The 279414-nt window shown below is 45.5% G+C and overlaps 2 protein-coding genes and 2 long non-coding RNA genes across 17 annotated transcripts; 1 reads left to right on the forward strand and 3 right to left on the reverse strand.

Annotated features, from left to right (window-relative positions):
* Nucleotides 1-80805: 80805 nt before the first annotated feature.
* On the reverse strand, nt 80806-83527 carry LOC134761806 (uncharacterized). Its single transcript, XR_010140953.1, has 2 exons — nt 82848-83527; nt 80806-82351 (listed from the first exon to the last, which is right to left on the reverse strand). It is a non-coding gene; the product is annotated as an uncharacterized LOC134761806 (long non-coding RNA).
* A 42-nt stretch (nt 83528-83569) lies between these two features.
* Nucleotides 83570-221115, forward strand: RBM33 (RNA binding motif protein 33). 13 transcript variants are annotated; one of them, XM_009243470.4, is made up of 19 exons: nt 83570-83685; nt 104558-104636; nt 112337-112385; nt 117833-117909; nt 119832-120150; nt 124181-124300; nt 140111-140282; nt 146204-146412; nt 150481-150766; nt 157755-157813; nt 177048-177180; nt 177580-177923; nt 179234-179542; nt 181336-181623; nt 184492-185133; nt 203364-203573; nt 206029-206217; nt 214209-214297; nt 214643-221115. In XM_009243470.4, exons 5-19 carry the CDS (start codon nt 119872-119874, stop codon nt 214689-214691), a joined length of 3378 nt encoding a protein of 1125 aa, XP_009241745.2. In that variant the 5' UTR covers nt 83570-83685; nt 104558-104636; nt 112337-112385; nt 117833-117909; nt 119832-119871; the 3' UTR covers nt 214692-221115. The 13 variants fall into 13 exon arrangements, with proteins under 13 accessions (XP_009241745.2, XP_054416026.1, XP_063582312.1 ...); XM_054560047.2 differs by lacking the exon at nt 83570-83685 and adding an exon at nt 84006-84279; XM_054560048.2 differs by lacking the exon at nt 83570-83685 and adding an exon at nt 84021-84279 and having other exon boundaries at nt 203367-203573.
* Nucleotides 124745-131818, reverse strand: LOC129060532 (uncharacterized). The gene is made up of 3 exons (XR_008527343.2): nt 131491-131818; nt 125398-125551; nt 124745-125045 (listed from the first exon to the last, which is right to left on the reverse strand). It is a non-coding gene; the product is annotated as an uncharacterized LOC129060532 (long non-coding RNA).
* A 24086-nt stretch (nt 221116-245201) lies between the features above and the next one.
* On the reverse strand, nt 245202-257686 carry SHH (sonic hedgehog signaling molecule). 2 transcript variants are annotated; one of them, XM_002818721.3, is made up of 3 exons: nt 257046-257686; nt 251543-251804; nt 245202-248948 (listed from the first exon to the last, which is right to left on the reverse strand). In XM_002818721.3, the coding sequence occupies exons 1-3, from the start codon at nt 257352-257354 to the stop codon at nt 248122-248124; spliced, it is 1398 nt and encodes a 465-aa protein (XP_002818767.3). In that variant the 5' UTR covers nt 257355-257686; the 3' UTR covers nt 245202-248121. The 2 variants fall into 2 exon arrangements, with proteins under 2 accessions (XP_002818767.3, XP_024105765.1); XM_024249997.2 differs by lacking the exon at nt 257046-257686 and adding an exon at nt 251954-251995 and having other exon boundaries at nt 245229-245467.
* Nucleotides 257687-279414: the final 21728 nt, after the last annotated feature.

Here is a 279414-nt window from a genome sequence, read left to right on the forward strand (position 1 = left end):
TTGCCCAGGGACCCACGGCCAGGAAGTAGCTGGGGCTCAGGTGGTCACCCTCCTGTAGGGAACACCATCAGAACCAAGAGGATCTTTACTGTTGCCTAATTCCCAATGACCTTGTTAAAGTTCTATAAAATGGAGGGAAACTGGGTAGAAAATGGCTGAGCTCCCAAGGGACAGACAAATAGAAGGACAGATGAGGAGGCTGAGACTCTGCACAGCATGGCTGCGGGCCATGTGCTGGAGGAGTGGTGAAGAGGAGGCAGGGCCCTGGAAGCAGGGGAGCCCTTTGTCACAGCAGCCACCCAGGGCTTCTGAGCCCAAAGCCCTGGCAGAGGAGGCAAGGGGCTGGAAGTGGAGCTTCTTTCAGGAAGCGGCTCCACAGTGTCAGGCTGTGTGTCCCAGAGATGTGGGCCAGCTCTACCCGAGAAGGGCTCTCTCCTGTAAAGAACACCATCAGAACCGAGAGGATCTTTACCATCGCCTAATTCCCAATGAACTTGTTAACGCATTTTTAGTGTAATGAAAACATTAGATCAATCCCTAGCAGGGACCGTTGTCATTAAATCGATAGCCCGGGTGGTCCATCACGCTGACAGCTGACGCGCGCAGGAAGGTCGGCTCACAATGAGAGTCACACAGTACCCTCCACAGCGACTGGAGTGAGGGAGGGGGGCCGGGAGAGATAAAAATCTGCTCCGTCTGAAGCACCTTGAAGAGAGGACAGATAGGATTGTGTCAAGGTTGCAGGCGCCCTGGAGAAGAGCAGGGTGACCATGGCAGCGGCTCACTGAGAGCCGCACCTGCACAGGTGGCTGTTTGAGTGGGAACAGAGCAGGTTCTTACAGTGTCTGCAGTGCCTGTGCCACTAGGATTCCCACCACACACTCCTTCATCATCGCCCCAAATGAGTCCCACAGACCAAAGAGACGGACGGGGAGAGTAGGGGCAGAAGTAAATCCTATAAAAGAAGCCCAGGGTGAGCGCTGGGAGTAACCTCGATGGGAAGCCAGGAAAGGGAACGTGGGGCCCGGCCGCTCAGGACAGGCCTCCGCAGGCAGCGACTAAACACGTCCCCAGTGAAGTGTGGGTTTTGAGAATGCGTACACTGGGTCTGAAAGACTCATGGCCTCATGTTTTCGGCTTTCTAAGAAGGGATCTTACTAACAGGGGAACGGGGATGGGACGATGAGAACAGCTGTTCAGCACACCGATGTGTGCACCCAGGAGCATTATAACAACAACTCTCCAATATATGCATATACATGTGTGTACACACAGGCACACACGCATACACACAAGCACATGCACACACACATGCCATGTGGGCGGCATCTGGGATGGACTCGAGTTCACCACCAGACCTTAGACAGAAGCACAGAGGACAAGGGGCGGAGCTTAGCAGGGTGGCATCTGTGGGTGAGCCTAGGGTCCCAGCAGCTGTGGGCCCTGCAGAAACTGGCAGATGAGGGGGTGAAAGTCTGGGGTCCCCATCAGCATGGGAAAAGATCCATCTGGGGAAGCAGAACACACTAGAGAGGGAAAGCCACTGGCAAGGTGTGAGCCTATTGGTGGGTTTCTGCAGACGGTCCTGGAGAATGTAGACAAATCCACGGAAAAGACAGCAGAGCACTTTGAGAAGTCAGCCAAATGATGATGAAGTGTACAAACAACAGCCAGTTAGAAAACGAAAGACGAGGCCGGGTGTGGTGGCTCAGGCCTGTAATCCTAGCACTTTGGAAAGCTGACGCAGGCAGATCACCTAAGGTCAGGAGTCAAGACCAGCCTGGCCAACATGGTGAAACCCCATCTCTACTAAAAATACAAAAATTAGCTGGGCGTGGTGGCACGCGCCTGTAGTCCCAACTATTCGGGAGGCTGAGGCAGGAGAATTGCTTGAACCCCTGGGAGGTGCAGGTTGCAGTGAGCCAAGATCACCCCCCCCCAAAAAAAGGAAAAGAAAATGAAAGAAGAAAACCTTCTATTAACATCAACAAGACAGGGTAGCCAGAAATAAATGAAGCAATGGTGCTTTAGGGCATTGAAATGACTCTGTGCGCCTCTACAGTGAGGAGAGACCAGTTAGTTAGATAACCCACAGAGCACACAGCACCGGGAGCCGGGTGGAGCTGGACTTCAGGGGAGGAGGCGACGTCCACGTGGGGTCAGCAATCCTGACCACTGTGCCACTCTGGTGGGGAACGCTGATAGTGGGGGAGGGTGTGGGGAACAAGGGGCCAGTGGAAAATCTTTGCACTTTCCACTCAGTTCTCCTGTGTACCTAAAACCGCTCTAAAAAATAAAGTCTATTTAAAGGGGGAAAATTTACAGGATGCATTTGAAGAAAACCTTGAACTCTACTGGGAAACAGTAAAAAGATTCAAGCAAAGGAGATTGTTCTTAGATAGGAAAGCTAAGCATGGTAAAGATATAAACATCCATTGACATACATCTAATGAGATAAAGATAAATAATAACCTTTTTGACCTTTATAAAATAACCTGAAAGTTAATAGAAAATATAAGAGTAATAAGTAATATTAAAATATAAAGGTATAATAAGAAATATCTATAATAGTGGTGCAGAAATAGATAGTTAAAAAAGCAAAGAGTCTAGAAACTTCCATGGAGTCCAGACTCTAACACGTATGGGAATTTATTACAAGATATTATTTAAAATAATAACCGTAAGGTACTAAGCAAAGACTTAATGAGTGTATATTGTACTCCAAAGGTCAACTCATTAGCCTCAATTTCTACCACAACCCTTTACACCAAAATTAATTCCAGGTGGATTCAATATGATTTTTTGAGGTAATCTTCAAGTGTGCTTAGTTTTGCCAGGTGGGATCGTGCATGCCTGTGGTCTGAGCTACTTGGGAAGTTGAGGTGGGAAGATGGCTTGAGTCCAGGAGTTCCACTATACTCCAGCCTGGGCGACAGAGCAAGACCCCCACCTCTTAAAAATAAAGAAACAGGCCACGCGTGGCGGCTCACGCCTGTAATCTCAGCGCTTTGGGAGGCCGAGGCTGGTGGATTACCTGAGGTCAGGAGTTCAAGACCAGCCTGACCAATATGGAGAAGCCCATCTCTACTAAAAATACAAAAATTAGCTGGGCGTGGTGGTGCATGCCTATAATTCCAGCTATTCAGGAGGCTGAAGCAGAAGAATCGCTTGAACACAGGAGGCAGAGGTTGCAGGGAACAGAGATCATGCCATTGCACTCAAGCCTGGGCAAGAAGAGCAAAACTCTGACTCAAAAAGAAAACAAAGTAACAAAAATGTGTGCCTTGTTTTTATAAACATGAGATGAAACCAAGAATCATAAGGAAAAATAATAAATTATATTACATTAAAAATTTGTAGAGAAAAAGCACCCTGAGCAAATTCTAAATATAAATAAAAATCCAAAAGCATGCAATACCTATGAGAAGAACTATTTTAATTTTGCTTAAAAGGCTCTTATAAATTATTAAGGAAAAAATAACAGCCTAATTTTTTTAAGTGAGCAAAGACAGGCTTAGAATAAGAAATAATTCTAAGCCTGCCTCTTCTCTTTGCTCATTTTATACTATTTATACTATGCTCATTAAATACTATTTATTTTTTATTCTAAGAAGAATGGTCAGGTGAAAATATATCAATCTTACATATAATTTAAGAAATGCTAGCGCCAGGTGTGGTGGCTCACTCCTGTAATCCCAGCACTTTGGGAGGCCAAGGCGGGCAGATCACTGGAGGTCAGGAGTTTGAGGCCAGCCTGGCCAACATGGTGAAACCCTGTCTCTACTAAAAATATAAAAATTAGCCAGGCATGATTGTGGGTGCCTGTAGTCCCAGCTACTTGGGAGGCTGAGGCAGGAAAATCCTGCCTTGAACCCAGGAGGCAGAGGTTGCAGTGAGCCGAGATTGCACCACTACACTCCAGCCTGGGCAACAAGAGCAAAACTCTGTCTCAAAAAAAAAAAGAAAAGAAAAGAAAAAGAAAAAAAGAAATGCTAATAAAATTAAGTGATGACTTTATCAGACTGGCAAAAATTGAAAATATGCAGTTGATTGAAGAATGTACACAAACCATCATATACTAAGTGTTAGATAGTGAACTGGCAGAAACAATGGGAGGTCCACAAAAACTGTCAAGAAAAGAGCTCCAAAACCCTGTTAGTAAATATACAGTTACAAATTCTGTGTATAGAGTGTAATTTGTGTTTAAAAAACAAAAACCCAGCACCTCATACCTTACTAGTAAAAGGATAGCTACTGTCAAAAACCCCGAAAACACCACATGTTGGTGAGGAAGTGGAGAACCTCGACCCCTGGACGTGGCTGCTGGGAGTGTAAAACCGGGCAGCTGCAGTGAAAAACAGTGCGGCGGTTTCCCAGTAAGTTAAAATAAGAACTCCCATAGGGCCCAGCAAATTCCCCTCTGCATATAGACAGAGAATTGAAAGCAGGATCTCAAGGAGGTATTTGCACTCCCGTGTTCATAGCAACAGCATTCACAGCAGCTAAAACATGGATGCAAACCAAACGCCCATCAACGAATGGACAAACACAATGCGGTCTGTACATGTGATGGAATATTACTCAGCCTTAAAAAGGAAGGGAATCCCGACGTATGCCACAACCTAATGGACCTCAAGGATATTTTGCTGAGTGAAATAAGCCAGTCGCCAAAGGACAAATACGGCAGATTCCGCTTACCTGAGACCCCTCGAGTGGTCAAACCCACAGAGACAGAAAGTAGAACTGTGGGTGCCAGGGGCTGGGGGGTGACAGAGCGGGGAGTTCGTGCTTCATGGGGACAGAGCTCCAGTTTGGGAAGATGGAAAGTTCTGGAGATGATGGGGGCGAGTGATGGATGCTCAGCAATGTGATTATGCGTAACGCCACAGAACTAACTGTACGTTTAGATGGTTAAGATGGCGAATTATAGGTTATGTGCATGTCACTGCAATTAGAAATGAGACCCGAGCTTCACGGACCCATGAAGTATTCACACAGTTGCACCAGAGACACTGTCAAGGGACACCCACCCTGGGGTGGGCAAGTGTACCTGGCTGCAGCTTTGGTTCAAGCCCAGGAGTGGGCAAGCAGGGGTGGAGAGGAGTGGCACCTACGTTTTCCACAATGAGCATGTACACATTTTGTCATTATTATTATTATTAATTATTATTGAGATGGAGTCTTGCTCTGTCACCCAGGCTGGAGTGCAACGGCACAATCTCAGCTCACTGCCACCTCCGCCTTCCAGGTTCAAACGATTCTCCTGCCTCAGCCTCCTGAGTAGCTGGGATTACAGGTGCATGCCACCACACCTGACTAATTTTTGTAGTTTTAGTAGAGACGAGGTTTTGCCATGTTGGCCAGGCTGGTCTCAAACTCCTGACTTTAGATGATCTGCCTGCCTTGGCCTCCCAAAGTGCTGGGATTACAGGCGTGAGCCACCACACCCAGCCCAGACTTTGTAGTTTAAAAGGAGGAGGAAAATGATCTGACATCTGTGAGAGGAACGGCAGCCAGAAAGAGCTGAGAGCCAAGGCGTGACGCTCAGTGGAGACCCCACCACTGGTCAGGGGCCCTCTTGGGGCAGGCTCTAGCAGCCCCCTGTCCACACCTGCTCCCTGCAGCCTCCCAGGCAGCACTTTCCTCCTAAGGGCGGACATTCCCTCCCACAGACCTGGGGAGCCGGAGCCTGCATCTCCTGAGCTTGAGGCCAGAAGTAGCACCCATGTTCTCTTCCCAGCATCGTTATGCTTATTCCATCAATAGGGTGTGGGCCCCTGCGGCGTGCCAGTGCTGGGCCACGCACAGAGATGACACTGAGAGACAGCAGGGAGATGGCACTACCTCAGCAGTCCCACGTGGATCCTTTAAGGGGACGAGTGGCTTAGAGACACGCATGGCCCACTAGGCAGAGGCCGGTTGATGAGCAGCCGAGGCGAGGTCGTGAAGGAGGCCACTTGTTCCCGAAGGCCTTCGTGCCCCTTCCTCGCCCATTCCTGCCACACCCTGCCAAACGGGAAACTGACAACAGCCTCAGGTCCCGCCCGTTTCAGAGGCCACCAGCAGATCACTGGAGGTCAGCGAGGGCCCCTGGAGGTGCCGGCCCCAGGGTTGACAGGTAGAGAATCCCGCAGCATGGGGCACGCTCCCCAGTCGGAGCCCACCTTGACCCTCCAGACTGTGGGACGGCAATAAAACCACAATAGCTGGTGTCGGGAAAACAAAGGAACAAGGTCCAAAGGGTCTTCTCCTTCCAGGGCCAGGTACCACAAGGGGGTGGTCTAAGCAGGGGCCTTGAACCGAGACCCTGGTCACCCCCGGGGTGCCCTGGTGGGGGATGGGCAGGGGTTGGTGGTGCCCAACACGCAGGGGTGGGCAGGGGTGGAGCAGCCAGCAGGGGAGGCTGGAAAGGAGGACCCGAGGATTGGCCATGAAAGCCAGAAGTGCACGGCAGCCCCAACGCAGGGGCGCTCGCAGAAGCCAGGAGGGGCGAGGGCATGAGGCTGGGCCCCCATCTCCCACCACATACAAAGGTCAAGTCAAAACGGATTAAAGACTTAAATATGAGACTGGAACCTATAAAACTACAAGGGGAAAACATAGGAGAAATACTTTATGACATTGGTCTGGGGAAGAATTTGGGAGGTAAGACCTCAAAAGCACAGGAAATAAAAGCAAACATAGACAAATGGGATTCTACCAAACTAAAAATCTTCTGCACAGCAAAGGAAGCAATCAACACAGTGAAGGGAAAACCTATGGAATGGAAGAAAGTATTTGTAAGCCATACATCTGATAAGGGACTAACAACCAAAATCAATAAGGAACTCAATTCAACAGCAAAAATCAAATGATCCTATTTAAAAATGGCCAACAGGTGTATGAAAAAATGCTCAACATCACTAATCACCAGGGAAGTGCAAATCAAAGCCAGAATGAGACAGCACTGCACACCTGTTAGAATGGCTCGAACCAAACCAGAAAAAGATGGCAAGTGTTGGCGAGGATGAGGAGGAAAGCAAACCCTGTACACCATTGGTGGGAATGCTAATTGGCACAGCCATTACATAAAACAGCAGGGAGGTTCCTCAAAAAATTAAGAATAAAACTTCCCTATGATCTAGCAACCCCACTACCAAGTACAGAACCCAAGGGAATGAAGTCCCTATGTCAAAGAGATACACTGAAAAGTCACAGCGCACCCATAGATAGGCACGAGGATTAGGAGTCAATTAACAATAAAAAAAATTTAAAAGAAGTGTTGGCTCTGCCAGCCCCAGCTAAGTCAGATGGCCCATTGGACCTTGTATTGGTCCATTCTCACATTGCTATAAAGAACTACCTGATCATTGGCTCATGGTTCTGCAGGCTGTATAGGAAGCACGGCTGGGGAGGCCTCAGGAAACTTTCAATCATGGCAGAGGGTTAACACAGACATGCCGAGTTGTTTACGGATTTTCTATGGCTGCTTTTGTGCTCCAACAACAAAGTTCAGTAGTTACAACAGAGATGGCATGGCCTGTGGAGACGGAAATACTTACCAGCTGACCCTTCACAAAAACAGGTGGCCACAGAGCCATGTTCAGAGTCATGCCACGCGTGGCAGGGAAAGAGTCAGGGCTTTAGCGACCGACTTGGACTTTGGCCCATGGTTGTTGAGGGCTGTTCCTGGGGCCGCTAACTCCCTGGCACTTCCAGTCTTCTTTGCACTCAGCAGAGGAGGCTAGGAATCTGCTGGAGGCCACAGGAAGCTCTCAGTGCCCACATTAGGCAGCAAGTGGGTGCTAGGAGGTGTCAGCAGGGCACCAACCGGCTGGTGACCCCTTTACCTCAGAGGGAGGCAATCCACACAAAACCCTTCACCACTGCTCAGAGATGGCAGGTGCCAATGTTAGGCATGATTTCAGTTCTCAACCACGTTAGCCTCTTCCCATAGGACTTACCAAGAACAGCCCAACACCATAGAATTCCATGGAAGGGGCTCAGCTGCGATGTCACCACCCAAATATTCCAGGAAGGAAAACCAAGTCCAGGGCTGTGTGCTTTGCCAAGAGCCTCCCTCTCCGAGAAAATAGCAATGATTAGCGATAAGGTGGCAAAGAATGCTGGTTTCATGCATTTTATTGCTAATATGACTCCTGGAAGGAGGGCAGGCAGGATGCTCACTTCCCCCTGAGTAGGTTAGGCTTTCTGTATTCTGTTTTGTGAGGCAGGATTAGGAGAATCGCTTCAGGACATGGAGCAGCGGCGCTGCCACCTCTGCATTCACTGTGATTACTCAGGGCCGTTCGTGCCAGAGACACTGAATTCAACCAAATTGAAGGAGACGAGATGTCTCTTCCCAGGTTTCCCTAAATGGGTTGGCTTCAAATGGAAGAAAATACCGAAAGAGATTTCAAAAGAGCAATGCAGAATGAGATAGAAAGAACAGAAAAAGAAACCCCTAAGACAGTGGATCTCATCATGGAGTTGGAGCTGGACCAGGTGAAACAGTGAGATCCAAGAGGGGCCTGTGCCACTGCCCCCTCTTTCCCGGGGGTCTCCATTTCTCTGTCAACCTCCCATGCCCTGGCCCTGGGGCTTGCCGACTTCCTGACTCCCCACCCCACTTCTCTAAGCTCCGCCTTTGCACCCACCTGGCGTGCCCCAGCCCTGCACCTGGTGTGTTCAAAACTCATCAGCAAGTCAAAATGTCTGAATGCTCGAATACATGTATATCTGCACTCCTATGCACACGCTGCAAAACACTATTAGGGACTATGTCCAGTTTAGAGATAAACATGCCCGGGAGTCCTAATATTTCCTCCTCAGCCCTCAGGGGCTCCTGGCCGCCTCCTGGCCTGCACCCTGTGACGCGCACACCCCACTCTGGAAACCTGAGGCCAGCAAGCGGCCCTGCCTGCACCCGCTCTTCACACCACTCTCATGTATGGGGAGGGATCCGTTGCCAAGATGATTTTGAAAACCTTTTAGGCCTTTCCAAAGCATCCTCCCCAAAGCTTATCCCCCCCCAACAGAGCACCCAGCGCGCTCGCCTTGGTCTGTCCCAGAGCACTGACAAGCTCATCTTGGTCTCTTCCAGAGGCACTGCTAGGGCCCCCAGCCTGGGTTATGCATTTGCATTTGAGCAGCAGCTTCCTGGAAACAATGCTTTAGGGTGAAAAGCAGGCCCTGGGTCTGGACAAAGAGAATGTATTTTGGGTGATGGGTATCTTTTGCTTCATCTCCAATGAAGGCACCCCAGGGGGCGCCTGCTGATGATGTGTGGAGTGGACATGGGGACTGACTCTGAGAAGGTTCTTGGAAAAGGCCCAACTGACACCCACCAGTGACACGACGGCCCCTGTGTGGAGACCCCTGACTCACACCTCCTCTGTCACCAGCCCCTCCACTCTCACGCCTCAGCCCCAGCCCTTTCCCCCCCTCTAGCAGCTCCCATGGGATGGGCCCTTGGTTCACGCAGTCTCTGTGGGCTCCCAGCCCTACCTTTCCCTCCACACCCTGTCCCCAGCCCCTGGTGCCCACACAGGGCACCTGAAGCCACTACCCCTGTCCTGTCCCCCTCTTGGTCCCAAAACCAGGCTGGAGAAGCCAGCACTGGTAAGAGAGCCAGCCTTGAGCTGCCCAGGCAGAGCTTGTTCAGTCCTGCCTGCAACCCAAGGAGCCAGCAGCCATCCAGGGGAAGCACAGCACATGCAGAGGTGAAGGGCAGAGGCCCCACCCAGACCCAGCTGAGGCCAGGGCCAGTGGAGGCATTGGGGGCTCTGTCCCAGCCTCAGAGCCTCTTCTTCCCATGTGCCCAGTCCCTGCCACAGTGGGCCCTGTCCTCCTCGCTGGGACCACCGATTCTCTCAAGGCTCTTACGCTGCCCACTGTAACCGATGTGACGAGGCTGCCTGCTCTGCCTCTGTTCTCTGATCAGCTAAAAGCCACCCACAAATTCCTGCATCGAGAGGGCAAGCTTCAGCTGGGAGACCTGAGAGTTTTTTTTAAATCAATTGTAACTAACTGGTGTCTTGTAATCAGCAGCGCATGAGAGATGTCGTCCAAGGCTCAGGAACAGGTGCATGCCTTCCCCAGCCGCCAGCCTGAGCCATGGCCCCAGCCCACCCAAAGTGAGCTCAGAGAGGTGAAATGCCCATCCAAGTTCATGGAGCCAGGGCACAGCAGGGACAAGGCTGGAACCCAGGGGACCCCAAAGCAGCTGCCCTCAAGGCTGGACGCAGGGCCTGGACTGCAGGTGCCGAGAAGGACCCCCAAAGGGATTCTCTTTGAGTACCCAGGAGCCGGGTAACAGGGAAAGGCAGTGGCCCAGTGGCCTGGCCCCCCTGGGGAAGGGTTTGCTGGGCTCTCTGGAAACCCCTGGACCCCTTTGGCACCCGCCTTCATACACACTCACCTCCACAGAACACCTCCGGGTCCCTGGCACTCTGGGCCAGCGCAGGCCCCAGCAGCAGGGCCAGCAGAGCCAGGGGCAGCAGCATGCACCCCATGCCAGCTGTGCTGCCGCACACCGGCCTCCTTCCAGGCCCCTCACAGGCCCCTCCGCGAGTGCTGGGCGTGCAGCAAAGAAATGGCATACAAAGGTCCTCGGGCCGCCCCACCCTAGATACCCGCCCTGCCCTGCGGTGCTGCACCTGGGCCCCTTCACAGTGAGCCAGCTGCACCTGCACCACATAGCTGGTCCCTGCCTGGTCCCCGCCCTCACCCCCACCCCCGCCCCTAAACCTGCCCTGTCTGCCCTTCCCTCGGTACCCAATCACCCCCACCCCACGTCCCCACATCTGTCTAAGGTTCTCACACTTGTCTCAGGTTCCCACACTCTTATCCCCATCCCACCACCCCCACCTCCCTCCCCACCCCCACCCTGCCCTGCAGCGGCTGGTGCTGCACCTGGGCCCACTTCCAGGTGCCCAGCAGCCTCAGCCCAGCTGGTCAGTGCCGTGTGCCTACCCTCACCCCTAGTCCCCCATCTCGGCCCTCTTCCTCCACCCCTTCCCAATTCTACACCATCCCTGGTCCCCACTCCACGGCCAGGTCCCCACTCTTTGGTCCCCAGCCCTGTCCCATGATCTCCATTACCAGTTGAGGTCTCCACACCCATGTCCCTGTCTCCAACTCCATCCCTGTCCTGTCCCCACCCCCTGCAGCCCTCATCTGCCAGGGCCATTTTACCATCCCTTGTGGACCACAGGTATGAGCCACGGAGCTCAGGCCCTGGTACTCAAAGCCCAGAGGGCAAACCCTCCCCCTGCAGGTAAAGGTGTGAGGTCCCTGGGCCCCTCTGGCCAGGGGGACATCATCCGGGGTTCTGAGAAGCTCCTCCTTTATCTTCCTGGGGACCTTCCCATCCCCATCCCACTCTCCTCCTCTGTACCCTCCTATGGCCCCTCTTTCCCCAGTTTATCCGCGCACACCCCATAAGCCTCTAAGTGGGAGGAGCTTATGCATGTGCACTCTGACAGGACCCTGCCCTGAAAGCAGCGGCCCCTTCTCAGAGGAGCCGGGCATAAAAAGCAGCTGAGTACCAGGCGCCCCCCGGCCACCTCCCCTGGAGGAAGCCTCCACGGGGGTTAACATGGAGCCTGCACTGGTGACCTCCCTAGAGCACCCCGCTGTGGACCCAGCGGGCCCTGCAGGGCACAGGCTGGTGGAGAGGGAAGGCTAAGTGTTTAGTGCAGGGAGGAAATGCTGTTCTGAGTGATGGCCTCCACATTCACCTCATCTGCATTTTCCCTGGTGCTCTGTTTGCTTCTGAGCACTTGGTCCCTAAAATAACGCTGGCCCCATCGAAGATGACAACAGGGAGTGACATTTAGAAAAAAATGGAGGTGAGGAAGGAGAGGGGTGTGGGGAGAGAGGAAGGAAGGAGGAAAGATAGAAGGGAGGAAGAAGGGAGAAAGAGAGGAAGGAGGGAGGGAGGAAGGAAGGATGGAGGGAGGAAAGAAGGAGGGAGGGAGGAAGTAAGGAAGGAGGGAGGAAGAGAGGAAGGAGGGAAGGAGGAAGGAAGGAGGGAGGAGGGCAAGGGAGGGAAGATGCCCCAGGATCTCCTGGTAACCACTGTCCCATCATGGATTCTGCATCCCTCTGAGGAACCTGGCACCTTTTAGTGCAGAACAGCATCTGGAAACCAAGCTAGGGGTGCTCACTGTGTTCATTGCTGCGGGGGTGTCATGGCTCCCAGGCTCTCAGGGGACAGAAGGAGGAAATATCTGTATATATCCATATAGACAGACACGCTCACCCCAACACACATGTGCATGTCTCACCGACTGTTGCTGGGTCCATGTGTACATTTTAATAAACCTGTCAGTTGACACTGAGACCCCAGTCCCAGTCTTGCCACCTCCAGTTCTTTCTCATTTTCTCCCTTTCCAACATTAGTAGGCCCTTCTCCGACAGCAAGAAACTGGGCTCCTGTCTTCCTGGAAAGGTTTATTTGCTCCATTCTCTGCATATCTCCCCAGCCCCCGCCACTTCATGTCACTTGCTCCCCTCCCCAAGCTATGTCATTTACCAGGGCCCAAAGAATGGGCTTCATAAATAACAGCCTTGTGAGATCTTTATGGAAAGCTTGCTGCATGCCAGGATCTGTGCTTTATGCAGGGATTCATCTTTAATTCACCCAGTATCCCCAACCTGTAGATAGGAAACTGAGCCTGAGGAAGATGTAGTCATTTGCTCAAGTACGTTGGCTCGTATGGTTAGTGACGTCATTTTATTTTTAGCCAGGGCAGCAGTGTGCACAGTTCCTGGTCACCTTGCTCCCAGGTATGGCTAGGAGATGAAGCTCCGGCCAGTGAGATGTAAGCAGAGGTTGTTGGTGGGGCCTCTGAAAAGTTTGTTAAAAGTGGGAAGACTGGCCGGGCATGGTGGCTCACACCTGTAATCCCTACACTTGAGGGAGGCCGAGGCAGGCGGATCACCTGAGGTCACTAACATAGTGAAACCCTGTCTCTACTAAAAATACAACAATTAACCGGGTATGGTGGCAGGTGCCTGTAATCCCAGCTACTCAGGAGGCTGAGGTGGGAGAATCGCTTGAACCCAGGAGGTTGTAATGAGTTGAGATTGAGCCATTGCACTCCAGCCTGGGCAACAAGAGCAAAACTCCATCTCAAAAATAAAGAAAACTGAGTAAGGATGTGAGCAAAAAGAATAGCAAAATTAACAATTTGATAACACAAGGAGTTGGTAGTGGTCTGATGAAACATCAGTCTCATATCATTTGTGGGAGTATAACTGGGTACCGCCTCCAGTGAGGGTAACCTGGTAATAGCCAAATAATCATTTAAGTTCTAAGCACACATCCTGGGTGACCCAGTGATTCCTCCTGCAGGAATTCACTCCACACATACACTCGCACAGGTATACAATGGTTCATGTCTGAATTTATTCATTGCAGCATTGTTTGAAACAGCCAGAGATAAAAAAACAATCTGCCTTCAGTAGGAAACGTGTTAAGGTGTGGGGCAATGAACTACTGCATCAGGGAAAAGAAAGGGAAATTTCTTTTTTTTTTTGAGACGGAGTCTCACTCTGTCGCCCAGACTGGAGTGCAGTGGCGCAATCTCAACTCACTGCAAGCTCTGCCTCCTGGGTTCATGCCATTCTCCTGCCTCAGCCTCCCGAGTAGCTGGGACTACAGGCGCCTACCACCTCTCCCGGCTAATTTTTCTTTGTATTTTTAGTAGAGACAGGGTTTCACCATGTTAGCCAGGATGGTCTTGATCTCCTGACCTCGTGATCCGCCTGCCTCAGCTTCCCAAAGTGCTGGGATTACAGTCGTAAGCCACTGCGCCCAGCTGGGAAATTTCTTTATGGAATGCTATGGGGTAATCTCCAAAACGTATTTTTAAGTTTAAAAAAAAAGATTCCAAACAGTGTGTATATAGCAGGTCCTTGATTTGTGATGGTTTGACTTGTAATTTTTTGACTTTATGAGGGTGTGAAAGCGACATGCAGTCTATAGAAACCATACTTCAAATTTTGAGATTTGATCTTTCCCAGGCTAGTATATGCATCACAAACTCTCCCAAACCTGGGCAGAGGCAGCCACAGCCCCCAGTCAGCCCTGAGACCACGAGGTGAGCAACCTGCCCTCTGCAGTGGGCTGCGCTGCCCAGTGATGTTGCCAGCTATGGGCTGATGTGAGTGTTCTGAGCAGGGTTAAGGTAGGCGAGGCTAAGTTGCTATGTTCCCTCGGTTGGGTATATTAAATGCATTTTGACTTAAAATACTTCCAACTTATGATAGGCTTATTGGGATGTAATGTCATCCTGAGTTAAGGAGCATCTGTAATGTAATATGCTACTCTTTGAGTAAAATATTTCTGGAAGAATACCAAGATCAGTCTCCTCTGGGTAGAAAAACTAAGTGGCTGAGGGCCCTTGGATAATACAAAATCTGGCCTTTGTCCCTGGCTCCTGGCTGGGAGACTCTAAGTCCTGGGAGCTTCCCAAGTGGTTAGACTCTCTTCATTATTCTCATTACTCATGGTGGGCCCTGGTAGCTTATACTAATGAAGTGAGCCAGCATGGCCCCTGGATACCTGCAGAACGGGAGGTGGTCACTAGTAAACCCAATCATGTGATTAGAGGGCTAGGACTTTGGGCCCAGGGCTATCGGCCCAACCTGCTGACCTCTGGGAGGCAGTGGAGGAGCCAGAGACTGAGTTTTCCCCAGCTTGGCCGATCACTCAACCAGTTGTGTTTATGGAATGAGATGCCAATAAAAGCTCTGATGCTGAGGCTCCGTGGAGGGTCCAGATGTGCCTGGAAGGTGACATGTGCTGATCCACAGGGCAGGACATGGAAGCTCTGCATTCGGGACCCAACCAGCCCTCACCCCATGTGTCTCTTCATTTGGCTGGCCTGATGTGTGCTCTTTATTATGAAAATGGGATTGTGGCCAGGCACGGCGGCTCATGTCTGTAATCCCAGCACTTCGGGAGGCAGAGGCGGGTGGATCACCTGAGGTCAGGAGTTCAAGACCAGCCTGGCCAAAATAGTGAAACCCCATCTCTACAAAAATACAAAAATTAGCTGGGCATGATGGCGGGTGCCTGTAATCCCAGCTCCTCAGGAGGCTGAGGCGGGAGAATGGCTTGAACCCAGGAGGCAGAAGTTGCAGTGAGCCGAGACCGTGCCACTGCACTCTAGCCTGGGTGACAAAGCGAGATCCAAGTGTAACACTTTCGTAGGCTCTGGGAGTGTTCCAGTAAATTATAAAACCTGAGGTCATCAGGTTTGTAGCAAGTTGGTCAGAAGTGCAGGTGGCCCGGGGACTTCACTTGGGGGTGGCATCTGAAGCAAGGGCCATCTTGTTGGGACCCTACCCTTAACCCATTTATGCCAGAGGTCGCAAATTTTGTTGTGTGAAAAATCAGACCTTGGCAATGACCTTGAGCAGTAGGCTATAAGTAAGTCCCACAAGCTTAGTGTTCCACTAATGGAACACTAGGCATAAGTGGGTGAAACCTGTGGGGTCTGATGCTAACTGGGTGGCAGTCTCAAAGTGGAAACAATAAAAGGGAAATGATTGCTATAGACATTTTGTACCTTTTTTTGAGTATATTTCCTATTTACTAACAAATATAAAATAAAAAGGTATTTTTAACTCTAGGAAAAACAAACAGTTGTAGATGAAAGCCGTGGTGCAAACATGAAGCCGACTAAAACATGGCCTGATTTTGAGCTACTGACGGAGCTTAAGAAAAAAGACTTTCTTCCCGCGGACAGGGAGCCCTCTCCTTCGAGAGGGGAGTCTAAAGCTTCCCTCCTGCTTCATGTGCTTCAGAAGCTCTAGCTTTCATTCTCCGTTCGATTTTACCAACCAGCCCTGAGCAAACAGACCTCCGACCCTTGAAGTCAGGAACACTTACTTGGAGTTTCTCCGGGCGAGGCACAGGTGGCCGGGGCAAGCTGCCCAGGTGAGGAAAGTCTGGAGGACTCACGCCTTAGGTGTGTTTGATTTCACCACCGCAAGGAAAGCCTCCTCACGTGCACCGCACGGGCTTGCAGAAAGCAGCCCCAGCCCGGAGTAAGGCGTTCAGAAAAGCGTGCTCCGCTCTGTCCCCAGATACTCCCCCTTCCTGATATCCTTGCAGCTCTCTGGTTGGGGTATTTTTCTTTCTCTTTGCATCCTCATTTCTCCTCTGGGCTTTTCTGTTGCACAAAACAGAAAAAAAGGAAGAAAAACACTTTGGCAGATTGTTTTATTCTGTGGTCAAAGGAAATCAGAGAGGACTAAATGTGGAAGGAGCTGAGCGACTCCAGCCCACTCGCTCGGTGTACAGAGCAGCTCAGCAACAAGGCGTGGACTGCTGGGCTGGGCTTGCATTCTACAAAACTCCGCAATTCACCGGGGTCAGCCTGGGCGGGCACTCCAAGTCCACGGCCTGTGTCAAGTGAGTCGCACAGTTGACGCTACCTGGAGGCACTGGTGTCACCTTGGGTGTGGCATTGGTGTCACTGACTCTTCCCCATCTGCTGGCCCAGACTTTTAGGCCTGTGCTGTCGCCTGGTTGTCTGTGGTCCTCCCCCAGAGACAGGCTCAGTCCTGCCCAGCGCTGTGGAGCACCTATCCTGGTGGCTGTTCCAAGCTTCAGCCCGCTGGGCAGGTCCAGGCTGAAACACCACAGGAAGCCCAGGGGAACCTCTGTACTGCCCGGACAGACCCCATCCCAGCATCCACTGAAGCCCCTGAATGGCTCCTTAGGGACTCTGGCCGCTGCTTCCTCTGCTTGGGGCAGCATGACGAGGCTCTGCAGGGCTGAGGAGGGGCAGGGTCCTCAGAATGACAGGTGCATCCAAGCCACACCATGTGGCACTGTGGGTGGCCTGTCCCCCTTCTTAGCCAACCCTTTACCTGAGCCAACCCTTTACCTCAGCACAGCATCGTTTGGGCCAGGATGAGCGTAGAGTTTAAATAGCCATGGTCCCTTCTGTCTGCCGATAGTGACTCCAGGGCCTGGTGGGGCCGGACAGGGCCCCCAGCTCTGAGGAAAACGCTGGCCTGTCCCTTCGACATCCCTCCCCTCAAGCCCACCTGCCAGCAAGACGAGCATGAACCCCAGTCCCCAACGAGGCTGGTCCGACACCTCTGACCCGCTCCCGGGCTGCAGTGAGGACGGAGGAGCAGCACCTGGTTCTGACCTGCTCCCGGGCTGCAGTGAGGACGGAGGAGGGAGAAGCACCTGGCTCTGACCTGCTCCCGGGCTGCAGTGAGGACGGAGGGAGGAGCAGCACCTGGCTCCAAGCTGCTCCCTGCAGTGAGCACGGAGTGGGGAGCAGCACTTGGCTCTGACTGCCTAGCCACACAGGCCTGCCTACTCCTGTTAGGGACCGACTGGGTCCGTGACTTAGCCCCTCTGAGACTCAGTTTCCCCAATCTGTAAAACAGGATGTGAAGGTGAACTTTAGGTGATGACTTGACTGGGGAAGGCAGGCCTGGGTAGCTGGTGAGGCCTCAGGTCTGGGTGTGTCTGGAGGGCGTTTCCGGGAGAGACTGGCATTGGAATCAGCCACTGAGGAAGGATGCTCAGCCCCCAGCCTGGGCCAGTGCCATGCAGCCGCTGTGGGCCCACAGCACACAAGGCCGAGCTCAGGCATATTGCTCCCGCTCGCTCTCCTGGGCTCTCACACTCCAGGCTTTCTGGCTCTGGGCTCTGGGACCCCCACCAGCAGCCCTCCGGGCTCTCAGGCCTTCGGCCTTGGACTGAGAATCATACCATCAGCTTCCCTGGGTCTGAGGCCTTCAGACACGGCCTGAGCCATGCCATGGGCTTCCCTGGGTCTCCAGCATGCAGATGGCTGGTCCGGGGACTCCTCAGCCTCACAATTCGCCTAAGAACCCCCTCATATATATCCGTCTATCTGCAGAGCTATCTATGGAGTCACATAACTAAACCCCTGTCTGTCTACATAGATATCTAAATCCCTATCTATCTAAATAGATAATATACGTATCCATGGAATGAAATCCCTGTCTATCTACATAGATATCTATATATCCATGGAAAAAAAATCCCTGTCTATTTACATAGATGTCTATATATCCACAGAATGAAATCTCTATCTACGTAGATATCTATGTATCCATGGAATGAAATCCCTGTCTATCTATGTAGATATCTATGTTCCCACAGAATGAAATCCCTGTCTGTCTACGTAGATATCTATGTATCCATGGAACAAAATCTCTATCTATGTAGATATCTATGTACCCATGAAGCGAAATCCCTATCTACATAGATATCTATGTATCCATGGACTGAAACTCCTGTCTATCTGTGTAGCTATCTATGTATCCATATGTCTACATCTCTGTCTCTATCCATCCATCCTGTTGGTTCTGTCTCTGGAGAACCATGACTAATATACAAGGATGAGAATAGCCTCCGTCTGGCCATGCACAGTGGCTCACACCTGTCATCTCAGCACTTTGGGAGGCCCAGGCAGGTGAATCACCTGATGCTGGGGGTTTGAGACCAGCCTGGCTAACATGGGGAAGCCCTGTCTCTACTAAAAGTACAAAAATTAACTGGGTGTCGTGGTGCACGCCTGTAATCCAAGCTACTTGGGAGGCTGAGACAGGAGAATTGCTTGAACCTGGGGTTGCAGTGAGCTGAGATCATGCCACTGTACTCCAACCTGGGCGACAGAGCGAGACTCTTTCTCAAAAAAATAAAAAATAAAAAATAAATAGGCTCTGTCTTCCGGGGCTGCTGTAGGGGTTCTCACGTGTTGCAGGTAGTAGCATCCTTGGTACAGTCCTCGGCCCAGTGTAAGTGTTCTGTGAATCTCATGATGCTTACAGCGATGGTCCGATGCATGGTCTGGTGACTGTTCATGCAGCAGACCACACGGAACCCCGAGCTTGCCTGGGGATGGTGGGGCCTCTGCTGAATGGCAAAAGTGGGCGGAGGAAAGATCGGTAGCCTCTGAAAGGCGGTTTGAAGAGGAGAGAGACTGAGGAGGCCAGGGCAGAACAGGGCCGGGAAGTAAGGTGGTGGCCAAGAGGCGCCCGTCAGTCCCATGACAAGGCCTGGTGTAGGGGGCTTCGTGGAGAGCCCCCAGCCACTGCCATTCTCGACTATGCTTGTGGAGCTGAGTGGCACGTGATGACTTTGCCAAGCTCCATGATGTGGAGCTTCAGCCTCTGCAGCAGAGCAGGTGGTGGAGTGCAAAGGCACCCTGTGCTCTCTGCATTTTCCCTTTCCCAAGTTCCAAGTAGAGCCAGGCCCAGTGCACCTTCCTCCCAGGGATGCTTGGGATGCAGCCCAAGGGGACACCTGTGTCCCAGGCATGTTTAGGAACAGCCTGGGAAAACAGAAGCAGGTTATGTGGCGGGCTGGGGACTCTGGGGAAGCCCTGAGCCTCTGTGGCACAGAGAGGAAGACACTGGAAGGCTGATTCCCAGGATAGTGAGGGGCCTGCAGTCTGCACTCCCATCCCAGCAAAGCCTCAGACACCCAAACTCCCATGGAGATGACTCCTTCAGGCAGAACTGGGGCTCCTGCACCTGCTTGGTAAGAGTCACTGGGACCAGCTGCCTTCCAGGGTTGAGAACAGGAACGCATGCACGGAGAAAATTTAATAAACGTGTCAAACAAGTGTACTGCTCATGTACTCAAGTTTCTGAATATAAAGCCAGTCTCTACCCCTTCCAAAGAGGCCCAGGCACATGGCGATGACATTTACAGTCATCATCATGGTTATTCTATGCATGTGGTTTCATGGGGGAGGAATATCTGGCATTAGAAGACCGAGACTCAAGACTCAGTTCCACCCGCATGGAGGCTGTGTGGCCAAGGATAAGTCACTGAGTCTCTACAGTCCTCCATCTGCTCACCTGTAAGTGGATTAACAATGCTTTCCATCTGCAGGGTGGTGCAAGGGGTACTTAGGATCCTGTACCAAAACCACTGCGTAACACAGAGCCCAACACACAGACACAAGCCAGGGTCCTCTCTCCACCAGAGGAGAGCCCAGGACCACACCTGCCCTCTGTGGTCACTTTCCTGGGGTAGTACCTGCTCACATCCTGCTGTGCACATAGTCACAGGGAACAGGCTAAATGAAAGCCTCTTTCATTCAACCTGAGTTGTCCACCCAAGGAAAGACTCCAGCAAGCTTGTCTGGAGGCATATTAGAGCCCATGACCCCAAACAGTTGACCTGAATACTGGGCAAAATGAAAATTCCTGGGTGTCATTCTGGCCAGACGTCCAGGAGCTGGTGAGGACAAAAATGCAAAGTTGGGGAGAGAGATGGGTCCCTCCTGGGGAACTGCAGAACTGCCTTCTGCTAACTGCACCACCGGGCACCTGCCTATTGTTCTGGAAGGGGGCTCAGGAAGGAAAGTCTGCTTTTCTGTACTGGGTAAGTAACTTTCAAGGTCAGGATAACCTGACTGCACTCACCGAGGCTTTAGAACAATGACCACTGTCTGGCACATCCCAGGATGAGGCTGTTTATCCCGAGGCTTGTTCCATTTCCAACAGATATTGATCACACCCCTTCTCCATGCTGGGTGCTGGGGATGCGGGGATGAAAAAGCACAGCTCACACTCCTCCAATCACCCACCAACCCGAGCATGAGTTCCAGCATGCTGGCACCTGCAGAGCCCGACATCCTGATGCAACCTGTGGGTGGGAGGAGGCCACACAGAGGGAGGGTCAAAAATTCCAAAGCAAAGAATCTGATGCCTCAGCTTCCCAGGGCAGGAGTCACAGCTTCCCGGCAGCAACAGGGAGCAAGAGCAGCGGTGGGTGCTGGACACGCCAGCAGCACCTGGCCAGAGTCCACAACCACCTGCAGCCTCAGAGCTGGCCCCTGAAAGCCATCAAGACAGGGCGGCCAGAGCCTCAGATTCTCAGGCCAAACCAGTCTCAATGCTGGGCAGCCTTTTCCAGGTGAAATTGCTAGATCCCATCTTAAATGGATACCATAAATTTGTATTAACATGGCATCTCACATTTAAGGAGTTTTTGAGGCAAGGTAGTGTTGAAAGTTTACCCTCCAGGCAAAAAAGAATGAATAAGAAGAGAAAAAGCCAATAACCTCACCCCTCTGAGGTTTAAAGCACCGGCTCGTTTACTGGGATATATATTTTTCTTTCATTGAATTGTTTTGTCTCTTTTACTTAGATTGAAAACCTCGTGGGCAGGGATCACGTGGCCATTTTGCCTCCGAGCGTAACCAACAATAATCACTTGCTTTAAATAAATGCGTGTAAGAGCGAAGGCCTGTATGTCTAGTAGCTGTGCCAACATCTGTGCAAGTGCAGAGAAACACTGCAGCCTCCCCTCTGTTCCGTGTAGCTTTCCCTGTGCAGACAAGAAGTGAGCCCCTTTCCTGAGGGGGTCCTTGGGTGCCAGGGCCGGCCAAGAAGAGTGTGGGGAGGTCTCACCACCCCCTATTTGCACAGGTGACTGCCAGGCTTGGAGGGGGCCCATGGAATAGCAAAGCCCTGGAGAGTGAATTCAGCTGAGAAGGTGAAGGAGCGATCGTCCCCTTTTGGCATAAGGAGGGACAGGGCAGGAAAGGGGCACCTGCAGAGGACAGGTGTAGAAAAGGCTACATTACAGGGAAGGTTTCTATGAGGGTCTGAATGTTTGTATCCGCCCAAAATCCACATGGTGAAACTTAAGCCCAAATGTGATGGTATTACAAAGTGGGGCCTTTGGGAGGTGATTACTTATGAGGTCAAAGCACTAATGGAATTAGTGCCCTTATAAAAGAAGCCCAAGAGAACATATTCACTCCTTCCACCATGTGAGAGCACATTGAAGATGCTCTTTATGAGAAACAGACCCTCACCAGATGCTGAAGCTTCGTGGCTCTTGATCTTGGACTTCCCAGTCTCTAGAAGGGTGAGGATTAAATACCTATTGTTTTTAAGTTACCCAATCTAACGTATGTTGTTATAGCAGCCTGAAGAGACTAAGAAAGAAATTGGTACCAGGAGTGGGGATGTTGCTATAACAAATACCTAAAAATGTGAAAGCTTCTTTGGAGCTAGGTAATGGGTAGAGGCTGGAAAAGTTTGGAGGTGCATGCTAGAAAAAGCCTACATTGCTGTGAACAGAACAGCAAGGATGATTCAGGTATGGGCACAGAAGAAGAAGAGAGCCTCCAAGAAAACCTCAATCTTCCTCAAGATTGATAAGAGGTCAGAATGAGAATGTTGGTAGAAATATGGGCAGTAAAGGCCATTTTGATGCAGTTTCAGAAGGAGGTGAGGAATATGTTATTGGAAACTGGAGGAAAGGCCATCTTTGCTATGAAGTGGCAAAGAACTTGGCTGAATTGTGTTCATTCCTAGTGCTTTGTGGAAGGATGGATTTGTGAACAATGAAACAAGGTATTCAGCAGAAGAAATAACTAAGCAAAGTGTTGAGGGTGCAGCCTGGCTTCTCTTGACTGCTTATAGTAAAATGAAAGAAGAGAGAAATGAATTAAAGATGAAATTTATAATCAAAAGGGAAGAGAACCTAAAGATGTGGAAAATTCTCAGCCTGGCCACATACAGAGCAAAAAAGCATGCTTAGAAGAAAAATCAAGGGTGTAGCCAAGCGACCACTGATAAGGAGATTGGTATGGAGAAAAGGAAGCTGGATGCTGCTCATCAAGACAGTGGAAGAGTGACCCCAAGAACTTCTGAGCTCCTCAGGGCTGCTCTGCCTGTCACAGATCCAGAGTGCTAGGGCCTTGGGGATAGAATGATTTCAAGGCTCTGCTGCCCATGTTCCAATGCAGTGCTACTTGGCCACCCCACCTGGGCTCAAGCTCACCTAGGCTCAAGGAAGCCCAGGTGCAGCTCAGCCCACCCCTCTGGAAGTCACAAGCAGTAAACTCTGGCAGTATCTTTGCAGTGCCCTCTCCACAGGAGCTGTGGTGACATGGCTCCCTCCATCCAGATTTCACAGGACGGCCTGGAGAGCCCCAGCACTCAGGGAGAGAACTGACACAGAGGTGGGGCCAGCTCAGAGAGTTCCCACCAGGGCAATGTCCAGTGGAGTTCTGAGGGCAGGAGTGCCCACAAGACTGTGGTACAGTAGAGCCAGCAGCAGTATGCAGCCCCAGCCTGGGAGGGCATGGAGCTCCAACCAGGGAGAGCTTCAGGAGTCACCATAGACCACCACCCTCCCCGACCCCTCCATTCAACCACTGAATCTCTCAATAGTTTCCAACTCACCTCCTCTTCACCCCCATCCTCCTCCCTCTTCTGGACGACTGCAGGCCTGTTTTCCAGGCTCCTCTCCCCACTCCAGTCTCTCTACAACATTCTCCACAGTCATGCTGCTAAAAACCAACCCAAATGTGACCCAAAGACCCAAATGCCCATGTTCTACCAAGTTCCACCAAGGGTTCCCACATTACCTTGAGGATAAGGGAGGTTTGTATGGAGAGAAGGAAGCTGGACCAAGGGTTCCCACGTTACCTTGAAGATAAGGGAGATTTTTATGGAGAGAAGGAAGCCGGACCAAGGGTTCCCACATTACCTTGAGGATAAGGGAGATTTGTATGGAGAGAAGGAAGCTGGATGCTACCCATGAAGACAGTGGAAGAGTGACCCCAAGGGTTATCCTCTGCATTGGCATTAAAGCCCTGCACGAGGGGCCCCTGGCTGCGACACGGCAGCACCATCCTCTGGGCATCTTGCTTGGAGCTCCATGCATGCACTGCACCTCTGCACACAGGCTGCCCCTCAGTCTGAAAGGCTGAGCCACCCTTCCCAGCGGTTCCTAGTCCTTCAAGACTTAGTCAAGATTAGCTCCTCCAGGAAGACTTCCCAGAGCACCGTTCTGCCCCTCCATGTGAGTCTGAGCCTGGTTCCAGCGCCTCCAGCCTCCATCGGAACCCCCCACCCACCAATCCTCCAGAGAGGGGCTCCCTGGGCTGGGCTGGGCACCACTCTCCCTGGACGTTGGCACTGGACATAACTTCCAGTCTGGGACACAGTGGACACCCAGTAGAAAGTGTTTCTGACACATCAATAACAGACTGACGTGGAGCAAGTCACAACAACCCCAGGACTCCACCTTTCCACCAAGTGAGGGGATATTACTCAGTGAGCTACAAGACCACTTCCAGCCCTGCTATTGCACCAACTGTCCTTAAACTAAAGCCACTGAAAACAAAGCCTGACATAAAAGGGTCTTTCTCAGATGGAACATAGCTGCTCTCATGATCTGTCAAGCCACGTGACATGCCATATTCTGCAGGCTGCAATGCTGCAGCATTCGTGACCTTGGGAACCACAATTCTGACAAAACAAATTAGACACTAAGCATCTCTAGCTATCATTAAACTTCCCCAGCAGCAGGGCGATGATCGGATCAGACCTCAATTCTGCTCTCAGTTGTAATAGGAGTTTAGAGCCATATGTGCCTCGTTGCCTGAGGCACAGTAAGGCTGTGTTTAACAGGGCTCACGCTAGGGAAATAATGTTCCAATGGATCATAAACAATATTGCATTTGCATCGTGCATGTTTTTCCCTGTTTCCTCTCATCATAAGAAGAGCTGTATACATTTGGTTCATCCTTCCCCAAAACACATCGGGCCTGTGTTATCAGAAGCACACGGGGAGGCAAATCTACTTCTACCTGATGGACCCTGTTAATCTGAGCACAGCTGAGCTGTACCTGGGGCTCCAGCCAAAAGCATATGCCTCAGAAATGACTGCAAGCACACCCAGACCTGGGCGGGAATGAGGAACTTCAGATCAGCCAGGCTCCTCCTGCAACACGGCCCGTCAACCCTCCACTCCAGGGGGCTCACCTTTTCTCTCAGCTGATTCTTTGACATTTCAGGCTACACACAGGGGAGACAGAGTGTGTGTGTGTTCATGTGTATATGTATGTGTTTATGTGTGTATATGTGTATATGTATGTGTTTATGTGTATATGTGTGTTTGTGTGTTTATGTGTTTGTATGTGTGTATGTGTATATGTGTGTTTATGTGCTTATGTGTGTTTATGTGTGTATGTGTTTATGCATTATGTTTATGTGTTTGTGTGTATGCGTGTGTTTACATATGTGTGTTTACGTGTATTTATGTGTGTGTTTATGCATGCATGTTTGTGTGTTTATGTGTGTGTGTTTGTATGTGTGTGTTCATACTGCAGTGCTTTTGGGGTATATCAGGTATCCTTTTAATGTTTCTCAAAGCAGCACATGTAAACCTGGCCCCCACTGCACCTGCAGTGCTCACTCCCCAGAAGCAACACTTCCAGTTTTGCAGATTGTTTCCTATTGAGCTCCACATTTCTAAATAAATAGTCATGTACTGCCATCTCTTAGCATTTCAATGTTGCACTCACTGAACTTCCTATCTAGGATGAGGAATTACCTTAGTAAACACCCCCGACACACACACAGAGCTGCACACACACATCCACACACAGAGCTGCACACACAGACACATACACAGAGTTGCACACACACACAGCTGCACACATACACGAAGCTACACACACATGCGCTGTTGCACACACATATTCACATGCCCCCGTTCGTTCCCCCAGCCTGGGCATGTGCTTGTTTTTGTTAAATCCGTGCCTAGCACTGACATTACGATTGTGGAGCTACCTCTCACCATCCAGCCCCTGCACTTGATTACATTTCCTTTCTTGTACAAATTTTGTATATCCTGGAGTTAACTTATTTTTTCCTCATTCGCTTAATTTTCTATACCCTCCTTAAATTCATACCCAGGTTTTCAGGCAGAGCTCAACCTCCCTCTCAGCGTGGTAAAGCACCCCTTGATTAGCTGAACCAGGCACTTCCCCATCAGCTCCCCCATGTCCTGGATTCCATACCTCCCTTCTTGTTTACTCCCCTCTTTAAATGGAACAAAATCTCCAGGAGCTTCAAAAAAAGGGTGAAGATTTTTTTTTTGAGGCAGGTTTCACTATGTTGCCCAGGCTGGACTCAAATTCCTGGGCTCAAGCGATCCTCCTGCCCCAGCCTCCCAAGTAGCTGGGACTACAGGCACGCACCACCACACCACAGTGAAGATACTTTTTGAGACCTTATAAAATTATAAATATCTTTATTCCACTCTCATACCCGATTGATGATTTACTGGGTATGGGATTCCTGGTGGGAAGTCATGTTCCTTCTGAATTCCAAAGGCTTAGCATGAAATGTGACCTTCTAGCTTGTGCTTGAAAAGCTGTGGAGCCATGAGAATGCCCCCAATGCCTCCACCCCCAAACCTGCTCCTCCACCCACCACCTGCGCCTTCATCCTCCCACACATGCCTCCTTCTGCCCCTACGCTTCCATCTGCACCTCACATTTCCAGCTACCAGGAGCAGGGTTGGCTCAGAGTCCCAGCTGCACCGCTCTGAAATCTGTGGCCACATCTGTGCAGCCAGGGTGGCGCATGACAGGGTTCCGAGGCAGCGCTGTTCTTGGAGGACCCTCGTCTCCTCTGATGGCCGTGATGGCATAAGGACCCCCATGACCTTGGGCTGCCACAGGCCACGGCTCTCCCCCATCCTTCCTCCCATCTCCATCACTGGGGTGTCCTCCTTTGAGGCCCAAGAACCTTTCCCGCCCCGTCTAATTCTTGTCCCGCAGCCGCGTTGCCCTGCGGAATCCCGGCACACACAATTATGTCTTCTTATTCGCCTCTCACAGGAACCAGGTGGACCCAAAAGTCAAATGTCATTTTCCTTTGAGTATTTGTTTGACTTGCTTTTTCTCTGGAAGCTTTTAGAAGCTTCTCTTCATCACTGGTGTCCTGAAACGTTGTGACAATATGCTTTCGTGTGAGTTTTTCCTCCCTTACGGGTCTGGGCGTTCAAGGGGCCTGTGTTTATTTCCCATGGCTGCTGAAATGAAGCACCGCGGGCTGGGGCTCATCAACACCTGAAATGCATCGCCTCCCAGCTCTGGGGCTGGGAGTCCCAGATCAAGGTGCCAGTGGGGTTGGCTCCTTTTGGAGGTCCCTGGGGAGGATCTGTCCAGGCCTCCTCCTGCCTCTGGGGTGACTATCCAGCCGCGGCGCTCCCTGGCTTGTGGCTGCTTCACTCCTATCTTCCCACGGCGCTATCCCTCTGCAACCATCTCTGTCCACATGTCCCCTTACAAGGATACCAGTCATATTAGACTGGCGGCCCACCCTACTCCAGCAGGACTTCATCTAAACCTGACTAATCACATCTGCAAAACCCGGTTTCCAAATACGGTCACCCTGGGGTTAGGATTTCAGCATCTGAACGTGGAGCAGGGGACACAGTTCAACACAAACCAGGGGCCTTTCGATTTGGAAACTCAGGTCCTTCCGCCGGCGGTGTGCTCCAGCCTCACTTTTGGGAGTTCCCACTTGGATGTTGGGCTGCCACGGTGAGCTTCTGATTTTCTCGTCTTTTTCATGTATTTTTAAATGTTTTGTCCTTTTTTTCCTGGGAAATATCTTTTTGTTGTTGCTTTTAGAGGTGAGGGTCTCAAACTCCTAGACTCAAGCGATCCTCCAGCCTTGGCCTCCCGAGTAGCTGGGATTACAGGGCACTCACCATCGTGCTAGCTGGGAAATGTCTTCAGCATGTTTGGAGCTATTGAAATGTTAACACTCTGCCATCCCGTGCCGTCACTGACAGGGCATCATCCCAAGCTTGTTTCGGGCCTAGCCCCACTCTCGCCTCCGCTGGGTGCAGGTTTCAGCCACCCCTACTCCTTGTCGGTTTCCTTTTTATGGCCCCTGCTGGGGTTGTTTGCTTTATTTTGTTTTATCTGTTTATGTTTTATACGTTCCTGTCTATAAGTGTTCACTTTTCTGTGTGTTCATATCTGTTCCTGTCTGTATGTTGTGTATGTTCCTGTCTGCATGTGTTCATATCCGTTCCTCTGGGTGTTCACATCTGTCTCTGTGTGTTCATATCCATTCCTGCCTATATGTGTTCACGTTTCTGTGTGTGCTCATATCCATTCCTGTGTTTTATGTGTTCCTGTTTTATATGTTCCTGTGTTTTATGTGTTCACGTGTGTGTGTTTTGTGTTCCTGTGTTTTGTGTGTTCCTGTTTTGTGTTCACATGTCTGTGTTTTGTATTGTGTTCACATGTTTCTGTGTGTGCTCATATCCATTCCTGTGTTTTATGTGTTCCTGTCTGTTTTATATGTTCCTGTGTTTTATGTGTTCCTGTCTGTTTTATATGTTCCTGTGTTTTATGTGTTCACGTGTGTGTGTTTTGTGTTCCTGTGTTTTGTGTTCACATGTCTGTGTTTTGTGTTCACATGTGTCTGTTTTGTGTTCCTGTGTTTTATGTGTTCACATGTGTGTCTATTTTTTCTGTTCACGTGTTTTATGTGTGCACACGTGTGTCTGTTTTGTGTTCATGGTCTGTTTTGTGTTCCTGTTTTGTGTGTTCCTGTATGTTTTGTGTTCATGTGCTTTATGTGTTCCTGTGTTTTATGTGTTCACATGTGTGTCTGTGTGTGTTTTAGGTGTTCCCGTCTTCATGTTTTTATACGTGTTCCCTCATTTAGGAGGGCAGCTCTTTTGGGTCCACATGCTGAGCAGGTGGGGCAGAGCCCAGGGGCTGTGGCATCCAACCGGCCACCAGTGCTGCAGGGGCCGTGCTGGACCTCAGAATGGAAGCAGAGCCAAGCTGCAGCGTGCCTCAGCTCACCACAGGACATCAACTTCATCGGCCCCTCAGGATCCAGTGGCCAGCCACTGGGTCAGAAGGCCCCAAAGTAAGGGGGATTGTGGCAGAAGCAGTTTAGGGGCTGGGGTTAAACAGAGGGCTCGAAAGCCTCAGTGTCAGTGCCACAGAGAGGCAGACAGGTGTGGCTCACTCCCAGTGCCTGAGGATGGGGTCAGGGATGCACAGGGCATGGGAGCAGGAGGGCTATGGGAAAGTAGCCACTCCACCTGGAGCCGGCCCTCGTGATGCAGAGACACGGTGTGTGCTGTGAGCACAGGCGTGTGGCATGTCACTCGTATTTCTTTCTGAGAGGTCATAGTGACTGTGATAAAGTCAGGTGTCCAGAGGCACAAGCACAGCCAGGCAGTGCTTCCCATGGGACAAGGAGCTCACAGACCGCATCCTTCTAACTCCCACTGCGCTTATAATCTTCACACAGGCACTTAATTAGTCCCCAGTGGTTTCAAGTTCGGTAGCTGGGTCTGTTTACCGACAGTGTTTACCTCCATGCAGACGGGTCTGCTCCCGTTGGCTGCAGAGCCCCGTGCTGCCTGGCACCAGCCTCCATGGGGGCACAGTGTGAGGACCTGCCAGAGCGTCCAGTCTCTGGCTCCTCGAAGCCTGATGGGACACCAGCAGCACCAGCATCGACTGGGCACCGAGAAATGCAGCTTCACAGGCCCTGCTATAGGAGGTTCTACACAGACAGGAGCCTGGCCAGGACTTCACACATAGCTTCCAGTCTGGGAAGTGCTGGCCCCGCTCGTCCTGGGCTGGGAGTTGTATAGTACACGGTGGACCTGCAACTCCCCTCCTCTCTTTGGACCTCAGCATCCTTCTGTGGGAGGTGAGAGTCTGTCCAAGCTGTTTTCCCAGGACCCTAATGGTCTGCGATTAACTGAAGGAGGCTCCGAACAGAGCAAGGAGAGCCTGCAAACATTTGCTTCTGTGCAGGGGCCCACCCAGGACCTAAGTGGACATAAAGTTGTAATTTCTTGCAACTTATTTTATAGACTTTTAGAACTGGCCGATATCAGAGATCATGCACATTGCACCCTTAACTTTTACACATGAAAGAACAGAGGTCTACATCGGTTATGTGGCTCATAAGAGGCCAGAGAAGCCATTGGCGGTGGTAAGAGCCTGGATATCTAAATGGACAACAGCCAGACCAGCTGTGGACACAGAGCCTGGAGATACAAGCTGTAGCCACCAGCCCAGACCAGTTGTGGACACAGAGGCTGGAGATACAAGCTGTAGCCACCAGCCCGGGAGCTGGCCCACTGTCTACAAGCCAGGAGTACAGGAAGTGAGGCCACTGTCTCTACAGCAACCAGCCCAAGAGCCAGCCCGCTATCTACAAGCCAGGCTTGTGAGAAGTGAGGACACTGTCTCCACAGCAACCAGCCCCGCTATTTACAGGCCGGCTCCTGGGCTTATTGGAGAGGTACGGGAAGTGAGGCCACTGTCTCAAGCAGCCACTCAGGAAGCCAGACCATAACCCCTGTAAACCATCGGCCCCAAATGGCCCGGCCTTGGTTCATAACTGCCACTTCCCTAATTGTTGTCCCCACTTACAACTCAGGACCAACCAGAGAAAGCCAAATGTGCCCCCAGCCAACCTCCTGGTGAGACAGGACACAATCCCTTGACCCCTTTGAGGACAGCAACTGGAGTGGCTGGAAGCTGCCCGTGGCTCCTCTCTGGTGGGAGCGGGCTCCATGAGGGCCCCGCAGCAGCGTCCAAGCATGTTACAACCAATGCTCTTTCAGCTCTGCCGTCCAGGGACAGCCAAGTACCAACCAGCTCAGTGGAGGGTCAGGGTGGCAGCCCCTGCCCTCTTGGCACCCGGGTTCTTGTCCAGTGCCCAGGAAGAATCAGGTCACGCGAGCTGTTTGAAGGTGGTGATGAATGCGGAAGACTTTACTAAGTGGTACGTGGCTCTCAGCAGAAAGGGAGGCTGGAAAGGGGATGGGAAGGTGATCTCTCCCAGAAGCCACACCATCTGAAGTTAGCCACGTCTAGCCACAGTCTCTGATGCTCAGCTGCTTGTATCCTCGATGCTCAGCGGCTTGTGTTGCTCTGCCAGCTGAAGTCTTTTATGGGCAGAGGATGGGGCGGGGCAGGCCAAAAAGGCAACATTCAGGTGGAAAAATGAGTCAGCTGTTTTCACTTAGGGCCACAGTTCCAGGCTTAAGGGTGGGGGTTAGCCAGGAGCCCAGCGCTTTTGTATCACTGGGACATGCTGCTTCTGAGCCACCTCCAGGTTCCCACGACGGCAGCCTCCAGCCAGGGAACCAGCCTGGTGCTCAGGCGGGAGCCTTCTTTTCTCACGGTGAGGCCCACCCATCCCCTGCCCACATTGGGGTTTCTGCCAAACACAGGTGAGGGAGCGGCCCCCATGCTGGAGAAGCTCCTGAGTTATAAGTGGGGACAACAATTAGGGAAGTGGCAGTTATGAACCAAGCCCGGGCCATTTGGGGCCGATAGTTAGAGGGGTTATGGTCTGGCTTCCTCAGTGGCTGCTAGAGACAGTGGTCTCACTTCCCGTACCTCTCCAGTGAGCCCAGTGCTCACTGTCCCTTCCCTCTGCTCACTGTCCCTTGCCTGGTCTTCAGTTGTTCCCACAGCAGTGAAGCGGGGATTAGATGCCAGGCCTCTGGGTCCTTCCCCAAGCTCTCTCGATAGCCACACTGCCCAGAATGAAAATATGGGTAGTTCTGACAATAAGTCGTGGCTGCTGTTTGCTAGCGACTGGGCCTCTGAGGGCCGCTGGGAGGCTGCCAGCAGTTGTCGCGATGTTCCTTTGGTGACATGCATTCTAAGGCCCAGACAATCCGCTGACCACTAAACTTCCAGAATTGTTTTCTCTAATGTGGCACTAGCCAGCTGTATGAACCCATAGTCACTCACCTCTATGTTGGTGTCACATCTCTTACTTGCTGTCACACAGATTTTACAATTCTTCTCTAAAATGGGCCCCACTCCCCCACCTCTGCACAGTCTGGGTTTGGCCTCCCAGTTCCCTCATGGAGGCTGAGACGTCTCAAGAGCGTTTCTGTACTCCAGCTGCGTGTCCCCAGGTGTGAGCGCTCGTTAATTTCCCTGAGAGGCCGTGCCTAGTTTGAGTATTTTTTCAGTCACGGTGCAGCGTGACAGTCAAAAACACAACTGACTCAACTAAGTCAGATGGGTGCAGAAACCCTTCGCATCATTTTAATATTAAAATTCCCCCAGGTTTACAATGTGGTCCATCGAAAAAAAGGTTTAAAGAAATAATACAGTTTACAATCCTAAACCCAAACTCCTCCTAAAAACAAATATTTCAGGGAACAAACCTCAGAGGAAAAAAAAAAGTACAAAACCCCAGCATCCAACGAGGTGAAGGACACAAATTGTGATTTGTAAGAGAAAGTCCCCACGATCCGAGGGACTTGGGGGTTCTCTGCTGCCGCCCCACAAAGCTGAAACACGGGAAGGAAGGCACAGGTTGATTGACTTTGATCCTGGCCAATCTCCTGCCCCCGTGAATGACCTTTTCTAGCTCAGTTGCCCGGCTGGGCTCAGTTGCACTCCTGGGAATGTGGAGTGCTTTTCTCCCGCTCATTTGGAATTCCATCCCACCCATGACACTGGCCTTCCTCTCTGTGAGCCCTGGTTTTCCAAACTGATAGCTCCCTTCTCTGCCACCCTACAACCCACACTACAAGAGAAGCTACCAAGCACACGCTTGTGCTCAGGTTTGTTAAGAATGACATCACAGGTTCTCAAGTGGGGCCCAGGGGATGGGGGATTGGATTCAATATTAGAGCCTTTGAAAAACCCAGAAGCTTGGGTCTCTGGTCCCTCTCCAAGGGAGGGCAGACCAGGCAATCTCAAGTCAAGAACTCTTCAAAAATACCCAGGAACCGTGGACAGACCCACTGGCTGTTTCTCTACTGTCAAAACATGGGAACAAATCACGTGGGTGCCCTGGATAAAACATGTCCTTGGCTGGGCATGGTGGCTCATGCCTGTAATCCCAACACTTTGAGAGTCCGAGGCAGGTGGATCACTTGAGGTCAGGAGTTCAAAACCAGCCTGGCCAACATGGTGAAACCCCATCTCTACTAAAAATACAAAAAAAAAAAAAAAAAAAAAATAGCTGGGTGTGGTGGCGGATGCTTGTAATCCCAGCTACTCAGGAGGCTGAGGCAGGAGAATCACTGGAATCCGGGAGGCGGAGGTTGCAGTGAGCTGAGATCGCGCCATTTCACTCCAGCCTGGGCAACAAGAGCGAAACTCTGTCTCAAAAAAAAAAAAAAGTCTCCTTAAGACACAGCAAATCCATGACATCAGGTTAAAATTAACATCTGAGACTGCTGAATAGGAAAGCAAGTGAGGCAGCACTGGAGAAGAGGAAACAGGGCCCAGTGGCCGGAGGACTTGCCCGCAGGAAGGCGTCATTGTTTGCATCAGCTCCTAGCACTGTTCACCACAGCCAAGCCCCACCCAATACCTTAGAAGTCTCCCTGCCCCTGTAAGCCCTGGGAGCTTGCTCCCAGGAGAACTGATGAGGCAGGAAAGTGCAGAGGTGTTTCTAATACCTCAGTCCTGTGTTCCCACAAAAAGCATCAATCACAGGATATTTCATAATCTAACTTGGTGTTACATCATTCAGCCACTTCTTCCTATGCCCTGCCCTTAAAGGAAAATGTCCCCACAAAGCCGAGCTCCTGAGCCCTCTGGCTGGTGCTGCCACTGCTCTGCCAGCTCTGGGGTGCACCCAGCTCCCCGACTTGTGTGGCCACTCCTGTACCAACCAGTGGCCAGGAGAGCCAGAGCTCCCGCCAAGGCCAAGGGCAGCTGGTCAGCTTAACACATCCTTCTGCAGAGCACTCAGGCCTGTATCTCACTGACTGTTGTGTTCTCACACCTCACCCAGTACCTAGCACAGGGTGGGGATCAAATGGCTCCCCAGACAATGCAGCTCCTCGAGGGTCTCTGGTGGTACTGTGTCTACCTGCTGCTTCCACCTCCCAAGACCCCGGCTCTCCACGGGACTCATGGGAGCCCACCCAAGGCAGAGCCAAAAGCCAGCTCCAAGGACACAGGCCGTGGTGGTCCCAGGATCACCCCTGCCCTTCCCACGCTGAGGCAGGCTCTCAGACTCGCTGTACATGAGAACCACCTGCAAAGCTTAAACATTCCAGCTGCACCCAGACCAGCAGCATCCAGACCAGCGCCACCCAGACCAGAGCACCCAGACCAGCACCACCCAGACCAGCACTACCCAGACCAGCAGCGCCCAGACCAGCAGCACCCAGACCAACAGTGCCCAGACCAGCAGCACCCAGACCAACAGTGCCCAGACCAGCAGCACCCAGACCAGCACCACCCAGACCAGCAGCACCCAGACCAGCTCCACCCAAACCAACAGTGCCCAGACCAGCACCACCCAGACCAACAGTGCCCAGACCAGCAGCACCCAGACCAGCACCACCCAGACCAACAGTGCCCGGACCAGCACCACCCAGACCAACAGTGCCCAGACCAGCAGCACCCAGACCAACAGTGCCCGGACCAGCACCACCCAGACCAACAGTGCCCAGACCAGCAGCACCCAGACCAACAGTGCCCGGACCAGCACCACCCAGACCAACAGTGCCCAGACCAGCAGCACCCAGACCAGCACCACCCAGACCAACAGTGCCCGGACCAGCACCACCCAGACCAACAGTGCCCAGACCAGCAGCACCCAGACCAACACCACCCAGACCAACAGTGCCCAGACCAGCGCCACCCAGACCAACAGTGCCCAGACCAGCGCCACCCAGACCAACAGTGCCTAGACCAGCGCCACCCAGACCAACAGTGCCACCCAGACCAGAACCACCCAGACCAGCAGTGCCCAGACCAGCGCCACCCAGACCAACAGTGCCCAGACCAGTGCCACCCAGACCAACAGTGCCCAGACCAGTGCCGCCCAGACCAGTGCCTCCCAGACCAACAGTGCCCAGACCAGTGCCACCCAGACCAGAACCACCCAGACCAGCAGCACCCAGACCAGCGCCACCCAGACCAACAGTGCCCCGACAAGTGCCACCCAGACCAACAGTGCCCAGACCAGTGCCACCCAGACCAGAACCACCCAGACCAGCAGTGCCCAGACCAGCACCACACAGACCAACAGTGCCCAGACTAGTGCCACCCAGACCAACAGTGCCCAGACCAGCGCCACCCAGACCAACAGTGCCCAGACCAGTGCCACCCAGACCAACAGTGCCCAGACCAATGCCACTCAGACCAGAACCACCCAGACCAGCAGCACCCAGACCAGCACCACCCAGACCAACAGTGCCCAGACCAGCACCACCCAGACCAACAGTGCCCAGACCAGCACCACCCAGACCAACAGTGCCCAGACCAGCAGCACCCAGACCAGCACCACCCAGACCAGCAGTGCCCAGACCAGCTGCTGCACCTAGATCAGCTGCTGTATCCATACCAGCTGCTATACGCAGACCAACAGTGCCCAGACCAGTGCCACCCAGACCAACAGTGCCCAGACCAGCACCACCCAGACCAGCACCACCCAGACCAACAGTGCCCAGACCAGTGCCACCCAGACCAACAGTGCCCAGACCAGCAGCACCCAGACCAGCACCACCCAGACCAGCAGTGCCCAGACCAGCGCCACCCAGACCAACAGTGCCCAGACCAGTGCCACCCAGGCCAACAGTGCCCAGACCAGCACCACCAAGACCAACAGTGCCCAGACCAGTGCCACCCAGACCAACAGTGCCCAGACCAGCACCACCCAGACCAACAGTGCCCAGACCAGCACCACCCAGGCCAACAGTGCCCAGACCAGCAGCACCCAGACCAGCACCACCCAGACCAGCAGTGCCCAGACCAGCTGCTGCACCTAGATCAGCTGCTGTATCCATACCAGCTGCTATACGCAGACCAACAGTGCCCAGACCAGTGCCACCCACACCAACAGTGCCCAGACCAGTGCCACCCAGACCAGCGCCACCCAGACCAGCACCACCCAGACCAACAGTGCCCAGACCAGTGCCACCCAGACCAACAGTGCCCAGACCAGCAGCACCTAGACCAGCACCACCCAGACCAGCAGTGCCCAGACCAGAGCCACCCAGACCAACAGTGCCCAGACCAGTGCCACCCAGGCCAACAGTGCCCAGACCAGCGCCACCCAGACCAGCACTACCCAGACCAACAGTGCCCAGACCAGTGCCACCCAGACCAACAGTGCCCAGACGAGAACCACCCAGACCAGCAGTGCCCAGGTACAGCTGCTGCACCTAGATCAGCTGCTGTATCCAGACCAGCTGCTATACCCAGACCAGCAGTGCCCAGACCAGTAGCACCCAGACCAGCTGCTGTACCCAGACCAGCTGTGCCCAGATCAGCTGCTGCACCCAGACCAGCTACACCCAGACCAGCTGCACCCAGACCAGCTGCGCCCAGACCAACCGCAGGAGCACCCCGGGGCTGGGCCCCTGTGCAAGCATTTTCAAAGCTCCCAGGAGACTCTGCTGTGAGCCAGGTTGAGACCCTCAACCCAAGACATCCTTATTGTGCCAGGCTTAGGACGCCCGCTCCTTCTTCAGCTAGTGCCCTCACCTTTGTTGTTCCACAGTCAGGCCACAATGCCCACAGCTGTTTAGATGAAAATGGAGACCACCTCCCTTCACGTTCCACCATGAATCCCTCTTCCCACAAAAGCTGTAATCCAGCAAACAGGTGGAGAATAGCGTGCTCAAAGACTGAACTAATGGGAGAGATCAGATTTAACTTAACATCTGGGATGGCTGAAAGGGAAGGGAAATCACACAGAGGCAGGAGGGGAAGGAGGAAAGCATGGAGAACAGTGGATATGCTCCCACCAGAGGGGGAGGGTATTGTTTCCATCCACTCCCAGTTCCCCTTACTGGACTGAATGTTGTAACCCCAGATTTCCTATGTTGAAACCCTAACCCCCAAGATGAAAGTATTTGGAGGGGGGGCCTTTGGGAGGTGATGAGATCATGAGGGTGGAACCCTCGGAGCCTTTCCACCACTGATGTCAGAGCAGGAAGATGGCCCTTTGCAACTTGGAATAGGGCCCTCCCCAGAACCTGGCCACGCTGCACTGGCATCCTGGCCTCAGACTTGCAGCCTCAATAAATGCCTGTTGTTTACCAGCCACCCAGCCTGATACGTTCTTCCAGCAACCCAAATAAACTGAGACGTGAAAGCACTGTTGTTCGTCTGGGGTAATATCTGAGGTTCATTGTCTCCTGCCAAGGAAATCAAGGACGTGCACACACAAGGAGTGAGGTTAAGAGCGAAAGTTTAATAGGCGAAAGAAAGAGAAAAGCACTCTCCTGAAGAGACGGAGGGTCCCAAGTGGGTCTTCTGGTCCGAGGTGAAGTGCAGGAGGTTTTATAAATGAGCTTGAGGCGGCACTGCCTGATGTGCATAAAGCACAAAAGATTAGTCGCATCAGGTGTGCCATGTGCATAGCACGCAAAGAACTGGTTAGGACTAGGTGTGCCATTTGCATAGCTCATGAAGAAGCTGGCTGCCCCAGTCTTATTTTTTATTTTATTTTATTTTATTTTTTTTGAGACAGTCTCACTCTGTCACCCAGGCTGGAGTGCAGTGGGTGCCATCTCAGCTCACTGCAGCCTCCGCCTCCCAGGGTCAAGCGATTCTCCTTCCTCAGCCTCCCAAGTAGCTGGGATTACAGGTGCCGCCACCACACCTGACTAATTTTTGCACTGTTAGTAGAGATGGGTTTTCACCATGTTGGCCAGGCTGGTCTCGAACTCCTGACCGCATGATCCACCTGCCTCGGTCTCCCAAAGTGCTGGGATTACAGGCATGAGCCACTGTGCCCGGCCTGCCACCCTAATCTTTTATTATGCAGGTGGGTTCTCTACCTGGCTGGTGCCATGTTGCCTGCCTCGTTACTGTACCAGTGACAACAAAGGAAAGGGAAGATGGCGCCTCCATGCTGAACATGCCCAGCCCTCAGGTAGCCCTTTTGTGTTGGCCCAGCTGCCGGCATTCACCCATGCAAACTTCCAGCTTGCTTATCTATGTTTGCAGCTCGATTTTTCAGGCTTCTCTTTGTTAGAAAAGAAATGAGTTGGGGACTGCTTCTTGTTAAAAGGGAAACCTTGCCAAGGACTCCTTTACCCTCACTATCTACTAAAATGATTTCTTTCTAGCTCCTGTGTCAACATCCCTAGCCCTCCCTCCCTTTCACCTGGTCCCGCTCCACCCTGGACACTCACGATTGGCACCAATTTCCTTGATCGCAGAGATGCCTGGGAGCCCCAGAGCAACCTGTACCTGGACCCCAAAAACCACAGAACCTAGGAGGGGGAACAAGAGAAACGATTAATTATTAGAAATAAATTGCACACATTAAAACGATGGTCACAGGAGGGCAGAGAAGTCAAGAATTTAGGCTTTACATGTTTAAACCACAGTTTTCTGACTCCAAAACATCTGGTTTTGCAACTGAGGAACACGAGAAAATGCCTAGTCTCTCTCCAGGGAATCCCACATCCAGCTATTTTATTTGTTTCAAAGCATTTTCATCAGATTTTAAAGATGGTTTACTGCCCGAAGATGAAAGGAATTCTTGTTGGAGTAATTTTTCATAGTTCTGCTCTTTCATCTAACTAGATCAAGAAACTAAGCAGGTGTTTAGGAAAACGGCTGCATTTTGTACCTGTGGGAGCTTCAAAAAGCAATGGAGATGCAAAACGGTTCTAAAATTATCCAGACACATTTTGCATCTAGAAATATGTGCATATTCATTTACCTTCAAATTCCTAAAATGATGCCTTCTGAAGTTGCCACAGTTTTCCCTTCTGTTTGCAGTGTTGATGCCTCATCTCTAGAAGGTGGGGAATGTTTTGTTTTGTTTTGGTTTTGGTTTTTTTAGACGGAGTCTCGCTCTGTCACCCAGGCTGGAGTGCAGTGGCGCGATGTCGGTTCACTGCAACCTCTGCCTCCCATGTTCAAGTGATTCTCCCACCATAGCATCCCAAGTAGCTGGGACTACAGGCACGTGTCACCACGCCCGGCTAATATTTTGTATTTTTAGTAGAGACGGGGTTTCACCATTTTAGCCAGGATGGTCTCTGTCTCCTGACCTCATGATTGGCCTCCTGCCTTGGCCTCCCAAAGTGCTGGGATTACAGGCATGAGCCATCCACCTGACCTGGAAGGTGAGGAATGTTCTTTTTGCTGCCCAAAGCAGGCAGGATTCCTGACACTTACTCATCGGCCAAAAATATTCCTCAACTGCAAATCTCTTAAAGACCACCTGGATCACCTTAGTCCCAAGCCTCGCCCAACTGGACACATCACACAACCGTCTACCAACAGGGTGTCTAGCTTTGGAGTTCTTCCAAACAACAGCAGCAAGCTCATGAGTGCCTCCTCAGCACTGAGCAGCTGGGGGGTGTCTGTGCTGAACATCCTGTGTCTCAGTGTCCCATCCAAACTGTCTGGGGTTGGCCCCTATAAGAAGGGCTCCTCACTCATTAAAAACACATAAACATGGCAATGTGGGGTGGAGAGTGACAGCCCAGGCCTACGTTGAGGTTTGGTTCCCAAAGCTCATTTTGATTTTGTTTTGTTTTCTTTCCTAATAGCCATTTGATGGACTGAGAGCTCCTAATGAGAACACAAACTTAGACTAAATAAACTACTAAGTTGAGAACTTGGATCTACAAGCAGGCATATCTTTCTAAACTGTGAATCATTAACTGGGTCTCAGACTGGCCTTGCCAAGTGTACTGCATTTTTGAAGTGGCCTAAATGGGTTTGTTCTGCTCCCATAGATCAGTCCTTATGCTCTCCCAGCAGGAAATTGATTGTGAAAGAAAATTTTCTGACTAGAAAGGAAAAGAAAAATGTGCATCTTTCATCAAATACTAAAAGGTATTTGATGAGTCATATTTCAGTTTGAAACTGACTTGCAGATGCGTCTCCTTTTACTCTCACAATTTAACCCATGCAAAATTTGCATCTAAGAATAATAAAGATTAACATCTTGCATTTCAAAGTAGTTTTAAGATACTGGTGTTTCTGCACCTCCCAAAATGAATGATGTTATGAATAATGTGTTAACCCAATTATTTTAAGTGAATAAAAGATATTTGAAAGAAATAGGAAGCATATTTTCCCAAACAGAAGAATTCCTTTGTAATGCAATTAATCAAGTGCTACTTTTAAATTACTCACCTTATGAATTCAAGTTTTGAAAATCTAATTTTTCTAAAGCAGAATATACCTACCCAGCCTGGTTTGAATTTCCTATCCCCCGCCCCTGATTTCCCTTTGAACCGACGAAACAAAGAAAGTCTGCAACCTTCAATGTGATGGCTTCCCGAAGGAGTTCCAGTTACTCAAGCATTCTCTAAAATCCTATACCAACTCTGCTGTTCAAGGACCCTTTATATAACGTCAACAAGATCTCTAGCTTTTCCTTATCACCATCACCACCATCACCATCACCATCTCCATCACCATCAAAGTTGTTGCAGAGCCAATATGGGAGCATCGGACTGTAAATCTGGATTGTTTCGGAGCATTTGTTAAATTTTGAGTGAATTAACAGGCCATATTTAACAACATGTGCTCATATTACATATTATCCAGAAATACAAAACAGGCTTAAACCCTCAATCATCATTTCAGCCCCATATTCTAAAACTGGTCCTTTCTCAGGAGCCGTTCACACGCAGTGCCGAGGACGGCCAGCAGATGGCAGCACCAGGGCTCAGAAAGAGCAGAAACCAAGCGGGAGCTCAAGGAGCATTCAATGCCCACCGTGATATCGTCAGGACACCTAAGAAAGGCAAATTATGTGCTCTCTTCGTTATTTTCTTTCTAAACACATTTGACAACCCACCTTTTATTAACACGTCTGCATCCTCTGAGACAATGCTTTTGCACACCACCACGCTCCTGCAGCACAAGGTATCAATCAGGGATTAAGAAGGCTAAGATCCTATGTAAAGAATATTTATGTCTTAATTGTCTTGAAAGCTTGGCATGGTAATTGAAGAATTCAAAGGTCAAAAAATCTACTTTGTCTCTCTTACATTTCAGAAAATCAAGAAGCCAACAACGTCAAGATTGATAGAAATACATTTTCCTTGTCTCTTCCGCACATTATACTAAGTGGTAATGTCAAACTGCCAGGACTTTCTGATGTTTTCTCTCTAAAGGTGAATATGCCTGAGTGTGCCCCGATAGAGATGCTCACTTATAAGTAAAAGGAAAAGCAGAGAAATTGCAAAATAAGTCATCACAAAGGATAGTAAACATTGGAAAAAATGTTTAACCTCAATAGCAATCAAATCCAAAAAAAACAAAACCCACTGAGATGTCATGATTCACTATCAAATTATTGCACATCAAAATGCATTAATAATGAGTCCTACATGAGAGAAAATAAATTGATCCAAACTTTCCGGAGGGAATTGGAGCCAGAGACTCAGGAGCTTTAAAAATATTCATAGTCTTTGACTTATTAGCAACCGTCTTGGGACTCTAACCCAAGAAAAAAATCTAAAATCCAAAATATGGAGTCAAGATTTTTCACTCCAACAGTACGTGTAACAGTAAAACACAGGACACATTCTAAATATTGCAACAGAATAGTAACTCAATTATAAAGTATTTATATGACTGTTTATATTTAGTCAATACAATAATGCCCATACATACTTTCAGAGCTAAGCATCTGAAAGGATATAGGCAAGCTGTCTCTACATAGTAGGATTAATGATAGTTTTATGCTATTCTTTTGCTCATCTATGTTTTTAAGTTTCATGCAACGAACTTGTTTTAGGAGGAAGAAAACCATTAAAAGAGGCTTCATTTAAAAAATCAATGTACTGACAGTGTAAGAGCAAGTATTTATAATAAAGTATTAAGTGGATAAAAGGGAGATACAAATTCTATGTACAGTATGATCTGAGCTATGTGAAACCATACACTGTACATAGTACATAGTACATAGGGAGATAAACTGAAAGAGGTTCTCACTTATGGCTGGGCTATGGGTAATTTTATTACTTTCTCCATTTTATGTTTTCTACAATGAGCCTACATTACATTTTATATCAGAAAATAATAATTTTAATCAAAATTTGAACTGTGATCCATAATAAAAATTAACTCAAAATAGATCATTCATACTTAAATGTAAAACCTAAAATCATAAAACTTCTTGAAGGAAACATAGAAGAGAGTCTTGGCAACCTTGGGTTAGACAAAGATTACTCAGGACACTAAAAATACAACCCACACAAGAAATTGAAAAACTGGACTTCATCGGAATTTAAAACTTCTGCTTTTTTGAAAGACACTTAGGAATATGAACAGACAAGCCAGGGACTGGAAGGAAATAATTTGCAAAGCACAGATCTGATAAGGACTTGTATTCACTTTATAAAAAGAATCGTCAGAACTTGATCATAAGAAAACCCAATTTAAAAAATGGGCAGAAGGTTCAAACAGACATGTCACCAAAGAGGGTATATTATATGGAGGGCAGTGGCGCTCATGGAAGGGCTCAATACCCCATTCACCATTTGGGAAAAGCAATTTGAGCCATAATGAAATATGACAACCCATCTATTAAAATGGGTTTTGTTGTTTTTTTTTTTGGAGTCTCACTCTGTTGCCCAGGCTGGAATGCAGTGGCATGATCTCGGCTCACGGCAATCTCCGCCTCCTGGGTTCAAGCAGTTCTTCTGCCTCAGCCTCCCGAGTAGCTGGGACCACAGGCACATGCCACCACGCCAGGCTTTTTTTTGTATTTTAGTAGAGACAGGGTTTCACCGTGTTGCTCAGGCTGGTCTCGAACTCCTGAGATCAGGCAATCCACCCGCCTTGGCCTCCCAAAGTGCTGGGATTACAGATGTGAGCCACCGCGCCCGGGCTAAATTTTTTTTAAACCTGGAAATACCAAGTACTGACAGGGATTTAGAGCAGCTTCTGCCACGTTCTGCTGGGGCAAGTGCAAAATGGCACAGGCACCTTGGAAACTGGCAGCTTTTTATAGGTAAACATAAGCTTCTTTATTACCCACAAATTTCACTGCTCCTATTCACCCAAGAAAAATGAAAACTTAGGTCCACACGAAACCCATATACAAAGGTTTATAGCACTTATTTCTTTCTTTATTTTGAGACCGAGTCTCCCTCTGTCACCCAGGCTGGAGTGAAGTGGCGCGATCTCGGCTCACTGCAAAATTTGCCTCTCAGGTTCAAGCAATTCTCGTGCTTGAGCAATGCAGGGCTGTTGCCTGAATCTAGGTGTGGATTTCTGGAAACAAGGCCAATTAGGTCACTAATTAATTTCATTCAGTAGCCCAAGCAGAGGTTCCAATCAGATTTAAAACTTACTTTTAACACATACCTCTGTTCCATTAATTTTCATTTCAGGTCTCCCACATGGAGAAGAAAAGCATGCCTTTAACTTGTTATTTGAGGATCTTTTTAAGGCTTTGTTGCTGCCCTAAGGAAGAAAAGGAATTCTCCTTCTCCTTTACCCCCAGTGTCCTAGGAAGGGACCAGGAAGTAGAATGACAGCAATATTGGAAATTACTTTCCATCTGAAGTGATTTGGTACAAGCAATGGCCCTTTCTGTGTATAGACAACAGAATATACAGAGCTCTGTGGAAAGACTGAAAGGAATTGCATTTTTTAAAAAATGATGCTCAATTTCACATTCTCAGAAAGCCTCTGTTTCCCTAAACTCTGGGTTTCCCTTTTTACTATGCCCAGTAATTATGAGCTGAAGTACAAATCGCCCTCCCAACAAACTTCCAAGCAATTCTAACACAGTCGCTTTCTTTTTCTTCAAACTGTGACTTCCAAGGACTTTCACACTTTGCCTGGTGACATGGAACACGCATGCTATACACACAGGGAACAAAGTTTCATGAGAAAACACTTGAGCTGGGCGCAGTGTCTTCTGCTAGTTTTCATTCTGTTCTATATGGCACGTTTCAGTTATCAAAACGCTGGTCGAGACCCTCTAAAAACTCGATCCCTCACAAAGAAGTAGAGTGACTGATGATGTGAAAAACACAACTCAGTGAGCCTGGATGCACAACGCTTCACAGAAAAACACAACTCAGTGAGCCTGGATGCACAACGCTTCACAGAAAAACACAACTCAGTGAGCCTGGCCGCACAACGCTTCACAGAAAAACACAACTCAGTGAGCCTGGCCGCACAACGCTTCACAGAAAAACACAACCCGGTGAGCCTGGATGCACAACGCTTCACAGAAAAACACAACCCGGTGAGCCTGGCCGCACAACGCTTCAGACAGAGCCTCATTACCGACTGTGGCTCGCTGAGGCCACGGGCTTCTGGCAGCCAGTGGTAGCCGGTGGCTCTCCTGACCGCACTGCTACTTCGCATCATTCTGTTCATGGCCTTCAATGTGATTCAAACTGCTGTTTCTTTAAAATAAAAAATAATCTGGCTGGGCGCAGTGGCTCATGCCTATAATTCCAGCACTTTGGGAGTCTGAGGCAGGTGGATCACCTGAGGTCAGGAGTTCGAGACCAGCCTGGCCAACATGTTGAAACCCCATCTCTACTAAAAATACAAAAAATTAGCTGAGGAGGCTGCTTGGGAGGCTGAGGCAAGAGAATCACTTGAACCCGGGAGGAGGAGGTTGCAGTGAGCCGAGATCGCACCATTGCACTCCAGCCTGAGCAGAAGAGGGAAACTCCGTCTCAAAAAAAAAAATCTTATTTTTCTCATCATTAGACCAAAAAAAAAAAAAAAAAAAAAAACCTGCAACTAGGTCAAATCAAATCAAGTAGGAATTCATCAAGGGGATGGGTTTTGTAAGTTTCCATTGACTGCACAGAGCAGGTCTGGGCTCCCCTGCACTTCCTCCCTTCTGTCTGGGAAGCCCCAGGCGAGGCTGCACTGCGGGTGGCTTGAGTCTCCCGGCCCCTGGGAGAGTTGGCCCCAAGGCTCAAGTCTGGAAGCAGCCCTCCAGGATGCTTGCGCTGGTGCTGCACACTCGGGAACCCCATCCACGGACTCAATTCCCAGGCAGTGGTAATTTCAAAATTCCCCCAGTTTAGGCTTTGCTTGACTGACAGACGCACCTTCTTGCTGCCTCCTGGCATTCCTGCTTCCCGGGGGAGGGAAATACGTGTCCTCCTGCCCTCCACTGTCCAGAGACCACCCCTGGTGATTTGGATGTCTTTTGAGGGACACCTTTAAAGCGTGGGTTAAAATTCCAGTAGCCATCTCTCTTCCACCTTCCTTTGAAGACGTTATCTCCCAGCTTGTTTCTTCGCATTCAAGCAGGGCACGTGGCCTGCAGCCTCGGTCTGTTAACAGCATGGAACTGTGACAACGGAGTCCAGGGCAGACTGAGAGGGAGGGCGTGCCTGACACTGCCCAGGGACCGTCTGCTTCTCTCGTTCTGTGGCAGAGCTTCCCAGATCATGGGAGACATTCACACCACTGTTTGGAGCACCCCTAGATAAACAGGAACCCCAGCCAGGAAATTGCCCACTATGGCTTGTGAGTTCCCGGGAGCTCTGTGCTCCAAACGTCAGCTGAGCTGACAGCAGGAAAGGAAGGAGCTGGAGAAGCATCAGCCACCCAGGCCATCGTGTGCCCAGGAGGGAAAATGTGGAAAGGTCCTGGGGGTGCAATAACACAGGACACCAGCAGAACATAAGGGGCATCCAATGGGGATCCACCCCAGTCTTGTCACTGCAGCGGTGGGAAACTCATACGCATGCACTAGATTCATCTCCTGGTGATAGCTCCACAGTTAAGGAAAAGAAAATACCACCACTGGTTTTCAAAATGCAGAACAATGTCATCAAATAAACGCACTGGGTGGAATTCCTACTTTGCTCGTGGGAGCCAGAATCTTCCTCTGTGTATACTTGATCTTAACTCAGAAACACTATCCAAAGGCCGCTGTCCCCTTGGGGGCACCCTGGCTTCTTGGCCCGCCCACGCAAGGTCACCCTGACTCCTCTAGGAACCCCTCCACCCACCCCAGAATCATGCTGCAGTCCAAATACTGCAAGGGACGGGGGAGAGGGTTGGCATCCCGGTGTTCCAACGGAGGGCCAGGGTGTGAATGTCAGTGTCAGGCTGAGCTGTATCTGGCCTCTTTGGCCCTACAAAAAGGAAAAATTAATTTCTCATGTTTTGAGGTAGCCTGAATAGTGGGCCCCGGCCCCCGCCCAAGATGTTCGCCTCCTAATCCCCAGAACCTGTGAATATGTCACCTTACATGACAGAAGGGACGTGGCAATGTGACTAAATAAAGGATCTGGGCATGGGCAGATCATCCCGGGTGATCTTAGGGGTCCTTTTAGGAGAGAGGCAGGAGTCAGTACTGGGAGCTGTGAGGATGGAAGTGAGAGGGTGGAGTGATGCGAGGAGGGGTTCAGGGCCTCAGGAACACAGGCAGCCTCCAGGAAGGCCTGCCAACACCTTCACTGTAGACTTCTGGCCTCCAGACTGTAAGGCAATGAGCCTGTGTTATTTAAGCCAGTGCACTGTGGTGACTTGTTACTGCAGGGGTGGGAAACTCATATGTGTGCACTAGATTCATCGCCAAAAGGAAGCTCAATTTTCCACCCTTCTCTTGGATCCATGCCCCTGCTCCCCATCCCTTAAATGTGGCTGGGTCCTGTGACTGGTGGTCAGGACAGCAAGCCAGTTCTGAGCTGAGGCCTCTGGAGGCCTGGGAGCCTCGAATCACCCCTTGGCACCAGCCTCTGCCCTGGAATCACCCATGGCACCCGCCTCTGCTACTGGAGAAAGAGATCCCAGCACTGCAGCTCAGGCCACATGGGCTGGCCAGCTGTCTAAGCTTTTTCCTTTCCCCCATATCAGACTTTGGAAGTTAAACCCAATATTTATACTTACTTACCAATGGCTCTCCAGTAAATATTCCTGGAAGTCAGGGTGCAATCAAAATAAGTAGTCAGGTTCAATAAGAGAAGAGAAATTGTTATTTTCTAAAAGCTTTCAAAAGGTCAAGTACTTTCACTTAAGAACCCACTTAATTCACAAGATAATTCTGATGTCCATTTCAGAGGTTAGAATAAAAACTTGTGACAGTGAATGGAAACAATACTATAAAGCTTCTTTAAAGAAAACAGTGCAGTGTTGATACGTGAATAGACAAACTGAAGAGAGGAATTGACTAGAGGGTCCTGAAATGACCAAAACATGTGGAAAATCAGTGTCCGGCAGAAGTGGCATCTCACACCACTGGGGTAGGGATGAATGTTTTAATCAATTGACTGAACAGTTGGTGGCCTTTGAGAAAAAGATAAAATTAGATCCGTATGTCACATCAAACATAAAGATAAACTCCCAGTGGATCAGGGATCTAAATATTTGAAAAATAAAATAATAAAAGTACTAGAAGGAAATATGGTTAAATTCCTATTCAACCTCCACATTGAGTCTTTCTAACTATAACCCCAAATCCAGAGACAATTAAAAGAGAATAATAAATTTGACTACATAAAAATAAAATAAAGCTGTGTGGCAAAATATCATAAATGAAACAAAAAAGCCTGATAAATTGGGAGAAAATATTTGTAACATATATCACAGATGAAGGACTCATGTCTCCAACCTATAAAGACGTCTTTAAAATTGAAAGAAAAGAACCAAAAAAAAAGAGAAAAATTGGCTGGGTGCGGTGGCTCACGCCTGTAATCCCAGTACTTTGGAAGGCTGAGGCAGGCAGATCACGAGGTCAACAGATGGAGACCATCCTGGCCAACACAGTGAAATCCTGTCTCTACTAAAAATACAAAATTTAGCCAGGCGTGGTGGTAGGCACCTGTAATCCCAGCTACTTGGGAGGCTAAGGCAGGAGAATCACTTGAACCCGGGAGGTGGAGGTTGCAGTGAGCCGAGATCATGCCATTGCACTCCAGCCTGGGCAAAAAGAGTGAAACTCTGTCTCAAAAAAAAAAAAAAAAAAGAAAGAAAGAAACATTTAGAAAATATATGAACAGATAATTCACAGAAGAGATGTCAAAATGATCCTTGCCATATAAAACATGTCCTACCTCACTCACGACTAGAAATATGTAAATTGAAACCACACGGAGATAGCATTTCTTGCCTATCAGATTAGAAAAATCAGTATGAAAATCTCCTTCTCCTTCTTCTTCCTCCCCCTCCCCCTCCCCCTTCCCCTCCCCCTCCCCCTCCCCCTCCCCCTTCCCCTCCCCCTCCCCCTCCCTCTCCTTCTCCTTCTTCTTCTTCTTCTTCGTCACCCAGGCTGGAGTGCAGTGGCACAATCTCGGTTCACTGAAACCTCTGCCCCCTGGGTTCAAGCAATTTTCCTGCCTCAACCTCCCAAGTAGTGGGGATTACAGGTGCACGCCACCACGCCTGGCTAATTTTTGTATTTTTAGTAGAGACAGGGTTTCTCCATGTTGGCCAGGCTGGTCTCGAACTCTTGACCTCAAGTGATCCACCTGCCTTGGCCTCCCAAAGTGCTGGGATTACAGGTGTGAGCCACTGCGCCTGGCTGGCAACGCCTTCTTCTGATGAGGTCATGGGGAATAAGCACCCTCTCACACTGCTAGTGGGAGTGAAAGCTGGCACAGCTCTGGGAGGCAATTCGCAACACCTAACAAAATGAGAACTGCACTTATTTAGAGTTGCCTATTCCTAGGATCCCACTCTAAAAACATACCTCCGACAGGATGAAACTACATACATGCAAGATTACTCACTGCGGCACTGATTGTCATCAGAATATTGTGGGAACAATCGAAATGGCCACATGTAGGACAGGAGTTGAGTAAACTGTGGTGTCTCTACAGGATGAGGTCACTTTCATGTAAGAAGGAGAAGAAAACATACCGTGCTCTCTGTTCATCTGCTGTTTAGTTCCAACTTTTAGAACCAAGCTAACCATTCCGGGTAAATGAAGTAAATAAATAAGCTGGAAGGACCCACATGGAATACAAACAGAAACTAACTGACCCAACTGTATTAGAAATAGATGCCAGAGGCTGGGTGTGGTGGCTCACGCCTGTGATTCCAGCACTTTGGGAGGCCGAGGTGGGTAGATCATGAGGTCAGGAGATCGAGACCATCCTGGCTAACACCATGAAACCCCGTCTCTACTAAAAATACAAAAAATTAGCCAGGCATGGTGGCGGGCACCTGTAGTCCCAGCTACTCGGGAGGCTGAGGCAGAAGAATGGTGTGAACCCAGGAGGCGGAGCTTGCAGTGAGCTGAGATTGCGCCACTGCACTCCAGCCTGGGCAACACACAGAGGGAGACTCCGTCTCAAAAAAAAAAAAAGAAAAAAAGAAACAGATGCCAGAGGCTGGGTGCAGTGGCTCACGCCTGTGATCCCAGCACTTTGGGAGGCCGAGGCAGGCAGGTCATGAGGTCAAGAGATCAAGACCATCCTGGCCAACATGGTGAAACCCCTTTTTTACTAAAAATACAAAAATTAGCTGGATATGGTGGCGTGCACCTGTAGTCCCAGCTACTCGGGAGGCTGAGGCAGGAGAGTTGCTTGAACCCGGGAGGCGGAGGTTGCAATGAGCTGAGATCACGCCATTGTACTCCAGCTGGGCAACAGAACAAGACTCCGTCTCAAAAAAAAAAAAAAAAAAAAGAAAGAAAGAAATGACATAGCCACACTGAAGAGCAGTGAGCAAGAGAAGAACCAGCCTAGGTATGTTTGGGAAATAGCATTTTTACCAGATTCTCTAAAACTCGAAGGGTTTTCCAATGGCCAAATCTGTGACATTTTGAACATCATAAGTAATGATTATAATGAATTATAATTCATAGAATAAAATGAAAAATCAGGGTTACATCTGGCATAAAGAAAGAATTGAATGCATAAATAAATGGGAAATAGTGAAAGCTCTTCCTTGCAGTAGCATCACAAGTAATACGTGCAGAAATGTGAAGTTATACAGTCATCATTTGGCACCCATCATCATAATAATTCAGCAAGAACCATCAACAGATGCTAAGCTTGTGGGGGAAAGTTTGATTAGGAACAGGATATTCACACAGCCTCAAAGTATCTCTCCATACGTAGATACATATTACAAAGGGAAAAAGGACTTCCCAGTGGAAAGACCTGGCAGACACCCTATTGACCGAGTGAGAAAAGTTACCATCAGCAGGAAGAGGACAAACCAACTGAGGCACAGAGAAGACATCCCTCCACGGGTTTCCTGCCCAAAATGCATAGCGAAGCCCTCAGACAAACTGAGCAACACTCTGCAAAATAACTGGCCAGTGCTCTTCGAAAGTGACAAGGTCGTCACGAAGTGACAAGGTCATAATAAAACAAAGACTGAGGATCTGTTCCAGATTAAGTAAGAATCAAGAAACATGACAACTGGCCAGGCGCGGGGGCTCATGCCTGTAATCCCTGCACTTTGGTAGGCCGAGGCAGGCAGATCACGAGGTCAGGAGATTGAGACTATCCTGGCTAACACAGTGAAACCCTGTCTCTACTGAAAGTACAAAAAAATTAGTCGGGCATGGTGGCGGGCGCCGCTAGTCCCAGCTACTTGGGAGGCTGAGGCAGGAGAATGGCGTGAACCCGGGAGAGCTTGCAGTGAGCTGAGATCGTGCCACTGCACTCCAGCCTGGGCCTCTGTCTCAAGAAAAAAAAAAAAAGAAAGAAAAAGAAGGTAACATGATGACAACTAAATGCAACATGTGATCCTGAATTCGATGCTGGACCAGAAAAACTCAGATTCCTGGCCCTGACCCAAGGCCTTCTGAATCAGAACATCTCATGTTAAGGCCCAGGAATCTGAATTCTAATTCGCACCATGTGACTCTTTAGTACACTAAAGTGGAGAACGATATGGCTGTGATCTTATTCACATGACAGGCATGACTCAAACGATCGAGCAAACATATCCAGGACATTTACAAATGGAGAAAAGTGCTGTGAGGGAAAGGTAGAGGGAATGATGACCTCAGACCACACAAGACACAGATGGGATCAGACGGGGACAGGGGAAGGCTTGGGGAAAGTCTCCCTGAGGAAGTGGCTTTTGAAATGAGACGTGGGAAACAGATGGGTCGAGGAGACACAGAGACGGGGAAGAGCGGCCAAGATGGAGAGACTCACTGATGGAGAAATCCTAAAAAGGAAGGGGATGTGGAGATTTGGAGGAATTGATGTTAACCGCGGATACCAAAATTGCAACCCAGCCTCACTCAGCTCATGAAGGTAACAAGTGTGGCTCTCGAGGAGTTTCACAAGCACCTGGTGGGCCTCCTGGCCCTTGAACTCAAGGCCTTGTCTTCACACTGAGAAACCGCAGAAAATTCCACGATGAGATTCAAACACGATTAGTTTAGCTTTTTCTCTTCCTGCCCGGCACAGCCTCAACATTCAGCATGTCTTCAGCCGGGAGCAGGCCGAGTGTTTGAGACCCATCAAGTCGCCCTAATCCCGTGTGGCTGGCAACACCATGCTGTCCCCCATCCCCAGCAGCAGCCCTGTCCAGCCTGAACCCACATTTGCTCCCCAGAGCCCTGCCCTGCACCCTCGGCCCCTTGGGTTCACATCACTCCCGTGGCCCTCGGAAGCTTTGAGAGAGATATTACAATGGAATTGTATGCACTCACTGAAACTAAGGAGTGGTTTATAAAGTCATATAAAAGATATTATCATGTTAAATGAAAAAATATACAAAATTACTTATAAAATATTATTATAGTTTATTTTTAAATTAATAGCACTATAAATTCTCCCATAAGAACACCCTCCCTTAACCAGTCAAACATCAAAAGAGACTAGCCAGGGCTTGCTACTCCATCCACTCCGCAACGGTCTGCAACCTGGCCAGCTCTGCTTCAGCCCCTATAGGTCATGAGTGCAGGATGTAGAAGTCTTCGGGGACTAGATCCAGACTCCTGAGAAGTCCGGGGATAGCCCTGACAATGGACTAAGGAACTTCAGGGGGCCAAATCTGGCGGCCAAATGCAGAGCGTCCAGTCCACACCCGTGTGGCCCACCCAGGAGCTCTGCCTAAATGAGGCATCTCTGTCTGTTCAGGCTGTGATAGCCCAACACCATAGACTGACGGCTCAGACAACAGAAATTTACCTCTCACAGTTCTGGAGGCTGGAGGCTGGGATCCAGGTGCTGCCATGGCCGGGTTCTGGAGAGGGCTCACTTCCTGGTTTACAGACGGCTGGCTTTTCTTTGTATCTTCACATAGCAGAGAGAGGTCATCTTTCTGGGGTCTCTTTTAGAAAGGCACCAGTCCCATTCACGAAGGTTCCACCCTCATGACCTAATCACCTCCCACCGACCTTGCTTCCAAATACCGTGCCATCGGGGGTTATGGTTTCCAGGTATGAATTTGGGAGGAGGACGCAAACATGCAGTCCATAACAGGAGGCGTCCAGATATGACGCAGGGTTGGTCTTCCACCAAGGCAAAGCAACAAGCATGGGCACCCACGCTGGGAGCCACCCAGGCTATTTTCGTTTGGTTGCTGAGAGTGTGGGTAATGACATGCCTCAAACTCATCTGCAGCACTTCATGAGAACAATTTGTGTAGAAGCTGCCAATCACCCCCTAGTAGCCAAGTCTGGTCACCTTTCCAGCCTGTACCTCACTTCTCTATGGCCTTCCACACTGCGGACCACTTTCCCCTGGAAACCCACGCTGACTTGGCTTCTGTGACCCCCTCCTGCCTGTCTCCTGCTGCTCTGCTCTCCTCCTGTCCACTTCCCCTAGACTTTCGCGTTCCCTGGGTCTCCACGTGCAGCCTCTGCTCTTCTCACACACTTGCTCTCCCGAGGCTATCACCTTCAAAGCCATAGCACCCGGCAACACTCACACCTGACGCGGGCAAATCTACGTCTCCCACTCAGATGTTTTGCTAAACGCCAGACTGGCGTGGACACCTGCAGACCAGAATGTGACACAGCATTCGGCAGTTCACAGGGACGGGATGTTCCTCTCCCGCTCACTCCCTGCTGCTTCCCCTTTTGTATTCCCTCCCTGGGTCCTGGAAGCCATCCCAGCCTCTTTCCTCCCACTCTCCTGCTACTTCCTACCCAGTTGGTTCCTAAGCGGTGTGGATTCTGCCTCTCAGATCTTCCTCCCCCATTAGCATTGCCAAGTGTCTTTGTTTACTTTGCACCTGAATAACCACATAGCTTTAGTATCACTTGGGAGTTTTTGCAGCAGACAAGGTGTTGAAGGGAAGGCACACAGGTGAGGAGCTCACAGAAGGACAAGGACGCCAGGTAGGATGGAGAACCACGCTCGGGAAGCACAGGGCGGGGCGGCTCCAGGTGGGAGAAGCACAGGACCCCAATTGTTCTTCATCCTTGAGCCAGTCTGCTCAAGATTCCAAGCCCTGGCACGAGAGGAGCTTGGCTCACATGCTCACCTCTCAGCTGCAGGAGGCAGCCAATGGGAGACCCCTGATGGGAAGCCTCCGACCTGGGGGAGAAGGATTGTCCAAAAAGGAAACTGAAGCACTGTCCCCAAAGAAGAGGCTTCTCACATCAACCACCACTCACTGCAGCCCCTCCTTGGCTTCCACAGCCCTAGTCTTCTCCTTGCTCCACCCACCTGCTTGCCCCGTTGATCTTTCATAAACGTCGATTTTGTTGTTTCTTTGCTTAGAATCCTTTCGCAGTTCCCCAAGGCTTCCCATGCAGCCCAGAATATGCACGATGTTACTTGTCCATCCTTCCCATCCACACCTTTTTTTAAATTTTTTATTTTATTTTATTTTTTTTTTGACACAGAGTCTCTGTTGCCCAGGCTGGAGTGCAGTGGCTCCATCTCAGCTCACTACTACCTCTGCCTCCCGGGTTCAAGCGATTCTCCTGCCTCAGCCTCCCGAGTAGCTGGGATTACAGGCGCCCACCACCACACTCGGCTAATTTTTTTGTATTTTTAGTAGAGGTGGAGTTTCACCATGTTGGCCAGGCTGGTCTTGAACTCCTGACCTCAGGTGATCCACCCACCTCAGCCTCCCAAAATGCTGGGATTACAGGCTTGAGCCACTGTGCCCGGCCCCCATCCACACCTCTGTTCCACTTCCCAAGCTCCTTGCCATTTATTTTGAGTTCCTTCCTGCCTCGATGACCAACCTGGCAGCCTTTAGGGATGGAGCAGTCAGTTGATTTCCTGAGGCTCAATTTCCATAGGGCACTTTTTAAAAAACCCTCTGGAAATATAAAGAGATGGCAAAAATTCTGTTACTAGAATTCCACTCAAGAGGAGTACTATTTTTGACGAGAAAAGTACTTTACGCCACTCCCTCCCCACCTAAAGGACAAACAGGAAGGCCTTGAGGCTGCCTTCTGAAGATGGTGGGCTTGGCTCCTGCAAGCTCCCAAGGTCCTGCCATGAGGCCTGCGCATTTGAGGGCACTCGACACAGTGAAGGGGGGCTGAGGGTCTCCTTCTTCACATCTCTACCACACATAACTTGGTTTCTTCTTTAGATAAATTATTTTTAACCTGGGCAACATAGCGAGATCTCATCTCTCCTGAAAATAAAAATAAAAAATTAGCCAGGTGCAGTGATACGTGCCTATAGTCCCAGCTACTCAGGAGGCTGAGGCAGGAGAATCACTTGAGCCCAGGAGTTAAGGCTGCAGTGAGCTATGATCACACCACTGCACTCCAGCCTGGGTCAGAGATAAGAATAAAGTCACAGCACTTGTAGCACTGTGGCAAATGCCTTCCCTCCACCCATTTTCCTTACCAGTTTCTTCCCAAACTCAGTTGTCCCCTTCGGGCAGATCCCGACAGCCACTGGTCCGGCACTGCCTCTGCGCAGCCCCTCACACCTCTGACCCCGCTTCTTCAGTTGTCTCCTGTTCGTCTACTTCCCCTGGGATCCTGAAGATTCTGGATGGCACGAACAAGCTCTTATTTGACTATTTTCACCCCTGACCATGTGCTCAGCACATCAGCACGTGCTCAATGGATGTGCAGGTGCACATTTGCTTTCTGTTGTTGGAAAATCTCGGACCTCATTTCTAAAATATCAGTTTTCCCAAGAAAAACCTTAATGACTTGTTTTGGGTTACTTTTTTTTCTGTTTTTTGAGACAGAGTCTCACTCTGTCACCCAGGCTGGAGTGCAGTGGCGCCATCTCGGCTCACTGCAAGCTCTGCCTCCCGGGTTCACGCCATTCTCCTGCCTCAGCCTCCCGAGTAGGTGGGACTACAGGTACCTGCCACCACGCCTGGCTAATTTTTTGTATTTTTAGTAGAGACAGGGTTTCACCGTGTTAGCCAGGATGGTCTCGACCTCTGACCTCGTGATCCACCCCCCTCAGCCTCCTAAAGTGCTAGGATTACAGGTGTGAGCCACTGCGTCTGGTGGTTTTGGGTTACTTTTGATTCCAAAGGAGATTTCAGAGACCTTTGTGTAAAAAATAAGGTAGGACGGATCTTCCTACAAAGCTCAACTCAACCTAAAAAAAAGTTGTTGGGCAGTTTTAATTCATTGAAACATCTCAAATTAGCTCTAAAAATCAATGTCCAACTGATAAATGAATAGTGTGATGGGTGGCCTCCATTCCATCTCCATATTTAACTCAAAAACAACTTTGAATAAAACATTGCTCTTGGCAGGGTGTGGTGGCTCACGCTTGTAATCCCAGCTCTTTGGGAGGCCAAGGTGGACAGATTGCTTGAGATCAGGAATCCAAGGCCAGCCCAGGCTAGATGGTGAAAATCTGTCTCTACAAAAAATTAGTTGGGTGTGGCGATGTGCGCCTGTAATCCCAGCTACTTGGGAGGCTGAGGTGGGAGGATCGCTTAAGCCCAGGAGGAGGAGGTTGCAGTGAGCTGAGATCACACCACTTCACTCCAGCCTGGGTGATGGAGCAAGAGCTTGTCTCAAAAAAAAAAAAAAAAAGAAAAGAAAAAAAATGCTTTTTGATTTTTCAAATGTTAAAGATTCCAGACTAATAGAGCTGATGTTTTCTAATATTTATAATGATAAATGTTTACAAATAAAACTAATCCATGGAAAACAAGGTACTGTGACAGAAAGGAATTCACAGACTCCAGAGATGCTACCATCACAGGGACAAAGAAGGAAAGCCTACTTTCTTTTATGATGATGCAGTCCTACAGACATCAAACAAGTCTTAGAGGTTAATATAACAAACCTAGTCTAAAACACGTTGAATTCACTATGAACCACCATCCAGCGCCTCCCCATGATGTCACCACTGTGCAGAATGTCTGTCATGCTTGTACACGCCTTTATACTTCGGCTTTATATGAAAGGTTACTTTATATATTTTTAACCTGTTGTTTGATACTTTGTTTCTGAGCTCTTTCCATGTTGGTGTGCAAAGCTCTCGCTCATTATTTTGTGATTTTATCACAATCTGTTTAACCAGGCTTTTAAAAAAATCAGGATTTAGATATTATCTTTTATGTTTTTATTTGTTTGGGTTCTTTGCTTGTGTCTTCTCCTATCAACAACACCGCAAGGGCCTCTGTTTCACATCCTCTCCTATGTATGCAAGAAAGTCTTTAGGGGCTGTAACTCGTAGTGAAATTGCTGGGTAGAAGAGAATGTTCCAGTTCGACTGCATTAGGTATTGCCAAGTTACTCTTCAAAATGATTGCTCTAGTGCAGCAGTCCCCAACCGTTTTAGCACCAGGGATCAGTTTTGTGGAAGACAATTTTTCCACGTATGGGGCATTGGAGGGATGGTTTTGAGATGAAACTGTTCCACCTCAGATCATGAGGCATTAGATTATCATAAGGAGCACACAACCTAGATCCCTCGCATGTACAGTTTGCAATAGGGTTCTCACTCCTATGACAATCTAATGCTGCCGCTGATCTGACAGTAGTCGGAGCTCAGGTGGTCATGCTGCCTTGCCCACTGCTTACCTCCTGCTGTGTGGACCTGTTCCTAACAGGAGGTTGGGAGCCCTTGGTCTAGGGTATGCTTCTACCAGCATCCACGCTCTCACTGGCACTCATTATTGTCCAGCTTTTACATTTCTACCAACCTGATGGGTGTGAAGTGGTATTTCTGTGTTTTAATGTGTGTACCCTGATGGGTGTGAAGTAGTATTTCTGTGTTTTAATGTGTGTACCCTGATGGGTGTGAAGTGGTATTTCTGTGTTTTAATGTGTGTACCCTGATGGGTGTGAAGTGATATTTCTGTGTTTTAATGTGTGTACCCTGATGGGTGTGAAGTGGTATTTCTGTGTTTTAATTTGGGTACCACTTATACCAAGTGAGGTTTAGCAGCTTCCCATGTAGTTTCCCATGTTGCCATTAAGCATTTGTGTTTTCTCATCTGTAATTTGTATATTCATGTTCTTTGCCAATTTTTCTATTGCACTATTTGGGCTTTTAAAAATTCATTAGTGGCCAGGCGTGGTGGCTCACACCTGTAATCCCAGCACTTTGGGAGGCCAAGGCAGGCAGATCACAAGGCCAGGAGTTCGAGACCAGTCTGGCCAACATAGTGAAACCCCGTCTCTATTAAAAATACGAAAAATTAGCCCAGCGTGGTGGCAGTTACCTATAATTCCAGCTACTCAGGAGGCTGAGGCAGGAGAACTGCATGAACCCAGGAGGTGGAGGTTGCAGTGAGCCGAGATCGCACCATTGCACTCCAGCCTGGGCGACAAGAGTGAAACTCTATCTCAAAAAAAAAAAAAATTCATTAGTAATAAATATCTGATTTGAACATTATGTATTGTACACATGTATCAAAGTATCACATAGACCCCAAGAACATATATGATATATCAATTAAAAAATATGTATATGCATTTTCTGGGTACTAATTGTTTGTTAGTCATATGTGTTGCAAATATCTTTTCCTGGTTTACAACTTGTCTTTTTGTATTTAAGTATATCTTTAGATATAGAGCGGTTTCAGATTTCACTGAGTTCAAATTTATCTATCTCTGCCTTTATGTTGTTTTATGTATCTTTTTTAAAAAATCCTTCCTTATCTACTAAATTAATGTAACTACACTACTAGGTAAATGTTTATCAGAACATTGATATGTTCTCAGTACCAGTGTAGGTCAATGTGAGATTTACTCCTCGCTTTCCCAACATACTAGCATTGATTATCTGTCTCATCACTTTGTCTAAAATGTTAACACACTTTTTCTAGCAGCAAAACATTTTTGTAAGTGGATTTAAGCTCAAACAAGATATTTGATACAGAAATGATTTCTTTTAAAATAAGATGATGCTGATGGCCAGATCTTGGAACTACTCTGGCAGAGAGCTCAATACTGAGGGCTTAGAAATTAACAACGGCTTTGCTGTGTGCTTTTTGATATGGATCACACTGTGGCCCTGGACCCCACTGCCCTTGGCCATCTACGCTGCTATCTTCAGAGTGCTTCCCTCTCTTCTGCCACTCCCGTCGCTGGCTGTTTTTATGTTCACTGCCCCATCATCTCTTTAGCCAATTAAAATCTCCTTCTGGGCAAAGGTAGCTTACACTGCTCTCTCCACTCCCTGTGCTCTGCAGGGCGTGCTACGTGGTAACTGGGAAGTGAGAAACAAACACTAGGCAAATGCCTTTTGGACGGGACTGTTCAGACTTTGTACCGCTGGCTAATATTTATCTACTGCTCGGAAGCCAGCAGTCCACCTTCCTTTCATTTCCTGCTGGTGAAAATTCCATCTTTTGGGTTGCGCAATAAGTTAACCTGATTTTGAAGTCGCAAGGAGTTTTTTCGACCCTTGTCTCTCCTTTCTTGCTCTTCATTCCCTTCTTTTGAGCCTGGGATCCCCTGGGGAAAGGACGTGCATGGCCACTGGCTCCTCTCAGGCCACATCCTCCTCCGATCTCACTGCCTAAAAGGCTGGGGACACCCCCCAGCTGCAGCAGACAGTGTCTTGAGCAGGGCCTCCAGCTTGGGCTAAATGCCCACCCCATGGCCAGTCTCTGAAGACAAGGTGGGGAGAGCAGGCAGGTGATGAGATTCCATCAGGGGCTCAGTTGCCTGAGTCATGCCATGCCTGGCCAGCCACAGGGGCCAGGGGTCAGCAGCCCAGCAGTTCCCACTGGCTACATGTGGGGCTGTGGGGGCAGGGGAGGGAGCAACTCCCCCAAAGAAGGAGAGTGGTTTTCCTTTACTTGACGGACACAACAATAAGTGTTCATCACCCAGGAGATCAGTCCTGGCTCAGACCCTTCTAGGTGGTGTGACCCCAGCCAAGTCCTTTATTCTCAAATGACCCCCAGTTGCCTTACACTTTATAAGGTGGCCTTCCAGTTTTGTTTTGTGTTTTAAGAAACAGTATCTTGCTCTGTTGCCCAGCCTAGAGCGCAGTTGTGTGATCATGGCTCAGTATAGCCTCAAACTTCTGGGCTCAAGGAATCCTCCTGCCTCAGCATCTGGGTTACCTGGGCTACAGGCCAGCCTAATTCTAAAATCCTGTCATTCTGGCTAGGCACAGTGGCGCATTCTTGTAATCCCAGCACTTTGGGAGGCCGAGGTGCAAGGATTGCTTGATCCCAGGAGTCGGAGACCAGCCTGGGTAACACAGTGCAACCTTATCTGTACAAGAAAATTAAAAATCAGCTGAGTATGGTGGCACATGCCTGTAGTCCCAGCTACTCAGGAGGCTGAGGTGGGAGGATTGCTTGAGCCCAGGAGTTCAAGGCTGCGACGAGCTGTGATTGTGTCACTGCACTCCAGCCTGGGCAACAGAGCGAGACCTTGTCTCAACAGAAAGAACTGTATAGTACACTAATTGTGGAGTGGGGATATCGCTGTGTGCCTTAGGAAGTGTTAGTCTCTCCACTTTAAGCTCCAGGCATGTTAGGTGACTACTGTGAGGTCACTTCACATCATAAAAAGCACCCAGGAAACGCTCAGGACAGTCATGGAGGCATGGCTTCATGAGGTTTGTCATTAGCCAAAATGATAAATTACAGTTTACTTTTTAAATTATAATAAAAATGGCCAGATTTATTTATTCAACCAACAGTTAATACTTGAGGAATTAAACTCATGGTTATTGGAATGGCAGCACCAGCTTTTGTACATGTCCTTCACTGGGAGGGGAATTTAACTTCTTTCAATAAGAACATGTTTTAATAACTCGATCCTGCAGATTCGCTCCAGGACTGGGCTGCTCTAACATCAGCTGCTGAGGGCTGTTGGCTGATGCTCAACTGAGACTCCCTGTAGTGGAGAACAGTCTTGTATTCATTTTTGTGCCCCCACTGCCCAGCCCCAGGCCTGGAATATCTCAATGTGTGTTTGCTAGGTGAACATCCAATGTTAACGAGAAGCAAATACACTCACCCCCTGGAAGGCAGCCCAAAGGCAGAAGGGACACATGCTAGTAACCGGTGGTGAGTTGGCACAGGGGGAGCATGGATGTAAGAATAATGAATGTTCAGGCAATACACACAATTTGGACTCAGAAAAATAAAACAATGTTAGAAAGAAAAAGATGGAAGTTTGAATAATGTTAGAAGCAAAGGTGTAATATGGACAAATGGTAAAAGATGAGTTATATTCAAAAGCAGATAGATTTAACTTAGACAGAGATTTAACATTCCCATGTTCAGAAGCAATATTTTATTTGCTTTTACACAACCTCAATGCTATTATTAATATTGTGCAGTAATTTTATACAGCTCTCTGCAACATGCAAAACACTTCTACTGAAGTTATTATCTCATGTGTGGGCGGCATGAGGCATGAAGAAGGTGTCTGAGATGGGTTTCCTCCACCGTCCTCAGTACCACCCTAGGACGTTTTATCTACCTGCTTTCCATTTGTAAAACAACAAAGGAAGAATGTGAGACACTTGCAGGAGCAGGTAGCTCCCCAAGAGTAAGCCCTGTCTCTAGAGTAAGACTTTAAATATGCTTCTGCAGCATGACCGAAAACAGTATCTCACCAGAATAACACCAAATAATGTGTGTGTCACATGACAAGTCATCATTAGCAAAGGGAAAAAATTCTTGTTTCGTAAGCCAGCATGGTGCATATTTGTACTTAAATGGGACCCTCTTTGAGGAGCAGCTCAGATCCTAAAAGTGAGAATCCGCATGACCATTTCTCTATGGTTTCCATTACTAAATGCATTATTTAATCGACATCTTTAGATTGAAAATCACCCAATTTGTATGATGTATTTTACTCTTACTATGCATTAGGATGGCATCCTCTTAATGACTTTATAAAGTGTTGTTAATAATGAAAAAAGACAGGCTAAGGAAAAAAGCACCATAAAAAGAGAATTCGTTATGACTGAAACTAACAACTGAGAAGTAAAAATTGGGACAAAGGATGACTCTGACATTTCTTTCTTGGTAAGTGATAGTAACAGATCCCTCAAAAGGGTTGCACTGCAGACGCCTACGTGTGCAGAGGAATGTGACTGTGAAAATGGCTTGTGAGGCTTCAGGCCAAAGTAGAGAGAGATGCACAGGTGCACTCTGAGAAAAAAAGATTTGTCTTCTTGTTTTGAGGTCCTAGGAGAGGCACAGGGCCTGTGGCCCAGATACAGTGCCACAAGCAGGTCTCGGGACTGGGTCAGGACAAATGGCTCAGGACCGTTCACTCTTTTGTGACTCAGACTAGCAATTAGCCTGTCTGCATCCTCCTGGCCTTCTCACTTGTGAGGTGAGGCCAATTGCCCCCTATCCTATAGATGTTGTGTGTGAATAAATGAGGATTTGTCAACAAAATAAGATCAATGAGCTCCTTGGGAACAGGTGCTATTTAAATGCAAGTCGCAGCTTCTTCAGCATTTCTGCCTTGGCCAGGCGACGACATCTGTGCACCAGCACCCTCTCCCAGGACTCTGATCTGCGCTGTCTGTCCTTTGCTCACCCCAGGAGTTCACCTGCATGACCTGAACTCACTCCACACAGACCCAAAGTCTCAGAGCTGCAGTTGAATGTTTCTTTCTGCCTTTAAGACATTTGAGGCTGGGCAGGGGGCTCATACCTGTCATCCCAGCGCTTTGGGAGGCTGAGGTAGGAGGATTGCTTGAGGCCAGGAGTTTGAAATCAGTGTGGGCAACATAGTGAGATTCCATCTCTATCAAAAATAATTTTAAAAATTAGCTGGGTATGGGCTGGGTGCAGTGGCTCACGCCTGTAATCCCAGCACTTTGGGAGGCCGAGGCGGGCAGATCAGTTGAGATCAGGAGTTCAAGACCAGCCTGGCCAACACGGCAAAACCCTAAATACTAAAAGCATAAAAAATTAGCCGGGTGTGGTGGCAGGCGCCTGTAATCCTAGCTACTCGGGAGACTGAGGCATGAGAATTGCTTGAACCCGGGAGGTAGAGATAGTGCCATTGCACTCCAGCCTGGGTTACAAGAGCAACTCCGTCTCCAAAAAAAAAAAAATTACCTGGGCATGATGGAGTGTGCCTGTAGTCCCAGCTACTTGGGGGACTGAGGCAGGAGGATCATTTGAGTGGTGCAATCTCGGCTCACTGCAGGCTTGACCTCCCTGGGCTCAGGTGATCCTCTGGCCTCAGCATCCCGAGTAGCTGGGACCACAGATGCACACCGCCACACCTGGCTAATTTTTGTATTTTTGTATAGATGGGGCTGGCTATGTTGCCCACTCCTTTCCTCACTTTCTTCCTCAACTCCACTTTGCCATTAACATGAATGTCCATCCTGAGGTTTCAGCAGATCAGAAAAGTTTCCTCAATACCTCGTCCAGCTAGACTCCGCAAATGTGAAATGATAAAATTAGGGAAATAGATAGCTTTGGAAATGTGAAATAAAATTAGGGAAACAGCTCCTAAGCAGCAATATTTGAGTCCGTAATAGAGGTGCATGGTGTGAACAGTGAGAGGAAGCAGATCAAAGAGCCCCCTGTTCCCCAACCTAAAACACCCAGGGAAGTGGTTTTCACATGTTAAACAACATACAAAGCACCTGGGAAGTGATTTCCTGAGCCAATCTCTGGAAATTAAGATTTAGTAAACTAGCATGGAACCCAGGAATCTGCACTCTGACAAGATCTCAAAAGTAATTTTGATGGAAATTTCTAAAATGGACCACATTTTGGGAAATGCTGATGTATGAAATAAGTGCCATAGAGCCGTAATATCCAAAGTGGAGTGCAGATATAAAATATATAATACATAATACAATATTTCAACAGATTATATGAACATGCAGGTAAATTAAGAAGCATGACAGGCCAGGCACGGCTCACGCCTATAATTCCAGCATGAGTGACAGAGCAAGATCCTGTCTCTCTAAAACAAAACAAAACAAATCACCAACATGATAGGAAGAACACTGCGAATGCTGCATCCTATTTGAAAACTAGAACATGACCCAGTGTGTGGTGTCTCCCGCGGGGCTCTTTTCTCTATCCCCTTCCCCAGACTCCTTTGCAGACACTTTCCTTAATTTGTGTTTACTATGCTCTTGCTTTTAGAAATATTAGTTTTGGCCAGGCACAGCGGCTCACACCTATAATCCCAACACTGAGGGGGCTGAGGCGGGAGGATCACTTGAGCTCAACAGTTCAAGGCCAGGCTGGGTAACACAGGGAGACCCCGTCTCTACAAAACAAAAACAAAAAATTAGCCAAGCATGGCGGTACACACCTGTGGTCCCAGCTATTCAGGAGGCTGAGGTGGGAGGGTTGCTTGAATTCTGGAGGTCAAGGACACTGCATTCTAGCCCGGGCAACAGAGTGAACCCTGTCTGAGAATAAAATTACTTAAAAAAAAATAACATGTAATACTTACCCAGCAGAGGAGATGACATGATCAGGAAAAAATAGCATGGACTGCATACCTAAACAATATGTTGCTTAGTTTTACTTGGTTTTTAGCACAAAAATGAAATACAATATATAGGTTTCTGAGACTTTTGAAAAAAAAAAAAAAAACCTTAGTATTGTTAGAGCAGTTGTAGGCTCACAGAAAAATTCAGAGAAAGGTGTGGAGATCGCCCATATCCCCGCCTTTCCCAATACTGGCAAAGTCTCCCCATTATCAGTGTCCCCCATCAGGGCAGCTCATTTGTTCCAACTGCTGAGCCCTTGACACATCATTATAGCCAGAAGCCCGTGTTCACATTAGGGTTCACTCCTGATCTTCTGGGACTTTCGCACTTAATAAAGACCTATGTTTCTGACACTCATCCAGTTTGTTGGGAGTATCTCTGGTTCACCCCTTTTCACTGCTGTGTGCTAGTCTATTGTATGAATATGCCAGAATTGTATACAATCTCCTGTGAATGGACATTTAGGTTATTTACAATTTCTTGTTCTTACAGTTGCTACGAATATAATTATAAATATCCACTGGAGCTTAAGTTCTAGAGTTTCTCTAGGGTATGCACTTAGGACTAGACGCTGGGTCATGAATCCGCAGTAGAAGGTGGCGTCAGACTGTTTTCTACAGTGGCTGTATCCATACACATTCTCAACCATAGTGTATTAGTGTTCTCATTGCTCCATGTTGCAATTAACTGTTACTATTCGATTTTGTCAATTTAGTGGGTTAATTTGCATTTCTCTAGTTACTAATGAGGTTGAAAATCTTTCAAAATATGTTGGAGTCCTTTTGTTTCCTTTTCTGTGACAGGTCTATCTGTATTTTGTACTATTTTTCTATTTTTTTGTTTGCTGTTTATCATTGATGTGTTGGACTTCCTTGTATTCTGTAAACTAATCCTTCATTGGAAATATATGTTGTAAATATCTTCTTTGAATTTGTTCCTTGTCTTTTAATTTTTTTCGTATGTCTTTTGATAAATGCAAGATCTCTTATTTTTAATATAATGGATTTTTTAAATGTTTTATTACTACAATTTTTATCTTTTTAAAACAAGTTATTCAATAAACATAAAAATATTTCCTTCTGATTTAATCTGTGTATGCAAAAATGCTGTAAACATTTCCAAGTATCTGTGATGTAACATTAAAAAGGTTTATTTTTTACACATGTTAAGAGTCCAGTGCAGACTGGGGGGAAGGGAAAGGACACACAAGGATTTCTGTTCCACACAGTCATTCAGGTGCCCAGTCTCCCTCTACCCCAAAGCTCCACCATCCCCAGGACTTTGGAGCCCTCTCCAGAATTTTGCATCTAATGAAGCCAAGGAAATATAAAACGTGTGACGGCAACACAGGAGGTCAGGGCTGAAAGTAGCACATATTCTTGCTATTAACAGGATATGACAATCACCTTGGAGGTTGTTTGAAAGGCAGAATCCTAGGCCCTACCCCACACCTTCTAAATCTGTATTTGCATTTACTACAAAATCTTCTGGTGACTAGCTGCAACAACTTATGCCACTAGCTACCCAGAGCAGGTGCAGACTTCGCAGGTTAAGGCCCAGTCCTCCACAAGCCTGTCCTTGCTCAGACACCAGCCGCAAGCTCAGGGCGTCTCAGGCCACTCCCACTCTCTTGTTTGTTCATCTGAACGTGTCCTTAGTTTGTCTCACTATTGAAAGGTAGTGCTTGGGGATGCCTAATTTTTGGTGGGCAATTCCTTTCTCTCAGTACTTTGAAGATATTATTCCTCTATCTCTAGCTTCTATTTTTGCTACTAAAAAGTATTTTATGAGTCTAATTGTCGTCGTGTGGTAGGTGATCAGATAGTTCTCCTTATTAAAAGTGTAAAAATATAGAACTTAAATTCACTGAGGAATAATTCATATGCAATGAATAGCTCACATTTTAATTATATGATTTAATAAGCCGTGGCAACTTTATATATGCTTGTGAGGCTACAACAAGCAAGGTACAGAACATTTGTATCACAGCAAAAACTGCGCCCTTTCCCAGGCAACCAGTAATCTACTGTCTGTCAGTAGAAATTAATTTTGCCTTTTTAGAATTACATGTTAGTTGCTCTATGCACTTTCTTGAGTCTGGCTGCTTCTTTGCCTAAGCCTGATATTTATGAGATTCATCTATGTTGTGTGTATATTAGTAGCATGTTCTATATTACTAAATAATATTCCATTGTATAAATACATTACAGTTTATTGATTCACATATTGGCAAATATTTAGGCTGTTTCTACTCTGAGGCCATTATAAATGAGGGTGTTATGAACATTCGGTTTATGAACATTCGGTTATGAACATTCGGTTGTGGCCATATGTTTTCACTTCTCTTGGATAAATGCACAGAAGCCAAATTGTTGGGTCACGTGTAAGTATATCTTAATTTTATTAAAAAATCAAACTGTTTTCCAAAGTGGCTGTATGATTTTAAATTTCCACTAATAATGTATGTGAGTTACAGTTGCTCTACACCCTCAGAAAAAGTTGATATTTTAAGACTTTAATTTTAGTCACTCTCATAGATGTATATTGGAATCTAAACGTGATTTTAATTTGCATTACCCTAATGATTAATGTTGTTGAACATCTTTCATGTGCTTATCGGCCACAGATGTATCTTCTTTTGTAAGGTGTCTGTTCCAATCTTTTGCCCACTTAAAAAAGTAGATTGTCTTATAATGTGAGTTCTTATCAATGTGTTCTGGATACAAGCCATTAGTCAGGTATATGTGTTACAAACATATTCTCCATTGTGTGACTTGCTTCCTCCTTTTCTTAATGGCAGCAAAGAGCAGAAGCTTTTAATTTTTAGAAAGCCCAACTTTTCCATTTTTCTTTTATAGTTTGTATATTTTATATCCTGTTTTAAAAAATCTTTGCCAACCCAAATGTTATAAATAATTTTTCCCCCGGGATTTCTTCTAGAATTTTATAGTATTTGTTTTCAAACATAGGTCTACAATACATCTCATATTGATTTTTGTGCGTGTGGGGTGCAGTAATGGTTAAGGTTTGTTGTTTCAGACCATTTACAGAAAAGACTTTCCTTTCTCCATTGAATTACATGTATAACTTTGTTGAAAACCTATTGGCCATTCATGTGTCTATCTACTCCTGGAATGTATACTATTTTTTTACAGATTTAAGTGTTTGCTCTTATCAATATCACACTGTCTGGATTACTGTACCTTTATAATAATTATTGGAAAAACATACTATATGTGCCTCAACATTGACCTTAGTTTTAAAAATTGTTTTGGTTGGACTTCATTATTAAAACACCAAAAGCAATGGCAACAGAAGCCAAAATAGACAAATGGGATCTAATTAAACTAAAGAGCTTCTGCACGGCGAAAGAAACTACCATCAGAGTGAACAGGCAACCTACAGAATGGGAGAAAATTTTTGCAATCTACCCATCTGACAAAGGGCTAATATCCAGAATCTACAAAGAGCTCAAACCAATTTACAAGAAAAAAACAAACAACCCCATCAAAAAGTAGACAAAAAATATGAACAGACACTTCTCAAAAGAAGACATCTATGCAGCCAACAGACACATGAAAAAACGCTCATCATCACTGGCCATCAGAGAAATGCAAATCAAAACCACAATGAGATATCATCTCACGCCAGTTAGAATGGCAATCATTAAAAAGTCAGGAAACAACAGATGCTGGAGAGGATGTGGAGAAATAGAAATGCTTTTACACTGTTGGTGGGAGTGTAAATTAGTTCAACCATTGTGGAAGACAGTGTGGCAATTCCTCAAGGATCTAGAACCAGAAATACCATTTGACCCAGCAATCCCATTACTGGGCATATACCCAAAGGATTAAAAATCATGCTACTATAAAGACACATGCACGCATATGTTTATTGCAGCACTATTCACAATAGCAAAGACTTGGAACCAACCCAAATGTCCATCAATGATAGACTGGATTAAGAAAATGTGGCACATACACACCACGTAATACTATGCAGCCATCAAAAAGGATGAGTTCATGTCCTTTGCAGGGACATGGATGAAGCTGGAAACCATCATTCTCAGCAAACTATCACAAGGAAAGAAAACCAAACACTGCATTTTCTCACTCACAGGTGGGAATTGAACAATGAGATCACTTGGACACAGGGTGGGGAACATCACACACTGGGGCCTGTCAGTGGGTGGGGGGCTGGGGGAGGGATAGCATTAGGTGAAATACCTAATGTAAATGATGAGTTGATGGGTGCAGCAAACCAACATGGCACATCTATACTATGTATCAAACCTGCAAGTTTGTGCACATGTACCCTAGAACTTAAAGTATAATAAAAAAAAAAAAAGAAAGAAAAAGAAAAATGCAATTGACACACAGAAAAAAAAGTTTTGGTTATTCTAGGTCTCTGCATTTCCATACATTTCAGAATCAGCTTCTATTTTCTTCATAAAAGCTTGCAGAGAGTTTGACTGGACTGCACTGTTGATTAATTGATTAGTTAATTGCAGGAAATTGACACCTAAACATCGAGTCTTCCAAACACCATAGACTCTTCATCTCTTTAGGTCTCCTTTAGTTTCTGTCGGCAGTTCTTTGAGGTTTATAGTATATAGGCCTTGCATACATTTTATTAAATTTCCTAAATATTATTTATTAAATTACCCTAAATATTTCATGTTTTAGATGCTATTCTAAATTTCATTTTTAAATTGTTTCTATGTTTGTTGCTAGTACATAGCAATACAACTAACTTTTGAAAATAACCTTGTATCCTTCAACTTTGCTAAATTCACTTATTCATTCTCACAGATCTCCCTTTTGAGGATTCCTTGGGATTTCCTATGTACACAATCATGTCACATGTGAATACCAACAGCTTTCCTTTCCTTTCCTTTCCAAACGATATGTGGTTTTTTTTCTTGCATCATACAATGGTAAACAGAAGTGGTGAGAGCAGATATCCTTGCATAGTTTGCTTTCTTAGATGGAAAGCATTGCTTCCACCCTTGTGTGGTCTTTACTGTATGTTTGAATTAGGTTGAGGAAGTATCCTTTCATTCTTGGCTTTCTAAGGGTTTCTTTTATCATGAATATACTTTGAATTTTTCTTAATAATTTTTCTGCATCCATTGAGATGGTCATATGGTTTTTCTCTTTTTTCTGTTATTATGATGCATTGACAGTGAATATTAAACCAACCTTGCATTCCTGGGATAAACTCACTTAGTGACAATGTATTATTGTTTTTATATGTTGCAGTATTTAATTTACTAGTACTTTATTAAAAATATTTGCATCAGCGAGGCAAAGTGGCTCAGGCCTGTAATCACAGCACTTTGGGAGGCTGTGGTGGGGGGATTTCTAGAGCCCAGGAGTTCAAAATCAGCTTGGGCAATATAGGGAAATTCCATCTCTATAAAAAATTAAAATATTAGCCAGGAATGGTGGCATGCGCCTCTAGTCCCAGCTAATCTGGAGGCTGAGGTGGGAGGCTCACGTGAGCCTGGCAGGTCAAGGCTACAGTAAGCTAATGATCGCATCACTGCACTTCAGCCTGGGCGACAGAGCAAGACCCTGTCCCCCCCCCCAAAAAAAAGATATTTGCATCTATGTTAATGAGGGATATTGGTCTATAGTTTTCTTTTATATGATGTCTTTTTCTGGGTTTGATATTAAGGTAATTCTGATATTATTAAATGATTTAGGAAGTATTTTCTTCTCCTCTGCATTTCTGGAAGAGTTTGTATATTCTTACTTCCTTGAATGTTTGATGGAATTAACCAGTAAAGACATTTGGCATGAAAAACACTCTTTCTGACAGTTTGCAGTCATCCTTATGTTTATTCTTCTGTATGTAATGTCTTTTTTCTTTTTAAAAGATTTTTGCTTTACCCCTGATTTTTAGCAATTTGATTATGATGTGCTCTGTGGCTTCCTGTGTGGTTATTCTATCTGGAGTTTGTTGAGTTTCTTCAATTATAGTTTTATGATTTTTATCACATTTGGAAAAGCTTTGGCCATTATCTGTGTTGGGATTTGTCTCTGTCTCCTATGCTTCCCTTGGGCTCCGATTATGCACATGTGAGACTGCTTGACATTGTCCTACAGGTCATTCATGCTCTGTTCATTTTTTAAGTCTTTTCTTTCTGTGTTTTTCTTGAGAAGTTTCTATTGTGCCCACACGTTTTCTTCTGCATTGTCTAATGTGCTTTTAACTGTTTATTTCAAGATAATTTTAGACTTCCTGAAGAGTTTCAAAGATAGTTGGTTTCCAGTATGCCCTCTGACCTCTCAGAGGTGAACATCTTACATAATTGTGGTATAATTGTAAAAACTAGGAAACCATCATAAATTGACGTAATACTATTAGTTATACTACAGACTTGATTGGGAATTACTGTTTTTCCACTAATGTCTGTTTTCCGTTCCAAGACCCAATTCAGGATATTTTATCTGTTACGTCTCTTCCAATCTGTGGCAGTTCCTTCATCTCTTTGTTTTTGGTTTCTCATAACCTTGACAATTTTGGAGAGTATTGGTCAGGGATTTTGTACACTGTTCCTCAATTTGGGTTTGTTTCATGTTTTCTTGTGATTTAACTAAGATTATGGGTTTGGGAGAGAGGATATGGGAAGGGCAAGTATGTGCTTGTATCACGTGGGTTGGGGGACATATATGATATCAATATGTCTTCACATTGAAGTAGAGTTTTCTAAGTTTTTCTAGTCTACGGTAATTTCCCCTTTATATACTCTACTAAAGTGAATTAGTAAGTGTAGCCCATACTTAAAGGGAGGGGAATTAAGCTCTTCTGGAGGGAGAAATATCAGAAATTTTTGGACATAAGTTAAAACCTCCACAGTCAACTATTTTTTGGAGAGCTACTTAGGCTATGAAAACATTCATCTCTTTAAAATTTCCTGCACTAATCTCCGTGCTCATCTGCAGATCTTACAGCATCTATTCCTGTGGTATGTTGTGATTCTCTATTTCCCTCATTCATTTCACATTCATTAATTGGAATCCTTTTCTAAGGAAGAGCTGTCCTTCTTCTCCATTTATGATTTATTCAATCGTTCCACAAATCGATTCACAAATATTTATCTTAGTCTTTGTGTAACATTCCAATACTACTGTGATTTATTTTCTTGCTCAAATTATTCCAGCTTTGGCCACCAGGAGACCTGTGGTTTGATTTCTGTGTCTTTTTGACATGCTCCTACTATTTTCTTTTTTTAACACTACCTGATGGCACCACAAAATGTTGCAGGCTCATTTTGCATTTCTTCTGCCCCAGTCCTAGAATCAGAATCAGCCATTTTTCCAAAGAGCCTTGGTTCTGTTTACTTAGAAACCCAGATCTAGGTATGGTGGCTGCTCCTGGGCCCTGTCATAACCAGAGCTATGAAATGTATGCATGTATACTAACCCATGTATATATATGAATACACATCCAAATTTATTTCTGTATGTGTGTATCTGTATACATATTTATGTAACCCTGAGCCCCATACTCCTATCTCTGACTCAAACCCAGCACTGCAAGGCTCATTCCAGCATTCTCCCTTTGGTTATTTGTAATCATTTTCTCCGACAGTGTGAAATCTTCTTCCCATTACTTACACTATAATTACTTATTTGTTCAAGCGCAGTATATGTGTAAAGTGCTTTCAGGATTGCTAATCCATACCCCTGTGAGGAAACACATTACCAACTAGAGTACACTGTTCATGCACAGTTCCCTCCATCTTCAGACTTGCCGTGTCGATTCAACATGCTGTTTCCAAAGGTCTGTGGTTCAGCTCCCTTCTTCTCCACTGTGTTCTGTGTGGTTATGGCACACGAGGAACACAGTCCATCTGTGACTCACAGTCTGCGCTCCATCTTGAACTCCCCCAACATCCTGGTTGATGTTTTTAAGCTTTGCATATGGTAAAATTCATTCTTGGTGGTGCACGGTTCTTTGAGCTTTGAAAAATGCATACAGTCATGTATCTGCTGCCACAGTACCACATAGGGTATTTTCATCAGCCCCCAAATTCTCTGAGCTGATGCTTTGCAGTCAGTTTCTCTCCACTCTCAGTACCTAGCAACCACTGATCTGTTTTCTATCCCCACAGTTTTGCCTTTTCCAGAACACAAATAAAATCATGTAATACGTAGCCTTCTGGATCTGCAGCAAAATGCATTCAAGATTCATTCACATTGTGTGAATCAGCAGATCACGCATTGTTTTCCTGAGTTACATTTCATGTATGGATATCCTGTGCATTTTGTTTTATTTTTTTGTAGAGATGACGTCTCACTATATCGCCCAGGCTGGTTTTGAACTCCTGGCCTCAAGCCATCCTCCTGCCTTGGCCTCCCAAAGTGCTGGAATTACAGGTGTGAGCTACCACATCTGGCTGGTAAATGTGCTTTTTTAATTTTTATTTTTTTGAGACAGGGTCACCCCAGCTGGTGTAAATACACCCAGGCTGGTGTAAATTCTGTCACCCAGGCTGGGGTAAATACACTTTTAACTTTATAAGAAACTGTCACTCTTTTCCAAAGTGACTATACAAATGCTGCACTCTCAGTAGCAAAGTTTAAGAGTTCTAGCTACTCTGTGTCCTTCCTAAAACTTTGATAGTGTCAGTTATTAAAACTTTAGCCCTTCTAACAGGTGTGTAGTATCTCAATATGGTTTTATTTTGCATTTCCACAATGACTAATGATGTTCAAGTCTTTCATATGCTTATTTGCTATCTGTACGTCTTCTTTGGTGAAGTTTCTGTTTAGATGTTTTACTCCTTTTAAAAGATTGTTTTCTTATTTGTTGAGTTGTAAGGGTTCTTTATATATTCTAAATGCAAGTCCTTTATCAGATTCATTTGTAAACATTTTCTCCAAATTTGTGGTTTGCCTTTTCTTTGTCTCAACAGTGTCTTTCACAGAGCAAAAGGTTTGAATTTTCTTCTGTCAGTTACTGAGAGAGTAGTGTTAAAGTTCTAAATATAATTATGGATTTTTCTATTTCTTGTTTTAGTTCCATCAGTTTGTCTCATGTATTTCAAAGCTCTGTTAGGTGCATACATATTTACAGATTTTATGTCTTCTTGGATAATCAGCCCCTTTATCTTGTAATGTCTCTGTTTATTCCTGGTAATATTACTTGTTTTGAAGATAACTTTGTCCCATATTGTAGACACTCTAGTTTGTTTCCTTTCTTTTCCTTTCTTCTTTCTCTCCCTTTCTTTTTTGCATTAAGAGTATTTAGGCTTTGGAACACCTGAAGTGAGAAGCATACTAGGAAATCAACACAAAATGAATCACAGGAATGTAAAACTGCAATATGATCTGGTTGAAGTTAGTGTCACTTTAACATGATTCTTTCCCCCCCGCCCCCCCGGGAGGCAGGACAACTCTCTATTGCCCACACTGGAGTGCAGTGGCATAATCACGGCTCACTGCAGGCTTGACCTCCTGGGCTCAAGTGATCCTCCCACGTCAGCCTCCTGAGTAGCTGGAACTACAGGTGCACACCACCATGCCCGGCTACTTAAATTTTTTTTTTGTAGAGATGAGGTCTCACTATTTTACCCAGGTTGGTCTCGAACTCCTGGGCTCAAGTGATCCTGCCTTGGCCTCTCAAAGTGCTGGGATTACAGGCATGAGCCACTGCAACCGGCCAATTCTTTTACTGGAACATTTAAAAAAAATTAACTTATTTGTAATTGACAAAAGCTGTATATCTTTCTCATGTACAACGTGTTGTTTTGAAATATGTATAATACATTATGAAATGTCTAAATTAAGCTAATTAACATACGCATTACCTCACACACTTAAGTTTTGTGGTGAGAACACTAAAATCTACTCTCTTCAGCATTTTTGAGGAACACAATACATTGTTATTAACTATAGTCACCACGCTGTACAATAGATCTCTTGAACTTTTTCATCCTGTATAATTGAAACTTTGTTATCCTTTGACCAACATTTCTCCAACCTCCTGCCCTCACTCCCCAGCCTCTGGTAATCACCATTCTACTCTCTGCTTCTGTAGATTCCACGTTTTTAGATTCCACACACCTTTAAGTAAGATCATATGGTAGTTATCTTTTTGTGCCTGGCTTATTTCATTTTAGCCTAATCTACTCCAGATTTATTTATGTTGTTAGAAACGATAGGAGTTCCTTTTCTTTTAATGGCTACATAGTTTTCCTTTGTGTATAGGTACCACTTTTTTTTTTTCTTTTTTTGAGATGGAGTCTTGATCTGTTGCCCAGGCTGGAGTGCAGTGATGCGATCTCGGCTCACTGCAACCTCTGCCTCCTGGGTTCGAGCGATCATCCTGCCTCAGCCTCCCAAGTAGCTGGGACTACAGGCGTGCATCACCACGCCCAGCTAAGTTTTGCATTTTTAGTAGAGACGGGGTTCACCATGTTGGCCAGGATGGTCTCGATCTCCTGACTTCATGGTCCACCTGCCTTGGCCTCACAAAGTGCTGGGATTACGGGCGTAAGCCAATGCGCCTGGCCATGTACCACATTTTAAAAAATCCATTCATCCATTGATGTATGCTTAGGTTACTTTCATATCTTGGCTACTGTATACACAGCCATATAATGTTGCGATGGACATGGGAGTGCAGACACTTCTTTGGCATAGTGATTTCATTTCCTTTGGCATATACCCAGTAGTGGGATTGCTGGATCACCATGGCTGTACTAATTCACATACCCACTAAGTGTGCCAAGTTTCCCTTTTCTCCATGTCCTCTCCAACACTTGTTATCTTTATCTTTCATCTGTTTGATAACAGCTATTCTAACGGGTTAAATAGAAGACAATGTTTCTTTTGATTAGTGTTTGCATGGCATATCTTTCCTTTCACTTAACCTATCTACATCTTTAAAGTGTGTTTCTAGAGACAGAGTCTCACTCTGTCGCCCAGGATGGAGTGCAGTGGCACCATCTCAGCTCACTGCAACTTCCGCCTCCCAGGTTCAAGAGATTCTCCGGCCTCAGCCTCTCGAGTACCTGGGATTACAGGTGCCTGCCACCACGCCCGGCTAATTTTTTTTTTCTTCATATTTTTAGTAGAGATGGGGTTTCACCATGTTGGATAAGCTGGCCTTGAACTCCTGACCTCCAGTGATCCACCTGCTTCGGCCTCCCACAGTAATAGAAAACCTATATTTCATTCTTACATCTTAATGCAATCTGACTTTTTTTTGGTGTTAGGACTGTTGTGTGTGTATGGATCATTCACATTCAATGGAAACTGAGTTGACATGGTTGGATTCCAACCCACCATCTTGTTATCTGTTTTTTAATTAATTTCTTATTTCTTTTTTTATTGGGTTAAGTTAGTTTTTTAAAATGATTCCCTTTTATCTTTCCTAAACATATATATATATAAACACATATATATATATAAAAAAGTGTGTGTGTGTGTATATATATATATATATACACACTTTTCTTTAAAAATTTTTTTGGTGGTCACCTTAGGGTTTACAATTTATATTTTTAATTACTATGCATCTATTTTCAAATATTATACTGTACTTCTTCACATGTAGATAAGAACCTTATAGCAACATATGACCACTTCCTCCCTTTCATCCTTTGTATTGTCATGCATTTCACTTGTTCGTATGCTCTAAGCACACAATACATTTTCCCTATTTTTGCTCCAATAAATCTTTCAGAGCATTAAAAATAGGGAGAAAATGTTACCGTCATATATTCAATTTCAACTACACTCATCATCAACCGTGCTCATCATTTCTTTGTGTTAAACCAGATTTCTGATTGTTATCATAGTCCTTGTGCCTAAAAAACTTCTTTTAACATTTCCTGTAGAGCTTGTCTGCTCGCAATGAATTCCCTCCATTTTTGCTCCTTAGGTATTTCTGCTGGGTAACCGTTTCTGACAACAGGTTTTTCCATCAGTACATAAAAGATTGGTCATGCCACTGTCTTCTGGCTTGTATGCTTTTTGATGAGATAGCTGCTATAATTCTTATTGTTCTTTTCCTCTCTAGGAAAAGAGAAAATGTTTCTTTTTCAGCAATTAGAACATGATATATTTGGATTTGGGGGCTTTTGCTTGTTTGCTTGTGTCTTGGTATTTATCTCACTTGGTGTTATCTGAGCTTCTTGGGTCTATGTTTTGGTGCCTGTCATAAATCTTGAAAAAATTAGTTCTTCAGACATTTGTTCCACTCCTCTCTTGTTCTTCTAACTATACATATGTTAGACCATTCAGTGTTGTTCAACAGTTCATAGATGCTCTGTTGTTTCCTGCACTCCTTCTTCTCTTTGCTTCAGTTTGGATAATTTTTATTTATCTTTCTTCAAGGTAACTTATTCTTTCCATGTCAAGTGTATCAATGAACCCACTGAAGGCATTCTTCACCTCTATCATTGTGCTTTTAATTTCTAGCACCTCCATTTCTACCATTTCCTTTTTGTACAATGAATTTTTGCTTGAAACCTCGTTTTTTTAGTGATAGTGTAGACTACGGTAAACATTTTCTATGACTGGAGATGAGCACATCTTGCTGTCTAGTAGGTTGTTAGTATGAGTTTGCTATCTTATTCAGGAGTTGGGCTTAGTGAGATATTTGTTGTTGCCACAGCTATCCTCTGTGCATAAAAGGGTCCAAGTTCCTCCAGTGACACCTTGTACTTAGAACATGGGCTCATTTGTGAGATTGTTTTCTCAGTGTCTGCGCTTCCTCTGGGCTTTGGGTCTTCTCTTTGCACTGCAGTCCTGAAAGAAGCAGTCTCTTGTGGGCCTCCCAACTGTATTTTGTCATTTTTACTTGACATCTGTTACTCTGGTGACAGGAGATAGAAGAGGATCAGAATCCTCTGATATTCTGTTTAAGCATCCTCTTACACAAGGAGTGTCTGGGTCTCAGGGATGTGGACTTCAAAATACTCCTCCTACCAGTTGCAGTGTTGGGCTTGGCAGGTATCCCTGATCCTCTCCTAGGGTAGAGCTTGTTATTTTTCTGTCCCCTTTGCACAATGGAAATGGGTTTCCCCATTGCCCTAAGGCCACAGTTTTTGTGTCCTTTCTCCATGAAGGCCTTTTTCCGTAAGTGAGATAAGGGAGGTGTGTACTGATGGGGTTTCTCGAGTGGACACTGTTCCCTCCCTCAAACAACATAATGAGGAACTTTCTCAGGATTCTCCCATCTTTCCTGTGAGTACCTGGTGGAGTTCATGAACAAGAGGCCTGCAAGAGGAGGCAAACCTCTCTACTCTGCAGCCCCAAGGGACTTCCTACTCTCACACACGATATTCAGAAATTCATTCTAAACGTTTTAGCTGACTCTTATTTCCCACACATATGGCATTATTTGTTTCTGTCCCAGGTAAGCGAATGCTCAGGTCCTGTTTTTCTTCCGAGGTGTCTCTCCCTAGATTTCCAGTTATTTGGTTGCTCTGCAATGTTGATTTTCTGATGGGCTCAAGAAAGCTACAGTGCTTTTTGCTGTAACCTTGGCAGTGATACTTTATCCAGTGTTCTACGTCTATGAGATAAAACTAGAAATTTCTAACTACTTTTATTTCTACCCATTGAACATTTTATTTTGAATACTGTATTTTTCAGCTCTAAAATATTCACTTCCTGTCTATTTCTTTCTTCATTATGGCCTTGTTTTTCCTTAAATTCTTGAGCATACGTATAGTAATTGTTTGAAATTCTTTGCCTGGTAATTCCATTACTTCTGTCATATTATTTCTATTGATCAATTTTTTTCCTGGTATTGGTCATATATTCCTGCTCCTTCACTTCAGTAGCGATTTTTGATTGGATGCTGGACTTTTGTGAATTTTACTTTATTGAGTGCCGAATTTGGTTGTCTTCTCTTAAAAAATATTGGACTTTGTTCTGGCAGGCCATTACATTCCCTGCTGATCAGCATACTCCCTTCCAGGATTGTTCTAAAGCTCTGTTAGGAGATTCTGGAGTAACCTTTACTCTAGCTTTCTGGTTGTTCCCGATGTACTTTGTCTATCCTCGTGGAGTTTCACCCTACAGCAACATATTCAAGGTGACTCCATGCAGATTTCCAGAACTCTTTCTCTGCCTAGCTCCCTCATCTCCAGTACTGCAACCCACAAATGTCCCACACCAGCACCTACAAATTGTCATCCCTGTGGCCCCAAATCATTAAGACCACTGCGTTCTACCTGAGTTTCCCCTTCCTGCCTCACAATCCAGAAAGCTGGGCTATCATAAGGCCCACCTCGTTTGTTGCCATTCTCTCAGGGATCATGGTCCTCGACTGCCTGTCTTCCAATGTCTGAAAAGAGCATTTCCAAATATGCCAGTTTTCAAGTTGTTTGTGAAGTGAGAAGCCTGTCTCAGTACTCCATCATGGCCAGAGGTGGAAGTTTCTCTTTCGCTGCTTTTTATATCTTCTCTTTTTTGGTTATTAAAATTTTTGGTTTCTCCACGTCTAGATGTGGATTTCTTTTTATTTTTTTTTTACTCCATGCTTGTTATGCTTCCTTAATCTTTGGATTTATGTCTTTCACTAATTCTTAAAAATCATGTGAAATGATCTTTTTGAATATTGCCTCTCCTCTATTCTTTTTATTCTCTCCTTCTGGAACCTCATTTTTACATAGTGTTTTAGTCCTTCAGGCTGCTGTAATGAAATGACACAGTCTGTGTGACTTATAAACAGAATTTCTTTCTTACAGTTCTGGTGGTGGGGAAGTCCAAGATCAAGGTGCCATTAGATTCCGTGTCTGGTGAAGGCCCATTCCTCATAGGTGGCCATCTTTTCACTCTAACCTCACACGGCGGGAGGGGCAAGGCAGCTCTTGGGGGTCTCTTTATGAGGACACTCATCTCATTCATCTATTCACCTCCAAAGGCCTCACCTCCAAATACTGTCACATTTGGGGATTAGGTTTCAACATATGAATTTGGGGTGGAGGAATACAAACATTCAAGCTATATCATGTGTTTGGCATCCTCATTCATTTCTCAATTGCTAAACCTCTCATTCACATCCTTCATCTCCTTTTCTCTTTGTGTTATACTCTGCGAAATTTTTTTGTCTACCCTTAATTCCCAAATTCTCTCAATTATGTCTCATCTGTGTAATTTTCCCTTTGGGTTTTTTAACAACTGTATTTTGAACATGTTTGATTTTTTTTCCTCTTTAATTTTTTTGAAGCAATACAAACCCATAGAAAGTTTAAGAGTAAAATTAAACTTTTTTTGTGAATCATTTGTGACTAAGTTGCTGACCAGATGCCCCAGCAGCCACAAGTACTGCATGTAGTATGTATTTACTACAAAGGCTTTCTTCCTCCATGCCGCTTATTAATCACTGAAATCAGGAAATTAACTTTGTGTGTTACTGCCATCTAACCTTCAGACTCTATCAATTTTTGCAAATTGTCTCAATAAGAGTGAAAAGATCATTTATTCCCTTTAGTTGTGATGTCTTTTTCTTCTTCACTCTGAAATGTTTTCTTAGTCTTTCCTTGACTTTCATAATTAGATCTTTGTAGATTACAAGCCAATTATTTTCTGGAATGTCTCTCAATTTGAGTTTGTCCTTTTTTCTTCAGAATTAGACTTGGTTAGGTATCTTTGACAGGATTATCACAGAAGTGATGCTGTACTCTTCTTATTGTATTATATCAGGTGGCAACTTTTATTTATCTCATTATTGAAAATGTTTACTTTGATCAGTTAGGGTGGTTTTAGAGGCTGTTCCACTGAAAATTATTCTTTTCTACTATGTAATTAATACATATTTTCTAGGAAGGAACACCTTAACTATTTTGATATACTGTTTCCATATAAAGTTCAATTTATTATTTATCAATATTTGTATAGACACAAGCTTTCCTGTTTTTAGTCTATTACTCTCATTATTTAATTTGATGCTCATCTCATCTCTGCTTTGGCCCATTAAATCTCACTTCTGTGTCATTTTGACATATCTTTATCACTATTCAAGCACTTCCTTGATTTTTGGAGGGAACAAGATGTTCCAGGCTGATCTTGCGAATTCCATGCCCTAGCCCTGAAATCAGTTGTTTTTCCAAGTAATACTGGTTCCTTTTGAAAAGTGGTATTTAGAAACCAAGGTCTAGGTGCTGGGTGTGCTCAAGATGGGCTGCTGTCTCCAGGGCACTCTTGGTGGACAGTTAGGAAACACACACACATACACACACACACACAGAGTTATGCAAAAATAGGCATACATATATTTGCATATACACTTACTCCTACAATGAAATACAATTATCAAAAACCATTAGTGCAATCACTCCAATTCTTTATTCTAATAACACACCATAGGGTTAATTTTAGCTTTTTCTTCATGTAAGTAACTCCCTATTTGCACAGTGAGAAACTTAGCTCCATCACCCTTAATATATTTATATATCTGATAAATTTCCCTGTTCATAACCAATACGCCATCTCTGTTGTCACCTTCCTCCATGCAGGTCCCCTTACATACCGGAGTTCTGATTCCCTGTGCTCTGCCTCCCACCAGTGTGAAAACTCTCACAATGCTTGTGTTCTGCCGTTCTAGTCTACTTATCTTTGGCAACTCCCACCTCATCCCAGTAGGGCCCTGAATTCCACGTTGGGCCCATACCTCAGGATCATGTCCTAGTAGCCCGGTCATATGTGAGTCCCCATGTTGAACTGCCCCCATGGATGGATGCCCTCCTCACTTTGCCAATCCACAGGACATACTTTGCAACCTGTGGTGCTGTCACACGCCTTGTTGGGCAGCCCTCTCACAGGGAGTGGGCTGAAAGACATGCTTAGGCTCCAATCCTCTAGCCTGGCCAGCACATCCCTCCCCACCTCTCCCAGCCCTGCTATACCACTAGTGCTGCCTAATGGCTTTAGGACATTGTTCAGATACAAGAAAAAGGAAGCACTCTCTGGCTACTCTAGACAGTCTCTTCTTGATTTCTTTCATCTTTTATTTCCTTAAACCTTTCAAATATTGTCCTTTATGGTAATTTTAATAACTAAAGCCCCTAGGAGGTCAATCTAGTTTGTATTTTTCACTTACAGTGGTTTCTTCCCTCGTGCATTTTGTGATCTTTGATTTTAAGTCCATAGTTGGTTGACCTTAAACTGTGAAGAATGTAAGTGGATAATCTGAGAAAGCCCTTCCAGGATCTCTGGCCTAATTTGGGAGCCTGGGGTTTAGATTCCCTCCTCAAAAGCTGTCCAAGAATTTGCTTGCTATTAGCAGTGCAAATGGGGATGACTTCCCCAGTGAAACCCTGAACTTCCTGTACACTACTAACTGCTCAGGCTTTGGCTCTGTTTTTTTTTTGTTTGTTTGTTTTTTTGCTTAAGAGATGGGGTTCTGTTTGGTCACCCAGACTGGAGTGCAGTGGTGCAATTACAGCTCATTATAACCTCGAACTCCTGGACTCAGATGATCCTTCTGCCTCAGCCTCCAGAGTAGTTATGCAAAGCAGTTAAAGGTATGCACCACCATGCTTGGCTGTTTTTATTTTTATTTTTTGTAGAAATGGGGTTTTGCCATGTTGCCCATGCTGGTCTTGAAATCCTTGGCTCAAGTGATAACCACCTGCCTTAGCCTCCCAATGCATTGGGATTACAAGGGTGAGCCACTGTGCTCGGTGTTTTGCTTCCTTCTTGATCCTTTGGAAACATTATTCCTAAAACCTAGCAATACAACAAAAAATGTTTTCTACAGAATCTGTTTTGTTGGAGGAGGGGAACAGAATTTCCAGTTCATCATTACTGAGATGAGAAAGACTTCTATATTTACTTTATTTACAAAAAAGCGAAGCTTGCTTTTAAGATTTTCAGTAGGATATGTATGAAACTGCAGCACTCACTAGGTAGTCTTCTTAGGTTTAACCCCTGACACTCATATAATGCCATGCCTGGCAGCAGCTCCACTATGGAGGATTGAGGAGAAGAAACACACTTCACTGCAGTACAGGCATAGAAGAGCTCTACTCTTTGGCTCCCCAAATGCAATTCAGGTGCAAACCAATATGGGTGGGGGCTTGGCTTGGAAGTCCTTGACCGGCGGGAAACCAGTTCCCTGAGTTTGTCTTTTAGATTCCCACACTCAGTTAAGACAGTAACAGAGGCTAAAGGTATGGCTTCCTACTAGGTGTTTTAAGATTATTCAGTACTTTCAAGCCAGAGGCAGTGTACAAGTCAGAGGTCATTTTTACCATGAGCAATGTTTTATTTATTTACTTATTTAGAGATGGAGTTTCACTCTTGTCACCTAGGCTGGAGTGTAGTGGTGTGATCTCGGCTCACTGCAACCTCCGCCTCCTGAGTTCAAGTGATTCTTGTGCCTCAGCCTCCCAAGTAGCTGGGATTACAGGCATGTGCCACCACGCCCAGCTAATTTTTGTATTTTTAGTAGAGATGGGTATTTGCCATGTAGGCCAGGCTGGTCTTGAACTCCTGACCTCAGGTGATCCACCTGTCTCAGCCTCCCAAAGTGTTGGGATTACAGGCGTGAGCCACCGCGCCTGGCCTACAACCAATGTTGTTTTATACCACAATGGACATTCTGCCTTCATAAGGTTTCTATGGCAAGTTAAAGTTAACACAAAGTGAAGTCTGTTCATAGATAAGGAAAAGGGGTTGGTTAAATCTTTACTCACAGTAATTTACCAAGAACTTCAAATACTGGGTGTCCACGCTCAAAAATTTTTCCAGTGGGTGTTTGATCAAAAAATTTTATAGACTCTCGTTCTAGAGAAATTCAGTTTCAAGTGGCTTATGAGATTGTTTCATCTGTTAATTTGTTTTTTTGTGGAATTCTTCTGAAGATCACCACTGAATTATCCTGAAAAATATTTTCTGAGTTAGGCATGCCATCCTCCACAGTTCAAAAAATAATGAAAGGTGATACAGAGTTCAAGCCATTTAAATATGGATGTATTAACGTGCTTTTTAATAGAGACCATTTTTCAATGGGTTGCTGGCAAAATATTTTTTTTGGGGCGTGAGTTCTCACAGTTGAATAATTTTTTTGTTTTTTTTGAGACAGAATCTCGCTCTGTCACCCAGGCTGGATTGCGGTGGCGCAATCTCGGCTCACTGCAACGTCCGCCTCCTGGATTCAAGCAATTCTCCTGCCTCAGCCTCCTTAGTAGCTGGGATTATAGGCGCATGCCACCACGCCCAGCTAATTTTTGTATTTTCAGTAGAGACGGGGTTTCACCATGTTGGTCAGGCTGGTCTCAAACTCCTGACCTCGTGATCCACCCGCCTCAGCCTCCCAAAGTGGTGGGATTACAGGCGTGAGCCACCGCGCCCGGCCAGCATTTTATTATACGTACCGTTTTCTCATCTCTTCACCCATCCACCAATGCATCTCCTGTATGGACGTCTTGGTTGTTAACTCACGCCATTGGACCTCCAGTTTCATGCCTCTCCACATTGCAGGGTCCTCTACATTGTTGTATTAGTCACCTTTCTAAAATACAAATCTCACCATGCAAATTGTTTCTAAAATCTTTCCATAGACCCCATAGTCAGAAAAACGTCCCAAAGTCCGGAATCCTGGCCCCTGCCTACCTTTCCAGTTTCTCTGCTGGGTCAGAACGCCTCACCTAAGCCCCACGTTGATCGATATGGAATCAATGTTTACAGCTGGTGTGTACTTAGTCAACCCCCTTCCCCGACTTCGACCACTCAGACGCGCCTTCCCGGGCCCCACACCCCAAAACCCCTGAGCCCTTTCGTCCACAGCTGTCTGATCACCCAGCACCCTTTCCTTTATGTCAAGTATGAGGATTTCGTTTCTATTTCTCACTGCTCCAAAATGCAAACTCAGACATGAGTGCCGGGCGCTGTCAGTCCCGCTCACGTCTTGTTCTCAGGGCCGCAAGGCGCAGGGGCAGTGAGGGCCGAGAGCCCATCGGGGCCCGGCGCTGCCCGCTGCCCAGCCGGGCGCGGAGAAGGGGTCGCGGGTCCGGAGGGTCTCGGGTTGTAGGAAGTGAGGGCTCGCGGGCGCCGCACGAGTGCGCGTGCACGTTAGCCCGGCGCGGGCGGCACTCATCTCACCTCGCGGAAGCACCTGCCTGAGTTGTGCGCACCCTTTCCTGCCCTCAACACAAGCCGTCGGCGTTCACTATTGCAGCTCATTCAGACTCCACTCTCCAACCTACTGTCCAGGTACAGAAACGATAGTTAAGGTCCCCCGGACCGTACGCTGGGCCTTGCCTCCCCGGCTCCTAACGGGAGACCGGCTGCCGTAAAGCTTCGCTTTGCCGACGGCTGCAAAGCGCCTTACGACTGAACCCGGAATCGACCTACGGCCAGCAGTCGTCCCCGCCCTACTTCAAACATTTGGGTTTCAGGAGCCGTGCGGAGGTGATTGCCGCGGGTTTGCGTTGCACGCCCACCGCCCGAAACACGGAGGTGGCCTCAGGGCTGCTGCGGCCTCGGCAGGGGCAGGCCCCGGCGCCCGCCCGCCTCCCGGCCTCCATCATCCCAGGGTGCACCGCGGCGGGCGCGGGCCCGCGGCCATGTTGCGGTAGTTTGTTGTTTTCTTCCTGCGGAGGCGAAGGGGAAGCTGTGGACCGCGAAGCGCCCGGCTTCGCCTCTGCCTCCTGCAGCCCCCTCCCTTCCCTGTCCTCCGTCACCCGTACCCGGGCCCGGACCAGGCACGTCGGCCCACCAGCTGGCTTGGTGGGCGAGGCTGAAGGCCGGGCCCCGCGAGTGCCATGGCGGCCGCCCTGGGAGCGAGCGGAGGAGCAGGCGCCGGAGGTACGTGAGGCAGCCGGACTCTGGGGGCCAGGGCCGCGCCGCGCCGCGGTGGGCGGGGGTGTAGGCCGGGGGGCCTCCGCGCTTAGGAGAGGACGAGGCTCTCCGCGGCTCCGACTCTCTTTGTGTTCGGCCTATTCAGTTTTCTCCCTCGCCTTCCTTCGCTATTGTCATTCTCCCTTTCTCGCTCCTCCTCTGCGCTGTGCAGATCGTACTTACCCATGAACTTCTGTGTGTCGTCTACTTTGCAAGGCTGCGTAAGTGTCAGGCCCATCGCTGGCCTTGGCGGGCATTAAGTGCCGAAGCCGGCCCGGTGTCCTATGGCTAGGAGAGCGCCCCCCCCCCCCCCGCGACATGTCACTTAGGGAGAGCGGGGCAGGTCGCTGTAGGGTGGGTGGTTAAGATTGTGAGGCCATCCTGACAGATTTAGATTGATTTCAAGCCCATTACAGAAACATAACGAAAAGATTCACCTGTGTGAAGGAATGTGCGACAGCAGGCCATTTTGGAAAGTGAGATTTCTTGAGAAAGTCTCAATAAATCCCTGTTTTAAATTAACTTATTTGTTGTCTAATAACCCTGTTAGTGTTTTATTTGCGTCTTGCAAAAGTGAAAACGTGACACAAAAGGCTTAGATATTGAGTCAGTTCCTTTGGATAGTTTTTCCTGTTTGCAAGCATAAACAATATTGATGAAACACCTATCTCTAAAAAATTGTAGGTAAACTACTTTCAGGTAAAATTACATATCACTGGGGGTTTTAAAAACATGTGGAGAGATACTTGAAAGTGACTTTTTAAATGATTATTTTGAAAACTTTGAAAAGATGGTAAAATATGGATAACAAAAGCATTTGGGATTAGTTCTTACCATTGAAACGTTGAAAAGCCGGTCTAGTGTATACTCGAGAAGTATTTTTTAGTAAATGCTAGCAGATGGTTACGTTGTAATCATCCTGTTAGGAATTTTGGCCCAACTGTCAAAACGTTTGCCTGACAAAATGGAAAAACAAAACTATAAAGACTAAGTGTAGGAAATCGCTTCTGGCAGTTTGGTTTGTTATATGCCACTTTTCTTTCAGTTTAAATACATGATGTTTGCGTGTTACATCTGAGACTAATTAAAATTTTAAAATATATAGTTGACCTATTTTTCTGGGGGTCAGAATTACTTGTTTTATAGCATTCCCAGTGTAACCTGGGAACTCTGGGGTGAACACTCTTTTCATTAGAAAGACTAAGGTGTTATTTGTATTTTTTCTCTTTTCTTTCAGTAGCGTACAGTGGAGTTTTCTAGAGGCTGAATAACGTGAAGACGTTATGCTGATGGCTAATGGAATATATGCTTGTGTATTCTTTTACGTTTCTCATTTTAAATTTCTAAAATAGTAATATCACTGAATGTAATCCAGATAAACAGGCATTTTTGGGTCTTCAATAATTTTGAGGTCAGAAGTTTTGAGAATTGCTATTTTAGAAGAATAAGTAGGCTTTATTCATGATGCTTTGGAGTTTTTCGTTCCATTTTGTCACAAGTGCCAGAGTTTCCTTTGCTCTTCAAACCAAACTCCTTGACAAGGTTTGTGAGTTCTGTATGACTTGGTCCCTGCCTACCCCACCAGCATGTTGTGTGATTGTTTCCTTTATCCTGGAAGTTCATCGCATGGACTGCTTCTGTACCCGCTCTTGCCAGGGCTGACTCCTGATCCAGTGGATCTCACGCTCTTAAGGGAGGCTTTCCTTGAGAATTCATTGTATCTGAGGAATGTCTGTCCCTTGCTCTTGTGCCTCTCTCGTCTTCATTCTCTAGCACCCTTGTTTTCTTCAGAATGTTTATCTTAATTTGTAATTTTCTTCAGTTTTTACTTGTTTGTTAAATCTGCCTCCCACAGTAGCATGTAAACCTCATGAGGACAAAAATGCTACCTGTTTTATCATGCATTCCACGTGTTCCTGGCACATAGCATGTGTTCAACAAACATTTGGTGAATGAATTCAAGGATGAAATGTTTTCTTTACGAATAGGAAATAATAATTGTATCTTAAGTTATGTTAGTCATTTCCACGTGATTTACCTGTGTAACTGATTAAATCATGTTAGCTTGGAGAAATATTTACATTGTTAATACCTTATTGAGCTATAGATAGCTTACAATAAGCTATAGATGGCTTATTTGGTAGCTCAGTTTAGCATATTGTCTAGCACAGTGGCTTTCAAACTTTTTAAAATGGCAGCCGCAGAAATGTGATTGACATTGTGATTTAGTACATACATAAAAGTTAAAAAAAATTTCATGAACAATACTGGTCCAATACTATGCCATGCACTCTAATGTTTTCTATTTCATTACAGTAAAATGCTGGTTGTGATCTAGATTAATTTCACATCCTACAAAATGAGTTCAAGATTGTCAGTTTGAAAATCACTGGTCTCCTGTATAGTAAGTGGTTAATATTTATTGAATAAAATAGATCTTGGCTGTCCATAATCTGGATAGCCAAAATGGGTACCACAAAGTGTCTATAGGAGTGTTTGCTTATTTTTTACTTTTTTTTTGAGACAGGGTCTTGCTGTGTTGCCCAGACTGGAGTGCAGTCGTATGATCATGGCTAATTGCAGCCTTGGCCTCCTGGGCTCAGTTGATTCTCCCACTTCAGCCTCCTTAGTATCTGGGACTGCAGGTGTGCACCACCACGCCTGGCTAATTTTTGTATTTTTTGTAGAGACAGGGTTTTGCCAAGGTGCCCAGGCAGGAACTCGGGCTCAAGTGATCTGCCCGCCTCAGCCTCTGAGAGTGCGAGGATTGCGTGAGCCACCATGCCTTGCCATGATACGTTTCAAAGGAGTCATTTGGTATTGCAGCCAAGTAGTAAGGATAGAGAAATGGAATTGCTATCCTTACTAATAGCAGAGAGAATGACAACTGTTATTTATTGGAGACTGAAAACAAAAACATAAAGGCAAAAACATGGCATTTTGGGGAAGGAACAAATAGTTTAATGAGTTTCAAGATCTTCCAGTTCCGGTGCTTCCTTGTGAAATATAAAATAAAAAATCAGTGCACAAATCGTAAAAAGCCTCCAACCTAGTGAGTGCATTATCTCACTTAAGATTTACAACAGCATTCTTGGGCCTGAGCTAATCTGATTTTATAGGTGAGGTGAAAAAATGGGTGCTTGTAAGTTTTTTGTTTTCTAGTTAATTCTTAGAAATAAAAAGTTTTAATGGAAAATTTCAAACACACCCAGTAGTAGAATAATGAACCCACATACCCATCACCTAGCATCAACATTTTGGCAGTCTATTTTCATCCCCCCACCTCCACTTTTGTATATTTCAAACAAATCCTAGGCTGGTAACATTTTAGAGCAAGATACACTGCTGGGATGAGTTAAGACTTTAGATACTAAACCAGTTGCCTTAATTTACATTTGGTAGTAAACTAGCCCAGAAAAGTTCAGCCACCTAACTGTTAAGAAAGGGAAATAGACTCGAATTTAGGTTTTTTGACTTCTAGTTCAGTGTTCCTTCTACTGTGTCAGTATGTAGTAAGGCAGGAAAGTATGAAGCATGGTGCTTTCATTCGAAATTGTGAAAGTGAAACAAGTTTTAGTACTTCAACAGGTAAAATTTACCTGGTAGGAAATTTTTGGAGCATTTTAATCACTAATAGTGCTGATAAATGAGATGTTTTCATACTGATAATTATGTGTGTATAGCCATTTAATTCTTTTTTTTTTTTTCCTTCAAGAAAATCTTTCATGCTTAATTTCTTAGCTTCAATCAAGAGAGTTTGAGGAATGGGGAAAGAATAGCCTTTCTCATTTCAGCCATGAGTACTTTTAGCATTTCTTCTAGGGCAGGTGTATTAATGAAAAAGTCCCTTAGGTCATACCTGGGGATATAATTTTTGAATGGCAGTTTGAAATATTTCATCCTATTACCTTCTGGCTTCCATAGTTTCTGATGAGAAATTGACTGTTAATCTTATGGAGGATCCTTTGTACATGACATGTCACTTCTCTCTTGGTGTATTCAAGATTCTCTTTGTCTTTGGCTTTTGATGGTGTGATCATAATGTGTCTCTGTGTGGGTCTCCAGATTATCCTGCTTGGAGTGGTGAGCTTCTTGAATATGTAGGTTCATGTCTTTCACCAAATTTGGAAGCTTTTTATTTTTTTCTCCAATTCTTTTTCCTGCTACTTTGTTTTCTCCTTTTGGGACTCCCATAATGCATAGATTGGTACTTTTAATGATGTCCCCCTGTTTTTTAAGGCTCTGCTTATTTTTCCTCTGCTCCTTAGACTGGATAATTTCAATATTTTCCTGTTTCTTCACCTATAGCACCCTTGTTTTCTTCAGAATGTTTATCTCAATTTGTAATTTTTTTTTAGTTACTTACTTGTTTTTTAAATCTGCCTCCCACATAAGCCTGTAAGCCTCATGAGGACAAAAAATGCTGTCTGTTTTACCATGCATTCCAAATGTTCCTGGCACATAGCATGTGTTAAATATTTGGTGAATGAATTAAAGAATGACATATTTTCTGTATGAATCTGAAAAAATATCTATAATTGTATCCTAATTTATGTTAGTCAATTCCACACAATTTACCTGTGTAACTGATTAAATCATGTTAAGTTGATTTTTTCAGTCCCTCAGTTTTGGGACTGAAAATTGGACATTTTAAATATTGTGATGTGGAAATTTTGGAAGTCAGAATGTCCCCCCTTTTCTGGGTTTGCTATTTCTTGTTGTGGGCTTCAGTTGTCTGGTTTTTTAATGACTTGCCAAATGAAAAGAGACTCTGTTCCTTGTCTCCGGTGGTCGCTGATGTCTCCGTTGTGTTGTCATTGCCCAGCCAGTGATCTGATGGAGATGTCCTCAAATGGCTGGAGCTGCAAATAAAACAAAACCAAAACCAAAAAACAAACAAAAACTCCTGTGCTTACGTTACTTCATTGCTCATCCAGGCCACCTATAACCCCAACCTTAGCCTCACCTTCTGCATATGCGTAGCTGAAAGATCAGCCAGAGGTATGAATCTAGGGTTTTTTCAAGTTGTTTTCTGAGCGTGTGCCCAGCCTTCAGCATGTGCATGGTCTTCCAGATATCCCAGTATACATGGGAGACCTCAACACTCTCATTCCTTCATATATTTTCCTCCTCAGCCTCTTCTTTCCCAGGCTTTTCAGTCTGTGTGTTGCTTACCCTGGCCGTCATCCCTTGCCCCAGGTGACCCTGGTTAGTGGATGTCTTTAAATGCTTTTGACAAGCACTTGCCTGGGGTGCTGCTCTAGCCCTGAGAGAGTTCTGAAGGGGTGGTCTCTGAGCTGATTCCTCAGAGAACCACCAGACAGGTCACAATGCACAATCACAGTTTTTTGAGGACAGGTTCTTATTGACCCCTTTAGCATCACTGCACCAGGAGCACTGACTGCCATCCCCAGTGCTGCCTCTGAGCTGTGAAATGCTTTCTCTGCGTCTGTTGTGATTATGTGTTCTTCCCCTGTTCTTTAATCTCTTAATGTAATGTATTGATGGATTTCCAGTGCTGAACTAAGCGTGCATTCTGGGGTTCAAAATCTTGATCTGCACATTTTGTTCTTTTTAATATATTGTTGGATTTCATTTTAGGATTTATTTCTGATCATAAGGGAGACTGACTTTTTGTTCTCTTCCTTGGTATTTGTGTGTACATTTGTGCTATCCTTTTATTTATGATATGTTGGTTTTTAGAATGAGTTGTGAAATTTTCTGGGACGGTATAAAAATCCGTTATTGACTGTGGAAGAACTCTTCTCCAGAGCCATTTGGGTCTGGTTCCCTTTAAAAAAGTTATCTTTTCAATTTCCTGTATTATTATTGATTTATTTAGTTTTATAAGATGAAAAGTCAATTACGATCATTTAAATTTTCCTAGAAAAATTATTCTTTATGTTCAGATTTCCACATTGATATAGAGTTAAGCAATGCTGCAGCTTCTTTTTGTTGTTGTTGTTGTTGTTTTGTTTTGAGATGGAGTCTCTATCGCCCAGGCTGGAGTGTTGTGGTGTGATCTTGGCTCACTGCCACCTCTACCTCTTAGGTTCAAGCGATTCTTGTGCCTCAGCCTCTCGAGTAGCTGGGATTACAGGCACATGTTACCATACCCAGCTGATTTTTGTATTTTTAGTAGAGACGGGGTTTTGCCATGTTGGCCAGGCTGCTCTGGAACTCCTGACCTCAGGTGATCTGCCCGCCTCGGCCTCCGAAAGTGTCAGGATTACAGGCGTGAGCCACTGCGCCTGGCCGACAGCTTCTTAAGTGTGTGTGTTGAAGGTAAATTTTTTTGAGACTGAGACTCCTGAGTCTGAAGGAATTTTTAATTTTCACAACTTGATTGGTGGTTTGGTTGGGTCCAGAATTTTAGATTTGAGTTTATTTTTGTAAGATTTTTGGTGGTATTGCTGTGTTTTCTGGCATCCAGATCTGCTCTTGAGACGTTTGAGGACATTCTGATTCCTAATCATTTTTATGTGACCTTTTTTCATTCTAGAAGTTTTTAACAACATTTTCTCCTCTTTGTTTGACATTTCATCCCTTAAACTCAGCCATTTAGAAGACTTCATAGCTAGGCCAGGAGGTGGAGGTTGTAGTGAGCCGAGATCGCGCCACTGCACTCCAGCCTGGGCAACAGAGGGAAACTCTTTGTCTCACCAAACAAAAAAAAAAAAAAAAAAGGGTCTAGGTTCCTGGGAAAAGAAATGAGTGTCAGTTCCTGTAGATTTTAAGTCATGATGGGAACATCCAGTAGGCTGAGCTCAGCTCACTTGTCTCTTCTTGGCTACCCAAGTTTATAGAGCGAGCCTTTATAACTTCCATAATAGGAGGGGTCCTATCTCATATCAAGCAGTAAGTCTATTATGATTGATTTTTAAACCCTGAATGAAGAAAGTTCGTTGAAAGACAAACAAATGGCCAATGAACACTACACTTCATAAACAAAATAAAAAGTTCATTTTAGGGAGAACCTGTCCTGGGGCCCGTGTAACATAGTAGAGTTTTAAAACAGTGACTACAAATTATTTCTAAAGCAACATGGTGTAGGAACTCTTTCTGAAAATTTGGCTTGGCTATTCAGAACTTAGTAGTTATGCTGTAAGGCTCATATGTTCACTTCAAAAGTTATTGGACATTCCCTGATTTCTAGTTACTATTTAAATAAAGGATCTGGATTCCCTCATCCGTAAAATAGGGAATTTTGACTGTTAGTGATTTGGACTAGGAACATATTATACATGAGTGTGATATTGAGGAAGAAGGAGGTTGAGAACCTTTGGAATACAAAGGTCAGCAAACTTTTTCTTTGACGGGTCAGATAGTAAATATTTTAGGCTTTGCAGGGCAAATGAGTTTTGTTGGAAGTGCTGAACTCTGCCGTTTACCTTGAAAGCAGCCATAGACAATATATGCCTGAATTGGAATAGCTGTGTTCCATTAAAAGCTTATTTACGTAGACGGGTGGTAGCTAAATTTGGGCAGAAACAGGTGGCAGGCCCTACTTGGCCCACGGGCTTTGGTTTGCTGACCCTTAGATTAGATAATTGCTAGAACCCTATCACAAGCTAATAGTCTATGTGGTATCTTATCCAAGTCCAGGATTCTGGAAAAGAAGAAGAAATAGAATGGTAAGTAAAAGTTTGTGTTAACTGTAGATGTCTGATTGCTGCATGATAGAGAATTGTAGAAATCTAGTAGATATCTTCAGTCTTGAAGGAAAATTGATCCCCCTATTAAAATAGAATGTCTTGTACAATGTTTAGGCCTTAGAAGGAGATTTTCCAGGTAAGGAGGGCATTGACCTCTTTCGTTTTGCTTAATTAATATTTTACCCCTTGGCTTTCATGGATGTGCTGTTCTTCCTTTAAAGTTCTGGACTAATGTGGACACATTTTTTCTTCTTGGTCCTGTGTAATATGACTGCCATGAACTGGAACTTTAAAAAGTATCTGTATTCTAAAGGAAAACAGAAGGAAATGACTCAGAATATATTAAGAATACAAACAGGCTGTACAGGGTTCTTGTGTTAGGTTGCCCTGTAAGATTTTGAGTCATTATTTCACTTAGCGTAATGTCTTCAAGATTCATCCGTGTTGTAGCATGTGTCAGACCTCCTTTTTAAGGCTAAATAATATTCCATTATATATCTATACTTTTTTTTTTTTAAACCATATATCCTTCAATAGACACTTGAGTTGCTTCCACCTTTTGGTTATTGTAAATAATACTAATAGGAGCTTGAGTATATTAATACGTCTTCAAGTGCCTGCTTTCAGTTCTTTTGAGTGTATACCCAGAAATGGAATTGCCACGCCAGTCCTTGGATTTAGGGGCCAGTCTTAATCCAGAATGACTTCATTTTGACTAATTACATCTGCATAGATTCTGTTTCTAAGTAAGGCCACATTCTGAGGTTCTGGTGGACATGCCCTTTTGAGGGTTGCTGTGGTATGATAAAAAATGAATATTTTTTTCTGCCCTGGTTCCCTCGGCAGAACTTTGGAAACCCTTTGAATTTACTATCTTTTCTATGCTAATGAGATGGCTTATAGCGGGGGTGGGGGCCCTAGGTAGCTTTGGGGTGGGGGCTTGTCAGAAAAACTAACCCCGTGTTAAGAGGGTTAGAATGTTCAGGCTCAACCCCCCGCCTCCCTCGAGGGGAGAGGGGCTGGAGATTGGTTGTAATCACCATTAGTCAGTGATTTAATCGTCAGGTTTAGGGAGCTTCTGAGTTGATGAGCACCTCCTCGTGCTAGGAGGGTGGTGCACCCTGACCCTTCACACTGGCCCTTTGTACCTCTTCATCTGGCTCTTCATTTGTATCCTTTATAATAAACTGTAACAGTAAGTACAGTGTTTTCCTGAGTCCTGTGAATTGTTACAGTAATAGCAATGGGGGGAGGTGTGATAACCCCAGAATTTGTAGACTTCAGCCGGGGAGAAGTGTGAGTAGCCTGGGCACCTCATTGCAGTTGGCATCTGAAGTGGGGCAGCCTTGTGAAACTGAGCCCTTAACCTGTGGGGCCTGCCCGAACTCCAGATGATTAGTATTAGGATTGAATGGAATTGTTGGTATTGCAGTATGATTGTGCAATTTAGTGCAGTCAGCAAGTCAAACTTTTAAAAAATATTGCAAAAGATGGCTGAGTGAAGTGTAATAATACACATGCAGCATTTTAAAAACCAAATTCATTAACTTCTACCCCACCCTCAAACAAACCAGCACATATATCCATCAATCCACAACTAATCCAGATTCAAAATACTGATGTTTTCATTGACTTCTCCTTCCTTGTTCTATTCAGTTAGTCAACATGCCTTGGAATTTCTAAATTGACAGTTTCTGGTTCATGCATTTGTCTTATTCTCCCTTCTGTTTCTTCACTGTGATGCTAACCACATTTTTTTTCTTAATGGTTGGTTTGTAGTTATTTTGTTTTACCATTGTTTATGTTTTATCGATTAATCAGTTCTTGCTTCTTGCTACTAGATTACCCTTTCTAAACTGAGGTTGTGTTGCATATGAAGTATAGATTTCTTAACGTTGCTTTTCTAGTAATGCCCCAAATCTTTACCACCTTTTCTTTCTGACTACTTCTCTGTATGAGTGTGCTTTCAACTTACCTGAACTCCTTGCTGTGCTCTAGGCTTGTGGAACTCAGCCTCTGTGCTGTTATTTCCCTGGAATGCCCATCTACCTGACAAAAATGTAGTCATTCTCAGCCTTCATCTCAGTTATTACCTAGTGTGTCAAACCAAACTTGATTTTCCCCAGCCCTCATCACATTGTATATATTTTTTGGAATCTTTACTCAAATTTCAGTCATTCCATTAATTTAAATTCATTTGCTTTTTTGCTGATAAATTTACATAATATGAAATTTAATACTTCACTAAAAATATTGTATATTGTCCTGTTTTAATAATTTTATTTGTCCACACATTGTATGTTCACATGTATGCACAGATAAACATTAGTGGTGATGTTCTCCTAGTTTTATAATTATTTTTATCAGAGAAATTTGGGATGATTTTAATATCTTTGTGCTTTTACGTATTGTAATAATATTTCATAATGATCATGTATTAGTTTAGTATAGATAATGAAGCTATTACTCTAATAAATGTGTTTTTTTGAAAGTTTAAGGGAGAATAAAGAAGACCATAAATCCATAATTAATTCTGTGTGAACAGATAACTACCATTTTAGCAGTTTGGCTTATATCCTGGGCACACGTGTACACATATGTTTTACATACACAGTGGCCATACCATATTGTATGATATTGGAGAATTTCCCCCCTTTATATTATTGGGGATATTTTTTCATGTCAGGAAACATAGTTTGACTTTAAAATTCTTATTGCTGCCTAATATGTATCTACATGACTGTACTTTTATTTGACCTCTCTGCTCTGGCTTTTTTTTGTTGGGCATTTGGTTTATTTCTACTTTTTCCTATTAATAAAACACTTCTTGATGAACATCCTTGTACATATTACCTTTGTTCACTAAATGATGAACAGTATTTCTCAAAATCTTGGGGGTCCCCGAGACTATGTCAGTGTCTCTGAAGTCAGACTATTTTCATAACGGTATTAAGGCTGTTTGCCTTTTTTTTACTGTGCTGACATTTGCATCAATGTTGCAAAAGTAATGGTGGGTACATTCTCTGGTGTTTTAACATGAATTAAGGCAGCGGCAATTATTTATTTTATTAAATCTTGATCCTAAAGTGCATTTAAAAAATCTTTGTGACAAGTAGGGAGCATATGCATAAAAGACCTCTGTTTCGTACTGAAGTGTAACAGCTGTCTTCAGGAAAAGTACCTGTCCAGCTGGCACGGTAGTGTGCACCTGTATTCTCAGCTACTTGGTGGCTGAGGCAGGAAGCTCACTTGAACCCAGGAGTTCAGTCCAGTCTGGGTAACATTGCAAGACCCCGTCTCTTAAAAAAAATAAAATAAAAAAAAGGTACTTGTTCAATTTAATTGTGAGCTGAGCTAGCTTTTCTTATTTCTTCTGTAGAACATCATTTTTACTTGAAAGGACAATTGACAGACTGTGGTTATTCAGATTTTAGTGCTTGGCAGATACATTCTTGAAAATGAAGTGAGCCTGTCACTTCAAGTAAAACAGTGGACGTTATTTGTTGCCAATGATAATAGGTAAGCTTTCAGACAAAAATGAGAATTTTGGAATACTTATATTTGATATTGTGAGGTTGAAAACTTCCCAGCACTTGAAGACTTTCCTGATGAGATTGGTGATGTTGTTAACCAGTGTGATTTTGTATATTGGATAATGAAATGTGTTAGCATTTGGAGTACTACATAAATCAGGGAACCAATATTTTCAAAATGACCACTGCATGGTGGCACAAAATCATGGTTAAAGATCCAATAACAGTGCAAGACACGCTTGGACTTTAACATAACGGGGTATGAAATATTCATTGCTGTGGCTTCAGATTCTGCATTGCAGCCAATCTTTAAGAAATGGCCACTTTTTGATTATTAGTGTAGTATCAAAGAACAATATCTAAAATTGTTTGAAAAGACAAAGTACTTCTTTTTACAACTACATATTTATTTGGAGTCACATTTCTTTCATGTATTTCAGTCAAAAAACATATCGAGCGAGACTGAATCTCAGGAAAAAAAAATATATATGTATATATATATCTCACAAGAGATTGAATGCAGAAGCAGATAGAAGAATTCAGCTGTTTTCTACAAAGTCAGACATTAAAGAGTTTTGGAAAACTAAAAAATGTTTGTTTTATAGACTTTTTGTCATTAAAATATGTTGCATTAACATGTAATACTGGTTTGTTTCTTAAGTTTGACTATTCTTTTTAAAATTATAGTCAGCCCAGTTTGTACTAGCTGACCCTTACCTCATTTCCCGTCTTCTTTACCCTCCTGCTCTAGTCTTTTCCAATAAAGGCCTTAAGTTACATACCATGTATTAGTTTATTGGGATTACTGTTTGTCTTTTCTTACTAGAATGTAACCTACAGAGGGTGAAGGTTTTTTTTTGTCTTGTATGTCAGTTGTCTATAACAGTGCCTGGCATATATTATGTGGTCAAGAAATAGTTGTCGAGTGAAGGATACAGGTTTCATGACTCTTCAGTTGTATTCATATTTTTTGCTTATCTTGCATTCTCTGATTTTGGGATGATTTCAACAGCCACTTTCCTTAGCTATTTTATGGTGTCTCTCCTTTGGGAAAATACTTTAATTATTTTTGATGATCCTGGCCTCTAATTTTGGCTTTTGTGGATTTAACTCTGAAATTTCCAGAAAGTGCTACGTAGCACAATGGCAGTTAAATTTCCTTCCGGAGTGCCTGCGCTAATGCACAGTGTGAGATGAACACAGGGATTCCTAACCCTAGCTGTCCATCAGAATTAGTGGGAGCTTTAAAAAGCAAAAAGAGCCCACTGAATCAAAAATCAGTGAGGAGGCCAAGGATTATATACTTGTTAACAAGGTTTCTAGGTGATTGTTATTAGCTAGCCTGGCAAAAAGATGTTCTGGTTTCAGCAGAATTAGATGCTCTTTTTTTTCGTTTTTTCTTATTTTGGTCTCACTGTTTTGTCCAGGCTGGAGTGCAGTGGCCATGCACAGGCATGAGCATGGCACACTACAGCTTCAAATTTCTGACCTCAAGCAATCCTCCCTTCTCAGGCTCCCAAGTAGCTAGGGCAACAGGCTCCAGCCACTGCACCCAGTGGATGCTCTAATTAATTAGCAATATCTGCCATGGATGATTGTGATTAAGTACTAATTCCTTCGCTGTGTCTTAATGAGAAAAAAGCCACAAGCTAAATTTTTAGCTTATAAAATATTGGGACTTTGCTTCTGTTTTCATAGATAGGTAATGCTCCTTGTTTTCATGAAGCATGACTTTTGATGTTTTTAAATTCGTTAAGAACTATTTTTTGGCCTAATATATATCAGGGACAGTGCATCCTGTACATTTAAAAATAATGTATATTTTGCACTTGTTGGTCCAAGTACCCTGTATTGTCTGTTAGGTCTAGTTGATTTATAGTATTTGACTCCTCTATATCGTTATTAATCTTTTACCTGGATTTCATATTTGTTGAGAGTGAGGTGTTGAATTCTCTAAGTATTAATGTAGAGCAGTCTCTTTCTCCCTTCATTTTTGTCAACATTTGCTACATCAATTTTGGTGGTCTGTTTCAGTGCATATATGTTTATAATTGTTATATCTTGATGAATTGACCCTTTGATCGGTATACAGTATTCTTTCTTTTTGAAACAATTTTGGATTTAAAAATATTTTATCTGATAGTAGTGTAACTTTGTCAGCTGCCTTTTGGTTACTATTTGCATGAAATATCTTTTTCCATCTTTTCACTTTCAATTTATTAGCGTCTTTGGGTCTAAAGTGAGTCTCTAATAGGCAGCATATAGTTGGATTTTTTTTTTTTGTTTTTTTGTTTTTTTTTTTTTGAGACGGAGTCTCTCTCTGTCGCCCAGGCTGGAGTGCAGTGGCGTGATCTCGGCCCACTGCAACCTCTGCCTCCCGGATTCAAGTGATTCTTCTGCCTCAGTCTCCTGAGTAGCTGGGATAACAGGCGCTCGCCACCAAGCCCGGCTAATTTTTGTATTTTTAGTAGAGACGGGGTTTCACCATCTTGGTCAGGTTGGTCTCAAACTCCTGACTTCATGATCCACCCGCCTTGGCCTCCCAAAGTGCTGGGATTATAGGCGTGAGCCACCACGGCCGGCCGCTTGTTTGTTTTTAATTCTCTCTGCCAGTCTGTGATGTGACAGAAGGTAGTCAAGTGGGAAATGCCGGATGCCGGTCCTTCCAGTGGAACAACTATTGACCTGTCAAGAACTGTTGGAAGCAACCGTTTTGGAACTTGAGAACCTAACATTGGTTTTCATCACTGATGGGCTGGTACAGAGGCTCCCTCTGTTATTTTCATCCCCCTCTGCTGAAGCAGTTTCTCCTTCAGCTTTGTTCATTTTTCCTTTTTATTGGATGCAGGCATTTAAGGAAATCTACCAGGTCACTGGTTGATTAGGGAGATAACAGAAGAGAGACTTAAGTGACCACACTTAAGGAATATAATAAATAGTAGTTTTAAAAAGCCATTAAACAAATGGACAGCAACCTTCATTGTGTAACAGCAGCAACTCTGGGGAAGGAGAATCTGGTTTCTAGAGTTACTACATTGCAATGTACAGAATATCAAGTTTTAAATAGTAAATAGTAAATAAAATACTACGTTGTATAGAAAGAAGCCTGAAAGTGTGGCCCATTCATAGGAGAAAAAGAAATAGAAACCACAAGGATACCTAGACATTGGATTTACTAGACAGATGCTTTAACCTTCTTAAATATGCTTAGCGTGCTTTAGGAAACTATGAACCAAAAAAACTAAAGGAAATCTGGAGAATGATATATGAAGAAGTAGATAATATTAATAAATAAATTATTAGAAGGAAACAACTTCTGGAACTCAGAAGAACAGTAGCTAAAGTAAACTCTTTAGAGGGGATCAGTAGCAGATTTGAGCAAGCAGAAGAATCAGCAAACTTGAAGGTCAGTTGAGATGATCCCGTTGGAAGAGCAGAATGACAAAACAATGCATAAAAATGAACAGAGTCTAAAGGACCTATGGGACACCATCAAGTGTACTTATATACACATATGAGACCCAAGAGAGCAAGAAATTGACAGAAAAAAAATTTGAGAAAATAATGGCTGAAAATTGCCAAATTCGTATACAAATATATAGCTAAAAGATAGGAATCTGTACATCCAAGTATACCACACACTGGATATATTAAAACAACAGAAATTTATTCACAGGTCAGGAAACCGGAAGTCCATATTAATGTACCAGCAGGGCCACACTCCCTGTGAAGCCTCTAGGGGAGAGTCGCCTCTTCCAGCTTTTGTTGGCTTCCTGCATTCTGTGGCTTATGGCAGCGTAACTCAAGTCTTTGGCTTCACATGACCTTTCTCCTCTGTGTGTGTCTGTTTGTCCCCAAATCTCCCTCTCCTCATGTAGACATCAGTCGTCATTGAATTTAGTGCCCCTCTTTAATATCCAGTGTGATCTCATCCAAACTTGATTACATCTGTAAATAGCTTTTTCAGTTTTAGAGACAGGGGCTTGCTCTTTTGCCCAGGCTAGACTACAGTGCGTCAGTCATAGCTGACTACACCCTCTGCCTCCTGGGCTCAAGCAGTCCTCCCACTGCAACCTCGTGAATGGCTGAGACTACAGGTGTGCACCACCACACCCAGCTGAGTTTTAAAGTTTTTTGTAGAGGTAGGATCTGGATATATTGCCCAGGCTGGTCTTGAACTCCTGGCCTCAAGCGACTACCTTGGCCTCCCAAAGTGTTGGGATTACAGGCATGAGTCACTATGCTCGGCCTTGTTTCTAAATAAAATCACATTCACAGGTGGCAGAGGGAGGGGTAAGACTTCAGCATATATTTTTGGGGGATACAATTCAACCAGTTATAAGCAGTTCTGCTAGCAACAGATTCTTCCTGTTTTGTTCATCTGTGAATGTCTTTAGGAAAGATTATGTTGGTGAATTTGGGACTCTTTCTTTGAGCACTCTGAATAGGTCATCTTACTGCCTCTGTTTTGATGAGAATCAACTATTGCAGTTCCATTGTAGGTGATGAGTCGTTTTTGTCTTGGTGCCTTCAAGGTTTTTTCTGTGTCTTTCGCTTTGAAACATTTTGACTACGTTGTGTGTGTTTGCAAATCGTTGAGTTTATTATCATTTGAGTTTGTTGAGCCTTCTGGATGTATAGATAAATATTTTCCAGTACATTTTGGAAGTTGTCAACCATTATTTATTTTTTCCTACTCCTGTCTGTCCTCTCCTTCTGGTGCTCCCATTACATGTATATTGTTGTGCCTCCTGATGGCCCCACATTTCTTTGAGGCTGTGTTCAGTTTTCATTTTCTGATTTCTATTCTTTGGATTATGTCATCTCTGTTATCTGTTTTCAAGTTTACTAATTCTTCTGCTAGTTCACATCTACTACTGAGCCCCTCTAATGAACTCATTTTAGTTATTTTTCAATTTCAGAATTTCTATTTGGTTTTTAAAAATAATTTCTCTCTCTGTGTGTGTGTGTGTATGTGTGTGTGTGTGTGTGTGTGTGTGTGTGTGTGTATGTTTTTTTTTGGGTTTTTTTTTTTTTTTTTTTTTTTTTTTGAGACGCAGTCTCACTCTTGCCAGGCTGAATGCAGTGGTGCAATGTCTGCTCACTGCAATCTCCGCCTCCCCGGTTCAAGCCATTCTCCTGCCTCAGCCTCCCAAGTAGCCGGGGTTACAGGCATGCATTACCACACCCACCTAATTTTTGTATTTTTAGTAGAGACAGGTTTCACCATGTTGGCCAGCATGGTCTCATGATTCCCCTGCCTTGGCCTCCTAAAGTGTTTTTTTTTTTTTTTTTCCCCAGACAGAGTCTTGCTCTGTGGCCCAGGCTGGAGTGCAGTGGTGTGGTCTCGGCTCCCTGCAACCTCTGCCTCCTGGATTCAAGCAGTTCTCTTGCCTCAGCCTCCCGAGTAGCTGGGATTACAGGTGTGTGCCATCACATCTGGCTAATTTGGCTAATTTTTGTATTTTTAGCAGAGATGGAGTTTCGCCATGTTGGCCAGGCTGGTCTCGAACTCCTGACCTCAAGTGATCCACCTGCCTTGGCCTCCCAAAGTGCTGGGATTACAGGTGTGAGCCACTGCGCCTGGCCTCTTTATTCATATTCGTTATTTGACCTGACACTGTCATCATATTTTCTTTTGGTTTTTTGATCATGGTTTCATTTAATTCTTCGAACATATTTATAATGGCTACTTACAGATCTTTTTCTATGAAATCTGACACCTGGTCCTCTCACATGCAGTTTATGTTGCCTGCTTTTTGTTGTCGTTGGATTATAGGTTATATACCTTCTTTTTTCTTCCGTATCTTGTAATTTTTTGTTGAAGTCTGGACATTTTAGATAATACGTTGTAGCAACTCTTGGTGCTGGTCTCCCAGTTCTCCCACCCCTGGGCTTATTGCTGTTATTTGCTTCTTCACTCCTTTGTTGACTGGCTGGGTTTTTAATGAAGTGTTTACTCCTCCCCTGAAGCTTCTGATGTTGCTCCGCAGTGACCACAGCCTTGGGCATGCCCAGGTACCCTGGGATGGTTGTCATGGCTTTGATTGTCTCTCTCTGAGCACACCTTCTGTAATGCTCTGGGGCATAAATTGCTTTATAAATTGAGCCCATCACATTCAGGCTCCTTTGAATGGATACTGTCCATGGTTGGTGTTTGAGATTTGTTCTGACCCAAGCAGAGGCCCTCCTCACCTGTCTGTGTCCCCATTTCTCACCAGCACGGCAGCTCATCTACATTCTGGCCATATTTCCAGCTGCTTTTACCACTCTCTTCCCAGTTAGCTCTCACCAGAGCTCTCCCTCACTGTTTTTGGGAGCACTCTTTGGCTTGAAGTCAAGTTTCTTTGGAGAGTTTTGGAGCACTCTTGTTCTAAATGTCTGCTTCCTCACTCCCCACCTCTCTGAGTCACAGCATTTGTGCTGTGACTGTGGACAGTGGTGGACCAGTCTCTGGGTGACACCCTTGCCTTAGGAGCTGAGTGCCTAGGAACTGGGGGAAAGCAGCAGCCCCAGGTCTCCTCAATTTGACTTTCTTGGTGTGGGACCCCCAGCCCTTGACCCAGGGCAGGGGTTCTCTGGGCCCAGCAGTGTCTGGCCCATTAATGGGACCTGAGTGGAAGAAAGGAGCCCACACGTCTCACTAACACTCACCCAGAATTCAGCCTCAACAACGGGTAGGTGGGGGTGGGATGGGAAATGCGGAGGTCCTTGTCCTCCAGCTGGGAGCTGAGTGGGGAGGGCGTCCTGTGTTCTTGGCTGCACTGGTCTGGAGTGGAGTCTTAGCATTACTGAGTTTCAAGGATGAAGAGGGGTGGGTCCTGGTTTAAAACCCATTAATTCTTGCTGCCATTCTTGCCAAATTTTTGGTAGATTTCTGGAATAAGTGTCTTTTCATTTGTTGTATGTCCTTAGAATTATTCTTAGACACTTTAAGTAGTTCCTTTATAAAACAGTTTTCACCAGGCTCACAGGGAGAGGACCCATGGAGCTCCTCATTCTGTCATATTGGAAGTGGAACTTCTTGAGGCTATTAATTCTTTAATGTCTTTAATTCTTGGATTTTCTTTTCTTTTTTCTTTTTTTTTTTTTTTTAAAGCACTTGTTCTGTTTGGTAATTGTATTAGGCCGTTCTCACAGGGCTATAAAGAAACACTGGATACTGAGTAATTTATAAAGAAGAGAGGCTTAATTGGCTCATGGTTCTGTAGGCTGTACAAGTGTGGCGTCAGCGCCTGCTCAGTTTCTGGGGAGGCCTCAGGGAGCTTTTACTCATGGTGGAAGGCCAAGCAGGAGCAGGCACTTACCTTACATGGCAAAAGAAGGAGCAAGAGAGTGAGCAGAGGCGGGGAGGGGTGCCACATTTTACAACAACCAGATCTCCACAGAGCTCACTGGCTGTGGTGAGGGCAGCACCAAGCCATGCCGGATCTGCCCCGGGACCCAAACGCTTCCCACCAGGCCCCACCTCCAACACTGGGGATTACAATTCAACATGAGATTTGCAGGGATGTGTATTCAAACTGTATCAGTAGTGTTTGGTAAAAGTATATATATTACTTCGGTAGAACTTGATTGATTTCCAGCTCCAGGCTTGGAAAATTCCTGAAGCTTTATAGGTGTTTATATCATCTGACCCTACCTACCCCAACCACCTACCCCTAGGTAGACTCTTTCTGGGGAGAGAGATCTATGTTCTGCTGTCTCTCAAATTTCTTTACTTGTATGTATGTCTGAGATGAAAACCTTTAATTACAATTCTTTGTTTACTGGGAATAAAAATAACTTTGTCAGGTGCCACCCATTTGTCAGTTCTTTATTTTAAAATACATTGTCAAATTTAATGTTCCAGCAAATTTATGAAGTAGATAATAGCTTCATTTTTACAGAAAAAGAAACAGGCCTCTAAAGGGCTCTGCTGTTAATTGCCCTTTCTTCACTGTCCATTTCAGTAGCCACTTGCCACACATGGCACCAAGCACTTGGAATGTGGCTTGTTCACACTGAGATGTGAGATGTGCTGTGTGTGCAAAATAAGCAGTTAGTATGGAAAAAATGTAAAATATGCTGTTAATATTTTCTGTATTGCTTACACACTATGATTTTTATATATATGTGTGTGTGTATATATATATATACTTTTTTTTTTTGAGATAGAGTTTCTGTCACCCAGGCTGGAGTGCAGTGGCGCGATCTCAGCTCACTGCAGTTTTGCCTCCCGGTTCAAGCGATTCCGTGCCTCAGCCTCTCAAGTAGCTGGGATAGCTGGGACTATGGATGTGCACCTCCATGCCTGGCTGATTTTTTTTTTTTTTTTTGTATTTGTTTAGTAGAGGTGGGGTTTTGCTATGTTGGCCAGGCTGGTCTCAAACACCTGACCTCAAGTGATCCATCCGCTTCGGCCTCCCAAAGTGCTGGGATTACAGGCATCAGCCACCACGCCCAGCCATACATACTGTGATAATATTTTGGATATACTATGTTAAATAAAATATATTGTTAAAATATCGCCTGTTGAAGTTTCACCTATTTCTTTTTATCTTTTATAAATGTGGCTACTAGAAAACCTAGAATTAGGTGTGTGCTTATATTTCCGTTGCTCAGCACATCTCTGCATTATCTCTATTTTGCTTAAATGGAATCTTAGCTTTCCATGATTTGGAAAAGTGTGACGATTACAAAAAGTATTATGAAAGTGTCTAACTTTTTAGCACATCACATTTTTTTTCTTTCACGCAGTAAAAAAAACACTCAAAACCCATTTTATAAAGAAAACACTTTAATAACATTTGTAGTTTTTTTTTTTTTTGAAAACCTGTTAGTGATTTTTCATGCCCAATAATGTTCAGTAAGTTGGTTTTCTTGGATAGCTTTTTGTTTTTTAAGATGTTTCATTATTAAAAATGGCTAAAGTGTAAAATGATAGTTATATATGAAACTTTTGTAATTTAAAATGTCAAGTCAGGAGTCCTTAAAAAAGTTGTTTTAGTGTTTGAATTATTTGCATTGTGTCTATTTTAACTTAGTAAAACTGACTTCAATGGACTGTTCTCATAGATGATGACTTTGACCAGTTTGATAAGCCTGGCGCGGAACGGTCGTGGAGAAGAAGAGCTGCTGATGAGGACTGGGACAGGTACGTGCACCCTGTGCTTCACCTGACTGCCTGCGCCGATCTCTCTCATTCTGACACTTGGCTCCCGAGGGATCTTTACTGAACACAGTACCTGGACTACCTGGTGCTCTCTCTTGAGTGGGGCTGTCCCTCCTGGGCTAAAATGAAGCTTCTCCATGCAGAAGGCTGAAGTGTGCTCCTGTTCCAGGCCTATGTTGTGTGGAGGGCGGCCAACAGATCATAGGTCTTCTGTCCTTTTTCTTTGTTTTTGTACAATAATGATACTGACTTTGTGGACACCCAGAACGATTACTGGAGTGGCCTTGTGCCAGAGTTCTTTAAGCTCTGCTTTGTACTGAATATCTGGCTACACTTTAACGTTTTTTCCATTCTAATATGTGTAGATGGTATTTCACTAATTTTAACTTTCATTTTCCTGGTTACCAGTGAAGATGAGAATACCTGTTTAGGAATGGATGAAAATGACCTGTTTAGGAGTACACACAAACGCAAGTTAAAAATCCACAGTAACGATAGATGGTAGTTTGATATAGTGGTTACCTCTGGCAAGGAGTCATAATAGAGGTTAGAGATGTGTTCTGGGAGAAATACACAGTGGGGCTTAATCTGGGTGGTGGGGCTGAGAAATGATGGTTATTCTTTATAACTTTTTTAACACCTTAAATACTGTGTTGAGAAAATGTAACAATTACTTTGAAGCTGCAGTCAATTTGAAAACGGTAGTGTCACATCTGGAAGTTTTATAGAATAATCTAACTTGAGAACTATGAGGCGCTTACAGTTCACATAAAGCTGATTGCTCTTCAGTGACTCATGCAGTGTATTAGTCAGGATTCTCCAGAGGAGCAGAACCAAAAGAATATATATAGAAAGATTCATTATGAAGGATTGGCTCACGTGACTATGGAGACTGAGAAGTTACACGGTCTGTAGAATGGTGTAGTTCCAGTCTGAGCCCAGTGTTCTGTGAACCAGGGGAGCCAGTGATGGAAGTCCCTATCTGAGCCTGGAGGCCTGGTTCTCCAGGAGCATCCATGTCTGAGGGCAGAAGATAGCTCAGCTCAAGAAGAGGGTGAATTTGCCCAACTCCAACTTTTTGGGTAATGTCTGCCCACATTGGTGAGGATGGATTTCTTTACTCAGTCTGTGGATTCATTGCTAATCAGCTCTGGAGGCACCCTCATGGACTTTCACAGAAATAATGTTTTGTTAGGTAGCTGGGCACCTCTTATCCCAGTCAAGCTGTTTCACAAAATCAGCCAGTATGCATTCTAAAAGTTAGATAGTGCTTAAAAACAATGTCTTTCCTAGAAAAGAAATGGTCTTACTAGTAAGTACTAAAGCTAGTTTTGATTAAAAGACTGTGATGGTGAGCTGAATAAAATATTAAGTGGGTCTTTCAGTAGCTTACTCATTTGGAATTCCTCTTTGAATAGTCTGTTCATATCTGTTTTTCTTTTGGGTTGTCTTTCGCTTATTGATTTTAGGGACTGTTTATATTTACTGGAAATTTATTTTTATTGTTTATAGATATCTCCTCCCAGTCTGTGGCATGTGTTTCCTTAAAAAATAGTCTTTAACTAGATTTTTGAAAAGAATACAGTCAAATGTATAATCTTTTTCCTGTGTAGTTTTTTGTTCTTTTTTTATTAAAACATGAACAAAAATGTATTTGGAAACCCTTTTCAGACTTCCAAGAAAGTTGCAAGAATAATACAGAAACTCCCACTTGACCTTCTCTTACACTCATGAACTTTTTGTCAACTTATGTTGTCATTCTAATTGTTTACATACATGGATATACTGTATGTGTAAAATTTTCTTTCCTGTACCATTTGACAGTAGGTTGCAGGTGTCATGCCACTTCCGAATGCTTCAGTATTGTTTAGCATGTATTTCTCCCAAAACAGGAACTTTCACTTATATAAATATTGTATAATTTTTAAAGTCAGGAAGTTTATCAAACATCCAGTTCTATATATGTGAGGTTTATTGTTGTTGTTTTGGAGACAGGGTGTTTCTCTGTCACGCAGGTGGAGTGTAGTGGCGTGATCATAGCAAGCAGGAACTCTTGGGCTCAAGTGATGCTCCTGCCTTGGCCTCCCAGAATGCTGGGGTTACAGGCATGAGCTAGCATGCCCTGCCTAGTTGTATTTTTTATTCTACAGTGGTTATTCAGATGTTTGTCAGTAATGCTTCTGCCTTGGCCTCCCAGAGTGCTGGGATTGGCATGGGCTAGTGTGCCCTGCCCAGTTGTATTTTTATTTCAGATTGTTTTCAGTTGTCTCAATAATTTCCTTTATACCCCCAAAAGAATTTTTTGTTCTGGTTGAAGATTCAGTTCAGGATCATACATTGCATTTTTCTTTCATCATTTCTTAATGTGGAAGAATTCTGTAGCCTGTCTTTTATGGCGTTGGCAGGCCATTTATTTTGGGTTTGCTGGTGTTCTGTCGTGATGAAATGCGGGCTGTGCGTTGTGGTCAGGGTAGATGATGTGTGGCCTCCTGAGTGCCCACTTCAGGAGGCACAGGAAGTTGGTTTGTGCTTTTTGTCCTTAAGAAATTCTTCCTGTCCTTGTATTCTGGATATCTCCTGCATGTGTCTATGAAAGTTGTAATTTTTTTTTAATAGCTATACAGTCTGCCTGAAATTGATTGAATTGATTGATTTTTAGTTACTAACAAGTTCAAGCATATGTGAAAATAGACCAGTACAGTAAACCCAATGTACCATCCTCCAGTTTCACCAGTTATCAGCATATAGCCAATCTCTTATCCATACTGTCTGCAACCCCCTCAAATCACAAAATTTTTGAAAAAATTTCAGAATATATTTTTCTAAAAAATAAAGGGTTTACAAATACAGCCAGAATAGTTACTATATCTAAAAACATTCCTTATTATGTAAATATCTTAGTGTTTACATTTCTGATTGTCTCTTATATTTGTGTGTGTGTCTATGTAAACGTATGTAGACGCATATATATCTACATACATATGTATACACACATATTTTAAGTATATGTATTAGTATACTGTCACTTACACAGTGTGGATATGTGTCTGTGTGCTTTTTGGTGGTTCGAATTGGGCACACATGGTCATTGATGGGTATGTCTTTCAAGTGTTGTTTCATATATAGGTTCTCCCCCATCTTATTTTAGTTCCATGCAATTTTTGTTGAAGAAGCAAGGTAGCGTGTCTTCTAGAATTTTTCCTTTTGCTGATTGAACTCCCTGAGGTGTTTTTAGTGTGCCCCTTAACTGCTGGTATTTTATGTGAGTTAATAGAAGTGGATGGGATTCAGGTTTGAACTTGGGGGAGGGGCCGGGGGTGGCAGTGTAGTAAGTGTTGCTGTGTTCCTCATCGGAAGCTCCTTGGGGGCTGGTGAACTTCGCATGGTGATACCTCCGCTTTTCCTGTTACCTGTAGTATTAGTACACTAATATAGTACCTAACAGTACTGTAAACTAGTTCGTTCTTCTGAGGTAGAGATTACATAGAAAAGACAGGGTAAGTGATTGAGTCTTTCCTGTTGTTTACCAAGTTTCAAACTAAGAAGTCAGCCCTAGCACTTGCAGGGATGAGTTTTGTTTTTGAATCGTTTTGAAATCATAGATTTAAATGTTGGTTGTGTTGAATCCATTGTCGTTTAGTATCTTTATTGGTGGTTACGTTGCCTGATATTTGTTCAACTGGAATTTCTTCAGGTTGGCTCCTGTGTCCATTTGACATGACTTTAGATGTCTTTGGCAGCTGTCTTGCTTTCTGCTATGATGGAACTTGTTTTGGTCATGGTGTGAGATGGTTCTAGGTTTTATTGTTTACCGTATTATGAATTGCAGTTGTTTCAGTGTTGTTTGTGAACAAGCTCTTTTTTTTACTGTCTTCAGTGACGCGTTTGCATCTATGAAGCTTTTGCCGCATGTATTTCTTTTTTGATGTTTTAAGCATAAGATAGCCTCTCTGTGTGCTGCATGACACAGAGAGAGACACTTGGAAGGTGAGAAGAGTGGGTCAGGAATTACTATGGTAAGTTCTTCTCCCATGCTGTACTGGTAGTGGTGTTTGGAAGAATATGATGTTATTGCTGAACCAACACCTGAAATTGTGTTTTTTTTGTTTGTTTGTTTTTGTTTTTAAAGATACGAATGTCTCATGTGTCCAGGCAAGAAAGAGATGCACACTCAAAAAGTTGTTTTTGTTTGTTTGTTTTTGTTTTTTTGAGACAGAGTCTGCTCTGGAGTGCAGTGGTGCGATATCAGCTCACTGCAACCTCTACCTCCCAGGTTCAAGCGATTCTCGTGCCTCAGTCTCCCGAGTAGCCGGGATTACAGGCATGTGCCACCGTGCCTGGCTAATTTTTATATTTTTAGTAGAGAAGGGGTTTCACCGTGTTGGCCAGGCTGGTCTTGAACTCCTGGTCTCAGGTGATCCAACCACCTCAGCTTCCCAAAGTGTTGAGATTACATGTGTGAATCACCATGCCCGGCCCAAAAAGTTTTAACTGAAGAAATTTAATGAAGGGCCTATTTACAGGCCAGGGTTAAAGAACTAATGAGTTCATTCCCATCCAGGGAGTACCAGTTCCTGCCCGGGCCTTGTGGGAAGTGGTGTCCTAGGGCCCAGTGAAGGCTGTTGGGGGAGGGATACTGTAGTCTCTATTTCTTCAGGTGAGAAGGGAGGGGCCGGTCTTTCTCCTCCTACTTGGTGACGTTATGTTGGTGCCTCCCAATGGGCGAATCCATCTGGAAGCCAGAGGTTAGGACAGGCTGTGCCAGCTGCTCCTGGAGGACACAATCCAGCCGCAGAGCAGGCAGGTAAGACGGAGAGTGGACTAGAGTGGGGAGGACCCAGAGACTACAGCCCCAGGTACAGTGGTCAAGTTCACTTCTGGTTTTGAAAGCCTGTAGCCAAGTGGCTGACAACAAATACTTGTTTCCTGAAAAACGTCTTTGAGGATAACTTCTCTTTCTAAGTAAAAATATACTTGCTTTCAAAGAGCTCATTGTCTATAAGCTTTAATAAGAAGTGCCTGCCAGAAAGATTGTTCGTACTCAAGTAGTGATTACTGGTGGAATCTTTAGGGAGCTCTAGAATTGAACACAGGAAGCCTCTTCATCAGTCCAGTGCTTGTTTGATTTCCTAGAACACTTACTGCTACTGCCAGCCAGAGTGACTGCTCACCCCTTTGAAACTGCCAGATGGAGACCAGTCATTTCCTTTAGTTCATTGTTGTTTTTGGCAAGAGCAGATGTAGTTTTACATATGTAATAAATTTATTCCTTATGTGTACATCCTTTGTGAGGGTCCAGCTTTACGATGACAAGAAGAAAAGTACATGTAGTTTCTGTGGGATGTGTGCATAGTAGTTAGGACTTGGATTCTCTCACTGGTGTCACTACTTCCTAGCTGGATGACCGTGGGCAAATTAGCATCTTAGTGTCTGTTTTCACATTTTAAAAATGGCAACGGTGTAAGTGTCTACCTGAGAGGGGTATTATGTCAATGAAAAACTCGTGTGTGTGGAACATATCAAGTGGTTCCTGGCACAGAAGTGTGCTGAGCGGATGCTGTGGATCGCTGGGGCTGCTGTTTATACTTGCTGTTGTTCTGTACTGAATCCCACTGTCCCCCATTCTGTTTCTTATTAGTCATGAAACAAGTACTAGTCTTCATTTTCTCTACTTATTTTATAGTTGATACACTTACTTATCTTTTTAAAAATGTTTTTGTTGAGAAAAAATAAGTAGTTATTAAAGGTTGATTTATTTCCATGTACTTGGCAGCAAGAGGCACAGATACTTTGTAGATTCTTGCTTGTATAATTACTAATGCCTGTTTTTATGACTTTGTCAGTTTGCCCTGGGAAACTGGCATCACATTCCATTTTTAGTACTTAAGGTGATGGTATAGACGAGTGCCTGTCTTTAAAAGAGGTGCTTGTGTGTTTTTGGTTATCTGGAATCAAATTTTCAAATGGGGTTATTGTAAATATTGTTGACTAGACAGCATTGTTTTCTCCCTGCCTCTGGAGGGTAGTTGGAACACTGAAGATACAAAAATTGTATTTGATAGATGATAGTGGTTTTAAAATGTTGGAAGAAGCTATATGTTATTCTCTTATAACTATCGTATAGGAGTTTGTGAAAGATTGTTTTTCAAGGGCTATTCTTGTCCTGCGTCTGTCACTGCTGTGTGACTTTAGGCAAGTTATTTCATGTCCTATCCTTATTTTCTTTATCTGTAAAATGTAATATGGGACTTATTGGAGGATAACTTAAAATAACGAATAAAGTCTTTAGTGCATGAATTAAATGATTTGTCAGGTTGTTTTTAGTTCTAAAAGGCGTTATATGGAAACATGCATTTCATTATAACTCCATATATGCATTCCTGGAGATTATAGTATTCTGCAAAGTGGCATGCTAAAAATAAACACGATTTTTTGGTAAAATAATGGTTTTGCTGATTTCTCAAAACCTATAGGATTTTGTAACCAGAGCCCCTATTAAAAATAAAGTAGCAGTTCTAATAAGAATATTGATGCAGTTAAATCTCCATGAGTATTTGCACCTAGAATTACAGTCCAATTGTATTTCCTCTTTGTATATTTCTGTATGTTGACTTTTAATGATATTTGCTTCCAAGAGGTTGATTTCCCCAGAATTAAAAACATAATCTAGTGGTAGCCATTTTTATCAACTAAAAAAATCTTGTTTTTAATAAATGCAGTGGAAAATGTCTTCAGCTTTTTTATTTGCTAAGGGTTTCTGTTTTATTTGTAAAAATAGGGAGAAAGCCGGCTTCTAATCATTTAAAACAGAAATATGCTGGAAAAAATTGCAGATCACTGATACGACATCCATGTTATACAAAGCTAATTCTCTTAGTTACTGTGATTTGATTTTATGTTCTCGTTCGTTTTTAAAATTTATTTATTTTTTTCAGTTTCTTTTGGTTTGATGAATGTCAAACGGTCTCTAGTGGTTTTGGTTTTTATCTTCCTAATTAATTATATTGTGCATCTTTTCCTTCTTCATTAAGGTTTTTAAAGATAGGAGAAAGCTTAGATATGACTTACTATATTAGAGTTTCTGCTTTTACTGATTATTCAACAGACCCAAAGAGATTAAGATCCCATATTAAGGTGCAAAACTAAGATTAGAAGTATAGTGAGGCACTACCTATAGCAAAGCCTCCCCATACTTAAAAAGATAAAATGTTCTCTGTGCATTTGAAAATACATTTTTATTATTAAGAAAGAAAGAGAAAAGTATAGCAAACTTAATGTAAAAGTATCCAAGCTGGCCAGGCGCGGTGGCTCATGCCTGTAATCCCAACACTTTGGGAGGCCAGGGCCGGCAGATCATGAGGTCAGGAGTTCGAGACCAGCCTGGCCAACATGGTGAAATCCTGTCTCTACTAAATATACAAAAAATTAGCCGGGCGTATAATCCCAGCTACTTGGGAGGCTGAGGCAGGAGAATTGCTTGAACCTGGGAGGCAGAGGTTGCAGTCAGCTGAGATTACGCCATTGTACTCCATCCTGGGCAACAGGGTGAGGCTTTGTCTCAAAAAAAAAAAAAAAAAAAAGGTACCTGAGCTGTAGAGTTCTTGGTAAATTTCCAAGTGATCTACAAACTTGCAAGTCTTACGGGAATAATCATTGACATGTCTCCTTTTTTTTCTCCCAAGTGAACTTGAAGATGATTTACTTGGAGAAGATTTGCTATCTGGCAAAAAGGTAAGAAGTTTATGTCCTTCTGAGATGAAATAATAGTCATTTAATTGTACTTAACATATAGCAGTAATCACTTGTACATGGGTTTCATTACTGGAAAGTTGGGTATAGATTAAAATTTTGTAAACTGAATTATTTTTTAAGTGCACAAGGAATTGACTGTTTATTAGTAAATTCTCTGGTAATTATAACTTAAGAAATAAATCCTTGAAGATTAGTTCCTACTTTGTCCAAGGCACTCTAGCAGTTACTGGATTGTGACAGCATTAACATAAAGTTGTTCCTTGCCATAACAGAAAGTAACGTTTGGAGGTTAATATTTTGCATACTTGTTCTGGATTTCACTTTTTGGAGGCATTCAGAGATAAGCTTAAAGGTAAATGTACTCAAATATAATAAACATTAAAATAAATAAAAGTCTAAAACCTAATGTAGGTTTTTCTAAATCTTTTTGATGAAGTAAAAAATTTGTATATCTATTTATATATATTGTGGGTATATATATGTGTGTGTGTGTATATATATGTGTATACATATACCCACATATATATACATACACACGTGTGTGTGTATATATATATATACACACACATATATACATACACACACGTGTATACACACACACACACACACACACACACACACACACACACACACACACACACACACACACACACACACAACCCTACCAGTATATTTCGGACATTATAAAACACATAAAAGTAGAATGTAAAGCAAGAAAGTGAAATACTACAGTTTTTAAATTTTATTAACAGTTTAAAAACACTTTCTGTTCTCATTATCAAAATAGTTTAGGCTTAATTTTTTTTTTTTTTTTTTGAGACACAGTCTCACTCTGTCACCCAGGCTGGAGTACAGTGGCACCATCTTGGCTCCACTGCAAGCTTCTAGAAGTGATTACTGCATCATTAGCCTGCAGGTGGCCTGGCTTTGGCCTAACCCCGCTTTCCCTCCTTTAGATGGCTCTGTCATCACTTCTAACACTAAGAGTTAGTGCGGTTAGTTGTAAATCCACCTAATAGGAGTAAACTGAAATACATCCATATAAGTTGAACATGAAAGTCTAGTGAGAGAGCCTCGTAGCTGGTCCATCTTGTAGTGTGATGTCTGGAGTGTGAGTGGGATACTCAGTCCTTTCTCATGGTCACTGGGGGAAAAGTCTCCTGTTTTTATCCTCTATTGGGGAATTATTTTGCACACTCTTCGAGGTGCTCTCACTTGTATTTTTGTACCTAAAGTGGCTACTTTTTTCTTTGTATTTAAGATGCTTTAATGGAGAATAAGTTAGATATTAAAAAGTTTAAATGTAGTAAAATACTTTGACATAAAGTTGGATTTCTATCTCTAGGCAAGCCTCATGTCATGGTTTGCCCTGTTTCTTTCCAGAAAGCTGTAATTCTCTTTTGATTTACATGTGACCTCCTCTCATAAAAGCTTTGGGATCAGGACTGTTATCAGTAAAGATGGAGAAATACTATTTGGTTTGGACAGTAATGCTGACTGTTCTGGGGGAAGTCATCTTACTTTTCTCAGTTGAGCTGATTGTTGTAAGTTGCTCGTGTTGGGCTGGAACCGGAGCATGCCCAGTGACAGTGCATTCCGACGCCTCAGTGGAGGGGCTTCATCTGCTTTGGACATTTTGGAAGTGTGTTTACTTTGGAACAGGAGATGTGTCTCTCATTTCCTTTTCTCTGTTCTTTTCTAACATAAATGCATTGTACCTTATAGGAATCAAGGCATTGAAAATATATAAAAAAAGAAAGCCTGAAAAAGATGTAAACAGTCGTGACTAACATTTTGCCATCTGTCTTTTATTCTTTTCCCATGTGTTTTTAAATATGACCGAAATATAGGCCGGGCGTGGTGGCTCACGCCTATAATCCCAGCACTTTGGGAGGCCGAGGCAGGTGGACCACTTGAGATCAGGAGTTGGAGAACAGCCTGGCCAACATGGTGAAACCCCGTCTCTGCTAAAAATACAAAAATTAGCCGGGCATGGTGGCACGAGCCTGAAATCCCAGTTACTGGGGAGGTTTACTTGAACCTGGGAGGCAGAGGTTGCAGTGAGCCGAGGTCACGCCACTGTACTCTAGCCTGGGCGACGGAGTGAGACTCTGTCTCAAAAAAAAAAAAAAAAAAATGAATTATAGATATAAAACATTGCTTTTTTTAAATTTAACATTGTATCATTGGCATTTCTCTCTTGTCATTAGGGTTATTTTAAAATATTTTATAATGGCAACATTCAATGTTTGTATATGCTACAGTATACCTAGTCACTCCTGTGTACATTGAGGTTGTTTCCAGCTCATTGCTTATGAGTTTTTTTAAAACCCTTTTTGTGGAAAATCTCGAGCATATACAAAAGGGGAGAGAACAGTATCGTTTACTCTCAGGTGTCAGTCGCCCAGCCTCAGCAATTTTTAGTTAAAGGCTGTTTTGCTTCCTGTTTACGTACTCACTCCCTACCTCCTGAATTATTTTGATGTAAATCTCAAGCATTATGATGATATTTTAATGGACAAATCTTACTATGCTTTTGGGATCTTTTTTCTTAGGAAGTTTCTATGAAGAGGAATTCTGGCCTAAGGGTGGAAACATTTCATGATTCTTGTCTTGTATTGCCAATTTGTCTTCCAGAAATGTTTGATCCATTTATGTTCCTAGCAGCAGGGAATAAGCATTGCCCTGGATTTTCCATTCCCTGTTCGATACTACTTTTCAAAAAGAATCTTTGTCAGTGTGATAGATGAAAAATGATTTCTGGTTGGTTTAGTTTCTATTTATTTGATTTCTAGTGAGAATGGAATTTTTTTCACGTATTTATTAGCGAGTTAATTACTACAGGGTCTATGAATGGAGTTCACATGACGAGTACACTGGCTGCCTGAACAATTTTTTTCTCCCACTGGGGTCCCCACAAAAGGCACAATGATGAGCCTTTGCTTGGAGAGACTCCTAAGGCGCAGATAGCCCGAGGGAGGCGCATAGTACTGAGGAAGGCACACGGGTCAGACTGTCAGGGACAAGTTCATTCATGTCAAGAAGGTTGTTAGGGCTCAGTTTTAAATAATTAAGGTTTCAAATTGAGGATAAAGCAGGCTGATGTGACCAGGCTAGAGCTTTTAGAAAGTGGGTAAGAGTGAGGTAGAAGTTGGCTGCCAGCTTGCAGTTCCTTCTTCAGCTTTTGTATTTAACTTCATCAACTCGCGTTGGACAGACATTCTCCTGTTACATTGAGGTGGCCCTGTTTCATAGATGCCTGTGTTGGAGAATGTTTTGGGAACCATTTTCTTCCCATTTTTAAACTCTGGCTATTCCATGAAGGTTTTATGTTCTTGGGAGTATTGGAGAGAACCATTCTTTTTCTTTCATATTTGTTTCTCTCCCCATGGGAGAAATGACCTGTTTGGAAAGATTGAGAGAAAGGATTTCACTAGCCTCTGTGGCCACTTTATCTTCATCTCTTGAGATCTGTGGCCCTGATTTCCTGCAGACCATCCTGAGTAGAACCCTCTGGAGCCTGAGAAAACTGTTCACTCCAGTTCTTTAGGATGTGTTGAAATCAGCTTTGGCCTCAAGGATGTAGCCTAGCTCTCCATTCCAGCTTTCTCAGTGAAGCGGATATTGTGCTTATCACCTCCTGTGTCTGTTAGTAGGTTTAAAAGCCAGAGAGGAAAGTTGAATAATCCTCAAAGGAGATTTGACTCCCACGAGGGCCCACCCACCACAGTACACATTCCCTTTCTATTTGCTTGATGCATTCTTGGCTCATTGATTTTTGACAAATACTAAGAGTTTAAAAAACTCAGAGAAGCAGCCTCTCGAATGAAATTTGTCTCTCATTGAATTATTAATTTTTAAAGCTTTCCTGAAGTTTTATTTACTGAGTTGGACAGCCAAACTGAGGTTTGTCTGTGGTAGGCCTGGCTCATAGCTCTCACTTTCATAACGGCGTCTCCTTTCAGTCTCAGAACTGGCCCTGTGTGGATGACAGATTATATGGTCACCTAATGGAAACTTCATTTTCTTTTTTTTTTTTTGAGATGGAGTTTCATTCTTGTTGCCCAGGCTGGAGTGCATTGGCTCACTGCAACCTCCACTTTCCGGTTTCAAGCAATTCTCCTGCCTCAGCCTCCTGAGTAGCTGGGACTACAGGCACCCCCACCACGCCTGGCTAATTTTTTATACTTTTAGTAGAGTCACAGTTTCACCATGTTGGCCAGGTTGGTCTTGAACTCCTGATCTCAAGTGATCCATCTGCCTTGGCCTCCCAAAGTGTTGGGATTACAGGCATGAGCCACTGTGCCCAGCCAGAAACTTCATTTTCTGTCAGTTAAGCAGTCCGTTTTGTTATCACACATATCTGTTCTCCCTTCTGCAAATAAACTGAGTATATGTCCTGTGTTATTTTTTTTTAATCTTATTGTGGTGTCAGTGATTAGGTTGAGTCCTGTGCGACTAAGAAGTGCTAATAAGATTGATTATTTTTGGCTATCAGAAATACTGTAATAAAGTATACAGATAAGTTTTTATAAAGTGTAACTACCAGGAAAAGACTGCTTGTTTGTTCACCTTTAAGAAGAAAACCAAGTTGATTTTTCTGTCTTTACTTTTTAAGAATGAATATGTGTGAATGACAGTGTGTGTGTGGCTTTGACTGGCTTTCGTGAAGGGAGTAGTAATTTATATATACCATTTATACATATAAGTAATTTTAAAAAGGGAGGAAAGTGTGAAGTAGTGTGAATAAGTAGTGAGACAGTGTGAATAACACCCACCCCAACCTAATCTAAGATGCTCAAATATATATAACCTAAGAAAACCTGGAACTCTTGGCAGAATGGCTAGGCTCTCTCTGCTTATAGGCAGGAGCACCATCAAGCACAGGAGTGGGGAACTGAGCTGCTAACATTTATTTCCATATGTGATCTGTATTGGAAAAACCAAAGTTTTATTATAGTCTTTTATTTCAGTTTAGTGATTCAGTTATTTAAAATCTTATTTCTAAAATTACACTTTTTTATGTTGTTTAAAAATTCTTTAGGTTTTGGATATTAGCATGTTAAATTTAGTAGTACCTTTAAGGATATCTTTCTTTTTTTTGGGTATTATAAGGAAATATTATATTTGTTCGTAAGCTTCCACCAATGGACTTCTTACCTTTTCTCTTTTGTGTGAGAATAAATGTGATCGTTACACTTGCTGTTTTTACATTTAACTTGCCTGGGCACCTGAAGCTGAGCCCAGGAGGGATCCACATGCCTTGTGTGGGATTTCTTGATTGTCCACTGGTGACCAGAAAGCCTTCCGGGTGGCAAACGTTTTAATATAAGGCTAGAAACAATTCAGTCAGTGTAATTTTGTGCTTTGTAACAAGCCTTTTTATGGAAGTGACACACATTAATTATATTTCTTATTTTAATTAGAATCAGTCGGATTTGTCAGATGAAGAGCTAAATGATGATCTTTTGCAGAGTGATAATGAAGATGAAGAAAATTTCAGGTACTCAGTATTACCTCATTATAAATGTTCTTTATTTAACTAAATTGATAGGAACTGTTATTTATAATTACAATGGAATGTAATTGAATAATGTAGCCTTATATCTTTAACACATGATTACATTCTAAATGGAATACTAGTAATAACTGTAGAAGCCATATGGATGTTCTGTAAACAGAGCAGCTGTTTAAAATAAGCAGTTCTTGGCCAGGCGTTGTAGCTCATGCCTATAAACCCAGCACTTTGGGAGGCGGAGGCAGGTGGATCACTTGAGGTCAGGAGTTTGAGACCAGCCTGGTTAACATAGTGAAACCCTGTCTCTACTAAAAATACAAAAATTAGCCAAGCGTGGTGGCCCACGCCTGTAGTCCCAGCTACTTGGGGGGCTGAAGCAGGAGAATTGCTTGATCCACAGAGGTGGAGGTTGCAGTGAGCCGAGATTGTGCCACTGCATTCCAGCCTGGGAGACAGAGTGAAACGTCGTCTTTAAAAAAAAAAAAAAAAAAAAAAAAAAAAAAAAAAAAAAAATCAGTAGGTCTTTCATTTAATGATCTCTGTGAGTTCTGTTCAGTGTAGGTTGTGAAAATTTAGTATGGATATATACTGCTTTTTAAAAGAATTACTTTATTTGGATGGAGGGCAGTGGCCTGGGACTCTTAACACTTTTGCAGTTTGATGTTGCTACATTTGTTTTCATTTTAGCCAGTTTATTTATATCATTTACTGAATTACCATTTTGGACACTTTGGGAGGTGGTACTTTAGACTCTAGTTGACGATACGTTGACTGTCCTGTTGACATATAGTAAGCTATATTAAAAGAGGAGAGAGACACTGGTAGGTGGAATAATTTTTTTAATTTTATGAGGAAACATCGGGAAAATGTAGACAAGCTCTTGTTATAAATGTAATTAACAAATATATGCCATTTATTATCGAGCCATGGATTTGTAACAGATTTTCTAACATAAAGTAATTTTTACAGGTAAAAATAAGTTTTAAATTATTCTGCCAGTCAGATACATTTCCCAATTCCATTCTTTGACATCATTGTTATATTTTAATCTTTTGAGTTAGATTGCCTTTTAGAAGTACATCACTGAAGTTTTTTAGACACAGTATCTTGAAGTCTAAGAGGTGTATTAATTTTTTGTTAGGATTGAGTGCTGTGTGTGAACATGGATTTATCTGCACGGTCTTGCATGGGAAATGTTGTCTTGCACCTTATTGTTTGGTATTTAACTGTTGTGATTTAATAGGTGGAACATGATTTTTTTTTGCAGTTTCAAAACCTTTGTTATTTTACTTAGAAATTATGAACAATTTTTAAAGATATTTGTGACTAATATAAATTTATTTATTTGAACACTGAAATGTGTTTTCACACAAATTTTTAATATTTTGATTTTCTTAAACAGGAGTTTATAATTTCTATCACAGATGTAAGAAAGAAAAATTGTTCTTAAAATTCCAATTCTGATTTTCTCCTTATAGAATAATACTTCTGTTTTTACTTTGAAATCTTAGCAGTTTCTATTTCATTTTGTAAATTAGAATGAAATATAGGCTATTTGATTTCAGTCTTGGACTTTTGCCAGTCAGATGTGTTTCATCTGTGGTTGATTTAATTCTTTTGGTCAAATAACCTGCAGCTGATGATAAGTAAAGGGGCTATATGCATTGCCAGTCTGTGGCCGGCTCCATATAGCACAGTTAGCTCTGCTGTATGCATTAAGGGTTTAGGGCACTGGCTCTGTATAGCATTTTGAGTACTGTTGGAGTTAATGTGCATTTGTCAGTAACTGGAATAACTTTTTATCAGTCATGGTTTAAATCTTTGTAACAGCTATTTATATAATGATTTAGTTTGAGCTCCTCTCTTCATTGGGTGCTTTTTTTTTTTTGTATTTTCGTCCTCTCTAGTTCTCAGGGTGTTACAATTAGTCTGAATGCTACATCTGGCATGGTTACATCATTTGAACTCTCTGACAACACTAACGACCAATCTGGAGAACAGGAATCTGAGTATGAACAAGAACAAGGAGAGGATGAACTGGTTTATCACAAATCTGATGGATCAGAATTGTATACTCAAGAGTACCCAGAAGAAGGACAGTATGAAGGCCACGAAGCTGAGTTGACAGAAGACCAAATAGAATATGTGGAAGAGCCAGAGGAGGAGCAACTTTACACTGATGAAGTGTTAGACATCGAGATCAATGAACCTTTAGATGAATTTACAGTGAGTCTTTTCTCCTTTGTATGGCCAAAGATAACCTGGCTTCCCATGCATAGGCTTCTAAACTGATTTGAAATCTATTTACCTCCCCTGGGAGGGAGGGGAAATTAGACCTTATTATCACTGTCTGCCAGTTTCTTTATCTGAGCTATGACAAAGTTTGTGTTGACAGCTTGTTTGGCCAGAGGTAATGCTCCTTTGTCATTCTGGAAGGCTGCAAAGAATCGTGACCTTGAGGATTGTACCCTAAGGAAGAAAACAGCTTTGTGTGGTGGGGATACACTGTCAGTTGTTAGCAGTACTTAATGCAGAGCTTTTATCCAGGCTTTAGACAAGATCTGATAAAGTCCTTCTAAGGTGAAAAGATTATTGACCTGCTAAAGACATCTTTAAGGTGCTAATATTCCAAAGTGATTGATGTCCTGTTCATTCATCCTTTTTGTAGCTGAGAACTGTCTAAACCTGAATAAAGAGATTGGAGGTTAGTTTAGAAAATGTCACATATAATTTGTTATCTATAATCAGGAAGGAAGATTGTGCTGATTTTTTATTTCAGAAAGATGATTTTGGTAGGTAGTTTTTTTTTCAAAGTTGAACCAACAAGAAAGAAAAAATGTACTAGTGTAAGATTCTCATCTTTTAATGACTCATTGTCGAAAGAGATTTGTTTTTTAAAATAAGCATGTAACGAAATTTATGAGGGAAGGATGTGGTCTCAGTAGCTGTAGTAGAATTTTAGGGTTTTGGGGAACACTATGGGGGCCGAGTGAATGGGGCTGTTGGTGTGGTGACAGAAGTATGCAGAACTGGGGCCTTAAAAGAGCCCATTTGCAATGGGAGTAGCTCTGCTTTTCTGTATTTACATCTTCATTCGGAGTAAGCTTTCGTTTCAAAAAAATAGTTTAGATGTTGCTGAATTGTGGTCATGTGTATGAGTAATTTTAAAAAGGATTAATTGTTTATGTGGAACCTTTGAATATTTAGTTCCAGTCATGATTGTATTTAGGTGTCTCAATAGTTTTTTTTTTTTTCGAGACGGAGTCTTAGTTTGTCGCCCAGGCTGGAGTGCAGTGGTGTGATCTCCACTCACTGCAACCTCCACCTCCTGGGTTCAAACAATTCTCCTGCCTCAGCCTCCTGAGTAGCTGAGATTACAGGCGCCCACCACCACGCCTGGCTGATTTTTGTATTTTTAGTAGAGATGGGGTTTCACCATGTTGCCCAGGCTGATCTTGAACTCTTGACCTCAAGTTATCTGCCCGCCTCGTCCTCCCAAAGTGCTGGGATTACAGGCATGAGCCACGGTGCCTGGCCTTCAATAGTTTTAAGATTTAATTTCTTTTGGTTAATATTTGCTCTTTGGTAGATACAGTAATGAGAAATGTTTGTAGTTTTGGTAAATAGAATCATGTAAAAGGCATCATGGGGAACTTGTTATTTCCATAACCCTGTAATAATTTGTTCTGGTAATCCTTCACTAATGTAGGCACGTGCCTTCTGCTTTACTGGTGTGTTTGTATGCTCTTAAAGTGAGACACTGTAATTTAAAATGCTTTTGAAAATTAAACCAAGATCTTTTAGAATTGTGCCTAGTTATTGCCTAGTTAGAGTATTTTATTATTTCTGTTACTGATCGGTAAAATAAGATGATTGGCTAATCATCCTGGGTTCTTTCCTCCTGTAAGTTCAGCAGTCCAACAAGTCTTTACTGATGTCTAAGCACTGCAGACACAAATATTGCTAAACCGTGTCATGAACATTGGCCCTACCTGTGAACTTAGTACTAGGCGGCACAGATCATAGCGTGGAAGGTGCCTGATAGAATGCGTGTGCACAGCCACACAGGAGGTCTCTTTCACTTTGGTGTTCTTGCAGAGTTTGTTGTAAAGAGAATTTCCAAGTGAGGAATTTCCCTCTCTGGTATTCCATTGTCAAACTTGAGATTACACATAGGCCCCAGTTGTAATAAAATCCAACTTAATTATCCAACATCTTGTGGTCTAAGATTCAGGTGTTGAAAAGAAGAAAATGTGGCAATTTAATAATACTCATAGTACTCTTCCACATTAAAATGAATTTTTTTTCAGAATTAAAGTCTTAAAGTAAAAAAATACTTAGAAATTCTGAAAGTGTTCTAATGTTTTCACAGAGAGTTGTAAAGTTTAAAGTTGAGCAGTAGTAGTTAAATGTCTCTCTGTGAGCACTATCGGTGCATCTTAATACATGTGTTCTAGCCATGGTCATTCTTTTCTTGTTTTATGATGATCACAATGGTAACATCTGAATGGTCTGAAATGGCCGCTTCCTTGGACAGGAGGAGATACACAGAGAATTAAATTGTGAGGTACTCTGATCTTGCTCGGCAATGGGAGCCTCTCTCTCTCTGTCTTTGGAGGCTGTCACTGAAGCCCAGATGATTTATTCACCATTAGACTAATGAACGCATGAGCAGATTGTGTCTCTGTGTACCCCAATGGCATTTTAGTTTATTAAATGGCTTGTGTAACTGTGATTTTTGTTCTCCCTTGGGTTGTTAACCCCCACTCTAAGACTTGAACTCTGAAATGTGGATCTGTTGGAACCTACCTGTAAAGCCACATGGAGGGGCTTTGGTGCATAACTGGGTGTAGAATCATGAAACCCCAGAATGTACAGTGGGAGGGTTTGCTGTTCCCTGTGAAGAAAGGGAGGTCCAGAGACATCAATAAAGCTGGACGCACAGCTCTGCTGTTCTTTCCTGTGAATGTTGCTGGTGCTGTTTTTGAGAGTGAATTGTGATTTCATTTGAAAATGTGTGCTCATTATATTAGTAAGGAGTGTATATTGGTTTAGTCAACAAAATATTAGAAAATTGTGTTGAGTGATTTCTACCTTTAAGTGCAATCAGTTTATTTAAGGCCTTTAAAATTAACATAGAATGAGAGTTTATTGTTCTGTAAAAACAATTTCAGGTTGACATTTTATGTCATGGGTAGCAGATGTTTGTTTCCCAGCGAGAATCCAGGGGTGTGGACTGTATACTGCTTTGTACACTGGCTGAAGATTTGGATTAGCATCATTTATTTGACTTTATTTGAAATATGAATGTCCTGCTGCCCGTGATTCATGGGTAGTGATAGTTGTTATTTTGATAGGACGCTAACAGTTTTTTCTGGAAAATAAAATGCATTGTGTTCAGATTGTCTTGAGAGAATTGTGGGAACTAAGGTGGTTTGTCACCTTAAATACAGCTGCTTTATTTGGGGGTTCTAGATGAGACTGTCATGTACCATACAGTAGGTTGTTAAATTTCTGTAGGTTGTTCACTCTTTGAGGTTGTCTGCTTTGGAACCATTTTACTGTTCATTTTTTAGCAAGTAGGCTGGGACCCTGGGAAGTCTACCTCCACTGAGTAGGATCAGACGTTTTCACTCGTTAGCAATACCAGAAGCCCTTTTTTCTTCTCTGCAGTTGTGGTCGTCTCCAGCCAGCTTGCCTGCTTTCTTCCATCTACCCAGAAGGGATGCTTGCTTGCTAATACGCCCCTTAAGTTTCATACAAAACCTGGAATCTTTCTCTCATTTGAGAAGAGGGCCTAATGGAGAAACATACTAATCATGATTTTTAAAAAGCTCCTCTGTTTAATTGCTGACACTTTTGTTGTCTTACATTGCCACAAAAATAGAGTTGGGCATGACTTCAGCCCCCTCCTGCTGCTGAGCTCCTCTTTGAGAGCACATAAACCATGTCTTTTGAAGGTGGCTCTTCCGTGCTGTTGATTTGCAGAGGAGCTTTGTGACAGGGCACTTGGAGTTTGAGGCAGAGCCCATGGCACTCGCTCTGGTGGCTGAGCCAGCATGATATGCTTTGTTTGCATTAACACGCAGAGGAGGTTCCCCTCTGTTTCTGGGCCTGGTGCTTTGTGCTCAGTAAGCTAATCACCATAGTAAAACTTTCTACAATTATTAAGCATGAATCATAAAGACGAAAAGTGCGTAAAAAACCACCCCAAAGCTGTATGAGAAAAACTTGTTTTCTCTTTAATGGCTGTTAGGATGAAGAATACTTGCAGGCTTATGGTGGGCAACAAGGGCTGCGAGAGCAGGAAGACTGTGTGGCTGAAGATGAATTAGATGAGATTACTGATGCCCAGGTTGCTCCTGCAACTGAAGAGGTATTTGTTCATCTTTTAAAAAGAGTAAAAAGTTTGCTGTTTTCCCCCCAGACTTAAAATGAGCATCTTTTTAGCATTAGCGAAAGTCTATACCTATCTTTGAACTGTGAGTGTATAGTGAAAAACTTGAACTTTCTAGGCTCCTTGGGAAGTGAGTTCTGGTGTGCTGTGATTTCTGCATAGCGTGTGCCCTTTAAGTGTTAGAGTGTTGTAAATGTTTTGTGGGGTTGTGGGTGGAAATAGTTCAGAAATGTGACGTATATGTTAGTGCTTTGAAAGCAGTGCTGTAATTCTTTTTAATTAGTCAGTAACAGTTAATTTGGACCATTATTCAACAAATACTGCAAGGTTTCTGTAATTAGGTGCATTTTTAGTGTTGAAGAAGTAAGGATGATGAAGCTTGATTCCTGCTTTCAAGGAAATTGGAGTCTAATAATAGGAGAGAAAAAAGATGTGTAAATACCTGTGATGGGAAAACAAAAAAAGTAAAACCTCCCAAGAGAGGCTCAGAGACAGTGCTAGGAGCTCACCGAGGAAACCCCGTGGGGAGAGAGGTTCGTGGTCGATGAGGCTTTATGGAAGGAGGTGAACCTCTGAACTCTGAGGTAGGTCTTGAAAGATAGATTGCATTTGTACTGAGAAAGGTGGGGTGAGGCGTAGAGTTAAATAGTTGCTGTTCTCTTACCCCAGAACTAGCTGCTGTGGGCCAGACATGCAAGCCACCAATCATTCTTCAGCCTGAGAACTTCACAAGAGTTTTTCTTAATACAGTTTTCATCTTTTGTCAGGAGGCCATGGAAACTGATATTTACTGACTTAGGCCATTTACTTTAGGTGTTATTTCAAGGATTTAGACATTCAGTCCAGAAAACATTTACTTTACCCTTTTCCCCCAATATGAATAATACTATGACAGTCTATGAATGTGTATGCTGTGCACATTACAAAACAGAAGCACTTCTTGCACATACCCTTTCTCCCCCTCCACCAAACTCAATTTGATTTTGTGTGTATGTGCTTTCTTCTCTCTTTCTCACTCGCTATTTGAAATAATTTGAAACTTAGAGAAAGGACAGAATAATACAAAGAACTCTTACCCAGATTCTCCAGTTGTAGAAGAATGTCCAAGAACTAAGACAAAGCTGAAGAAGATGTTAAAAGTGTGCAGAGAGTAGAGGTTACGTGCGTCTTGTTCATCATTGTATTCTGTAGCACTCTTTATTACAAAGCTAGCGCCAGTCTAGGTTAAACCTGAAAAGGGGTAATTTAGGCGGAAGACATCTGAGAAAAATCTAAGTAGCCAGTAAAGGAGAGAGAAGTAGACAGAAGACTGCGTGGAGATCATTCCAGGTGGTAAATAGTTGAGAGAGAAACCAAGGAATTTGGTGCCTGTTAATTCCATGTCCTTTTTGTTTGTGGTATTTTTTTTTTCTTTTTTTTTTTTTAATTATACTTCAAGTTCTAGGGTACATGTGCACAACGTGCAGGTTTGTTACATATGTATACATGCGCCATGTTGGTGTGCTGCACTCATTAAGTCGTCATTTACATTAGGTATATCTGTTAATGCTGTCCCTCCCCGCTCCCCCCACTCCATGACAGGCCCTGGTGTGTGATATTCCCCTTCCTGTGTCCAAGTGTTCTCATTGTTCAGTTCCCACCTATGAGTGAGAACATGCAGTGTTTCGTTTTTTGTCCTTGAGATAGTTTGCTGAGAATGATGGTTTCCAGCTTCATCCATGTCCCTACGAAAGACATGAACTCATCCTTTTTTATGGCTGCATAGTATTCCGTGGTGTATATGTTGCCACATTTTCTTAATCCAGTCTATCATTGATGGACATTTGGGTTGGTACCAAGTCTTTGCTATTGTGAATAGTTCCTCAGTAAACATACATGTGCATGTGTCTTTATAGCAGCATGATTTATAATCCTTTGGGTATATACTCAGTAATGGGATTGCTTGGTCAAATGTTATTTCTGGTTCTAGATCCTTGAGGAGTTGCCACACTGTCTTCCACAATGGTTGAACTAGTTTCCAGTCCCACCAACAGTGTAAAAGTGTTCCTATTTGTCCACATCCTCTCCAGCACCTGTTGTTTCTTGACTTTTTAATGATTGCCATTCTAACTGGCGTGAGATGGTATCTCATTGTGGTTTTCATTTGCATTTCTCTGATGGCCAGTAATAATGAGCATTTTTTCATGTGTCTGTTGGCTGCATAAATGTCTTCTTTTGAGAAATGTTTGTTCATATCCTTCACCCACTTTTTGATGGGGTTGTTTTTTGCTTGTAAATTTGTTTGAGTTCATTGTAGATTCTGGATATTAGCCCTTTGTCAGATGAGTAGGTTGCAGAAATTTTCTCCCATTCTATAGGTTGCCTGTTCACTCTGATGGTAGTTTCCTTTGCTGTGCAGAAGCTCTTTAGTTTAATTAGATCCCATTTGTCAATTTTGGCCTTTGTTGCCATTGCTTTTGGTGTTTTAGACAGGAAGTTCTTGCCCATGCCTATGTCCTGAATGGTATTGCCTAGGTTTTCTTCTAGGGTTTTTATGGTTTTAGGTCTAACATGTAAGTCTTTAATCCATCTTGAATTAATTTTTGTATAAGGTGTAAGGAAGGGATCCAGTTTCAGCTTTCTACATATGGCTAGCCAGTTTTCCCAGCACCATTTATTAAATAGGGAATCCTTTCCCCATTGCTTGTTTTTGTCAGGTTTGTCAAAGATCAGATGGTTGTAGATGTGTGGTATTATTTTGAGGGCTCTGTTCTGTTCCACTGGTCTATATCTCTGTTTTGGTACCAGTACCATGCTGTTTTGGTTACTATAGCCTTGTAGTAGTTTGAAGTCAGGTAGCATGATGCCTCCAGCTTTGTTCTTTTGGCTTAGGATTGACTTGGCAATGTGGGACCCTTTTTGGTTCCATGTGAACTTGAAAGTAGTTTTTTCCAATTCTGTGAAGAAAGTCATTGGTAGCTTGATGGGGATGGCACTGAATCTATAAATTACCTTGGGCAATATGGCCATTTTCACGATATTGATTCTTCCTATCCATGAGCATGGAATGTTCTTCCATTTGTTTGTGTCCTCTTTTATTTCATTGAGCAGTGGTTTGTAGTTCTCCTTGAAGAGGTACCTCACATCCCTTGTAAGTTGGATTCCTAGGTATTTTATTCTCTTTGAAGCAATTGTGAATGGGCGTTCACTCATGATTTGGCTCTCTGTCTGTTATTGGTGTATAAGAATGCTTGTGATTTTTGCACTTTGATTTTGTATCCTGAGACTTTGCTGAAGTTGCTTGTCAGCTTAAGGAGATTTTGGGCTGAGACGATGGGGTTTTCTAAATATACAATCATATCATCTGCAAACAGGGACAATTTGACTTCCTCTTTTCCTAATTGAATATCCTTTATTTCTTTCTCCTGCCTGATTGCCCTGGCCAGAATCTCAAACACTATGTTGAATGGGGATGGTGAGAGAGGGCATCCCTGTCTTGTGCCAGTTTTCAAAGGGAATGCTTCCAGTTTTTGCCCATTCAGTATGATATTGGCTGTGGGTTTGTCATAAATAGCTCTTATTATTTTGAGATACGTCCCATCAATACCTAATTTATTGAGAGTTTTTAGCATGAAGGGCTGTTAAATTTTGTTGAAGGCCTTTTCTGCATCTATTGAGATAATCATGTGGTTTTTGTCTTTGGTTCTGTTTATATGCTGGATTACGTTTATTAATTTGCGTATGTTGAATCAGCCTTGCATCCCAGGGATGAAGCCCACTTGATCATGGTGGATAAGCTTTTTGATGTGCTGCTGGATTCGGTTTGCCAGTATTTTATTGAGGATTTTTGCATCAATGTTCATCAAGGATATTGGTCTAAAATTCTCTTTTTTTGTTGTGCCAGGCTTTGGTATCAGGATGATGCTGGCCTCATAAAATGAGTTAGGGAGGATTCCCTCTTTTTCTGTTGATTGGAATAGTTTCAGAAGTAATGGTACCAGCTCCTGCTTGTACCCCTGGTCAAATTCGGCTTTGAATCCATCTGGTCCTAGACTTTTTTTGATTGGTAGGCTATTAATTATTGCCTCAATTTCAGAGCCTGTTATTGGTCTATTCAGGGATTCAACTTCTTCCTGGTTTAGTCTTGGGAGTGTGTATGTGTCCAGGAATTTATCCATTTCTTCTAGTTTTTCTGGTTTATTTGCGTAGAGGTGTTTATAGTAGTCTTTGATGGTAGTTTGTATTTCTGTGGGATCGGTGGTCACATCCCCTTTATCATTTTTTATTGCATCTATTTGATTCTTCTCTCTTTTCTTCTTTATTAGTGTTGCTAGCGGTCTATCAATTTTGTTGATCTTTTCAAAAAACCAGCTCCTGGATTCATTGATTTTTTTGAAGGGTTTTTTGTGTCTATTTCCTTCAGTTCTGCTCTGATTTTAGTTATTTCTTGCCTTCTGCTAGCTTTTGAATGTGTTTGCTCTTGCTTCTCTAGTTCTTTTAATTGTGATGTTAGGGTGTCAATTTTAGATCTTTTGTGCTTTCTCTTGTGGGCATTTAATGCTATAAATTTCCCTCTGCACACTGCTTTAAATGTGTCCCAGAGATTCTGGTATGTTGTGTCTTTGTTCTCATAGGTTTCAAAGAACATCTTTATTTCTGCCTTCATTTTGTTATGTACCTAGTAGTCAGTCAGGAGCAGGTTGTTCAGTTTCCATGTAGTTGAGTGGTTTTGAGTGAGTTTCTTAATCCTAAGTTCTAGTTTGATTGCACTGTGGTCTGAGAGACAGTTTGTTATAATTTCTGTTCTTTTACATTTGCTGAGGAGTGCTTTACTTCCAACTGTGTGGTCAATTTTGGAATAAGTATGATGTGCTGAGAAGAATGTATATTCTGCTGATTTAGGGTGGAGAGTTCTGTAGATGTCTATTAGGTCCACTTGGTGCAGAGCTGAGTTCAATTCCTTGATATCCTTATTAACTTTCTGTCTCGTTAATCTGTCTAATGTTGACAGTGGAGTGTTAAAGTCTCCCATTATTATTGTGTGGGAGTCTAAGTCTCTTTGTAGGTCTCTAAGGACTTGCTTTATGAGTCTGGGTGCTCCTGTATTGGGTGCATATACGTGTAGGATAGTTAGCTCTTCTTGTTGAATTGATCCCTTTACCATTATGTAATGGCCTTCTTTGTCTCTTTTGATCTTTTTTGGTTTCAAATCTGTTTTATCAGAGAGTAGGATTGTATCCCCTGCCTTTTTTGTTTTCCATTTGCTTGGTAGATCTTCCTCCATCCCTTTATTTTGAGCCTGTGTGTCTCTGCACGTGAGATGGGTCTCCTGAATACAGCACACTGAGGGGTCTTGACTCTATCCAATTTGCCAGTCTGTGTCTTTTAACTGGAGCATTTAGCCCATTTACATTTAAGGTTAATATTGTTATGTGTGAATTTGATCCTGTCATTATGATGTTAGCTGGTTATTTTGCTCGTTATTTGATGCAGTTTCTTCCTAGCATTGATGGTCTTTACAATTTGGCATGTTTTTGCAGTGGCTGGTACCGGTTGTTCTTTCCACGTTTAGTGCTTTCTTCAGAAACTCTTGTAGGGCAGGCCTGGTTGTGACAAAATCTCTCAGCATTTGTTTGTCTGTAAAGAATTTTATTTCTCCTTCACTTATGAAGCTTAGTTTGGCTGGATATGAAATTCTGAGTTGAAAATTCTTTTTTTTTAAGAATGTTGAATATTGGCCCCCACTCTCTTCTGGCTTGTAGAGTTTCTGCTGAGATATCTGCTGTTAGTCTGATGGGCTTCCCTTTGTGGGTAACCCGACCTTTCTCTCTGGCTACACAACATTTTTTCCTTCATTTTTCAACTTTGGTGAATCTGACAATTATGTGTCTTGGAGTGGCTCTTCTCGAGGAGTATCTTTGTGGCATTCTCTGTATTTCCTGAATGTGAATGTTGGCCTGCCTTGCTACATTGGGGAAGTTCTCCTGGATAGTATCCTGCAGAGTGTTTTCCAACTTGGTTCCATTCTCCCTGTCACTTTCAGGTACACCAATCAGACGTAGATTTGGTCTTTTCACATAGTCCCATATTTCTTGGAGGCTTTGTTCTTTTTACTCTTTTTTCTCTAAACTTCTCTTCTGGCTTCATTTCATTCATTCATTTGATCTTCAGTCACTGATACCCTTTCTTCCAGTTGATCGAATCAGCTACTGAAGCTTATGCAGTCGTCACGTAGTTCTTGTGCCATGGTTTTCAGCTCCATCAGGTCATTTAAGGACTTCTCTACACTGGTTATTCTAGTTAGCCATTCGTCTGATCTTTTTTCAAGGTTTTTAGCTTCTTTGTGATGGGTTCGAACTTCCTCTTTTAGTTTGGATGTTTGTGGTATTTTGAAGTTTGAAAACTAATTTTATTGTTTGTTTTTCCTTGTAGTTTATTTTAGTTTTTAGATAACAATATTTTCTTTATTCTTCCCTGATACTCTATAATATTTGTAGCATATCTTAAAATAGGGAAAGGTTTTGTAGATTTCAGTTTTCAAATGATGGTTACGTAAACTTTTATTGCAAAGCAGTTAAAGAATAAGAATGTTAACAAGTATTATCATTGCCTGGGTGCCTTCTGGAAGTGCCTTCTAGTTCTAGGTGTTTTTAACTTCAGTTCCTGGACAGTCGTCATTAATATATTAAAACAAAAGAGGGCTACTATAAAAAATGGTGACCTGGCTGGGTGCTGTGTCTTACACCTGTAATCCCAGCACTTTGGGAGGCCTAGGTGGATGGGTCACTTGAGCTCAGGAGACCAACATGGGCAACATGGCAAAGCCCCATCTCTACCAAAAATACAAAAAATTAGCTAGGTGTGGTGGCACACACCTGTGGTCCCAGCTACTCAGGAGGCTGAGGTTGGAGGATCACTTGAGCCCAGGAGGTGGAGGTTGCAGTGAGCTGTGATTGTGCCACTGCCCTCCAGTTTGGGTGACAGAGTGAGACCCTCTGTCCAAAAAAAAAGAAAAAAAGTGATTTTTTTTTTTCTTTGATTTTTCAGTGTCTCTTGTGTGGGGGAGGAGGGAGAAAAAGAAGGACAAATAATGTGGAACAGTAATTCAGGACTTGATTAAGCAAATGAACAGTAAGTGTATGAAAATATATTCAGTAAAAATTAAAAGAAAATGGAGAATTTTAACTTACTTTAATATTGACAGACCTCAGAATTATTGATCAGATGTAGTCTGATTCACTTGAGGGAGCGTTTTGGAAACATTGTCAGGAGACAGTTTTCTGAGGGTCCTTCATTTAGCTGCAGGTTTTGTGAGCAAAGCGAGCAAATCACTGCCTATCCTTTGTTCCGGAATATCTTTTAGAGGATTCTGGTGTAGCAGACAGCTACAGATGCAGTGTCTTCCTCTGGAGTCAAGGACAGGCTTGCTTACTGCCCATTGTGACACATTCAGGGTTTCCTGTGCAGAGAGGTCCCTCCTGTAACACAGCCTCCTATGTGTGCAGGGTCACCTGGCTCTCTTCACACGGCCCATTTGGGAGTGGGGCCTCTTGGAGCTGGTGCAGAATGCTACTGCTAGTGATACAAATAACATTCTCCTAGTCTCCTTATTTCTGACAAAGAGTCTTAGCTTTCTTACAGCTTCCGTGAAATGGTGGCCAACTAACTTGTTAGCTTGCAAGTAGAGTAAAATCTTATATTCTTCACTGTTCTTGACAGTATTAAAAGCTTTAAAGCTCTTGTCCTTGGACTCAGCAATTCCACTTTAACAAATTTATCCAAAAGAATTAATGTGTGTTCAAAGGTATATGTATCAAGTATTTGTTTGCAACATTGAAAATAAATGGAACCAATGTATAGAAGACTAAATCATGGCTTAACCTTAAGGTGTAATGCAGTATACCAAGTGTTGTCTTAGTTCTGTTTGACTTGGAAAGGTGCTCGTGATGCATTAAGTGTAAAGAGCAAGATGATAGAATAATTCTTCCCTTCAGCTCCCCCTGTAAGTGCAAATCTAAATATGTGTGTGTAATTCTCAAAAAAAAAAAGTCTATGTAGTTACAGATGGAAATGGTAATAATGATTACTGCTAAATGGTGGAATTATTTAGTCTTTGTATTCCAATATTTTCTGATTTAAAAATTTTTTTACTATAAGCAAAATAACTTGTATAAGTAAAGAAATATTCTTTTTCATTTTTAAATGTGAAGAGACAGGGAAACATAAGGTGGTGAAAATGCCGACCCTTGAATTTGGAAGGCAAAGAGCTAGAAGTTGCATTTGTTTCACTCTTGTGATTTTTCTTTTTCTTTTTTTTTTTTTTTTTTTTTTTTTTTGCTGTTAACACTCTCACGTGAAACTTCCTAAGGGTTGTTTTCAGTATGAATCTTTCTAGCAGAAAGTAGGAGCTCATCCGTATTATTTTGTCTTTTTTATACCATCTGCTAGATGTATTATTTACTTTTTACTTTTAAACTGTGTATCTCATAATTTAATTTTAAATTTGCTGTTGAAAAATATTTTTAAAAGGTATTCGTATATTTACTTTTTTATCCTTTCCTTGCTGGTTTTAGTTTTACTTTGTTTATGTTGCTTGCTTTTGTGATGACGGCAGCTTCTTTGTGATGCTCTTGATCTTAGGACTTTCAGTTGTCCGTCCTGGAGGCTGGTGATGTGCTGGTCTTTTCCACTAGCAATAAATATTTTGGGCTTTTTTTTTTTTCCCGTCTGCGTTGTAGAATATTAGTCAATGCGATAATTATTGGGAACTCGTGCTCATAATACTGTTTTAAGTGCTGAGAAGTAGAATTTGCTAGTATTTCAACTTTTGTAGGATTTGGTTTTGGAGGGCTTGTAATCCATCTTTTTTAGAAGTCTAAATAAACTGTGTAGTCCTCAGGGAGGAGTACCATTTTTAATGTGCCACGTATCCCTCTGTTTTGGTGTCTTCCTAGTTCCTGGACTCCCTTTCCTAAATAACTGCATTGTTGCTGAGCATCCCATTGTGCTCCATCTGTGTTGCCGCACACCTTGGTCTGCATTGCTTAAGACTGGCAGAAAGGGTGTTGCAATTTTCCAGATGACTTCATTCTAGGAGCTCTGTTAAGGTCTATATTAGAATCTTAATTATAGAACTTAAAAGCAATTAATTAATTTTAATTGAAAAGCCTATTTTAGGTGACTCCTTTTATTTAACTAATGTTCTTCCTTGGTTCATATAGAGAAATCACTATATTTGAAACAAGTTAGATCTAATTATAAGGACTAAATATCAATCCTTTATAGTTATGCGGCCACATTAGTGCTAGTTATGCCATTGTCTTCTAACATAGTTATTTAAAAAGACTTGCCATTTTCAGATAGTTTTGGCATGTGTAGAGGAAGAAATGCGAGAAGCTTTAAAAACATTTGCACCATTTAAAATACTTGTGAAATGGTGATAATGTTTACACTTGGAGATAAGCATAGATGTAAAGTGTACAGTAAGTTTTGATACATATATGCATCCAAGTTACCATCCCTTGGTTGATAAGGAACAGTTCCATTACGCAGAACGTTTTTGTCTGTTCAGTCCTGACTCCTCAGAGTAAAGCTGTTCTTATTTCTATATCTAGATTGGCATTTCCTAGTCTGGAACATCACCTAAATGTAGTCATATAGTGTGTGTGCTCCTATGTCTTGCTTCTGTCTCTCAGCATGTTTTTGAGATTCATCCAAGTAGTTGTGTGTATTAATAATTTATTCCATTTTATGGATGTACCCCATTTGTTCATTCTCCCAATGATAGACATTTGGGTTGTTTCCAGTTTTTTTGTTATTATGAATAAAGCTACTAAAAGGATCATATTATCCATCTTTTTGTGGATGTGTGTTTTTGTTTCTCTTGGTTATTAAGAAGTAGTGGAATTGCTGAGACGGTCTAGAGGTATGTTTACTTTTATAACAAACTGCCATTGGTTTTCCAAAGTGGGTGTACCATTTGGCACTCCCACCGGTACTGTGGGGGAGTCCCCATTGTTCCTAATCATTTGATGTTGCCAATCTCTTGATTTAATCCGTCTAGTGGGTGTGTCATCGTGGTTTTAGTTTCCATTTGTCTGACCTCTAATGATGTTGAGCACCATTCCATGTGCGATTAGACTTCCGTATATCTTCTTTGCTTCTGGTTTTAGTCTCTCACTCAAAAAAAAGTGGGTTGTCTTTTTATTTGTTTCTATATATGCTATATATATATCCTATGTATTTTTCGTAGAGAACATATGCTGCCTATGCATGTATTTTCTACATGTGTCTTATCTATGGAGAATATGTATGCATACATACTGCATATATTCTAGATAGAGATAGATAGTTGTCTGTATATTCTGGGTATTATTCCATTGGCAGATAATTACATATTACGTATTCGTATTATAAATATTTTCTCTGAGCTTGTGGCTTGTGTTTTCATTTTCTTTTTTTCTTTGAGATGGAGTCTTACTCTGGCGCCCAGGCTGGAGTGCAGTGGCATGATCTCAGCTCACTGCACCCTCTGCGTCCTGGGTTCACGTGATTCTCCTGCCTCAGCCTCCTGAGTAGCTGGGATTACAGGCACGTACCACCATACCTGGCTAATTTTTTATATTTTTGGTAGAGACAGGGTTTCACCACATTGGCCAAGCTGGTCTTGAACTCCTGACCTCAAGTGATCTGCCCGCCTTGGCCTCCCAAAGTGCTGGGATTACAGGCGTGAGCTACCATGCCTGGCCTCATTTTCTTAAATATGTCTTTTCGTGAGCAGAAAATTTTAATTTTGTTGAAGTATGAAGAATTTTGTGACCTAAGAAATCTTTGTTTACTCCCAGGTTATTATCTTGCTTTCTTCTGGACACTTTACAGTATTAATTTTAGTTAAGATTATGGTCTGTCTCAATATGTGCGTGTGCGCGTGTGTGTGTGTGTGTGTGTCTGTCTGTCTGTCTGTCTGTCTGTCTATGTGGTATGAGATTCTGTTTTTTCCATACATTTTTCTAATTGTTCACCACTATTTGTTGTAATGACTTTCCTTTCCCTTTGGAGTGCTACAGTGCTTGTCCTGACAATAAAATCAGGTTTTAGTCTCTTTCTGGTTCTCTTTTCTGTTGCGTTGTTTTTGTATCCTTATATCAGTACTATACAGTCTCGATTACTGTAACATGAAAGCATGTTGTGTAAATCCACTAATTTTATTCTTCCTTTAATTATTTTGGCTATTCATGGTCCTTCGAATTTCTGTATAAATTGTGGAATGGACTTGTGAATAACTACTTAAAAGTCTGGTTAGGATTTTGATAGAGAATGGATAGTGTTTTTAAATCGTATTGGGAGAAACTAACATCTTAATAATCATATTGCCTGTTAATAATGACAGTTTTAAAATTCTTCCTTTTCAATCTATATCCATTTCTTTCTTTCTTTTGTATCATTGACCTCCAGTACTCTGTGACTAGAAACATTCAGGACAGACATTCTTGCCTGTTCCTGATGTTAGGGGGAAAATGTTTATTTCATCATTAAGTATGCTAGCTGTACGTTTTTATATCAGATTGAAGAAGTTCTTTTCTATTTTGAGTTTGCTGGGATTTTCTTAAAAATCAGAAATGGGTATTGAATTTTGTTGATGCTTCTTTTTTTGCATCTATTGAGATAATTATATGGCTTTTATTCCTTATTGTGAATTAAATTAACTTAAAAAAATGATGAACCATGTTCCAGATTTTATTTCCATTTGACTGGTTTTTCTCTTCATGGCCTCTCACTGGTCTAGGACCCAAGCCACGTACCCCATCGTTGTCTCTCCATTCCCCTTTGTTGTGTGACAGTTTCTTAGTGTTTGCCTGTATTCCATGACCTTGACAGCTTTAGGAAGTGCTGGCTGAGTATCCTGTGTGATGCCTCCCAATCTCAGTTTGTTTGACCCTTTTTTCATGATTAGCTTGAGGTTGTGGATTTTGGAAAGAACACTATGGAACCCTTGTGCCACTGGGCGCATGACATCCACAACGCCCCTGGCAACGCCCACCCTGGTCATTTGGGTCAGTCAGTGTCTGCCAGTTTTCTTCATTGTAATGTTGCTTTCTCTTTCCTTATTCAGTTCTTTAGAAACAAGTCACTAAGTCTAGGCTGCCTTAAGGGGATGGAGTTCTGGGGAGAGGGGAGGAAAGGAACTTAAGCCCCACCTCCTGGAGGAGGAGGAGGAGTATCTCCATAGATTTGGAATTCTTCGGGTAAGATTTGACTGATTTTTGAGTGTTAACCTCATGTTTCTGGATAAACCCCACTTGGTTGTGATGTATTATCCTTTTTATATTTGGTGAGATTCCATGTACTTTTACTTTTAAAAAAGATTATGTTTCTGTATTAATGAAGGACACTGGTCTGTAATTCTTTTTCTTCTAATTTTTGCACAGTTTGCTTAGTTTTTCCAACCCATAAATTTTCACTGTTGGTAGAATGACTTTTATTTTTATTTGATGATGTATCAGTAATTCTATCAATAAGCATTAAAAACTTAGTGAACTTTTTGTAAGCAGTGTTTTCTCTTTCTCTCGCTCTCTCTCTCTCTCTATATATATATAGATTTTTGTGTGTGCGTGTGTGTGTGTGTGTGTGTGTGTGTGTGTGTGTATGTGTTTCAGAGAACTACCCATTCTTTCTGTTTAGATTTTGGGATAGAATATTGAATTTTCTTTCAGAACACTGAGATCATAGTTTCATTTCAGAATTAGCTGGAGAACTTCAAAATATGTACAAGTCTGAGTATCGTTCCCTCTTTGCTTGTCCGGTTCTTTCTACATTTATGAAATAAAGCCTAAGTGGACCTCTCTGTTTTTTTAAGTACTTTGATGGTGATTTTCATATGCAGTCTGTATTAAGAATTAAAAATAAATCTTTCAGGTTTTCACAATAAATCAGTAACTAAAAATCAAACCTTTGACTATTTTTGGCAATGTCTATAGTGAAATGAAAGATTTACATGCACATTTAAATGTTTACACAACATAATCTTAGGATAGTTTGATTTTTATGTTGTAGCAGCACACTACCCATCAGTGGAATGTAGCTTGTCAATGGCATGCTAGGTAATATTTGTTAAAAATTATACAGAAGGCCAGGCATGGTGGCTCACGCCTGTAATCCCAGCACTTTGGGAGGCCAAGGCCGGTAGATCAAGAGGTCAGGATTTCGAGACCAGCCTGACCAACATGGTGATACCCCGTCTGTACTAAAAATACAAAAATTAGCCTGGCGTGATGGTGGGCACCTGTAATCTCAGCTACTCGGGAGGCTGAAGCAGGAGAATTGCTAGAACCTGGGAGGCAGAGGTTGTCGTGAGCTAAGATCATGCCACTGCACTCCAGCCTGGGCAACAGAGCAAGACTCCGTCTCAAGGGAAAAAAAAAAATTATACAGAAGGTCAACATTTTGGCAGACAGGTTAATTTTCTAAACCATATGGTCAAGGGAGATGGATTTTTTAAGCCCCCTATTTAGAATAAGAGGCCGAAGAATTAAGTCTAGCTTAGTGAATGTTGTCAAATGGGCTGCAGTTGAGCAAGTGGTGTCAGTCGTGTTTGGTGTTTATCAGTTTAGTTTCCCTAATCTTTGATGTAGTTCAAGGATTAACTGAGCCCCAAGATTTGGACCAGAAGTTTGCATTCTAGGATGGTTCCATCACTCAAAAATACTCCTTGTGCTATACTTTTGTGGCCATACCTTTCCTTCTTTCCTAAACACTGGTTACCAGTGTAATTTTGTTCCTTGGAGAATATCATATAAATGGAATCATTGCATTGTATAACCTTTTGAGATTGACTTCTTTTACTCAGTATAATGATGCCTTTATGATTTTATCCCTGTTATGTCAATAAGTCATTCCATTTTATTGCGAAGTAGCATTCTGTGGTTTGGATGTACAAGAGTTTATCCATTCATTCATTGAAGGACATTTAAGTGTTTCCAGTTTTAGTGATCCTGAATAGAATAAACATTTTCCTATAGGTCTATTTGAACATAAGGTATCATTTCTCTAGGGTAAATATCTAGGAAGAAACAATTTTCAACTCATCTTTATCCTCTTTAGATTTCTTAGATGGAGATTTGGATGCAGAATAAGCTATATTAATTTCAGTGCTGTCTTGTTTTACATTAAACTTGTTTGGAAAGTCTTTGAACTGTGCTTACAGTTGTTGATAGTTGAATTGAAGATGACTTTGTAGAATCTTTGCTTTGTTGGTAGTGATTTCTTTTCCTCCCTCTTGGCCTTGCTACTCTACTCAGTGTAGTCTGTGGACCTGAAATGTTGGCGTCACCTGGGAGCTTCTTAGAAATGCAGAACCCCAGGCCCCACCCTGAATCGGCTGAGTCAGAATCTGCTTTTCAACATGATTCCCACTGATGACTGGGCATTGAATTGGAGAAATGCTGCTCTAGAGCATCTTGGGAGTGGAGAAGAGACGTCCTAAGGAAGCTGGCTTTGGTTCTGTTGGAAAGTGTGGTGCAGCACATACCTTGCAGGCATCCATTCTGATTTCAAACACTCAGTAGTACAGAAATAATGGTATCAAACCAGCAAAAATCCTGAGATTTTGGTACTTTAAAATTCTGCAGTATGCTGGACGTCAGCATACTGAGTGGGGGTATTGTAATTGTCAGGCTTAAGGTGAAAGTTGTAGTTTACTGTCATTTCCTGCTGTTCAGGCATTTGCGCTCCAGAAGATCTTTTTCCACTGGGAGGATTTATAGTAGAGTGTGTGCATTTGTAGTTGGTCTTTTTACATAGAAAATACTGAAAAAGGCAAGAATATAAAATGATTGTGTCATTGGTTTGTTTTCATTTTTTTTTGTGCATTTTCTAATAAAGTTCACTGTTACTTCTATTAAGGGTAAATAACATGTACATATTACAAATCATGAGACTAAAGGAGCAAATATATTCTCCTTACATTGATAAAAAGTATCTAAATTAACCTTGCTCTCTGTAGGTACTTATTTTACGTCTAAGAGTGGGTCACAGAGACTGATCTGAGGTGAGAGGTGATTCTTTCACTAGGAACATGAGTGATACTTGGCAGTAAGAATTGTCCACAAAGAAATTACTTTTAATTTGGGCTGGGGTTAGGGAAAATTTTTGTAGGGAATACTGATATAATAAAATTTCAGATAAAAGCTGGTTTTAGTGTGACGACATGACTGAAGAAAAAAAGTTTCTCCTTTTCAATAGTCTCAGTCAAAGATAGTGATAAATTAACTCTAGACAGTGAGATTGAAGTAAAAAGGAGTGAGAAATGATGAAAGGATTTTGGAGGCTGCATCAGTACAACAGCACATTTGGACTGCTTGTCTGGCAGTGAAGGGGAAGGTAGGTGGGGTCAGGAGTTATAAAATGTTGAGCATTTAAGTTACAGTGAACTCATAGAACTTTAGTGTTAGTTTAATTAATACATTGAACTTCACTATGATCTGTATTAAACTCAAAGCAATAAGTCCAGCAGGAATTTTTGGAATTTGTTTATTCTCAGACATGTAAGCAGCAATGATGTGTAGGACTTTGTCTATTAATTGCAAGCAAGAATTTGACCTTTTTTTTTTTTTTTGAACATTAACTGTTAATGTTTAAGGTTATTTTCTCCTGGAGTCAGTTTAGGGTTTCATGTGGCCTTTTAACAGGACATTTTGCAGTATTTTTTACATCTTAAATATAAACAATTAAATATTTTAGCATTCTTTAATATTTAATTCAAAAGAATATGAACTTACTGTCCTTTTTTTGCCTTGTGTGTCTGCAATGTAGGGAGGTATGGAAACATTGGAACTTCAAAAGGACATCAAAGAAGAATCAGATGAAGAAGAAGAAGATGATGAAGAATCTGGACGATTACGTTTCAAAACTGAAAGGAAAGAAGGAACAATTATTAGGCTCTCAGATGTAACTAGAGAGAGAAGGAACATTCCAGAAACTTTGGGTAACTTTTTTGCCTGTCTCCCATCCTCCTTCACTCTCATTTCAACTTCCTCCATAGTATTGCAGTAATTAATCAAAGTAGGCAGAGAAGGTTGACTAGGTAATTGCGGCTGCCATCTGGAGAGTGGCTGGACTTTGGAGTGAGTGCTGTTATGATACTGTAAAACTCATTCTTTAAAATCATTGCTGTTTATGGATTTAAAATGCTTGAATAAAATGTTTAAGATAATTTAAAAAAAATTTTTTTTTTTGAGTCTGTGGCCTAGAGCTGCTCTTGTACATACTATGTGGTTCCTGGCTGGTCTTGAAAAGGTGGCATGGGGATGGTAGCTCTGGGGCCATGTTGACCCTTCCCAAGACCCTGAGGTTGTCAGGGCGAATTCTGGACAAGACTGGTTTATATTTTATACCTTTTAGTGTCTTCATAGCTATGTGTTTTTGTGTTTTCTGCAGTTCCTCTGACTTTAATGAGACAAGTTGACTCGTTTATAGAAATAATCACTCTGAGCAAAGCTTGCTGTGTGAAAGGTCTACTACAAACTGCTGCTGATTCACAGAGACTTGTAATAGCGACCCTACCCCTCATTATACAGTGTTTTTCAATGTCCACTGCAAAGAATAAAGCAGTGATTCCAAATTTGAGTGAGCGTCAGAATCTCAGAGGACTTGTTAAAACACAGATTTTGGGACCTACTCCCAGCTGCTCTGATTGATTAGATATAGGGTAGAGCCCAAAAAAGTTGTATTTTTTTTGTTTTGTTTTTGAGACAGAGTCTTGCTTTGTTGCCCAAGCTGGAGTGCAGTGGCACAATCTTGGCTCACAGCAACCACCACCTCCCAGTTCAACTGAGTCTTCTGCCTCAGCCTCCCGAGTAGCTGGGTCTACAGGTGCATGCCACCACGCTCGGCTAGTTTTTGTATTTTTAGTAGAGACGGGGTTTCACCATATTGTCCAGGCTGGTCTTGAACTCCTGATCTCGTGATCCACCCGCCTCGGCCTCCATAAGTGCTGGGATTACAGGCGTGAGCCACCGCTCTTGGCCTAGAAAGTTGTATTTCTAATGAGTTCCCAAGCAGTGCTGCTCCTGCACTGGTGCTTCCAGAACCACTGGGATATTGTCCTTCTAAGGAGGAGGGCAGGCAGGAGGGCGGGAGGACACAGGGGCTCTGCCTGCCGTCTGGTCTTGGTCTAGATAAGAATCAAGACTTACCTTTCATGATTACTTTTATTACTTTTTAAAACCATTATTCATAGTTGTTTTTTTGTCCAAAACATGAGCCTGTGTCTTTAAGTAGCAGATACGAATTCTGTGGGAGGACACTAAGCTCCAAAGATGCACAAGTTAGCAGTAGTCAACCAATATTATCTGAATTTACTAGGCAAGATTGTTCAGAGAGATTCTTCTAGAATCTTTGTTCTCTTTTTCTTTGTGGTCTAGTTTACTACTACTCCATCTTGTGGCCCAAGATTTCCCTAGACTTTTTTCAAGTTATGACATGAAGTTGCCAGTTGAACTGAAGCAGATTTCTTAGAAGCATCTTTAATTTCTAAGAAATAGAGTCTGGCATTGGCCTTAGGTGAAAGATGGAGCGAAGGTCTTAAAACAGAAGGATGGGAATAAACAAAATACGTCAACAGGAGGAATTGGTAATATCGCAGAATAGTCTACTTGAGCAGAGACATGTCAGTCTTGGCTTGGGATGAGATGGACAAAGGAAAACTCTCCATACCTGGCAGAATACTAAGGAATTCTAAGGGCAACCCACAGCCACCACCTGGAAGGCATGAAGCTTCCTGAACTGGGGAGGGATGGAGGAAGAGAAGGATTAGTCATCACTACTGCTTCTTTTGTTGGGGCTTGTTCTCTGGGCTGTGGCTTTGATTACATACATTTAAAACATGATGTATAAAAGCATAGTCACTGAGAACTCCCCAGGTAGCTACGAGTTCTAAGACTATTAATTCACTTGCCAGACAACATTACAAATGGGGGCCTTTCCCCAACTCTGTAGTCTGCTCCCTGTGGGCCGGCTGTGGATTTCATGGCTCGTCTTCCCTCTTCTGTACACCCTGCCCTGATTTGTGGTGCCTCTCTGCCTTTCCCACCTCCCTGGTTTCCAGCTGCGTCATCTCATCCCTGTTCATTGTCCCTCCACCCAACCACTAGTAACATCCTTGTTCTGCAGTGATGGCCAGCTTGCATGTGTGCTTAGTGTCTGTTTCAGTCCTGCATCTCCTTCTTCTCAGGACTTTTCCCTTGTTTTGTTCTTTCCAAGGTCATTGACAATTTCGTGTATTTAAATAACTTGTATTAAATCTGTTTTGCTTTTTAAGGCATCTGGCAACTTTATGTTCATGTAATTCTGGGACAAGAAGCTGGAAAGGTTGGTTTGTGGTGGGCAAGTCCTCTCCTTGGAATTATGGGGGAAGAGTATGAGACCCTTAGAGGCAGAGTAGCTATAAACATATACAGCTTGACTAGTGACCATTCTCGGAAACAATAAAAAAGCACTTAACTGCATTTGTGTAGAATGTGGTTGTTTGGCAAGATGATAGGGCAGGTGAAACCACAGTTAAAAGTACCTTTTTCTGTTCCGTATTACTTAAGAAAGCTTCGTGCTTGGAAACATGAGTTTCAGATAACTGTAAAGTTAGGCTTTTTCCCAACACAAAGGAGGATTTTTCTGTCCATCAAAAGATTGGTTTCCTAAAACAGTGAATTCTCTTATTACCTTCAGCACCTCCCCCCAAACAAAAGATGAATTTTACTTCTGAGGAAATATATATTGAAAAAGAGATAATGCCTCAGTATTTGGTAAACTAGACATTTGAGTACATTTTTACACATCAGTTTGTGTGCTCCTAGAGATCAAAATAAAAAAACCTGAACCAGTCTCAGGTTCTGTGTAGAAATAATTATTTGATTGTGTAAAGCTGTTTGCCTACTCTGTAATGGGATTAAAATATCTTGCTACCAGAGTACCCGTTGTCTTATATGAGGTGTGCTTTTTTTTTTTTTTTTTTTCGCTGATATCATTGTTAGTGTTGAGAACACTTCATTCTTGAAAAGGGAGAATCAAATGATGCACTGGTATCCCCAATTTCTGACTCTAAAAGTTTACATGTGAAACGAGTTCTCTTCCAATCTAGGAGGGAGTTTTGGTTACTTTTAGTCTTTTTTCACAATCACATCTTTGTGAAAAACATTCATATATATGACAGCCTCAGCAGTTAAGGAACAGTTTTATGCACAGTTGTTGATTGGTATTTTGAATGCAGATTGGATTAGAAGTAGAATTCTGGGCTTTCATCTAGGTTAAGATCTTAATTGACTAGCTTTTTTTGCTCTATCAGGATTGTGGAAATTAAACCTTACAGAAAAAGATTTGAGTGACAGTGTTCTCAGTTTTCCCAAGGATGGTACAGAACTACATACTTAGGAAATAAATTAATTCATTACATACAGAGGATGTCGCAGGGTGTAAGTGCTGAACTCCCTCCTGGAGCTCAGTTGAGCCGGGCTACGGAGTAGGCATGTGTAAGGAATGGTTCACTGTGAAAATGCCAGTCACCATTTCTGAAGATGGTGTCACTGACCAGTGTCCCGCAATTGCCAGTCCTGCAAGTTGAGAGCTCTCTTTTCGTCTAGGAGGTGGCCCTTGGATTGCCTTAGAAAGCAATGTAAGCCATAAATGAAAGACTGAATTTATTTTAGTTAGAAAGACTGCATTTATTTTTAATTCATTATCCGTGAGTAGGCTTCCAGATTATTTTATTCTAAGTTTCATTGGCACGTGTTACATGTTGTTTTTTATTGCTGTAGCCTAAAGAACCTGCTTGTACACTCACAGAATATTCTCTTGAAATAATATCATTAATTTCAGAGGATCTGTGGGAAAGAGATTTCTCGGTAGTAACAAACAATTCAGAATTGCTAATGTCAGCAGTAGCTCACTGTTCAAGGGTTTATACTTAATGGTCCTTGTATTTACAGGGCCTTTAAAATTTTCTTGATTCAGTTGTCTTTTAAAAAAATCTCAGACTGTCATTTGTTATCTTTATTTTGCCAAACAAATTGTGTATTCTATATGTATTTCAACTATTATAAAATTATTTGCATGCAAATATATTTTTCTTAACATTTTAGAAAGGGACAGTGCAGTGTAAAACTTTGTTACATTGAGGTATGTATCTCTTTAGAATCTGGACATAGTTCAGAAAACACTTAAAGGGAAATTAACATTTCAGTTGAAGTTACAAATGTAATTTCCATCCTGTCATATTTTGGTGACCTTTTATGACAGCTTGTCTCAATTGGAGGAAAGCATTTTTACTTGCTGATTAAAGATGTCATTTGAAACCATTTTATTACTGAGGATAGTGAAATTAATCTTGACACTCAGAACCACTAGAAAAATAATTGCTGATTCACTGCGTAAAATGTGTGTGTGAACTAATCATGTAGTCAAGATTAGAATAAAAGTCTGTGCTGGTTAAGAAGAGATTAAATTTTCTTTCAAATGGGGTCTAGTTTTATTTGAAGGGGAGAGGGGTACCATAGAAACAATTTCAAGAAAAATGTAACTTAGAGATTTTGGAGGAGTTTGGAGATGATGATGGGATCCAAGGTAGAAGGTAGACTCTGGTAATATTATTGAAAGCTTACCCTTGGCTGGGGAAGAAGGCAGGAGAAGGTGTCTTGGTATACTCAGTGACATTTTTAGAAAATGTGGCGTAAGATCTGTTGTCCCAATTTAGCTAGTGTTGTAAAAGGACCATATGTGGCTAAATCATTTTCGTTTCCCTTTAGGAACCTAGAAGAATGTGCCATCTGAAGTTTCTTAGGGCCAGTGCCCATGTTTTCTGTGTCCCTAAAGAATTGGGCAGAGCAGTGAGCAGCTGCTGGACACTCCACACGTGTTTGCATGAGTGTTTTCTCATGTGACTTTGCTCTCATTTGATTTGGCTTCTCTATCAGTCTGCATGCATATGAGAAGGCTTCACAGTAAAGTTTTAAGAAAATAAATATGAAAAATTGAAATGATATGTATTAAATTGAGTTTTTTATTCTTTATGAAATCACCTTGACTTCGGAGTGAGTTCATTAATAGTTTTGTTTTTAAGTGAGAATGATCAGGAATTTGTGTTCTTGCGTCTATGTGCCATTGTATGCTATTAATACTTCTACTGGCTTCAGTAAGAAAATCATACTGCTGTAGGACTGGTAGGGACAACTTCTGACTGATGTCATGCACCATCAGTAAAAGGTGTGACTGCAGGCTGGGCGCGGTGGCTCACGCCTGTAATCCTAGCACTTTGGGAGGCTGAGGCGGATGGATTGCCTGAACTCGGGAGTTCGGGACCAGCCTGGGCAACATGGTGAAACCCCGTCTCTACTAAAATGCAAAAAAATTAGCTGGCATGGTGGTGTGCACCTGTAGTCCCAGCTACTTGGGAGGCTGAGGCAGGAGAATTGCTTGAACCTGGGAGGTGGAGGTTGCAGCGAGCAGAGATCACGCCACTGTGCTCTAGCCAGGGCAACAAAGTGAGACTCTGTCTCGGGAGGGGAGATGTGACTGCAGAATGCCTTGTAGTGTGAGGGCAGTGGTTAAATTTCACTTCAGCTTCTTTTTAGCCTCAGTCAGCACAAATCAGTGGTCTCAAATGAAAATAATTTAGAATTTATTGTTAACACTTGCATTGTATCATAAATGAAAGCTTGTTCTTATTTATCAGATCTCACTAGTGGGTTGTGTGTGTTGCTGGTTGTATCATACTTGCCGCTGCTAGTTGGGTGTTTACTGCGGGTGAAGCACATGCTGTGGCAGTTTCATTGTCACATCATTCTTTCCTGTTCTCTCCCTAGACCTCCAGTTTGGGCTCTCGGAAAGTAACTAACACATGCACATTTTTTCACGTAGAGCTTTCAGCAGAGGCCAAGGCAGCATTGCTTGAATTTGAAGAAAGGGAGCGACAGCATAAACAAGGACGCTACAGCTCCAGGCGGGGAGGACGGCGAGGAGGTCCGCTGATGTGTCGTGGTGTGGGGGACCAGAGGAGAGAGAGCACCGAGAGAGGCAGGATGAAGGACCACAGACCTGCGCTGCTTCCTACACAGCCTCCTGTCGTGGTAACTTCACATTTTCTTGTAGTAGCCCTAGAACTTTAGAACAAATGGCAGTAAGCTTTTGTGGGTATCCTAGTATACATTTCTCTCTTCTTAGTCTGAAATGAAAGGTTAGTAGCAGGGGTAATGGCTGAAGTTTCTGCTTTATAGTCTCATATGATGTTGCATATAGTCTTAGAAATTCAGCACTCCAGTCATCTGGTATGTAAGAAATCATCCTGTACCACAGATACTTCCAGAGGAGGAATTAATGAGCGACCTGATGCCCTAAGATGACATAAGCTGTGAGACCTTGCTACCTAAAGCCTCTAGAGAGGTATTTCTGAGTGCATTACATTTGAAAGGTATTATTACAGATAGAATTTAGGCAGAAGTTGTTTATTTTATAAAAATATCTTTACCTTTTTACTGTTTACCTTAGATTTTTTCCTTAAATAGCAGTTTCTCAGAATTATTACCATGTCCTCCATACAAAGCTTTCATAGTCTATAGTTGAGGAGTAAATCATGTACCTGTAATTTCAATTAGAATTTCGTTTGTATTTCAGAGATGGCACATCTCAGAAACAAAGACAGAAATTATTGATTTTTTTGTTCTTTTTTTGTTTTTGATAGAGAGTCTCCCTCTGTTGCCCAGGCTGGAGTGCAGTAGCATGATCTTGGCTTACTGCAACCTGCACCTCCTGGGTTCAAGCGATTCTCCTGCCTCAATCTCTTTAGTAGCTGGGATTACAGGCGCTTACCACCACACCCAGTTAATTTTAAAAATATTTTTAGTAGAGACTGGGTTTCACCATGTTGGCCAGGGTGGTCTCGAACTCCTGACCTCAAGTGATCCATCTGCCTCAGCCTCCCAGAGTGCTGGGATTACAGGCGTGAGCCACTGGACCCAACCTATTCTTTCATTTAAGCTTTAGGGATTGTATGGCTTTTTACTTAGAAGTCAATCTTCAAGGAAAAATTTACTTAATACATATATGTGTCCACTGTGTCTACCACATGCCCTTTTTACATTTTTATCTGAATTTAGAGAAAACGACATTTCACTTCTGTTGAAATGTTATATTTCAGGAGCCATTCATTTGTGAAATAATAAAGTAGAAGAGATAATTTTTGTTTTAGCATGAGAATTCCAACTCTGATGTGTGAAGGGAGAGGAGTAGGTAGGCATACACAATTTGATGATACGAGGAACTGCTGTTTGCTTATACAGCTGTTTTGTTTTTGAGCATCTCTAACAGCAGAAAGGCTGGATTTACAGTTTGTCTTTTTTTCCTTCGTTGCTCCCTGTCTCCACCGCAAACCTCCACTTGCCATATGTTGAATAGCCATTTTCATTGTTTTGGCCTCTTTAGGGGCCAAACAATTCTCATACGAGGCCAGTGTTTACGTAATTGTGTCTCTGATCCTGGAAAAGTTGTTGAACTCTGTTTTCTTACCCACAAAGAAGGGAAGAGCATGTATCTCTCACCTGCCTCCTTAGAGAGGGTAAACTGAGATGGTGTGATTGCTTTTAAAAATGTCACGGACATTCAGTTGTCCTCAGTCCTGATGGTGACATTATATCTCTGGATTGTAATGTGACTGATTTGGACTGTTAGAGCCTACTGTGTACTAGGAGTAAACTAGACAGCCGCCCTAAGACTGACACAGCTTTGTAAGCAATAGTCTCATCTTTGCTAATCAGTGATGAGATCAGGGCTGTCGTATCCTCTGCTCCAACTGCGTTCTGTTACATCATAAGCTTTCTCCATCCTATTCACTCCGCATCCCAGAGCTATTTTGTCTCTTTGAGTCTTGACCCCCAAAGTTTTGGAAAGAATATTTTTGGCTCATGCCTCTGCTTGTACCCATTTTCTCCTTGGTTGGCTCTTTGCTGCCTGGATTCTGTTCTGTTCCCTGTCCTGAATGGTGCCCTCAGAGATGCCACCTGACCCCTTGTCCTGTTGGACCGCACTCTGGGGCCTTGGGCATCACACATGGTCTCTTTGTCTTGAGCAGCTCTTTTTTGGGCGTATGAGATTTTGGATGTACTCTCTTCTAGAACGGTTTCTTCTTTCTCCCTTTTGACCTTCCTTTTTATTTTCAAATTAAACTTGTATTTTTAGTTGCATATATTTATGAGGTACAGTGCACTGTTACAGTATGTATATGTTGTGGATGGATTATAAAAAGCTAATTAACGTTGGCATCCCCTTAAATACTTCCTGGTTTTTGGTATTGAGCATTGAAAATCTCTTTGAACAGTTTTGAAATGCCTTTTCTTTAATTGCATTTTTCTTCAGTTTTTGTTCTAGTCCTCCTCTTCCTCAGTGGTCTCCCCGGCACTGTTCCTCTTGGCTGTCACCTACTGTTTCTCAGTGAGTCTTAGTCTCTAGCCTAACCTCTTTCCAGCTCCATTTTCTCTGTCTCCCAGCTGTCCCTGTACCTCTCCAGACACGTGTTTCACAGGCTCTGAATGTCACTTGTTTAATCAAACAAACATGATCTTTCCCTCAGAACTCTGTGGTCTTGAATTAATGACCATGCATTGTGGTCACTTTCAGTTCAATTAAAATTTAACTTGGGTGTCCCTGTGTCTGTTAGTGTGCTATCTGTGGGATACAATGATGAATAAGATAGACAAGATCCCCACTCTCACGGGCAAATGTGCACAGATGTGATGAGTTAAGGAGGGGGAACGTACTGCATTCTGGGAGCATGTGTGCTAGTGGATGTGAGCTGGTACCAGAATCTTTTGAAACATCTTCTCTGAGGAAGGATAGGTGGGCCAAAGCCATTCACAGATTAGTTTTAGAATTCTACTCATTATTCCTCTGAGATGTCTTCTTGCTCTTTGTCAGACTATGGCTTTTCCTTTGATTTGTCTCTCGCCATTGCCTATTAGATGGTCTCCTTCCATCTTCTTTACCCTCGTTCATCTCACACTGCTGTGAATGATCATTTTCCTACCAAAGAGATCATTCGTGATCCCTTATTATACATGTTTTCTGTGGCATAGTAATGGATCATTTACTTGGAATTCAGAAGCCCTCCATAATTTGGTATCATCTCAGGGAAAATGCTTGTTAAATTAGACAACTGAATAAGTAGTGGTCTACTGCTAATTAGCTGTGTCGTCAGTTTGGTTAGTGATTAAAAGCAAAACCTGTGGAATCAGATGGCCTGAACTCCAGTTCCAGCTTTTCTGCTTTCCAGCTTTTCTGCTTTCCAGCTACTTGATCTTGTAAAAGGAGGACAATAAATAGGACCTACTTTATAGGATTGTGGGGAGCTAGGTCAGCTAACTTTCTCTGCTGACCTTATAGTAGGAACTTAAAATGTGGGGAAGATTTAGTCCACAGCAGCTGTTGCAGTTGTTGATTTCTTCCTTTCTAGTGACCGTTTGATAAAATAACCACCCTCGAATTGAGATCTCTGATCACTTTGAGTGTGTAATTTTCTTACCTTCTTTCCTGCCTTCTTTTCCTGGTCTGCTGGTTTTACTAAGCAGGTGGGTCTGTGCTGCTTCTGCTTTTTTCTGGGTATCTGTCGCTCACTCTGCCTTGCACCGCTCTCTTCTTCATCACCGAGTTCAGGTGTCACCCTCTCAGAGAAGCTCCCTCCCAGCCTCTCCTGGAGGCTCTTTGTAGCCCTGTCCTGTTCTCAGGCCTCAGTTCCGGAGGAGGGTAACTGGTGCACATGTCCTGCCTTGCTTACGAGAGTTCCTGGAGGGGGATGCAGGGCTGCTACAGGGAGGGCTGTGGCAGCTGCTCTTCTGTCCCTGGCACAGGGCTTTGCTCAGTGTGGGCAGTTCAATTTCCTGAACTGAATTTTTCTTCTTTTCAAAATTCACACTGGGTGCTTTGGGGCTGTTTTCCCTCTTGCCTTGAGATTGACTGAATTGTGAGACTGTAGCCCTCATTGTGAAGAAGTAGAGAAGCTTCTTTATCCTGCTGTTTTGATACAAGTTGTTACTACAGACTTCTTACATTGTAACTTAAAAAATGCAATCAGTGTAAATTTGTAACACATCAGCATTCTTTTAAATGTTGATTTCGGTGAACTTTTGTTTTTTTTTTGTGATTTGTAGACTCATTCTCCAAGGTTAATTCCTCCTCCACAGCCCCAGGCTCCCCCTCCACCGCCACCGCCGCCTCAGCAGCAGCCGATCAGAAGCCTGTTCCAGCCGCAGCAGCTGCAGCCGCTGCTTCCGGTGCAGCACCCGCACCACCCATCCCCCCCTCAGGGAATGCACATGCCTCCCCAGCTAGAGACCCCAAGGATGATGATGACCCCGCCACCTGTGACTCCACAGCAGCCCAAGAACATACACATCAACCCGCACTTCAAAGGGACGGTGGTCACGCCTGTTCAAGGTCTGTGTTTCCTCTTACTATTGTAAAGCATGGATGGCCCCAGCTTCCAATGGTTTGACTTAGGATTTTTCCACTGATGCGTTTTCGACTTCGTGAGTGTGTGAAAGCAGTATGCATTCAGAAGAAATCAGAGTTCGAATGTTGAGATTTGATCTCTCCTGGGGTAGCAACATGCATCCCAAAACTCCCTCGAAGCTGGGCAGGGGGTGCTGTGGTTCCCAGCCCCGATGATTTTGCCAACTGTGCAATGATGTGAGTGTTCTGAGCTTAAGGTAGGTGAGGCTAAGCTATGATGTTTCATTGGTTGGGCATATTAAATGCATTTTGACTAAGGGTCTTTTCCACTAATGATAGCCTTATTGGGATGTAACCCCATCCTATACTGAGGAGCATCTATTATGTTATAGATTACTGTGCATCTGAAGGCATTTATTGGTTTATTGCACTGAAGCCATCTCTGTGGCAAAATAGTTTTCACATTCAGATTTGTAAGATTGAGTTTTCCTTGGTTCTTCCCCATTCATTTAGATTTTAGTTTGATGGGTCAAGTATATTTCTTTAAAAATGTGTATCTCTTATTGTATAATTGAGTGGAAAGTGCTGAGTGTACAGTCTGAATGCAAAGAATACACTAGAGATAGCTATTGGAATGCCTGAACTGTGACACTTTGTAAGTCTCCCGGTTGAGGGTGTTTGCAGTGGTGAGTGTCCCTCTTTGGTTCCAGGCAGCATGCCCCCCTTCAATTCCAGTGTCAGCTGGTGGAGAGGGGACACATCCATCTTTTAGTTGTTGTAATCAAATAAATACAGATCTGATTATTACTGAAACATGTTCCTTAAGCTAGGAAACGGTTTTCGAGCAGCTTATACGAAGCTTTAACTTCATGTATCTGTGAACACACACATTTATTGAGCTACTACTCTATTTTTGGCATTTGAGTTATATTGACGAACAAACCAGACAAAGCTTTCTTCAACCATGATATTGCTTTCTATCAGTCTTATTATTGTTTATTAGCAGTAAACATAAGTATTTTATGTGGCATGTTAGAAGATGAAAATGCAGTGAGAAATTGAGCAGGATGGGGGGAAGGGATGCGTTGTATCTTAAATAGGGTGATCAGGGTGAACTTCACTGAGCAGGAAAGAGTTGAGGGATATCTGTAAGTTAGCAATGTGGCTGTTCAGGGAAGATTGCAGGCAGATTGATCAGCAAGTATAAGGGGGCTTCCTCCAGGAGAGACCCTGCCTTGTGTGTTTGAGTAGCCAAAAGGAGACCAGCCTGACTTTTGTGGAGTGATCAAAGCAGAGAAGAAATGCAGAACCTGTGTACTGTGGGGCCGTGGGGCCATCCAGCCATTCTCAGGACTTTGGCAGGGAGCGAGATGGGCAGGGATTAGAGGGGTTTGAGCAGAGGAATGACGTGACCTTGTGTATGTTTTAGAAGGTTCCTCTTGCTGCCGTATGGAGAGGAGACTGTCGGGTGGCAAGGGTGGAAGCTGGTGTCTAGCTAGGAGGTGACAGATGATCCTGGCGCAAACCGGTGTGGTAGCAGGGAGAGTGCAGAGAGCTCAGGGCTCAATGAAGTAGGAAGATGGGGCCGATGGGATTTGCTGATAGATTGGATGAGTGTGAGAGGGAGAGAGGAGGTAAGAGTGATGCCCAGGTGACCAGAGCGTTTAGAGTGCTGGTCTGGTTGCCATCACCTGAGGTGGGGAGATCAAAAGTTCTGTTTTGGGTGCATTAAATTTGAGATGCCAACTAGCCATGTGAGTGGAGGGGTCTAGTAGGCAGTTGGATGAGAATTCAGTATAGGGGTTTGGGCTCAAAGTACAGGTCGGGAGGTTGTTGGTGAATAGGTGGATTTAGTCCCTGCCCTCGAATGAGAGCCCTGGAGGAGGGAGTCTGTGTGTGGGGAGACCAAGGACTGGGACCTAGGGCACTTGACACAGGAGGGGTGGGGCAGGAGGAGAACCCGTCAGGGAGACCAAGGACTGGGCCCCCGGAACTCGATGTGGGAAGGAGGGTAGGAGGAGAGCCCGGCAGAGGAGCTGGGAAGGAGAAAGGAGGAAGGAGGATGACGGTCGATGGGGAAGGAAGCAGGTGGCCACGGGCTGGCAGGGCTGCTGCCAGTGGGTCAGTGGGTGTGGCTTGCACTTGGGGGCGGGGCTGGTGAGAAGGAGTCACAAGCCTGGCCGAAATGGGGCACGGACTTGAGGCCACCGTATTGACAGACTTTGACTGTGTTTTGCTAAAACAGAAGTTGGATGATAATTGATGGGAACCAAGTGGGCTTGAGAGAAAGTTTTTTATTCTAAGTTTTTTATTCATTGCACTTACAGAAAAGAGCTAGTTGAGAAGGAAAAACATCATTGATGCAGATGAGAGGAAAAACCTGTCTTGTCCAGGACCATGTGCCAGAGGTGGGCTTGCTGAGATGGAGGAGCAGGGAGTCCTCCACAGCTGGGGCAGATGCTGAGGCCTGAGCTCAGATGGATGGGCAGGTGGAGGAGTCTTGTGTCAGTTCCTCCTTGGTGGCCTCAGTTTCCTCAGTGGGTAGCAGGGAGCTAGAGTGGGGAGGTAGGAGGACGTGTTGAAGGTCTGAGGAGAGGGGCTATGGAGCATCCACTCGTGCTTTGGAAGAGTGGATGTGCACAGGGATGGATGGGGTGCTGAGCCCTTGAGGGGTGTGGATTTGAGGTGAGGGCAGTCAGCATGGTTGTGTGTCTCTGTCCAGCTGCGCTCATCTGCGCACACTAGGTGTGGAATAGGCAGGCATTTGGGTTTATGAGGGTCTTGGTTTTCACAAAGTGGTAAAGGGAAGGCAGTGCTGATAATGATGGGCTGTGGATCATAAGGTAGATGCCAGGGAGGAGAGGACACCAGGGAGGAGGCTGAGATGGTGAAAAAGAGGTCATTGGAGATCTTTGTAGAGTTGAACGATTGTTTGAATCAGGATCCTAGAGGGAGTGAGATGGAAGGGTGGAATGGTCACCAGGACTGGAGGCAGAGGTGGCACGGATCTGAGGCAGGGCACGGCAAGGGCCATCTTTGTGTTTATTCAGACTGGAGTTGAACTTCTTGAGAAATGAGGGGGCAGTGTGGTGCTGGGGCATGTCAACTGGTGGCATGAGATGAAAGCTGGGTCTGGAAGCAGCAGTGAGATCAAGAAGGAGCCCTTCTACCTCCAGACTTTTGGCAAGAAGCTGTGGGAGAACAGCTGCCACTCAGAGGGGCAATTAGAGCGAGAAGGTGAAGGAACTCAGGGGTGTGGTGGATGCTGCTGATGGGTGGGGAATTTGGGATTCCCAAGGGTGTGGGAGAGAAGTTTCAGAAGTGGAGAGTAGCCTAAGGTAGTAGTTCAAGTGCAGGGGATTGGCCAGTGGCCTAGAGCCTGGGACCCTCCCATACGTGGGTCAGAAGTATTATGAAGTTGTCCTATAGCCATGGAGCAGGGGACTGTGATGGTGACAGGCTGGCCCAGAGTGTAAGGGAGCGGGGCGCCTCTTGACAGTGTCTGCGGGTCACCACCAGGCCACTGGGCATGGCAGAGAAGCATAACGTTTTAAAGTACAATTAACTCCTAACCCCTCCTGACCCCATCGCATGTCCCTGTGTTCCCCCAAAGTTTTTCCCACCCTGGTTAGCATCGCTCATCCACACATCCTCTTAGGTGGCCCTGAGCGTCGCTGATTGGTGTGGTGCCTATGTCTCCTGCAGTAGCCGTTGAGTGAATGGAGACATGAACACATGCATACTTGAATGGAGAAGGGTGTCTTTCCTTCAAGTAATCCTTTGCATCTTCCCCATAGTGGTTGTCCTAAACTTGGAACTGCTGTCAGTCTAATTTGTTGGAATAATTTTGCTTATGCTAGCATCTGTTATTCTTGTGCATTTCCTTGTAAAATGCAGTGGAAAACTGGCAGTTGGTAATAGGTACAGATTTTCTTTTGCTTAACTAAAATAGTCTTAGAAATATAGGGTGGTAAAGCTGTCAGGAAGCCCCAAGATATCCTCTGTGTATGAAAATGGTGTCCCCTGCAGAAGTCAACAGCCTGGCAAGTGTAGAATGCAGGCCTTGCACCCCAAAGCACACGTGTGATTTAGCAACTACTCCAAGGTCAGCTTTCTGACAAAAGTTTTTAAACTCAGAACCAGCTAGCTTTTTCTCACCATGAAACCAGGAGCTTTAGTGCCGCATGTCCCTTATCTGTAATTTACCTTTGACCTTCAGAGGTACGCTGACACAGGAGAGAAGGACAAAGTGTCCTTGCTAGGTAGATAGGCAACACTTTCGAAGCAGTTGTTTATTCTGTAATAGATGAATGAGCTTAAATAGAAATGCACAGTTCCTCTTGAGAGAGACTGAATATCAAGATGTCTCCTGTAGGTAAAAGATACACAGATTAAACCTTTGATTCTCAGAGCCTTACACAGATGAAAGGTGCTTTTTAAAAAAGCTAACAATATATACACATCTTCTTCTGATGGCACAAACTTTCTGAGGATGAAGAGTGTTCCGTTATAATTTATTTAAAAACAACTTTGATGGAAATTTAACTTGTTTCCAGGTTTTTAGTATTATAATTATAATGAATTGGAAACTTAGTCCATTAAATACATGGGACAAGTTATAAATATTAAACTTCAAATATTCAAGTTGAAGCTTCAGCTAGACTGGTCTCTAACATCACACCTTTTAAATTCTTCACTGCTCACAGTGGTCAGGGCGGCAGTCGGGCAGCCAGGGCCTGGCAGGGAGAGCCTGCAGACACGCCTGGGCATTCCCACTGAGGTGGCGTCTCCTGGGTGGGCCAGGTGTCTGCACTGTTCCCACTGGGACTGGACTGTCCGCACGCAGCAACCCTTTTTGTCAGCTGTTTTTCCTTTTCTGCTGTTTTTTTTTTTTTTTTTTTTTTTTTTAATAGGGAAAAGGCTGGTACTTTGTGCAAATTACCAGCTCATCAGAGGCTTCTGTGTAAGAAATCCATTTATTATAATCAGATTGCTTTCTAGAAATCCCACCTTGCCTTCTTGCTCTCATTCTCCTGGTTAAAGAGGCTTAATGTTTTATCCTTTTATCGTGTTGGAATGTTTTGGTAGATATTGGCATTTAAATTCCAAGTTTCTAAGTGGTACCTATGATCGAGTTAGTGAAGATCTGGGTGTCTTATATTTGTTAACTTGATTATAAAAATCACGTCTTTACATTTAATATGTAGTTTTTTTCTTTGTCACCTTCATTATAATCTTCTGAGGTCAGAGATATTCTTGTTTTTTTCTTTCTCCACTTTCTCCAGTCTAGTGTTTCACTTTAGATATGGAATTGATGTAACATCAGCTGTGTAGAATTGAGGGGGGAGTTGGATTCTATTTTATATAAAGTCTTGCAAACTGACCCACTCTAATTTTGAAATTTGGATTCATTAGATTAGTCTGTCAAGGAAGGGATGAACTTCTGCCATTTTTACATTTTATAAAAGTAAGTTTTGTTTCAGTCACACTTTGCATTTGATCAAGCAGTGACACAGGCCATGTATGCTATCACTTGAAATTGAAGTGTGGGAAGTGCCATGTCAATTATAAGGCTTAATGTATGGAATTCCTTGAGTAATCATAGTAAAAAAAAAAAAAAAAAAAGTTTATCATAGCACCCTGTTTTTATAGTGATTCTGATGGACTTTTAAGAGGTACCACCTCTATTTCACATTTAGCAGAAACTTCTTAAATTAAAAAATACGCTGTGTTGTCAGTTCCACCTGATGTGTATGAGTTTGCTTGGGCAGCCATAACAAGTACCGCAAATAGGGTGAGTTAAACAACAGAAACTTATTTTCTCACAGTTCCGGAGGCTGGAAGTCCAAGTTCAAGGTGTGGGCAGGGCAGCTTCCTTCTGAGGCCTCTCTCCTTGCCTTGTCGTTGGCCACCTTCTCCCTGTGTCCTCACATGGTCCTCCCTCTGTGTGTACTGTCTATGTCTAAATTTCCCTTTCTTATGAGGACACCAGTTAGGTTGGATTAGGGCCTAGACCTCATTTGATCTCAATTACCTGTTTTAAAGACCTAATCAATGGAATCCAGTTACATTCTGAGGTACTGGGGGTTGGGGCTTCAACATATACATTTGGGGTTGGGTGTGGGGGCGGGGGGAGGGAGTTGCAAACAGTTCAGCCCCACAGTACCTGACAATCTGAGAGCTTCCTAGGTGTATCTGCCAGCACATTTTGATGTAAGACGTAGCCTGCACTTAGATTGTGAGTTTCTTTGAAAATCAAGATCAGTATAGTGCATGGTGAGTTTCAAAGAGCTTAAACACATCTGATTTAGCCTCAAGGTATGAAACTTATATCTAGCTTCTTCTCTATTATGAGATGTCTTTTTAAAAATGATTTGATTCCTTGTTCTGGTGGATTGATGGAAGTCCTGCTTGTTTATAAACCAAAGTAAACTAAAAGCCTTGGCATAGGAGATTGTTTAGTGGAAAATTTTTAACAGTCTGTGAGCATTTTCTCCGATTCCTGGGATGTGCTGTTTTCCTTTCTCTGCCTGCCTCACTTCCCTTCCTCCCTTCTGTCTTTCATGATTCATGAGGATTGAGATTTAAATGTGTATATGACTGGTGTAGGAAAATATAACTGGGATTCGATAACCTGGATTATCTGTATAGGGATAGGAGAAACAAACTAGGTTTTTTATTTTAGAGGAATACTATCTTCTTTTGTTGCAAAATATTTTAATTCCAAATAATAGTCAACTACTAAGATTTAAACTTCTGCTTGCACTGCTGTGTACTGAAAAGGAAACCTCTGCTTTCCCCTTTTCTTCTATGGAATTGTTAAAAATACTAAATGCTTAGCTTAAGTGTAAGCACAATGTATTATATGTCTGGTACACATAGTATATATTTTATATTAAACTTCATATCTTGTCTTACAGGGGTTTGGGTGTTGAGTAAAGTGTGTCTCTAACGCAAGGGGTTTTTCTTGCAGTGCCCTTGCTACCAGTTCCGAGCCAGCCGAGACCTGCCGTGGGACCCCAGAGATTCCCAGTGAGTAGCAGCTGCTCCTTCTCCTTTGATAGGGATGAGCATACATTTACTAAGAAATATTAATATAGCAAGTGCAAGAGGTTCCAGCCAAATATAATTTTAAGGATTTGCAAATATTGACAATAATCTCTGCAATAGAAAATGTTTGTTAAAAGCTTAAGGTCAATGGATTTTTGAGAGTAGAATTAATTTTGTTTAACTGTAAAATTGTTGAATCAGGATCATCAGTGGAATGCCGTTCGTCTTAAAGAATATGAATATTGATTTTATTATTGCCTTATGTTGGTGAGAAAGGGCCTTGCTTTATTAGAGAGGTGGGGGGTGTATGTGTGCATGCACGCACAGGCACATGTGTGTTTGTGCATGTATATTATGTGTGAAATTCTAGGAAATGAAAATGAGAGATCTCTTGTTTTTTAAAAGAACCTCTAGGGTCTTAATGAGCCACTCATTTTATATTTTAAAATGAAGGTTTTCACTTGAAAATACCTTTAAAAGAAAGCATATATTCTCTCTCTCTCTCTCACACACACACACACACACACACTCTCATTCACTTATACACACACAGAAATGCACACTTTGCTGTATCTTCAGTAATTTTATCCATTCTTCTAACATGTTTTAGGTAGAAGAAACAAGCCCATTAACTAGTTATGTTTGTTTAAATATATACATTTTATTTTATTTGAATTTTTGGTTCAGTGTGTAGTTTGTTCATGGTTTTACTAAACTAGAGAGTACTTTTTTTTTTTTTTAAACAGTGTGGGGGAAAAAATGTACTGACCATAAAATTTTAATGTCATTTATATGTAAAACAGAGGTAGTCTTATTTAGGTTAAATAGTCTGATTTTCAGGAAGTATCTAAATGGCTTATTTAACTGTTTATCTTTGGTACTTCAGTAGATAACATTTATATATGGCATTTAGCAAAAAGGTTAAATGAAGGATGTGAATGTATAATCAGGTGATTATTCAAAAATAACATTATTGGATTTAAGGTTCAGAGTATTTTGTAGAAATTTCTTTGACTTGTAGTTAGGAATTATGACATGGTTTCTAAAGCGGGTTCTTCCTGATTTCTTTATGTTTAGCTAATGTGTTTCTATAAGTTATTTGCCAAGTTCTAAAAATTAGTTGTTTTTAAAACATTAGGTGATATTTATTGGGTATCTATTTGAAGCAGTTGTCTAAAAAGTCAAGTTTTATTAGATCCATTACCCAAGGCTGACATGTATGGTTTTAGTCATTGAATACATTTCTTCTGTGTAGTAGTTTATCTGCTAGTTATTGTAAAGCACTGACATATTAAATACTTTTTGCTTTTTCAGGACTGTGATTATATCTGTGTTAAAATCATTTTTGGATGTGTTTTCACATTTTGTACTACAAGGATAAAATTTGATATGAAAAGCATTTGCAGTTAAGATATAAACCTAAAGCAATGTAATTTATATTTTTGTGAAAATGTTTACTAATATAAACTTAGAATAGTCAATTGCAATTTTTATTTCATTTTTCAGTTGTGCAAATATAATTGTATCTGATGCTAGGAATAAAACCTTAGAATACTTTGCTGCTATTAGAAGAGGATAATAAAAGAACATTTTTGTGAGAAATTGAACTTGCGTTTCAGTTATATAGTACTCTAAGCATGGTAAATACGTTTCAAGGCAGTTTTGAACAGTTTCTGTGAGGTGTAATGTTCAATTTTTGTTTTTGAGATGGGAAGTATGTGTGGGTGATCAGAAATAGTTGGGCTAGAAATGAGCTGTGTATGTGAATATAGCTTAAGAAGTGTTCTCTTCAGCCCAGGTATTTACCACGATTTAACACGTATCTTCCTTTAAGTCCCAAGTGCTGACATTACAGTGAACTTGGGGTATAGCACGTGCAGTGCACTACTTATTTCTCTAATCATTTTCCCTTAGAGAAAATCATGAAATGGGTATTTTTTAAAATACAGTAGCGGTATTGTGTTTTTAAAAAGCCCACCAGTCTTGTTGGGAAGGAAAATAAACTCTAGGCTATCTCTCGTTGTTTTACTTGTAAGCCAGATCTTTGTTGAGTAAAGTTATTTTTTTCTTTTTTCTACTACTAGATTAAACTTGGTTCCTGTGAATGTAAATATAATTTTGTGAACATTTAATGAGGATCTACTTTATGCCAAGTGCTCTGCATAGTGCCGTCTCTAAGCTATACAATGAACCAAGCATCATTAAATGAAACCTAACTTATGTCCTTTAAGCTGATTTTCATTGAGTAAAATTTAAGAATAGTGAAGACAACATTGTTGTGGCTTAGCAAAGCCCTCTGGAGATTTCTTATTGGTGGCCAGATGTGCTGCAGGCTCTGTCTTGGTTCTTATGGATGGCAGTATGCCCCTCAGTTTCTATCCTGGTGGTTTTCTGTATTTGGGGTTCAATCAATATTAGTCAAACCGAATTTTGCTTTAAAAACTGACTACACACGCACACACAAAGTGATGGAACATTCAACTTCAGATTTAGCAGATGGTCTGTTTGAGTCAGTGGGCTTCTTAGTATGCAAAAATAGATTTGAATTCAGAAATCTGTGTGCCAGTTGTTATGAAATTTGCAATTGAGCAAATCAAGGTTCATTGTAATCTCTCCTTTCCCCAGCTTAAGTACCTTTAAAGGAATTCTCATTGCTCCTAGGATAGGTAACATTCTATCCAAAGCTGTGCTCGTAGTGCATATGTAGCTTCCTCACATCAGTCATAGTTGTGTGTTTACTCCTGTTTGTGTGATATCTGGTGAATGTCTGTGGCTAAACACCCGTGCCAGAGTCCCAGTCATCCTGTGCTCGGTGGTGCCCTTAGCCACAAGCCCTGTGCAGAGAGGCGGGAGGGAGCACATAGTTGTCAAATAGACATACCCAGAAACTTAATATAGAGTGATCTTACTGCTTATTTAGGAGCCCTACATAGAATAAGTAGTGTAAAGGGGGGTGTGCATTTTAATTTTTATATTTTTACTTTTTGTTGTTTTCAAGAACATATGTGAATTTGTATAGTAGAATTATATCACATGCATTTAACTGTACAAGAATGCAGCTTCATACGCAATTGACTAAAAGAGTTAAAAAAAAAAAAGGCAGACAATATACAAAAGTACCACTGCATTTCCAAATTTTAAAGGCTCTATGATACATTTGGTATTTATGCGTCGTTTAGAACTAGTATGTCCAGAAATTTTGCTGAGTTATAATACCTCTAGTTTTTTTAATTAAAAATTACAGAAACTGAGGCATCCAAATGTGAAATGCTGTTTTTCATAGTGTGTAAAATTATTTAAAATTATTCTTTAAAGTTATTCTTAAAAATCCAAATCTGAGGCCAAAATTTGGTATTCTAGGCTTTGCTTGTAGTTAGACTAATATTTTTATTTCTTGTTAATTAGCATTATTTGGAGAATTTAAGAAATGATTTTTAAAACAAATAACTGAATGTCAAAATAAGTGTCTTAAGAAAAGGATCCTTGTTTTTGATCATTTTGGAGAAAATTGCTTTAGCTCTTGGTTATGTTAGTCTTTGCACTAGAATGCATGTCCTTCTCTAGTCCCTCATTTAAGGAATTCTGTAAAGTGCTTTGTAATTTAGGCTTCCATTTAAAAATTAGATTTATGTAGTTAATTTTAGTTACAGATATGCACGTTAGTTCTGAACTCTGAAAGTTTTTTTTCTTCTGATTGTAAAACATATTTCCGTTACATAAGTTATGAATACTTACATGCGCTTATGAGCACAGGAAATAACATACCCTCAGAGCTTAACATGTCCTGTGTGACTGATGACCCTGTTTCATTCGGGCACTTTGCTCTGTCCAGTCTTCCGGTCTGGCCTCTTACCATCCACTAGTCCATTTAATGAACACATTTTTGTTCATGTCAGGAATGTTGAATGCTATTTCACGAAACACTGTGTTGTGTTTTGTTTTGTCTTTTAAATAAGGAAGTAGTGGGGTGGAAGGCTAGTTACCTTTCTGAAAGTAAGTTTCTGCACTTTAAATTCTGTTTTCCATTCAGATGTTCTCTGTTTTACAATTAAATTAATCTAATTGGTTTCTCTTTCTGCAAAGGCTATACCTGGTGTTTTTGTCACTAATATAAAGCTATAAGTCTTTATCTTATCCATAAAGTATATTTTCTAGTCATGTATTTGTCCTCAGAGAGTTTTTTGTTTTTAAAGTTTGCCCACTTAAAAAAAGTAACATAAAATGTCAACTGTTGGAATATTTTAAAGTGTTGTTTTGAGATTTTTGTGAATCTAGTTTGTTTTTCTGTGCAATTGCTGTTTTTAAGCTTATGAAAAAGTGCTGAGCTAAATTTTAAGCTTATGAAAAAATCATTTTAAAGATTCCTGACCTAGAGTATTTTAAAATAAGTTTTAAAATTTTAAAAACTATCCAGTCCTTTGATTTTACATTGGTGTGTCGGGCAAATGGTGATATTTCAGTTAGCCGTTAAATACCAGGTAGTTTGGCTGCTGAATAATTTCTTGGTGCCTTTTGTTTAAATTTAAAATAAACTGTACTTTTAAGTTTAAATGCATCTTCTTAACAATCGTGTTATTACTTACTTAGACCTGGCAAATGAGGTTCACATTTGTGTTTACTCTGTAGTTACGGAACATCACACGTCTTTTAGTTTGGGCCACATTTGGGCACATGGTATCAGGTGGCAGTGAATGATGTTTCCTGGATGTGTCTTATAGGCCGTTTCATGCAAATCATGTTTGATGAGACTGCTGCATCAAATCACATTTCTTTCTGATTACAGCCCTTGCAGATGAGAATCCAGACTTTATTCCATCCGGGAAAGAAAGTCTTGCTTTTGAACACATAGTGTTTTTACAACATGCCTGCAATGTCTTATAATTACCAGCACTTAAGCTATGGAAGGAATGATGGGCATTTTCTCTGATCAGATCTATAAGTAGTAGCAGGCGAATATAGTAGGAGACCCTTCCAGCTGTCAAACATTGTCAGGCTTGCAAGGAGAGAATGCAGTTTAAAATGCAGGTGACATAATACCCAACGTCCTCCACTTGCTAGTGGGTTTCTGATTAATCGTGATTACCATACATTATCATACCATCAAATTTAATCATATCAATGAATTCCCATCTGCAGCAGTAACAGGAGCAGCTAAACACTATGGTAACAGCTATTAAAGAAGGTGGTTTATCAAATTCAGTAACCCTTTAACTTGCTGGTTGGTCAGCATGCGTTGCATGTGTTGGGTAGAGATAGGGCTGGGTTAAAGTCCATGCTAATCACTCAAAGGCCAGGGGTACTCCTTGAAATCACATAAAATTGGTTTTTTGTTTCTTCTGTTGGAGCTGTTGAGCTGCTTTGTAAAAACTGCTTTATAAAGTATGTGATAAACTACAGTTGTCCCTTGTACAACATGTGTATATGCGGAGTCCTGGAAGCAATCTCCTATGCATACCAGGGGAGGGCTGTTTTTTGTTTATTGGCTAAGTAAATCTGTTACATTGACTGGGACACCTTTTAAATTCTCTTCAGATATAGAGTGCTATATATATAGACTTAAACCTCAGTGTAGTTTGCCCATCTGCAACTTAATAATTTAGCCTATGAAATGTTGGACACAAAGTTTAAAGTCTTGGAACTCCTCTGTGCCAAGGAAATCTTAGTTATCTGTTTTTAGTGATGTGTCCTACAAAACATACTGCTACTTTTTTGTTTTAATATTTAATTTCCCAGGAGTTGTTGAAGACCTGTGGTTCTGTTTAGGTGCATTTTTAAGGCACACTTGGAGAGAAGTCCTGTTTTATTATAAAGTATCAAAAGCAATTCTTCTGGCCAGCGCTCCCAGCACTTTGGGAGGCTGAGGTGGGTGGATCACTTGAAGTCAGGGGTTCGAGACCAGCCTGGGCAACATGGTGAAACCTCATCTCTACTAAAAATACAAAATTAGTTGGGCATGGTGGCGGGCGCCTGTAGTCCCAGCTATTTGGGAAGCTGAGGCAGGAGAATTGCTTGAACCCAGGAGGCGGAGGTTGCAGTGAGCTGAGATCGTGCTACACTGCTCTCCAGCCTGGGCGATGGAGCGAGACTCCATGTCAAGTAAGAACGAAACAATACAAAACCAAAAACCAAAAAGCAATTCTTCCAAAAGATGAGAATTTTTTCATTTTAAAAATTTAGTCCTTTGAGCGTACAGGTGTGTGAGTTTTGCCTAGTGCCTACAGTTATATAATCATCCAGGGACTCTCCTGCCCCTTGTGGTTAGCCCCTCTCCCTGCCGGCCCCTGGCAACCACTGAATGTGTCTGTTCCTATAATTATGTTATGTAAATGGAATCATAGAGCTTGTTTCATTTGGAGCCTGGCTGCTTTCCTGTAGTATAATGCGTTTGAGATTCATCCATTTGCTGCACCAGTCAGTAGTTTGTCTTTTCTATTGCTGAGTAGTATTCCAGTATATGGATATAGCACAGTTTGTGTATCCATTCACCTGATAGGCAGTTGGGTTATTTCCAGTCTTTGGATGTTGTGATTAGAGTTGCTATAAACATTTGTGTACAGGTTTGTGTGTGCGTGTGTGTGTGTGTACAGATTTTTTTTGTGTGAACTTAAGTTGTCAGTAAATGCCTAGGAGTGGATTGTGGATGATAGTGTATTCACAGATGAGATTTAAGACAGACCGTATGCTTTTCAATTGACGTAGCTGCTGATACTACTGCTTTCCTTTTTTAGTTGGTTCTTTCCTTTTTTAGTTTTTTTTTTTTTTAATGAGGAAATACAGTCTTCATAGAGCATATATGGTTGAAAATCAGTAATGAATAAAAAAAATTGAGTGATCACTATATTCCACAGTGTGTTCAGCCTGTGGAGCAAAAGTAAAAAATTATTATTTTTTGTTTTAGAGATTGACAAGCTGACTTTTGGAAAGATCAAATTGCTTAAGTTCACCCAACTGGGCGCGGGAGGGAGGACTGGAGGCCGATTCTCTTAGTTTTTATGCTGTGCTTTCTCCTTAAATATGACATTGAACTTCCATAAACTGAGAAAAAAACATAGAATCTGGTAAGTTGAATTGTAACTACATAAAATTGTGGCCCTCATTAAGTACTAAAGTGAGGAAGTTTACTGTGGCAGGGCCAGTCATTGGGAAGAGCTGTTTCAGGAGGAGCATGGGAGGGTGAGGGTGCAGAAATAAAGAGTTTTTCATTTCAGGACATAATGTAAGTAGTGTTTAGGAGGTTCATCAAAACACCATTTTGTACCAAAGAAAAGTTTTGTAGTTTGTAGTGGGTGCTCTTGTTTTACTGCTTGAACCATTAACATTATCCTAATGTATTTAAATTCACGTGGTGTTTTTTTACCCCTAAATGAAACCTAGTACTTGGCAGTAGGTATATCCTTCTTCAAAATGTTTAGAATGCATCTATAAATATCAAAGTGCCCTCTAGGAAGGTGAATATAGGTATTTAAACAAGGCATAACCTGAAAGAAAAAAAAAATCTATGGAGAATACTGAAATAAGAGGATTAACATATTGTGATAGAGGACTGTAATTTTAATTACGTCAGGGGTCACTAGTGGCCTTTATTCTTTGCATTCAACCCATTTAATCAGAATTAACTGAGAGGTGTTCTTAAGTGTCAATTGGTTTCTTATATCGTTCTTTGTATTTTAAGTGAGATTAATAAAGGAAAACATGTTGTAGAGATAGGTTGTAATTTATTGAAAGATTCATGAAGTTTCAATGACATTGTTAAGGTATTTAATTAGTCTTATTAAAATATACCGACTGACCCTTTTAGGGAAGCTGATAAGTCACATAATAGCTGTTAGTGCCTTTTTATTCTTGGCTTTATACGATTAACTTTGTGCTAAGCAATTTATGCAAAGTTTTTCATCTTTTTTTTTTGTAACCTGAGTTATCAGTTCTTCTTGAATAGGATTAATATAGATAAAAATCATGTAATTAACAAGAGATGCAGAAAAGTGAAAGTATAATTTGTATGAGAATTATATGAGAGAATAATAATTTCTTACCTTGGATTTTTAAAGGGATATAAAGAAAAGCAAAACAGAGCACTTATTTGAGAGGATTAAAGTAGTCCTTTCTTTCAAAAGGTAGAATTACGTTAGTACTAAAAGTTCTGTTAAGTGAGGTATTCACAACTCACAACAGTTTTAAAATCTGTATTTGGTAGAGGGAATTGGTAATTGAGTATCCTTATTCCCATGAAATGATAGAAGTTAATAAAGAAATGATCACATCAATAGAACCTCTTATGAATGTCAGATTTTGGAACCATGGTTTATATGGCATTGCTTGGAGATAAATCTGTGTTAGCAGAAGCAATGCACTATGATGGATAAAGCACTTAATAAACCAAGAGTGTGAAAATGTGGGTTCTTGTCATAGTTGTCATTCATTGGTGATGTAACCTTAGTTAACTCACTTTTAACTCTGTAAAGCCTGAGTTTATTTATCTCATAGAGGAAAAGTGACTTGTCTGCCAGTTTATTGGAGCAGTATTTGTATCAGCTACAATATAATATCAGCTGTAATATTTGACTGAATCAGGCTGTGAATGAGGCTGCATTTAACAGAAAACTTAGTTAACAGTGACTGTTTTATTTTTTGCATAAAAATGAAAAAGCTTTTTTTAATGTATATCAGCTCTGATAGGGACGCATATTTTTCCATCTACCCATCACCTAATGCATTTGTCTGTATTCCAGGCGGAAAGAAGAGGAGGGCCAAGGGCAGAGGGTGCAGGCCAGCTGAGGTATCCCCCAGGGAGCTCCCCCACCCATCCCCCAGCTGACAGCTGCTCCTGTTGGCCAGAGTCTAGCCAAATGTCACCCTCCTTAGAAATTGGAATATGTAGTTTTTAGCTGGGCAGTGTTGTCCTGAATAAAATTAGGGCTCTGTTACTAAGGAATAAGTGAGAATTTGTGCTAGATAAGCAATTAGCAGTCTTTTCCATGTGGCTGACATGTTTGTCAGAATTTAAGTTGTGTTATTAGAGGGAAAGAGAAAAGTGCCACTTGTGTGCAAAACAAACAAAACAGGAAAAGTGACACTGTGCGCTTCATGAGACCTGCTATTTCTCAAACTTCTGTTTCAGAAAAGCAATATTGTTAACAGTCAGTGAGCAGCTTTTGGGACCTTAAAGCTTAAAAGTTAAAAAATTCATTTAAATATTTAAACTCTCAAGTTCTATTAGAGCAGTGGCAAGCCACATATCTGCCCAGGTGAACTCTCCCTTCTGTCCAATAGTATCTGACATTGCCAAAAAGGTAACCGCCCATCCCCGCTTTTTTTTCTGAGACAGGGTTCACTCTGTAGCCCAGGCTGGAGTGCAGTGGTGTGATTGCAGCTCGCTGCAGGCTCGGCTTCCCGGGCTCGCAGGCTCGGCTTCCTGGGCTCAGGTGATCCTCTCACCGCAGCCTCAAGTAGCTGGGACTACAGGTGTGTCCCACCATGCCTGGCTAATTTTTTTTTGTACCTTTTTTGTACAGATAGGGTTTCATCGTGTTGCCTAGGCTGGTCTCGAACTCCTGGGCTCAAGCAGTCAGCCCACCTTGGGGTCCCAAAGTGCTAGGATTACAGGCGTGAGGCACTGTCCGCAGCTGAGGCAACCCTTTTCACTCTGGTGTATTTCACGGATCAGTCATTGAATGTTGTTTTCTGAGAGGTGTCTTGCATTATCTGCCCTCTTTTCTTATCCTGCTACCACTTGGCTGATATGCGGGCATTTGTCATCTTGGAAAATGGGCCGTCATGACTTCCTCCTGATTGGACTGGATTTATCTACCATTCAGGTGCTCTCTTTCCCTGGGCCAGCCTCTCCACCTATAAAGGTCAGTGGGTACTTCAGGTTCTTTGGGTCCTGTGCACTCGATGACATAATGTTACTCCCTCCTCACTGCTCTTCACCCAGCTGCTTGAGGAGACAGCACCTTGCCTGTAGCGTGTACATACTCCAGGCTACACTTGCAAATCCTTCTTTTCCCGTTCTTACTCTATTTAAGTAACTTTCACGGTCAGAAATTGCCTTGTTTACTCACCCTGAGTAAACGGTTTCTTTCTAAATCTTAGGTAGCGTCTTTGGTCTTACCTCTTTAATGCAGCTCTTGTAGATTGATCAGGTGAGTACTGATAATTTCTTTTACTTATTAAAGCCTGCCATGAAATTTCCATGGCTATCCGATTTTTGACTTGATGTAGTACTTACTGGTTTTCTTGACTCTGAAACACACGTAGACTTGCACAATTACACTTACATATGTGATGATAAAACATATGATTAGGGACTGATTAGGGAATGTGAGAAAAATCCCTCCCCATTTGCTGTTCATACCAAGGAATTCACAGTGTGCTCTGCAGGTAGGCAGCCTGGGTTTGAATTCAAGTTCTGCCACTTTCTAACCGTGTACTAAGTGAAGATTATTTAAATGGTCAGAAGATTTCTGTGAGCAGAATACCTACCTTGTAGGGTTGTGATAAGGATTAAATGAGACAGCATGTGTATTAGTCTGTTTTCATACTGCTATAAAGAATACCCAAGACTGGGTAATTTATAAAGAATAAAGGTTTAATTGACTCACAGTTCCGCATGGCTGGAGAGGCCTCAGGAAACTTACAATCATGACAGGAGGCGAAGGGGAAGCAAGCACCTTCTTCACGTGGTGGCAGGAGAGAGAGCAAAGTGGGGCAAGTGCCACTTTTAAACCATCAGATCTTGTGAAAACTCACATACCATCATGAGAACAGCGTGGGGGAAACTGCCCCCATGATCCAGTCACCACCCACCAAGTCCCTCCCTCCACTCGTGGGGATTACAGTTCGAGATGAGATTTGGGTGGGGATGCAGAGCCAAACCATATCAGCATGGAAGTTCTGGCCTCCCACCAGTGATCCTCCCAGCCACAGAGTGAAGAAGCCAGTCAGCATGGTCCTCTCACTCATCTTCTCTAATGATATTACGTAGTTAGAATACGAGTTAAAATAATTTCTATTGGCCAGATGCAGTGACTCACAACTGTAAACCCAGTGCTTTGGGAGGCCAAGGCGGGAGGATCCCTTGAGGCCAGGAGTTTCAGACTAGCCTGGGTAACATAGTGAGACCCCATCTCTACAAAAAATTTTTGTTAGCCGGATATGGTGGCTCATGCCTGTAGTCCCGGGTTCTCTGGAGGCTGAGGCAAGAGGATCACTTGAGCCCAGGAGTTTGAGGATGTAGTGAGCTGTGATGGCGCCGCTACACTCCAGTCTGTGTGACAGAGCAAGACCCTGTCTCTTGGAAAAAAAAAAAAAAAATTCTGTCATACATGTAAGAACTCAGTTCTGTTCATTTTTCTGTTTCTAAACCAGTGGTCACCCCAGATCTTGGCTTCTGTTTGGTCCTTGTACACTGTATGTGTTTCACATCTGCTCAGCTTAAGAGCCTCAGGCAGTTCACTGCCCGAGGTCTAGGTTAGTACATCCTAACCTTTGTTACTTCCTTCATTCAGCCATTCAGCACCTCTCCCTGTGCTTTGTGGGCAGCTGGTTTTACAGCATGCCTCAGTACTTCCAGGTTGAGAATGTAAGGCTCGGGGAATACCTTGCTATTACAAACAGGCATTTCATCCATCCATTAAATATTTATGACTGCCTGTGTGCCAGGCACTGGGCCAAGCATGGAAACACATTGATGTATAAGACAGGCCTGGTCTCAGCTCTCATGGACCCGGCAGTTGAAGGGCAGAGAGAAGTGGAAGTGGATTGGAGAGATTCAAGAGACAAAGTTTCTAGGACTTGCTGGTACTTTATGAGGGATTTCTGATTTGAACTCAGAAATAAGAATGCAAGCAAGGAATCTATACTGATTTGGTTTTTACCGTATATGGAAACATGGAAATATGACAGAAGACGTGGAAATATGTCAGAAGCTGTATATCATATTTACAGTCTGGGCTGCTGTCTACAAAAAGGTGTAAAAATGATAACGACATGTATGGTGAACTTTTGTTATTTGCTAGGTACTGTCCTAAGGAGTTTCCTGCCCCTGTGAGGTGGGTACTAATTGCTGTTTTATAGATGAGCAAACAGAGGCCCAGGCAGATTCAGTCATGAGTTCAAGGCTGTAGCTGGTAAGTGGCTGGGATGGAGACAGGGCTGGGAGAGCTGTCAGGTTAGATGATGAGTGCTGCTTCTCAGCCTGAGCACCTACAGGATCACTGTAAGTTAGAATAAAGTTCTGCTTGAACATTAGTGATGGATTTTAAAGGCTTTTATTTTCCACTGAGTGGAAAAACTATCATGAGAGAGAATTTTGGGGGCTTTGTTACGTACCAGTAACATTCAGATGCCAGTGACTGTGCATTTAGACAGCATGTAAATAGTCAGTTAAAGGAAAGAAAGTTTTGGGAAGAGATGAAAATCATGATATTAAAGTTCCAGGGAAATCTTCCAGGGAATCTGATAGTGCTTAGAGACCTAAGAGGTAATGTACCTAGTTCTCAGGTAGCTTGGAATTTTTATGGAAAACTAAGTTTGTGGACTAAACTCTTTGAGTTTATTCTTCTAATTCAGTAACTCTTTCCTTTTAGAAAAGGATGAAAGGGCTAAAGACAGAGTCCTTTTCCCTGATCGCAACCTGTGGCAAAGTAAAAAATCGAACCTTGGTTGACTCTCCGCTCGGAGTGGAGTGGAGGCCGGTCTACTTTCCCAGTTACATTTTGCCTTATCTATAATGAGAAAAACCTTTTTGAGGACTTGAACTTAGCTGCCTGATGGAAGGTGGGAAAGAAGGTTTATAAAGAGCCCTGCTGCAGCAGCCGCATGGCCAGTGCCGTGGTGCCCACCTTATCCGAGGGCTGTGTACTGGAAGACTCCAGTAGAGACCATGGTTTTTCCTGTACATACATACCTAGGATAAAGTTTAATTTACAAATTAGGCACAGTAAGAGATGAACGGCAATAGCTAATCATACAATAAAGCAGTTATTACTCTTGCATTTTGGGGCCATTATTAAGTAAAATATGAGTTACTTGAATGCAAGCTCTGCAGTACTGTGACAGTCAATCTAATAACCAAGACGTTGACCAAGTGACTAATGGGCTAGCAGGCAGGGAGTGTCTTCAGCATGGATCCTCTGGACAAAGGTATGATTTCATTCCCTGGGCTGGATGGAGCAGGATGCCAAGAGATTTCATCATGCTACTGAGAAAGGTGTATGGTGTAAAATTTATGAATTGTTTATTTCTGGAATTTTCCATTTAATATTTTTAGATTTCAATTGATGGTGGGTAACTCAACCCCAGAAAGTGAAACTGTGGATAAGTGAGGACCTCTGTACCGTTGAGGATGAGATTCGTGGCAGTAAGATACAATCATGGAACTTAGAAGAACTGCAGAATTTTCTACGAGATGGAGTTTTTCAGTTCTAAGCCCAGTAAGAAAAGCAGTAATAAATATTAGGGCTTCACCTATTAAATAATGAAGATGGAAAGATCAGGACCTCTTTTAGCTTGTTCTAATTATAGGCAAAATTTAAAGAGAACTGGCACTTCCCTGGCATAAGAACTGAGTGACAAAAGGCCAGCTACAGAAGCAGCCCTTCTTTCTGCACCTGGGGAGGAGCCCTGCCTGCTGCTGGTTGGTCCTGTGGGAACAGTATACCCTGCAACTGCACACTTGCAACTGGCACACTGGAAAGGGGTGAAGGGGAAACTGAGCCGAGATAGGAGAGAGTGGCAGTGTGTAATTACCTGTCATTCTGAATAACTGATAAATTAAGCTTTGCTTTACTCTTTGTTAAAATTGGCAAAATAATTGTAAATTGATAAAAAATTTTCACGCCCAGTGATGCTGATTTCTAGCTGTTAATACAATAAAAAAGTTTAAGGGTTAAGTGAAAATAGCCTCAAAGGACTCTCCCCCTTTCTCTGAAAGTACATTTTACTCTTCCTGTTCTTTCTGGCACCTCCCAATGTCTGCTTTTTTGCCAGCTCATTAGCATAGTAGTGACTGATAGAGCTAATGAGTTACGAGCCCTGAAGTGTGCTGACTATAGTTAGGGCTGACGGCTTGTCAGCACATCAGTAGCCAACTTTCACCTTCTGTTCTACTTCAGCATACTGTTCCTATATTTAAATGAAAAATCTGACCAAATGTATAATAGAGTGAGAATTTATATATATTTTTAACAAATAGACTGTTGCTAAAAATTAGCAGCAAGTCCATTACTCACGGTAGAAAGTGATGTTTAAATGCAGGTGGAAGCAGAGAAGGGTGGGAAGGAAGTGCGGCAAGGATGCCGAGGGCCTTGCAGGCAGAGGGGACAGCTGTGTGGTGGAATCACTAGAAGGTGCTCAGAGGTGTGAAGTTATCCTGGGCAGTGAGAGAAGGAGCTGCCCAGGGACGGGTGAAAAACTGCTGATTGACACTGATGAGCCAGTTAAAATAAAATAAAAGCTTTTAGTGATTCCAATTCATGGGATTGTTCGTGTTCCAGCCTTCAGGAGCCCGGCCTCAGGGGTAGAGGAGTCAGAGGCTTGGGTATGTCTGGGCCCTGTGTCAGGCGTCTCCTGATACAGGGAGGTGGCCAGAGAGTGAAGCAGGGTCAGGAGGAGGTAAAGGTTCTGTACCAAGGGTTACAAGAGAAGCCGTTTTCTGTATTGATTTTGCATTTTGGCTGAGACAGAAATGTAAGAGTGAAAATTTTTCAGGGAAATACCGGAGATGGAAAGGGAAAGTGTGTAATGTGACAAGTGTCTGGTTTCCACATTCTGAGTTGGGGGTACACTACCATTTTTATGTCGGGGAAAAGTTGTAACCCAAATTTAGTAATTTTGATAAGATTTCTTATTATGTGGGTTGAAACCCCCCCCCACTGTGTTTTTATTATGTCATGAATAAAATGAACCCTTGCAGAAGCTTTAACTTGGTTTTCTTGAATATTGAAATCCCTAATGTGGTTGAGTGAACTTACAGAAAAATAAAAATACTAAAATAGGGTTGTGACCTTGGACCAGTGATTTAATGTCATAAGTTTTAGCTTCCTCACTGTGTGTTGATGAGTTCATGGGGCCCTGGTATCGACAGCGGTGACAGTGTCATACCCAGGAATTCCTGGACTCTGCCAGTGGACCAGGGGCCTGAGTTGAGTTCCCTTTGGTCCTCATTTTAAGGTGGCTGCTTAGAAAGCATTGGTTCTTGACTGGCCCTTAAGTTCTGCAAGAGTCCCTGCAGTTGTCAGTCACTGTACGGTAGGGAGTGTGAAGGAACGCTTGCTCAGCTATAAAAGGCTGTGAGTCCTGGCAAGTAGAAAGAATGGCCATTCACATTGCTAGTACCTTCCTGTTTTGTCACCTAGACCCTGAGCCTTGATTTAGAACCCACTTCCCCAACTCTAACCCATGCTGAGACTTTGTTCTTAAGTCTTCTAATCTGGCTCCCACTAGGCATCAAGACCTGCCAGAAAAGTAAGAAAATGAACATTTAATTCAGTCAGTCTCTTTGTGAGCACCTCCCAGGTTCCAGACTTGGCAGACAGAGGCCCACAACTCATCCCAGCTGTTGCTTGGGGCTCCTTCTCCCTGACCCAGTCCTGCTGTCACCTCACGCCCAGTGCGTACCTGGCTGCACTAGTGCTGGCCAGATTTACCAGTTTGTCTTTCAACTGGTCTGTAATTTCAAGAACATCGACAGACCCACTCTTTGTGAGTTGGCTTGGACCTTGAGGGTGCGCTAGTCCAGTTCACTTTCAGATGATCCCTGGCAGGCGGTGCTCCTCCTCCTGAGTGCGTGCTTCTGTGGGTTGAGGATGTGTTCATTGCTGGGAGAGTGTTAGAAACCTCCTCCCTCTGTTGAATTGAAATCAGCCCCGTCCAAACTCTTACCTAGGTGGTTGGGCAAACCAACATCAAACCTGCTTGTAGTTGATCTTGACTCAGTTACATGAAGAGAGCTATCATAACCACACTTAACGTTGGAAATGGTTTTTCATAGTTTCCAGAGGTGTTATTAATTTCATATTTGTAAGCTAAAATGTCATACCCATTTTTCATTTGAAGAGTTTGCATTTGAGTGATTTTTACTTTTCACAACTATTATCTTGTTTCAGGCTGTGATATTATCTCTTTTTGGTGTCTCAGTGACATCATTTTGATCTATATGTTTTACATTTCTCAATGCAAATTCTTCTAGTGAATCTTACTGGTTCCTTTTGTATTTATCTGTTTGAAACCCCTCCCATGTGCCTCCTCCCCCGAAAGAAGTGTAGTCAAGTGTGCATTGAAACAGCTTAAGGAAACAGGCTGATTAATTGGAAAAGGATTTTTATTCAGAACCACCATTGCTAATTTGCGTGGGTTGGAAACAGTGTGATCAGTCAAACCTCTCTGCAAGCAGAGGCGGGCAGTTGTTTCTTTTATTCTGTGTCATTCCGAGAAGCATCATTTAAACGTTTTTTTGAAATAATGCAGAACCTTGATTGCGAATTTATTGTCATTCAGAAAGTTTTGAAGATTATTTTAAAATATGTTTTGAAATGCTTGCACAGCTACTCTGCAACTTACAATGGGGTTACATTAGGATGAGGCCGCTGTAAGTTGCAAACATCGTAAGTTGGACCATTGTAAGTCAGGAACTGTCTGTATATGTCAGAATCATATTGATATACAAAACTAAAGATGGAATGCTAATGCTATACTTTATAAATAGAACATTTAAGTTACCTGGAGGAATACAATATTATTTTGGAGGAGATATATTTATGCTCACACCATGGGTTTCATTGACTTCAAACAAAAGATGAAAATATTTTTAAAACAAGAGGAAACAACTTTGGCAGTGGGAGAAAGCAGGCAAGCTCATTGAAACTCCTCATGCAGATGTAGTAAGTAACAGTATGTAACGGCCTGTGCTATTAGAAGTAATTTTTCTAGCATATTATTAGCAAAGTAAATATATTAAATATTCAAGAATATTGGCCAGGTGTTGTGGCTCATGCCTGTAATCCAAGTACTTCAGGAGGCTGAGGTGGAAGAATCATTTGAGCCCAAGCGTTCGAGACCAACCTGGGCAACATAGCAAGACTCTGCCTCTACAAAAAAATTAGCTGGATGTGGTGTCATGCTCTGTAAATCCTAGCTACTCAGGAGGCTGAGGTGGAAGGATCCCTTGAGCCAAGGAGTTTGAGGCTACAATGAGCTGATTGCGCCACTGCACTCCAGCCTGGGTAACAGAGCAAGACCCTATCTCTCTCTCTCTCTCCCTCTCAAAAAAGAGATCCATATCAAAGCATTATATCAGTGAATTTTCAAATTATCATTATGATAAAGTATACACATTTATTAGGGGTAAAAGACCATGTGTATGATATGTATTCTCACTTACAAATGTATTCCTCAGTTACTGACGCTTATTGGGTTCATTGTGTCTTAATTGAAGCCTTTATCTAGAGAAGTGACACTCCCTAATGTCAGGCAATAGTATGCTGTGGATTTCCTTGTTTCACCTAAAGTCAAAAGCTACGAGATTTTCAGCTTTGGAGTTTCTGTTGTACATGTTTCAATAAGTGCCTAAAGTTTATGTTTTTATAAAGATATAATATTTGTGTGTTAAACATTTCTTTATTATTTTGTAGCCAACAATCTTAAGGGTTTGTGGTGTTTATACTAGTGTTCATTTTGTCTGTTCTGTCAGTGCCATGGGTGGAACAGCCTTTTGCAGGGAGAAGGAAGGGAAATGCACTGTGGAAGAGCATTTTCAGTGTTAGAAAATGTGGTTGCATTTAGAGGGAACAGTGAATTAGTAATAAAATGATAGGCCAAGGCATTGGGATTGCAAGTTTGTGAGAAAGAAGAGTGATACTTAAAAGTTGTGAAATATTGACTCAGTTTCAAAGAACAAGGTGCTATTAAATGAAAATTATTTTGATGATAGTTAATAGTTAATTACTTCTTTTTGGAGCAGTGAAAAGTGGTGAACATTTCTTTACCTTTATGCTGCTGCTTAGGTCAATACGGTGGTTTAAAAAAATCTCCATGAATACCTGAAAGGCCAACTGGAAAATGAAGTGATTTTAATTTGTCTCTGAAGAGTTCTAGTAACATGTAGTTTTTGAAAAATGTTAATCTGTAAGAATTTGCTTAAAATTTTTTTATCCAAAGGACTCTGTGTACTATTTTTTCTGTAGTAATTTGGTTTCTTAAACATTTCACATTTTTCCGTTAAGTCAGGAATTGCTGATTGAATTTCTTTTTCTTTTAAAGTGAAGCAGCTTCATAGCTGCAGCTTACAGTCCTGTTAAATAGCAAAGATGAGCATCTTTAAAAAGATAAATGTCATGACATTTAGTGTTTTGGATTAATGGGAAATAGGCCAATAATTGCATGGATTTTAATAAGCTTAAAAATAGTATTCTTGCATTATAATGACATTAAAACATTGACTTAATTTCTAGTTGCGTTTTGATTTTTGATCATTTAATATGGCAGAATCCCCTGTTGTGTAACACTTAGTTTTTATGTTAATATGTGTGGTCATGTCCTGTGTAAGGATGTTTTGGTTAATGGTGGACTGCATAGACAGCAGTGTTTCCATGAGATTATAATAGTGTATTTTATTGTAACCTTTTCTAGAGTTGGATATGTTTACATCCACAGATACTTAGCATTGTGTGACAGTTGCCTACAGTATTCAGTACAGTAAAATGCTACCCTGGTATGTAGCCTTGGAGCTACTAATGTGTACTATACAGGCTAGGTGTGTAGAAAGCGCTACCATCTAGGTGCGTGTGTGTGTGTGTGTGTGTGTGTGTGTGTGTGATTACAATACACTCTGTGGTGTTCACATGATAGAATCGCCTAAGGATACGTGTCAGAATGTATCCTGTCTTAAGAATGCCTGACTCTGCATGTGTGCGTGCCTGTGTGTGTGTGTGTGTGTGTGTGTGAGTGAGAGATTACAATACACTCTGTGGTGTTCGCATGATGGAATCACCTAAGGATGCGTGTCAGAATGTATCCTCTCATTAAGGATGCATGACTGTGTGTGTGTGTGTGTGTATGTGTGTGTGTGTGTGTGTGTGTATGGAAAGAGAAAGACAATGACTGTTAGGAGACACGTTACTTGACGTTTTTGAGGAAAACTTGGAACCAGGTCTATATTTCTAAAAATTACATACCATTTTTCTATCCTTCACCCTGTTTCTCTGTTGTTGTTCTTTAGGGCCCTCCAGAATTTCCACAGCATACACCTGGACCTGTTCCCAACAGTTTCAGCCAGCCCCCACGACTCCCTCTCCAGGACCAGTGGAGAGCCCCACCCCCGCCCCAGGAGCGAGACCCTTTCTTCTTAGGAGGTACAGAAAGAGTGAGTGGTGTGGAGTAACAACAGAAGCTGCGTTGGGTGATGTGCCCAAACACATTTATTTTGTAAACTGAATTGAATTCCGAGTTGGAGATGTTAGGAATGCCAGGTTTTTGTACCCTAGCAGTTCTGCCTATCATTTCAGGTGCTAAAATTAGACATTGTTGGTATCTGAAATGGGAACATCTCATATAAAAGAGGAATTTGTGTATAGAAAGTGACAAATGAAGCAATCTAGAAATAAGAGGCAAAATCTGGAATTGTTTCCAAACATTCATAACCTGTTAACACTTGTGACTTTTGTCCACAGTAGGATAGTGCTTCAGACTGCTTTTCTGAGAAGCACGTGGTCTTTTTAACCTGAAGTTAATGATGATGTGTTACCTTTCAGTTTCAGGTGAACCAAGATTCCCGAGCCATCTTTTTCTGGAACAGCGAAGTCCCCCTCCACCACCACCGCCTCCTACCCTTCTTAACAGTAGCCATCCTGTTCCCACTCAGAGTCCTCTACCATTCACTCAGCCAGGACCAGCATTTAATCAGCAAGGACAGCAGCCAGTGTTCCCAAGAGAGCGGCCCGTACGACCAGCCCTGCAGCCTCCAGGTCCGGTGGGGATTCTGCACTTTAGCCAGCCTGGGTCGGCAACCACACGGCCCTTCATTCCTCCTAGACAGCCGTTTCTGCCAGGCCCAGGACAGCCGTTTCTGCCCACACACGCACAGCCCAACCTGCAGGTAATGCATCCTGAGCGAACCTCCAGGGAAAAAATGTGTAGCTTCGAGGCTTTGTGTTTCATAAAGTTTCAAATTTTTATTTGAGCCTACTAATTTGTGGTTATTTAAAGAATAGAGTATTAGTCTTAAATGTACTGTTTGTTAAAGACCACTTTTCTCGACAGTGTTGCTTATCTCAATACAAGAAAAAAATGGGAAAATGTCATTTTTTGGGAATTGAAAAATGCTACTTATTAGAATTTTTTAAAGGGTATACTACTAATAAAATTAGGACATGTTTTGCTAATACATTTGCTCATCTGTATAAAATTTCATGAGAGGTTTACCAGTGGAAATACTTGGTCAAATTATATTCCTGCAGTAGACAGTTTTGAAAGGAGTCTTTGCATGGAGGGAAGATGATGTTGCTGTTCACTGGTTATTTGAAGGCCTTGAGTGCCCTCTGCCGACCGGCTTCTGCTTCATGGGTTTTCACTGGTTATTTGAAGGCCTTGAGTGCCCTCTGCCCATCGGCTTCTGCTTCATGGGTTGACATGTGTCTGTAACATCTTTCTTACCAAGTGTATATTTCTTCTTGTATTGTAGGGTTACTATTAAAATACATAGCGATGGTAAACTTGAATCAGCTATTTAAAAATACATGGAATACGTATCTAAGCCAAAAACGGAAAATGAGTATTATCTAGGGTGTTAAAGGAAGATAAAATGTTAAGAATTTCTCTTTTTATTAAAAAAATGCAATTAATACATCCCCATTGCAGAAATTTTCAAGTATATATAAGAAAGGAAATTAAATACTCCTGTTACTTAGAAACAATTCAGGAGCTTTTTTTTTTGTCTTTTTTTTAAATGCACATCTTCTCGCCACCTGCTTTTTTCCCTCCAGTGTAACATATCATTTGATCTTTTCGTGTCAGTGAGTTGGTTTTGATGCCATCGTTTAAGAGTGCTGTATGTGGTTCCCTTTCATGCTATCTGTGTGGTTGCATGTGTGTTTACTGGTTTCAGTACTTTAGCATCGTAGTGCTACAGGGAACATACTTTAGAGTTATGAGTTTGTCTGCATACCTAGTTTTCCTTAGGACAATTCAATCCTAGAATTACTGGATTAAATATAAAATTTAAGGTAATAGCTTCTGGTTTATTACTGCATTTAAGACAGTATTACCTTCATCAGTAAGTCTAAAATGAAGTTTTGGTACCGCTGAAAGTTCCTTTCTTGTGTTGAGGTTTTATAGGAAATGATTGAAGTGATTATGCCCGGTGTAACCATTTATGAACTGTTGTTTCTCTTTCTTTGGAAATGGAAGGGGCCGTTGCATCCTCCATTGCCCCCTCCGCATCAGCCTCAGCCTCAGCAACCTCAGCAACAGCCCCCGCCACAGCACCAGCCTCCGCACCAGCCCCCACACCAGCCCCCGCCTCAGCACCAGCCCCCACCCCAGCACCCACCGCAGCACCCGCCACAGCACCAGCACCACCACCACCACCACCTGTCCGTCCCGCCCCCTCCTTTGATGCCGATGTCTCAGCCACAGTTCCGGCCTCACGTACAGACCGCTCAGCCTCAGGCCAGCAGCAGCCGGATGCAGTGCCCCCAGCGCCAGGGGCTCCGGCATGTAAGTGTCAAGGGGTGTCTTCCCTGTGTCTTCCTGGGAGGCCTTTTAACTTACAGGACTTGAGGGGCATAATCTGTAGGTTAGAATATTTTCCAATTCTGATTTCTGTTTATAAAACTTGTAGTACATGGTTCTGAAGTGAATCCATGTTTTAAAAAACACTCAGGTGATTTGTTTTCTTGACTACAAGAATTGATAAGATACTCCTTTTGTGTCTCAAAGACTGTGTTAATATTTACTTAAGCATCTTTCTTATATCTAGATATTTCTATAGCAATAGACAGGAATTAATAGACACGTAACTTTAGAAAATACTTTTGGGTGGTAGTCACTTTCCCTTTACCAGTGGCTTATTTTTTGATGTATAGATTATCTCTGTCTTTTTGGTCTCTGAATAAATACATAAATGAATTCAGGAAAAATACATTGACTCTTCTGTTGCCAGGTACTACTCTAGGCCTGGAAATACAGCAGTGAACAGAAGAGACAAATTCTTTTCCTTCAAGGAGCTTATACTCAGTCGAGGGAGATTAGCATACATTTATTTGTGGGGTTGTGTTCTCAAGCACCATCAGTAAATGTGTGACTTGTCATGCATTAAAAGAAACTGGGAAACAATGTATTGCTCTGAAAATAAAAGGCCACAGTCATTGCCCTTGTCCTCCATTAAATACATATAAGAAGCTTTTGTAATTTGGTTTTTAGGAAAGAGAGACCCAGTGTGGCTAGTGGTCAGGGTTTTTTGCCTCCATTAAATATATATAAGAGGCTTTTGTAATTTGGCTTTTAGGAAAGAGAGACAATGTGGCTAGTGGTCAGTGGTCAGGGCTCTTGCCTCCATTAAATATATATGAGACTTTGTAATTTGGTTTTTAGAAAAAGAGACATAGTGTGGCTAGTGGTCAGTGGTCAGGGTTCTCGCCTGTCAGTTTTCTTTTAGTATGGTCTCCTTTTCACCCTTGAACTTCAGGCATGTCACTTAGCTGCTTGGAATCTCAGTTTTCCTGATATTTGCCTCTTTCTTTCTTAAAGTAAACATTGCAGCTAAAGTGATGTGAACAGTAAGAAAGGATTTCTAAATCTGAGAAGAGAGTGCTTTATAACCTGGGTTTCATTTGTTAGAATAATGGTAGGCTATTCTCATGACCCTTGTGCACTGGGATATTTGACCTGCGTGACCTCGGAGATCCCCCTGCTTCCCCCCTCCCCTCTTCCAGCTCTCTTGTGTTCTGTTGGCCTCCTCCAGGTGTTGGTTCTCTCTTAAGAATCCCCAGGATGAATATGACTAAGCATTTCCTCTCGAGTAAAACATTCTGGCACCTTTCTTCTCCCGGGGGTCATGTTTCTTAGGACATTGACCTGATGCTTGATTCTTTCCTTGTTCCAGCTTAAATTTAAGTGACTAGGTAAAATATTAGCATGTGAATCTGGTTGATCTCTGGTGGCAGATAGAGTGGTTTTTTGGCTGTCTGAATTCTTTTAAAACTGTCAGTCCCTTTACTGAAGCACCTGCTGAAGATCAGCCTGGTGTGATTTCTATGAAGAGGAGCCTCTCTCTAGGCAAGTATGACAGCTTTACCAATGGAAGTTGTTAACATTAGGATGAGGCATGCTGCCATGGATCAGGTTACATTTTCTATATGAGAAAAAGAGTATGAGAAAAGTATCTGCTCCCCAAAAGAAGTCATTTACTAATTAGAATGATTCATTGTGTTTTTATTTAATAATGTGCCTTTTAATGTTCCTTCTGCCAAGTTTCCACTTACAATTAGAATCTTTCTTTTTGTGAAAAGAATACAACTTCTCAGAATGTGAGCAAGCGGCCCATGCAGCAAATGCAGCCCACTGCGCCAAGGAACAGCAATTTGCGTGAATTACCCATAGCGCCATCACATGTGATAGAAATGAGCAGCAGCCGCTGCTCTGCCACACCCTCAGCGCAAGTGAAACCTATCGTCAGCGCATCACCACCCTTGCGGGCCGTGGCGGGTTCCAGGAGCTCACAGGGAAAGACGGAAGTGAAAGTCAAGCCAGCTAGCCCTGTGTCTCAACCTAAAGAAGAGATAAAAACAGAACCAGAGGTAGGACACTTCTCTTATTAACAAATGTTGGTCTCAAACAAGAAGCCTTAGAATCAACTTGGATGTCTTAGTTCATTCTCACTTAGTAAGTTATTCACAAAATCTTCCCACTTTTTTCAACTGGGTCTTTTTTGTTTTTTTTTTTTAACCTAACAGCCATGTTTATTAAAAAAACACTTGTATTCTCACTAGTTTACAAGATTAGATTTTATTTATATATTTGTACAGTTACTGTTCTGTTATATAGAATTGATATATACCAGGGCTTAACAAACTTTTTCTGTAAGGGGCCCAAATATTTTATAAATATTTTAGGCTTTATAGTCCTGACTGTCGTAATTACCCTTCTCCACCATTTTAGCACAAAGGCAATTTAAATATAGTTCTTCCATGAATAGATGTGGCTGCGTTCCAGTAAAACTTTACTTTATAAAACCAGGTGGTGGACCAGATTCAGCCTTGTGGGGTGTCATGTGCTGACACCTGGTGAATCCCATAGGTTTCTGTGACTTTTCTTAATTTACACTATTAACTTCTAGAAGATAGGACCGATTTTCTTGTTGGTCTTTAAGATTTCTGGGGGTTTGCTTTGTGTTGAATTATGATTATATATCTTGTTGCTGTTGTTTCTGATTTTTCAGTAGGCACAGAATGTAGTAAGTGTGAATGATCAATGCAGCTTAGTCTTTACCTGGCTTTAGTTGAGGCCGTCTTCTCCCACAAGCCTCAGTCTCCTCATCTGGTAAAGGAGGGTCGGCCAGGGCGGCCTGTGCTGAAGGCTGGCACCTGGAGGGCGTGTCAGCCTTAGTGAAATGCATGTGGAGCGCTTGAGTTAACTTGTCCAATATCAATGTCATGAAGAATGGCTTTAGAGAAAAATTGAGGCAAGTCATGCTTTCTTAGTTTCATAAAAACCAGTTAACACTGGTTTTACCTTTTGATCGGTTCATTTTTTTTCAGTCAGATTTTCTTCTGATACATTATTGTAGCAGTTGTAATGTATTGTTTACCAAATTGGAAGTACAAAGTTGAAATATTAACATACAATGAACTCTTATTAGAACACGAGTGACTTTTGGTTTTAAAATCAATATGTGAAAAAATAATGTAGATTTACAAACTGGATCGGAATAGTTTAGAAAGAAGTCTTTGGTAAAAGTTTTATCATACTTCTAGTGTATATAGCCAGCTCCTAACTCAGTATGTGTAACTGATTTGGTTCAGAAAAATGAAGTCACACACTCGTTACTTATATAATAACAGGGCTACCTAATAGGGGAAGTTGCCTTTCAGGCATCCTGCTGGCACATGTGGCAATCAGTTCCTTCCATGATAGTTGATTTAGGCGAACTTCTAAAGGATTCTTCCATGGAGTTATTTCAAAAAGATGCCTTGAGTGAAATGGAACCTGTGGGTCACCGTAGTATAAATGGAATGTCTTGATTTATTTTCTTTTAATTTTCTCTTTCTATATAAAGGGGACCAGGATTATATATATTTTTTTACTTTTTAAAAGAAAGATCTTCTATTTGTTCTGCTTAGCTAAATGTGACTTATTTTCTTATGTTCACCCCTCTTGATGATGATATAATAAAGAGTGGATCTGCGTATCTGGAAGTCTTTCCAGGTGTTTCCGTTGCTGTTCTGAACGCGCTTTAACTCTTTCTTGACTGCACGGGGAGACATTCCGATGACTAGTGATTATTCCTGTGTTTTGAGGCAATGGCCCCTTGGGTCCTGTGAATATGTCCCCGGCCGTCTGCTTCCCCAATGCCCATGTCCCTTGTGTCCACTATCCCCCCGGATGTCATGTCTTGCTCTGTATGCCTACCCGTGTAAACAGCCTCTCACCCACCTTCATTTTCGTGGTTTGAAATCTGCCCTAGATGTGAAATTAGAGAACAGAGGTGGTCGGAATTGCTTCCAGGTTGACAAGTAATCCCTGAGTGAGGGCTGGCACCAGGCACTCAAGCTCCAGGGCACCAGCCGACTCCTCAGCTGTGCTTTTGTCTTAAGTTCCTAATTCTTAAGGTTTATTAAGGGAAAGTAAGATGGTGAAATAGCTGAATTCTACATAGATTAAATCCTGTTACATTCTTTTACACGGGGTCTGTGGATATGGATGATTTTTAAAGAATATTATTATAATTCTTTAAAAATGCTTAACTTTTTATACATTTTCCCTATTGGATGCTTTTTATTGAAAGTTACTGGAGTTTTTCAAAGATTTTTTTGTATCGACTTGCAGAATGGTTTGGAACTTGGAATATTAAAGGCATTCCTTATATACCATTAATATTCCAATACTGCAATTGGCAGCATTTTGATTCTGAGGAGAGTGCATGAGTTCAAGGTCAGAGAGACTGACTTGTGCTGTTCATTATAACCAATTATTCTGTGACAAATGAGTTTGAGATCAGGCTGAAAATTCTGTACGAAAAATCAATAGTTCTCATCAGAGTCTTTCAGGTCATTTACACCCCACCTTTTGTTGGTTTGTCAGAGAAGAGCCAGATAAAACCTGTGTGACAGCAGGCCTCCCTACTGCTGCCATTCCTGTTTGAAACGTATTTTGATATCTTAAATGAATAGTTTAATTGGTTTCAAACTTGTAAATGAGTGGAAATTTACATTATTTCATTTTTAATATTCTGATAAGATTTTCCAAATTAGCTTTAGCTGTGTGGGGTTTTTTCCCCCTCCCCAGAGGAAGGAGTTATACTTAAAGTCTTCAAACAGATTTTGAATGACTTCTTTCAGATACTGAATTTAAGGACTTGCGGTAAATGTGTTCTTGTAATTTGTTGAAATAGACTATGGGCACCTTGCCTGTATAGCAGAGTAAACCGTGTATGTTTTCCATTTTAGTTTCCTGATGAAGATGAGGAAACAAGGTTATATCGCTTAAAGATAGAAGAACAGAAACGCCTAAGAGAAGAAATCCTGAAACAGAAGGAGTTACGGCGGCAGCAGCAGGCTGGTGCCAGGAAGAAGGAGCTGCTGGAGAGACTCGCGCAGCAACAGCAGCAGCTGTATGCTCCCCCACCCCCAGCAGAGCAGGAAGAGCAGGCACTGTCACCATCACCCACCAATGGTAACCCACTGTTGCCCTTTCCAGGTGCACAGGTCAGACAAAATGTGAAAAACAGACTTCTTGTTAAAAACCAGGATGTCAGTATTTCAAACGTTCAGCCCAAAACATCAAATTTTGTACCATCCAGTGCCAACATGCAGTATCAAGGACAACAGATGAAACCACTGAAACATTTGAGACAGACCAGAACAGTTCCTCAAAGTCAGACTCAGCCGCTGCATAAAGTACTCCAGATCAAACCTACAGATGTGGAGGAGCCAGCTGTCCCCCAGACTCCTCGAGTGGCATCCATCCAGGGCCGGCCCCAGGACACAAAGCCTGGCGTGAAAAGGACTGTCACACACAGGACAAACAGTGGTGGTGGAGACGGGCCCCACATCAGCTCCAAGGTCAGGGTGATTAAGCTGTCAGGTGGGGTAAGTTGACAAGTTTTATGAGAGCCTCTTTGAGTCTGTGTATCACATAGAATGTCCTCATTTGCAGAGAATATTTTTGAAGAAAGAATTAAAAGTTACCTCTGTTATAGTCTTGTAACCAATCTCTACCTACTTGAAGTTGGTATAAGAATTGCCGCTTGACAATGGGCATACGTTCTGAGAAATGTGTTGTTAGGCGATTTTGTCATTGTCAAAACATGTAAGAATGTACTTACATACACAGACGGTACAGCCTGCTGCACACCTGGGCTATATGGTGCAGCCTGTTGCTCCCTGGCCACAAGCCCGTGCAGCATGTTACTGTGCTGAATACTATAGGCAGTTGCCACACAATGACGAGTAGTTGTGTGTCGAAATGTATCTAGTGAAGGTACAGTAAAAATACAGCGTCGTAACCTCATGGGACCGCCTTTGCAGGTGTCGCCCATCTGAGCAGAATGTTGTTATGTGGCACATGCTTCAGTTTTCTCTTTTGAGTCTTAATGAAAGGCCAGTGTGACAATCCCTAAATTAGATATTACTCAGTTTTAGCTTCTTATTGTAGGTAATTTGTGATAAAATCATTACGTTTGTTTTGGAAATAAATTTTCCTTTACACAAGTCGTTTGTGGTGTATAGCTTTAGATTCAGTGAGCAGCTGTGGGACGGGGGAGTGGTGGGCAGCGCAGGTGTGCGTCTCATTTTAATCAGCTTTGTCCCAGACTGCTGGACTACTACTTGCTTTCTGTTTTCAGTTTGCCCCATTTGAAAAAAAAAAAAAAAAAGTGTCATAGAATTGAGAATTGAAGTCCTGTGTGCTCTTCCCACATGCTTTCAGAAGTGGAGCATGCCACATTTCTTTCTCTTGCTTTTCATCATTGTCCATATCAGGTCATTTTCAGTCAGGCACAGGAAGTGCAGTTTTCCACTGTAGTTTGGATAAGTTCAGTACTCTAAAATAAAACTAGGCACTGCAGATAGATTTCCATTGCAGAAGATTCTTCCATAAAGAAGTGATCTGTAGAACACTTGCTTCTTTATCTCACCGTATAGTCTTATTAGTTGTGGTAAGTAGCTCTCATCTGTTGTTTTCATGAAAATGAATTCTATAACAAATACTATGGTCTCTGTAATTGCTGTGCACTATAACAGTGCTATTCATTGTATGCAATTTATATTATAAACTGAGGAAGAAAGTAGGAAAGTTGTAAACATAGGCTTCTAGAGTAAACCAGCTAGCAATGAGTGCTTTAAAAGACACAAAAAATATATACAGTAAAAAAAGAAAATAGCTTCTCTCTTTTAGTCCATTTCAGGATGGTAGGACATGTGATCATGTGAAGGAAAACGTTACTTCGTCTCCTTGCTTATGCTTAAGAATAAGTCATTTTGTTAGTTGGTTAATTAGTTGAGATTTAGTGCTTTTATTTCTAGGTTTGTAGAACAAAACTTTAACTTTTTCATGTGCTATAAGAAAATTTTTATAAAATACTGTGATTAGAAGTTCCATATGTAGACTATCCAGTAGGATGCATAATTTCGTTTTATCTGAATCTGTTTTCTCACGTCTATTCACTGTAATTAGAAATGTTGAGAAGAATTGCATTACATAAAATTGTTTTCATGTTATATGAATTTGTTAACTTTAGGTGAGAACTCAAGCACTCATTAGTTTATTCAGTGTTTATGGCCCTTTTGCTTTTGACCTTGTTTTTAAGTGTACTGTGTTAATCAGTGTCTCATTCTTTTACTTGTGTTACAGACTTTTTAAGATGAGTTGTTGGCCATTGTTGGGAATTAGGCCTTTTCCCATAGCAACCAGAACTGGTGCTGTTTGTTACAATGGCCGACGTAGAGGGCTGCGTGTACTCTGCACTGGCAGGCTGGGAAGTGAAGGGTCCAGTTTCTACCATCAAAGAGCAGCTTTTATACTCATAAACAGCTTTCCTTTAAAAGAATTTTATCTACATGAATTTTTACTCTTTTTCTCCAATGGAAAAAATTTGTATCAGGTCTAATTCCAAAATCATGCTAATTTTACAATAAATAGGAAAAACAAAGGAATTTTTCATGAAAATAGCTGTCAAACCAGTACTTTGGAACAGCTCTTTATCTTTTACTTCTTAAGTGTTAACTAGCCCACATGTTCGTATCTTAGGGTTTACTCAGTCCCCTCCAATAGCACATTGGCACTTTTGACCTAGCAGGGAAGATGTCTTGTTCGTATTTCTCTGAACCAGAACAAATAGTATTTGCCTAATGGCATTTTTTTTTGTTTTTTTGTGGGTGAGGACTATTTTTAAGAGAACATATTCCTAATGTTGGTTAATTGCAAATTGTGCTTATTTCAGACAATGCAAAAAGGAAACATTTATTTTGGCTTGTGTTTCTGTTCCTGGCTGCTGGAGAGGCATTCTCTGCCTCTGGGGGCTGTGATCTTAATGCTCAGGGACGTTTTCTGCCTGCGAAAATCTTAAGCAGCCAAGGGCTGAGCAGACCTTGGCTGACAGGAGCTTAGCATTTGGGGAGGATTAACTTGTACATAGTACCTATACAGAATATTATTATATACATTTTAGTTTTATGATTACTTATTTAATAAAAACATTTTATTGTTGGTTCGTGTTTCCCGTTTTTTCTAACCTAAATTACCTCCTTCCCTTTTTTCTAATTTAACTAGTGTAACGAAATCTAATGCATTTAATTAAATTATTCTTTGCATTCAGTAGCCTCCTATTCTTCACGTCTCTAGACAGGATAGCAAACTATCTTTGCATAGTGCCATTCAAGAACCTGTGCTCTGGTGGGTGATTGCAGTTAAAATATGTGTCCACAGGATTGTTCACATGTTTATGAAAGCACAGTTTTCTTGCCATTCTTACTATGATATACAACTTAATTAGGTTTCTGTGAGTGTACTCATGTCTGTGAGGCAATTGTGAATCAAATGGAGTTTTCTTCTATGTTTTCCATATGTCATTACTTATAATGAAATAATTTATCATTGGGTTTTATTAAACTGGGTTTTTTGAAAGGTGAGAGAGGCTGAGTCTTAAGACCATAGGTTTTTGTAGTCTGCCCTGTGGTTAATTATATCGCCTTTCAGGTGATTTTCCTTGGTCCTTGTCGTTGTAAGAGAGTGTCTAGTCCTTTCATGGTGGTCCCCTTTGTGGCTGCCGCTGCAGTATGCATGCGCATAGGGAACATTTTCGAAAAGAAATGAACAGCATGATTCCTGGTATTGTTTCTTACATGATTGTGTTGACTAGGGTCAACGTCTTGGTTTAAAGCTTGAAAAGTGACTATGCAGATTCGAGGGCTCATTGTCGGCATTGCGTTTTGCCATTGGCTGCTCTGAAATTTCTTGCTGTAGAGTATAGAGATTGGAGCCTTTCTCTAGGACTGAGAGCTCACCTGTGCACGCAGTCATGTGATGGGGTAAAACAGTGTGGCTTTGGGTGCAGAAAGACTCCTGTTTGAATAGTTGTCTGTTCTTTGGGACCCTGAACAATCATTTCATTTTTCTGAACTTTAATTTCCAATCTGCAAGTGGGGTTAGTAAGTCTGCTGTGAGGCATCAGTAAATGAAAGCTTCTGGTACACAGAAGGCACTTCATAACTTCCCATTTTCTTTGTAGAATGCTTCTAAGGCCCCTTTTAGAAATAAATTATGTGATTTTATGCCAGATAATAGCAGTGGCTATCATTTATTAAGTGTTTAGCATGTACTCACAACATCCTTCTGAGGCGAGTGCATTGAATCTCAAAGAGGTTATGTAACCAGCCTAGGGCCGCACAACGATTAAGTGGTAGAGCTGGGCTTCCAACTGTGGTTTAATGCTGAATCTTATGCTCTTTACCCTTGTTTATGATAGTTATCTGTTTTATCTGCTGCGTTTTTCATGGTGTTATTTATTTCTTGATTAGGGATAACATTCTACTGTTAGCAGTCCAGATTGATTCGGAAAATGCTTAATGGGAGCTCCTAGGATAATCATGATGATGATGATGATGATAATGATGATGATGATGATGATGATGATGATTAGGTTTCATTTTGGTTGCCAGTGCAACTGACTGATAGTGACTGCCTGGAACAATAGGCTGAGAAGGATTTGATACATGAAAAAGCAGCCTTTTTACTATCAAAAAGTTGGTAAGTAACCTCAGCTTTGAATATAGGCCTGGTGGCGAGTGGCTGGGGTTCCATCATCCCAGTTCCAGAACCTGGGCCACTGGCCCAGGAAAGGGAGTGCATATTGTGTCCTGGTTAAGAATAGCCATCACTTGCTACGTGCTGTGAATCTGTCCTTGAACATTTCTGTGTGAATCAAATTAAGTCACATTTTACATTTAAAACTTTGAAGGGAAATATTAGGGTAATTTGAAATGGAAAGAGATCTTTTATGAGGCTAATAAATTTCTGTGTACGTGAATTTACATTTTTTTCCCACTCATTTTACTGTCTAGATTTGCTAGGTGAGATTACAAAAGGAACAAATTAATGCTGCTTATAAGTAGTGTTAGCAGCAAATACTGCTTCTAAAATTTCGTGTGCCTTCCTGACTATTAAGTAAATAGTTCATCTGTAGAATTATATTTCATGGAATGGTTCTCTTTTAATTACTTAGAATATAGAAATATTCTCCATTTGCCCATTTCTCAGAAAGCTATTTTTCAGTGTTTAAGAAACCAAAAGAACAACCTTGTTACATTATAATTTTGTTCATAACCTATACATAATTCCCAGAAAAACAATTCAAGTAATAACAGCAAATATAAAAAGTATAAAATATTTACTTAGTGTAAACTTACTATAGTCATCTAAAACCATTCTGTATGGTTGAACACAGGAAAAAGGAATTAGAACAAACAAGTGCCAGGGGAAACTCTTTGCCTTAGGCGGTCAGTTTCTGTCTTCCTATTTAAGGGGAATCGTATAGTCTTTGAAGTGTTTGCATCTTGGTTTTCATTTTGCATTTCTGTAACCTTGGTTACCTGGCCTCAATGAATCCCAGTTTCCTCATCAGCACAATGAGAACCAACTCTCCTCCCAGGATCCTTGCAAGGATTAAATGTCATAATCATGTCCAGTTAGTGGTACAGTGCTTACTCATAGCTCAATAAATCTTACTACCCTTTTAAGTTGAAGGAAAAAGAAAATGGTTTTTTTTTTGGAGTGGCTGTTTATATTGATCTTTAAGAAAACGAAAGCAAATACCAGTTCAGCTGCTTTATTCTAATCAAGATAATGAAAATTTTAAGAATTTGGCAGCAAATTAAGTAAACAGTCCTTTATTCTGTTGGCCACACAGAGAAATGGGAGCAGCACAGAATGCCCCCGCAGGAAAGCCAGCTGTCCAATTGTGATGCTCTTGTATTTCATTTTTAAAAGGCTGTCAAGATGCTGTATGCCGAAGGTCCCAGTTTATTTGTGAGATCATGCTTTTGTGGGGTTGGACTGCATTTGTAAATTTCTTCCCTTCCTACCTTCTCAAAAGTTACTCCCACTTTTGGAATGATATGTATATACCTGATCCCTTTTGTGGAGCTTGGGGAGGTGGGAAAGGGAATGTTTTAATATAATTTTAGTTTTAAGAACAGTAGGAGAAACTCTCATACGCTCTTTATCAGATTCACCAGTTGTTTACATTTTGTCAAGTTTGCTTTATCCTGGTCTTTTTGTTCATTTGCATGCACAAAAACCTTCTTTCCCAAACCTTTGAGAGTAGGTTGGAGACATGGTGTGTTATGATTCAGCACACAGATACTCTCTTACAAAACCACATTTGTACATTATCAAAAATAAAAATGTTGTGCACTGATACTATCATCTTATCCATAGTACATATTCAGATTTTAGTCACTGGACCAATTATGTCCTCTGTAGCTACCCCCACCTTTCAGGGTCCAGCCAGGATCATGCATTATATTCATAGTGTCCCCTAAATCTGCTGTTTCTTGCCCTTGACCTTTTGAAAGAGCAGAGGGAATGCCCTTTAATTTGGGTTATTTTATGATTCGTCCTGATCGGTTTCAGGTTGTCCGTATTTGGCAGGAACACCCCAGAGGGGATATCGGGTCCTTCTCAGTGCATTCAGTTGGGAGGTTTGTCCAATATTGACAAGACTAACTTTGATGGGGCGGCGGGTGGGTAAAAGTGAGTTTGCCAAGTCCATCCTCTGTAATGTTACAGTTTTACCCTTTGTAACTAGTAAGTAATTTATAGGAAGATACTTTGAGACTATTGAGACTATGTAAATATCCCATTTCTGATCAAATTTTCACTATTGTTAGCAGGCACTGAAGTTTTTCTAATGCCAACACTCCTGTATTTGTTAGCTGTCATACTCCTGCTGTGATAATTTACACTTCTCCTTCATCTATTTGTTCATTTATTTATGTCAGTGTGGGTGTATGAATTCTTACTTTATGCAATGAACTGTCAGTCATTATTTATGTTGATGTTAGAATTGTACCAGATTGACCAGTGAGAGCCCCTTTAAACTGGTTTCTGTGTCCTTTGATTTGTTGCCATTACTCTTGGAACATGTCCTCACTTTCTGGTGCAAGAAGATGTTCGGGCTCACCTTGTTCCTTCTCTGCGTGGGCTCTGGAATTGGTCCCGCTTCTTGGAAGCTCCAGGTCCTCGGAGTGGAGATCTGGGAGCCAGTTGTGCCCACTGCTTTTGGCTGTCCTGTCTTCTGGGCCTGGTCAGCACATTTTTGATTCTTCTACAGTGAGTTGCAAAGAAAGGAAAATGGCTCATACAGATACTGCTTTTATACTATATTTTTTGAAATAGGTCAGTGGTAGGAATTAGGAAGTATTTTTTGCTATTTTGATTTCATTTTTTGAATTATTGTAGTGGATAGTTCTAAGAATTAAACATTACTATTTAGATATTTAAAGTGAGTCCCTCATCCTCTATAAACCCAAACAAAAGATTGACAGTCATTATTTGCAAATTTTGTTGAGGTTCTAACCTAAGTGTTGATACATGGAAAGGCATGAGACACAGCTGAGCACTGAGTTGAGAGCTGGGCAGAAACGTGCATCACATGCTTCTGAGGCCGCCCATCGCCCTGTGAGAACCACTGGTCTAAGAAGCCGTGGAAATTCCTCAGCGTTTCGGTCGGGGTTAGAATTTGCTACTGTCACTCCTGCTCCTTCTCTGGATGTGCCATGTTTCAGGCCTCTGGCCCACTTATTACTTTGGATCCAGCTCAAGTGGGTCGTCTTCTGGGACGCCTCCCTGGATGGCCACTCCCACGCACACTGGTTCCTCCTTTCTTTGTTCCTCTTCTGCAGCCCAGTCTTCTCATCTGACCGTGTGTTTTCAGAGCTGGCTCCTGATGTTACTGCTACTTACCTGAGTGGGGGTTTGGTCTTTTTTTGTGTGTCCAGGATGTAAGGCAGTTTCAGGTACATTATAAATGTTTACGATATTTAAATACTACGTTAAAAATGGCAACATGGCTTGCACTCTCTTACTGAAATAGCAAGGGAGGAATTAGCAGTGTTCTTACCCCTTTCCCCAGTACTTCTGATGATAAAAGTAGTAGTTGTTTCTGTTGACATTTAGATGATAACAGTAAGTAAGCAAAATTTGGAAAAAGACAAAAAGCATGAATCATTACTAATTCTTCTGGGCATTATTTCATGCAAAAATTTATTATTGCCTCCTGAAAGTCCTCTTTTGTTCATTTGCAAAATGGGATATTTCACATCCTGTTTTGCTGCTATTTGAATTAAGTGGCAAATCTTCAGTGGTAACTTGTTTGTGGTGAAGACCCATGCAAAGGCACAGCCTCCACCTTGTGAGTGTCATTCAGGGGAACCCACGTTTTTAGCCTCTAAGGTCCCGGACAGGAGGATGCCGCTGTTCTGGTCACTTGATTTCTGGCAGAAGGTGACTTCCTAGGATGATCTCTGGCAGCGCCTGGGAGTGGATGAGTAGCAGAGCTAAGGAGGAGCTGAGAGGGGCCAGATAGAAGCGACTCAGAAGTAAGGTTCCCAGTCTGAACCTGCCCATGAGAAGGGCAGAGCTGCAGTTGGATTTCCAACAGGACAGTTCTGGGAAGACCAGGCAGGGAGGGAGACTGAGTGTAAATGGCTTTTGACACAGAGGTGGGGGCCACGAGAGATGCACATTCAGGTGCTTGGGGCAGGGGAGGAACGTGGAGGCGCGGGACAGGCACCTCATGCCTGCCAAGTTGGCTGGGTGGAGTTTGACCTCATTTGTTTAAAGGTGCTAATGAGTGGTAAAATGGCCAGCAGACAAATAGCAGAAGAGTGAAAGAAAAATAGGGCATATAGAATCCTGATTAATCACTTATTTGATAAGACGTACAGTCTAGCATCTTCCTTTTGGAGGAGAAACAGTTGTGCATGAATACTTGTTTTTAAGAGCTTTGAAATGTCTTAGTGTGGGCAGAATTGATAATTTCCAAAGAGAGTACTTTTTAAGCATTCTTAATCATGTGGCCTCTAAACATGGCAAGATAGACCATTGGTCATTAGAGGACGTAAATCATTTTGAACACATAAGAATTTCCATACTCATTAATTTATGTTTTTTTAGGGGTATGATGTTAGGGAGTAAAATTAGCAGGTGAATCAGAAATAATTCACCTTCAGTTAGGAATCAGGATTAGCTCACTCACCCGCCCCAGACAGAAGGGGAATCTGCTTTCTTCAATGTCTTAGGTAACTTCCCTCCCCTAACTTTCAACAGCCTACCCAGATAGGATCCTGGTCACCTGTTCTGCAGAACTTGCTCAGTGCTACAGAGCAGGTCCTTTGGAGCCACTCTTCCAGGGCAGGGTGGAAGGGCCACTTTTCAGAGCCTGGGGCTGCACTCCTTCCTCTGTGAGGGACTGTGTGGCTGGAAGAGCTGGACTTCACACCCTGCCTCATAAGCCACAGCATCTGGAGGTGCCTGGCTTACTTTAGTAATCCTTTTCTTTTTAGACTGCTAGATTTGTGCTGTCGAAATTGGAGAATCCTGGGGTATGAGATCCCCTCAGAGGCTCAAGGCTTTGGTTTGTTCCTTCAAAGGCCAGCTAATTTTGCTTTTTAAAGATCTCCCCAGGCCTAACTAATGTCAGAAAGGTAGACTGTTAAGAGAGAGAGCAAGCCCTTGAATAACTCTGCCACGTTCTCACCATACCGTACTAGAAAGTCAAATGCATGTGCTAAGAGAACCCTTTTCTTTCATGAAGCTTGGTAGTTAGGAGATCTGTCCAACCTGGTCTCTCTAACCTTACGGATTTGGTTTTAATTCTGCCTGTGTAGACCTAGTTCCAGATAGGCAGTATTTTAGATGTAAGTGCTCCCCATGTTTTGCATGCTTACTGTTTCAGGGGGATAATTTATTGCAGAGAAGGAAGAGAATGTGAGCCTGTTTATTAATATTTTCTTTTACCCTCTCTTCTTTAATCCAGTAGTCTTCAGAGAAAAAAATGAGGAGCCCTAAATGTATTTATATTTAGAAACTTCGTATAGCATGCATATCATTTATTGTCCACATTTTGAGTGAGCTTTATAAAGATTACAGGGATAGGCCCAGCATTGTTGTAGTTAATAGAAACCTGTTCAATGAGGTCTCTGGACTGTAAGATCAGCAACATTGGCGGTGACAGTGAAGTATGGCCTTATCGAAAGGAGAATTCATAAGAGGCTGCCCTGGGACACTACACCCCTGTCCTTCTGTGTGTCCTGACAATGTTATCTGTCTTCTCAGTACGGAGTATCAAATGTCTGTCATGAGTACAGAAATTAATTTAATGTCACCTGAAGACATGCAATTAATCTTTTAGAGGTTTTCATAATACCTTTACAGAAAGAGTTGCCAGTTTGGCGGATTTGGATTTTGGGGTTTAGAAGAAGATAAGGAAAATTAATTTTTCATCAGGGTTAATACAAGTTAGCAGGGCCACAAAGGCTGAGAAAAATGGTTGGGGAATTTGTCAAGTGTTGTCACTCTAGAATAATGCTGCTTAGCCTCTGATAGGTATAATCAAGAGTTGAGATTTCTATAGAGGGGGGTTAATCAATTTGCTCACTAGTGAATGCAAGTCAGTGATAGCATTTCTTCATGGGGTTTAAGAATGAAAATAAGATTTGATCTGTCAAATTGCAGGAAGCCCTGACAATATCAATAGGTGTTTTTATCTATGCATTTAAACCATTTGTTATAAATAAATTTGTCCTGCTAATGTTGGGGGCTACAGACCTCTTTTTTTTTGTAACGATTAAGCTGATAAAAAGTATTCCCTAAGCTTACTTAATTCAAATAGTGCCTTTTATATATATACAAAAAAAAAAACTAGTCTAAAAAAGCGATTTTTATAGCATTAAAAGGTAATCATTTGTGGGAAAAAAATGTTTCTGGTTTGACCAGAGATGACAAAACTTCTTTTCTCTCTCATGTGCTTTGGAGGAAGTAGAAGATACTTAAAATGTTGTCTGAACCTAGTGTTGTTTGAAGAGTTAAAAAGCGAACACCACCCTGGAAAAATTCAGTTTCAAAGCAAACATACTTTTTATGAATAGAATGTAGTCTGTCACCCACATACAACACTTATATGCGGATGTTAAGATAACAGCCTTCTAAAATTCAATTTGAATCAACAGTATTTTAAAATTTACTTAACTAAGTACTAGTAATTTTAGGATCTCTTTCAATGCTGTAATTATATGCATAATTGTAACCTTATAGAAGACTTATAAATAAATGGGTAGATTTAATTTGGCTTGGTTCTTATTCAAATCTTGTATATGTGTGTGAGTATAGGTATAAAAATATGTAATCAATTTGTTTCTCAGATGTAATCAGTTGAAGAATTTAATTTGTTCCTGGATATTTGTACTACAACATGCTAAAATCAAAAGTCAAAATCAGGAAGTTGTTTTGGTATATGCAGTAAAAGGGAATTGAAAGCATTGTTTCCACATTGATCTGCCATATAAATTGGGCCAAGTGTGAGTCTAGCGCATTGCAGTTCACTCCTCTCGTGGTGCACTCTGCTTGCTATTTGTTCTAAGAGACGACACGAAATGGAAGCTGGGATCGTGATGTTTAATCTGAGCATGTTGGAAACCCAGGAGAGGCCGAATGTCACTGTGTGCCGCCCGTGAGTTGGAGTGAATGGTAAAACCCCAGGCGAAAGCACAAGTTGCAAAGTAGGCAGCAAAGGTTGGGCACAAACGTCACCAGCAATTTCCAGATAGCCGGGTAGCTTGGTGGTGGGTGGCATCTACGGTATCTGGGTAGTATCAAAACCCATATTTTCCTTTCCCCAGCATGGCTGTTGTAATACCTGATTTTGTGGCTAAAATAGGACTTGTCAGTTGACGAGTAATGATTAGGACCACCAAGCTGTATTGGATGCCATTCAGAGTGATGCTTGCCTACTTCTTGACAGAGACTGTAGTATCAACCACAGTATGGGCTGAAGTGTACCTTGAAAGAAATGTCTGTCCATTGGGAAAGGTGAAATGAAAATTTTCTCAAAAACAAAACCACTAATAAAGTAAAATTTGAATGTGATCCACAGAATCCAAAGGGACAAGTTGTTGAATCGAAGAGTCAATGGGAGAATTTGACCTGTGGGTAGAAGTTGTTCACCTGATCCAAACTACACTCCTGGCCACAACCTAGGGATGTGTATGCTGGTTCACATTCTAGTGTGAACTGGAGTAAAACCCAGGAACTTGAAACTGTTCTGTAGAATTAGCTTTTCCTCATGCTAAGTTAAAAGGGAGTAATTATTCTTTTAATTAGAAAAAAAAATTCATTTTTTTCTTACAAAATGAAACAACCTTTTACTTATATTCAAGCCTTCATTGCTTAGCATGATCTTCAGAAAAATTCAGAAGCACAGCATTATAGTAGCCCTTCATTTAATTAAAGTGATTTAATTGTTGATCCCATTTGTTTCAACTCGCTCTGAAAATAGTTTCAAAATATGTTAGTGTAAACTCTTCCCCTGGTTTTGGAGCCACAAAGATGTTCCAGCGCTTATTGTGTGACTGAAGTTTGTTTAATGGGCACAATGAGGATACTACTACTTACCTCTCAGGGAGGTGTATTAGGCATTTCTTGCACTGCTATAAAGAAATACCTGAGACTGGATAATTTATAAAGAGAAGAGGTTTAATTGGCCCAGGGTTCTGCAGGCGTTACAGGAAGCATGGTGCCAGCATCTGCTTGGCTTCTAGGGAGGCCTCAGGAAGCTTCCAATCATGGTGGAATGCAGAGTGGGGAGCAGGCGCATTTCATGGCAAAAGCAGGAGCATGGTGGTGTGGGGTGGGGGGCGGGGCGTGCACCATGCCCTCTCAATGGCCAGATCTTTTGTGAACTCAGAGCTTGCTTATCACCAAGGGGATGGCCTAAGCCATTCACAGTCATCTGCCCCATGATCCAAACACCTCCCACTAAGCCCCACCTCCAGCACTGGGGATACATTTCAACAGAAGATTTGGGGAGGGACAAAATACCAAAACTACATCAGGAGGACTGAAGGAAAACAATGTCTGTACAGACCCTAGTAGTACATTTCTTGTCCTATTGTAGACATTCAACAGATATGAGCTATGGATTATTTCACTGCCAGTACTAAGTGAATATATTGAATAATACCAAAACTCTTGATGATTAAGATCCCAGGAGTGCCTTGGAAGTTTCCGTTATAAAGTTTTATGATATCATTTGTTGCTGTATAACAGGGTCCCCAACCTTACTGGCACCAGGGACTGGTTTCTTGGAAGACATTTTTTCCGCGGACTAGGGTTGGCGGTGGGGAATGGTTTCAGGATGAAATTGTTGCACCTCAGATCATCAGACATTAGAGTCTTATAAGGAGCTGGCAACCTAGATCCCTCACATGCGCAGTTCACAGTAGGATTCATGCTCCCGTGAGAATCGAATGCTGCTGCTGATCTGACAGGAGGCGGAGCTTAGGCAGTAATGCTTGCCTGCCTGCTGCTCACCTCCTGCGGTGCATGCAGCCCAGTCCCTAACAGGCCACAGACTGGTAGTGAGGGTTGGGGACCCCTGCTGTATAAGGTACAAAAACTTGTCTTGGATATAAGCAGCTCCAGAGCTTACCCAGGCAGGGCTTCTTGCTGCTGAGCAGTTTTGTAGGAAGAGTCTTTCTTTGAAAGTTGGGTAGTCGGCATCACAAGACTCTGAAGCACCCCACTTTCTGTGTCTTCTGGTGTCTGCCTGCCCTGAGGACACTGTGGTGCATATGCCTCCAGGAAGCAAGAGACCACCGAGAGCCAGACCCACTGGGAAGAAAAACCAGGTAGCTGCATCCCAACCTGCCATTGGGACCGAAGAGTCTGTCAGTCCGGGCCCAAGAGCTTCCCAAGCAGGGAGGGGTGCAGTGGCAGGCCCAGGAAGGCCCACCCGGCCCCACGGAGTGAGCAGAGGTGGCACTAGGAGGTGAGGCCTCTGTCTGCAGGGACTCTCTCATCACAGGCCTCATTCCTGCCTTTTCAGGCCATTTCTTAGAAAGTTGCCAATGAGGTGTGACACCGTCACATCAGGTCCCTTTCTTTATGTTGCAAGATCTGCATAAGGAAATTTTAGTTTTTTTTGAAACAGATGAGGAAGGGAAGGGCTTTTTGTAATACCTGTGTTTCTGAACTTTAAATAGAGATCAAGCCTACTTAAAAAATAAACTTTTCCTTCAATGGAAAATAAAAGTTTAGAACTTTATTTTTCAGAGTTCTTATCTGACATTAATATCACCAGAGATAAATTTTCACCAGTCTCTTACCCGAAATAACAACGAAGAGAACTTTTTCTTATTCGGGGTATTTATTGACTCAGTGTTTATGTTCTTTTTTTTTTTTGAGCTGGAGTCTTGCTCTGTCGCCCAGGCTGGAGAGCAGTGGCGCGATCTCGGCCCACTGCAAGCTCCGCCTCCCGGGTTCACGCCATTCTCCTGCCTCAGCCTCCCGAGTAGCTGGGACTATAGGCGCCCGCCACCACACCCGGCTAATTTTTTGTATTTTTAGTAGAGACGGGGTTTCACTGTGTTAGCCAGGATGGTCTCGATCTCCTGACCTTGTGATCCGCCCGCCTCGGCCTCCCAAAGCACAGTTAAAAAATTATCAAATTACTACCGTGTTATGTGTTTATCACCCAAATACACATACACATTGTATACCTTACAACACGCAAATAATAACATCCTCCTTTTGGTGCCAGCTATTGTTGTTAAAGTTTCCTCTCTAGACCATCTTGTTTCTAGCTTTGGATTGCCAGGTAAACAGTGGCCAGAGCATTCGTCTTGCCGTCCGTCATGTTCTGTGAACATCGTTCCCTTTAGGCCAAAGGTCCTGTCTCCTCTCTTTCTGCCACGTGACACTTCATGTTGCTGGGCTGAAAGTTGGCCTTTTAGTATCTTAGTGACGTAGCAAATATGTGTGTACTGATTGACAGTGGCTATAACCTAGTATTCTGATGCTATAATCTCTTTTAGCACATTCAGAACTACTTAACTTTAAAAAGTACAATCTACTATTTACTGATCTATTCACTAAATATTTCAGTGCCTTCTGTGTGCATGAGACATTTTGGTATGGTGAACAAAAGAGATTCACTGGGGTCTAAACCATTGGCTTCTCTCAAGCACTTACAAGATAGCAAATGTGGTCGGCATCCTTGGAGACGTAGTTGGTTAAGCTACCAGGGAGCTGATTTAGATTACTTAAGTTCACACTCTGGAAGTCCTTCTTAGAGAGCAAACCTTCCACAATCCATGCATTTGCCCACCTTAGTGGAAAGGGTAGAAGTTGGAGAATCACAGTCAGTAAGGCTGTTGGGTTGCTGAGTTGTGTGGAGAACTGAGTAGTCTGATGTCCCCTCCACCTAACATGGGCCCTCATGGGACCTGGAGGCTGGTGTGAAATGTTCGCGCTTGTAAAGAGGAGTGTTTTCAGTGGCAGTACAGCTGAACACGTGCATAGTGAATTTATGAATCTCATACTAAGATTGTACTGTCAGGCAACACCATTGCAATAGGATTTTGGATAAATTAATGGTCACTGGTTCTCATGAAAGATGAAGGTATGTGGTATATATTTTTAAATTTTAAAACTTTTTAGTATAGAAACTTTCAAGCATGTATAAAACTAGAGAGAATTCAAATAGCTTTTTAAGATCCAGACTGAAAAATTGTGTACTCAGGATAGGCCCTCCCTGCCTGGTGGGATACCTGCTCACACCTTGGGTAGAAGACCTTGTGGAGAAGGTTTAAGAGGCAAAAACTACCAGCCTGACTTTGGATAGTGCGAGCGGTCTGCCTTTTCACAGTGCTTCCATTTTCATGTGGGGGTTGGGGGTAGTCCCTGTAAGACAGGAGTAAGATCAGCACATTTCAGGCGATGATAATTCACATGATAGAGTCATAGAGCTTTAGGTGGGAGAACCCATCTGGTTCAGTCACCTGCAACCCTGGCTGGACGATAGCAGATGTACACATGGTCCTTTCCTTTGTGTAGTGTGTTCCCTTGATTAACTGGGGGGGTGTTAAACCAGCCCTGTGCTTCTGGGATGAATCTTACCTGGTCATGAGGTGTGATCCCTTTTCCGTGTTGCTAGATTTAGTCTGCTAATATTCTGTTGGGGATTTTTTTTCATGTATGTTTATGAGGAATATTCTTTTGCAGTTGTCTTTTCTTTTGATGCCTTTGGCCTTGTATTAGGGTAATACCAGGCCCAAAGAATGAGTGGGGAAGTGCTTCTGCCTTTTCTGTTTTCTGAAAGAGATTGCGTAAGCTTGGTAGTCTTTCTTCCTTAAATATTTGGTACAACTTACTGGTGAAGCTATTTGGGTCTTTGTTTTTCTTTGTGAATGGTTTTTAATTCATTGTCTTTACTTCTTAGAGTTCTATTCGTATTTTCTCTTTCAGTCAGTTTTGGTACTTGTGTCTCATGGAATTTGCTGATTTCATGTAAATTGTCTAGTGTGTTGATGTAAAGTTGCTTGTAATGTCTTTTTAATTTCTTAGGGTCCATTGCGGTGATCCCTCTTTGTTTCCTTATTTTGGTAATTTATCTTCTTTCCTTTTTTCTTGGTCAGTATCCTTAAAGGAGCATCACTTTTTTGCTGATCTCAAAATACCAACTTTTGGTTTCACAGATTGTCTTTTTTGTGTTTACCATGCCGTTGCTTTTCGCTGCATCTTTATCATTTTCCTTCCTTCTACTTGGGTTTGATTTCCTTTTTTGAGGACGGGGGACTAGCTTTTTGAGGTAGAAACTCAAATTACTGATTTTAGATGTTTTTCCTTTTTGATGTCATTGCTTAAGTTGCACCCCCTGAATTTTGATGTGTTGTATTTTTGTTTTCATTCAGTTTAAATATTTTTTGTTCAGTGTTTGTATTATTTTTATTTCTCAGCCTAGCTTCCTAGGGGTTGACCCTACTGCTGCGTAGCTTAGTGGCCAGCCAGCGCCTGAGACGAGCTTGTGCTCAGGTCTCTGGACCCTGCATGGCCCCCCCGTGGCCAGTTATCTGTGTGTGGGTTGGGGCTTCCCAGGCAGCCATGTGGGGAGAGCCCATCTAGGCCTTCTCTAGCACTTTCCATTCTGGAATTTCCTCATTAGGTTTCTCAGATTTCTGGCTGGTGTGCTGCTTGTTCCAAACTGAACCATGACCAGAGGTCCACAGACCCATGGGCTTCCCTGCGCCTTTCCCTCCGAGGGTGCTGTATGGCCAGTGCTGCTGGGGAACTTCAGGCCTTACTGAGTTTTGGCCCTGTGCTGATGGAGCTGCCACACACTGCACTGTCCTCACAGCTCAGGAATAAGTGCTTCTCCATTTGTTTCATTTCCTTTGATTTCCAGAGTCCTCAAATGTTGTTTTGGGAAATTTTGTCCAGCTTATACTTGTTTTGGAGAGAGAAGATTTGCAGACTTTTTCATGCCACCTGTTCCTGTGTGACATTTTTCATCTCATCTTTTCTTGAGTCCCTGTTACTTTGTACAGTCTTAGCAGAAATCTTAGCTACATCCATCTTGCCCCAATCCGTGTTCCTTCTTTTTGCAGAGCCGTTTGTTCCGTTTGGTCTCTACAAGATAACGTTTGGTAGGAAGAGCGGGACAAGGGTATTGTGGGCTGCTTCTGAGCTGGTTGACCAGGTTGCCCCTGGAGACACTGGCACAGCTAAGCACCCTGTGGGGAGGGTTTACTATCCCATGACTGACAGTCCCTCCCTGTCGATGTTGAGAGTGGGCCTGGTGCTAATAAAAGCCTCTATCTTCCTTTTCAAGTCCAAGCATCCATCCTGACATAATTCATCAGGGCGGTGTCTGCTGTCCTTGCTGTTCTTTCCCAGCTTCCAGCTGTTCTTTGGGAAAAACACTACTCAGTACTGAAAGCAGCTGATAGGCACCACCCTAAGACATTTTTATGCTGCCTGGAGGTATGAACAACATCGGTGGTACAGTTCCAAGGTGTACTTGCCTCCTGATCGATGAACAGACTGTTAATAAAACACAAAAGATAAGATTCCTGATATTTCTAAGGTTCTTCGTAGAGTAACTGCGCTTCTTGGAAATCCACGTACTCTATAGTTGCTAATGGCACTTGTAACTCTCGGCAGAAGGAAGGGAAGTTTCTAGCCAGTATTTTGCGATGCTCTTGGGCGCTTCAGAGCACTGTATTGGAGAGGTCAGAGTATTTGAAGTTCCTGTATCCAGAGTGGGTGGAAGGCGCCATGATGGGTTTGGAAGACTTACAGTCGCAACCAGCGGGAGTTGGGCTCGTTGCCTTCTTAGGGTGGGTTGGAATAGGAGTTAAGAGTTTAAAACCACTGCTCATGCAAACTGTACATTTTAACAAGAATGCTCTTGAAAGTGAATAATGCATGCTGAAAGTGAAAATGCGTGTTGGATATGAAGTATTTTGAAGATAACCAGTATTTCATGGGAATTCAACAGCGTTTATTTTAATCGCAGACCTCTTATATGAATACAGTAATTAAAGGGCATCTTAGTGTTTGAAATTTCAAACATATTGTTAGAACCTGACCACTCTCCAATGAGAAATGTCCTTACTGGCTCTAGTGAAATGACAGGTTTCAAGTCACACTTGTTTGAAATGGTTTTGCTTTGTGGGTGAACACTGGCTGAGGTGGGCTTCCTAATGCTGGGGAGGAGCGTTTGGTGGAGCAGACACTGAACAACGTGTTGCCTTCTTGGTTTCAGCAGGGAGGGGAGAGCGATGGCTTTTTTCACCCAGAAGGCCAGCCCCAGCGGATTCCCCAGCCTCCAGAAGTGGGACCACAGCCTGCCCGCAAGGTGACGCTGACCAGGGGGGGCCTCCAGCAGCCCCCACATCTGCCAGTGGGGCCCCACGCACACTCGCCTGTCCCTCCAGGGATCAAAAGCATCCAAGGAATTCACCCGGCGAAGAAGGTACTGCTTGTGCCTTGCGCACAGCCCTGGAAACGCGAAGGCCGGTGTGAGGCAGTGTTCAGACACGCTCTGATTTGTAGCGCATGGCACACAGTAGTACTCACATTCATAAGTGAACCATCATTTCCTTTGTTCTGGCTTTGAAAACACATTAACATTTTCACCAAAGCCTTTTCCTCTCCTGACTTATTTCACAGAGCAAACCCAGAAGAGCACCCACAGCCAGCCAGGAGTGCGATTGCTTCCCACCACTCTGAACTGTCTACCCAGCAGCACCTGCTGTGCTCTCGGGACAGCGCCTGCTGCTGCGTGTCAGCACGCTTTCCTGCCTCTGTTCACTGACTCACCAGAAATGTTACAAATGTAAAATCAAATGCATGCTCATGGCCCCAGTTCAGACAGGGGAAACTAAGGTCTTTGGAAATGAAGTAACTTGCTCTAGGCCACAGTTCCCAGCTCCTTAATCCTTCCCTTAACCCTGGGGATTGGAAGGAGCTTCTCTGAGCTCAGGCTGTCAGGCAGGAAGCAAGGGTGCTTACCATCCCCCTTTCTGTTGGAGTGACCGTCTGTGCGCTAGGAGCACATCCTGTCATGTTGTACACAAGTGACAGAGTGCCCTTCCCCTCAGCTTCTAGTGAGGCATCTTTCTGGCTCCCCAAAGTCTTGAGAGTGAAGTGCCCTCTTGGTGCAGAAGCCAGTAGCACCTGTTGGGTGGAGCGATGCAGAGGGAGACCTGGGCGCAGCCCTGCTTTGCGCTCTGGAGGACAGCAAGTCTGCCCGCTCATCCTCCCTCGTCATCTCGTCACTTTGTCACTTTAGAAGTAGTGTTACTATTAAGACTATTCTGGCTCCTTTTGAAGTATTTAAGTTACTTCGTCTTATCTCATAAAGACTTCATGATATAAGAGCAAACAAAATTCCATTTTGTACTAGAAAACAGGTGTGTGGACAGATTCAGTGATAACGCCAGTGTTAAAGTGATGGATTCTTTAAAGATTGCTGCAGTCTGAATTTTCTTCCTTCAGGTGCCATCCCTGAATATATGATGAGAAAGGCCTTAGAAACACGCCCTCCATACACGCACACAGAGCACACTTGAGTTTCTTCAACTTAAACGTAAATGCTCCTGTGAATGAGGATCATGATGTTTCCTATCTTATTTAAGCAATTCTGAGCATCTTATAAGAAGATGCATTTAAAAAAACCTGGTGCTTGGTGTATATAAGTAGGCATTTGTTAGAGATATTATTGTTAATATCATAACTTACTCTAGTTAGAACAGAAGACTAGTTAGTTACTACTGATTTCCAGCCAGGGTAACTGTAACTTGCAACTTTTCATGTGCATTTTCCAGTGTGGTTTCTCTTGAAATAACCCCTTGCAACTGTTTTAAAACTTACTTCACAGGCATAGTTTTGCTGCCTTCTTCAGAGTACTAAGAAATGTGGAGGTTTTCTCTTCGTTTCCTTTTGTGTGTGTGCACACTCATGTCCTGAGGTTCTATTCTAGTTTCCACCTAACTTTCTGCCTTTTTCTGTGATGGACTGGGAGGCCACTTTTGCATTCTGCCCAAACTCCCCAGCAGAATTCGGGTAGGCCATCTGGAAACCTAGTGCCGTCCATCTCCACCCGGCCTTCTGCGCTTCACCGCTGTCCTAGGCTACACTGGGCACATATGTTCTCTCTGACTTTCTAATCTGGAGAAAGTGTGGGAAAGTTCAGCAGTTTCCTCTTTTTTAAAAGTTCCTTGAGCAGTAGCTTTGAACCCTTGGCAGCTTTTAAAAATGATAATGCTTGGGCCCGCCTTAGACCAGCAGAATCATACTTGGGGGTGCCTGGGTCCTCAGTCACAATTGTGTTTTGTTTCTTTTGAAAAGCCTGCAGACGATGGAAATGTGCAGCCACGGCTGAATTTCTGGTTGCAGAATCTGCCTGGGAGGGTTTCAGGGTAGCAAATGTAGTCTCTGCCAGCAGAGTCAGGTACATGATGCTGTGGCTTGTTGTGACTGTAAGGTGGACTTAGCACTGTGCACAACAGGTCCTGCTTAAACCAGCCTATGCTACACTAGGAGAAATGGGGGCTCTGGGACTCTCAGGACAGGATCCAAATTCTTAACTGTCATTTGCAGCAAGTTTCTCAGCCCCGATGGGTGCCTGATCTACACAGAATGATGATGACACAGAGTGCCCACCAAGCACAAGTGCGTGGCCCCTGGGGAGGTGCAGGCTTCGTCAGCTCCCTCGTCTTCCTCCGCCTATACTTAAACTTGCTGGATATAGTTGTCTCATTTAGTTATTAAAACATTCTCTGATGGTGGATAGAAAACTACAGAAAATCCTGTAGCTCATGGTATATTTTGATGGATTCTAAGTTATTTGTTCACTTTTATATCTTAGTGACTATGGAAGAAGCTCAGGCTTGAAACTCTGAATGTATTTCCTTTGTTGTCACCAGGCCATCATGCACGGACGAGGCAGAGGAGTGGCCGGTCCTATGGGCCGGGGGCGCCTGATGCCAAACAAGCAGAACCTGCGGGTGGTGGAGTGCAAGCCCCAGCCCTGCGTGGTGTCTGTGGAGGGGCTGTCCTCGTCCACCACGGATGCCCAGCTGAAGAGCCTGCTGATGTCAGTGGGACCCATTCAGGTAGCCGCCTGGGGGTGGCATCTGTGCCACGGGTGGTTGTGTCTCAAGACAAAGTCATTTCTTGATTTAAAACACAGTGCCCTTTGTGTTGGCTACTTCATATTAAAATAATACTTGGGAAATAAGACAGATAACCTGTTGTGCATACTTAATATCAGAACATTTGCCTCAAACGTTTATTTTGAAATTTTCAGATTCTTAGTTACAAATTTTAAGAAATAAATACTCCAACTGAACAGATTATCCTTTGAGATCCTTATAATTGTCATAGAAGGTTCACACTTGCACACATACATACAAAATTTTTTGTTCTATCAAATGACTTGTTTTATTTGTATTAACATTACATTTTAAAGTATTTAGCCTTCTTTTCCTTGCTTTCCAGAAATAGCTTCATGTGCTAAATAGCTGTGACTTGGTTTAGATTTTACAAATATGACAGTATCTTGGACTGTATCTTCATCTCTTAATTTAAAGCTGGCTAACTCTAATGCTGAAACATGCCTGCTGAGCTGGCTGCAAATGAGATGCATGAAAAGGAACACAGTTCCAGGTCCATTGGAAACAGGGTTTTTCCACGGAAACTCCTGGTCTGTGTAGGCCCAGAGCCCTGTAGCCGACCCAGCGAAGAAGCCACCTGCTTGTTCAGTCTGATTTCTGGCCTCCTCATCAGGTGCCACCTGTGGTGCCCATTGCTTGTTCAGTCCGATTTCTGCCCTCCCTGTCAGGTGTCACCTGTGGTGCCCATTGTTACCATTGCCATGCACCCTGCGTCCCGTGGCGGGATCTGGTGTGTCTGGGAGCAGAGCACTTTGGAAATGGACGTTTTTGGATGCACAGAGTACATGTCAGAGTTCTGAGGAGTCCAAAGTGCTTTCTTTCAAGAATCTCACAGCCTCTAGCTTCATGGGTGAATTTGGAAACATGTTAACACTAGGGTTGATACGAGTAATTAATGTACATGTTTTAGATCTCCATCTGCTGTTGACAGTTCCTAAAAATGAATAGATGAAAACTCTTTCAGAAACATGCATGTTACTTGGGTTTAATTGCTGCCATCTTCATTACTGGCTTCCTGGGGAGATAGGTTTCATTTTTATTGGTGTGTAGTAATGGAAAGTTAACCCAAAGCCTTGGCTTCTGTTTGTGATAGAGCGGGCTCCCTAGTGGTGCAGTTATGAAGCGTACAGTTTATGTTTAAGGATATTTCAAAACAATTGATCATAATCTGGATTAATTTGCAGGAACACAGTAGACACTAGAGCATTTTAGGTGGATTAAAATGTGGTTATCCTAATCTGAGATTCTCAAAATAAATGGCGATGGAGAATTCTGGTTCAGTAACTGTGTAGCAGTGAGTCCAGATGAAAAAACCCCAAGCCTAGTCTGTTGTGAGCCACAGACGGGTGCGCTTGGCGAGGCGCACGTTGAAATTCAGGGGAAGTGTGTGGCCCAGTGTCCTGCTGGTCCTCCTGTCTTTGGGGCGATCTGTACTTTCCTGTGAGCGGAAGGGTTGCATTGTTGTTTTCATATGTTACCTGCTACTTTTGTGGACTTTGCTTCATCATGTGTAGTCTTGATCATTTTCTTGAATATTTTTGAGTGTAATCGAGTTGTCAAGATCCATACCTGAACAGCAAGTACTGTTTGCTTCTCATAGCATTTGAGTGAGGCTCAGAGCCTACATTGTGAGAATATGCTTGGAGTCATTGCCAAACCAGCTAACTTCTGTCTTGTCTTTTAAATTGAATTTTGCATTTTGTACTGTGGGTTTGTATAGACCTCTTAAGTGGTCTCTTTTTTCTTCCATTTGCTTCCATTTCCTTCGAGTGCTGGGATTACAGGCGTGAGCCACAAATATTTTTTATCCTAAATGTTTTGGAATAGTGTCGAGTCTCTGTCTCTTTGGGATATGGCACCACCTAGTGTTCACTGGTGTAATGCCAGGTGGTGTCTACACCAGGAGGACCTGTATTCATTCCTTTAGGCCTTTTAATTGTAGAAAATTCTAGTAACTGCATGTTATTTTTTGTTTTTGTTTTTGGAGACGGAGTCTCACTCTGTTGCCCAGGCTGGAATGCAGTGGTGCGATCTGGGCTCACCGCAACCTCCGCCTCCCGGGTTCAAGCGATTCTCCTGCCTCAGCCTCCCGAGTAGCTGGGACTACAGACGCGTGCCACCACGCCTGGCTAATTTTTTGTATTTTTAGTAGAGACAAGGTTTCACTGTGTTAGCCGGGATGGTCTTGATCTCCTGACCTCATGATCCGCCCGCCTTAGCTTCCCAAAGTGCTGGGATTACAGACGTGAGCCACTGCACCCGGCTGTAACTGCATGTTAACTATACTTTTTAAACCCATGGAATTTGAGAACTTTCTCAGTGTAGCAGTGATGTGGTAGCCAGTTTTGTTCTCAGATTAGTGTTTTACTTCCTTAAACTACATTAATAAGCCTCACCAGAAAGTCCATTTCAAAGACATTTATCTATAGACTCAAAGAGTGAGGAAGAATGAGAAGATTTTGTAGAAATGTCATAACCAGAAGATGATCTTCCAAAAAGTTTCAGACTGTAACCATGTTTCAGAAATTGTAACTTGACAAGAACTTGATTCCTCGAAGACTAGATATTTTTTTTTTCTGTCTACTCATAAACCACATATGAACTCTTTCGTTCTTCCTGGGTGTCATCTGGAAGGAAGTGAAAGAAGCAAGAAACCGTCATCTGTGTTTCTTGTGGGAAAGCACATTAAAGCAGCGGGAAGAAGGGGAGTGGGTGCGCAGCCTCCCTGGCTGGGCCCTAGTTGACCGACTTCTCCCGAGTCAGCTTTGCTCCCAAGGCCAGGGGGGCTGCCGTCCCCCAGAGGCTGCTGAGGAGAGCCCTCGGAGATGCAGCGCAGGAGCCTCTCCCTGACACTGCTGATTTGGGGGTAGGCATAGAAACATAGAAAATTCCGCTCAGAGAAGAATCTGCCCTTTGCAGAGCAGATCTCAGCCCGCCGTGGAGGCCCTGTGAACTCGGTGGAAGGTGGGATCATCTCGGCGTCTGACTGACCGATTCTGCTTCTGCTTCTAAGATAAAGTGGATCGCCGAGAAGACAGCCCCTTTACGTCTGGTTCTGACTGCAGGAAGTCCTGGTTGGTGAAGTAGAAAATGTTGGAATCTTGAGTGAGCAGCTAAGTCGTTTTGAAGTTTGGACAATTGAGAAAGAAAACACTAAGCAGTGTCAGACACGGATTCCAGAAAAGCCCACGTCACAGGCTTAAAGAACAGATGTGTGTGGGCACATGATGGGAAGCCACAACGGAAAAGCTGGTTAACTGGAGGCTCTCCTACAGGGTTTTGAGAACACGGTTGTTAATCATTCCAAAAGGAGGAGGAGGATTGAAGAGACCTGTGTGAGAACGCAGAGCTTGTTTGTGCTTTAGAGGAGAAGCATGTGTAAGACAGGGAAGATGGGACAACCAGGAATGAAAAGGGAAAAGGAGGGGTCCGGAGACGTTTTAAAATTAAACCAGAGCAAAAGGAGCAACGCGCCCGTAGTGATCACATGGATGTGCAGGAGAGCCTACACGTTGAAATTCAGGGGAAGTGCCAGAATTGGTGTCCAGGAAGACCCAGCGTGTTATGATAATAGATGAAAACATGAAATGGGGCAGAAAACTCGGTGCAGGCTGGAGTTGCCCAGAGCACTGTTGTGAACCTTTCTTTACCACTCAGCCCACCACTGGAATCGTGTGCAGGCTTCAGGCGCCCTATTTCCAACAGGAGGTTGGTCGCACAATGACCTGTGTGTAGAGGGGAGCCCCATGGGCCAGTCCTGCACACCGTTCCATACAGAAATGCTTAGCAGGCTCACTGAGGCTCTGCAGGGGCTCTCAGCCCTTCCTGCCAGGGAGTGCCTCCCCCACCCCCTCTAGTGTCGGACTCTGTTCTAGGGTGGGGCTCAAGAATTTACATCTCTCATGATTTATAAATTGGGCTTATTTTAAGCAGTTTGACTTGTATTTAAAAGCAGCTGATATCTTTTTTTTTTTTTTTTTCCTTTAAGTGATTCCTTAAGGTGCTAGAATTGTTGGCCAGAGGGAGAAAAAGAGCTTGGTGTTTAGGATTGTAGAATCAGTTGTAATCCTGTAACATTTTAGTTATCTTTATACATGCATGCACACGCACAACCACAGCCATGCACAGACATGTACACACATGCACAGACTCTTCCTCAAAAGAGGAAGAACTTTTCATGGGGAAAAGAGGCGGGTTCTGAACAACACGGAAGCTTTTCGCTGCCCGGTGGCGTGGTTGTTGATTCGATCTTACGGTTCTGGATGGGATTGCTGGGTACAGATGTGGGAAGCTGCCAGCTGAAGTGTATTCTTTTAACTTGCATTTGCTACTTATTTATAGTAGCCCAGTGAGATTTCCTCAGAAGTTGTCTGAAGATGTCTCTGAAAAATGAAAAGCCGATCAGGGTGAGAGCTGGTGTGCCAGCCTTCCCCCTCACCCTGCCAGTGCATTATGTGGGGGCTGGGGGTGAAGAAGGAGGTCCTTACATAGGCCAGTATGTAGACTTGAGACAAATTCTAACTTTTGGTTTGTTCTGGGTGAAGAAAAGTTTTAACTCTATGATAGCGTGTTGCTGAGTCGTGTAGACGTGTATATTTTCACAGTGGAAGCTGGCGACCATGTCTTTAAGCTTTCACTGGAAAGTTTCTTTTCCTCTGCTCCTAATAAATCATGAATACTTGTCATTTTGGTAGGTCAAAAATGGTTGAATATTGACAGTTTCTACAATTTAATTTTGTATCTAGAAAACAGGGTTTATTTCTGAAAGAAGGTACAAAAATGTAAGTAGAGAGGGTAGACAGGAAGCAAATTTTAGGGCAGCACACTTGTTCATTATGTTGAGTGTCTGAAAACCAAGTCATTCCTCTGATTGAAGAATCTCACTGGAAGTTAATGCTTTCTTCACAGATAGCTCCTCAATCAAATCGAGGTTTTTAAGCTACATAGATTACAAGTAAAACCTGATACCAAATATTGTACGATTGGCAGCCTGATGCCATTTCACATTGTGAAATTGCCCAAAGGAAATAAAGTCACCACATATATCTAGAAATGTTATTTCCCAAAAGAACTGCATGATATATTTTTTTTTTTCTTTTTTTTTTTTGGAGACAGAGTCTCGCTCTGTCACCCAGGCTGGAGTGCAGTGGTGTGATCCTGTGATCATGATTCACTGCAACCTCCACCTCCAGGGCTTAAGGGATCCTTCCGCCTCAGCCTCTTGAGTACCTAGGACTAGAGGTGCGCACCACTGCGCCTGGCAAATTTTTAATTTTTTTTGTGGAAACAGGCTTTCGCTTGAGTATAGTACTTCCAAAATCCAGATTCTATCTCTGAATTGCAGAATGTTGATCATTGTTTTATGATATATGAAATTAATTTTCCTTATCCATTCCTAATGAGGGAATTTTTATATTTTTAGACAAGGTAAGTTTAGAGAAGGTCCATTATTGTAGTTCTCACAGTAAGCTCTGCTGCAGTATTGGCAGCTGTTGTGTGAAACTGTTTCAGTCACTTTTGGGCATTGTTTAAACCCCCCAGGATCCTGGAGCACTGAGCATGCTAGCGCTGTTGCCGGAAGAACGGAGAGAACCCCGGAGGCACGGCTGCAGCAGCTCTAACCTAGGTTAGGGTTAGGGTTTAGGTTCGGGTTAGGTTAGGGTTAGGGTTTAGGTTCGGGTTAGGTTAGGGTTAGGCTGGGATGGACAAGTGACACTCATTCCACACAGCCCCTTACCTGGGAACAGAACAGATAGCATTTTCTCTTTGGAAGTTGCTCTATTGTTTCAGTGACTGAATATCATTCACAGGCTAATACACAAAAGGGGTGCATGCTGAAATATGAGTCTGACAGAGACCTGGAGAGAAAACAGGTCTCTGTCAAGAAATACAGGCGGAATTTCAAAGTCCAGAAAGCCATATTGCAAGCCATATTGCTGAGAATGTATCCAGGAGACCACGTTGTGGGGCTTTACTTTTCCTGTTGACTTAATGACAAGTGAAACTATCAAGGAATTTCTTTTGTATTCATTTTTTATTTCAGAAAGAAGGGAGAAAGTCTGATATTTTACTGAACTTGTTTCAGAAAAAACAGACCAATTCCGTTACTGCCTCGTGGGCTGCCTCATTGCTGGCCTGTCTCAGTGATGTCCCCAGACCAGGGCCGATGCTTCTGGGGTAGCCTGTGCACAGGCCTTCTTGATGCCCTTGAATTTGGAGACTTGAACCTTTGTATTTCTGTGTAAACGCTGTTGTAGAAGCACTGGAAGACACCTTTTTCGGGAGTGTTTGAGTATTCTTTTAGAGCTCTGCTAGTCTTGTTTACTGATAGACATTCTATAGTTATTAAAGTGGGGAGCAGTTATTTCATATACAGTGTAACTTTTTAAAACACTTTCCAAGTCACTGATGTTTTTAGCTGTTTACTTCCATTGTAGCTCTTTGACATGCTTTAAAATGAAATGACCACATGTGCCTCAGTATTTTCAAGGGATCATGTGCTGGTAGTTAGTTATTTTCTCTAGCTATTCTGTTTCACCGAACAGAAACTCAGACACATCAAATAGTTTCTGGCCACCAAAAGTGCCTGCTGAATGCAGTCCTTCAGGACACTGTTTGCTGGTGCCCATGCCAGGAGCTGCCCAGGGACACCTGTTCTTAGAAGAATCGGGCACCAGGCGCGGTGGCTCATGCCTGTAATCCCATCACTTTGGGAGGCCAAGGCAGAGGCGGATCATGAGGTCAGAAGTTTGAGACCAGCCTGGCCAACATAGTGAAACCCGGTCTCTACTAAAAATACAAAAAATTAGCTAGGCGTGGTGGTGGGTGCCTGTAATCCCAGCTACTTGGGAGGCTGAGGTAGGAGAATCACTTGAACCCAGGAGGTGGAGGTTGCAGTGAGTCGAGATCATGCCACTGCACACCAGCCTGGGCAACAGTGTGAGACTCCATCTCAAAAAAAAAAAAGAAGAGACAGGGGCTCCTGTGCGTGCTGCAGACAGCGGGCACTAAGTTGACTGTGTTCTGAAGTAATTGAGAAGAACCAGACTCTGGAGCTCTGAGTTGCTTGAGAGTTCACAGAGCACCACTGAACAGATCCTCAGATCACTGTGCTCTCCTCCTGCCTGCCCCTCCCAGCCCTAGATCCTAAAGGCTTAAGAAAGCAGAAAGCAGCTCCCCCTCTTCCTCAGGCAGCAGATTTGAGGACTAGATGTAAGTTTCGCTTTGCAAACACTTCCTTTGTAAATCTTTACTGGATTCATCATTTCTTTCGGCCAGTCTTCATAAATTCATTTCTTTTTCACTGGCATTGTTTTAGGCCAGTGGGTGGCGACTTCATTTCAGATACCACCGTTTAAGACTGGTGTTCACAAACTCTGAAAGTACAAAATGTGACCACGTTATGCTGATGTCTGCCCCAGGCACCACTGCCGTCACCGTGGCCCAGCCAGATGTACAGAGATGGTAGACTAGGGGCCATTGCCTGCTGTGGGCTGTGGGGCCCCCATACCAAACAGTTTCCTCTGGTGTGATGAGTCCTGTTCTTAAAAAATTCATGGGGGCCCCTATTAAAAATCACCTGATAAGAAGGCATGAGAAGAGGAGATGTCTCTATCCAAGGGTACCTGCTACCAGGTCTCCCAGAGCAGGTTGGGGCAGCTGATGGGGCCAGATGATGGGAGGCCTTAACACTAGGCTTGGAAGATGTAACTGTTGCTGTTGGGAATGATTTAGTAAAGCACTGTTTTGGAATAGATTATCTAGATAAGTAAGAAAAATTGCCAGGGAGATAGAAAGGAAAATCAATTAGTTTGTTCCAAATGTCTGCCTGGACTCATTTTGTGTTAAAGCTAATAATGTTTAAATATATATATTCATATTTTTTATTGTCATTTACAACTGATATTAAAGTGTTTGTTTTCTTCCTCTAGAGTTTACAGATGCTTCCTCAGCAACGGAAAGCCATAGCTAAGTTCAAGGAGCCAGCCCACGCATTAGCATTTCAGCAGAAATTCCACAGGTGACCAGTGTGTTCTGTGTTTGTGGTGATAAGGGGGCGGGAGCAAGGGCCTCCTTCCTGTGCCGTCCCATCCACCATGGTAGCAAGCGTGTGTCCCCACCTGTTCCTGTAGAAGGACACTAGGGCACAAAGCGCAGACGATGATCCTGTCATGAGGCGCGCGTCCTTTTGTCTGGTGGAGAATTGCCCCTTGTGTTTTAATAGATCTTCCCGGGGAATCTGCCTTTTTATATGATGGGTTTTGATTAAACAGGACCCACCAGGCTCCTTTAGTTTCCTCCCACTTGGTAGATTGATTGCCGATGTGCAGAGTTAATGTCGATCCGTTTCTTTAAATTTTCACAGGCATATGATAGATTTGTCCCACATAAATGTGGCCCTGATCGTGGAGTGATTCCTAACAAGAGAGCCTGACCTTAGGCTGTACACACACTGTGGAATTTCTTCAAGGGAGCTGCCGGCCGGCGCAGAACCCCCAGGAGCACAGGTCTCTCCGGGCCGCAGTCCTGCGTAACTGTTGTCCAGAGCGCCAGCCAGCCAGGGGCCTGATTCCAGAGGAGCTGAACTGACAGGACACAGCAGGCTGGAGTTGGTGTTAGATTGCTTCACATTCTGTTGTCACCACCAAGAACTCCAAGTTTTTCGTTTTGTTTTGTTTTCAAAGTGCTTACAATGCATGTAGACATTGTTCTTTGTGGTCTGACTCTATGATCGATCACAGTGACTTAGATTCAGGAAAGAACATTAACGTCACAAGTTCTAAGTAGTTTTCACAGCAAAGAATATTTGATAATGGTTGCACTTATCTTCAGTGCAGGTTAGAAGAGTCTTCTCAACCAAGCTTAACTCAAGTTGTCTTCTCAGCCCTCAAAAGGCTCTTGTACAAAACGTAGATTAAAATTTGGGTGATTGTTGATTGGCCTTTGCATACCCTGGAGAGCCAGGGTGTGAGTGGGGTGGTTGGGAATGGTGCCAATTGAACAGCAGATTCTGCTTCTTGTCACTGTTTCAAAAGCGTCAACTCTGTGTTCCTAGTTTCGATGAACTCCCCATTCATTTTTAACACACTTCCCAGATAAGGCAACATGCTGGACAGGCACACGGCATGGCCCTCGGCTAGAGCAGGGTCTGTGATGGCCTCACCTGGCAGCCCTCTGGCCTAGTTCCCACCACATGAGGTGGTGGAACGGCCTGAAGGTGGAACAGACCTGTTTTTTTCCTTTTTAAATGCAGTAAGGTGGCCTGTTTATCACTGGCTCTGTGATAGATGACATTCCTTGGGAGTTTGGTGGCCACTGCTTCAGTCACCTCTGTTTTTCTGAAGGCTGTTCCAGCAGGGCTGCCCTGTCCATCAGGGGATGTTCACTCTGGCCTGCCGTTCCCCTTGGGGTGTGGGGTGAGGGTGGCTTTCTTCCAGCCCCAAATGAGATGAGTGTGTGTCATCGTTGAAACTGCTTTTCGTAATTGCGGGTAGGTTCCTGTAGGTGAGACATACTCTCCATAAAGCTACTGTAGTAGAATTGATTCTGGGCAAACACTGAAAAAAGTGCCTTACTGTATTTCTGCTCATGAAAGAGTTTCACTACTTTGGATATATTCTAAAGTGGACCTGAGCTATTTGAGCAAATAATGATAGGGCATACTCAGATATTTTAGCTACCTTTTATACCTACGATTTCATGTCACAATTACTAATAGAATTAAGGGAAATAGAAGCCGGTTCTTTCTTACTGCCCCTGGAGGGAGCATGGCGCTAGGGCTGTCAGCCTCCTAGAAGGAAGGGACTAAGGAGACAGGCACAGACTTGCGTCATCTCGTTTCCACAGTTGACGTTTCATATTATTTTCTCAAATTAAGTTACCAAAACAAACTGAAGAGCTGAAGCAGGTCTTCCAGACCCTGCGATCCTTTCTGTAGCAATGATTCTAAAGTGGCGTTTGCTGTGTGCTTGAGAGTAACACTGCACGCTGCGGGGGCTGTTGCGGCAGTCAGTCCCAGGAAGCCACAGCGCTTGTAGGACCTGCTAGGACCCTGCAGCTGTGCTGCCGCCATCTCTGCTCCAGAGTGTCCCAGCCAACCCTCGGAAGATGGGATTGTCAGTCAGCCCTGCCTCACCATGCCTGCAGGAGGCTGTCCAGGCAGCAGGTCTGTGTGCCCATCAGCAGGTTCCCATGGCTGTCACTGCCCACTCACTTCCACAGTTAGATACGGATGTGTTGATGTATTTGGTCTAGTTTATTTGGCTCAGTCCACAGCTGCGTTGGAGTGGTGACTTTGGTAGCCCTTGAGCTCTAATTAAGAGAGATCCAAACCACTCAGTACCCACTGGGCAGTGGAAAGGCCTACCGACTTACTTTTATCATTGAGGGCTTACTGATACAATGAAATGAGTTTCATGACTTTTTTTTTTTTTAAACGCTTTTTGAAATAGAGTGTGCTGTGTTTAAAACCAAAAATATGCATGTTGTCTCTGAAAAGTAGGAATTGAAACAGACTTTTTTGTAGTCAGTGTTAATAAAACGGATCCTGTTTGGGCCTTCATTGTTAAGATAGACTTCATGGCCACTGGAAGGTCTGTTTTGGTGTGACCTGAGTGTGACACAGGCACTGGGGTGTGCGTGTTTCTCTAACTGTCTACACATGCCCATAGGCAGACTTTCTCATAGAATGTTCTTGAAAGGTGATTGGCAAAGTCATGCAGGCCCGCCTTAAAGCTCTGATTAGAACAGCCCAACACAGTCCGACCTCACTCAATACCCACGACCATCAAAAATGGATTCTTAGTACCAGACAATCCCAGTAATGAAGGTTTAGTTTCCTTAAAGGAAACTACAGAAAAGGAAAGAAGCAGAATTAGAAAGGAATGGTACTTACACGTTTGGTGTGCTGCTCACGTGAAGTCAGCCCACACCAGCCAAACCCTCGTGGAAGATCTGCTGCAACCATTATCTTTGTTCTTGATTTCATCATGCATTTAAAATGAGATGCAAGAGCATTTAGCATACAATGTAAATATGGACCTTTTAAAATTAAAATATTATTGGAAGTGCTTTCAGCTCAGCCACATCTTAGCTATTAGTTCTTTGTGTTGTCTTATCAAAGTTTAATGGATACAGTTCCACAGTTGTTGATGTGTTTGTGTGTATATTCGATTTTTATAAAGATGGTAGTAAGTCAATACATTTATCCTGATCTGTGTATTATTTGTTCACAAATTCAAGAAGCTTAAAGGTCGTAAATATCAGTATCTATCTCAAAAGGTAAACCAATAGCTGATTATGTGGAGCCAAGTTACTTTTCTTTTTGCGTTATCTCGTTTTGATTTTGTGCTGTAATAGAAGTTCACTTAGCTACTACTTTAAGATAACCTTGCATTACCACTGGTCTGGCCACGTTTGTTAAATCCTTATACTGATATTCTTCTAAAGAGTAAATCTCATCATTTTTCCAGACAAATTTTGAGGGGTTTCTCTGTTTTGTGGACAGGCAGCAGCCTCCGTAGGCACCTGCACCCTGCCTTGCTGGAGGAGATGGGATGGGGCGGGAGGTGGCTTCACCGTAACTATTTTTAATATGGGTCATTCTTAGCATGATTTGTAAAGGTCTCAGGCAAACAGTTGTTGAAGCTTGCTTCTGTGGCATTTCTGATTGTGGCAGAGCTTAGATCCTGCACCCAGGGGTCTTTTTTTCAAACAGCATCTTTCTCAGTTCTGTGAACAGAAGGCTTTGTTACTGAAGGAGGTGGAAGAGGAGTTTTGGGTGAAGAGGAGGAAGGGATGGACAGACCCAGGTGAGGAGAGGCCTGGGGATTGGGGAAGCTGTCATCTCAGTGTTAATAGTCAACTTGCTTCTAACACACTGGCTTATCAGGGGAGGTCATCCAGTCCGGTCGGTCAAGTTGAGAGCCCTTGGGCCAGGGTGTTTGGTGGCACAGGGGCATCCACTGGATGGCCTGGAGGAGTGGGGGAGGGGAACGTCTTCACTGGGTGGTGATCAGCTGGGACAGGTCAGGTAGGGCAGGTGAGGGACCCCCGAGGCCCTGGAGCCTTGTCCTGGGATGGGTTTGAAGAACTCATCACTTGTTTTCTTTTGGCTTTTGTTGTTTTTGTTTTGTTGTGTTTGTTTTGTTTTGTATTTCTTTGTTATTTTGTTGGGAAGGTAAGCGGAATGTGCTCATAGACCATCAGACTGACGCTTGTCGAAGGCAGGTCCTAGTCACGTAATTGCACAGGACAAGGAGGTCAGCGCGTGTGATGGCAGCATGCTGTGCCGGCACATCATGGAGTCCTAGAAACTCTTTAGTCCCTGCGGCTGTTCCCCTCCTCTGCTCTCTCCCTGGAGAGGACTGCCAGCTCTTAAGAAACATTCCTGGTGCGGTGTCTGCAGTGCCCCTTTTGGATGACTTCAGGCATCCCGCTTTCGTGTTGCTCTTCCTGGGATCGTTTTTTATTGCCCTCCCTCCCTACTTGTAGGCCTCAGCTATGGCTTCACATAATCGCTTTTAGACCCAGTTTGGCTTCCCTTCATTAAGCTATGACCCTCCACCCCATTTTTTTTTTTTTAATTTGGGGTGGGAGGGAAGGGGGTGGGCGAGAGAAAACTTGAAAGGTATTATTGGTTCTTCAAAAAATTATAGGTGACGATTCTACCAGGGAATTGACTGATAGGAGTGGGTGCAGGACAGGAAAGGTTCAGAGGCACCTCACTACTACCACTCGGAAAGCCCCGAGTCCAGATCGACTAGGGAAAGGCTTAGATACTTTAGTGTATTTAAAGAGCATTTCAGTTAACTTTTTCAACTATTTTTAAAGTTTGTGAATGGAGTGTTATTTTGGACATTCTTAAATATGAATTCTCCAAAGGCATTTAGCCTTGACTTAATATTAAATCCTAAGGATTTTATGTAAGGTTTTTTTGCAACCTAGTTAATTTTTTTTAAATGCCTAACTTCTGAGGTGCATAAGCCCATGGTTTGTGTACTGGAACCAAAGCGGAACTCACTGATTCATATTGGATCCCCAGGTATACCTCCTGCTGGTAGCATATGGCTGGAAAAGGCCGTTTGCCTCACACATTGTAACCTGCCTTGGCTAGAAAATGCTTTTAATGTCTCAACTCTTTCTTTTCTGTGTCATGTTTTGGTAGAAAATCTTTAAGATTGGCGGACGGAACAGGTATTTTAGTGAGACACTTCTGAGTACTTGCTTTTTCCTTTGACTTCTAACCAATTAAAAGATAAGGAGGTCTTCATGTTGATATTTTGCTTGGTTTTATTTTACTGATTTTTAAAAGGTATATAGAAAAATGTAGGCCTTTAAAAAGAAACAGCATGTAGTTTTTTATTTTAATATGTTCCATAGAGTGGATAGGCAGACAGGTACTATTGTAATGTATTCTGTATTTAATAATTTAATATACTCTAGAAAGTAGACCTCATGCATTCTTTTAGCATGATTTTCTTTTAAACTACTTTTCATTTTAAGGGCACCCGTAGCGGAAGCTGATTTTTCAAGGACTATTTAAGTTGTATGTGTTCTGTAGTATTTTCTTAGGTGTGTAACGTTTTTAATAACATGCGCACACAGCACACAGTGGTGCCCTGAACCGAAGGAGCAAAAAAAGCCATCACTCGTTTCTATAATCCAGCTTTGCTTTTCACAGGCGTGGGATCCAGGATGGTGTCCTCTGTGAGGACTTGAACTCTTGGGCTTTAATTCCACTGTTTAATTTTCAGGTACCACAGCAGCAAAGCACAGAGTGTGACCTTTTTCATGTCTGAGCTGATTCTGTTTGCTGGACGTGCCTGCTTCTTGCTACTGTTCATTTAGTAATGGGATCACCTCACCATGCCATGCTCTGGGCTCTCCCTCTCTGTCCATTTCTGTTTTGCTTTCCTGGCTGAACCCATCTACCATTCTTAACACTGGTAGCTCCTGTCCCATTCCAAGACTCACTCTCTCAGATTTTCCCATCTCCCTTGCTTTCCCTGCTCCTCTCCCTCCACCTCCTGGCTCCCACTGGGTGAGGGCTGTATTCCTGCCACTCTGCTCCGCCTCAGCCTTGAGAACTCCACGTGGGCTGGGTGGGAAGGTGCTGACGATTTTCACACTGTGTTTACCATTCCATCACCTCTCAACCTTTGCTTTGACAGGTCTTTACTCACGATTTATTCCTCCAGGTCTTTGATTGGAGAGAGTAACTTTTTAATTCTGTTGTTTTGCAGTTTGGCTCTGTAGGAGTGAGTGACGATTCAAAGATGCCGGCGTCCCGCAGTGTGCGGTTCGTGCCCTTAACCACCCGCTTCTTTGTTTCCCGCCCCTCTGCTTTCGCAGGAGCGCTTGTGCTTGAGTTCAGTGTTAGTGGTAGCGTGGCTCACTCCACTTGGAGGTGGCGGCCGTCTGACCGTGTGTTACTGCTTTGCCGACGGGGCCTCCCAGCCCTGATGCGTGTACACTCTGCGGGCTGCACCGGGTGGCTCTGGTTGGGGGCGAAGCTGTGTTGACTGGGAGAGCGTTGGAAATTGAGACATGGAGAGATGACGGGAGTGCGTTTCTCTGGGTTTGATCTCCATCCCGTTTTCTCCCAGACACACTGCACCTACGTTGGGGGAATGCCGTCGCCTGTTCCATCCCTTTGTTCACTTCGCGTTAACTGCTGTGGTAACTTTTTCAGGATCTGTGTGAAGAATGGTAATGACATAGTTGAAAGGAAAATGTACTGTTGTGTGTTTCATTTGTGTGATTTCATACCAAAAAAATGTGTTTGAACTATATTGTATGTAATTTGGAAGTCGTGTTAATAAAACCCTGCAGTTTCCACTCTGGTTCCGTAGCCTTCATTTTATCTCGGCGCTCAGGTCGGTCCACAGCTCATCTTACCCGTGTGTCCCAGACGGTGCTTCCGCACCTCCCCTCACGCTCCCCAGATTGGCCGCTGGGTTGCAGCCCGCAGCTTTCACGCAGCTCTCTCATTAGTGGGCCACGAAGGGCAAGGGCAGCCGCCGCCTCCTTGCCTGCATTCTGGGTGCTGCATGACTCCGAACTGACCGGGCAGACGGCATCAAAGTATGCTCCTTTTGGTTGGGGGTGGGGGAGTTCGTCTTTTTAATTTTTTAAAGCATTATAGATCATTTTTACAAGTTTTCTTCAGAAGAGACTTGTATTCCAGCATGACAGTAAGAGACTGAAGATGGAGAAGCTCAGTCTCCCGTGATGCCGTTCTTCCAAGGTGGCGTGTTTTTGCCGTGAGCAGGCCTCTCTGGAGGTTGTGATCACAGTGCATATACCATCATGTATATTTTCCATTTCACGTATCCCACGCATTTTTCATGTTGTTAGAAATTGCTCATAATTTATGGTCTATTTTGAAAATGAAGTCTTTAAAAAGAAGGCAGCTCTGTTTCCAGAAACTACTGTTAAAGGAAACATTCAAGAAGATACCCCCATCACACCCCCTGCTCTGAGGCCCTGTGATGGGCCGGCTTCCCCTCTCACCCGGATGCTGGTGTTGATGTCTGTGCTGGGGTTTGGGGGTCGCTGGTGACCAGCTCCAGCCCACTCTCCACCTGCAGCACCCTCTCCTTTCTTAACGTAGAAACGGGATCACCGTTCTCAGTCAGCACCCTCTCCTTTCTTATGTAGAAACAGGACCACTGTTCTAAGTCAGTGCCATTTCCTTTGGTCCCTTCAGTTTGATGGAAGACGTGTGGCTACCTTGACAGGCCTCTCCCATTCTTCGTGGGACAGCCTGTGGGTCAGCGGCTGTGAAAGCCAAAGCAGATTGGGACATGGTGGCACCCTTTCTGTCATCCCCCTGGTCCAGGCCGGTGTGCAGGGCTTGACAGAGCCACCCAGCAGGACCCTGGGGAAGAGCACACTGGCCGTGGAAGCGCTGTTGGGTATTCGGGAAGAGAGCACGTGCGAGGTTCCGGCTGTGTTCAGAGCGGGTTTCACGGGCTCACTGCCTCACAGTGGCTGTCCCTCCCCAGGGCCAGAAGCAGGCCATCCAGGCAGGTGCGGGAGGGCCACACAGCCATTCTTCATGCTCTTCACCTCTGCGTAATGCACATGTGAATTCTAGTGACGTAGTTGAAAAGAAAATGTACCGTTGTGTGTTTCATTTGTGTGATTTCATACCAAAAACTGTGTTTGAGCTACGTTGTGTGTAATTTGGAAGCCATGTTAATAAAGCCTTGCAGTTTCCACTCTGGTTCCGTGATGCAAATGGGGGGCCTTCCACAAGCAGGGTGGCCTGCAGTGGGCAGACGGTGGCTGCTTTCAAAGATACATTCTATCACCCTGTTTTCCCCGTTCTCATAAGGATGAAAAGGAAAGTGCCTTAGTTTGGACCTAAGTAAGGAAGAAAGAAAGCAAGAGAAGAGGCAAATTTGGGAAATTGAAATGGAGGAGGAAGCGATAGGTACAAAAGCGAAGTGTGTTGGGTGAATTTCTCAAATCCGATTTAATTGAATTTTTAAGCCTAAGTCATAATCTGAAAATGCCATGTGATTAGACCCCAAAGCAGTTTTCTTCCTCTTTAATCCATAGTTCAAGAATAAGTCATTCCTTGTTTTTAAAACCTGGACTTTGGGTAATGGGATCTCTACAGAACATGGGCAAAAAACGCCTTGACGTTTCAGGGAGAAAATGGGGCTTTCTTTGAATTAAGGGGACACTCAAGAGTGGTAGATCCTTTGAAGAAGGTGTTATTTCCCATAGTTGCCCCCTGAGCAGTGCCTGGCGTGCTGGAGGTCTTGGTGTGTATTTATTTAGTGCAACCAATTACGTGAGGCAGTGTATTTGTGGCAGGCCCAGGGGTGTCCCCGTCCCAGACACAGGAGGTTTGGAAGTGGTTCAGGTGTGTGGCACTGATCACTCCTGTTGAAACATGGCAGCTGAGTCCTGAAATCTCACCCTTGGCGGTTTCTGCCTGTGTCACCTGGAGTGCAGTGGTGCACTCACAGCTCAATGTAGCCCTGACTTCCTGGGCTCAGCTGATCCTCCCACCTCAGCTTCCCCCGTGGCTGGGACCACAGGTGTGCACCACCATGCTCAGCTAATTTTTAATATTTTTAGTAGAGACGGGGTTTCGCCATGTTGTCCTGTTTGGTCTCGAACTCCTGGCCCCAAATGATCTGCCTGTCTTCGCCACCCAAAGTGCTTGGATTACAGGTGTGAGCCACTGGGTGCGGCCAGGTCCTTTTCTTATTCAAATATGTATTTGCATGTTTTGAAAGAGTGACTTACAGTCACGTCTGAAGGGAAAAGTAAGTGATAAAAGAGTTCTGTAGGAAACACACAGTACTGACAATTGGTGGCTCTAGGAACAGAGAAGCACAGAGCCATGTGTTGTACACCTTGAGGTGCAGCTCATTGCTGTGTGCTTAAAAGAAATGAGAAGCACAGCAGTTCTGAAGCTTCACGCTCAAAAATGAAGCTTTCTTGCTGACCTTTGGTGTAGCCTGTAGGCTGCAGCAAAAGGGCAGAGGTCCTTGCGGCTGTTCTCTAGGGTCCGACGTCTATCCAGACAGGAAAGTCAGTGGGGCATTCTGGACATGTCATCGCACCAGGCTGCAGAGCTGGACACTGAGGAAATCCCTCCAGAAAGAAAGCCCTACCTCCCAACCCACTGCAGGTGACTAGAGGACAGGGCAGATGCCCTTCAGACCAGACAGAGAGGAGCACTTCTCTGATTCCAGGTAACAGCTGCTGTTGAGAAGAGGAGGTGTAATGAAAACCCGCACCTAAGCTCTTCACCCAGCTTCGAAAGCAAGCCTGGATGTTTTCAATCTCAGATGCTAGTCGTGTTTTTTCTCTAAAATTGACAATGGAGAGAATTTTTTCTCGCCGTCAAGGGAGAGTACCTGTGGATGGTGTCTGAAGAATGATACCATGTTTTGTTCTCATTTTTTTTTTGGAGACAGGATCTTTCTTTATCACCCAGGCTGGAATGCAGTGGTGCATTCCTGACTCACTGCAGACTTGACCTCCTGGGCTCAAGAGAACCTCCCCTCTCAGCCTCCAGGCGTGCACCACCACACCTGGCTAATTTTTGTATTTTTTGTAGAGATGGGGTTTCACCACATTGCCCAGGCTGGTCTTGAACTCCTGAGCTCAAGTGATCCGCCTGCCTTGGCCTCCCAAAGTGCTGGGATGACAGGCGTGTGCCTTCCAGTGCTGCTCCTGGCTTCGGCTTCTTCCCTGGCCCTTACATTGCCAATATGCACCTCAGTCACCAAAGGCAGGCTGTGCCCCAGCTTCCCAGGATGGCCATGCCCCCGAGATGATGACACCAGCCTTGCCAGGGAGCCACTGATGACAGCCGTTCAGATGATGTCATGTGAAGCTTCCTGAAATTCTCTCTCCCATTAGTCTTCAGATTAATCAAGGGAAAACGCTTATTTAACAAAATTAATAGATTAAAATCCCAGTCCTTAGGAAAAAAAAATCAATGAAATAGACAAACTGCTAGCTAATTAGAAAAAAGAATGTACAAATAAAAAGAAACACAAGGAAAGAATTACTATTGATAAAAAGGACGTTTTTAAAATTGTAAAACAACATCAAATTATGTAAAACATGTAGCATCAAAATTATACATCAATATGTATGATTTTAACTCAGTGTCCAGTTCTGGTTTATTACATATGTTCACACTGCTGTACAGCTGTCCCCACCATCCATCTCCAGAACCCCTTTCATCTTACAGAACTGACACTCTGTCCCCATGAAACACACACTCCCATCCCCTTCCCGAGCCCCCAGCACCACCCCCCACTCTACTTTCTGCCTCTGAATTTGACGACTCCAAGGGCCTCATGTGGTTGGCATCCTACGGTGCTTATCCTTTTGTGCCTGGCCTATTTCACTTGGCACGATGTCCTCAAGGCCCATCATGTGACAGCCTGTGTTAGGATTCCCTTCCTTTTCAAGGCTGAGTCATATTCCATTATAAACACAGTGCATTTGTTACCCATCAGTGGACGCTTGGGACGCTTGACAATGACGAATGCTGTTATGAACGTGAGTGTGCACATGTCTTTTAAAGACCCTGCTTCCAATTCTTCTGTGTCTGTATGGGGAAATGGAAATGCTGGGTCGAATGGCAGTTCTATGTTTAATTTTTGAGAAACTGTCATGCTCTTTTCCACCGCAGCCGCAACATTTGACATCCCCACCAACAGTGCTCAAGGGTTTCTTCCATTTTGCCGCATCTTCACCAACATGTGCTATTTTATGTTTCTTTGTTTTTTTGTGTGTCATAGCCACCCTAATTAGTGTGAGGGGGTGTCTCATTGTGGTTTGGAGTTGTGTTTCCCTAATAGTGAGGTTGAGCATCTTCTCATATGCTTGTGGGTCATTTGTTTATCTTCTGTGGAGAAACGCCTATTCCAGTTCTTTGCCCATAAAAGGGATTTTGTAAGCAATAAAAGACTACTTTGTAGATCTTTTTGCAGATAATTTAAACACCTATGTGATATGGACAATTTCTTAGGATAAACAGTGTATCAGTATCAACTGCTGTGGAGATCTAAAGCTCATACCAGTCAATCTCTACAGAAAAAAATAAAGAAAATGATCAAAAAACTAGGCACACAGAAAGGCCCACATGTTACAGAGGAATTCTGCTAAATGTTTGGAGACCAAATATAACTTATGCTGCATAAATTGTTCCAAAGCATTTAAAATGAGAAAATTTCCACATCCTTTTAATGAAGCAAATATATCGTTTATATCTAAACCTGGAAGAGATAGCACAAAAAAGATGACCAACCGATAATGTTTATGAATATTGATGCAAAAAAATCCTAAATAAAATACTGGTGAACCAAATACTACATTAAGAAACAAGGCTGCGCGCGATGGTTCACGTCTGTAATCCCACACTTTGAGAGGCTGAGGCAGGCGCATCATTTGAGGTCAAGAGTTTGAGACCAGCTTATCCAACGTGGAGAAACCCTGTCTCTACTAAAAAAAAAAAAGAAGAAAAATTTTTTAAAAATTAGCCGGGTGTGGTGGCAGGCACCTGTAATCCCAGCTACTGGGAAGGCTGAGGTGGGAGGATCGCTTGAGCTGGGGAGGCGGAGGTTGCAGTGAGCAGAGATCCTGTCACATCACTCCAGGACTCCTGGGCAACAGTGAGTCCCTGCCTCAAAAAAAGGAAAAAAAAAAAAAAGTTTTATGAAGACACAAAAGCAATTCGCAGTGAATTCCTTGTCTCGAAGCCCCAATTTGTGGAGGGATATTACATTGCCCGAGGACCCCAGACAGCCTCCCTGACTGCCACGCTTCGGGGCTGCATCAGGCATTTCAGGACGTGGGCGATTCTCCAGTTAACGTTTTGGGTTTTTTTTTGCAGAACTTATCTGGTCAGGCGGTCCTTCTGTCCCTGCCCCAAGGTAAGCCCCGAGGCGCCCCGGGCCTGCGCCCCCAGCGTCCCCGCACCAGCCTCGCGCGGCCTCCCGCTGGCTGCGTCCGAGCAAGGGGTCCGGGCCCGCCTGGCTGCCCCGAGGGTCCCAGAAGGCAGCGCAGGGACAGCCCCCGCCTGAGCCCGCGGCTAAAGGAGGCCGGGCCGCCGCGCACCCCCGCACCCCTTCCCCGGACCGCGAGGCTCCGCGCGCGCATCTCTGCCGGGAGCTCCCGACCACGGCCCAGCCCCGGGGACCTCCGGGCCGCCCCTGTCTCAGGCCCTGCCGCGCTGCCCGCCTGCTGCAGGCCAGGACTGCGCTCTGTCTGACCACGGCCCCCGCCTGGCACAGACGCTGGGGACCTTCCCTTAGTGCTGCCTCGACATCCGAAGGGGCTGGGATGCCGGTCCCTGGTGGGAGCGAGCATCGGGGCGGGTGAGGGGTGCGCCGCGGGAGGCTTTCCTGCCGGCCGGAGGGGACCTCGCGTCCCCTTCTCTCCCCCTGTCCCTCCCTCTTTCTCTCCGACCCTCCTCTCTCTCTTCCCTCTTCTCCCCACTTCGCTCCCCCACAGCAGCCCCACCTATTCCCGGACACGCCCAGAAACCCACGGAGAGCTGTCCCCTGGGCCTGCCCTCTCCTCTCTGGCCCTTTGAGGATTACAATTTGTTAAGAAACAACAAGTTAGCAACTAGTGTTTTTAAACAGTGAGTTTTCACACATTCCAGTTTCATGTGAAAAGTTTGCCTTATGCTCCTGATAGGATGTTGAAGCCACCTGGGTCTCCTCTGTTCCCCTCACCCTCGGGCCTGGACGGTCAATGCCGGCTCCGCTCACACCATCTGTGTCCACCCAGAGGGTCGGGCCGTGGGAACAGCGAGTGTCTGGCCCACACTTCTGTTCGTAACCTCGCAATGTATTCAGGTTTCCCCAGGCGGAGCCCTTAGCATATCGACAGCTAAAAATCCAACCACGGCCGGGCGCGGTGGCTCACGCCTGTAATCCCAGCACTTTGGGAGGCTGAGGAGGGCAGATCACAAGGTCAGGAGATCGAGACCATCCTGGCTAACACGGTGAAACCCCGTCTCTACTAAAAATAAAAATAAAAATAAAAAATTAGTCGGGCGTGGCAGCTTGCGCCTGTAGTCCCAGCTACTCGGGAGGCTGAGGCAGGAGGATGGCGTGAACCCAGGAGGTGGAGCTTGCAGAGGGCCGAGACTGCGCCACTGCACTCCAGCCTGGGCGACAGAGTGAGACTCTGTCTCAAAAAAAAAAAAAAAAAAAAAAAAATCCAACCAAAACCACAGCCAGCGAAGTAACAAAACGACAATCGGTCTTGGGGCTGCGAGGGCAGGGAGGGCAGGGTCCGCTGCTCAGCCGGGGATGCAAGGACGGCCATGGGGCTCCAGCACAGGGACTGGGCCCTGAGGGCTTTGAGTGACGCGGTTGGCTAGGACGAGCCCCATCCACGCGTGGACAATTAGCAACCGCAGCCGGCCGCGCAGCCTGGGGGCCGTCTCCCTCTCCAGCCCCTGTGTCCTCTGGTCCACGACTGGCTCTTGCCCTGATTCCGTTGGGGCTGAGTCACAGCCACGGAAGGGGCTGGCGCAGAGCAACGCTGGGTGAACCCCGTCTTCCTGAGGCCACGCTTGCACCGGGAAGAGAACACAGTGAACCCCCGGAGCACCAACACGCCCCACACCCCCCACGAGCAGCCCAGCCCTGGGGAGGAGCCCGTCCTTCTCCCTGCCTGCCACACTGGCCATGTCCGTAACCCTGCCCAGCATCCCACCCGGGCTGTGTGGGTCCCCACGTGGTCACCAGCGTCCTTTCAGGACAAGAGAAAACTGAGCACCACCAGGGCTTCCGCCTGCCGCATTCATCGGCCCCCCTTCGGCTGTGCCAGGTGCCTCCCCATGTGGCCTCTTGCTCCACGGCATCCCTCGGGGAGGGAAAGGCAAGTGTCTCCCTGTTTCACGCAGCCGCGCAGGCCTAAACGCAGCCTCTCCTGTTCCAACAGGCCTTTCTGGGGCCTGTCCTGCTTGCCTTGCGGCAGCTAAGTTGTATAATGGGGGCCGGCCAGCCTCCCCTCCCACGACCCGGAGGAAGTCCTTCCAGCCCCTCCCTGAGCCTGCTCCTGGCAGAATCCCTGTGTAAGTGGATGCGGGGGTCCAGAGATGCCACCTGCTGGGCCAGACCCCATGCGGAGAAGCTGTGCAGGAGCCTGCAGGACTCGGTCCAGGTCATTGCTCTCACACCCGCTGGGCGGCCTTTGCTTCTCGGTGCTGGCTGTGCCCAGACGCCTGGGCTTGTGCGTGTTTAACCTGCCCAGAGACACTCGTGCTGCGGCATTTGTTCATCGGTTTCTTTTTTTTTTTGGGGGGGGGGGACGGAGTCTGGCTCAGTGGCCCAGGCTGGAGTGCAGTGGCCTAATCTTGGCTCACTGCAAGCTCCGCCTCATGCCATTCTCCTGCCTCAGCCTCCCGAGTAGCTGGGACTACAGGCGTGCGCCACCACACCCCGCTAATTTTTTGTATTTTTAGTAGAGAAGGGGTTTCATCATGTTAGCCAGGATGGTCTCGATCTCCTGACCTTGTGATCCACCCGCCTCGGGCTCCCAAAGTGCTGGGATTACAGGCGTGAGCCACAGCGCCCGGCCTCCCATCGGTTTCTTATTCACTCACTCATTCATGAGCTTGATATTTACTGAATGCCTCTGTGTGGCGTTTCTGCGGTGATGGACACAATGGGTCTCCTGCGGTGAGGGACACAGTGCGGTGATGGACACAGTTAGGTGCGGCAGTGCACGGCACAGTCCAGCCTTGTCCATGTGAAGCATGCAGTTCTGGTGGCAAAGAGCTGGCTCCATGGCAGGGCTAAAAAACGCCCAAGGACACCAGCACCTGGCCTTTGTGTGTTCCGAGCCGGCAGAGCTGCCCTGGCTTGCCCGGGACATCGCAGGTCTTGCAGCAGATCTGGGACCCAGGGCTCCAGCCCCATGGAGCCATCTTGCGAAAATGTACACTTTTTCCACGGATGAGAATATTTGAGAAAGGCCTTTTGGGGCACCAGTGTTGAGCCCGGCGTGAAGGCAAACCTCATGGCTTCATGGCTTGCCCACCTAGTTCTTTTTTCACCCCACAGTCCACAAGATCCTTCTCTGAATGGCTCTGATTACTTAAAAAGTGAACATCACCATCAAAGGTTGAAGACTTACTATCATTTCAGATATTCCTTAAAAAAATAAAAATAAAAAAATAAAAACTACACCATAGGCTTTGGAAGCAATAGCAAAGGCAGAGGCCCCAAATCTCTCAAATGTGCACCCAGCCAGCTCCCTGGTGGCTGTTCCAGGATGTTCTCGTGACCAGGTAAAAACCAGCATGGATTTAGAGAGGAAAGGAGAAACAAAACAAATCATTTCTTAAACATTTTTAAATTAAAATGTTTTATCTTTGCTTACAAAGAGCTAAGTTGTCATTGAGACAAATTTGGAAAATATAGAGGAGGAAAGGGCGAAAACAAAGTCCCTTGTAATTGCATCGCCCAGAGAGTGGGTTCCTGCACACACACCCCCCCCCCCAGAGAATGGGTTCCTGCACACACACACACACACACCCCCAGAGAGTGGGTTACTGCACACACACACACACACACCCCCCCCCGAGAGTGGGTTCCTGCACACAAACACACACCCCCCAGAGTGGGTTCCTGCACACACACACACCCCCCCCCCCGAGAGTGGGTTCCTGCACACAAACACACACCCCCCAGAGTGGGTTCCTGCACACACACACACACCCCCCCAGAGAGTGGGTTCCTGCACACACACACACCCCCCAGACAGTGGGTTCCTGCACGCACACACACACATGCACACACACACATGCATGCACACACACACACACACCCAAGTGGACCAGGGTATACACCGAGTTACGGAACCAGCTCTTGTCACCACGTAATGTATGGTAAATATTTGCTGAGGAGGTTAAATATTCTTCCCCAGTCACCTTACATAACTGAGTAGCAATCCCATATGTGGATGTGCCTTAATTTCCTTAATCAGTTCCCTAGTGATGGTAATTTAGGCTGCTGCCCAAATTTGTTCTACCATAAATACCACTGTTGAAAACATACTAGTGGTTATGTCATGTGCAAATCCATAATCATTTCCTTGGTATAAATTCTAATTAATTAAAATTCCAGAGTCAGTGAATACATACAAATGCGAAGGCTTTGGTAACTTATGGCCAAATTTTAAAAAAGATACATTGACTTCTGCCCCCATCGGAACCCCAGGTTAGGAGAACGAGCATCTCCCGAGGCATGGCAACTCTAAATACGGTCATGTCCTGAGAACTCCCTCCCCCTCTTCTTCCTCCCAGCATTTATCCCCCTGGAACTGCGGGGCTGGCCCTGAACTCTGTGTCTGTCACATAGAATGTAAAGACCTGGAAAGAAGAGGTGAGCATTGCCGTTTGCGAGAAAGACTAAGTGCAAAGGTGGAAGCTGGAATGGGCCCCGCAAAAGGGAGGGTGTTTGGGAAGAATGACAGCGGTGTGGGGTCTGGGCTTGCTCTGGGCAGTGTCCCCTGCTCTGGCTTCGTCTGGACGGTGCAAGGAACTATGCAGACCGTGAGCGCCAAAGGACATTTCCTGGCTCCTTCCCTTAGCTGTGCAGTGTGGAAAACCATTTACCTTCTCAAAGTTAAGTTTCCTTGTCTGTGATCTGAGGAGACCCGCGTCAGCACGATCTGGAGGTCAAAGGCGAAGGCGGGCTCAGAACCACTGTTACTTTCATCAATGATAGCATGGGCGGAGAGGCAGGACAACTCGAAGGAAAGACAGAACACGCCCGCTAAGTGTTTCATGTTAAGAATCTGTCTTCCCCCACCCACACACGAGATCCTATGAAATTTCAGGGAAGAGTGGAGGAATTCTTTAAGATCTTCTTTAGCCCCTGGAATAGGGCCAGCTTGAATCAAAAGTTCACAGATAGGCTCTACCATGACTGAGCGACTGAAGAAGATGGGCAGCTCTCTCTCCCTCTCTCCATAATCCCTCCCTCTCTCCGTAATCCCTCCCTCTCTCCGTAATCCCTCCCTCTCTCCGTAATCCCTCCCTCTTTCCCTAATCCCTCCCTCTCTCCGTAATCCCTCCCTCTCTCTGCGATCGCTCCCTCTCTCCCTAATCCCTCCCCTCCCTCTCTCTGTAATCCCTCCCTCTCTCCGTAATCCCTCCCTCTTTCCGTAATCCCTCCCTCTCTCCGTAGTCCCTCCCTCTCTCCCTAATCCCTCCCTCTCTCCGTAATCCCTCCCTCTCTCCGTAGTCCCTCCCTCTCTCCCTAATCCCTCCCTCTCTCCGTGATCTCTCCCTCTCTCCGTGATCCCTCCCTCTCTCCGTAATCCCTCCCCTCCCTCTCTCCGTAATCCCTCTCTCTCTCCGTAATCCCTCCCTCTCTCCGTAATCCCTCCCTCTCTCCCTGATCCCTCCCTCTCTCCGTGATCCCTCCCTCTCTCCGTAATCCCTCCCTCTCTCCCTAATCCCTCCCTCCCTCCGTGATCCCTCCCTCTCTCCGTAATCCCTCCCCTCCCTCTCTCCGTAATCCCTCCCTCTCTCCGTAATCCCTCCCTCTCTCCCTAATCCCTCCCTCTCTCCCTAATCCCTCCCTCTCTCCGTAATCCCTCCCTCTCTCCCTAATCCCTCCCCTCCCTCTCTCCGTAATCCCTCCCTCTCTCCGTAATCCCTCCCTCTCTCCCTAATCCCTCCCTCTCTCCATAATCCCTCCCTCTCTCCCTAATCCCTCCCTCTCTCCATGATCGCTCCCTCTCTCCGTGATCCCTCCCTCTCTCCGTAATCCCTCCCTCTCTCCGTAATCCCTCCCTCTCTCCATAATCCCTCCCTCTCTCCCTAATCCCTCCCTCCCTCCGTGATCCCTCCCTCTCTCCGTAATCCCTCCCCTCCCTCTCTCCGTAATCCCTCCCTCTCTCCGTAATCCCTCCCTCTCTCCCTAATCCCTCCCTCTCTCCGTAATCCCTCCCTCTCTCCCTAATCCCTCCCTCTCTCCATAATCCCTCCCTCTCTCCCTAATCCCTCCCCTCCCTCTCTCCGTAATCCCTCCCTCTCTCCGTAATCCCTCCCTCTCTCCCTAATCCCTCCCTCTCTCCATAATCCCTCCCTCTCTCCCTAATCCCTCCCTCTCTCCGTAATCCCTCCCTCTCTCCCTAATCCCTCCCTCTCTCCGTAATCCCTCCCTCTCTCCCTAATCCCTCCCTCTCTCCATAATCCCTCCCTCTCTCCCTAATCCCTCCCTCTCTCCATGATCGCTCCCTCTCTCCGTGATCCCTCCCTCTCTCCGTAATCCCTCCCCCCCTCTCTCCGTAATCCCTCCCTCTCTCCGTAATCCCTCCCTCTCTCCGTAATCCCTCCCTCTCTCCCTAATCCCTCCTCTCCCTCTCTCCGTGATCCCTCCCTCTCTCCGTAATCCCTCCCCTCCCTCTCTCCATGATCCCTCCCTCTCTCCGTAATCCCTCCCCTCCCTCTCTCCGTAATCCCTCCCTCTCTCCGTAATCCCTCCCTCTCTCCCTAATCCCTCCCTCCCTCCATGATCCCTCCCTCTCTCCGTAATCCCTCCCCTCCCTCTCTCCGTAATCCCTCCCTCTCTCCGTAATCCCTCCCTCTCTCCCTAATCCCTCCCTCTCTCCGTAATCCCTCCCTCTCTCCCTAATCCCTCCCTCTCTCCATAATCCCTCCCTCTCTCCCTAATCCCTCCCCTCCCTCTCTCCGTAATCCCTCCCTCTCTCCGTAATCCCTCCCTCTCTCCCTAATCCCTCCCTCTCTCCATAATCCCTCCCTCTCTCCCTAATCCCTCCCTCTCTCCGTAATCCCTCCCTCTCTCCCTAATCCCTCCCTCTCTCCGTAATCCCTCCCTCTCTCCCTAATCCCTCCCTCTCTCCGTAATCCCTCCCTCTCTCCCTAATCCCTCCCTCTCTCCATAATCCCTCCCTCTCTCCCTAATCCCTCCCTCTCTCCATGATCGCTCCCTCTCTCCGTGATCCCTCCCTCTCTCCGTAATCCCTCCCCCCCTCTCTCCGTAATCCCTCCCTCTCTCCGTAATCCCTCCCTCTCTCCGTAATCCCTCCCTCTCTCCCTAATCCCTCCTCTCCCTCTCTCCGTGATCCCTCCCTCTCTCCGTAATCCCTCCCCTCCCTCTCTCCATGATCCCTCCCTCTCTCCGTAATCCCTCCCCTCCCTCTCTCCGTAATCCCTCCCTCTCTCCGTAATCCCTCCCTCTCTCCCTAATCCCTCCCTCTCTCCGTGATCCCTCCCCTCCCTCTCTCCGTAATCCCTCCCTTTCTCCCTAATCCCTCCCTCTCTCCCTAATCCCTCCCTCTCTCTGTAATCCCTCCCTCTCTCCGTGATCCCTCCCTCTCTCCCTAATCCCTCCCTCTCTCCGTGATCCCTCCCTCTCTCCGTAATCCCTCCCTCTCTCCCTAATCCCTCCCTCTCTCTGTAATCCCTCCCTCTCTCCGTAATCCCTCCCTCTCTCTGTAATCCCTCCCTCTCTCCCTAATCCCTCCCTCTCTCCGTAATCCTTCCCCTCCCTCTCTCCGTAATCCCTCCCTCTCTCCCTAATGCCTCCCTCTCTCCCTAATCCCTCCCTCTCTCCGTAATCCTTCCCCTCCCTCTCTCCGTAATCCCTCCCTCTCTCCCTAATCCCTCCCTCTCTCCCTAATCCCTCCCTCTCTCCGTGATCGCTCCCTCTCTCCGTGATCCCTCCCTCTCTCCGTAATCCCTCCCCTCCCTCTCTCCGTAATCCCTCCCCTCCCTCTCTCCGTAATCCCTCCCTCTCTCCCTAATCCCTCCCTCTCTCCGTGATCCCTCCCTCTCTCCGTAATCCCTCCCTCTCTCCGTGATCCCTCCCTCTCTCCGTGATCCCTCCCTCTCTCCGTAATCCCTCCCCTCCCTCTCTCCGTAATCCCTCCCTCTCTCCGTAATCCCTCCCTCTCTCCCTAATCCCTCCCTCTCTCCGTAATCCCTCCCTCTCTCCGTAATCCCTCCCTCTCTCCCTAATCCCTCCCTCTCTCCCTAATCCCTCCCTCTCTCCGTAATCCTTCCCTCTCTCCCTAATCCCTCCCTCTCTCCCTAATCCCTCCCTCTCTCCGTAATCCCTCCCTCTCTCCCTAATCCCTCCCTCTCTCCCTAATCCCTCCCTCTCTCCGTAATCCCTCCCTCTCTCCCTAATCCCTCCCTCTCTCCGTGATCCCTCCCTCTCTCCGTGATCCCTCCCTCTCTCCGTGATCCCTCCCTCTCTCCCTGATCCCTCCCTCTCTCCGTAATCCCTCCCTCTCTCCCTAATCCCTCCCTCTCTCCCTAATCCCTCCCTCTCTCCGTAATCCCTCCCTCTCTCCCTAATCCCTCCCTCTCTCCCTAATCCCTCCCTCTCTCCGTAATCCCTCCCTCTCTCCCTAATCCCTCCTCTCCCTCTCTCCGTGATCCCTCCCTCTCTCCGTAATCCCTCCCCTCCCTCTCTCCATGATCCCTCCCTCTCTCCGTAATCCCTCCCCTCCCTCTCTCCGTAATCCCTCCCTCTCTCCGTAATCCCTCCCTCTCTCCCTAATCCCTCCCTCTCTCCGTGATCCCTCCCCTCCCTCTCTCCGTAATCCCTCCCTTTCTCCCTAATCCCTCCCTCTCTCCCTAATCCCTCCCTCTCTCTGTAATCCCTCCCTCTCTCCGTGATCCCTCCCTCTCTCCCTAATCCCTCCCTCTCTCCGTGATCCCTCCCTCTCTCCGTAATCCCTCCCTCTCTCCCTAATCCCTCCCTCTCTCTGTAATCCCTCCCTCTCTCCGTAATCCCTCCCTCTCTCTGTAATCCCTCCCTCTCTCCCTAATCCCTCCCTCTCTCCGTAATCCTTCCCCTCCCTCTCTCCGTAATCCCTCCCTCTCTCCCTAATGCCTCCCTCTCTCCCTAATCCCTCCCTCTCTCCGTAATCCTTCCCCTCCCTCTCTCCGTAATCCCTCCCTCTCTCCCTAATCCCTCCCTCTCTCCCTAATCCCTCCCTCTCTCCGTGATCGCTCCCTCTCTCCGTGATCCCTCCCTCTCTCCGTAATCCCTCCCCTCCCTCTCTCCGTAATCCCTCCCCTCCCTCTCTCCGTAATCCCTCCCTCTCTCCCTAATCCCTCCCTCTCTCCGTGATCCCTCCCTCTCTCCGTAATCCCTCCCTCTCTCCGTGATCCCTCCCTCTCTCCGTGATCCCTCCCTCTCTCCGTAATCCCTCCCCTCCCTCTCTCCGTAATCCCTCCCTCTCTCCGTAATCCCTCCCTCTCTCCCTAATCCCTCCCTCTCTCCGTAATCCCTCCCTCTCTCCGTAATCCCTCCCTCTCTCCCTAATCCCTCCCTCTCTCCCTAATCCCTCCCTCTCTCCGTAATCCTTCCCTCTCTCCCTAATCCCTCCCTCTCTCCCTAATCCCTCCCTCTCTCCGTAATCCCTCCCTCTCTCCCTAATCCCTCCCTCTCTCCCTAATCCCTCCCTCTCTCCGTAATCCCTCCCTCTCTCCCTAATCCCTCCCTCTCTCCGTGATCCCTCCCTCTCTCCGTGATCCCTCCCTCTCTCCGTGATCCCTCCCTCTCTCCCTGATCCCTCCCTCTCTCCGTAATCCCTCCCTCTCTCCCTAATCCCTCCCTCTCTCCCTAATCCCTCCCTCTCTCCCTAATCCCTCCCTCTCTCCGTAATCCCTCCCTCTCTCCGTAATCCCTCCCTCTCTCCGTAATCCCTCCCTCTCTCCGTAATCCCTCCCTCTCTCCCTAATCCCTCCCTCTCTCCCTAATCCCTCCCTCTCTCCCTAATCCCTCCCTCTCTCCGTAATCCCTCCCTCTCTCCCTAATCCCTCTCTCTCTCCGTAATCCCTCCCTCTCTCCGTAATCCCTCCCTCTCTCCGTGATCCCTCCCTCTCTCCCTAATCCCTCCCCTCCCTCTCTCTGTGATCCCTCCCTCTCTCCCTAATCCCTCCCTCTCTCCGTAATCCCTCCCTCTCTCCGTAATCCCTCCCTCTCTCCGTAATCCCTCCCTCTCTTCGTGGCCCTGCTCTCCATCTCTCTGTGGCCCCACTCTCTCTCTCCCTCTCTCTCTCCCCCCGCTCCCTGTGTCTTCGTGGCCTGTCTCTCTGTCTCCCTCTGTCGCCGCACACTCATTCTCTCCAAGATCCCCCTTCTCTTCATGGCCGGTGTCCTCCAACACTCCCGCTGGAGCTGAGGAGAAACCGTTCACCCAAGCTCCCCGGCTCTGCCTCTTGCCCCGGGGAAGGAGTGTCCACACCCCGCCCACAAGCTCCTGTGCCTTACTTGCCCCACGGGCCCTGTCCCAGGAGCCCTCCCCTCTTCTCAGAGAGGGATTTGGTGTTTAAGCTGTGCCTTAGATGTTCTCCTCCCCTAGGCTAGATATTTCTATTCCAAGCTATCGCTCTCCTGCTCAGTGCTTTAGATGCCCCTGAATTGAGGTGTGGTCGGGAACGCTAATTCCAACCCAGTGTGAGGCTGGCCCTGAAAACAGTACCCAGCCCTTCTCCCCTCAGGCCTCAACCCCTGCCCCTCTGTGCCTCTCACGCACTCGTGCACAGGATGCACACTCACAGACGCTCAGACACACATATGCACACTCACATTCACACACACTCATACACACGCACGCACATTCACACACACAAATGCACATCCACACACACATATGCACCTTCACAGACACATATAGACACACATGCACATTCACACACGTACTCACACGTGCAGAGTCACACATACACATACATTCACACATGCGCATTTACTCTCACACACACACACACATGCACATTCACAGACATAGACACACATGCACATTCACACACACGTGTGCATTCATTCACACACATTCACACACATGCACATTCACACGCACGTGCACATTAACACACATACACACATTCACATATGCACATTCACATACGTGTGCACACTCACACATTCACACACATGCACATTCACACGCACGTGCACATTAACACACACACTCATACACACACATTCACATATGCACATTCACACACACATGCATATCCACACACACATGCACATTCACAGACACATATAGACACACATGCACATTCACAAGTACTCACACGTGCAGTCACACACACATGCACATTCACACACATACAAATTCACATTCACACACATATGCACATTCACACACATAGACACACATGCACATTCACACACACATGCACGTTCACTTACACACATTCACACATGCACATTCACGTGAACATGCCCATTAACACACACATACACACACATTCACACACATATGCACGTTCACACATTCATACAGACACATGCACACTCACAGACACATGCACATTCACACACACTCGTCCACTGACATATACACATTCACACACTCATATACACCATTCACACGCACACTCAGACACACACACACACACTTCACATGCCCACACACATATGCACATTCACACACACATGCATGCACACACAGACACATATGCAGACACAGACACTCAAACTCACACTCACACATGGACACATTCACACACTCATACACAGCCATCCCCTTGGACATCCCAGTGGCTCCGGTGGCAGCCAGCAAATCTGTGTCTCTGTGGCACGGACAGAGAGTGGCCAGAGCCCAGTCTCTCTTGGGAGGCCCCAGGGACCCACCTGCTCCTTGGCGGAGGCCAAGGTCACAGGCTGCTGGAGGGGCAGGAGGACCCGCGGTGAAAGCCCACCCCAGACGCTGGTGGGGCTGGGCAGTAGGACACAACGTGACAGGGAGAGCCACTGGGTGTGCCCAGCCAGGGCCTGGGGCAGGTGTGGGAGGTAGGTAGGCCTGCCCTGGTCTAGCAGGTCCCACTGGAGGAAGCTCCCTCGGGCTGCTCAAGACAATGAAAGCCTCCACCCTCTGTCTGGCACACTTGCAGACAGAAGTATTTTTAAACTTATTTCCCTGACCTAAAAAGGGTCTTTTTTGACTGAACACCTAGTCTTTGAGGACTGACACCAGCACTCTGCCTATAAATAGCTTCGCTCGCCTGCTGGGAGGGTCGCTGTGGCTGCTGTGGTGTTCAGGGACAGCTTGGGCCTCTGCAGGAGTCTGGGGACCTAAGGCCACCTCCTGCCGTGCCTGTGGCCCCAGCGTGGGGGTCACATGGAGTTATTTTAAATTACAGAACTGGGAAGAGGTGCCAGGGTTGGGGCATGTTGTCAGCTGGCATTCTGTTGACCATGCCCAGGCAGGTGGCTGAGACCTCCCCATCTCACAGCTGCCTCCTTGCCCTCACCCTGGTTGGTGTTCACCAAGGCTGCCTGGGCACCTCAGCCTGGGGATCTGATGGGCTGTGAGAGACAGAGGGACTCAGGACGGGGGTGTGGGCAGGACCAGAGACCCACAGTGGCCTGTGATGCCTTGGATGGGATCCTAGGTCTGTGCATTTTAAAATTAGTTCATCGTCTTGTGCTCTGGAAGTGTGTTCCTTACATTGAACTAGGAAAATATAGCAAATAGAACAAATCTGCCTGTATTTTTTTAAGTTACTGAAGTCCGGCTGGGCATGGTGGCTCACATCTGTAATCCCAGCACTTTGGGAGGCTGAGGTGGGTGGATCATCTGAGGTCAGGAGTTCAAGACCAGCCTGGCCAACATGGCAAAACCCCATCTCTACTAAAAATACAAAAATTAGCTGGGTATGGTGGCAGGTGCCTGTAATCTCAGTTATTTGGGAGGCTGAAGCAGGAGAATTGTTTGAACCTGGGAGGCAGAGGTTGCAGTGGGCTGAGATCGTGCCACTGCACTCCAGCCTGGGCAACAGAGTGAGACTCCATCTCAAACGAAAAAATAAAAATATAAATATAAATAAATAAAGTTACTGAAACCCCACCACGTGTTGGTGTGCTGCCTAATTCCAGCCAATGCTTCATCTTATCAACAGCTGAGATCTCTGTGGGCTGCATATGATCTGTCTCTGCCTTGGACCGTTTTGATGCATTGCCTGGGAACTTTGTACATTCATTTATCTTTTTCCACAGTTGTAATAATTGCCTGATGATTTCAAGCTTTTTTTTTTTTTTTTTTTTTTTTTGGCTGAAGTCAATTCTCTGGGCAGCGTTCTTCCAATCCACCTCGTGGAAGTCCTGGGCACATCTCAGCCACTTCTCTTTCCTTCTCTTTTCTCTTCTCCTGGGGTCTTTCCCTCATGTATGCTCACAGCCCTCCCAGTGGAGCAAGGAAACTTCCAGTGTCTAGAACAGAGAGGGAGCTGTGACCAGAGGAGAGGTTGGCAGGGTTGGCACATTGGCTGAGGGGTCTTGGGAGAGGTGCCTGTGGCATACCTGCCCTGGAAGGGTGGGCTGCGCCTCTGCCCCACTTTGCCTGGCTGGCTGGGTGTCCAGGGCAGGCGCTCCCCAGGAAGGGGCATCCAGGGCTGGGGCTTCCTCACTACTCCCTTCTTTCATTCTTGATGTGGCCCTGGACACAGAGCAGGGACTTTAAAATTGCTCCCACAACCCACTAGTGGGTCCTGAAATCAATTAGTCGCCGGCTTGAATAAAGAGACGATAGTGCGGTGTAGGGTAAATATTCTTGGCAAACTCTGGCTTTGGTGTGACACATGTGTGTAGGTGCTGCAGTGAGGGTGTGCTCCAGGGTGTGTGTGGCCCGTCATCCCACACGGTTACTGCACACTCAGCCCGACACGGTTTCTGTACATGTTATAAGCAATCTTCCAGTAGGTTTTTATTTCTGAAATTTTTTTTGTGACAAAGGAGAAAAAGCTGAAAGAGGTGGTTTTTCAGATCCAACCTCAAGGCAGGGTATCCCTGGGTTAGCTGGTCAGCATCCAGAGAGTGGGGCCTTCTGTGGCGCTGGGGAGGGTCTCCTATCCCAGGACGGCCAGCCTTGGCCCATTCCCTTGGTCCTCCTGATGCTGGCCTTGCGTTGCCGCCTGCCTAGGCTGGGACCCGGACTTCTAAGCACTTGCTAGTGGTGGGGCAGCCTTTGTGTTTCACCAACCTGGATTCCAGAAGAGTGTTCCTTAGGATCAGCAGAAACGCTCCATCTCTTCACCTGGGTTCTCTTATGTCCTAGAACGCTTTCCACCCAGGCTTTGACTACGAGAGGACACCACCTGTCCCTGTTTCAGAGTGAACACTGTTTCTGTCCACGCACCTCTGTCCAGGGCTCGGCGCCCCTCGGCCTGGCTGTCCCATCCCCTCCTCCGCACTCCCAGAGCCCTGGCCTTCCCCGCCTGGCACATCTGTTAGTTCAGCCTGAGACCTACTTCTGGAGGTAGAGAAGATGGGCTGGAGGGAAGGGGCTGCCGCAGTGGGTGGGTGGCCCCGGCCAAGTCTGTGCCGCTCCGTGCTCCCCGCGAGACCTTGCGCCCCCTCTGAGACCCGCTCTTCCATCTGCACAGAGGGAGTCGTGGTGACAGGACGAGGTTTCCCGTGGAACCCTCAGGACAGCTCTGGACGCTCGGGACTCGGTCGCTATCAGGGTCAGATGTCAGAGGTGGCCTTTGCCCTCTGCCCTAAGCCAATACTTTTCCTGATTTCCAGATTTTTCGATTTCTTTCCTCTCTTGTGCTGACGGCCGGCACCATCCCTTCACTCTCCCACGCCCCTTCCTCTGTGTTTTTGGCTGAGGCCTCCTGCGGGTCCCGGACTCAGGGCGGCCTCTCCGGGCCGGCCCCAGCCCCCCGAGGCTGAACTGACCCCTCTGGAGAGAAAGGCGCCTGACCCCCTGGCTCTCATCTCGCTGCCCCTCCTTGACGCTCCCGTGGGTGGAGGTGGCCTGTAGTCATCTGCCCTCGCTTTGAAGGGACTCTGACGCCTGCATCCTCAAGGGCTCACGTGGGCTGTCGAACCGCAGGCTGCGGCCCCGCGGCGTTTCCCCGAGGCGACCACCAGAGGGCGCGCGGACTCCACCAGGGCAGCGCGGGGACGGCTCCCTCCAGCCACCGCTCCCTCCAGCCCCGCGCCCCAACTCCAAGGCTCCCTCCAGCCCCGCGCCCCAACTCCAAGGCTCCCTCCAGCCACCGCTCCCTCCAGCCCCGCGCCCCAACTCCAAGGCTCCCTCCAGCCCCGCGCCCCAACTCCAAGGCTCCCTCCAGCCCCGCGCCCCAACTCCAAGGCTCCCTCCAGCCCCGCGCCCCAACTCCAAGGCTCCCTCCAGCCCCGGGCCCCAACTCCAAGGCTCCCTCCAGCCACCGCTCCCTCCAGCCCCGCGCCCCAACTCCAAGGCTCCCTCCAGCCCCGCGCCCCAACTCCAAGGCTCCCTCCAGCCCCGGGCCCCAACTCCAAGGCTCCCTCCAGCCACCGCTCCCTCCAGCCCCGCGCCCCAACTCCAAGGCTCCCTCCAGCCCCGCGCCCCAACTCCAAGGCTCCCTCCAGCCCCGCGCCCCAACTCCAAGGCTCCCTCCAGCCCCGCGCCCCAACTCCAAGGCTCCCCCCAGCCCACGGACCCCGGCTCCCCCCCGCCCCCGAACCCCGGCTCCCCCCACCCCACGACCCGGCTCCCCCCAGCCCCAGGCCCCAAGTCCCTGGCTCCCTCCAGCCCCGGGCCCCAAGTCCACGGCTCCTGCCAACCCCGGGTCCAAGGCTCCCCCGAGCCCCCGGACCCCAGCTCCTCCCAGCCCCAGACCCGCGGCTCCCCCTAGCCCCAGGCCTCAAGTCTCGGCTCCTTCCAGCCCCGGGACCCCGGCTCTCCCCAGCCCCAGGACCCCGGCTCTCCCCAGCCCCAGGACCCCGGGTCCCTCCAGCCCCGGGTCCACGGCTCCCCACAGTCCCAGGCCCCTAGTCCTCGGCTGCTCACAGCCCCGGGCCCCAAGTCGGCAGCTCCTCACAGCCTTGGGACCCTATCTCCCCCTAGTCCCGGGCCCACGGCTCCCCACAGCCCCGGGACACTTCTGGAGAAGAAGCCAGGAGCTGGTCCAATGGCAGGTGCCACCTGCACCCAGCACCCTGCAATTCTGGGGAGAGCATGGAGGTGCAGGAAGAGGACAGAGCCCAGACGTGGGTAGGTAAAGTCCCCAAACACCCACCCTGTGCTGCCAGTGCCTTTTACACGCAGAGGCTGTGGGGGCTGAAAGACCACGGGGAGCCCTGGCTTGACCGGGGCTGGAGATGAGGAGAGCACCGGCCTGCATCCCTCGGAAGCCGAGTTGGAACTGCAGAAGGAGCCTCCTGCTGCAGTTTGCTGGTGTTGGGTGCAGATCCAAACTGTGGATGGGCTCCAGGGCACGCCCAGGGGTGGGTGGCTGCTTCTCTCGCGGGTGGTGCCTGGCGCTCTGCAGCTTGGCGCTGGGGGAACCAGGCCCAGGATAGTGCCCCAGCCGGAATCTTTGGGAGGTAGGAACCTGGACACTGGGCCGAGGCTCACTCCACCCTCCGAGGCCCCAGGCACAGGAGGGAAGATTGTGCTGTCCCCTGCCACTCACAGAGCAGTAAGAAGAACAGCAGCCATTAGAATGGCGCGCCGTGGAGTAAACACCTGCAGGCTCAACCGTGCCTTGGCTTCCCGGGCTGCGCGGAGGCTCTCATCCTCTTTCTGAAATGGCAGGGACCACATTGTCCTCTCCACAGCCCCATTCCTCTGCGGAGGCTCCTGCCTGGTGGGGCCTGCCTGCTAGGTGGGCCGCCTGGGCCATGAGAGCCGCAGAGCTCTGGCCAGAGGCCTTCAGCTGGGATTCTGAGACCTAAGCCATGGCGTGAACAGACGCTCAGGGGGTGGGGGCCTTGACGCTCCTCGCAAAGGCAATGGGTTTGTTTTGCTGGCTTTAGGTTGCAGGGTTCTGAGGCAAATCCTTACGCTAACCTCAGATCTGGAGGAAGGAACTTTCCCGAGCGGAATGGGCGTTGCTGTCCACTTCCCCTGGAAGCAAAGGCTTGGGTCCTCGCCTGGGATGGAGGATTCCATCCAGGAATCAATTCTGTGTGGGGGAGAGTTTTTTCCTTTGATTCCTGGCATAATCTCTCTTCTACTATATCTTCAGTTTTCTGATGTTTCAACACTCTTGTTTCAACCTCTTTACCCCATCTGAAAACACAGCTGCCCTCATCTTGAAAACCAAAGGTAGCCGTTAAAATGCAACCCTCCATACCCACTCTCATGCCTCCCTGCAAGAGGACCCAGCGCTTGTTTATAGAGTGAAATGTGAATTACAAATTTTTTGGTCTTAATTTGAGAAAATTAAGCTCAGCCAAAAAAAGAAAAGAAAGTCATCTCCAAATCCAGACTTCCTGTTTTCTCACTATGGGGTGATCTGCACAGATGAGAAGAGTAACACCGCGTGGCTTCTGCTAACTGCTCTGGGGACTCCACGGCTGTGTCTGGGCCCCGCCTCTTCTGCACAGGGTGTGCCTGTGAAGGGTGTGCCTCGCAGTTTAGCTCACACCTGATCAGCGTGGAAGGGTGCTGTTGCTCTACCAGACAGACGTGGCTGCCTCCGGCGTCTTCCTGGACTTGTTAACCTCCCGAGGCCCCTATGGCAGGAGTGAGGGGGCAATTCTAATTGAATTCTAATTGAGAAATATGCTGCAATTGTAGACAGGGCACTGTGTTCCAGCTCCTGCCCTCAGCCCCCAGCCCCTAATGCCAAGCTTGATTTCAATCTGAAATCCTAGAAAGAGGGTTGGCAAACTTGGGCAGACAGCCAGGGAGTAAATACCAGGCTATGCGGGCCGGGTGGTTTCTGTGGCTTTCCTCTGGGCTAGCGGAGAGGCTACTCCAGACAACAGTGAGTGAGTGTGGGTGTGTTTCAATAAAACTTTATGGATGGACACTGAAATTTGAGTTTCACGGAATTGTCACATGTCAGGGAATAGCAGTCTTCTTTAGATCTTTTGTTTTTAAATGTTTTAAGAACGTAAAAACAGTCTCAGCTCAGGGGCTGTGTGAAAACAGGCCTCGGACCAGATTTGTCCCAGAGGCCAAAATTTGCCCAGCTCTGTCCTGGAACATAAATCCCAGGGAGTGCCCGGAAACGGCAGGGCTCACGAAGGGTTTTGTGACTCGTTTGTAAGAAGTCATACGGAAGTCACTTCCTGGGCTTCTCAGCCTCCTAGAGTGGATCACCATCCGGAAGGATGGAGTGCCTGCGCCTAGGAAGAGCTGGCTCCCCACAGGCCCTCCAGCCTCCCGGGCAGGCATTCTGCTGCTTTCTTGCCAAATCTTGTAACTGACCGGCATTCCCTGCGTGTCTGCCCCATATTTCCCATGTGGGTGCGATGCTGACAGCTCTGTCAACTCCCTCAGACAGGGGAGTCACGTGCCTGCCTCCTTGCGCCAGTAAAAATTCCCAAAGCCTGACCAAACCCACCCATTGAGAGAATGGAGTCTGCACTCTCAATGAGAATTTCCTTCACAGTCCCAGCACTACCTCGTGGAAGATGATGAGAAACACAGATGACAGTTCGGGAGCAGGGTTCTGCCACATAACAGACACTGAAGAGAGTCTCTGTAATTTCTTTAATTATTCAAACAATAGAGCACAAAGATAACAGTTTCAAGTACATTGTGATACACGTTTTGACAGGAATAGATATGCATTTAGTAATGAGGGAGGCTGGCAGCAACCACCATGCATACATTTTGCACAAACTCTTGGCTCCGTCAACCCTGAATGAGAAGTTGGCGCCTCGTCCTGGCGGGGCTGGGCTGCACCCTCTTGATGCCCTGTACCTAGTTTCTCTAAGCAGTGGTTTCCTTTCCTTGCCTGTGAAAAAGAGAATTTTAAATATAAAGCAGTGGACGGATCTTAAGAAGATGGACCAGGAGGGCTGGGGACAGCACCCAGCAGCACAGACACTCTGCCACTGGGCCTGTCCAGGAGGGAGTACCACCCAGGATTCAGGATTTCCCATCTGGGTGAAGCTCTGCTCCAAGGTGCCCCGGTCACCAGCAGAGTTGCACCACGGCCTCAGGCACCTTGGGGCTTGGGCAACGCCCGGCTTCTCTCTGATCGTCTGGGCTGCACGGCCACGTTGCCAAGTCTGTCAACACAGCCAGAGGAGCTGCTGTGCCCAGTGCTTCTGGTTCACTTTTGACTGACTTGAAATCAGACTGAACTGTCAAAAGAACAGAAACCATCGCACTTCCTCCAAGATTGTAAACACCAGCCTGGAACCTGCTGACCACCTAAAACACCAAAGAAAAGTCTTTTACAGAAAAAGGCTGAGGACTGCTCCTGTGCAGAGGGCCTGGCCCTGTGGAGGCTCCAGAGGCCCTGTGCCATCCATCTGGTCACACACCCTCCGCGGAAGGCCACTCAAGGGCAGACCCTCAGCAGAACAGACCCTCAGGGACTGGGCCCAGCCTCAGGAGCCAGCCCCTGCCAGGTGGGGCTGAAGTCTTTTCACTCCTGTTCCCTAAGCCTGGGCCGCCTTCCACACAGGCTCCAGCTGCTAGGAGGCCCCAAGCTCATGCAGTGCAACCCTTCCAAGGCCCAGCCTGCTCAGATGATTCGGCCCAAAGCACAAAGCATGGCAGACACCTTCCGTAAGCCAAAGAACTGGGAGTAGTCCTCCACCTGCGACCCTGACAACCGCCAAGGGCAGAGACCCTCTTGGCCAAACCTCCAAAGCAGCATGAAGCATGGAAGGACCTTCCCCAGCCCAGCGCCCACAGCAGCATGCTCACTCAACAGGGATCAAAGTCCACGCCTGACCGCCATGTGACACAGACAACCAGCGTAGCCTGAGGACCTCAACAGCAGCCCCGACATTCCAGCGACTGGCCCTCGCCACTGTGGGCTTGCCTCTAGGATTTAAGGGGACCCTCAAGAAAAGAGGATAGGAGCTTCAGAGAAGATCAAACCGGGTCCTCTCTTCTAAGGATGCTTTCTGGAAGGGACACAACAGGACCTCAGAAAGCAGCAATGAGCCTCCTTCCTACAGATCAGAGAAGCACAAACAGGGTCAGGCCAGGGGTCTGCCCAGCAACCACACACAGGAGTCCTAAGAGAAGGTTCTTGGTGGCCGTCCCCAGGCCACCTCCTCTGGGCTTACACATTAGGCTTTGCTAGTTAAGGAGTGGGGTGAGGGGGACAGCACAGTCCCCACGAATGGCACCCCCAACCTTTGGGAGCATAGGAAGAGCTTCACACAATAAATACAAACAGAGCTGAGGTTTCTCCAGCCATGAGAAGAAACAAGTTGGTTTGTGTGCCTACTTTGGTTACCTAAGTCAGTCAGTCTGAGTTCACAGTATAAGCAACACATCTAAATTGAATATTGGGAGCTCCTGTCAGCTCTAGGTTTCCCAAACAAAGAAGCCAAAAACTAAAAGAAAAAGGGCTGCAACAGGAATTCTTAGTTATTAGATACTAAGCGGTCTGTGCATGGCACATTTTATTTCTATAAAACTATTACAAAATATTCAAAAATACATTTTAGTAAATTTACAGCGTTATTTCTCAATTTATTAATGCAAAAACATCCTTTGTTTTCTCTGTACAAACTGCAGGCTCCATCCTCGTGGGCTCGTCACTGTGTGCGCCTTTAAAAAATATTATTTTCTAATAAATTCTTTGAAGTTAAAAATAACAGAGTTCTTCCAGTTTGTCCAAAAAAAAAAAAAAAAAAAAAGAAAGAAAAGTGTGTGTGTATGTTGTGTGTGTAACAGTCTTGGCTTCCAAGAATGTGGCAAAATGGTGAATACAAAGGGAATATGAAACCATAAAGACAACAGAGGAGATGGCTGTTACATCGGAAACTAGTTAAATTAAAATAATATATTTTCATATTTTACACTATTTCAAAAATGAAATGTAATTCAGTTAAGTATTGATCTCTCAAAAAATCTAATTTACAATTCTGTGTATAAAAATATAATTTGTGGACCCCCATGAAGCACGTTTGAGTTTGCACTTGCTGAGAAGCAGGAGATGGAAGGGAGGGATGGCGGGGACAGAGGTTTGCTTTCTGACGGCTGGGACGAGGGACATGTAGAAAAATAGACTCTGAGCAGGTTGCTTGGCCTCACAAAATAATCTTTCCCCCGTGAGTACAGTTCACATGATCATAATAAATTATCCAAGAAACAAACTATTTAAGGCTCTTGAAGGTCCGGTTCATATTATTTAAAACATCTATTCATACCAAACAAATAAATAGCCAGGAGAGGAGGAAAAAATAACCAAAATAAAACAATAACCAAAAAAATTCAAAAAATATATATCAACTAAACACAACAACAAAACTTCCCGGGGTCCTTGTTTCCTTAGACTCTACTTTGGACTGTCCTACTTTATTATTATTCTTATTATAACTCAGTCTGGTTCGTGCGCTTTTTCCGAGTGTCTTTTTGCTTTGCGTTGCTGTTGCTGCCCCGCCCCGCCCCCTCCCGCGCCCCTCCCCCGGCCCCCCGGCTTCAGCTGGACTTGACCGCCATGCCCAGCGGGTGCAGGGCCTCGCTGTCCAGGAGCCAGGTGCCTATTTGGTAGAGCAGCTGCGAGTACCAGTGGACGCCCGCGGTGGCCCCCGCACCCGGAGCGTCGGCAGCACCTGGCGCGGGCAAGGGTACTCTGCCGCCGCCGCCCCCGCGGTCCCCGCCGCCGCTGTCCCCGCCGCGGTCCGTGCGCGCGGGCGCCAGTGCAGCCAGGAGCGCGTGCGCCAGGCGGAAGGGCGCGAAGGCCCGGTGCGCCCAGCTGTGCTCCTCGATGACCGCGTAGCACGAGGCCAGCACCCGGTTGATGAGGATGGTGCCCTGGGCCGTGAGCGGCGCGTAGGCGCCCGCGGCCTCCTCGCGTAGGGTCACGCTGTGCACAGCGGCGGGCAGGAGCCGGCGGTCCCCGTCGCGCTCGGCCACCACGTACACGCGCTGGCCCGGGCGGACGCGGCTGGCGAACAGCGCCCGAGGCCCCAGTGCGCCCCCGGAAGGCGGCCCCGAGCCTGAGGACGCCTCGGGCTCCCCGGCGGCCGAGTCGTTGTGCGGCGCCACGAAGAGCAGGTGCGCGGCGGTGAGCAGCAGGCGCTCGCGCGGCTCCCGCGTCTCGATCACGTAGAAGACCTTCTTGGCGCCGTCGTCGCGGTCCAGGAAAGTGAGGAAGTCGCTGTAGAGCAGCCGGCCCTGGTCGTCCGCCGCCAGCACGCGGTCCCCGGGGCGCAGGTCCTTCACCAGCTTGGTGCCGCCCTGCTCCAGGTGCACCGTGGCCGAGCCCGGGAAGCAGCCTCCCGATTTGGCCGCCACCGAGTTCTCTGCGGGTGAGGAGAAGGGAAAGAAGAGAGGACAGGGCATTGAGTTCCGAGAGGGAGGCGCGTCTCGGGGAGGTGGGCGCACGCTTGGTGCCCGCGCGCCTAGGCCAGGGGCGCGCAAGGCGCGGGGCGGGGTGATTGATTCCAGGCGGGTCCCGCACAGACCTCCCTCCCCCAACCCCACCGCCCCAGGGACAGGATTCCGACGCAGGCACATTCCTTAACGACTCTCTAAGTCTGGGCTGGCGGTGACAGAGGTTGGCTGGCGTTTCCTGCAGAGGCCGGTGACACTCTTTCCTTCCGCCTTCCTCCAACCCCACCCCCAGCTCCGCACACACCCGGCCTCGCCGCGAATCCATCCAGAGGGTGTTTGCTCTGCACTTGGATTCCTCAGGAAGCCTCCTTGAGCTCCCGCGGGCGCCGGGCGCACCCTCCTTCCCTCCCGCCCCGGCGCGGGGCGCGGCGCCTGCTCACGCGCTCAGCACCCGGGCTGCGCGACGGAAACCCCTGGCCCGCCTGCCCGCCTGCCCGCCTGCCCGCAGCACCCTGCCGCGCCTCGGCGTGGGCCTGCGGAGGGGCGGGGGCGGGGAGTGAAAAATAGCTGCAGTAGTTGTAGCAACTGGACAAACATTCCAGAGATCGGCCGAGGTGTGAAAATCCGAGGCTTGTGTGGATTTTCTAATTAAAATCCAATAAAGGGCCCAGCATTGTCATTGTGATTTCTGGGATAAACAGGAGACACCTTTGGAAGGGGACACTTCCATTTTCTCCCCTCCCTTTTCTCAGCTCACTCTCTCCCCAGCTCGCGGGCCTCCCCCTCCCTATTTGCTCAGGTGCAACCCCCCCTCCCCGTGTGCAATTCACAAGCACTATTTGCACAGCCAGGCCTCTCTTCCAAGCACTCAAGATGTGTATTTGAATTTTAAATGGCGGGGCCTGTTCGGAGCGCTGGAAGCGCCGGGTCTCAAGGCCCCTTGACTACCCGCTTTCTCGAGCCCTCTGTCGCTCTCTGAGGCTCACTGTCCCGAGGACAATAATTGAAGTTGGGGCGGAGCGCAGGGGGCCGGGGAGGAGGGCGGGGAGGGCCGTCTTCTTTGCATTCCAATCTCCGGGATCATGCTTTTTGCAAATAGAGATTGCCAGAAAGAATCTTCCTGCTGGAATTACAGGGGGCTTTTAATCTTCTCATCGGTTTCTCTGGCATGAAGTGCGGGGCTGGCCGTTGGAGGCCCTCCGTAGCCCCCCGGAATGCGACCCCGGGCGCTGGCGAGCCCGAGTCGTCGAGTCGCACGGCCCGGCTTGACACGCTGCGCCCCGCGCCCCCGCCCGTGTGCGCAGAATGCCAATGAGCGGCTCCCGCGCCGCGGCTCTGCTCTCCCGGCGCGATCCGGGGGATGGATTAGCGCTGCTCACTTGGGAGGAGGCCTCCGGGGACCCCCGCTAGGGGGACCCCGCGGGCAGGGAGCCGGGGAGGAGGTTTTGCGCAGGGCGCGCCCTGGGCCCAGGGGCCGCCGCCAAGCCCGCGAGGTGGGGGCGCCGCCTCCTGCCTCCCTGCAGCCGGGAGCTCTCCGGGCCTCACACCCGCCCCTGCCGCCCCCGCTCCACGCCTTTGCTTTCTGTGGGGACGAGAAGCCACTCTAGCCTTTACCTACAAGTGTGCCTTGACACCTTAAATGTGTTTTCCTACTAACATATTGCCATTAACATGGAATTTAGGAGACAAGTAGGGAAACCTGGAAGGGGGTTGAGGAAGGCAGAGTTTCCCAGAAATTCACCGTGAACGGCTTTGCTAAACGTGCCAATTTATGCGGGCAGAGAAGAGCGCTGTGCACACAGCCTCAGGCCGGAGGTTTGCATGCGCGCGATGGCGCCTCCTCCACGGCTGTTCCTCGCCGGCAACAGCGTGTGGCGTTGCAGGCCCAGAGAAGGCAGCCTCGCGCCGACTCGGGCCCCCTTTCCGGGGCCTGCCCGCCGCCCAGGGCGTCCCAGCCCGGGCTCCCAATAGGAACGCAGGCTCCGGGCGCGCGGCCTCCAGATGCTGGAGGTGGTTACCCCTGGGTTTGCTGCCGCCCACCAGGCCTCTCCCCAAAGGCTGAGCAAGTGAGCAAAGGCAGCTTAGGATCCACGGGCGCCCGGCGGGGAGGAGCCAGGACGCGGGCTCCGGGGCAGGACAGACACCCCTGCGCTTGGGATAGCGGGTGGTGGCGGTTGGTTCTTAAGCCCTAAACGAGAGGAAGGAGCTCGCCCAGACCTGGCTAACCGCGCAGGGCTGCCTTCCCTCGCCTGGAAGGGCCTAGCGCCCCTCCCCCAGTCACGCTTTCCCACCCCCTGCAGTGGGGGCTCCAGAAGCGGGCAGGAAGCCACAGGACCCCACCTCGGGGCATGGAGAACCTTGGGCTCTGTGGCCTCAAAGGTAGGGGTGATTTCGAGGGCCCGGCACCTCACAGGGCAGGTTCCCACCGCGGAAACGCAGTCATCGCCCAGCGCCCCTGCTCCTGGCCCTCAGCCTCCCCCCAGGTTTCTTTTTCCCTTGAATCAAGCCGAGGTCCGCCAATCGCCTTCCGTGGGGCGGATCCGGGGGGCCAGGGCCAGCTTACCTGCTTTCACCGAGCAGTGGATGTGCGCCTTGGACTCGTAGTACACCCAGTCGAAGCCGGCCTCCACCGCCAGGCGGGCCAGCATGCCGTACTTGCTGCGGTCGCGGTCGGAGGTGGTGATGTCCACTGCGCGGCCCTCGTAGTGCAGAGACTCCTCTGAGTGGTGGCCATCTTCGTCCCAGCCCTCGGTTACCCGCAGTTTCACTCCTGGCCACTGGTTCATCACCGAGATGGCCAAAGCGTTCAACTTGTCTTTACACCTCTGCGAAGACAAGGGGACCCCCACCGACGGACACGTTAGCCTGGGCGACCGCCACTCCTCCCGGCCCCTCCGTCAGCCTTCCCTGCCCAGTGTCAAGGCACGAGGGCCATGCGGAGAGGTGGGGAGACGGGGGTTGGAATGGCCCAGACACACCGAATCCCGGGCCCTGGGCTGGGGAAGAGGGACAGCATTTGCGGAGGAGCGTGGAGGAGCACGTCCTCTCAGGGTAGAGCTGGGGGCCTTTCTCCAGGTCCTGAAACAGCCGATGCTCCTAGCGAGGCCTAAGAAGCAAATAAAGTTTCTCTGAAACAAGTGACCTGCATGTTTAAAACATCAACTACGGGACCCTCCAGGGGCACCCTCTGGGATACCCGCCCCGCCCCCACGTTGCCCTCCACTTCTAGCCCCCCTTCTAGGGCCCCTTTCTCCACCTGCGCAGCCTCCACCTTCTCCCCGCGTAGAATCCCTCACAGCAGGCCTGACAGAGACCTGGGTGCAAGTTCCCAGAAATAAAGAAAAACGCACTGCGCACTTCTTCAAGAATTGAAGGCCTTGCATTTATTTGCCTCAGGCCCTAACCCTATCCGAGGCAGAGGGGAGGCGAGAAGCCACTGGCGGGGCTGCGGGGTGGGCGGGAGCCTGGGTGGCAGGCGGCACAGGCCGGGGCCGGGACAGACATTCTTTATCTGGACAGCCACATTCTTTTTGCCCGTCGAACTCTTTTCTGCCTGGCTTTTCTGTGGTCTGATTGTGTTTCTTGTTTTCTTTAACCTGTTCCCTTCCTCCCCTCTTGTTTTCTTGGCCCCAGCGTAGAATGGTGTCCAGCAAGTTTGAAGAGCAAACTGAAGAGGTGGAGGGAGGGGGAGGGGTTTGAGAGGCGGGGGAGGGGAGACAGGAAGGCCTGAGGTCTCGGAGTCCTCCGCCTGGGGAGTTTCCCAGGAAGTTGCCTAGTAGGAGGCAGGAAGCACTGACTAGGCAGATGCAGACGGGGTTACCTGGGATTCGGATTGTGGGGGTTCCCCTGGAATTCTTGGGTCACTGTCAGATAAGGATGCGACAGAAAGCAGTTGAATCCACTGTGTGTGTTTGTGGGGGCACTGACTTGCTTCCTGGATGTTTACCCTGCTGCTGCTGGTGGGACACGGGATTTAAAGAGGGGGAACTGGCACAGATGACGATGGTGGCATCCCCCAAGAAGCTGCGCCAAGTGGAGGCCGAGGGGCAATTTCAAGGTGACTTCTGCAGAGGGCGGGGCTGACCTCTAACCTCCTCCAGTCTGGAAGGATGCTCTGCTTGGAGTCTGGTTGTCGCGATGGAAGGACAGCTTCTATCCAGGGCCCTAACTGTAGCGTGGGTGGGGGGACTCTTTCGAGAGGGTGGGGCGAGGACGCTGGCCCCAGTGCTGCCGCGCTTTAAGGGGACATGACAAATTGCGCAACAGGAAAAGTCCTATGTATCTGGCAGCAATAAAAACCAGTAATATGGTTGTAGAGTTAAACATGCGACAACTGGGGGTGGGGTAGGGCTGGGGGCCGCCCTGGTAACAGGTCAGTGCCTGCATGTTTGTGGGCCTGCCAGCAGTTAAAAAAAAAAGTCGGAAGGGCAGAGTTTGAGTGAGGTCATCTTGAGGATTGCACGCGTTTTACATGAAAATCAATCAGTAAACCAGGGTCAGTGTAGAGCTATGATGTGAGGCCCGTTGGGCGCAGGCGCACACCACCAACACGCACAGGGACCCCCATGCAAGCCCCCCACCCCACCGCAGCTCCCTCCCCTTGGGCTGCGCCGAAGAAGCTTTAAACAGCTTCCCAGGAGGGCAGCCAGGGAGAGGGCGGCAGGGTGAGGAGGACCCGGCCCCCAGCTCTGTGAGCTGCGCCACTTGGGCAGGCATGGAGAACCCCGGGCAGGGAGACCCGGGCCGAGCCGGGCCGCGACGGGAGGTGGCTGCGCGAGTGAGGGGCGGAGGCCGAGGGTTGCTGGAGTTGGCGCCCCCGCCCCTCGCGCCCTCCCCCGGCCCGGGCTCCGCGCGGCCTCGGCTGGCGGCCTCTCTCCTCCGCCCGCGCTGGGCGGGATTGTCGCAGGCAAAGCCGGGAAGCCCAGGCCGGTTATTAATTCATTGGGTCGTGTGCCGCGAATCAAGCCCGACTCTGTGCAGCCACCGTGAAGCCCAGCAGGGCCGCCGGGGCCGGGCTTTGTGTCGGCGGAGGCCAAGTTGTTCCCCACGCCTGAGCTCCTGCCTACCTCCCTGATCTGCGAGCCGCGCCGGCGACTGTCACAGCCAGCAGCCGGTGGGCTTCCCCCAGCGCGGGGGCGGGGGCGTCCCAGCTTCAAGACAGCCGCAGCCCCTAAACGCACCTCTCTCCACTGTTCTTTCCCCCACGCTTGGTGAACAGCCCTTCCCCAAACCCACACCTGAGCGTCTTTCCTGGAGGCCCCAGAGCGCACATTAAATCTATTTAGTGTAGCGGCTTGGGACCCCACTCCAGGCTTCAGTCCGGCCCTCTGGCCTCCTGCCCCTTAGGAGCCCCCTGGCCGCCAGCACCCTCGCCTGGCACCCTAGGCCCGCGCGGGGTGAGCGTGTCTGTCTGCGCTTTCCTCTCCCGGGTTAATATTAACTGGCAGCTCCTGCGTTCCAGAACTGCTTTGAAAGTTCCACTGGGGACGATCTCGCCATGGTTGAGGGACTTGGGCGGCAGTCACATTAGAGACCCATAGACAGGGAAGGAGACAGAAGAGGAGGGTCACGCACCTGGGGCAGAGCCTAGGTGGTTATTTAAAATGAGGGCGGCCGAGCAGGCTCCCCAAACCTCCCGCAGGCCTGGGGCTCCCCTGCCGCCTCCTTCACCCCGCCCCTGCCCTCAGCACCCGAGCCTCCGCCTTCCCCATCCCTTCCTCCCCCACCCTTAACTCCTGGAATCGGGAGAAGGAAGGTAGGGGAGGGATCAACTGGGGATACCTCACAGACTGCCAGCCTCTACCCCCCTCGGTTTTAGGGGACCTTTGTGGGGTCTGCCTGATAATCCCAGCCTGGCTCTCCTCACCCAACCCCCACTTGGGCCGTCCTTCCCCCTCCTTTTGTGTTGGGAACGGGAATAGCCACTGCCCAAGGAAAAAAGTATTTGTTTTCGTTTCGTTCGTCTGAGGGAAGTTGACAGAAGGTCAGAAGTTCAAATGCTGCCTGTGCGCGCGGCGGCGAGAGTGGCCGGGCGCGGGGCCGCTGGGCCCTGCGTCCCCGGGCAGGGCGGACGGGGGTCGGGGGGAGGCCCCCGGGCTGGGGGCTCCGGCTGGGACGCGGAGGCCCAGAGGCCGGGCAGGCGGCGAACTGGGGAGGGGGGCGCGTCCCAGGGCAGGCCGGCGGAGCCCGCGCTGCGCCCCGGCCCCTGCGCGGGCACCCCTATCTCCGCTCCCCCGCCGCGGGGGTCACTACAGCGAGCCCGGCGCTGCTGTTAGCTCCTGCGGTGCCTGCGCTCCCGCGCGTGGAGCGGCAGAGCCCGTCGGCTCCAGCCCAGCCCCGCGCGTACTGAAACCCTAGCCGCGGGGGATCGATAACCCGGGAGTAAGTGGGGCTGCATGCGTCTGCCTCGCTGCGCGGCTCTGTGCGCTTGCAGCTTTGCAGCAGGGCTGCAAGGCCCAAGCCCTGGGAAGGCGTGCGAGCCCAGGACCCCTTCTGCGGTATTGGCCTCTCGCAGAGCAGGGCAGAAGCTGACCCACTCTGGCTCTGGGACCTCGGGTGTCCACGCCCCCGCCGCTGTCTCCGCAATGCCTCCCTCCTCTCGGGTTCCGAGGGACCCTGGCAAGGCCCCTCCTCCGCGGGGAGCGAGGGTGACGAGAGGATGGGCGCCCCGGGCTAGCCGGAGAACTCCCTCCAGCCAGCTGCACGCACCGGGCACCCCATGGCCCGTGCAGAGTTAATTGTGGATCGCGCTGCTCTCTGGCACTGGCGCGCGCGTCCACACTCGCGGTCCAGATTTAAGGTGGTCGGGAGCAGGTGAGGGAGAGCAAGGAAATCAGGACCATTTCCCATTCCTTTCCTTTCCGACAGCTGGAGCAGGCTATCTTGCCTGCCCCTCGCCTTTCTCGGCCTCAAGCAAGCCTGGGAATCGGGTCGGGAAGCAGGGCGGCCCGGAGGTAGCTCCTCTCTCCCTGCCGTCAGTACCCTCCCCCTGCACTTGCGCCCCACCAGCGCCACTCCATCAGCCGCTGTGCGCACCTAGCCCTAAAGGTAGGACTTGAATATTTTAATAGGGCAATAAAAAGGATGTTGACCTATATTTGCAAGGAAACCCATTTCTGGCTTCAGTTATACGTGCATGGAGTTTCAGAAAGTCTAGAATTGGCTGGGAGATTGGCAGCTCAGAAATCTCAAAGGAGGTGGGGAGAGAGAGAGGAATTCATATTTTGCTTGGCTTCCCCTCCCCCCACACTAATATTTATTCGCTCTTAATTCTTATGCAAGCAGGTTGAAAACTAAAGTGATGCAATGCCAATAAGTTCTAAGTCCCTCCCCTAAGGTACCTCGGGCTTGGAAGAACGAAAGAGCATCCTTAAAGAAATATCAATACATTCACACTCTGATGGGCACAATTGCGGACACGCAATCGCAAAGCCAGCTCTGCGATACAGCCAGGCACCCAGGGACGGGCGGAGTCTCCTCTGGAGCCCCTGCCTTTTGTCAGAACCGCCTCCTGGCTTCTCCAGTTGAGAATTCTTTGGTGGGGAGGTGCGGGTGGGGGTATTAGTGGGAAAGAAAACCACAGAGGCAACGGGAAACGTGGGGGCTCTGAGCTCCAATGCCCAAGGCTACGTTCGTTCGTTCGTACAGTGCCCGGAGACCGCTTCATGTTTGTGGGAGGGGGATTCCCAGCCTCTCCTTCCGTTTCCACTCCTGACTTGGAAAGGGCCGACGCCCCCAAAGTGAAGGTCTCCCCAAGTTCCAAGCTAGGGCAGAGGTAGGATGGGGAAGGCCATTGTAGCAAGACTCATCAAATCAGGGCCATAATGAACCACGTCTGTTACCGTCCTCACCCCCACCACACCCTAAACTTCTCCAGCTGGACCCTTGACCTCCATTCTCCTCCAGGAAGAGGAAGAGATGGGGGGCGGGCAGGTGGGTGGGGAAGGAGCGGGTGAAATCACCTTCCTATCTGCCCGAAGAGCAAACAGAGTTAAGTCTGGAAGTGTTCGGCTTCTCGTAACCCCCTGGAAAGCCACACATTCCACGCCCCGGCGCTGGGTTCCTACCTGAGTCATCAGCCTGTCCGCTCCGGTGTTTTCTTCATCCTTAAATATGATGTCGGGGTTGTAATTGGGGGTGAGTTCCTTAAATCGCTCAGAGTTTCTGGAGATCTTCCCTTCATACCTGCCGCTGGCGCCTAGGGTCTTCTCGGCCACATTGGGGATAAACTGCTTGTAGGCTAAAGGGGTCAGCTTTTTGGGGTGCCTCCTCTTCCCGAACCCCCTGCCCGGTCCGCACGCCAGTCCCGAGCACACCAGCAGCGAGGAGACGAGGACTAGCAGCAGACATCTCGCCAGCAGCAGCATCTCGCCCATGGAACTGATGACTTCCGAGCTGTCCCCGTGCGGGTCCGTGCGCGAGTGCGCGCGGCGGGTGTGTGCGTGTGCGCTCTCTCTTGCGCTTTCCCTTCCTCGCTCCGGCTCGCCCGCTCGCTCGCTCCCTCGCTGGCTGCCTCGCTCTTTCTCTTCCTATATAACCTTGCCCGCCGCGGCTGCGGGGGACTCTCCACCGCTCTCCACCCAGACAGGGGCTGGAATGGCAGGCCGCCGGTCGCTGATAACGGAACACATCGGAGTTGGGTCGCGAGACAGCAATCAAAAGACAAAAAGAGTCTGATTTTAAATGGTAGCAAGCCTGGAGAGCTTGTGAGAGAGGCTGCCTTTAGCACTATATTATAGCTGCCAGGGGCGCATCTGATTGGCCAAAGCCGCACAAGCTTGTCTTCTGATGTTAACCCTGAAGAAGACTACATTTTTTTTTCTGTTGCTGCTGTTGCTTTATTTTCACCTGAAGGCTTCGAGTTAAAAAAAAAAAAAAATCTTTCCTAAGATAAAGGTGGGCGGGAGGGAGGAGCGCATGTCTTGTGGTAACAGCAGTTACTCCCGGCTTTGTGTACATCCTTGCGTTTCCCCCTGACTTTCCCTGGAATGGTAGGTGCTTCAGTTAAAACCAACTTAAGTTTTTAAAGGACAGTTTAAACCCCCCCAAGCTTCAGTCATCAAACACAGAGTCGCTCACACATTTGAGGGGCACAGCTGCCCAGCTGTTATTTAATTTTTCTTCCCCAGGGACTTCATAGTGCAGGCTGGCTCTCCCTGCATTTTGAAGAAAGAGGACTGAGCCCCTCCTGAAGACTCAGCCTCTGTGGACCGAGGATAATTATGAGTGACCATAACTTAAAGCACTGGTATTTGAAATGCTTTAAGCGCCTTAGAAAAATGTAAAAATACTGCTCTTTTATTGTGCTTCAATTAATACATTTTTTTTTTTTTTTTTTGTAGAGCTCTGCAAATGGGATGGAGGCGTGCTCAAGGGCAGGTACAGAGTGAACTGCGGGCGTCAGGGTGGATGGGCAAAGTAGGTCTGGGGGCTGCACCCCAGCACAGGAGAGAGAGTGGGGGCCAGTGTGTGCGCTGGGTGTGTGGAGGCCATTGCAGGGTGGGGGGGGGCAGGCGAGTGGGCGAAGCTGTGCTCACACAACCCCCACGATCGATCAGAGCAAAGTGCAGAGCCAGGGATGAGCTGAATGTGGAATTCAGGCTCCTTGCAAAGCTGGCCTTGTGTGGGGGCTCAGCAGGCCATGAGTCTTCAGGCGCAGGAGCCACCAGGTCCTAGGGGCTGCAGCCCAAGGGGTCAGGGGCCCTGGGGGAAGAGTGTTCTGGTTAATGAGGGGCTTCCTAGAAAGAGGGCACAGTGCCCAGGAGTTGGCAATTTTTGAGTCTATAATCACCTCACTTTTTGCAGAAAAAGGAAAAAAACTCAAAAGTCCTAAGTAAACCAGGAAAATAACAATTGAAACTCCCTCCCAACCCTGCTTTTTTTTTTTTTTTAAAAAAAACAACAGATCATGCCCTACCCCTTCTCAACCCCCATCCCACTCACGTGCAATGACTCCTCTAGCATAGGATGAGAGAGTGAGGGTTATTTACGTGGAGGGGAAATCCTGACCCTGAGGAGTCATCAGATGCTGCAAATGTGGCCCTGTGAAGTTAAACACTCTCCCGCCCTTGGAGAGGAGGGGGAGAGGCCCCCTGTGAAGCTCAGCCCTCAAACAATGGAAGTTTCCAGAAGTTCCCTTTGCAGATCAACTTTTTGTGTGTGTGGTGGGGGAGAGAAGGAGAGGAGCATCTGAAGACACATCTGTCTTGGGCATAAGAGGCTGAGCGTTAACAAGACTTGGTGGTCTGGGTCCCTTCGGGGAGGTTGACCCAGGCTCCCCATCCCACCTCTCTTTCTTGTTCCTTTCCATGGTTTGTGAAGAATCATGATCCCCGGAGGACAGCACCATGGGGGAGCAGCGTCCACTTGACCAGGCCCCGGCAGTCTCCACTGAGCGGAGCCGGAGCTCAGCTGAGCCCAGGGATTCTCCAGGCGGTGTGTCTGCGCTGCCTGTCCTGTTCCCAGTAAAACCAGACACAAAACAGGACCCGTGTCCTCTCCAGAGGAGGCCGGCCTGTTTGATATGTCTACCTGCACAGAATGTGGATGTCACATCACTGGGTGGTGCCTGGGCTGGACCAGCGACCTGGCCCAGTGGGACACTTGCAAACTTTTGACTGCCCTGCCTTCCACCCTTGGCATCTCCTCTTGCCCCAGTCCCTCCTCCTCCCCCTGTCTTTCCCCACTACTTACTCCCTTACAAATGCAGGCAGAAGGCCCCCCACAGGGGTTGCCACCCTGGGGCCTGAGAGATTGGGTGTGCAGCCCTGCCAGGAGGTGGCATGTGCACACAGCTCACCTCTGCAAGGGGCAGGGTGGGTGGGGTGAGCTTTGGAAGCAAAAGCCTGAGCTGCACAGAGTTCCTCGTGGGCACAGCTGGACGTGGGGTGCCCCCAGGTGCGGTCAGCTCCCTCTTGGCAGAGCGCAGGGAGAAGACGTGGCTTGGCATTGAGCTTGGGTGACTCAGGGCATTTCCTGAAACCTCCCTGCCCTAAGGGATGGCGTGAGGCCCCCTCCTTCCCCTCCATCTCCAGACAGCCCTGGACACCCTGGAGAGCACGTCAGGGGCCACCCCCCTTGTGGACTGGCCGATCCTCCAGAGTGAAATAATGATGGGCCAGAAAGCCTGCCCCCACGCCTAAGTTCAGAGGGCCTGCCCCCTGCATGGGCTGAGGGGAGCTCCACACAGAAAGCAATCCCAGTTATAGAACCAGGCTGCTGACTGAGCCCCCCAGAGAAGCTGCTGCTCTGCCCTCCCACCCCTCACTCCCTGTCCTTCCATCCCACCTGCTCCCCACGGCCCAGAACTGCCTTCCCCTCCAGAGGCCAGGTGGCTCTATCTCTTTGCCTTTCCCCGCCCCCAGACCATGTCGCCCCCTCCCCGCACCAGCAGAGGCTCCAAACACCAGCCTCCCTGACAAGGCCAGACATCTGGACATGCTGGGGCTCCATTATTCATCTACTTGGGCTCTGCCTCTCTTCCTTGGGGTCATGCGCATCCCTCCCTCGCTCCTTCCTCCAGCTTTCCCTCCCCCACCCTCCCCCACCTCCACCCCTTGCCCAGCATCCCTGCTGAGGACAGAAGCTGCCTCCTCTTCTGCCCCAGCCCCCAGGCTCCCTCCTGGGCACTGCCCCTGCCCCTCCTTCCGGCCCCTGCCGCTAGATGGCCTCCTCACTCTGCCTTCGGCTCGGGCTTGGCCGGTTTGGGAAATCCCCGCAGTCCCAGGTCGGGCGGCCCGGAAGCCAGGCAGCCTCCTTCGTTCATCCTCCCCAGGTCCCGTCAGCAGTTTCTGCGCCCCCCTCATCTCCTCTTTTCTTTCCCAGATTTGTACCCGCTGGGCCCTGCAGCTATGGAGCCCGCCTGCCTGGCATCTCCGGGTGCTGCCTCTGGTTCTAGTCTCTGGGGTTGGCCTCGAATCTTTCATATCCTTCTCCCCTTTGATTTTTCTTCCTTGTAGTAATTCCACGCAATCTCTTTCCATCCAGCCATCCAGTCTCCACTTCTTTCTGGATTTTCCCGGTTTTGGCCGGTGGAACTTCTGCGCTCCAGTTCTCTTGTGATTGCATCCAGGGCCTTTTGAATTTGGGAGGGATGCTGCACCTTAGCCCCCTTTCCCTAACTCCATGGTCCTCCCCATCCCCGGGCTCTGGGGATGTGAGTCTCCAGCTTCCTGGAGGGCTCAGGCTCTGGATAGCCCAGGAAACCCAGCCACACTCTGCACAGCACCTGACTGTGGCCTGGCTGCAGGTGGATTGAGGCAACGCTCTCCTCTCCGTGCCAAAGCCCAGGAGCTTTGGGGTGGCTGCAGGGCTCTCTGGCCTCCTGCAGCCACATCCTCATGGCACCAGTGCTGAGGGCAGGCCAGCTGGGAGGCAGCTGCCAAGACACACAAGGCCTCGGGGGACCATGGCTGGCATGTGGAGCCAGCTCTGCTGGGTGCCCACTGTGCAGCGTTTCTCAGCAGTGCTGTGCAGCGGGCACCGGGCCACCCCCAAGCTGCCCACAGGCCCCATGACTGTGGGTGCAGCCTGGCTTCTTCCCGGCCTGGGCCACTCCGTGAAGCAGGGTGCGGGAGACACTTTGGTGACTGGGATTCCCACCCTCATGCCTGTCCGCCTGCGCACCAAGCCCCGTGGAGCCCCGTGGAGCCCCGTGGAGCCCCGGCTCACATGCATGCAGGCTGCAGGCTCTGAGAGATGAGGACCCTGCAGTTTCTGGGGGCGCTGGAAAGATCACACAGCCAGCTCTGTCGAAGTAGACATCCTAAGGCAATCAGCTCAGATGTGAACGTGCAGAGTCTGAACTATGTCGCTGTGTGACTTTGAGCGGATTTTCTCTCTTTAGACCATTGCCTGCCTTTGTTGAGTCACTTCGTCTTCATTTGAAGTAATGGGCACTTCTTCTTAGGTCTGAATAATGCCTCAGGTGTTTGCCTCTGTACAGTTTCAACGTGCTCTAGCACCGTTGTCTGGGGAGCCTGAAGCTACGTTTGGGAGTTGGAAAGGGAGGCCCAGTGTGGGCAGGTGGCCTCGTGCCCAGGGAGGAAGGGACCCTGAGTCTGCATGCTGCTCTTTGCTCCCCAGCTACCTAGAGATCCTTCCACAAGACCATCATTCCTTCCATCTTGGAGCCTAGTTAAGACGCAGCTGCCCCAGACAGTTAATGCATGAAACCCTTGCGCACATGAGAATCACCTGGGGGCTGAAAAAAAGCCAACAGGCCGTGCTGAGGCCTCACTCCCGAGCACTCAAATCATAATTTCTCCTTTGCTGACTGCCCCGATGGGGATCCCCAAAAGCCAGGAGTGAGCGTGGGAGGGGGAGATGTGGGTGCAACTGCCAGCTCCAAGCCCCCTGCTGCTCCCCCAGCCTGTGGACACTCCCCAGCCTCCGGATGCTCCATCTGCTGGCCCCCCGGCCTCCGGACGCTCCCCAGTCCTGCTTGATGCCCGTGTGCCTTGGGCCCTGTCTGCCCGGCTGGGCCTGGCACGGAGCTGCACGCAGAGCTTCAGACAGCAGCGGATGTGCATGTGTGAGCTTTAGATTCTTTCTGGAGAGCGCGTGGAGGGCGTACGGTGAGGGGTGAATGTGACTGGGACACATGCAGTGCCTGGAGGCTGGGGTGCCTCAGAGGAGTGAGGATGAAGCTGTGTGTTGGGGCGTGCTGGGGTAGTACTGCCGCGAGCAGCTTTTTCCCAGAACCGCCCTAAGCCGGCTCAGCCACTCCCATTGGAGGAGGGTTCCCCGGCTCAGCCACTCCCACTGGAGGAGGGTTCCCCGGCTCAGCCACTCCCACTGGAGGAGGGTTCCCCGGCTCAGCCACTCCCACTGGAGGAGGGTTCCCCGGCTCAGCCACTCCCACTGGAGGAGGGTTCCCCGGCTCAGCCACTCCCACTGGAGGAGGGTTCCCCGGCTCAGCCACTCCCATTGGAGGAGGGTTCCCCGGCTCAGCCACTCCCACTGGAGGAGGGTTCCCCGGCTCAGCCACTCCCACTGGAGGAGGGTTCCCTGGCTCAGCCACTCCCACTGGAGGAGGGTTCCCCGGCTCAGCCACTCCCACTGGAGGAGGGTTCCCCGGCTCAGCCACTCCCATTGGAGGAGGGTTCCCCGGCTCAGCCACTCCCATTGGAGGAGGGTTCCCCGGCTCAGCCACTCCCACTGGAGGAGGGTTCCCCGGCTCAGCCACTCCCATTGGAGGAGGGTTCCCCGGCTCAGCCACTCCCACTGGAGGAGGGTTCCCCGGCTCAGCCACTCCCACTGGAGGAGGGTTCCCCGGCTCAGCCACTCCCACTGGAGGAGGGTTCCCTGGCTGGCTCCATACCTGCTTTTCTTCGACGAGTGAAGCCACGAAGCCTGTTCTTACCCACTTCCTGCGCCAAGGCTGTTTCCTTACAGGAGCAGAGTTAAGTTGAGGTCCACCAGGCAGGGCCGACAGCTGATGCCACAAGTTCCACTGAGAGAACCAGGGTCACCGAGACCGCTCCTGTGCCCTGTGCCCCGAACCCCTCCCCGCTTCTGCTCTGCCCACTTCCACGCTCCCTTGGGCCACTGAACTGTCATGACTCGGCCTGAGAGCAGTGGGCTCCCATGTCGCCTGGGATCTCCACAGTCAGAGCGCTGGTACCCAAGGCCCTTCAGGGTTGTATTTTCTAGATACTTGAACATCCCTGTAGGGTCAGAGATTATCCGGAGATGTCCCCATGCACTGGGCTGTGGTGAAGGAGGGTTGCGGTCTGTGTGGACTAAGGAGATCCTCAGGGCTCCACCCACAAGCTCCCGGGCAAGCCATGCAGCCCCCCGAGACGTCTGTTTCTTTATCTGCAATGTGGGAGTCTGAAGTCAACGATGCCAAAATCAACAGTGCCAACGCCAGAAGCTCTTCCAGCCCTGGGTTCTATGAGCCCCTGGTCTTAGCCTCAGGAGAACTCATTCAACAGTCCCTCTTCAGAGTGAAGAAAACTAAGAATCGATCCCCATTGCACCCCAGTTCTTGCCGTGTATACAAGACAGGACCCAAGAGTGACCCCCTTCTTGCCCCTTCCTGTGGCATCCATTGGGTCGTGGCCCCGCCCACACTGGAGGTCAGCCTGGTTCCCGCAGCCGTTCCTGCCCTGGGGCCTTGGCTCTGTCCTTCACTCGAGTGAGTGCCAGCCGGCATGCTCCCTGGGGGAGACCTGCTGGGTCGGCTTCCCGGGGGGACAGGGCAATGCTGCCCCAGGGGCTTGACGGGCATGGAAGCCCCCCCAACCTCATCTCTCCAAGGAGTATTTCCCTTCTCTGCTTTCTTGAGAGGGGATCCAGCCCACTTACCTCTTAATGTGCAAAATTAAGAGCCAGGGGGCATCAGTGGCCAAGGCTGTTTTGGTAGCAGATGCACAGAGGCAGCTTTAGGGGCCGAGGTCCGGGCACCTCAGGTGCAGGGAGAATGTGTGGGGCAGGGGCTGGGTCCATCAAGAGGTGGGAGAAGGGCACAGAAAGGGAAACTGAGGGTCGAACACACATTTGGGCTTTGAAAAAAGCTGCTAGAACCGGAATAATTTGCCAGGTTTTGTGCTTGTAATTTTGACGTTATTCTCATGTTTAGGGAATTTTTGACAGGTACACCTGACTGTGTTGCTGGTGGCTTGTTTCTTTCTCTAGGGCTGTGGGGTGCATAGAGAAGGACCTGTGTTTCCTGTGGAGGAATTCCCGGTACAAGGACAGAAGCAGCATTCCAGAGGGAGGCTGTGCAGGGCACTTCTGGGATCGCACACAGAACCCCAGCGGGAGCGGAGTCCACAGACTGTGAGGGGCTCTGGGCTCCAGGGGCCTGGCCTGGCAGTGGCACAGCGCTGGGAGATGTGTGCTCAGACAAAGGGGTGATGGTTCTATCGGGGCGGCTCCGGGGCTCCTCTCTCAGCCACACTACTGACTTGCCATCAAGGAACACAGCAAAGAGATCCCAGCTTTCTCCGGCGGGCGGATGGGTGGGCTTTACGCATGGACCATCTCACCAGGCAGCTGCACTCAGCGAGAAGGGAAGCTGGACTCGTAACTTTGGGTAATAGTAATAGTGATACTTATTCAGTGTTGGTCATGTCTTGGAATTGCTCTTGGATTAAATTTTAATATGTTAATACAAGCAACCCTTTCAAGGGGGGACCATTGCACAGATGGGGAAACTGAGGCACAGGGAGGTTAAATATCTCCTCTAGGATCACACGCCGGATTTGTGGCAGGGCCTTAAATCAAATTCAGATGACCTGGCTGATAGCTTGCCCTCTGACTCTCTCTGTAGGCAGTGATGCTTCCGGAAGCTTCCATGTGGCGCTCAGCACTTTTCTGTTCAGGCGTGTCATTGGGTAAGGGGATGGAGGAAGGTAGAAAGAGGGCCACCTCCACCAGGAATACAGAATAGGGAGCCCCACTTGGACATATGGAAATAGGAGATGACCTGGAAGAGAGACACCACAGTACCCAGGGCCATGCATTTTGGGCCAGGCAGAAAGTAGTCCCAAAGTTCTGGGAAGAGGGAGAATCAGGGTTGGCTGAGAGTGGTGTTCCTGCCCTGCCCTTCCCCACGACTCCTTGCACAGTTTAGAGGCCCCGTCCCCTGGACAGCAGCACCCTGCACTGCCGAGCAGGGCTGAATTTGTGCAGGGCCTTTAGTGCCCATGCTCCCTTGTTGCAGAGCGGCCAACCTCCACCCTTTCCCCACTTTCAGAGGAGGAGGCTGAGGCTCCCGCCGAGACCTTACTGTCCACTCACAGGGCTGCTGGGAGGGAACAGGCCCAGCAATGCCAGGTCAGGAGAAGCACTACACACACGTGAGGAGCCATCTAATTCCACAGATGCTCCTCTGCTGTCCACGGCTCCACTGGGTGCCTGTGGAAGACATCCCAGGAGCGTGTCAGAGAAGGCGCTGGCCATGGAGGAGTGTGCAGTGTCAAGGCGGAGCTGGCGCCTACACACAGGATGCTCAGGTGACTTCGCCCAGGACCACTCAGCCATGAGTGGTCAGTGTGGGGCCAGGGCTGACTGCAGGCTCCAAGCCGCAAGCACCACAATCCAGCCCAGCAGGGCCATGTTTCCAGGCAAGCTGTGGTGTCACCAGGCGGTGGACACAAATTCAGGCCTCAGGGTTAGTCATGGTCAAGGTCATGGGCTTCTAGCTCTTTGGGTTCTTCAGGCAACTGTGGGAAGGAACAAGGCCCAGCAGGGAGGGACCTTTTATGCAGAACAGCCTTTCCCCAGCCGTCCATCCTCACCGAGAGGCTCTGTTTTGCAGCTTGGGACACTCCCACAATAGGAAGCCTACACGGGGCACTGCAGCTTCAGAAAGTATGGAGATTGTGCGACGTAGCCGCCTCACCCTCAGGTCCTCTGCTGCCGTCACTCAGCAATCTGTGCACAGCACCATGCCCGTGATTAGCGTGTCTCAAGCCTTCATGTGTCATGTGAAGAGCACGTGTTCTCATGGGAGAACAGAGGTGGCGGGCACTAGCTACGGCTCACAGAGGCTGAGATGCCTGTTTTCTCCTCTGGGCAGATGGCTGCTTTTGCTGGTTTTGATTTCATTTTCCTGACAGACGATTGGTGCAAGCAGTGGCTGTGATACAAGAATCTAAGCAGACGATGTGATTCCAGGGCTCACTCCAGCCTCGGGTCTTCCATCTGCCTCTACCTCCCACGAGGGCCTTTTTCTTTTCCTTCCTTCCTTCCTTCCTTCCTTCCTTCCTTCCTCCCTTCCTTCCTTCCTTTCTTCCTTTCTTTTTCTTTCTTTCTCTTTCTTTCTTTCTTTCTTTCTTTCTTTCTTTCTTTCTTTCTTTCTTTCTTTCTTTCTTTCTTTCTTTCTTTCTTTCTTTCTTTCTTTCTTTCTTTCTTTCTTCCTCTCCTTCCTTCCCTTCTTTCTTTTTCTTTCTTTCTTCCTTTTTTTCTTTCTTTCTTTCCTTCCTTCTTTCCTTCCTTCCTTCTTTCCTTCTTTCTTTCCTTCTTTCCTTCCTTCTTTCTTTTTTTTTTTTTTTAATTGAGACAGACTTTCACTCTGTTGCCCAGGCTGGAGTGCAGTGGCGTGATCTCAGCTCACTGTAGCCTCCGCCCTCCAGGTTCAAACGATTCTCCTGCCTCAGCCTCCCAAGTAGCTGGGACTACAGGTGCCCAGCACCATGCCTGGCTAATTTTTGTATTTATAGTAGAGATGGAGTTTCACCGTGTTAGCCAAGGTGGTCTTGAACTCCTGACCTCAGGTGATCTGCCCGCCTTGGCCTCCCAAAGTGCTGGGATTACAGGCACGAGCCACCATGCCTGGCTATCAGGAAGCCCCTTTTTCTTTTTCTTTTTTTTTCTTTTTATTATTATTATTATTATTATACTTTAGGCTCTATGGTACATGTGCGCAACGTGCAGGTAAGTTACATATGTATACATGTGCCATGCTGGTGCGCTGCACCCACCAACTCGTCATCTAGCATTAGGTATATCTCCCAATGCTATCCCTCCCCCGCTCCCCACACCCCACAACAGTCCCGAAGTGTGATGTTCCCCTTCCTGTGTCCATGTGTTCTCATTGTTCAGTTCCCACCTATGAGTGAGAATATGTGGTGTTTGGTTTTTTGTTCTTGCGATAGTTTACTGAGAATGATGATTTCCAATTTCTTCCATGTCCCTACAAAGGACATGAACTCATCATTTTTAATGGCTGCATAGTATTCCATGGTGTATATGTGCCACATTTTCTTAATCCAGTCTATCATTGTTGGACATTTGGGTTGGTTCCAAGTCTTTGCTATTGTGAATAATGCTGCAATAAACATACGTGTGCATGTGTCTTTATAGCAGCATGATTTATAGTCCTTTGGGTATATACCCAGTAATGGGATGGCTGGGTCAAATGGAATTTCTAGTTCTAGATCCGTGAGGAATCGCCACACTGACTTCCACAAGGGTTGAACTAGTTGACAGTCCCACCAACAGTGTAAAAGTGTTCCTATTTCTCCACATCCTCTCCAGCACCTGTTGTTTCCTGACTTTTTAATGATTGCCATTCTAACTGGTGTGAGATGGTATCTCATTGTGGTTTTGATTTGCATTTCTCTGATGGCCAGTGATGGTGAGCATTTTTTCATGTGTTTTTTGGGAAGCCCCTTTTTCATCATTTCAGATGAGAGGGACCACCACGAAGTCTGGCTGACTGTCTTGCAGCCTTTAGCCTCGAGTGTGGGGAGGTTAGTACCAGAGTCCCTCCTGCCTTGAGCGTCTCACTGCTCAGCGTGTGTGTGTTCTCTAGGTCTGCCGTGACAACCTGCCACAGACGGGGGCTGAAAACAACAAAGTTCTTCTCTCACCATTTCAGGAGCTTAGAAGTCCATCTTTTGTTATTGTTGTTGTTTGTTTGAAGGTTGAAGGCTGTGTGCTTGATTTCTTTTGTGTCTTCCAGGGTGGCTGAGAGGGTACTCGACTGTTGAGTCTGAGGCATAGGAGGAAGACTTTATAATCGAGCAGGACTTGAAAGTTGGCAAAGCTCGTTTCCACCTATGATCTCATGGGACTCCCAGCATTCCTGTGCGGTTATCGAGGTGGTGGGGGCACCCCTGCATTCACAGACCGGAAGATGGAGGCTCAGAGGGTTAAGTGGTTTCCCACGGGACGCCCTGTTGGAGGGCAGGGAGCAGAGGTGTAACTGCAGCCCACGGTTCTGGAATCTTTATTCATAAACTCTTCATGAATCCAGAGAGGGGAGAGCTCAGATGTGTTCTTCTCCCTGCATTTCTGTCCCTTGAACTCGGATCTCCCATTTCAATCCTGCAGATCCCCATGTCTCTGAACGAATGACTCAGTCCAGACCACGCCTTGTGACTCTGTCTCGCTTCTGCCCCCTGGTCCAGTGGCAGCCTCTCCCCCTCCTCTGTGCCTTTCCCACCTTCTCGACCTGTGGCCCGGGGACTTCTGGCTTATCATGTCGTAGGCACTTGGCTGATGCGACCTCTGGATCATTGCTTATATTCATATTTCACTTTGGGTTTGTTGTTTGACCTTCGACTTAGGGGTAGTTATTAGCATCCTCAACATATTTGCTAATTTCCAGAAGGAAGCCTTCAGAGTATCCGTCTTACTCATCTCTGTAGATCACACAGCTCCCAGCTCAGAAGATGCTCAACAAATATTTGTCAGTTACCAGAAGTTTCTTACTAATTAGCCAGTTAAACTAATGGCATGTTGTGAAATAAGTTTCAGTGGTTGCTATTTAAAAAGTAAACCAACACACCAAAACAAGCAAACAACAACAACAAATAACAACAACAAACTATGGCAACTGAAATGTCAAATTCGGAATCCACATAGCTTCTTTTCTTCCCAAGCAGAAGCTGCAAACTTGGTTTTCTGTTGTTCTGATGATAGTGTTGATCAGAGAGGGCCTGGAGGGAAGGTCGTTGTTTTCCTCCTATTTCAATGTGTTGCACCTTTGGCCAACGGGCCCACAGCACTGCTCGGAGGAACCACAGGGCTTCAGGACATGACCATGCGATGGGGCTGGAATCAGGGTCATTTCTCTGGAACCAGTGGGTTTGAACTGTCTCAAAACGCTTGTTGAAGTCCACTATCCGCATGACTTTGGACAAATCTCTTCACCTCTCTGAACATAGTTCCCTATCAGCAAAATGGGGACAAATGTTTACTTCATGGGTGTCATAGGATTCCACTGAGGTGTGGCAGTGAGTGTGTGGTGCACAGCTAGGGCCTGGAGCACAGGGTGTGCTCTGCAAGTGGCTTCACACCTAGACCAACTGACATTGCTTGCAAATTCTCCTTCTGGGCCTTGCCACTTAAGTTGGCACAAATACACTTAAGGCCAAAGGCAATTCAACGTAAAATATTCAACTGTTTTCAAACAGAGCAGGCCACATAACAGGGATCACTTCTTTCGTTTGACAAAAGAGGACATTCAATCGGACTGAGTTAATTTAAATAATGTTTCTTTCTGCCGGGGCTGTATTCCCCCTGCCCCTCCCGAGCAGCGAATGGGATGAGCGACCGTGAAGGCGTCACGTGGGAATCCTGATGGGACCTGTCCCATTAGTGTGTGCATGTCACTCACGGAGCGTCTACACTCTTAAAAATAACCTCGTGAATTCTTTTATTTAGGGTGGAAACTCTCCACGGCTTTCTGGCTCTTTACACGTAAGGATTCTCTGCAGCAGTGCAAGGCAGCCTGAGGGTGAGGCGCCACTAATAATGATGTGTTTTCAAGGGGCGCCTAGTCCTCGCCATGATGCTGTGGGGGAGAGACAGACCACGTATTATTAACTCAATTTGACAGATAAGGAAATTTAGGTCTGAAGAGAGACTAAATGGCTTTGCCTACAGTCACTGAGCAATGTCTCTCACCCTTGCTCCACGGTTCTTTCCATTTCTCTGTCTTTCAACTCAGGAGCTGAGTGTGCTGCTGTGGGGTTACCTAGAACTCAACTCTCCTAACCCTAACACTCGAGCTGCCGTGGTGTCTCAGGGCCCAGGCCTCGAAGTGCCCTCTCAACACGTTTCTTTGTCCTAGTGAAGACGGTTCCTGTGGTTTCTGCACGGACTTGTTGTTGGTGGGGTCTGGGCTGTTTTTAGAGCAGTTTGTCCACAGAGAGGGGAGACTCCTAAGTGTCATCTTCCCTGGACAGTGCTCGATGTCATTTGTTTCCCCAGATGGGGAATTGGAGGGGCCTGAAGGAGATCGGGCTGGGGTGGGAGGGGGCGGTGGGCGGGATGTCAAGAGAAACCTAAAGGCATGAGATCAAGTCAAACTCAACACTTCTCCTCTTGGCCTTTTCAGCGTGAGGATGGCTCACAACAAAGTACACAAACCAACAGACTGAATCGCAGCTCTCTGTTTGAGCAGTGCCCACACAAAGCCTGCCCTCTGGAGTCCTCCTCCAGGCTCCACCCCGCCATGGTAACCGCTGAATTCGCCGGGCCATGGTAGCAGGCCAAGTATGTGCACGATTGTCCTGGAGTCTCCTCCAGTGGCAGACAGTGTTTGAATGTTGTGTACATGTTTTCTTTCTTACCCTGATGTATTTATACCCTAGTTTTGTTTTGTTTTGTTTTGTTTTGCTCAGTGGAGGAACCATGGGGTTAGGAGGTGATGGAGTGGCTGGGAGAGCCTTTGTATCAAATTGGTTAAGAAGGCCAATCTATGGTTCCTAACATTCTACCACCAAGGGCCAGGAGAGCCATCTCCCTCCAGGACACACACGTCAATGGGCTTGGATGCAATTTCAAAGCTGCATGCCAATGTGATCACGTGGCATTTTGATTCAGCTATTAAGGAAGAAGTAAGTATACAGACTTCAGATACCTTAGGCAACAGTTCCATAAAGGAGGCAGTAAAACATGTAATTAGGCAAATCAAATAAGGCACGGCAACAGCTTTCAAATATTTAGTCACATATCATTTCCCATTAATTTACTGTGGGCTTAAATGAGGTCTGCATTTTTATAATCCCCTGTAAAACTCAGAGGCATGGCAGAAGCGTGGTGTGCTTTTAAACACGACTTCCTCACGCCACAAGGTGTTATGACAGTGATGGGATCATTTCATCTGGTGGAAGGGGAAGAACAAGGATGGGATCTTTCAAGGACAGCCCTGGAAAATCCAGGGGTTGCATCAACGTTCTCTTAACTTCAGGTTTATAGAGCTGCATCCAGAGGAATCCTTGAAGCATTATGGTCTTTTGGTAGCTTAGTCCCTTTCAGTTATGACAGTTTTTCCCAAACCTTCTGTGACGTGACAACTAATCCATCGGTCACCTTTCTTTGTAGAAATAATCAATTCTAATCAGTAATTGCTTTTGGGCAATAGTTCAATCCTGCTGTCATCTTTTGGCTTCCAGCATCATCACATCATCTGAGTAGCTCTAAGGGCAATAATACATTTTACTGTGACGATATCCAAGCCCAGTCAGTATTTGTTCCTGGGCTTAACCATTAGGTTAATACACAGTGCATGTTTCCACACTTTATTCTCAATCCCCCTGGTACAGGAAGGAAGTGTGCGTGGGAGTCTGTGTCTTCAGAATGTCAGACATCTGAGTCCCTGAAGTGAGTCGTCTTTCTGAGTTTTCGGAGACATGTTTGGTGGCAGGTAGACACAACCTGGGATTATTGAAGTGATTTTTTTGGGGAATATTCTGTAAGGTCTTGCATTCAGCACAAGAGGAAGGATTGATTGAGAAAAAAAGGCATTAGGTCAGAGGTGAACCAAGAATCTTATGCAGAGTTTTCAAACCTAAACCCATATCTACATTGGCTAAGCAGCACACTGGAAGGGAAAAAGCCAGCACAAATAGGCGTGGACCCGAGGGACAATCTTTGCAAGGACGTGGCCCCTCCCTTTCCTTCCCTGCCTTCACTCAGCTTCCACCCTCTCTTAGAACTGGGCTGCTCTGGGGCCGGGTGCGCTGGCTCATACCTGAAATCCCAGCACTTTGGGAGGTTGAAGCGGGAGGATCACAAGGTCAAGAGATCGAGACCATCCTGGCCAACATGGTGAAACCCCGTCTCTACTAAAAATACAAAAATTAGCTGGGTGTGGTAGCACATGTCTGTAGTCCCAGCTACTCAAGAGGCTGAGGCAGGAGAATGGCTTGAACCTGGGAGGCGGAGGTTGCAGTGAGCTGAGATTGCTCCACTGCACTCCAGTCTGGCGACAGAGCAAGACTTCGTCTCAAAAAAAAAAAAAAAACACAAAAAAACAAAACCAAAAAGAGAACTGGGCTGCTCTGTCCTTCTCTCATCTCAGTGTGTTATCCGGATAGGTCTGGGCTGCTGTATTCCTGAACTGCAGAGTTTTCTGTGGTCTCATTTGGTTTTACGATTTCTCAGATTGGAGTTCGAAATATCTTGTATGTCTTATTTACTCAATAATACAGTCCTTAAGAAGTTTAATTAAAATGAGGGATATCTGTTCTTGACTGTTGTCTTAGGTTTGGGATCTCTGTAAGGAATAATGGAAAATTAATGCCTTCAGGGCTTTGGAGAGCTACTTTAAATCAGGTATGACTACCACAGGCTCCTTAGGGACGCCTCACATTGTGACAGTTTTCCTGACTTTTTCCTTTTTTCTCTCTTTTAAGGTAGGGAAAGAAAAAAATTTCTTTCTTTTTTTTTTTTTTAAATAGGAAAAACCAAGGCATTTGCTCTGAGTACAAAGGTTTTTAAGATATTTGTTATGAAGGAATAAAAGTCCTATTAAAATATTTATAAATTGAAACAACCTCAGAAGCCACACACACAATTAGGCCTTTCAGCCTCTATTCCAAAAGCCAGATAAGTCATCATTCAGAGAGCAAAGAGGAAAATCAAAACAAATACAAAGTGCTCAGAAGCCGACCATGAAACAGGGAACAGAATGTGGTCTAGAAAATGCTCCTTGTCTCTGAGCAGGGCACAGTCCACAGACATCCCAGGAAACCTTTGAGTTTCTGACTCATCAAAAAAAAAAAAAAACACCCAACCAAACAAAAAACCCCCCCAAAAACAACCAGAAAACGAAAAGGAAAAGGAAAAGCGTGTATGGTATCATCTCAGGAGGCTGTCATCGAAATTTAGAAGTAAAACGCAAGCCAGGAATCGGATCAAACCCTCTAATGTTCTGGATGAGGAAACCGAAGCTCGTCTAATGCAGGTGCCTTGCTCATGTCAAGGGTTGAGGGGGTTGCGTGGGCAGAACTAGAAAACAGACTCTGACCCTCAGATCACAGTGTGAGGTCTCCCTCCACTTGGGATTCTCTGGTGGATTCAAAGTCCCGCCCGTGAACCAGCCCTAAAATTCAAGGGACCGTGCACCCCGGTATTTTCCAGAGGCCGGAGACATCCGGAAGAAGCGTGTTCTCTGGTTCATGTACCATCATTTATTCCTACTTCCATTTATTTCACAAGCATTTAGTCAGCTCCTATTGTGCTAAGACCATGCCAAGACTGTCTTTTGGTCCAAACGTAAGACCCAGTCCTGTGGTTTAAGTAACTCAAGGCAGCGAGTCCTGTAATGAACCACACCAAAGGGGCTCTGAGTCCCTGGAGAGGAAAGCACGGCGTTTTCACGCTTGCTTCTGTGCCTCAGGGGTCGTGTGCATTTCTTGGCTGGGGTGCCGTGCACCGTGCAGTGGGCACAAACCTGGAGACCACGCCCATCTGTGGCACCGTTGGGATCTCCAGTTCCTCCCGGCAGAGGACTTTCTGTTTTGGCTTCTGTTTGTTTCTGACACAGAGTCCTGGGCAGAGCCATGTTTCTTTTTTGCTTTTTGGAGTGAAAGGTTAGCATTTTCCCATTCCCTTGTCAGTCCCTTGCCTGTGATAGAAGCCCTTCCATGTTCAGGGTGAGAGTGAGGTCCCTCCCTCAAATGAGCAAAGGCCAAGTCAACCCCTCGGATTGTTGCAATGACAGTTCACAAGCTTAAGGATCTGGCTTTAAGTTTTTTTTTTTTTTTTTTTTTTTTTTACTTTGTAGTCATCATAGGATATCTCTTTATTTCCTTTCTAGGTACATATTAATGACATGTTACCCATCATCTCTTGTTTGTGCAGGAGGGATGTGGTCCTGTCTTAGCTCAATCTGCCATGTTGTTGCACCTGGGTCTGTTGATTTCATTTTCAGGCAGCTCTCCATTTAGTGGCAGAGATAGCTCTTGGCAGCACCTGGCTCTGGGGTCCTTAGCATCCCTAGTAATTTCCCTAAGAGGCTTGGATTTGGCCTTCTTGGTTTACGTGCTTCCTCTGGGCCGGTTACTGTGTGCACAGTGTGGGGTTCTCGCTCTTCCGGCGGGGGCAGAGTGCTTCTCCAGGAGGAGACTTCCGGTGGAAAGCCCTGCCAGGTGGCCACAAAGTCCAAAGAGAGACTTTGTAACCAGAAGAAGGAGGTGACAATGTGGACAGGCTGCCACGCTTTGCTTCATTTATTCAACATTGTGGTTATTTTGACTTATCAAGACTGCATAACCACTGTGGAGAACAGTATAGGGTTTCTTGAAAATCCAAAAATAGATCTACCATATGATCCAGTGGTACTAATCTGTTCTCACATTGCTATAAAGAACTACCTGAGCCAGGTGCAGTGGCTCACATCTGTAATCCCAGCACTTTGGGAGGCTGAAGCAGGTGGATCACAAGGTCAGGAGATCGAGACCATCCTGGCCAACATGGTGAAACCCCATCTCTACTAAAAAAATGCAAAAATTAGCTGGGCGTGGTGGTGTGTGCCTGTAATCCCAGCTACTCGGGAGGCTGAGGCAACAGAATCGCTTGAACCAGGGAATTGGAAGGTTACAGTGAGCCGAGATTGCGCCACTGCACTCCAGCCTGGCGACAGAGCGAGACTCTGTCTCAACAACAACAACAACAAAACAAACAAACAAACAAAAAAAAACAAAAAAACCCAAAAAACAAACAAACTACTACCTGAGACTGGGGAATGTATACAGAAAAGAGGTTTAATTGGCTCATGGTTCCACAAGCTGTACAGGAAGCCTAGCTGGGGAGGCCTCAGGAAACTTACAATCATGGCAGAAGGCAAAGGGGAAGGAGGCACTTCTTCCACGGCTGGAGAAGGAGGAAGAGAGCAAAGCAGGAGGTGCTATGCACGTTTAAACAATGAGACCTTGTGAGCACTCATTCACTATCATGAAAACAGAAAGGGGGAGCTCCACCCCCATGATCCAATCAGCTCCCACCAGGCCCCTCTTCCAACATTAGGAATTACAAGTAGACGTGAGATCAGGGCAGGGACACAAATCGAAATCATATCACCAGTCATTCCACTCCTGGGCATGTACCCAAAGGAAATGCCATCACTGCCCTCAAGAGTTGTCCACACCCATGTCCATTGCAACACTGTCCACAATAGCCAAGGTTTGGAATCACCCTAAGTGTCCACTGGCGGATGAATGGATAAAGAAAATGCAGTGTATGTACACAATGGAGTACTATTCAGCCATAAAAATCAGTGAAATCCTCTTATTTGCAGCAACGTGGATGGAACTGGTGAACATTATACTAAGTGAAATAAATAAGTCAGACACAGAAAGTCAAATATACATGATTTCACCTCTATGTGGAATCTAAGAAAACATGGAACTCATAGTATCAGAGAGTAGAATGGTGGTTACTGGGGGCTGGGGGCTGTAGAATGGTGGTTACTGGGGGTTGGGGGCTGTAGAATGGTGGTTACTGGGGGCTTGGGGCTGTAGAATGGTGGTTACTGGGGGCTGGGGCTGGGGGAATGGGGCGCTGTTGCTCAGAAGGTACAAAGCTTCAGTTATCATTGGAGGGTCAACGGGCAGCAGGGTGACTATAGTCAGTAATAATGTATATCTGAAATTTGCAAAGACGGTAGATCTCAAGTGTTCTTAAGACAGGAAAATGGAAAGCGTGTGAGCTATTGGATATGCTAGTCAGCTTGATTGTCATGGCCATTTCACAGTGTGTACTTATACAAAAGACCATGTTGCACACACTAAATACTTACAATTTTTATATTTCAATCTTTCCTCCATAAAGCTGGAACACAGAGTGCCCACATGAAGCCTTCAGCATAGAGCCTTGCCTTGCACCCCAAGTCACTCCCGTACCTGGAGCACATGCCAGGCCAGGTGCCAGCAGGTGCACACCCCAGTGCTTCCCAATGGCTGTCCCCTCCTCCTGTGAGAAGGGGCCCACTCTGTCTTTCTCTCTGGTGGGCCTCCCCTTCTGACGCCACTAACTGACTCGTCTCCTGGGCTAGTGCTGGAGGTGGCCTCCTTCCCAGAAGAGCTGAGAGATGCAAGGGAAGCCAGGTCTACGGGGCCCTACCCCGTCCAATGATGACTTAAGCTGTGCAGTCAGGCAGACAGATGCCTTAATGGGGCCCCAGCGCAGTCAGCAGCCGCACCTGGCACGTCCTCTGGGGATGTGGCACTTGGAAAGGAGTGACTCGTAGGAGGATGGGTAAAACACCACCCACTGTGTGTGCCAGGGGAGGAGTCCAAGGCCCTGGATGAGTGAGGCTCTCAGCCAGTCCAGCCCCGCACGTCTCCCTTGGGAGGGGCGGGCGAGGGGGACGTGACCTCTGGCATCAACGTATCCACGTGCCTTACAGCAACAGCTCCATGACCAGGCCCCGCTGGCTGCCCTGTGCTGCCATTTCTGGGCCTCACTGATGCTAAGTTGGAGGGTAGTCAGGGAGAGGTCACGTTTGCCAAGTGAAATTGGGAATTACATGAGTGGGACCAAAATCTGGAATTCTCTCTCTCTCTCTCTGTCTGTTTTTTTTTGGGGATAGGGTTTTAGTCTGTCATTCAGGCTGGAGGGCAGGGTATGATCTTGACTCACTGCAACCCTGACCACCTGGGCTCCAGCCATCCTCCCACCTCAGCCTCCCAGGTAGCTGGGACTACAGGCACGTGCCTGGTTAATTAGGTGGCAGGCTAATTTTTGTACTTTTTGTAGAGATGAGGTTTTGCCACGTTGCCCAGGCTGTACATCTGGAATTCTGAGTCAAGGTGGAGGACCTGAGAGAGCTGGGGACATTTGGGAGGGAGGAATGGGCTGAGCGTGCAGGGGGCAGACAGGGATAGGGTAAGAGGCGGACCCCGGCAGTGAAGCCAGGTTCCGAGGCTAAGGAGCCATCCCGAAATTACCCAGATTAGAAATCTTGTTTCTGAAGCGCCTCTGGGTTCTGGGCACCAAGGGAGAGTGAGTTCTGGCCGGGTTGTCAGGGGGGCCAGGGACTCTGCCTTCAGCTGCTTTGGCTGCTGGTTCTGCTGAGCCATTGCCAGAACGGCACCCCTGGATGCACCCGAGGAGGTGAGGGTCTGCGGACCGGGTGCCCTGTGAGTGACAGGGGAGAGGCTCCTGAGGTTTGCACAGTGCCTGTCACTTCTCAAAGCACCTCCTTCGTCCTGGCAATTTAGTGAGGGAGGCTGGGCAGCCAGGGCTGTTCCCATTTTATAGAGGAGGACACCAAGCCTCAGGGAGGGAGAGGGAAGCCGGTGGAGCCGGGCAGAAGCCTGTGGAGCTAGGTAGAGGCCGGCGGGTTTCCCAGCAGCAATGTCTTCTGCATCTTCTGGCTGAGTCCTCCGCTGTCAGGAGACCCTGGCCTGGGCCAGGAGGTCCGATTCTGGGATGCGAACGTGGTGGGGCTGTTGCCATAGATACCGGTGTGGTCACCAGCCTGAAACCCTTGAGCCACGATCAGACGGTGGTCCCCACTCCTCAGCCTGGAGCCTGGCAGAGACGCTCAAGGAAGAGGGTGGGCTGACCAAGCACGCCTCTCCTTCTTCAGATCCTGCGCGGCTCGGGCGTTGTGCAGGAGGCCTGTGCTCATCCGGGAGAGAGACACAGTCCAGTGGGAGGAGCGCGGGGTCGGGGTGCTCTGCTTCCTGGAGTGCGCCTGGGGGCCTCTTTGACTCTTGGGGCCTCAGTTTTTCCAAATGTAAAACCAGGGCAGGTCTTCAAGCCCCTGGCCAGTGACACACAGAGATGAGTAGATAAGGACACCAGGGCAGCCTGCTCTGAAAGCGGTGAGCCGGCCATTTCAGCGCTGGTTCTGCATGGACTTTCCTCCTATGGAGGCTGGAATCAGCTGGCGCAATCCTTGCAGTTCTGGTGGGAAAATTCAGTCAGGCCTTCTGCAAACACACAAACTGTTTATCCCCACAGACCCCATCTCTGCAGGGGCGTCATGTACTCAGAACGCACCAGTAACCCCCACTTGGACGCTGCTTGCTCTGGAAACATTTCTAACTTGGTTATCTGGCTGCAAACCTCCAGCAATTTCAGAAATAAAATGACAGAAAGGGGAGGGATTCTTAGAGGTTGACTTCATGAAGGGAAGAGATCGAAAAATGATACAAGCTGAGCGAAGGGACTCCCGGCCAGCAGGCTGGGGACACCCGACCATTCAGGGTGCTCAGCTCGCTCCTGCCTTCAGTCCCGAGAGACTTTGCGGTTGTGTAAAGCAAGGAACAGGCACGTGAGGAAGGCAGCTTTGTCCAACGTGGGCTTCAGTGATGCAGAGAAATGTAATCCTTCTTGAGAAACATTTGCATGCAAAATGGTTGACATACAAGACATTTTAACATTTAGAGGAAGGTTAGTTCCAAGTTTCCAGTATCCTCCTAAGAACGGTGGGAGCTCACATCTCAGAGCTCTTCAGGAACACGAGGTGATGACCAGCCCCTTTCCCAACCCCGAGGTGGCAGAAGGAGTGAGCTGGAGCCAGAAGTTCCCTGCCCCTTGCTTCCCCGCAGGAGCTGGGACTTAGACAGCTCCCCAGAAGCTGGGCTGGGAGGAGAGCTGGGGGCGGGGAGGGTGCCTGTGAGGCAAAGCTTCTAGATGTCAAGGAGAAAAGGGACTGGGTCAAGGCTCAGCCAGTCTCGAGTGACCCTGGAGAGCTGGGATCTGCTGGTCTGTGGGCCCAGAGATTTTCTCTGCATCTAC

This window comes from Pongo abelii, chromosome 6, assembly GCF_028885655.2.
Source record: "Pongo abelii isolate AG06213 chromosome 6, NHGRI_mPonAbe1-v2.0_pri, whole genome shotgun sequence".
Lineage (NCBI taxonomy): Eukaryota > Metazoa > Chordata > Mammalia > Primates > Hominidae > Pongo > Pongo abelii.

What these genes read in the sequence shown, in the direction of transcription:
- RBM33 (XM_054560047.2), top strand. Translation starts at nt 84,237, where the DNA reads ATGGCGGCCGCCCTGGGAGCGAGCGGAGGAGCAGGCGCCGGAG. An exon ending in TGGGACCCCAGAGATTCCCA is followed by an intron (nt 157,814 to 177,047) that starts GTGAGTAGCAGC and finishes GTTGTTCTTTAG; the next exon opens with GGCCCTCCAGAATTTCCACA. An exon ending in GAATTCACCCGGCGAAGAAG is followed by an intron (nt 203,574 to 206,028) that starts GTACTGCTTGTG and finishes TGTTGTCACCAG; the next exon opens with GCCATCATGCACGGACGAGG.
- SHH (XM_002818721.3), bottom strand. Translation starts at nt 257,354, where the DNA reads ATGGGCGAGATGCTGCTGCTGGCGAGATGTCTGCTGCTAGTCCTCGTC. An exon ending in CGGACAGGCTGATGACTCAG is followed by an intron (nt 251,805 to 257,045) that starts GTAGGAACCCAG and finishes TTGTCTTCGCAG; the next exon opens with AGGTGTAAAGACAAGTTGAA. An exon ending in CCACTGCTCGGTGAAAGCAG is followed by an intron (nt 248,949 to 251,542) that starts GTAAGCTGGCCC and finishes CCTCACCCGCAG; the next exon opens with AGAACTCGGTGGCGGCCAAA.